Genomic DNA, 278637 nt, shown 5'->3' with positions numbered 1-278637 from the left:
TGTACTTAATAGGAACTTGGAGGTGACAGGGTACATACAGCTCACAATGCAGAGGCCAGTTGAAGGAGGTCAGTAGGAGCCCATTTGCAAATCTTTGCCCTGGGGGCTGCAAATATGTTAACTCAGTCATGGCTCTCATATCAGTTGGCAACCAGTGGGCACAGTTCATCCTGCAACTGAGATGGCATAGCTGTGCACTGACTCTCCAGGGAATATTTAAAAACTGCTTTTAAAAATGCAGCATTTCTAGTAATGTGCTGCCCACACCATTCTTCTTCCCTCAGAGTTTCTAGGCAGACTTGTGTCCTAGTTTAAGAACATATGCTGCATCAGACCCAGTGCTGGGGACTACAGGGAATAGAGAGGCTGACAGAGATAAAACACATGACATCTTGGAAAAATGCCTCATAAGGGACATCTTGGATTAGAAACACAGTATCAAAGACAGGCTTGATTCGTTGGATTCAAACCCATAAACTACAAATAGGTATGAAGATGAGTCATAGGCTGATTTCACAACAGCCAGCTCAGGCGTGGACATCACTATGAACCAAGAGAAGAGCGAGGTGGAACAGTATCAGAACCAGGCCTGCTCTTGTGGATGGAGGAAAGAAGTTGTGTTAAAGGGACCTTGATGCCTCCAAGAAACACAGCGATGACCTGCAAGTTTTGACAAGTTCATAAAAGTCACTTGGATGAAGTCCAGCGGTAAGTAGAAACTCAACTTCTGTAGCATAATAGTGTCCAGAGGCAGAGATTAGAAATGAAATGCAGGGCAAAGAGGGCAGAGAGATGAGGCAGAATTGGCCTCGTGCTCCATAAAAGAACAGAGTGGGCATCTGTTAAATGTCCTACACCAGCTGAGGAAAGCTTTAGAGTTAGAGCTGCTTGAACTATTTGGCGTGGTGGCTGTGACTCAACTGGTAAAGCAGGTTAACTGCAAAGTTCCTTCTGTTGAAGTGTCCTTAAGCCAGACACCCCTCAGTCAGTCCCTATGGATGAAAGTGTCCACCAAAGGACTTAAATGTCATGAAACTAGAATTGCAGAAATGGTAACTATCAGCAATATATGTAGCAATAACGAAAAAATATGATGTGAAAAAGCAGAGAATCATAGTCAGTAAAAGATATGGAGTCAGAAAGTTAATTTATCTTTTTTCTTCATTAGAGCTTAAAGGAAGTTAAAACTCTGTCCATGAGTAAACACGGTCATCAAGTCATCCTGTTCACGTGTGCAAGCTGAACAAAGGGCAGCATAACAAGCAAGTCTATTGTTTGACAAATATGTTTCCATCCCTCTGACCGACCAAACCTGAGGGGTCATCGAATCCCATCTGCACGCCTGGAAATGTGCTTTACTCTCACCGTGGTAATGACAAAAACAAGCCAAAGTGCTCTCCATGCTGGTCTACCCCACTCTCCTGCCCACACACACTCCACACTGCCTCCCACATGTACTCCACTCTGCCATCATGCTACTTTTTATGATCTCATTTTATAGTAGGGACTAGAGCTACTTGTCATTCTTAGGTAGTCATGAGGGCGTTTTCTAACACTGCCCATTTTTGAGATTCAATCTCTGCAATGAAAATACATTTAAGTCTTGCTTTTTTTCTTTCTTTCTTTCTTCTTTTTTTTTTTTTTTACAAGATATGATCCACAAGTTATATAAAAAACAAGAATAAGAATCTACAGCCATGCTAGCAGTGGTGCTTTGAGCTACATGCTAACATCAGCATGCTAACAGTGACATTGCTAATTTGGTGCTTTTTAGCAGGTATAACATTTACCATGTTCACTGTCTCAGTTTAGAGTGTTTACTATTGCATGGATTGCCAAGACATGTGGCACCGACATTCATGACTTCCACAGGATGACTTGTAACAGCTTTGGTGATACCTTACTTTCTATGTAGCGCTACCATCAGTTCAAAATGTAAACTTCTCCAATACTTTGGTTTACAGTAAAACCAAATAGCTGGAAACAGTCCTCAAACTCTGCTGTACTTTGTGTTTACATGCAACAAATGTTAGCGTGCTAACACTAAACTGTAATGGCGAGCATTACAAACATTATATTTGCTAAACATTAGCATGTTAGCCTTGTCATTATGAGCATATTAGCATGCTGATGTTAGCATTTAGAGCAAAAGCATTGCTGTGCCTAATTACAGCCTCGAAGAGCCACCAGCATGGCTGATAACTTGTACCCCAAGTTATTATTTATGTAGCCCTATTTAAGTCAGCATAACTAAATACTGTAAATGTTGTGTTGTCATTTATTCATACCTCTAAGCAAACTAGAACAAAAAATATATCTGATGTGATTTGAACATAAGCACCATGATCAAAGCCAAGAAACCAGTTTTACATGGAAATTTTCTCAGAGGTAAACACACTTTTCAAATTTCCGTTTTGTCCCTGTATGTTGAAATGAGATTCCATCAAATAACACAATTAAATAACTGTGAGCATTGTGTTCCCTCACTCTGCCTTCATTCTATTACTGCAGAGAGTTTGTCTTTTTCATAAATGTATTTTCACTGATAAATGTGCAGACCTACAAAGAGAAAAATCTCATAATTCACTTGCAAGTAATTTCACGGATGAAGCTGGAGTGTTTGGCTCAGTCCACAGAAAAACCTTTGAATCTGGACCAAATAACATGGGCCACACATAAAACAGGATTACTGACAAGACAACACATGACAAAATGATTCTATCCTTTTCCTTTTAATGGTATTTCACATGCTTCGGAGAAGGTTAAAAACATAATTTACATTTATACCTTCAAGCTCTCTACGTCACATACTGCTGTAGTATCAGTTTGACAGCCTGCCTGTATCAAAAAAGAAGTGTTTGACAAATAATATTGTATGTTTGTTCTGCAGTGAACCAAACCTGCCGAAGATTTGCAGATTTTTAATGTTACTTTTTCCACAAGTGCAGACCTGGGACTTCTGTTTTCACCTACATTACTCTAGTTTTCCTCTTTGGTAAAAAAGTAACCAAATATTTGGTTTATGTATAAGAAGGTGTATTTACTCTCAGAGAGCTACACAAAGATCTGTTATATGTCTGTTTAATTAGATGTACATGAAATATTAAAGCTGAATGATGTATTTGTAACTGTGTAACCACACTGTGGCAGAAAAAAAGGAATTGACCCCCCCTACATTTCCCACAACTTCTGCCTGTTAAAGATAATGAATATTGATGTCTACAATATATTAACATAAGACATTCAAGGAAAGAATATTTGGATTGTGAAAAGAAATAATGATAAAATGGTAGTACATTAAATCAAATAATGGAATAAATGTTAGAGAAGAAGTTGCAGAACTCATCTGTAAATGTATATGAAGTGCTGCTAGAGGAAAAGTCTATACAAGGATCCACTGGTAAAACAGTGAATTGCTGCCAGGACCGACCATGACCTCTAACCTCAGGGCACAAAAGCTATGAGAACCAAAAAAGTAGCATAATGTGTATGAGTGCAGTCAGGTTGGTCTCTTCATTGACCTCTGTGTTGAAACTTTGTGTGAGCTGTAAGCATCAAATATCACTCTGGGCATTTCTTCACTCTGTTTATCACTTTATTTTGTCTTCCATATGTAAGAATGAAAAAATAACTAATGAGGACACTGTTAATGTACTGGAACAATTGATGTTTCCTGTTAACATGAAAATCAATTCCATGTAGACAAAGGGATTTAAACTGCAAACAGTGACAGAATGATTGACTTATTAGTAAATTATATAATAATGTAATATTCTCTACCCAGGTTTAAGGACAAAACAGTCATCTCTCTGTAGTGCTTTTGGGAATTAAGGTGTTTTAACAACTTGAGGAGCAAATACACAAAAATTAGCGTTATTTTTTCTAAGGGTAAACTTTTTAAAAGTATCTATAGACTGAGTATCTTTAAACAAACCTTTTTGACATTGTGTGGCAATGCAGAGAAGCTTTACATTATAATACTGACTCAGTATAATACCATCACAATATAATAAAATCTGAATGTGTTTTCATACACCACATGATGTTATTCAGTTTATGAGAACAGCAGGGGAGATTTTTGGAAGAGAGCTGTAATTTTGATTATAGTCTGTAGGAAGCGTTTGTTCCCAGGGTTTTAAAAAACACCCTCTTATAAAAGCTGTCACACAGCTTGGAAATGAATGCAGACTGCTTTTATTTATTTTTGGCAATCATGGCTAACATCCATAAACTGGTGGTGATGGATTTGCATGTTATGAAAGGAGATGAGGCACTGGTGTTCTGTATCTGACAGTGGCAGTCACGACATCTTGAGGTAATACTAAGGTTGTGTCTAAATTCCTTTGACTTAAAAACAGGCCACCAACAAAGCATGTAAAATTTTTTTGATTATTCTGTTCCACTTTAGTAATTCATCTCACTGTTCATTTATATATATATAATATATAAACTCCCTATGTGATATTTACTTTTTGAGTAGAACTGTAAGAATTTAGTCAAAACATATAATCAGCCACTATGTTTGTAATTACATGATATAAACTCTTGCTCAGTCCTCATCAGAAACATGTAATAATCCTGTTTGCCAGGGTAAAAAGGAAAAAAAAAAGTTGTCATTATTGGGTACTACAGTAGAAATTGGACCCTATCATTAATCAGTTTCTGATTTAGTCCAGGAGCCCTGACTTTACACTCTTTGGCCACGTGGGGCAGCAGATAGTTAGAATCCAACAATCTGGGGGGGGGGGGGGGGTGTCTGGTTGTAATGCACAAAATGTCCACAAGATGGCATCAGCAGAATGGAGAAAAGGAATTTGGCTGTTGATGGTGTGTTTTTTGGCCTGATTTCATCAAAATGATGTAAGGACTCCACGCCAGGTACAACCCTGATACAACCACAGGCCAAATATCTCACTGGTAATTTTTATATTAGTGTTCAGTCAGAAAATCACCTGATTTTTTTTTGTAAACGCATCACAAACTGTGGCAGAGAGCTGTGAGAGATCAGTACCCTACATCGTTACCTTTGAGACAGCCGGTTCTAAGACCTGTTTGATTTGCTATGATAGGTCCACTGAGAATATACTATACAGGACAAATATGAATAAAATGCGTCCGAATGAAGATTCGCTCACAGTAATATTTCCCCTGAGCTTAGATTTGTTCAGCAGCTTGCTCCTGGAGACCTGCGCTGGATTTGAATTCTACAATGTGGAAAATATTGGTCAGTATTTGTCTTATCTACAGTTGCCCTCTCCACAGTCCTGACATTGGCTGTTAGACTAATAATGCATAGTTACAGTTAGTCTAACTTAGTCCAATCGCTGGACAGCAATCCTTACTCATGATCGAACCAGTCCAGTAGGAACTTGTGAGGTTTTGAAAATAAGCCTCATACTCGACGGCATGTTGGGCACAAAATTAAAACCGGAGCATTCATTTTAAAGACTGGAAGTGCTAAAAAAATAAATAAATCTGTTTTTGCTATCTTTTTCTCTTTCCAACCATTACTGTGCAAAATGAGCGATAAAGCTGGAAAACCATCCGAGTCTGCTGTGCGTCTTAAACAGTTTACGCCACAGTCATATTAGGTTTCCAACTATTAGTAGGCTAAAAGCCAAACACCTTGAGCAGTTTCTAGTTGGAAATGAGTAGCTTTAATATTTTTTAAAAATGAATGAAAAGAAGGCGTTTTTGACAGTGGTGGGATTTACAATAAATGTGTTACTTAAAGTTTTTGGCCTTTTCTGTTGTGTCTTCATGAAAGTCCGGAGAGAAGCAGTCAAACTAAAATTCTAAATAAAATCAAATTAAAGTAGGTCACATTAAGATATGCGTTGTTATTAGACAAACCTAAATTAAAAAAAAAAAGAAATTCAGTTTGAAAACTGAGCATATATTATTTTTTCCCGCTGCATTTTAAGATTAGATTGATCGTGATCCTCAGTTAAATGTGTGGAAGAGTAGAAAGTGGACGGTGTTCATGTGCTCTCTATGTATGTAAAAAAAAAATATTCACCCTATAAGTAGCATAATACCATATGTATATGAAATACTGCTGGGCCAACTAGTCGAATAACTTTTTTTGTTATGAGACGATCCAAGTTTTAATGCGCAAATCATGTAACATCACTCATTAAAACTGTGTTATTTAAAAGTTAAACAGTTTAGTTTGTGTATATCAGAGTGCACCTGTTGGTCTCTGAGTCGAATCTTCTCCGAAGAAAAATAGACCTCCTCACTTTTTTTTCTACTCAGTCACCCACCCAATAAGCCCTCTTTACCAGTTTGAAAAAAAAGAAACATCACTGTAAGGAAATTACAGGAAATTACATTTACAGTATGTCTGTCCGTTTTACAGCCACATGTGTCTCTGCGGAGTTAAAATCTGTATCTGTAGGTTTGTTCAATTTTTTGCCATAAAGGAGCACGTGGGCAAACTCCCAGTGAGTAAGAACGAGATGACACAAGCGAATTAGATGTTGCTTTTTGAGATATTGTATTACTTATTTCTGTTTCTTTTTTCGGTTTTCACAGACTAAGACCTTGATTAAAAACTATTTTACTATTTTGTTTAATATATTTTTACATTAAGAATCATTCAGGTTAGTAACCATCTTTTTCCCCCCTTTCTTTTTAAAAAGAATAACTGGCGACCTGAATGTCGTATAGGTGCAGTCGTTTTCATAACTTAGAGGTGTAGTGCTTCAAATCCAAACACTCCTGCTGCATTAAACGCCAAGAGAAACATGAGATGGGACTGTTCATAATGTAGACTTCTCAGCATTACTTTTATCTGTTTTGTTAATTGTGAAATGACAGAAAAATAATGTCTTAAATTGGAATTAACTCATGCTTGAATTATGATCAAATTTTATATTATCTATCTATCTATCTATCTATCTATCTATCTATCTATCTATCTATCTATCTATCTATCTACCTACCTATCTCATCTTATAATCTCTGGGGCATCCATGTCTTCACTCAACTTTTCTATCAGCGACAACATGGGGATAATGCTGTGACTATTCTGGCCTGGGTCTGCTTTGTGCTGTGTTTGTCAATAGTCAGAGGACTGTGTGTTTGGTCCCCCATCACTTACTCTGGAGGCACATCAGGGAAGAATCTCTAAACAGCCAGTAAGAACAGGAGGAATGAATACATCGAGCACAACCTGCTTCACGATTTAATACAGTCTCTAACTATTATTTGAAGGAGGATTAAAAAATTATGAACCTATTATTTTAGTTTCACAAGTTCACTGGTAAGGAAGACAAGGACTCAGATTCCACTGGATACTTGAAAAAAAAAAAACATGGGTAGTTGGTGGTAGAGTGGGCAGAGACAAAGAAAATCGAAACATTAACAGGCTCTGGTTGGGCTCAGACATCTCTCTTAAATATCTGGTGCACAAGTCTTTGGGTACAAGACATGACATAGGTGAAAAAACCCTTGAGCTCATCACTAGGATATAAAATTAATCAACAAAAGAAAAAAAACTATAGAAAAATTCTAATCTGAGGGTCATATGTTCACTGAACTGAACTGCAGCACATCTGACATGACAAGTCTTCTGAGCCCAGAGGGTGATAGACAGCTTGTTAGTGGTCCTCTTGAAAAAGCACCAGTTGAATCTGTGAAGACTAATACTATATATATACAGGGTCTTTACCCTGAGTTACAGCAATGAATCCCTGAACTCCACTTTGAAAAATGCTGGATTTTGTCTTGTGCAGGTCAGAAAATGTCACGTTTTAGCAACTTATTTACTAACCTATTGGCACAGCCCCTCTCATATACTTCAGTACTTCCATGACGCCATGAGTTTTTACATTTGGTTGCATGTAAAGATTTTTTTTTTTTTTTTTTTAATATATTAACATGAAAAAAAAAGGAATTTCCTTTTTTCAAACACGCAAAAGCCCTCTAGTTTCCTAAAATGATTTGATGCATTTCTGAAATAACTCCAGTAATTCTGCAGCATGCCTTCAATCTCATGAAGTACCCCTACTTTCATTTATTATACACCACCATGTCTCATTAAGCTCTTATTCAAATCAGAGAATCCCAATTTGAATATTGGCGCGACACGGGGGTGAAAGGGTGCCAGGTCTGAGTGCGTGCACGCCTGGGCACAAATACACACACTGAATCCATGTGGGCAGGCAAAAGTACTGCAACTAATATTTACAGTAATACCAGGTGAGGTTTTGTACATATCAGCTGTACTGGCGCGTTGCTCGCCGGCCTGCGTAAAAGCTGGTTTTGCCGCCACGTTGCGTCGCCTCTTTGCTCAGTGAAGCGCTATACGGTGTCTGGACTGGCAGCGGTAAAACAATGGGGTGATGCTGAGGGTGGTTTACTGCTGTCGGAAGGTCTGAGACAGACTGTGACCCACCAGCCAAAAGACTGTCTGCTTCTCACGGCCTGTGTAACGCGTTACAAGAAGTAACTGGGACAGTGGCTGTGTACTTTCGCCACAAACAACACAAGTTGGATTCTGCCAAGAAAATAAAATACCATGTGTTTTTATGGGCCGAACTCAATAGTAATAAATGCTGCTGCTACCTGAACTACTGCATTAGTTCTATAAATCAGACTGACCCAGGACACTCTCAGGGGCTTTTTTCTGCATACAGAGGAGTTTTACTTTTGATTTTTTAAGAAGACCTGGCTTTAGTTTTCAGGTACGCTTCTTAACACATCCTCAAAGTCTGAAAGCAAAAAGCATGACCTCTACACTGAGTATTCTTACACTGTGGTATAAATTACCTGGATACTACTTCTTCCACTGGAGTACATGATTGAAACTCTTTAGCCTGTATAGTATAGTCTATAGGCTACATTTTGATTAAACATAAAGTCACTGGTTGTAATCGTGCTTAAAACTCTGGTATTTAAGGCTTTACTAGCTTTGCAGCTTTTTCTGTAATTCTTGGTTGTACATTTCTGTTTCACACATACACTATAATTCTCTACTTTAATGCTTGTATATAGACAACTGTCTCTTGGTGGGCCTTTAAAGTACACAAAACTCAACAATAAAATACACACAAAACAGCACATGGTAGCAACAGTTCAGAAAACAACATCACCAGATCATTCATGACTACATGACTGATCCCTCTGAGAAAACTGTTTCAGTTTGAGTTTAAACTGATCCCAGTTTGAGTTCTGTGGGTAAGGAGTTAACGTGTTGACACCCTTTCCAGAAAAAGACATCTAACCAAATGTGGATCTACTTTTGTCTATGTAGACTACATGTGGCTTAGCATCTCCATCAGTCCTGGAAGAAGGTCCTAAAGTCCCTCTTCCATAACTTTCTCCATTTCTTTTTCTGCTAGAGTTTGGAGTTTTGGCTGAAGGATACTGTGGATGGTGTCCTATGGGTTCACCTGCCAGACAAACATGAGATTTGGGGCTACATTAATAAACCAGACATTCCTTGACCTACAGTGTGAGTTAAATTTCTACATTTGGATGGTTAAAGTTGCCTTATAACAGTTTAAATCTTTAGGCTACTGTATATTTGGCTAATTGTAAAATGCAGACACAAACGCTGAATAATGCCGACTTTTAAAAGGCTGAACTAACTTAAATAAAAGTCATAAATTTGTTTTTAGACTATAGGGTAATGGCCCAACAGTTTCCTGGCAACGGGAGGCGTGCGAGTATCATTGTGAGCGTGCCCGTGTGCGCCGTGAAGCCCAGCGGTGGAGGGTCTCTGCTGGGAATGAACTTGACTTATCTCCTCACAGCTCAGTAAACGTGTCTGGAGCTGGTTGCCATGCAGAGAGGAAAACATCTCCACTGTCCACCAGTCCTTGAGTCATCAGTGTGGAAAGTTCACCTCTCAAATATGCCAACTGAGGACTCACTCTAGTTTCCACTTGTGCTACAGCACCTTAGCCACAGATTAAAAGAAACATCATTCAAGAACTTAGTGGTGGGATATCACATCATAATAATGACAAAAAAGGTGAAAGACCATTTCCATTTAGATATAACAAGCCCCCATTTATAAAAGCTTCATAGACTGTAACCATTGGCTGTATTATTAATTAATAAATGAATGGTTTATAAGTCAGTCTTATACCATCAAGAGGAACTACTTTTGCGGTGCTAGTGTGTGAAACATCCCCAACACTGGCACAGTGGTGGAAAGCTTTCGCATTGTGGAAATAATTTTACCTAAAATCCATATGGCCTGCTCATTAAATATGATGCATTGTTAAAGATTAAAACTCGCAAATGTATATGATTTAGTGAAACTTTGCTCCCCTCCAACCAGCTACAGCATCGTGTTGATCAGTGTGTTAATATAAACCAACAGGGACCAGTCTTCTGCATAATGAATACTTTTACTGTTATACTTAATCTAAACTGTGTGGATAGTGATGGATTTGGGCCCCTTCAGAACTAATTAATCAGTCAAGTTTTCACAGACACAAACATAAAATTTGTTCTTATCAATTGTTCATAACAGCTCTACAGATCATCAGTAAATTATTTATTGATCATTTATATAACTGTTAGTCACAATTTGCAGCCAAACCTTATAACAGGTGTCTTATGAGAAAGTGTGAGCCTATAGACAGACTACGCCTAACTGTCGTCCATTTACACATTCTTGCAGTGTGTGGGCAAAAGACAGACATGCAACAGTGCGGCCTGCGTGTGAAGGCATCTCCACACATTGATGTGGTCTAGACAGATCAACATGACTGAGTTAACTTTATTTAATGCAAATGATGAGCACGTCTAGGCTGTGCATAGAGACAGACTGAGACCCTATACAATAACGTTTGAGAGGATTCGTCTTTCAGCGCATTCAAAAGATTTCTGGTGTGATTATCATGATAATTAGCCAAGCTGGAGCGCCTCTCCAGTCTGTCTCTACAAGTTTCAGCTGCAGACACCAACATCTCTGAGACAGTTAAACACTGGGTGAGAAGCCAAACTTAAATACACAACCCATATTATAGGGATTTTTCCCTCACCTATATAGTGTAGGCTGCACAATAAGCATTGAATAAATTCCCTTATGAGCCTACAATCAACGTTAAAAGATACAAGGACCTACAAATAGGACAGGAAAATTACGGGCTGAAATATCCCAGGAGTAGCCTGTTGTAAGCTCATTATAAGAACATAAGAACCATATTAGCACTTTAAAACCATGAACAGGACAGACTTACAAACAGGCTGTTGGGAGCATCATAAATACAGTGCTATGATTTAAGTGGGCTTATAATATCTCTTTACTGGAATCTGAGTAGTTGTCACTATTTCCTATTATAAGGATTTATAAAGATTTCAGGGATGACATGCAACCAGCAGCACAATGAAGTCATGCATGTTGAAACACACAGGCTGACTGAAAGCCTCCACTGGAATTAAAGTGATGTTTGGTGGATGGATGAGTGATGGTGCCACCATGCACTTCTGCATGTGTCTGTTGGGGGGCGTGAGAGGCGCTGCCATAGGTCCATATTATAATTACATCGGCCGTCTTGCATAATATCAAAAATCTCAGAGGGTGGGAACAGTGTTACCTCACTGACTCACGAGGGGGTGGGCCTTGGACGGCGTATATGATTTTGGACAAATGTGATGCTAAACCATTTGGAGACAACGGTGGTGGTGGATATGTAGCCATCCAGGCGGGCAGCCCCCAACTCCCCCGTTTTGGCGAGGGGAGGACCGGGGCTGTGGATGTGGAGGACAGCCGTGTGACGATACGCGAGGGGAAAAAAAACCAAGACAACTCGATAGATTTTAAAAAAAAAAAAAAAAAAAGAAAAAAAAAATGACGCCGGGACGTCACGATGCGCCGTCGCCACAAAGCTCAATACGCCGCTCATGAACGCGCTCATTTGGCTCCCAGCATGCCGCACGTCCGGAGGGACCGCTGGTTACCAGGAGCTCGTCCAAGCCCAGTGCAACCGAGCCTGCTGCATCTGAGGAGGAAACAGTAAGTAACGCGTTTTTTATTATCAGAAGTGATTTGGTTTCATAGGACCCTGAGTTTTAACAAAAAAAACCTGCAAGAGCGATACAGGAGAGGGATCGTGGTGAGCCTGGGCGCGTTTATGCTGTAACATGCTGTATTGTGTGTTTAACCCTATTGTGAAATAAGTGAGCGTTTACAGGCCGACAAGCTGTTTCAGACTCTGTTCTACGTTTTCCTCCAGTGAGCCATGCGCTGTTTCCAGACCAGTTTAAGATACATGAATGGTGCGAAGCAGCAGCAGCAGCAGCATCTTAGATAAAAGGCTGAACATCATGTGTGGACTCTCAGCAGCTCAGACGTGTAGTTTCACTTGTGGCTGCAACCACTTTTGTTTGGCACGAGACGCGCGCATGTGTGTGTGTGTGTGTGTGGTGTGTGTGTGTGTGTGTGTCCGAGGGAGTTTGTAGATATGTGACCGTGGGGAGTGTGAGGCCAGTCAGCAATTTAGTCCAGTGTGACTTTTGGTCACAGGTGATTTCCTGCCTCCCACAAGGCCTTTTGATTAGTTTTCAATCAGCTGTATTGATACTATCACTGAGTACAATATTAAACCAAAGAATCAGGATCTACTTTTTCCTGTGAAATTCCTCTCCCCCCATTCTCTCTCTCTCTCTCCCTCTCTCTCTCCGGTCCCTCAGGCCATTTAACCTACATTTTACTAAAAGACGTCTCCCAGAAAATACCACACTAATGAGCGGGGACTCTTTACTTTGAATACGGCTTTTGCAACAGTGCTTTAGTGTCTTTGATGCCAACAAAGCAATGCTGAATTTTAATTCTTTATCTTTTCTGTGCTGCTGACCCCGGATCAGCCGTATGCTCCGTTGTTATCCCAAGTATTACATAAGTTCATGTTGCACCATTTCCTCAAGTTTAGCTCACAAAGTGGAGGCATTTTAATCCACACTGCCTCTTCCTCTATGAGGCATCTAATTGTAGGTTTTATGAAGTGTAATTACAGTGTGGCACTGGGTCTGTAACGCCGGCCTGTGCCTGTGGTGGTGGTGTCAGAGTGGCCTCGGGCGGTGCATCCTTTCAGCAGCGCAGTGTTGTGTTGTGTTGGGCCTGTTTGCTGTCAACAGATTACGCGCTGAAAAGGCTAAGCAGGGGGTGGGGGGGCATGTTTTAAAAAAAAAAGAAAAAGAAAAAAAAAGCAAAGGTGATTATTGTACATGAACTCAGCAGCGTGCGGCTCTAACACGGCTTCCTGCAGCCTGGGATTATACAGTAGCTACGGTGCCAGCGTAATGCTCTGCACGGGGAGCTCTTACATAAGGCCTGCTTAATCTGTGTGAGAGGGAATCAGACCTGTCTCTCATACATGTACATATATTTATTTCTGTTAAAATTATTATTTCACATTTTAATAATAACGACTACACAGTATAATTACAGTATTCATGATTGCTGCGCCATGCAGTAGCCCAGCTGTAAGTGGAGAAGTTTTCCAGTTTATTTATCGTATTTTTGGACTTTCTCTATGATAAAACCGATGCACAGAGATTTTTATTTGCAACAGAAACAAAGATTTTACACACGGAATTGACTATTTTTTGTATTTTGCGTCACTGCTGAGGCCCTCAGCAATATAACTCAGGGTACAGAGTCCAAGTCGGATGACGCAAAGCAGAAATTAGACGGATCCTTTCCCAAAATGAAGATATGAAATGAGGCTACAGTTCATGCAGGAGACACGACCCTGCACCTGAGTCAGGTGAATCCAAAAAAAAAAAAAAAAAACCCTAATATATCGACCCACTGTGAATTCGTCTAGTCCATTAAATTACCCCCTAAAACCATGCGTAAGAGACAGGAATGTTTCCATGTGGAAAGTTAGAAGAGAAGTGAGACTGTGCTGTGAGACACGAGTCAATAAAGATGCTGTAATTTGAATTGGGACTGCTGTGAGTCTGTAGCAGCAGCAGCAGCATCTCTGGGGCCTCACTGGTGCAGAGTCAGTGAAGCTGCAGGTGCAAAAAACAAAAAAAAACAAAAAACTCTGGACTGGACGACCCCGCTGAGCAACACAGACTGGACTAGTTCGGGGCCATCAGTGACCTAGTAGGCAGATTTCCCAGGTAGGGTGTTTTCCAGGGATTTACCAAAAGAGAGAGAGAGAGAGAGAGAGAGAGAGAGAAGAGGTTTCATTCACGTGGATAAGATGCTGAGTTTGAGTGTTTCAGCCTAATGTCAAGACAAGATGAGTCATTTTCTTTTTCTTTTTCTCCCCTCAGAAACTTACACCCCAAAGCACCAGAGATGAAGATCAAGACTTCCTCCAGCTTCCAGGTGAATATGAATGATCTCACTGTTGGTTTGTGACCGATTCGTGGATTAGCTTCTATCGACACTGATGACTCTGTGTGACTTTAAGTGGCTTACAGCGCTCACAGCACCTCAACAAAATCATCAAGAACAACCATATACAGTAGTACAACATCTTTCTCTCTCGCATGCACGCACACACACACTCAAGAGACCACGCAGCAGCAGCAGCAGCAGCAGCATGCTGTGTGGAACTAATTGATTACTCCTGGAAATCATTTTTAAATCCTTTCGGGATCCTTTTTGTGGACGCGACTGTTCCGCTTAAAATTTGCACCATTTACAGCAGCCTTTTATGGTCCTGACAATCTATTAAAGTAGAACATTTCTCACTGTGTTGCTGCCAAGTTACCTTGAACGTAAACCTCAGTGTAATTTCCCAGCAGGGAATGAGGGACAGTGGTACCTACAGCCAGTTTTTAAAAACCATTTATTATAAGCTAGAAGACTATAGGTTATTTAATAGCTCCGCCATGCTGTGTCACTGCTTTCTCTGCTGTACTGCTCTCGACTTTGTTTGCATCCGGGACATGCACCACATTTTTCCTTTTCAAATATTTAAGACAAGTCGTCTCATTTGAGCTGTTAATTTACAGTCTGCAGAGATCAGTATTTAGCATCTGCTTTAACTTACGAATACTCTGTGAAAATCTAAAATTAGCACCTGAATGAGAATCTGAATCTGAATAACCCAAAAAATAATAACCAGCAAAAAATAATTAAAATATTAAACCGTTGCAATAATAATTACCATTATGATTTAATTCACAGGGACATTAATATACACACTCCTCACAAGCTTAAAGCGAAGTCCATAGCAATTTTGTCTGTTTTTACGTAACTATTATTTTGCCCACTGCATCAGCTGCAGACATCCTGGTATGTACAATATATTCAAAATATAAAGTCAAAATTAAGGGTTTTAGAAACTATAAAAACACTCAAAGATTTAATTGGAGCAAATTTAGGTGGTGAGATAATTAAATTCAACATAAGTTTATTTAGTATTAGTGTTTGCAGCAGCTCAACAGAAAAATCTCAAAATAAAAAATATTTGATGTCTGTTATCTTAACAATCTATACAATGTATGGATCTGGTATTGAATACATGAATAAAGGGGGAGGTGTTGGCTGTATTGAAGTCGTCAGTAGGTGTAGAGGTGAAACCTTATGTCTGTGTTAAAACGTGTGTATCACGGCCTGCAGACGTAAAACAGCAAAGTGATCTCCACTAATGGATGTTTGCTGGCGAAAATCCAAAGCATGCGTGTATAATTCATCCTTCTTTGATTTACAGTAGACCTCTCTGGAAAGCAGCTGTGAAATAAAATGTAAAACATGTAATTATGTGTATAATATCTTTATGCCCGGGCCTGTTTTTTTTCTCCTACTAAGAGGGCAAAACAACCTGCAGCAAAAACTTAAACCGCTCCCTCAGTGTGTGGACAGAAGCAGTGGCTTATTTCCACGACGTTGCAAGAGATAACATCCTCTTCATAATGGCGTGTTTGAGACGCGCGCGTGTGTTAATTAGGTATCACACCTCGCTGCTAACGCATTAATTGAGAGCCAGCGATGCCTGTGACGTCACTCTCGTCAGTTAATGGAAAAATGGAGGAAGTTTTTTTTTTTTATTTTATTTTAAATCTATATAAAATTTTAGTTTGACGCAAACACAGAATGATGTATCTGGATAAGTGTCAACACGTGATTCTTCTCACATAATTGTGTATGATGCAAATGATGTTATTTAAAACATATGTAGGTTATGTGAACAAAGTGCTTTACTGTAAATAAACTAGAGGCTCTTACATGTAATAAATGTCAGGGTTTTAAATTAACGCTTGTTAAATTAATAAGAGAAAACTAATGATAAAAAATAGCACAATTTTACAGATTTATTTTATACATTTTCTAATTTAATCAGTTCTTTGCAGTGTAGGTGAAGATCAGAGTCCAGTGGATGTTACACATCTCCTATTAAACTAGTTATTTTCCTGCTGGTTTTGTATCTCAACCTAGATGCTGGATTGAAGATATTTTTAAACAGTGTGTGACCAGGGAATATTATGAGACTGCTAGAGTTTATTTTCATAATATCTGAATAATAATGTTCAGGATGAGAAAACAGAGGTGTAGTTTAAGGTGTAAGAAGGCAGAGGATGCTGCAAAAATATACATGCTTAGGAAATGTGTACATGGGTTGTGAATTTATCGGATTCTCTATACACAGTTACATTACATCCAGATAGGACTTTAAAACAGATTGAATGCCTTTATATACATTTATACAGTAATTGAGTGTTTACTTAAAATAAGTGCATGTGTTACATTTCCTGGGGATTTCCCTTTTATATTCTGCTATAATATTTTCTTTACAGGAATATTTGTGTAAATTATTCCCCTCAGTGCTGTTTTATCTCCAGCCTCTGATGCCCTCATAAAGATCTTTACTGTTGTTGTCTTTAGTTCACTGGATAGTCGGCTGTAATGCTTTGTTTTGAATTCCTATAAGAGCCCATTCACATTTCAGTCATATAAAAAACACTTAATAGCTTGGAAAATGTGTTTTCCCAGCAGTATCCCCTGTGAATCTTTAGTCATGCTTGTTTTTCATCTCATTTCACTGAGGCGTCTTTAAGACCATGTGATAAATCATCTGCATTAACATTCCAGATATATGACTATTATTATCATTACTTCCACCTCTGGATTATGTGCAAGACAGTATGTAGAGTAAATCAGCTTTGTTTGGGTGAATTAGCTCTTTAAGCATTTTCCCCTGTCATTGTTTGTCCTCGCAGGTGTATCGGAGGGTGCGTGTATGTGTGTGTGTTGGTGGCAGAAGAGAGCTGTGTTCGCAGGCCTGAGGGGTTGTCTGTTATCTTTGGTTATCTAGCTGTATGAGTGACGTACATTCTTCATAAAGCTAGATAACCGAAAGTAACAAGAATCCCATTACACGCCTGCTTGGAAGAAGAAAACGACGTGAAGAAAAAAAAAACATGCACACGTACAAAAAGAACCAGCAGAGAGGAAGTAACCTGGACGATGGACGCTGCTAACCGATGACGTGAAGGTATGATGCTGTGTTACATAAGGGGCGATTTTAAGGGGAGGGAGGGGATCTCATAGAGGATCTAATACGCACTGATGGCAACAAAGACAATCAATATCTGAATTATAACTACAGAAAGCATTCACATTTTCACAAAACACATCACTGTTACTGTGGTTTGTATCCACAATAAGCAGATTTGACGGAGGTGTAGACAGTAGATCGTGCTGCTGTGAGGTTTTTTGTACATTGTGCTGGCTGACAACGTGATTGTGTAACGTGTGGTGTGTGAACGAGTGTGTGAATATTTCCTCAGTTTCTGGTATATGTAGCATACACTGTCATTCAGGGAGTTGACAGGGAGGGAAAAGATTAGTTTAACATTTAGGTTTTCTTTGTCCTTCCCAAATTACCAAACGTCAAGTCACAGTGACATAACAAAAAGAGAGATATAGCTTATGATAAGTATGCACAACTACTCCTGTTGAAACTCAATAATCTGGCATTTTCACATCCAAAATGTACACATCCAACTAACAATATACTAATAGATTTTGGAGAAAATCAAGTAAAACCATCCCTTCTCTCCAAAAATGACATCCCATTGACTCACTAGTTTGGAATGAATCCTTTCCTATTCTGTCCAAACGTTCAGCTGGAAACACTTCAAATTTAGAAAGTAAAGCTATGAAAAAAATAATAATTTCACTCTGATTTTAAACCAGCTTAAATCCTTGAGTTAAATCTTTAAGTCTTTGCAGTGACTGGCCAAGCAGAACTGATGTCGTTTCCTTGGTTAAAGCGCCAAATTCAAGCATTTCTGACCCAATCAGCTGACATACTGCACACAGTGATTTTTAAGTTCTCAGGGGTTTGATCTGCTCACTGTACCAGACTAGACTAAACTGTGTTGCCCAGTTAAGACATTTCAGATAGTGTCTGATATGAAAAGCATATCAAACTGACTAGAACAGATGATATTATTGACAAGGCAAATCCCACACATCTGTGGCAACAGAAGAAAACTCTGAAATTATTTCCCTGTACTGTAATATTTTACAACTCGGTGTGCCTCAGATATTTATGGCTTTCTCCTGGTCACATGTCGCCTTAGAGGCCTCTCTGACTGATCGCAAATCAAATCAAATTCCTTTGAGAACATTAACAGTCTTCACCTGAAAAATCTGTCAACACTGCAAATACAAATCACTGAATAATGACGTAATTTGTTTGCACAAGTTTCAAAGGGCTCGAAAAGGTAAAATAAATGCTCCTGTTCGCTCTTCTTAAAAACAAACACTGATCTGATTTTCATCTTTTGTCGCACTGTAAGCCTCTCTTCATCAGCCTTCCTCTTGCTCTCTCTCTCTCTCTCTCTCTCACACACACACACACACACACAAAAACACACACACACACAAAACACACACACACACAAAAACACACGACAGTACACCCAGGAATTACTTTGTCTAACTGTATTTAGATTTGGGTAAGAATTCGGCCTCAATCTGTTCCTAATTAGCTGCTGTTTTTTCTGTTTGTTTGTTTGTTTGTTTCCATTTCTGCGATGCCAGATAATTGGGTAAATTTCGGTTTTACCAGAGTTTTTGTGCCTAAATCCTTGAATCTGTTTGTTGTTGCTGGAGTTGTTAGATTAGGTGTGAACAACACAAGACTGAGAAAGGGAGCTCGGGCCCTGAACATTCAGACTCGTGCTAAATGCAGGCATCTGTAACTGCAAGAACGGGGGAGATTTATAAATCTCTTAATCACCCTCATATAATGGGTATTTCATATATGTCCTATGTATTTTTTGAACATGAATACATTAATTAATCACCAGCTGAGAGGTCCAGGCTCATCAGCATTTGGCTTCCTTTCCTTTCACAAAGCAAAAACAGACAACCACCTCCTCTATTTTTGGCTAGTTTCAGAGTTTGGATGATACGTTTAATAAAGGCGAATAATGTCATTCAGCTCTTCTGGGGGTTTTAGAGATGCATGTCCTACAGAGGCAGCGATGGTGAGAGAGGTGAAACAAAACAAAGAACAGCCTCAAGAGGCAATTAGCGGCACTTTGGCATCATGTGGAGCATCTCCACTCCAGTTGATGCTCTTCTGCAGTTGATTTTCTGCTTTTCCTGCTGAAGAAGTCAATGGACTTTGTCTCAAACAAGGCAACAGTGTGGCATCAGCGGGGCACAGCGAAGCAGTGAGGAAAGATAGAGCGTGCGCCATCCCATCTCCCATCTTTAGTGTAACTATGTTGAGCATAAATGAACTATTTAAGAACTAGAAACCTTTAAAAATGGGCCACAAAATCTCTTCTCAAAGCTCTTGAGCTCTAACAAGGTCGCACAAACAGCACACCAACACTGAACTGTAGCTGTATTCATCTGTAAAAACCCTCCACAACAGTGAATGTGTACATAGCTCTGAGACTTTTTTTAACTGAATCAATGTTAAAACTTCCAAATTCTGTTTGTCATTGATTACTATACATATATTTTGCTATATTACTACTATTTAAGCATCTTTTTACATTCCTAAACCTCATTTTGTGGTGGATAAAGGATGTCTTTGTCCTAATGAAAGCAGGTTATAAGCTATTTTTTGTTGACCACACGTCTTCACATGAGCTGTTTGCACCCTAAAGTAACACTGTACTTTCTCCACACTCACTTCCCAACACGCTTCTTCTTTCTTTTCTACCCCCCCCCCCACCACCACCACCACCATTCATTTTATTCTTTTCGTTTTTCCCAGCTTGGATTCTCAGATGGTTGGTTCTGATTTGTATGCATTTGCATAATGAATGTCATTTGCATGCTCAGGGGCAGACCATACCATGAGAACGGCTGTGTTGGTTGTTTGTGTGTGTGTGTGTTCATGCCTGGGCACATTGTGTGTTCATATGTGTGCAGCGTATATTAAGCACATGTAAATTACATGTTTTTTTTGTGTCTGTTTTTTAACACAAACAGACCATCACAGGGTGTTGTGTTTCGTACCCACACTGTATAAACACTTTGTTCTTCCTCTCTGACATGTCAGTGTGTGTGTGTGTGTGTGTGTGTGTGTGTGTGTGTGTGTGTGAGTCTTTTTGTGTTCATGTGTGGGAGAATTCCCCCCTCTATATGTGGTGCATGTAGGGCAGCAATCTGACGATCATGCCTCTTTTCTGTCTCTCCGCCTCTCTTTCCCCTGTCTTGGTAACCGTCCAGCAATGCACCGACTAGAAGAATGAAAATAAGAGACTCCCTCCTCAATCCCATAATCCTCCTCTTCTCCGACCCCTCCCTTGCCAGTTTGTCCTCCTCTCCCACACGGCAAGTCACAGTCCTGCCACCATCTTAGGTGTTAAAGACTGGCACAAAATGGCAGCTGAAAAAGGGGGAACGTGGATAGCCAGCGCTGCACCTTCCCCCCACTTCGTGTTGGCCCCGATCCTTTCCGCGCCATTGGTTGCCTCAAGACAGTGTTAATTACTGCCAGTGTGTTAATTGCAGAGATCGCCCCAAGAGACATGCAGGAAGGGATGAGATAGGAGGAAACCGTGGAGCCAGTGGCTTTTTGAGTGTCGACAAGCTGGCATTTTTAAGGGCAGCTGCGGTTCCTGCATCGCTTTCGTTGTGCCCGCTGTCACGCTGCAGACCCCGGCAGTCGACCATTTTGTGAATTTCTGAGATGCTCAGGGAAACTCTTCTGAACGGCTTGTTTCTGCGACATTAATTAGATTATTCAAAGGGTTTTAATTACAAAGAGCTACGGTTTGCACCACTGGCATGATTTCTGCATGTGGTGCATCCATGCAGGTTTTTATGCCACATGCATTAGTTTGATGATGTGAAAAAAAAAAACACCTACATGCTCCCTGACATCCACAAGGAGCCATAATTAGCAACACAGTGGTCTTCATAAATCTCCACTTGTTATCACACAGTTTTCTCACACATGTGGTGCGCTTCCTTTTGAAAAAGAATGTGTTGCTGTGTGGGGAAATTTGACACAGTGTCATTAACATTCACAGGTTCCTGGTCTGTGGTAACATCTAAACCTTGAGATTCAGTTGGAAAAAACACAAACAAATCATCTATTTAAAAAGTCTCTCACTATCACATCAGATCTAGTTTTGCTGCTGTTGAATGAACCTTCTGTAGCTTTTCTGGCATTATTTTTAGCTTTATGAGCTTAATGAGCACGGGATATTGGCAACTACTATTTGGTTTTGACAGGGTGTCACAAGTCTGAGAAATGTCTTAATTGACCAGTGGAAAGTCTAAACTTTGGGGTTTAAATGGAAGTAACTCTTAAATATCCATTAACAATATATTGTCACATCTAATGTAAGCAATGGCCTTATTTGGAGCTTTATCAGCTTATATTTTTGATGTCAACCATTTAATTTTGAAAGGGTTTTACAAACTAAAGCGATCAGAGTCCTGTAGCCGGTGTAAAAACATTTTAAAAAATCTCCCAGTTTGGAGGTTTTCATTACAACAGTGGCAGATTAGTGATTCTGAGCTGAGTAAGATCATGTCCTTCAATGTGGTTTTCTGACCTGACCACTCTCACCACAACCGCCAGAAAACAAGGAATCCACCTACAAGCGCACGGAGGAAAGAAATGTAGTGAGTGAATGAGTGAGAAAAAAAGTCAAAAGGAGGAAAGGGGGAGGGAGCGAAGGGGGTGGGGGTGGGGGGCAGACAGACAAGGAGAGGGAGCCTGCGACAGTGAGATCTCAATAGTGAGAGGCCTTCTTTGTGTTTCTGTGTGAGGTTTATTTTGGGGGCGCAGGGGGCGCTAAGAAAAGACGGGAAGAGGAGAGGGTGGGGATCCTATCCCGGGCCCTCAAACAAGCGGCACATTGTCCTCCCCAATGTGTGGCGGCACTTGTGGCGTAACGCCATTATTTAGGCCAGTGGAGGGAACGGGGTCTGGAGACCAGCTTAACCAAAACGCCAATTAGAGCCGGATCGTCCTGATTAATGGACGAGGGAGATTGGTAAACAATGCCGGCCATTGTTAAAGTAACCCCCCCTTCACTCACACACACACACACACACACCCCTTACCCCATTAGTTTCTTTCACACAGCAGACCCTCCATACCTACCACCTCACACACACACACACACACATAATTTGTCTGTCATGCCAGTGCCTAGATGCCTGCCATTAGCATGCTGCTCTGGGTTTTTTGTTTTAGTTTTCACAGCCTAAATGTAAAGTTTGGGTTGATCCTCTCATGCAGATTGACATAAATGTGAATTAATAATCTTTCCATTGATACACTGAAATAGTTTTAGTGGTTTAATGTTACAACAAAAATTTAGAAAAATGTGAATTTGTGAAGAGAAAGTTTACAGTACACAAGAAAGTATTCATGATTATTGATCAAACTCTAAAGATTAATCCTAATGTATTAAACATGCATATAAAATTTGATTAAAAATACATAATATTTCATGTTGGTTGTACATGGAGAGATGGAACTGAAGCATCTTTCTTCAAAAGCAGTGCTGGGCTCATATGTTAATCACGCGCCATGCAATGCTTGGCTCTGCATTTCAATACGTCCTACTTTATTGTTTTTTTTAAGCATATGCACTGAATAATTAGCCACCACATACTCCAATCAGGGGCATGCCAATGTGGGGTTGCCATGGCGACCCCATCAGTTCTTACCCCCACCACCACCGCTGCTAACCACCTCCTCCCTTCTGCCTTACCCCCCCTTCAACCCCCCCCCCCCCCCCTCTCCTCCTCCTCCTTCTGCCTGGCTGCAAACAGGACGGAGAAAAATAAAGCGTGGGAAAAAACACTTTGGTGGCTCAGACAATGATGGTGGATGGTGGGGGTGAGGAGGAGGTGGAGGAGGACAGGAGGAGAGGAGAGGAGAGGAGAGGAGAGGAGAGGAGAGGAGGTGTGATGTTGGTGATTGGTAGAACAGCTTGTGTCTAGACTGGTTGTTTTGGAGTTTGGTGTTTTGGGGGGGTGGGATATTTTACTTTGTTGTCTGGGATGATTGTGAGTGTGAGTAAGTGTGTTGCCTCTGTTAATAGTGTGCCATCTATGGGCTGTGAATGGGAGCTTACAGTAGAGTGTTAGAAGGCGATACAGTAAACAGTAACACTCAGCTTTGTGATAAATTATGGCTGGCTTAGCCCAGACTCCCACAAATGTTTGATTTGTGCACATGATACAACAGACAAAATCCAACTCCAATACCCTCCACATATTGAACATTTTAGGAGCTTCTGTGTACAAGAATTAGATAAAAACAACAGGACCATGTTCTGCAGTTGGCTTAGACAAAAAGGCTGATTGTTCCCAAATAATACAGAGTATGAGTGCCATACAGGATACAGGATGTGTTGGATTATTAATTGCATGTGTAGATGCAGTAATTTTGAGCCTTATTTAACCAAGATGGTCTCTTGGGATCTATATCCTTTATCTATATCTTCCAGTCCTATTTGCAGTAAATTAGAATGGTTTACCTCCACGTATTAAAAATGCATACACATATATTGTGTTGCTCCAATTCTGTATTGTATTATTAGTGAGGAACTAATCTAAAAACTATTAGAACACGGCAAGAACAGTGATGATAATATATTTGGCATCACTGCATAGTTTGGTCATTCCAGATGCAAAGTTTGGATATAAATGTGGTTGTGCTTTGTCTTATAACGTATTAATACTTGATTTAAAATCTCCTCTGTCTCCTCTTTTAAGGTTTCTGATCAGTCTGGATTTGGAAGTCACCTCATCTTTGGAGGATGACTGTGCCCTCTGATGCCCATTTCCCACAGGACTACGTCACTGTGTAACCGCTGTGTTTTAATACTGAAGGATGCTGATCAAATACACGGATTCAAGCAGCCATCTCCAACAACCTGATAGTGAACAGAGTTAAAACAATCAGGTCTTTAAACTGGTAACCGATACAAAAGCCACTGTTGTCAGCTGATACAACGAAACATCTTTATTCGAACGACGACGCAAACGAACGAGAGGACAAAAGCCTTTGAATCGAGAGGACAAACGACTGATGATCGGCCATCGTGAGGCTGAAACTGTGAGAGTGAAGGAAGGCAAAGGTGGATTCTCTGTGCGTGTGTTTGTGTGTTGTACACTGTGTTCTCGGGAAATGCTCTGCACAGCTGTTCAGGAAACATCTGCACTAGATTTTCATGTAGGTCAGAGCTTAGATCACTCTCTCTCTCTCTCTCTAACACACACACACACACACACACACACACACACACACACACACAGTCGAGCCATAACTGAGATTAATGCATGAGGTTCAAAGTAATTCTAAAAAGAGGGGGGAAAAAAAAGGTTAGATAATGACTAAAATAGTAGCTGTGGTGTTGTGAATGATTAGTATAATTAGTTCAACAATTTAATATCCTTAGAAAATTTAAATTTAGATTTTTGCATGTTAATTTCTCATTTCTTCTCATATATATTTTGAATCTTATTTGTTTCTAATTATTTTAGCTAGTAATAAAATGTGTCTCTTTGTCTCATGTAAAACTGGTTGTTCCAATCAAATTGTCGACAATCTGCGTGACTGGATTACTTGAAAGAACTGAAATGATTTTTTTTGGTGCAATGTCAAAAAAGTTTTACATTTAGTGATCGCCCCAAGACTTCGACGTCTCAAGGACAAATTTTATATCAGTTCTTCAGAAGATTTGACTGTTTTTAGACGGATACAGCAGTGAACAGTACATTTTTAAAATTTCATCATCCTGTTTTTATGTTTGAAAATGTTTTTTTTTTTTTTTTTTTACATACTAACTGATACAGTTCTTAAAGGGATTTTATTTCATTATTTTGCATCTCATGTCCAAAAGTACTTTGATATTTGAACATAATTTCATAGCAGCTTCTTACAGTCTTTATCATTTTGTATTCCATTTACAGTGCAACATTTGAATCTAGAAAGCAATTACCACTGCAGAAAACAGAAGCTATGTAATGTTTACATTTTATCTATGCAAAGGAAAATTAGCAGAAGGCGTTAAGTTTGCACTATTTGCATTAGTATTTGCACATGACTAATGTTGTTAAGTTTGCACATTAACAGTTAAACGTACGGGTTCAGGTTATGTCCACAGTCTGAGAGAAATGTGGTAAACTGATGTTTTACTAATGTGCACTATATGAGCACAGGTGCAATGTGTGTGTGTGTGCTATGTTGTTATTGAAATGTGTGTTTTAGTTGGTTTGAGTAGAAACAGTCTTTGTAGCAGAAATGTAGCCTTTCTATTAATTCTATCAGTAACTGCACTGTCAGTCTCAGAGACTAAAATCTGAATTTATTCCACATTTCATTTGTAAAATCAGCTCCTCTGACAATGTAACACCACTACTCAAATGCAACTTTTCAAATGTGGAGAATGTGAATATGTGCAATAGATTTTTTTTTATTGTAGTTTAAATGCTATTTAGAGGAAATGTTAGAACTACATCGTTTTGCACTCTGAGTCTTACAAGCTTCATTTGCACGTGAGTTACTGTGTCTGTACTATGCAACTGTTTCTACTGCAGCTAATATAATCAATAAAAGTATTAATGTTTACAATGAGGCAATAACTGTCTAAATGTGGATTTATTAAGTCTACCTTTATGTTTTCTTCTGTGTGTGATAAAGGTACATTAACATCAGAATGACAGTATGAATATTGAGAATTAATAGTTCAGTCTGTCTCCTTTTACAAATACAGTGGATCATTAGATTACATCTTTTTTTTTTTTTTTTACAAAAGATGAAGGATCTACATGGCTGAAATCTTACATAAACAACTTACAAGAAGAATACAAGTGACCAAGTGACTTATATGAGTAATCCACTTCGCTGTGGTTAGCTGAGGCTTCCTAGTTCTCTTTAATACTCACACCTACATAAATAAAGGTAAAATATCTTTGTAAATGAATCAATCAATTATGAAACATTTTAAATGTAGTTCATTTGACACTGCTGTCAGACAGGTAATGACTAAACGTTAGTCACAATATCCAAGTCCGTTCTGCTTCTGTTAAGTCTCAAAAACAAGCAAATATTCAGACTGTGCTACTGTTGAGAAATTAAGCCATTTTTTCTGCTGAGGTAAGACATAGAAAATAAGTGATGCATGTCGAGCACAGGGCTTCATATACAGCAAGAGACAATGAAAAAAAAAGTTCCTACTTAATTCCCTACATACTCTTCATCGTGGGTGTGTAGCAGAAGACTTTTAACTGCACTAAACTCCTAAAACATGGTAATACAACAGACACTTTTAATAATTAAAATGTCAGTATTGGTATTAATATCTGTGATTCTGACCCCAGCATTACTTGACTCCACATTTGTTTTATTCATTCAGTGTTGACTGTGATAGTGTCTTTGATGGACAGATGATTACCCTGAGAGGAGTCAGAAGAACAGTTTCATATCTATAATGCTAACTGCAGCTTGTAATATAAACTATAAATAATTTATTAGCTAACTTTGAGAGACAGTCTTTCTGTGAATTTTAAGATGGATTCTGGAGTATTAAATTTCAGAAACTATTCAGGTTGATTGGATCCATTTGGACTACATTGTAGTAATTTGTTGGAATTGGATCCTGCTCCATCGTCTGTTTATGAATTCAGGATCAGTGCTACACTGAAAGTAATATAATTGCATAGATATGTAACTAAACCCTCATCAGAAATGTCAGGCGCTTGAAACCCGAGCACAACACGCTCATGTGAGCACTAAACACAATCACTGATCAATGTTTACACGCGCTGTACACTTGGACAGAAAAATCCGAGTCACATCTGGATGATGTGTTGTGTCTGGGGCAGCGTGCCACAGCTGTTCTTAAGGAGGTGCAGGCCAGTGGATCCAGCTGCTGCTGCGCTGCATGCAGCATCTGGAAGGATGAGCTCCTCAGTTCACAAACACTTCGGGGCTAAAGGTCGCATCAAGGAAAGAGGTTTCTGAGCATCAAAAAGGAATGAATAAAAAAAACACTGTTCATCCCTCAAACCACAACATGGGAGAGAAATGACAACGATAGGAGTGACTGAGGTTAGAATAAATCTGATGTTTTCGAAAGGTTTGTCACGTAAAAAGTTTGCATGGTGAGTATTTTCATCTTTGCTTTGTAATGTTTTATACACTTCATTAGGTTGTTTTTCATGCTCCCATAACAGAAGCTATGCCAATGAAGGCAGCCATCATTACATTTATAATATTTAAAATAAAAGATAATTCTTTTTATATTTACATGACTGTATCACCTACACTCAATTTGCACATCACCCACTGTCAGGGATGTATGTACTGACTGTAGCATAATCCGGTTATAACATTAACTCTGCAACAAGCTTGTGTGCTCTTGTGTGACTTTGAGTGGTCACAATGAAGACCAGGCTTTGCTCACATGGAAAATTTAACTTTGTTTTTTTTTTTGTTTGTTTGTTTTTTTTGCTTCTAAAAACTCAGATGTCTTTTAACCTGCACACATAACTAGATGCTTTGATATCACTGTGTTTCTTAATATGCTCTAAATACATTAAGCTGTAAAACCTGAGTGCAAATTGAATAGAGGAACTTAGTAATGGTTATGACTTTATGATTATATCATGTTTGATGCCATCACTGTCAGTATGTTTAAACAAATATTTAACAACTGACCTTTAACTTATTTCTGCCTTTAATGAGTTACTATTTGAGATCTTATTAATTAATAGGTAGTTTTAAATTAAAAGACACTAAAACACTCAGCAGTCATCACAGGGGACAAATGGCAGCTAAGTTATTATTCTTAGCAATGAAACACAGGCTAAAAGATTAATTGCTTTAAAAAATACTGTATATAAACTGATCTAGGACAGACTATCCTTGCAGATTGTTCCATGAGACCAGAGCATGAACAATAATATTGCACAAAAATCTAAATATTTATACTACTCTGTAAGAGATTCTCTGAGCTCACAACTATTTTGTCTCAGTTGTTCTACATAAAAATGAACAGGGTTGCACCAACTACACTACATTTGGAAACTGGCAAAATAAATCAGAATTAGAAAAGACACAGCAGATCTCCTAGTGTGAAAAACACACAGTCCTGCTACCAGCTGTACAAATTCTTTAGTACTGTATGTGACCTATTTCAAGAGCCTAATTACAGACTGATCAAGACATTTACAGTGCGACTTTGTGCATTTGCAATAAGTTACAATACATTAAGATTTCTCAGTTCACTTATTTTCTGATGTAAAGATATTTGCAATGGGTTTAATATTACATTACTTGAGATTTAAACATAAATAATAACATTTAGGTTATCCTAATCCGTTTAACTGGTAGTGTGTTACAGTAAAAGAGGGCAAAACTTAGTACTTCTGCATGAGCATTAGCATAAGTACCACTACAGGTCTTGTAAACATGAGAATTAGCCGTGTAGAGATTAACTGTAAAGTAAAAGATAAATCCTGAATGAATGTGAGAAGGGCCATATGACAGGTAGGCCCTCTGCTGCAGTCAGCACGGCAGACCGGCCTCCAGACAGCAGGAAAGTTACGGGAACCGTCTGATTATAATGGAATCAATAACAAAACAATAGCTCATGTCTGGGAGGAAAATCGTGGGAAGTGCCGCCGAGGGCCTGATTAGCATTCTGTACTGCGAGTCCCCGTAGGCCGTCTCCTGGAGCCCCCCGACCCGGGAGTGAAGAATGGCTGCGCGGGAGGGGAGGGGGCAGAGATGGAAGAGAGGTTGCGGAGGGCCAGACGGGGGATGCGGAAAGTCAAGGAAGACAGCTTCACAAAGACTGGCATGGTGCTGAGGAGGAGGGGAGGAGGGGGGAGAGAGGACGGGGGAGGTGCTGGAGGGTTTGAGGCTGCCACCGTGAAATCAGGCGGTGTGAGGAAACTGGGTTCAAGTTCAACGGCAAATCCTTCTCTGCATGTTGAGGTGATGAAGACAAAATATCTACAAATCTGATTCTAATCTACCGGTTACTGATGTAAAACCCAGAATGATTTTTGTGGTTGCTGCAGATTCTTCATTGAAATAGAGTTTGGAGCTGAACACAGATGATCTTACATGCCTCATCTTTTATCTCTAAATCTGAGCATGAAAGTAACATTTGATCAAAACATTTTAGAGAGCGACAAACTGAGATTCAGACACACACTTTAGACACTTAAACAAAAGTCAGGCTGCAACTAACAACTACAATAAATATATGAATCATTTAATATCTCCTGAAAAGAACCTGTGATATCATCCTCAAGCCCAAACTGCTTGTTTTTTTCTAAAAATCTAAAACCCAAAGATTTTCACTTAATGGTCACATGAGAGAAAGAAAAAGGACATTTTCACAAAGGAGTTGGAACGGGGGAATGTTTAGGACTTTGGCTGGAAAAAATACTTCCTGTCAATCAACTTTTCGATTAATCTATTAATTGTTTCAGCTCTAAACAAAAGTCCATTAACTGTTGAAGAAAACACACAGACACCATATGACAGATGGACACCTGCCATCTGACACTCTCATTAACATAACTGTGAATGTTTAGGCAAAGATCACATGGTAAGAGAAACAAAATACTGTAAATTTACTGTTTAGCAGAGGTGACATTGTTGCATTAAACAACACATTTTGACTTTTCATTGGCCAATAAGCAATTTGGTGACTGCAAAGACTGAAGAAATGTTTAATTTTCACTCCTCTTTACTTCTCATTTCAATCAGCCTGTGCCTGAAAAAAAAAAAAAATCTGTACTATCATTTTTTCAAGCAAAGTTCTTGTGAAGATGCTTGTTAACAGGATTCATCATTTCGGTCTTTGTTAAATGAAAAAAGGGGTTTGTAGAAAAACAAAATAAGATATCAAAAAAATTAGTCTGGGCTTTGGTACAAAAACCCATTGGCGCTCGCTATATCAAAAAAATAAATGATATCAGTCCTAATGGAAATATGCTGCATTACATATGAAACAAACACATCCAGTATGAAAAGGTGTTTACTGTAGATTCTACAATAAACACATGTGAACGTAATTCACTAAAAAGGGTACTGATTGACAATCAACTCAGATTTTCTGTTCAAGTTAAGCAATGTAATTATATATATATATATATATAATATATATAAAAAAAAAAAAAAAAAATAAAATAAATATATATATATATATATATATATGCTTATGTAATGCACAGCATATGCAGTATGTCAGAGCAACAAATATTGTTACAACACTGAATGAATGAGGTCAGAAATGATGTGTGACATGAAGAGATCTGACCTCAGGGCAAATGGACAATGGTCACTTCCTCCCTAATTCACCACCTCTCTACACTCAATTGACTGTTTGAATTTGTGTGTGTGTGTGTGTGTGTGTGTGAGGCATGGGAGAGAGCGTAGGAGGTTGTTCTGTGTGACCCTCTTCAATGGCCTTTTTAAAACCACAAGTTGTTTGACCTCTGATCCCTTTGATTGTTGTTGTGTGTCCTCGCAGACCTCTGGGATTTCTCATAAAAGACACCTGCGATATCCTGCTGTTTAGTTTTCACACTGACACACCCTCCTGATCCAACACCATTAATTCTTGCTGAGATGGACCGTCGGTGGTAGAAGAATTAATCAGATCCTTTATTTAACTTAAAGTGCCAGTAGAACTCCTGCATTTAAATCCTACTTGAGTAAAAATAAAAAAAGTAGTACCAGCTAAATGTCCTTAAAGTTAAAGTAATATTACAGGATCTGATATATCTTTGCTTTTGTGTGAAATATTGTTATTTAAATGAAACCATCTAAGAAGTTATGAGTGTAAATGGAACTGCTAACACCTCACAGACGTCTGAAAGGTGACCATGTATCTCAACTAAACTATGTTTTTGTTAGGGGTCGTGAGCCAAAAAGGTTGAGAATCACTTAAATCTTTAACAATACAGTAAATTTTAGATCGTAAATGTTTTTTTTTTTCTTCAGAAGTAACTGGAAACTACATGTGTCACAAAGTAGGAACTTAAAGCAGCATAAAATGGAAATACTCAAAATGCAAATAACTCAAAACTGTGCACCTACAACACTGTAAATTTCAATTACAAAGTTTGACTTATTAGCTTGTTTGAGGTCATTTCATCTGTATAATATGAGAGCTCTCTGGTGAAAACGGAGACTGAAGAAATCAGAGTTTTAGTAAATGTGGAACGTCAGGAACAGGGCTCCCTGGTTCATTCCTAAACTGCAGAACGGGGGTCGAGACTGGTTAAAGAGGTTGTTGACCTGCTGGTTTGCTGAGTTTAACCTCTTGGCCTCCCTTTTTGATGAGAGCTCAGAGGTCATGACTCAGTCAGGAGGGGTCGAGGGGAAGCCTTCCACGGACGGCCAAACAGGAAGGACGAAGTGTGTCGTCCATCCCCAGCGGGCCGTGGAAATTTATTCCCACGCGTGTGCACTCAGACACACACACACACAAACCTAACAGCTAATTTTTAAACATATGCAAGTATACACAGACTGCTGAGAAAAACAATACAGACTGACCACACAGGCTTAAATACAATCTCCTAACTTTTCCTCTCTCTCACATAATCACACATTGTTTAGCTCTTAAATGCGTGACAAAGATCATACATGGGAATGCTCTGCTGAACCTCTCTCCACAAATGCACATTGTCTGAAATTCCTTTCTCTGTCTAAAAGTCATCCACTCACTGGTTTCCCACAAAAACAATCTAGTGGGTGCTATTGAACATTTTGTCAAGTATCCCTCAACTCTCTCAGACCATTGACGGGGGGGCGTCCAGCTCGATGGGAAAACAATATCTTATAGATTGCTATATAAAACCGATCCATCCAGGCGAAGACACAGGCACAAAACATGGCTAGAAATCAGCCATGAGTATGTCATGGCACGCTGGAGGGTCTGACTACTTAATTAGATGTATAAAAAGGCTGGGTCAGACAGAGCAGACAGGCAAAGAAAAGGCAGGCGAGATGAGGCCCTTCAAACTGTCTGCGTCATACTGTGGGTGTGTGTCTGGACAGTGCTGTGAGAAAGTGTGTACTGTGTCGTTTGCATGTCTGAGTCTCGGCCTGTGCAGGTCTGAGTCTGACTGCGTGTGCTGAATTCAGAGATGAACATGTTTGAGGTGTTTTGTCAGGGCAGAGTATAACAAACTTCTGAAAAACAGGTCAACATGAGCACCTGAATTTATGAAAATGAATTTTTGGGTTATAAAGGAAGATTACTCCACATATCAGGTGTTGCTTCCTTCACTTCCTTCGTATTTCTCAAGTTGGAACAAAAAAGGGAGCCTGTACTTTAAACCAGAAACTTACATACATGCAGCACTGAGGAATATAAATCATGCATAAGAATGATAAACTTGAGGGTTCAAATTACAAATTTCTGCCAAGTTCTGTACTGAGCAACATGTTTCAGCACACCAGTGACAGTGGTTTACAAACTGGGGTCAAGATACTTAAGATGAAGAGGATGAAGAACACTCAAGATGATTAACAGAAGAGTAAAGAAAATACTGGGGGGGGGGATGTCTTCTGCACACGTGAAAAGAGCTGTATAAAATCTTTTGTGGCTCCTGAGGCCTCAGGTGCTGTAACTTAAGTCAGTGTCAGCTGGGTCTGAGGATTACAAGTCCACACCTCTGTAGCCCGCTGCTCATATCTGTTCGAGGCTCAAGGCTACATAAGCTGCAACTTGTTTTCAACACCCTCCTCTGTGACTGAAACATCACATTATTGAGTTGCACTGTGGGTAACATTAAGGTTTTGATAAGGAAGAGGAAAGTATGGAATTATTTTTAAAAAGTTATGATATTCTGCTTCTGCTGCATTGATTTCAGTGCTTTTTGTGTTTTTCTGTCAATGTGGAGTTTGATAATGTTAAAGAAGTGTAATGCTAAATTGCTGGATTTTTCTTTTAATTCTGGGTCATTAAAAAGTAAGTTCTGAGTATAAAAGTACTGAGTAAAACACACAGAGTATAAAAGTCACATGTCAACATGTCCGTAATCGGTACAGATCAGTAATGTTTTAAAGTATGACTTCTCAGGAGCATCTCATGAACTTCAGGAATGCTTAGACAAAGATTCTGTCCCAAAACTTTTTGCTTTTTAAAAATTCCTGCACTGTTTCAGTAAAAGGCTAAATACAACCACATCATGTTGAACAAACACAGATATGAGCGATATTTCCAACCTCAGGTCTCTTGTTACAGGGAACATAAGATATTGATATAATTGTAGAGGTTAATGTGTTGTACTTCATTTAAACCTGCAAAGCGATTGAGTTTGATTGTTTGGATGAGGATGACTTTAACATCTCAAAATGTATGATAATTTATGATGAGGTTTTTGCACATATCAAATTAAGATGGTGGATAATTTAAATATTGGACAATAACTGAACCTAGTCTACATCCAATTCAGGGATGACAGCATTTAAACTGTAATGAGTGATGTTTTCTCTGTATTTTCAATTGTCATATTTTCCCCCTCATTTAAACACAACACCCTCTGCAGCTTATTAAATATCATATGACTGTTTTCCAGTGCATTTCAAAGAATTTTTCAGTATGAAATATCTGTCCTCCAACATGTCACATAGATTTTATCTGCTGTTTGAATATTTATTTGCACTGTTAAATGTATGTATGTTCAGATGCTCCAGACTCTCACACTGGCCTGGCCTCTAACCATGTTTTAACTATGCAAGTGTATGAGAGGAGGATAAAGAATGTGTGTCTCAATAAGTCATTAACGGTGAAAACAAGTCAGAACCACTTATAATAATCACTTATTCTTACTCACTCATTGTTGCCTCTGAGCAGACACATCCCAGTCAATCTGAATTGGAGTCTGTGGGTGAGAACCAACTGGGAGCCCTCCATCCCAGCTGCAGCTATTTGTTGTCTGCAACACATACAGAGGAAGGTCACAGGTCAAATAAGTTCACAGGAACTCAGGGCTTTCACATGTTAATGCTTCAGAGCAGCACAAGAAAAACACAGAGAGGTGATTATAATGTTGTCAGGACACTGTTTGTTTAAATCTTATGTTTGACGGACATGTCCAGTCAACTGGTGGATATGAAAGATTTTAAGTTGCCAAATTTGGGATGTCCTTCAAAATAACATGAAAATATGGACATGAGTAAACATGAGTGACGTGGTAGAGAAAATTATGATGAACCAACTGGATCTTAAAGTCACCAGAGCACTGGAGCAAACTTTCAATCATATTTGGCTGCATCAGAAATTGCTTTTGGAATAATTCTTATATATTTTTATAGATCTGACAGTACTTGTTAAAATTCACTCTACCTCAACCTGCAGCAACTGTAAAAGTGTCCTTACAAATTAATGCATTAGTATTAGCAATCCATAAATATGATAAATGGTCTAACAAGCACTTTTACTTTTGATACATTCAGTACAAGGAACAGATAGTTACATGTTCTAAAAGTGTACTGCGTACTTTTAGGAAGTAAAATTTTAAATGAACTTTTTTGTGACAGCACATTTTTACATTATAGCTTTACAACATTTGAAGTGATGGATTAGGATAATCCCTCCTCTTCTGGATACATAAAATTGTATCCTGTTGTGTATTGTATTATTGTTACTTTTTTTTTTTAACAGTGGTTATTAAAAGGGAAAATTATTGCCCATTTTCATTTGAAAATGTTGCCAAAAAAAAGTCTATATAAAAGAGGACCATGGGAAAAGCTTTCTGATGTTAGACTTTGACCACAAGTGTATTTTGGTTTACTGTTCAACAACCATCAAGCAAAGTTATGCAGTGACGTAATGTAAAATTATATACACTATGTCACAAGGCATCCAGGTGTTTGAGTCCTGGTACATATCCTTCTCCATCTCTCCCTTTCCTCATTTTTCATCAGGTCTTTAGTTCTCACAATGTAATAAATGCAGAAATGCACCAAAAAAAAATAAAAAATACTAGAAATAAAACATTTCAGTATAATCACACAAAAACACAGTGATTTGTTTCTTTATATTTCATTTTCTCCTCCATCCAAATAACTAAGGGAATAATTTACTACCATATATAGTAACACACACACCTCAGATGTGTAATCAATGGCCGACTTATAGGAACGTAGTGAGAATGCGACAGCCTCACAGAAACATGCACGACATGAACACTCAACAATCATCCTTAGGAGTTTTTCCCACATGGCTCAATCACACCAACTGAAAGCGAGGCTGAATATTGAAAAGAGGTGATTCCCATGCAGTCATTTTGTGAGTACAACCATTCAGTTCAGAGCGCCCCCAGCTGGAGCTTTTTAGCACTGCAGGGACAGAGGGTCTGGCAGCAGCATCGAGACGTTCAAGTGTTGGTCAGATCATCAAATATGACCAAAAACTCAACTCTCAAACTCAAGCTGATTGTTTCCCTGATTATTTGAATAATAACTGAGAAGTGAGTGTTTATGACGATGACGCCTTACAGGAAGATTTCACAGGAATCAGTTCTTGTAGTTCCTAATTGATTTTGCTTTCTAATTACTTTCAAAAGCAAGTCAGTAGGATGTCCAAGTAAGAAAGGAATATTAAAAACAAATTAAACAGTAATGTTAAGCAGTTATATTTAAGTTGATTGACTGTTTTTATTATTAGAACAGTGATTTCTAACATGTAGACCTCCCTGTAGGGATAAGTAATACATCTGAGGGGTCACAATATGATTAAAAAGGGAAAAAAAAAATCTGTTGTTCTGATTGGAATTATGATAGCTCATCTCTTCAGGCCTTTCTAGTTTATTCAAATTTAGCAAACCAAGAAGTACAAATCACTTTGAACTGTTCATAGCTCAAACTGTGACGAGGAGTCATGGCTTTCTTTTTCTCAAAGGATAAAATGGTTGGGAACCTCTGCACTGGGAAAAGCAAGAGTGAGATGATCAGTTCCTTAACATGTTAAAAAGATAAATCACACAGAAGCTCTCAACATGTTCGTATCGATTCTCAATATGGCCAAAATGGCTCAATTACATGTTTGTGGGTTTGATCAAATACCACAGAACTAAAAACTAAACTAAAACCCATCAGTGAACAATACTCCCACAAATCTTTTCCCATGCAGGCTGCATCCTCCATATTGCCTCTCCATGGGTTCAAATTATAACCTATTTGTCTCTCTGTTTTCACACGGCTGCCTGTCAATCAGTCCTCCCACCCCCAGCGCAAATTGGTGCAGTGTGAAAACAGCCACTCCCTGTGCCCTGTGGGTCTAATTGGCTCGGATTAAAAGAAGCCATTATATCAGTGGAGCTGATCTGAGAGCTGAGCCGCTGACTGCAGGCAGCCCGCACTTTTTAATCAAGCTGAGAAACCGATACAGCTGCATCCAGCTGCTGCAGCCTCCACACACTCACTTTACAAGGATAGTTCTCGCACATCACTCCTGATGGACTGCGTCTGAGGCTGGAGTTATAGTTTATTCCTTCATTGATATTTTCTACTGACTGATTTAATTCAGCAGAATATTACCTGCTTACTGTAGGCTGATTTGATTAGTATAGTATACTAGTTCAGCTGAGCAGCTAAACTGTGAGCTCAGTCACTGCATGTATGTACTCTACATGTGGGGAGTCAAAGCTGAAGGAAGGAAGGGGGAAAAACTATTACATTTTCTTTACACTTCGATAAATCTGGGCAAGTAAAACCTTTACCCAAAATGGTGCTGATTGTTAACAAAATTCTTTCAGATGTCTGAAACATAAAATAAAGAGCGATACATAATAATTACCAGTACAAAATTTAAGATCTAAATTACAGAGAGAGAGAGTTGGATTGATATATGGGATAATCATTGCTTATTGCAAACAACAAGAAATTGTAGTACACATTCAGAGTCAGTATGTTTGAGGTACTTTAGAAATGGGATATTATTAAGAGAAAAATATTAGATAAGTTAGGTCTTACATAAATGTCTGAGGTAGAAACTGAGTCATCGTTTTGTTTGTTCGCCAGACAAAACTGACAAATTTTTCATGTCCAGCTGATTGTACATTTTGATTGCAACACATATTAAAGGATGACGGATATTAAATATATGTGTTCATGTTTGTGTTTTTTTAAAAGTAATATTGGCTCATATATCATTATTTGAATTGTTAAATTTGTGAAATATATTAAATATGTAGAATACAAAAGTTGGAAGAAAGCAAAAGGCAATGCAGCAACTACACTGACTGCATTATACAGATGTATTATTATTCCTATGTGTTTTCTACATGTTATTTGTGGAAACGTAGTTAAGACAGAGGTTTATCCTTCACTAATGACCATTACCGGCTGTTGTGTGGTTTAGTTAAAATAATGTGCAGTTCCTTACAATTATTTCACCATGAATTGTTCATTTTGAGAGTTTTTCCTGTGACATTCATTAAAGTATCTAAACCGATTACTACATAATGAGCAGACCTTCAGGAAAGCCAAAATGTTCCGTTTTAACTCCTGTGCTTCCACAGACTTTGTACTAAAGTTCACATTTATTGCCTCCAAAAAATATATATAATTTCATTCCAAAATACAGTTTAAGGTGTTCCTTTTCAAAAACACAGAGGTGGGATAACAGAATGTCATTTCCCTTTATGTGTATAAATATTATCAAATCTCCTACAAATGTAAAAACCTGTGACAATTTTGACATAATAGATGTGACATAATTGTTTTAAAGTCAAATCCTTTAGGATCCTTTAGGGAGGTTCGCCTCAGGAAATTCAGGGATATTGTAGTAGTAATACCAGAGGAAGAAGGGGACGCTGCTCAGACCCCAAAAACACAAAACACTCACACACATTTGTCCAAATTGGAATTCACCAGAGAGAGAGAGAGAGAGAAGCCACAAAGGTTGTTTGTATCCCAGTGAGCAGTGATGGTGGGGTGAAGGGTTGTGGGTACAGCTTACTGCTGAGGTTCCCAGCCAACTTGGCACGCCTTTTCAACTTCTCTTCACCCTTTCTGTCTTTTCATTGTGCACACGAACAGAATCTTTTTAAATCTTGAACTAATTGTCCAATTTATTACTGATTATTACTGATATGTTCATCTTCATTTCCCCTAAAAAAAAAAATCTGGCAGCAGAGTCGTCTCACATCGATTCTCGCACTGTAAAAATGTACTTGTTATATAATTTGGAGGATTAAAAAAAAATCAATATATCTAATAGTTTCATCTGCTCCTGAATCACATGTGGGTTGTAATCATATATAATAATAAATATTTCTCTTTTAAAAAAAAAAATAGTTTTCTTTGTTGGCAAATAGGGAAACACAATGCTGAAACAATCGGATCAGCAATTCATTAGTTTATTGGCAGAAAATGAATGGCTCAAGCAAAAATCCCATACATCTTCTTTGAATGTGAGAATTTGCAGATTTTCTAGGCTTTCTATCAACGTATATTTAAAATATTTGGGTTTTGGACAGTTGATCAAAAGAAAAAAAAGCAGTCTGAAGACACAACTTTAGGCTCTTGTGATTTGTGATATACATTTCTTTACTATTTTCTGACACTTTATAGACTCAACAATTAATCAGAAAAACAGTAGATGGCACTAGATGACAAAAATCCTCAATAGTTCCCGTCTTTGACCCAGCTGACATTTTAAAAACTAAAATATAATCAATAAAAAAGACTAATAAAATAACATAATGAAAGAAAAACAGTGGTTGCAACTCAATAATGACTCCTTTTCATTCCCTACAGTTCTCTCCTCTCCCTGCAGTTCACACCAGTGGTCATTTTCGAGTGTCAAGGACCTCGCACTTGGGATTTGGGGAGGTGGGCCCTCAATTAGCCAGCCACGCGCCTTTGGAAGAAAGAGGAACTCCATGAAGAGTCCTTTAAGACTGGCCTCTGTTCACTCTCCTCTGACCCCGCGACCTCAGGGTCACAGGCCACAATACACTCCCATCTGGAGCTGTGTTATCGGCTCTATGACGAAGGGGACGGACACCAGCCCTTTGCATTCAGGCTGAGCTGTGTGACGCTATTGAAGGCCTGAGAACTGCAGCCCTGCCCCAGCAGAGACACCTCTCCGAACATCCGCACAGCTTTATGAAATCAACTTTGCCCTTTGATCAGGTCTGAAAATGTGGATCTGTGTTTTTTTTTTTTTTTTTTAATTGAGCTGGAGAAAAAGGAGAGAGGGTTGAACACATATTGCACAACGGGGGAGCTGCCTGGAGCAACTATAATCCTGTATTTTTGGCCACTGAGCAGCACTAATGTGGATCTGTTTCAGGCTAAATGCCTTGCTCAGTGGCATACTGCTTAGAGAGGAAAGTGGTTTTTGTTTACTTTGATATGAAACTACTCTCACACATGTTTCATTCTGCATAAACACACACAAAATATTACTGATGAAAAAGCTGGTTACACATGTTTTTAACATGTCTGATGCTGATCCTGAATTTAATATTACGTGATTACAATAACACATTTAATCAGGGATGAAATGTAACATAGTACATTTACAAAAAAAGTGCACTTTATATTTTGTCTTCTTAATTATTCTAAGTTATTACAGATTCAGATGAGAAAAGACTTTATTAATCCACAGGGGGAATTCACAAGCTGCTCAGCAGTATATAAAGCCATTTAAACTAGCCTCATCTCTATCAGCTGCATCATTAAAGTGACAAACACATGAATACATCAATAATATTGATCCAGTAAAACAATATATATTATTCTGAAATGGTGTGTCTGTATTTTAATACTTTTGTGCTTTTACTTTTGTAAAGTTTGGATGCAGGGCTTTTGAAAGATCTGAGTATTTGTTCCGTCACAGCAGGAGATATACTCAATTTCTGGGTTAATGTTGGTTGAGTTCCCACAGCCTTAAGTGATGTCTTCATTTGCTTGTTTAGTCCAAATATTTAAAAATTGAAATTCAAACCCCCCAAAATATTGAATTTACATTTATATAAAGCAGATAAAAGCAGTGCATGTTTGGAATTTTGCTTGATAAATAAATGACCTATTACTGTAAGAATAGCAAGGCGTTGGTCTCAATCAAATCTATTTATGTCTTTAGGGTTAAAATTTTAAAGAATTAAAACAGGTTAATGACAGTAAAATAGCATACTGTAAACATTTTGACAGAGAATAACAGAACATTTAAATGTGCAGTAAGTAAGCAGAGATATTTTCAGGCAGAAAGATTTGTTTAATAACAGCACATCAAATTTAGATGCAGTCGATTTTAAGAATTATAGGAGTTAAAATTGTACAATAGAGGTAACGAAACACAAATGTTGCTGAATATCTGCAGGCCATCATGTATCTCAAGTCTTGGTAGCAGCTTTGTTTGTTTCAGCCTCTCTATTGTTAATGTAGTCGAGATCAAAATATTTTACAAGGACTCAGCTGTGATATCAAACACTTCACTGTTCCCCTGACATGTTGCCATTAATCCAACAAATCACGGCACGATGATGCCATCTGGTGGCAGAATGACTGTGACTTTTGTCTGCTTTCTGTGCATCGACATGAACAATACTACTCGAGTCCATCAGTCAGGAAAGCAGCACGAGGACTTGTTTAAACGCTGCTCATTTTATGAGAATAGAATAACCTGCTAGTTAACTCAGGAAATACCACAGAGGACACGAGCAGCGACAAATGCCTCTTTGTTAAATTTAATCTTTATCTTTAAACCCACTGTTTGTGGAATAAAATGGACAGGTTTGGACTGAGAGAACATCCTTCACCTTCTCACGGATTTTTGGGGAAGCTAGCTTACTCGCGTGCGTCAGGTGTTTCGATGGCGCACGTTAACTCACAGAAATATGTACACACCTGGTTCCCTCTAACATCACTGAAAAGTTCACAGATGCACACATTTTAACTTTGACGACGAAAAACACACTTAAAAACATGTTTCGACTTACTTCCTGCGTTCCTCTGCGTTTCCCTCAAATTTCCTCAAATTTTCGAACGGACTGACGAAACCGTGACGTAACGTGTGAGGTAGCTACTTATAGGCAGGTATGGGCGCACCTGCGCACAATCATATCGGTCACCTGACCTCGATTGTGTTTTGAATTAATAGTATAGTTAGAAAATCATTATGAAATCAGTACCTTCAATTTCTCTTTGTTGTTTTTCATTTCAAGATGAAAATTATTAGTATTTACTTTTACTCATTTTTGGTACTTTGGTTAGTGTCATAGTAAAAGTAGTATAATGCCATATGATCACTGTGAATGCAGCTTCAGAAATATTACAAAGGAAAGTTTCCCCAGTGGTAGTTTTCTGCATAAGGAAAGCACAGGGTCTATTCTCTTATCCAGTGGATTTTACTACATTTAAGAATCATCACCCTCTCTTTCTCAAGGATTTCATCGAAATCCTCCTATTCCCTCATCTTTTCACTCTTAAAATACTTTCTGCATTGTGGAATCTCAAACCACACGATCCATAAAAGTGACACTCTCGCTTTTGACCAAATCAACAAAACCAGTTACAGCTTGAACTGTCACACATGAAATGAAGCCCACACACGAACACAGTGCTAAGGGTAAAATAAGAGAACAATTTATTCTTTGCTCTGTTCTACAAAACTTTATTACAACATAAAGCTGACGAACAAAACTGTGTCTGCTGAAAATCAAAGGTTTCTACCCAGAAAAATGCGGACAGCAATCACAGGTGTGAAAAGTAGGATATGTACAGTATTTATTGACTGTTTGTTAAGGTTGAACGTTGTGCTTTGGAGTCGTAGGATTCTTTGAAAAAAGCAGGAACAAGTCTCTACTCCTACATCACACTGAAAACAAAGATCTCTGTTGGATACAAAGGTCTTTAAAACATTAGCACCATTTTATAAAAAGGTTTTTGATACAACAAAAACCACAAAGAGAACAGTTAATAACGTAGATTTGGAGCTGGTATAGTAATTTTGACTTTGCACATTTATTGTATTTCTTTCTAGAGAATCACTTTAACCTCTTTTTTAGCTCTGCCGGTCACTGCATTGACCCTTTAAAATCTACTTAACCAAATACATTAGAAATTGACATTGATATTGAAGGACATCAAAAACTAGGAATGTTTTTTGAGTAAACTCTGTCTCCCTCAGAAGAAATTAGAGCCTTTCTGTGCACTCAGGCTCCTTGGCAAAGAGGAAGTTCAGTTCAGTTTGGCCTGTGTTTCTATGTGTTTGCGCTTCATTTTGTCCTGTTTGAGCATTCATTGGTAAAAGCAGTCGGTTCTTTACACCTTGTCATGTTACAACAGCAGAGTTTAAGAAAACGAGACAAGGAAAGCATGGCTGATTTTTAAAACTTGATGTCCCAGTACTGTAGTGTCTTTTTGGTGGCTTCAAAGTCATCTTCAGCAGCTGCAAAGTTGTTGTTGGTCGGTGATGTCACTTCAGGGTGCTGGGTTGGACCTTCGACCTCTGAAAATGAATTAATTATATTTGTTTTTTTATGATTGTATCCAGTGTCACGCTTTAATTTTATGCAATATTTTTGTCCAGGTTTCACGTTGGATTGAATTTGTGTCTTTTGTTTTGGTTTTCTTTTTCTTTTATGTGTAAGCTGTTAATAACAAAATAAAAACTAAACCACACCTGAGATAATTCATCCACTTCATATATGACACAGTGTATAAGAAGATGACTGGCAACAGAAGGTTAAATAACAGAAACAAACCATTTTTGTGTGTGTCAGGGTTAAGCTAATCTCTTATCTTACCAGGGATGCACAGGATTTGGGGCCTCTCCCACACGCCACCAGACAAACACCTGATCAGAGGATTTAGTTTCTGCTGGAAACCCTCTGCACAGTGGTAACGTATAACCGCATTGGTTTCATATCTCTGTCGAGGTTTTCCAAATATGGAGGTGTTTCGGACCTTTGGCGGTGGACCACACGAGGCTGTTGGAAGAAATAAACACTTGAGAACTTGAACTTTGCGTATCACTGATGTGCGGTGATATAATAACCTGAAACAACCACGAGGGAGATGATGAACCTGTTGGTACGGAGCTTCAAATGATGCCTTCACTGTTAATTCTCATTCATTTACTCACAGGTGCCTTTCTTGCAGGTGTAGGCCAGGTGATAGTTGCAGGGCACGTCACTCCAGCGTCCGTCATCGTGCCACACCATCACCACACAGTCTTCTCCAGAGAGAAAATAGCTGTCTGGCTGCCCTCTGTACCAGTTCTCATATAGCTGTGAACATGGAGAGAAAAGATATATTACATATAGATTTATTTGCATTCCTGGAAATCATAACATACTGTGTACAACACACACACACACACACACACACACACACATATATATATATATATATATATTTTATATATTTTTTTTTATATATTATATATATATATATATATATACATACATATATAAACATAAAGTATCAAAACAAAAATATCTAGTCAGACAGAGTCAAGGTTTTCTCAAGACCTGAAAAAAGACTAAATCCTAGTGGGTTGAATCATAAACAAAAAAATAATTTGCTAAATGTCAAATAATTAGAGCATTCACACAAGAACAATACGACCAGTTTATCTTTCTGTGATGTGAATGTTAGGTGGTCACACATTTGTAGCCAACAAACAGCTATATTGTATTTGTTTCTCATGGTTTTGAATATTTCTCACCAGCGGGTTGCCATCAGACCAGCGGAAATCATCCTCGATGGTCTTATCATTCAGACCTGTCCACTGGTATTCTTTGTAGTTGCCTGAGAAGGAGGGCAATAAGATAAGTCTTCATGAAACAATGCAGGCAAAACTATCTGATTTCCTGTAGATTGGCACAGTGAACATACTGTTGATGTAACTCTGCTCCTCAGGGGTCATGATGGACACCAGGTGAGCTCCCTGCATGCGACAGTGCTGCTCAGCCACCTCCCAGCTCAGGCGCTGGCTGAAGTGTCGGTAACAGAAACCTTGAAACTTATCCCAGCCTGGCTCACAATGCTCCAGATCTGAAAGAAATACAGAAGAGGAGAACGGACACTGAAGAACCCCAGGAACCTGCATGCTTTGCCCTGTTGGTAATCCTGGCTAGAGCATACACAGTATATGGAGTATATGAATGTTAATGTCTGAACAGATTGCACTATGCAAGTCAATGAGAAACCACCCCAGTTTGTCTGTGCATACAGCATTTCAGTTATCAGTATTGAAAATGAATCTCTAGATTCCTGAACCATCTTCTCTCTTTTATGAAACAGCTACCAGCTCAGCAACTTATTTAGAAGACCTAACAGAAGTTATTTCTGCAGAAAAAAACAGCAGAGAGCTCACCGGTCTGACAGAAGTCTCCTCCATATGTTGGCAAACAGAGACATTTAATCTGCCCATCTCGATCTGTACAGGTTCCTCCGTTGAGACAGGGGTCGTCCACACAGGCATCTGAAACACAGCAGGTCCAGTTATTAGTAAATTATTCTGCATCGTAAACAGCACAGGACATAGTCTGTATACAGTATGTTATTGTTAATAGTGCACAGGAAATTATGTTTACATGTATTTGCAAGTACAAATGAAAGTAAGAGAATTATCAGGAAAAAGTCAGTTTGGTGTGGGAAATACTGATTAACTGTTGAGGTAACTCACAATAATTAATATTACTGTCTCTTTAAAAGTCTTGAAATCATGTATCTAATCCATTATACTGTGCTTATTGCAATTATGTGTAGCACAAAGTAATGTCAATTCATATTTACATGAGTTAAATGTATACATAAATGCAGAGAAAAATAAACATGTAGAAATATCTTAAGAGTGGCACATTTCATGACATATATTCAGATAAAATGTTGTCAAGGCATCATGATCCACGTGAGCCAACAGATGGCAGCAGAGGACAAACTTCATGTTAAACTCCTCAGGTCCTGTTCTTGCATCAGATCTGGGTTCTCCTACATTGACTCTCTATCTTTTTCTCCCATTTTCTCTTAATTATCAACCTTTCATATCATACTTGTGAAAGGTGGAGCCTTAAAGATGCCAAATGAGATTGTATTGTGTGATTTGGTTTTACTGTTTTAAAAAAGACAGGTCACTCAAAACACAGTATATTTTTTCTTCCTTATAAGGAGTTTCTATAGTCTAGTATCTGCATAGTTTCAGTTTGACTTTCATGTGGTTTGGAGCTTCAAACTGTAGTTTAACTTGCCAACAGGAAAACCCAACGATGTTCCTTTTAAAATGCAATTACATGGTTACACATGATAATCAACAGACACTGCTGTGATTTGTTTTGGTAACTACTCTCTATGCTCTTCCTCAAAGCACGCTGTCGGTCTCTGTGCAGAAGTAGAAATCGCTTCCTTTGAATCAATATCTGTCATATTTGATACAAATACATAACAGTGCATTTTTTAGCACTGGAGCTCTACTGTGAAAAATTCTCCTCTGGTGCTAGCTGTTTCACCCTGTAGCTCACATAGACAAGATACACGTGTGCATTTGTTATACTCTCTCCCTTAAAGAAAAAAAAACCTTTAAAATGCTCACACAAGACCATTATTCAGAACTTGTTGCTGTTGCATCCTGTCACAGCTGAGTTAACGCTGAAATAATGTAATGAATTAATAAGTAATCATTTCATTTCCCAAAAATGTGTGCCTTCTTATGTTTTTGTGTTGACATATTTAGGAAATTGTGAGTTTACATTGTCAAACTCCTGTATGGATGATTACACCGTACAAAAGAAGCATATGTTCAGTTCAGTGTCACCATCAGAAGGTAGCCTAGTTGTTTAAAGTTTAAAGTTTCAGTTTAATTTTCTAAATTTGTAAAAGAAGGTAAAATGATGGCATGTGTATCTGAAATTAAACATTTTACAAGTGGCTTTGGTTTTCCTTTGACACCCTATAAACAAGAACACTGGGGTGTCTGTCATTATAGTGAACACTCACTTACTGCTATTTAGACAGCTCTCTTTGAGTCAGTGTGTGTATGAAAGGTAATAACTGCCTTACCTATGTCTAATGAGGATCATATGCAGTCAAAGTTAAACCATCATTCAGTTTTGTTGACAAATACACAGCTGGAGCATGGGAACCCATCAAGATGGGTCTGTAAGTGTAAACCAATGAAACCTTTTGCTGTTACCCATGTTGGTATCTTGAGAATGATCAAAGATTTTTGCTGTAACAAGAACTTTGGTTCAGTTCTCACCTACTTCTGTGAGGAGTCTGCATGACTTCCCTTTTTTTTTCTTTCTTTTCTTTTTTTTTTTTTTGAAGTTGTAGTGCAGTTTTCCTCACGGGACAATAAATTGCCTGTAGGTTGGTAATTTGAATTACTGGATGAGTGGTGGTGGCTTTCCCACAGCGTTTCTCATACTTTCTACGCTGTAGTCTGCTGAAATATTTTGTTTTCCATTAAATGAAAATGCTCCAGCAGAGCTTCTTGTGTAACAGCTGCTGTTTCCTGTAATCTTCTTTTAATTAACTTTTTTTAAATTGTTGCCTTCCCAAGAATAATGACATTCATGTGATTCATTGTATTTTCAATTACTGTGTATATTGTTTTGTTAATGTACTTTTTAAATAAGGTTTGCCTAGAATACATTAGAAGAGACTCTCTCATATTTCTAGATGCTAAGTCCTAAATGTAACTGTAGACATGCTGAATGAAGCTGCAGCACAAAGTCATTTAATTATCACCACAAATATGGCTGACTGGAACCACTCAGGGGGTTGTTAAGACAGGACTGCCAGTAAAAACAAGTCTGTTTTGTGATGCAGAAATCTTTAAATCATTTGAAAGTGCCTGTAAATATGCAGTGCCACTCTGGTTTGTTTTAGTACAGTAATGTCTTTGCATCATTTTGAATTCTGTTTTAAGTTCTGTTCTGGAGAACTGTGCTGTATTCACTTTTATGTAAAGTACATTGAGTTTTCCAGTAATGAAATGCCCTCTATAAATAAATTGCCTTGTTCTCTGATTAAAATAATAGGCTGTCCATTATGTTGGAAGGCTATTCCCTACATTTGTTCTGAAGTTCAGAGTGGCAACAAAATTATCTATGAATTTCTGCCAGGAAAAGAAAACAGATGTTAAGTTAACATGTTAATGTTAACTCAAAATTATGAGATATGAGATGTTGCAAATATGAGACAGTTACATCTGCTGAAATTTTTTGACTGTGAGGATTTTTACTTTGGTCATATCTAACTTTTACTCCTTTTCTTGGCAGAAATGCATCAAAATTTCAGACTAAAATGTTTGAGACTGAAGGAAAACAAAATAACAGATTTCAACTGATGGTGAGACGAGAAACAAACATCAATTAGTTAGACTTTATCATTATTACACCTAAAAAAAAACACAATACTGTACAAATCTTGAAAGATTGTGGTTAAACAAGAGAACATGACTTGAGTATGAAAACATTAATGACCCATAGAGAACATTCAAAAACATGTTGCTAAATGCTACCACTCACAACAAATTAACACTGAAATATATTTGTGCTTATAAACACAATAATAACCTGTGCTTCTGGTACTAGACTGTCTGAAATAGCAATAGAGGTCTACAAATCTGAGGAAAGAGAACAGTTTTTAACAGCTGATGACCTGACAGTTATGAATTAGATATAAAACAGTATTGCGATTGCACTGGTCAGTGCTGTTACATTCCGACGTAATTGCTTTTACAGAGGAAGATCAAGTCCCTTTATCATGTTACTTCCAGATTACTGCAAAAAACACGGTGAGTTTTGACAGTTAGCGGGAAGAAAATTAGAATAATAATAATAAAGAGAATAATTTGCACTTGTTTGGTGAAGAGATGAATTTTCAGAAAACAAAATCCACTGATCAAGGTTCTGTGAAAGGTTTACCGATGCTACAACCATCCACTGTTGCAGAAAATCACGTCATATGTAGAAGAAGCACTGAAACACTCATTCAAGCATACCACTATGTTACAGTACTTCACAGAAGTCAATCTTTGGATGAAGAAGAAAACATCATGCATGACAAGACTGGACTGTTGACAAATGTCAAATGGGAGCTGTCCCAGTGTGAGTATCTTGAAGGGGAGGTGGGATCACAAGGACAGAAGTGAGAAGCGTGAGGAGTCAGAAGGGTGAGTGGGCTTTCTGAGACAAGTGAAACAAACGTGGGAAGTCGTTTGAAAAGGAGGGGAGGTGTTTTACAGAAAATGGAGCAGAGGCAGGTTGGGGCAGAGGACAGACCAGGGATTTTAGTGCATCATTGCGTCGAGTAGCAAGAGGAGGACGGTTAGGCTGATGAGAGTGGCTTTAACATTACCTGAAGACTTCCCTGTACCGCCTACAGCAGCCCTCTCATTGGGCAAGATAAGCAGGGTGGGTGGCTGGGTGAGACTAAACTCAACATCCACCAGACCCTGATCCACTGGTGGTATGAGGTGCGTCACCTTCTGGGGCTCTGTCGTCTTGTGGAAAACTCTTGGTCTTGAAGTGGTTGGGCTCCAGGCACGTCTAGACCAATGTGTGGTGGTTGTGATGGTGGCGGTGGTCGTCTTTGCGGTAGCAGTGGTGGGTTTTGTACTTGAGGGTGAATCTAGAGCCGCTGTGGAGGTTTTTCCACTGTACTCCAGATCGTTGAGAGATTCTTGAGGTCCACTTGTGGTGGTCAGTGGATCCCAGCTAGATGTTTGAGAATCAAGAGGAAAGATGGTAAAGTCCTCCTCAACAGTTGGGGCAAAGCTAGCTTCTTCTTCAAGGGCTGAGGCAACATTAGCTTCTATGGTTGGGGAAATGGTAGTTTCTTCATCTACAGTTGAGGAAATGTTAACTTCCTCTTCTAAGGCTGAGGCAAAATTAGCTTCTTCTTCTAAGGGTGGGGAAACATAAGCTTCTTCTTCAAGGGTTGGGGCAGCTGTTGTTTCTTCAAGGGTTGGGACAATATTCACTTCCTCAAGGGATGGGGTGAGGCTTACCTCTTCCTCAAAGGTTGGAGAAACATTAGTAACTTCTTCAAGGGTTGGGGTAATGCTAGGTTCTTGTTCAAGCGTTGAGGCAACATAAGTTTCTTCTTCATGGGTTGGGGCAACTGTAACATTCTGTTCCAGTGAAAAGGAAACTTTAACCTCATCTTCAAGGGTTGGGGTAACTGTAATGTTCTCTTTAGGGGTTGGGGGGGCTTTAACTTCCTGTTCCAGTGAAAAGGAAACCTCAGCCTCTTCTTCAATGGTTGGGGAAACTTTAATTTCCTCAACAAGGATACTGTTAACTGTAACATCCTCTTCAAGGGTTGAAGTAACTTTAATGTCTTCTCCAACAATTGAAGTAACTGAACTAGGTTCCTGTCCACTTGCCTCTTCATAAGCAGTGGTTGCAGTATCCAAATACACTCTGTACCCCGAAGTCCGATATCCTGCTGTGGTGGAATCAGTAGGCAACTGAGAGGTGCTCGACCCCTCTGGAGACTCAGTGGTAGCAGAACTTACTCCAGAAACAAGGTTGTCTTCAGCCTTTGTTGGGTGTAGCTGTTTTTCCCCACTTTCCATGGTGACTGTGTCTTCAGTTTCTAAGCTTGCGCTTCCCTCCTGTCTAGAAATGGGAGACTCCCACAGTTGTGTTGCTGTGGACAGGATATCGAAGCCCAGTTTTTCAATAATTTGAGATGAGGATGTTGGATCTGGGAATCCAGTCTGAAGCTCAGCGGGAGTGGTGCTAGCTAAGGCAGAAGGTGACAGGTGAACAGTGAAGCCGGAAGTGGAGGAATCGGTTGTGGAGATCAAACTGACTGCTTCGACATCCAGGTCACTCTCTGGAAAAAAAAAAGAAACATAAAACATGTTTGGAGCTGTAATTATAAGATACTGATGTTTTCAGCCATGCTAGCAGCATAGCTTTCTAAACTGCAGAATTGGTCATTTGGTTCAACATTTTGGTCCACACTACGCTAAGATAGTGAACATGGTAAACAACATACCTGCTAATCATTGACATGTTAGCATTGTCACTGTGTACATGTCAGGATGCTGATATTAGCATTTAGCTATCAGCTATCAGCATGGCTGTAGACTCTTAAATTTGTAAATTCGTACCTTGAGAAATATCTCCAGACCCATCAAGAGGGAGCAACAGTGAGGTCAGGTTTTTGATGGGAGCTTGGGTAGCTTGTATAAGAAGCTCTCCTTCCTCTCTTGGCGACTGAGTTGAAAGGGACATCTGCCCAGGCCCTTCTACTGCTTCCTCCTCCAGCTTCACCTGGATCATGTTGTCAGGGGTCATTGGGGTTGCCTCTTGAGTATGGTTGCTGTCTTTCTCACTGTAATTTGCTTGTGATCTATTTAAATCAAAGTAGGTCTCTCGTATTTCTTGGGAATCCATTAGCCTTGCAGAAGGTTGTGTATGCTCTTCGGGGTTTGAGTCTGGTACTGTCAAGTTATGTGTGTGAGGTTCATATGATGGTTCGGGAAACCCTGTGGTATTTTCAAGTTCAAACTGGATGAAAGGTAAGGTTCAAGTTATGGTAGGAATCTGTCTCATTGTAAAAATTAGGCATTAACGATGCATTCTGTGGGAAATAGTAGGTTTCTGTGCTGCTAATAGTATTGTTCATCAGTTCTGTCAAATGCTGGGAGTGAGAGCTCATCTCTGTAGGAGATAAAGTTTCGTCAAATGGCTGGAGAAGGTCCAATGAAGTTGTGTTGAGGGGAGACTCTGTTGTGTCTGATGTAACTGTAGGATGTGTGTCAACTAGGTTTTCCTCAGTGGAAGTGCCAGAGACAAAGGGAAAAGACACTAGGACACTCTGAGCCTCTCTCTCCACTTGCTCTGCATGTTGGTTCAGTTGCAGCTCTTCATCAGTCTCCGTAAGAATAACAACATCTTGTCCAACATCCTCAGGCTCTGTGGCCATGTAGTCCATAGGTAAGTGAGTAGGAGCAATTCTGTTATCTGTAGAGGACGGATTAATTACAGGTAAATAACAGCTTAGTTACATATATACAAATTGTCATTTATTAAAATGTACATATATCCAAATGTAAATGTATTTAGTAGTGATTATAAAGAGTAAAAGCAAAGTAAGGATTAATTGCCATGTGTCTACAGTATTCTTGGAAATTTCCTAGTTAAAGTTTTAAGTTTAGTTAGTATCTTCTTAGTATCTTTGACATGCAGCTTCATTCCTTTTTTATGCACAATCATTTTTCATGCTCACTCACCTTTAAAACAATAAACATCATGAAGGCTGGACGGCTCAGGGAAACCAGTTTGGTTGCTGAAGCGGTAGAGGGTTTTGACACCTGGCTGAGGCCCTCCACAGCGCTCTCTGGGGGTTATGATGGGGTAGCGCACACTGCGATCAGACAGCCATCCAGGGCTGCAGCGGTCCAGACCTTCACTCCATGCCAAGTACAGCTGTGCTGTTGTGGCCAGCTCGGCCCCTGCAGCTCTGCAGTATGACTGTGCTTCATTAAATGACAACTGCTGTGGGACGGAGTTGTGGAAGACCTCCCCTACAAACACAAAATATTTTTACAGTTTTTTCCACAGTATGTACAGTATTTCTTCTGTTGGCATAACTGATACTGTTGGCTGATTGTACAATATCATCATTCAAGTATCAGTGAGGTTTTATATATACAAATATTAGCTATAGTGTTATTATTTGTACCGTCAATTTGTTCCACGTAACAATAAACATCAAAAAGATCATCTGGATCCATTGTCCCATAGTTTCTCAGTCCTGGTTGTCCATCCATGTCTCCATAGCAACCTTCGCGGGGTACTTGGATTGGGTACCTGGAAGCATGGAAACAATTAGCATTTCTTTCAATAAGCAGATTCTGTAGTTTCCAAAAACAGGCTCAGTTTTGGGAAAATGTGAACAACAGAATGAACAATATATGCAGAATATTTCCACAAACAGGTGCAGCCTTTAGAACATGTGTTTGATTGTTTGAGTATTTGTGTAGATTGAGTGTGGGCACCATACAGAAGATCCATAGATAATTAGATACCTGACAGACTGGTCTGCCAGCCAGCCTGCATCACACTGTTCATATCCATCATAATAAGCTGCCAGCAGCTGATCAGCAGTGGCGATTTCTGCCCCAATGGCCTCACAAGCCCTCTGGGCCTCATGGAAGGAAAATGCATATCGGCCCAAGGCATCTCTGTAGTGAAATACAACACCTACACACAAAGAAGACCATTAAGAATGACTTTACCAGCTACAGTAGCAGAAAAATCAGTCCAATCAATTCTGTTGTCCTAAAGCTTAATTTATCAGACAAACAACTGTGAATCATTTGATCAAGCAGCGACACCCAATGTGGCATTATTTGGAAAGCATGTTACCAGCAACATCTACTTAAATGTCAGATCAATATTCAAAATAGATATGACAAGAATATGATATCTACAACCAAAACAGCATGAAAAAACATAAAAATAAATATTAATTGATTGGAGACTTTGTGGAATATTTTGAAACTCTTGACCTCCTTGGACACCATTGTTACTAAACTTGTGTTATGTATATATATGTACATTCATTCTTAATCTTTCAGAAGCTTCAATGATGGCAATAATCTGTGTTTGATATTTTCTCACCTTTGACCTTCAGTTGTACAAGGTCACTGGCATCCTCCAGGCCCTGCTGCACCTCGCAGCGGTAGTGACCCGAGTCACTGGAGCGCAAATCTCCCAACCACAGTGACGCGTCATCGGTGGAGGACGTGTAGTTGAGCAATGCGGCACGGTCTCTGTACGCCTCATTGACCTTCACTCTTTGACCCCGTGCCACCAAGATCTGTGTCTCCACCCCGCCGGACACCACGGTCCACTTGATCCGTGGTACAACGGGGAAAGAAGAGGAGGCGGCGGTGGTGGGTGTGGAGGACAAAGACACCAAGCAGGGGATGGAGATGGAGCTGCCCAGTGGGGCAAAAATGGGACCTGAGTGGGGGATGTTCACCTGGAGTGACCGGACATCATCTATAGAAAAATAAAAGATGGAGGACACGGAGCGTGAAGAGGAGAGCGGCTCTGTAAAACTGCTGAGAGTACTGAATCATGCCCTTACTTTTGAATGCACCTTTGTATTCTATGCTTATAGCTGAATGACAAACACCAGTAGTTCATGCCATATTAAGAACCATGAATATTTTCATTAAAAGTAAGAGATAATGGAATATCTAGACGTACCATATGCAGATGGTGCTTGGGTGGGGAAGGCCACAGTGACACTGCACACTGCACAGAGAAGTGGAAGAATTTGGACATGTCTACGGAGATAAAAAGGAAAAGACAATAAACATTAGGCCATGACACATTTTGACGCTGATGAATATTAATAATGAATTCCTGAAGTAAATTCAGGAGGAAAAGGACACAAAAATGATGAATCAATGGTTCATTTCCAGTTTCCAATTTCACACATATTTAACCTTTTAATGGGCAGAGCGATTTCTGATACTGGAAGTCATGTCTTGTGTTGGCTCAGCTAGTCAGAGGAACATGCTCCATTGATCTCACTAAATTGATTTATTGTAATATTGAAGGTCACAACCTGCAAACCTGTGTATTACAGTACCTTCACTACAGCATCACCCTACTATGGTTTTAGTCTTGCACATGTTCAGATACAGTAGCTCTGTTAAAAGGTAGTCTCACAGTTACACAGTGGTGTTCTGTGTCTTAGCTGTTTATAATTTGTATTTAATATGCTTTACTGCTTATATATGCATATATAACATAGTTTAGAGCTGAATCTTACCATGTTTCTAATAGTTAATGGGGTTGAAAAATGAAATTAGTTTTGTGAGTATATTTGTAAGAGACAATACGCATCAGAAAAACCTCCTTGTGTAAATATAATAAAATGTCATAAATTTGAATCAGTAGCTCTCACTACAACCTTTATGAGGGTATTTATTGCAGGACCTTTGAATTAAAGTGGATTAGTTTTAGCTATGTGCACCTAATAAACTGGTAACTGAGCGTATACATCATATAACTGGAGAAAACCTGCTAAATCAGACAGAATGGTTCTTTATTTTATAGACATCATAACACTGGAGCAGAATCACTGTGTAAAATACTGAGATAAAAGTCACATAAAATCCCCCCCAAAAAAAACATATCTAAAAGCTCAACCACGCGGCATAAAAGAGCAACTTTTCTGGTTTTCAAAGGGAAGCTGGGAGCACAGGCTCCTGACCACAAGCCATTCATCACCTCCGGGAGCTAATGACACGGCGTCTCAGCCCAGCGGCATCCTGCCAGCTCTCCGTCACCAGTCTGGCCCTGTTATTAACCCAGCAGGCATGGCAGGGCGCTCACAGTGACCTCACACAACCTCCTGAGGCAGCCATGATGAAGCTGCAAATGTTCATTCATCATTAAAAAGCAGCACATTCAGTCCAAATTTCTTTTCAGGGATGATGTAATCAAAAGTGTCTCTTTTAATTGAGAAACTTGGCACAATTTTAATGTTAATATCAAAGTAGCACTTGCTACACTCATCTCCACACTATGTGATCTTTCCATGTTGCTATATCTCAAAAATATTGAATATATATTATTGTTATTATCCAAACAACCTTACACACAACAAATCTACAAATCACCATTTCTTGTACCCAAATTATTGACAGTATACAATTTCACATAATCTTGCTCAATGAAGTTGACTGAGTTCTGCTGAAAGTCCAAACTACTTTAAACTATGCTTCCTTTTTTAAAGACAAATTATAGAATAGTGAAGGAAATGGCAATAAAGGGATTTTAAAAATGTGACCTCTAAATCTATACTGCACACTAATTGTGTACACAACTATAAGCACCACAGAGTAATGCTTGTAGTATACAGTTTTTGCAGTTTGTAGACAAGAAATCAGCATACTTTTATATATGTTTTACTACTAACAGGAAATTATTTAATATGTGCACCATCAGGCAAAAATATAATACTCTTATTTTTTGGTTTTTCTGAGGTGCAATTAGTTTTAATTTTTTCCATCTGTGAGCCACTCCTCCATTTCCTTTGTGGATCGCATTGTGGAACAGCACTCTCTCTTTTTTAGTATGCATTCTGACCTTGTTTTGTCACTTTTCCAGTGTGAACACACCAGAGAGTGTGTCGTGTGGGTGTGGGAAATGGTTACAGAGTATGATAATGGAGGAGAAGCTGCATATAATGAAGCGGTTTCTGATTTGCTTTGCTTTGCTTTGCTTTGCTTTGCTTTGCTTTGCTTTGCTCGTCCAGAAAAAACTCTTTCACAAAGACGTCCCAGATCAGAGATTGACTGTTGCTGATGCCACCAACACAACAAAACTCTTGATGGGCAAATGTTGAAAAGAGCCTCCAAAGAAATCCATTGCAAAAGCACAGAGGAAGTACTGTGTGTCTCTGTGTGTGTGTGCGTGTATGTCAAGATGAAGTTTTAATAAACAGACATGAGATGGCAGTATATCTCGCTCAGTTTTGACAAAAGCCATCTCATTATGAGCCTCAGAGCTTCACAGATACACAGACGTCCATTGGAATCTCCACAAAGCTAAAAGACTGTAACACTGACAAGATCAGAGCCTCTGCAGTGAGCCAGAGGTTTACGAAGTACTAATAAAGTCAACCTTTTCTGCATCTGTAAATCAAACACGTCCTTTGCAAGGAGGAGTCGAATACAAGCACAGCTCACTAAATTGTGACACTAAATTAAATAGGCTTCTTTGACGGCATAATAATTGTTGTCTGTTTTCCCTACCAGCTGGGTGGACTCCACAGAGCTGGTATCACTATTAGTATTCTTGACAAGAAAACGTCTCACAAAAAGCGAGCAGTGGGCCAGGAGGACAGCTGCACACTGTGCTTTCACTTCATACCGACTCCCTTACAAAAGGCTTCAGGCGAAATTAAAGGACAGGGCACTGGCACACTTGCTTGATTTTCTCTTTCTTTTCTCTTGCTCTTTTCAAGGATGGAAAAGGAAGTTTTGAACCACTGAGAATGAGCAGGCCGCGCACAAAGGGAAAGGCCACATTAAGACACTGCGCACTGTTCCAAATGGTATAACTCTTGTCAGTGTGTGCTTTACATATGGGTTTGTGTTGAGATAATCCTGGTTGTTGCTGGTTATTTTGTGACTATTTCAGATCACATTTTTCTCCTCAGGTCTTTGGCCTCATCTCCAGTCGCTCTGCAGCTCTGCTCTTTTTAATGCGAGTAACAATGAGGGGCAAGTCAAGCTAAAATCAATGCCATCCACTGCCTTTACACGTCTAGAAAAGTGCAGCCAGTGCATTACCCACAGGCAGAACTAATCCAGTCCCCTCCTCCTGCAGATGCAGATAAGTAAGCGAAAGCAAACTGACATTTCAGTCATCAGTGGAAGAGAACCACAAAGTAATAGTAAACAAGGAACATACAATTAGACCCGGAAATCTCTGTTGGTGCTCCACCATCAACTAAAATCTTGTGGGTGGTCTCTGCAGCAGAGTCTGCATCAAGGTCAAGCCAGACAAACATTGTCTCCACCAACAAGCCAGAAAATAACTGCTGGTTCCATTTTAGCCAGGTCAGACATGCAGAGACACTGGTCTGACTGATGTGCTGGAAGCTCAGAGGAGAGCTGAGCTGGAGCTGGCTTTGGCACTAATGCGTCTGTGATAAAATACAGTAGGGATCACAGAAAATGCACAAGGCAGAATTCCAGTTTAGTCTAAGCTTCTTTCTACCATATGAGCATCATGGCTTTATTCCAGTTTTTTTCTTTTCAGATTTCAGATTTATTGACTTAAGGGTATGGAGTTAAAAAAAAATACCATGGGGATGAAGTGCAACATAATTCACTTAAATAAAAGCAAAACACCCTTTAAGAAGCATTAATTTACATATAACTTTGTCCTATCCTACTGTAATAACGTAATTAATTTAATAATTTACTTTCCCCGATTACTCCTTATTGTCACAATTCTTCTATATCTCACAGGCCTTTGAGACAGAAATCTTCTAATCATTTTTGTAACCTCACCACCTATATCAGTTCTTTTGTATTCTACTCAGAAGAAAATCAAATATTTGTCTTCATCATAATTTGACAAATAGCTAATTAGAGCACTAATTTTTTATTTCTGCTTGTCTGGTCTGTGTGGGAATTCACCTTGGACAGATTATGAGTATGAACAGGACAGGCTCTCACAAGGATCACTTGCTGGTCCAACCTTTAGCAACCCCTATAGAAATTAAACACCAAAGACCAGATCCTGTAGATTCACCTATGCTGATGACATCTTCCTGATAACTTAAGCACCAGGTCTTAATTTGCTGGAGAAGCTGATCCCTTAAGTTGGTAGGCGTTCTGCAAAATCTGGCACCAAACACCACAAAATGTCCATTAAATGCATCTTCTCAACATAAAAGCTGCCAAAGAATTAAACTGAGTGGAAACTGAAGCATTGTCTCATATTGGGGTATCACTCCTGAAAGGAAAATGTCCTTTTGGGAAGAAGGCTGAGTTGAAGCTCAGAAAGATGTCTGTAAAGATTCTCAATCATCCAGATCCATGGTTATCCAAGAAAGGTTGACAGGACATGCTGCTTGTAGACACTTGAGGACATTTCACCCCTCATTTAAGAGGATTTTTCAGGTCAGGAATGAGTCTACACCCAGTTGCCCTCAATTCAACCCTTCTTGGATCAAGCTCAGAAACAACCTGATCTGTGAACCTGCAGGCAGCAGATGGCGTACAGTCATCTCCTCGCTGTGTATCTCAACGTGGCCTCTGTGTACCTAAGTTGCCCCTGTCTGACCCAGACTGCTCACTCAACACCGCTCCTCTGGCTCCCAGCACCATCAAACTTAGCACCCCCACACATCCGATGAATTGCACACTCTGAAAGGATTCACCCCCACCTCCTGAGCTACATTTCACAGACATCTCCAGCAAACCAACTGTCTGTCTCCTGACAAGATGGCTATTTTGGCAAAACCACACACCAGATGATTCACCACCCAGTATGCCTGCGAAAGACATTTCAAACAAACACCTGATCTCAGTCCTGACTCAACAACTCCATGGACAGATCATAGCCTGTACGTGGCCAGCCTGTTATAAACCACGCAAAGACACAGTTGGTTGTGAGTCCCCTTTGTGCCTGACAATCAGGGGGTCTCCGGTCTTTGCGCTGTCATGTGTTGCTGACAGTAAAACAATGAATTGAGTTGAATAAATGGACTGCTGAACTGCATTTTCCTCTCAAGGGCTCTTTATTTTGAGGCTCTTAAGCAGTTGGCTATTCATACACCAGCATACATTCAATGATTCAAGATCTGCTTCATGTTCCCAACAGATCCAAAGATGGCTGCCAGCTTGAAGACTTTGCTTTGAATAAATGAATAAATTTGTGCTTTCATTACATTTTAAATTTTACATTGACTAAGCCCTTCCTATAAGATCTGCCCAATATCACAAATTTGCTTCGAGGGTTTTTACTTTCTGCATAAAAGTCTAGAAAACAGAAAGATCTTTTTTTTTCAACCATTTTCTTTAAGAATCTATAAACCTCATATTAACCCGACTGAATGAAACAGGAGGTTTTATCTGTATCTTCTACAGGGACAAATAAATAAATAAACCTCTTCAACTTCAGCTTCATCCACAGATTTGTAATTATGTAATTAAATTAGCACTTTATTGTGTTGCCCCACTTAATATTTACTGGCCTGAAAATTAGACCTATTTAATTTTTTACAGTGAATATTTGAATCACTGTAAAAAATCTGTGATGTTGACAACAATTCAAAGGTCTGCTACAAGGCTACATAACAACGAATGATACTTCATTAGCCAAGGTGCCCCCACCCTTGGCCCTATATGCAACATGCAGCACTCCATCAAAGCCAGTTAATAAAATGTCTCCTGAATTTCAAAGCACTCTTCAAACATTAATGCTAGGGATGACTAAAACTGGAGTCAGGTCAGCTCAGTTTGACTTCAACTCCAGAGGAAAACGTCAGACCAGAGAGCCTCTGGACCATTAACTATTAGAGAGGAATCTTTAAAAGTCTGCTTCAATTTGCCCTCTGTCTGTCTACCTGTCCATTAGTGAGGTCCAACTGAACCCTGAGGTGCACTACAGAAAATGAACAGGAAGAGGCTAAATATGCACTTAAGACAAAAAGCAGCTTCTTGTGACCCCGGCAGGACACAAGAACAACATTTCGGAGCTGAAACGCAACAGCATCCTTGCTTTACTCCCATAAAAAAAAAGCATTGATTTAAAAAAAGAAGTTTTTTCTGAGGAATGGATCATTGAGGAGCTGCTGTCTAGAAATGAAGAAGAGAGAGAGTCTGTTTTAAGTAGCAGTCATCCTTACATTTCTTACAGTGTCATGGAAATTTTCATGAACACCTGCGTGAAAAAATCCTCACTGGGTTTTTCAGTGTTCAGACTATTATGGAGACTGATGAGGAGAAAGTGGAAATTACTAAGCCCTCTGTAGAAACACAGCAGCCAGCTACATGCGCTCCTAAAGTGCAGGTTTGTTCAGGAAAAGAAAACTCAAAGCTTATGAGAAAAAGGTTATTCTTAACCAACTGCGTCAGTTACACAGAATGACATTTACTGTGGAGAAAATAACTACTGGCCACGATTTCAGGACCTCCGCTGAGGACAGCAACTATTGCAATCCAATAAAGCGGTGAAGAGGGTAATTTTCTTAAATGACACCTTAATTTAACAAGACATTAGGAGTTTATAACAACTTTAAAACTGCAAAACCGCATCAACTGCGCATCATCGACAAAAACACGCAAACAAGAAAAAAAAAAAAAAACTTACTGGATTCTTCTCAGCAGCATTTCAGCTGATGCGGGATGGACGGACTTCTTGGCTGTAAAAAGTATTTTCCCGTCAGCTTCCTCTCAGCTTGCTGCAGTGCGACTGTCCCGTCAGGAGGGGAGAGCGGCTGTGGATGCTCTGCGCAGGTAGCTGTGATGATGTGGGAGCTGGGACTTGCCGTCCGACCGACTCCGAGGCTCGGGAGGGAGAAAAAGGAGGGGGTTGAGAGAAAGTGAAGCCAGATATGAAGTCCTGAACTGCCCACTTTTTCACCCAACAATCGGGATGGAGATGGCGCATGCCTGTCAAGGGAGACTGGGAGGGATGACATCTAAAATAACCGACGTTATAGGCTATGAAGTGAAGCCTGCACTCAGGGGATGACCTATATGTTATTTTTTTCCCTTCCTGCAGGGAGACGACAAATGCATTGAGCGTCATTTGGATAAAGAAGGCTGAGTTGAGTCAGCGCAGCAGCAATAGGCTACAGAGCGAGCAGCTGATGCTTCTGCAGGTACTGATATTGCAGCACAGTCACCTACACTGGGGAAGAGTGATGAGGAAGCTTTCTCTGAAGGGTTTGACAAGAACAGTGACTCATCCTCTTTGTTTTGCTGCCAAATCAGTTAAGTGGACAGTTTAAAAAACATTGAGCAAGTGTGCATTCAACACCACTGCAGTAATGAGCAGTTTGCAACATCCTAAGATCAAAAGAAAAGTCCCTGCGTGACAGACCACAGCAGCTTCTCCATCATCTCCAGCCTCAATCTGCAGGGTTTGTTGGATGCCTGCATTTGATTTGACCTCAGTAAACTCACTGTGCAGCCACAGTTTAGTAGTCATTAACTGCAGCTAATCCAGAAATGGACAAAGGGAAAGAAACATTCTTCAAAAAAGCCACAAAAACATTTATTTACCAGCATAAACTATACCATATGTTTTTAGATACAAACACTGCATCAGTTATCTTTATGCTGTTGTTACGTACTAGTTTTGACTGTTGGTGAATGGAACAATAAGCTTAAAAGGTTTATATGAATTCTGCTGAGGAGAAATAAAAGCATGTGTTTGTCTCTTTTTCATGGCCAGATTAACCTGCATGGGGCCCCGGGCAAAAATGAGGCTTAACCACACCTCCACTACCCTCACCCACCCACCCGCCCATTTTTTTCTCTCCATGCATTATGTGTCCTGTCATCTTCAAGTAAAGAAACCAAACGAAAATGTATTCAGTAAAATGCACCATGTAAAAGCAGATTTGACACAGGGCCACTCAACTAAAATCTACACCTGCCGTCATTGTAAGGGGCAAGATGTGTTGAAGTGTAAAAATGGGGATAACAGTGCAGATCTCTGGACGGTCTCTGTTCAAAAGCAGTTATGGTGTAGCACTGGTTTCAACACACAAAAAGTGATGGAGGTTGTGTGACTAATAAACAACAAAGAATCTACAGCCATGCTTGCAGCTCTGTGAGACTGTACTCAGGGCACAGCAGGGCTTTGAGCTAGAGGGTTCATCCTCTGGGGACCATGAATCACGGTGCAAAATACTGTGCCAGTTAATGTAGCAGAGAGTAGTTGAGCTATTTCACAGGATAAATGAAAACCTTGACCTGCTGGTGGTGCTAGAGGAAAGGTCAGTGGATCATTTCAGTCATTAGGATTTATCCTCCGGGGACCAGTGCTATCTGTACTGAATTTCATGGTCACCAAATAGTTGCAAAGATATGTCACCAAAAGCTCAAAAGCTCAACCTCATAGAGGAAAAATCAGAGGATCACCAAAGTCAGTAGGATTCATCCTCTGGGGACCATGGATATCCAAATAAAATTTAATGGAAATCCATCCAATAGCTGTTGAGATATTTCAGTCTGTGGTGGACTGACCAACTGCTGTGTGAAGAGACATGCTTATCAGATTTTCAAGTTGCAATAATTGTCTGAAAGGACTCACATTTTATTTGAAGCAGTATACTGGTTCCAATGTGAGTTGATATTGTAATTTCATGGTGCATATTAAACAAATTTTAACTTATTCAAATCACCACAAACCAACAAACACATGGTGAATGTGGAGTTTTTAGCAAGCCTTGTGGTTTTGGTGCCTGCTGCCTGCTGCCTGCTTTGCCTAGTGAAAAATCAAACCTCAATCCTGTCATCAGTTAATTTGATTTATACGGTCCAAAATCAAAAATCACAAATTTGTCTCAAAGGGCGTAACAATCTGTAGAGCATATGACACCCTCTATCCTTAGGCCCTCAAGTGGGAAAAGAAAAAACCTCCTCCTCAAAACAAAAAGGAAGAAACCAGAGGAGTGGCAGAGGAGGGATCCCTCCTCCAGACAGTCACACAATATTTGTCATATGTGCAGAAAAAACAGAAATAAATATAAAGTAAATCATAAGTGGGGATAGAAACAGTGCAGAGCTCTGACAAGAATCTCGTGTCAGTCAGTGATGTGTAAGATTTACAGCCGGGGTGAAGCCTGTGGTCATCATCATCTACATACAGTATAATTCAAAGTACGCCCTTGGCTTAGTGCTGGATTTTGCCACCTGTTTGCACTGCATGTAACAGAGACACACAGAAGACGAATAGGGTCAAATGAAGTGTGTACCTGTGCCCTCTACAGACAGAGTGAATGGCGCTTTGTAGTTGTCGTCCTGTGGCTCGGCAGCAGCAGGTGGTGCTGCACACCTGAGGAATTTGACACCCACATACAAGCGGGACTGTCTGGGAAGGAAATGTCAAAGCTCAGAGATGCAGACAAAGATCAGAGGTGTGTTTCTGTCCAACTTCAGCCACGACTGACTGTCACAGTGACCTGACCCAGATTGATTCAAGTCCAGTCAGCAGTTACGCTCGCCATAAGACGTCATCTTCCTTGCTGTCATTTGTCTTCAGCAGCAGGATTGTAGTGTGTAGTGATTAGGAAGGTCGGCCCTTGAGCAGAAACTTCCTCCTTCTAAAGACTCAGTTCTCAGCTCAGTTAGGTCACTTACAATGTCTTTAAAGCAACGACTCAAGAATGCTCTGAAATTCAATGAGACGTTACCAAAGATGTGACATTACCCTGTAATTACCTCCTGTGGCCGCTGTTTAGCCAGAGTTACGTAGTCTCACTTTAGTCCAATATGACAGAGCAACCACGAAAAGCGTACAGAAAAAATGGAAATTCAAACATCTACAGCTCCATGACAACTGCACAAACTCCATCTGCTGATGGAGATCATGTGATATGATCAAAAGCACCAGAACAGCCAATACATGTACCTCATGGTTAAACCGTCTTTTCAAAATAATACTGTATCCACTGTAAAAGATCAGGAAAAAATGCTTTTTACTTTAAAAAATGGTTCATATAGATTAGATCTTATATAGAAAGTGAACACTGTAAGAAACATTTGAGTAACATTCACTCAATAACTGCACTTCAGTGCAATTTTGAGGCAATGTGTGGTTAAAATTACCTCCACCTAAACCAACTTCAAGATGACAATGCTTCTTTCCATCAATAATAATAACATTTAATATAATAATAGAACACTGGCAGGGGCAATTCTGCATAACTGTTGTGCAGATGCTTTTAGTTAGCTACAGGATATAATTAATGCTTTCACCACTGATTTCATAGAGACTTCCTATCCAAAATATTATTCATAATAATAATGTTAGTAACAGAGCGAGCTTGGGTTTGCTCAGTATCACCATCATATCCAGGCAGTGTAAAAAAGTTTTGATGCCTGTAGAGACTCTACTGACAAACTGAGAGGTAATTTCACTCTTTATATTTTGAACGAGAGGCTGAACTACAGGATTATTCACAGTATGACATGTTGATGAGTTTTTGTTTACCACAGAAATGTCTGTCAATAATTTCTATGAATACAAAAATATAAGAATATACATTAAAAGGTAAAGAGTCGTCTCATTGTCACTGGCCACGAGGACAGAAATAGATACAAAATAATAATCGAATGTGACTTACTCCATTTTGACTTACACTCAGGAAGGCAGGGGATTAAAGCTTAAGTCTAATGTAATCCATAAATGGTTTCCAGATTTTCTCAGTTATCAGAGGAGCCACGTATTATGAATTTGAGATGCTGCATCACATCCCTGAGTCACTGAATCCAGCTCAGTGGACGAAGAGTCTTCCAGTGGAGAGGAATCAATCTGTGCTAACAAAGTGACAAATTTTGTTATTTTGAGTTTAGTTCCAGAGAGATTATTATTGTTCTCTCCCACTATATCATGGGATCCGGCTAGATTACCATTTTGAGTGTTCTCAAGATTGATCTCCAGACAGTGGACAGATTAGGACATACAGAGAGAGTCTGCATCTGTCATGAGTAGAATCTACATCCAGGAACAAAAAATTTGAAAGTTTTATACTATTATATGACATACATTGAGTATTTGCACTTTTTTCTGTCACCTACAGAAAAAAAAACATGTCTTGAAGAAGGAATTAAAGCCCAAAAGGAAAAGTCAGATCACTTCTTTACCTTCTCTTCAAGCTCCTAACTCTAACGTATTGAGGTCATACATTGGGAGCCAACTAAATTAGACCAAACACAGTTAAACATGCATGCAAGCCATGCCTCAGACCTACATACAAGCTAACGTTAGATTTTCCAGCGGCCATCAAACAGCCAGCCTATAATTAGACACTATCATTATATTGTAGCTGAGCTTAGATCATCAAGTGAGTCAAGAGCAACACTGAAATTTAGTTTTAAAGTGTCTTCAGATGTTCTGGAGATCACAGATCCTTCTGTTTATGCAAGGAGGCATTAAAACAACTTATCAAGAGCAGAGGTGAATTTCTGAAAACATGTCTTTTTTATGTGCAAAATCTTATGTGCATTTAATCATGCAAAGAAAGAGCGAGGACCAGGTGACTATTTACTGCATTTAAAACAAATTCAGGTACTTTTAAAAGATGCTACACACTCTAATATGCCTTTTTTAATGAAAAGACTGTAACACTTTTGTAGGTGAATTCGACTGACACGTGAAAACAAAGCCACCAGGTGGGATTCATTAGTTTACGTGGCTAGGGAGCAAATGTGACTCAGCTAAAACGCAGAGCACAGCCTGCAGTTTATTTTTATGTATTCTTAATTCTGCTTGAGTCATGTTCAGTGGTTTCATTTAACTGGGTTACCAGAACTGCTGTCAACTTACCACAAAGTAGAAATTAGAAGATTCTCAAAACTCATTCTACCCTGCACAAGCTGAGACGGCAATGAATCTGTGCTTTTGTGTGTGTAAATGGGTATAAAAAAAAAAAAAAAAAAAAAAAAAAAAAAAAAAAAACTAGGACAAGCAAAGCAATACAAAGGTTCCACTTTACCAACTTTACACTTCACCTTGATGTAATCCCAGACTGAAATCCATACAACACTCATGCAGTGACAGGAAAGACGACCAGCCTTTGAATCATTTTTCCTCCCATAAAAGCAAAACCTCAAAACCCTGTTTCCGCTGACTGGCTGCTTTTATTCCCTCTTGGACGCAGAGTGGCAGAAGCAAACTGGTTCAGGAGGGACGAGTGTGGGAAAGCTGCACCGCTCATCGGCCAAACCAACGGCCTGCCATGCTTTCTGCATGATGTTACTGTGCTGACCAGAAATTAGGGTATGGAGAGCCGCTGTGAAATTTTGACGCAATTATATAATCTGTGACACATCGTTTTTTTGTGTCAGGGCCTGGAAGCGAGGCTAGTTGCTTCTGCAGCTGGAGATCTGGCAACAAGTTGACTTGGTCTTTGTGTAAATCAATGCTGGTGGTTAACCAGCGAGGAAAAAGAGACTGCATACACCTCAAAGGCCGCCTCCCTCATATATCACTGATAAATGTAGAGCTGAGAATGAGCTTAAAAAAGACTGGGTATTTTATTGACAGATGTATGCCAATCAGCCACAACATTAAAACTGGTAACTGGTTTTACTGTTGTAGTTGATCTGTGTAGGTAAAACTGGATATGAAATTTACATTTCTTTTTAAATTTTTTTCCAATCATTCATTTTTTCAAAACTTTTTATTTCTTGTAGATTTTTATCTCCTTACATGTTGGTCCAAATGCTTATTATACACTGCCAGGACATGATTCTGGTTGAAAAATACAGCATACTGAATCTGATTACTATGTCTATTTTATGTAGTTTTATTTTTTATTTTTAAATCATAAGTTATTCTATTAGATTTTTGCCTAAAACAGTCCAAGCCTGTTCTAAACTAATAAATACTCATCATTTGTAACTAGGCATATAATAACATAAGATGATGACACCTGCTCAGGATGCTTAATTCTGCAAAGTCAAAGACACAATAAAGAAGGCATGAAATTCAGCCCTGAATTTAAATGATGATTGAATTATTTATGTTTAATTTAACCAAAATGGCAATACAGTTTCTCTGACTAACATTACTGTGGTGAAATGCAAGCTAATGAAACATATTTCACCCTCAGTGTCCTCCTATTCGAACACCTTTGCAGGACCATGTCTGTTTGTGTAAAGGTGTTTTGAGATCCAAGAAACCCTGAATATGAATTTAACAATTTTAAGTTGTTGGCGGACAAAGAGGGGAAAAGTTTACAGGTTGCCAGTTTGAATGTGTCGACCAGCTGGAGAGACTGGAGTAGGTGAACAATTAATGCTCTATGCTTCTTCAACAGCTGCTATAAAAATGTCCATTTCAATTGACCACTGTAATTCTTGATGTTTGACTAGTACTTGGCAGGAAAAACACTAATGTAAACAGTAGTATTAATGATGGCTCTGGACCATTGCTGTCTCAGTAAACGATCGCAGTTTGACAGTAAGCCAGGATAGACAACACCCATCATCAGACTGATGAATGTGTTTGTGTCAGTTATTTGAAAGCTATACACTAAGGTAAGTAGGCAGTAACTCTATGGTGACAACATTTTAACCACTAACAAAAAGCTTGTTAGAAAATAATAATTTGGGGATTTATGAAATACTATCCCTTGTTCTTACAAAAAAGATTTACAGATGTAAATCTTACTAAATATACAGTCATTTTTCTGTGGCTTTAGACAGTATAAATCTTTTTCTTACATGATAACTCAGCCCATATTTGGTAGTAGGTGATAAATTCATGGATGAGGTCATATTTGAAACCTGACGCAACAACAGTCACAGATCACAGGAATAACACGCAGTGCCATTGTATAAAAAGTCAAACGAGGTGAGAGCAAACTTTGTTGAAACTATCCATTCTGTATAGTCTCCTCCCCAGCCATTTCCTTCTCCACACTGTTTCCCAGACATGTTGGAAAGACAGACTCATTTGTCTAAAGGCTTTAAGTTTTGGAGAGCAGAATGTCTGGGCTTCTGTAAAATAATATGACTATTTTCAGCCTCATGAGTGATCCAAAAAGACTGAAACCATTACCCATTATTAACCCTGCCAATACCAAGAACAACGTAACTTTTCCACTCTTCCAGACTCTATGTATTAAGTACTCTACAACAATAAATGTCAAGTAATTTGTGTGAAATTGCATGAACATCAGCATCAACCAGAATTCACTCCTTCAATAACAAGCTTACTTTACGTTGCCATCTCAGCCTCAGACACTTAATTAATAACACTGATTCATTCCTGCTAAATGAATATTATTCAAGCATTTGCTTCATGTTGATGGTGATATACCAAAGCCAAACCTGTCGTCAATACATGTACCTGTACTGAGAGCAAGAAGATAGTTATTTGAACTTACTTCACATATATCATGTGATTTAGTGGTGATGTTTTTGGACAATATGAAGTATCCTAGTTCTAGAGCAAAATATGAACCATTAAAATGATTGGTTTATGTGACATTTATTCACTATATTTTAAAGAAACAAACTCTTATACTTATGTAAATAGAGAATGATTCAGGAAACATTTAAGTTCCACATCTGCTTCACCTCCAAGTATTTATACGATGCTATCATTTCCTTGATAGTTTTTATGTTGCACCAGTATTTCACCGTCCCAAAAGCCTTACTCATGTCATCCTGATATAGCGTCTTTTTGATATGTCCTTCAGCGTGTCTCCGAACAAAACAAGGTATCTTCTGAGTTGCTGTCAAGTCTGAATGACATGATGGGGGAGTGTGATTTCTCAGTACCAGTAGGACCTCCGGTGCCGCCTGTTCTCCACAATACCCATTTTCTCCATGACCTCTTCCTCCAGGGTTTTCAGAGATGGTACAAAGGTCTTTTCTAGCGTGTCGTCAGGACTGGTGTCTTTGGGACTATCTGTGAAGGGTAGAAAGAAAAACAGGCCACAACCAAAAATTTAACAGATCATTAAAAGTAAAAATAATGTGTCCTTAAGGAAAATGTCGGTCAGAATTACAACATTTGCTGTAACAAGCAGCTGTTCTGAGGCATTTTTAAGCTATACTCACAAACCTGACAAAGATAAAGACTGATATGGACAGACTACAAAACCTCAAAAGAAAGGGACTTGAACTAACACAAAATCTAAGTAACAGGAACAATATAACCAGATGTACAAGTTGGACTGATTGCTCAGCATTGGTAAAGGTTTGTGTACTTCATGTGTCTCTAGTTCAGAATACGTTCTTTCCACGGTAAAACTCAATCTGCATCACTCTGAAGGCTATTTTTAGAGTTCAAGTCTGCACAGGGTGGAAATATAAAAAAAACAGCTGGTTTTATGTGCAGACTAGTCACTACACATGGAATAAACTACATCAGTTTTGGGTCCTGAGAAGAATACCCCTCCAACCAAAACACACACACCTTTCCACTGCTCTGGCACGATGCCATCTCGTCGCTGCACAACAGGCTTAGGGATGATTCGACCCGTCCTGACTGACACTCGGACTCTCTCACCCTCCTCTGTGTATCTCCACTCCACCTCAGTGGGTTTCCTGGAAGATCAATGTCAGATAACAGTGAAAGACCATCTAGATAAAACACAACTCATTTTGACTGCTGAGCTGTGGTTCAGCTGTTGCTAAGGTCCTGATCCTGGTCCTAATCCTGCACTGTTGCAGGGATTACCATACCTGTCGGACGGGTCGATGAGGGCAATGTCGTGCAGCAGGAGGGGAGCCTCACTTGCAATGTAGGTCCCACGATAACCCTCAGTTCGTCCAATGTATCTGTAATGCTAACACAGAAAACAAAGGTTCACACTTGATAGTGGTGAAATGGCTTTTTAATGGTCAGCAGTTACACTCTGACAACCTTGACCCCAGACATCTAGCTCCATCTGGTGGAGCTAGAAAATAAATACATGGGGTACATGGTAATTAAAATGAATGACCATGAAAATGTCACTATTTACTTTTGCGTGAAATAACTGGCAACATCATCCCTGTGAGTTTGTTTGTATGTCTGCTAAAGCAACAGAACTTTGCGTAGAGAGAACAGATACTGCAGCTTTTCATCTTCTCGACAGCAACACCGCATACTATTGATTCACTAAATAACCAACAGCAGCTGATCAAAAAAGGACAGAATTAGTGGTTATAGGAGATGTGTAAGTTAAGTCCTATAAATAAATTCTGTCCAATTTTCTCAGAGAGAAACATTATTTCCTTACTGTGTTCAGTCCTTCCAGGATAACCCAGTTTCTGTGTCTGAAGACTTGGACCACCTTCCCCTGCTTCCCTTTGTCCTTCCCTGCGAGAATCTCGACCTAGAGAAATGAAAACAGACACTGAGCTCTATGTTGTATTAACATTTGTACAGAAGTATTGGCATCAGCTTTATTATCAATGGTGGAAAAAATAATGCAGCATGACAATGACCCTAAACATACGGGCAGAGTCATAAAGAACTAGCCTCAGAGAGACAAGAGCTACAAGGAGTCCTGCAGCAGGTGGTCTGGCCCCAGCAAAGCCCTGATTTCAAAATCATGGAGTCAGTGTGGGATTACATGAGGAGACAGAGGATGATTGGAACAACTTATCTGCCAGTTATCTTAATAAATGTGCAAAGATGTAGCATTTTCTGTTTTCTAAACTTTGCATGAAGTTAGGTGATGAATAAAGGCTATTTATGGCACCATTTGACAGCATTACTAGACTTCAGTGATATGAACGTCTTACAGTTGGCTTTTTAACACTGATGACTCTACTTGGCTTTTTCTTACAAGTGTATAAAACATGACTCAAATGTTACAAAACGGGCTGTCCCGAGGTACTCACGATGTCTCCTCTGACCACGGACCAGTCCTGTGGTGCTATCTCCTCCACAAACACCTTCTTTCTCTTTTTGCTCGGAGGATTCAGCCTTTTAGCAGCCGCTGTCCACGGTCTGTTGGTGCCGTATCGATAGTCTTTGGGCACAACAACCCTAATTGCCATCGACAGGAGCGTGGTCAGCCTCATTGTGCTGCAGGGAGAAAATGAATCAAGGCTTGAGTTAACGCCAGGACATAAAGGGTGCACAGACAACACTCAAACCGGGCTAGGCTAACATTAGCTTGGCAGAGTAGCTATCATTAACGTTATGTCACAGCCGCTGAACAGAAAGCGCTGTTTCCTGAAACATGTAAAAATCTCAAATCGAACTGTTACCTATCTTTTCAATAAACACCCAGAAAACGCGTCAGTATAAAAGAATACATAGTAAGCGATATACAAGAAGATGTTACCCTCTGTTGATGTCAATGTCACATGCAGCAGTAAGCGGTGCTGATACCTCCAGCATCAAGAGGCAGCGCCGCCTACTGGCCGGGAGGGGGAGAACTGACTGCAGGCATGCGCAGTGGCCAAATCATGCAGAGATGAGGGATTGATTTGTGGGCAGAATGCAGGCCACTGACAGTAAGATGGCCTTCACTGAAAAATATATATATATAACAGTGTAACTGAAACCGTGCGCTTCAGTGTATTCAAACCACAAAGTATTAATAGGACCTCTACATATCTCTGAGTCAATATGCAATGATATGTATTCATTTGAAAAGAATTTTAATGGAAGGCTTGCTTGAACTTAGTTAATTGAGGATTACTTTACTTTTGCTTCAGCACAGCTGTCAAAGTGCACAAAAATAAATCACATGCTCTATAGTCAGAATACAGCCACCTCGTTTTAGAAACTCAAGTTTCACTATTTGATACTGAGTGTACAGATCATTGAATTGCTCCAACAAATGTTACTTATTATTTTTAACAAAATCACCCAGGTGAATCGTAGCACAACTGTTCGTTACTTCATCACCACTGCTGTACATCTGAAATATACAGCAGAGGTAGATAAATAGGAGAAGAAATGCAGCTTCCTTTCATTTTTGTTACTGGCAAAAACATTGCAGCATAATGTCTGTCCAGTGCAGATGTTTATGTGTACTTTTCAAAATAATAAGTACAATTTAAAGCTGGTTGTTAAGGATGTCACTGTATATTTTGAATGTAAATACCCAAAGATTAATTTTATGGCAAATGTTACACCTTCACAATAAAACAAGTATCTACACAATTACATGTTTCTAAAACTATTTGCATCTTATCTGCCAGTTTTTTGTTGTTATATTATTATAATTTCAATCATACACTTTGGTTGTACCACCTGTTTAATACTTTAGTTCTGATGAAGGAAATCAATTATATTTGGAAGAAAAAAAGGTATAAAGGACATGCTCACCTGCAGTCTTACTCAGATATCCCAAGTCTTGAGTAACACTGCAGCATCTTGATATTTACTAAACTCATTTGTGTTGACCACAATAGTTCATCTGTAAAATCTAGGGCTGGTTGAACTGTTGAAATAGGCCCTTACATCATGTTGGGAGCAGATACAGTGAATCATTACAAGCTATACTGTACTGGTGCTGTGACAAAGCTGGGAGATATTTATAGCACCCATGTACCACAAGAGGCTACAGTTTCTGAAAACCCGCAATCGAACATGTAAGCACAAAGAAGAGGTCATCAATCTTGTGAACTACATGTACCAACTGCCATAGGCAACAATACTAAAAGGAAAACACAACAAAAAGTTTCAGTCCAACATCGCTTGGATATCATAAAAGATTAAATGAGTGTGGATTCAAAATCACTGTGTCACCTCCCAAACACTGTATTTAAAGAACTCATACTCAACCAAACCCCATGACAAATTCAAAGCTGTCAGGACATGTTATATAACACCAAAAACTAGTTCAGCTATCACAGCCTAAAGCCCCAAACTGTGCTGTGAGCCTCTCTTGGGAGCAAATTATTTATGACAAGTGCACACACACACACACATAAAAGGTGCCATCGTTAGTTTCATGCATTTGTAACAGTGAAAAATTGGATGTGAAATGATTAATTGGCTCTGCTTGATTTGTGAGCCAGGGAGTCTCAACAATGTGGTTTAGAAAGTAATGTATGAGTCAAAGGGATGCTTTTAAAACAGAAAAGAGTAACTGCAGACAACAGTGTTGGTTAAACAGAATACAATGACTAAAATCTGATTGCTTTAGGTGCTTTCCAGACTGAGGAAGTGAATAATCCACAATAAACAGAGTTTATTGGTTATAAACATGACGGAAACAAAGAATTTTTTTGTAATCAACAGGTTTATTAAATGGACTGGCAACTACAATAGTAAACTAAGCAGCAGATTAAGATGAATGGCAGCTTTCGAAAGTAACACAGAAAGCTAAACCAAGAATTACACTTTAATACCAAATTATACCCTTGGAATTAACTGTAGATCTGAGTGGGGTACTTTTTGAAATCAGCGGCATGGTGATAGGAAGGCGGCCATCTTAGACACAACAGCCAGAAATATTTTCACTTTGAGGAGCTGTGATTTTCCTTAGGTTCATAATTTGATAAACTGTGGGCTCATGTTGCCAAATACAGAACACCGAAGCAATGACTAGGACATCCAAGTAACATGGTGAACAGGTCAAGCATTTAGGAAAAAAAAAAAAAGCCTTGAACCTTAAAAATTACATATAGTGGAAAATAACACCACCACATATTGACCAACATGTTTTCAAAACAAATGTGTGAATAAAACACGTCTTTAAAACATCACAACTTTGTTTCACAGCCAAAATAATAAGATAAGACCACTGAAGTAAAGCAGACTCATATTCCAGTTAGGAGGGTTGGAAACCAAAATGTCAGAAACTAAAGATTTACAGACTGTCCACTCTGTAGATTCTTCCTCAATTCCTTTCCAAAGAAGAAAAAATCTAAAGTAAAATTGTGTAAATCATATGTTGGTATTAACAACGTCAGCAATACATTTCAGAGCTGAAAAAGAAAACAGATTTGGTGCAACCAATTACTGAATGCAATCAAGTGTTCTTCACAATTTACATCTCCAGTATCAAGCAATGGCAGCATTAATGTGAGCTAAATTTTCTTAAAAAATCATAACAACATGAAACTGAGAGTTGAGTTGATGGATCTGAAAGAGTTTGCCAGATAAATTCCCCAGAAAAAGTGGCGACTTAAATTTTCTTCCCCCTCAAAACACACCATTACTCCACCTTGACTTGAAAAGCTTCAAGACTGAGCTCGGACGCGACAACATTCAGGAATGTCTTTCTGCTTTCAATAATGCACACCATCAGTTAAAGAAAGTTAAAGAGGGGTTTGCAAAGTAACTGTTTAAATCCTAAAGTAGTTTGTTTCAAATGGGGTTTACTTATCCAAAAGCCGAGTGGGCCACATGTGGGATCCTGTGCAAATCAATCATGTAATTTGGTCACCTGCGATGAAGCACACCACAATGCAACAAAAACTATGTTGCATAAAAATATCAAAGTGAAACTAGTCAACGATTAATGGGGCAGTGGGAAATAAAAGTTCTGAAAGTGCAACTCATATCCAACAAGTGAATAAATGATTCAGATGAGGCTGGGAAGCTAGGTGAAACAAATGGAAGTAAAACATGGAATTCATGAACCAAAGCTGAGAGCACGGTTGAAAATTTGTTCTTTTTCCTGTACAATATCTATGTTTTAAAACCATCAAATGGGAGACTTTGTCAAATAAATGTTTACGTTTTTTGTTTAAATGTTTTCTTTTTTAAATTTACTATATATTCAGTGTTTATTCCTTCTAAACTGAAAAAAATGTTTTGACACCTAGCATTTAGTCTTTGTAATTATGTAATTGCACTTAGAAATAAAAAATATATACACACCAAAATCCCATTTATAAATGAGCCTTAAAGTGCTCAGTTCAATTGTTTGAAATCAGATTAGCAAACTTTTTGTTTCTGGGATATATGATATCCCAAAAATGGCAAATGAGGATTTGCTTGTCTCTCAATACAAACACTTAGGTTTCTTCTTAAAATTCTCCTATTAATTAAACGGCTGAAATCTGGCATCCTGCAAGTAATCATGTTGATGCTTGAATTCCAGAGAGAAGCGTTGAAAGGTTCTTGGTTTTCTTCTGTGAGTTGATGTTAAGCACTATCTGTCACAGGCTGTAAGAAGAAGAGTCCAGAATAATTAGAGGAATTATTACAATCTGTTATTGTTAAATTAAAGTATCTCTGACAATCTACTGTGCCTATACATTTAATTTTCACAACATATTATAGTGTGGTTCTTAAATATCTATATACTTATTCCATGCAGCCAGTGTTTTTAATGAAAATTAACTTGCAACAGACTTGAAACAGGTTTTAACATTTCCAAAGAAAGTTTCCGTGTTGATGCGTTCAAGTGCTTGTGAGAAGTTTCCATCTACAAAACTTTTTCATGCAAGAAAATGCAAAAATCAAATAATCTTTTGGTGAATATAACAGTGGAACAGCGGCTCATACGGAGAATGTTGCTTGATGGGTTGTTTGTAGCCTTAATGTCGCTAGGCTAGCAAGTTTCTTTAAGTGTTTATAGTGTGTCGAGAGTTAGTCAGCCCTCAAGTGTTTCGTTAGCCCAGTTTCACATGTTTTTCTGTTAAAGAGGAAATAAATTCCTGATGAGTGAAAACAAGTCCAAAGCATCTCCTGATGTCCTTACTGACCGCCTCCAAGAGCCTGACCGGAGAGTGAGTGAGAGACAAGCTGCACAAATGTGGGATTTATGTTCTGCTTCAATGGAAATTTCTATGGAAAGTTTTATGTTTACAAAAAACCTCTGAGCAGCAGGACTTTCTGTTGGTATCTTGGGGGAACTTTCCCAACAAGACTAGTCGGAAATTGTTTTGCATCTTCAGAAAGTATTCTCATTCAAATTCTATAACAGATGTTGGAAAAGTCAACCTAGAAGTAAAGTCATCTTGTATTGTTTTTTTTCTTTGAACTGAGAGCTCAAAGGTCAGAGCTTCACACAAGCACATGAATGCAATTAGAGCAATTTGGTTTTTCATAATTTACTGACATTCAAACGGTGGCAGCGTTGAACTAAATAGTCAAATATAATGTTAGGTCCATGCATATTTGAGTTATTTTCCAGTTTGCCAGGTAAACAACGCTGATGAACAGAGAGTCGCACCTTATCTGCTGTTAGCTGGCCTCCTGCTGGAGCACTTTCCTGGGCCTCTGGTTTTGACTCACTCTGTGAGGAGGGAGCAGTTGCCTTGGGTCCAGCCACATCGTTGAGCTTGGCCTCTGTGTTAGACTTGTTGCTGTCTACTTTAGAGTCACCTTCCGCTCCTGTATCCTTCGGCCGCTTGGGAGATGCCTGCCAAAAAGGTTTGTGGAAGCGTCAGAGACAAACAGCTCGACAATGAGCCGACCATGAAGCTCTCGGTGTACAACTCACAGGCTGAATGCTCACCTCTGTAGACTCCTCTGCTTTTCGTTTGGTTCCTCCCCTCTCGTTCTTCTCATCGATGACCAGGGCCCCTTCATCCTCATCACTGCTTCCCTCGGCATCTGCTTTCTCCGAACTACCTGTATCCCCCGCTCCTTCTGATGCGTTGTCCTTCTTCGATGACTAAAGGCAGAGATTTAAATATTAGTGACAGAAAACAAAAACTGGACCCTACAAAGAGCACACACTGAATACTGAGAAGAATAGAGTGTTTTACTGTGTTCATACAGACACAAAGATTTTTGTGGAAATATTAAGGTGCCCACAAAACAGGTGCCTACAGGTTACCTAAGTGTTGCACTGGCTACAAGTTTTGGATGTCCTAACTAAACAAGCCAATCTGTCCACACACCCTCAATGCTTGATTGTCCTACAGAATCTCATTATTAATTTCTTGCCTTTGTTTGCATCTCTGTGCCAACAGCTTGAAGTCATCTCTTTCTAAACAAGACAATCCAGTAAGTTTCCTTGTTTGACTTGTCACAGTTTCACCATAATGGCCCAGTGAGTGTGTGAAGAGGCTGGGGAGAGACGTGCTCACAGTACAGTAAAACAAACTGACAGTCAACACAGCATCTTAAAAAGTGACCCACCTCGTAGCCTTCATGCGTGACAGTGGGGTTATTCTCGATCTCCCAGAGTCCCTCAGCAAAGCCTTTCCTCTTGTTTGCTTTTCCATACTTCTCCTTGCATTCATCATACGGGAACAAATCCTTGGCCCCAAGGAATGCCCTGCAGAGGTCAAACATTACTCAATCATTTTTCTAAATTCTAAATTTTCTTTGGATAGATGACAACACATCACATTTCATCACCATACATATATTTGTGATTAAATTAAGACTGACAACGTATCATTGATAAATTAAAATACCCACGTCTCATGTGTTCCAAAGAAGAACACCTGGTATTTATTTGAGGGTGACTTCACTGCTCCTTCAGGTAACTCATCAATCTGTGGATTAAGGACACAGTCTCTTAAAAAAAAATTTTTTTATAAAAAGGATGCTGATGGATCCAAAAATGAAAAATGAAACATAACACTAACTCAAACTTGATTCTGATACTGATGTTGTGATGAATACAGGACCTCAAGATCACTGTCACACTGTTGAAGGTCACTTGTATTCTGAATGATGTGGCGACTGCCAGCTCTCTGAGTCACCAAACCACACATTAGCAGTGATGTGTGCCATTTTTGTAGACCAACCTGAACGGAGTAGTTTCATTATTGATTCATCTGTTGATTTTTTTCCCCTATTTATTATATGGTCAATAAATAAATAAATAAATAAGTTAAATAAATGTAAATAATGGTTAATCACAAGTTGTGAGAGCTCAAGGCAACATTGTGAATTGCTAAAGGCTAAAACCACCAAAGTATTCAATTTATACTGAAGAAAGAGCAGCAAATCTTCATGTCTGAACAGGCTGAACCAGAAAATATTTGGCACTTTTCCTTGATGAAAGTTTTGAAACAGTTACTTGATTAGCTAAATTATTCACCATTTACTTTCTGTTGAATGTTGACTGTAATGAATTAACATTTAGGCTCTTAAAGCTATTAGGCTTATACAGCTAGAGAGTCGTGCAACACAATGTTGTTATCTTAGCTTGATGAGGTCTTACTGGCTACTGTAAAATCCCCCTAATTCAATTCCTAATGAGCCCACTGAGACCAGTGGTCACTCTGCTTTTTGCTTTGCTCCTTGTGCTTAACATCCTTGCAGTGCGTTCTATGGCTCCTGCTGCTCTGCAAATATCTATTTGTGTTTTTGTAAAGACACCGGGGCACAGGAAAGCTCTATTATGATGGCCAAGCGTGGCTGTTTGCCTCTGCCAGACCTCCTGCCAGACAGGCCTTTTGGCTTTCCCAGATAGGGCCACTGTGGCAGGATAGGTGGGGCAGGGCCTGTAGCCTGCTGAGATGAGGCAGGGCTGATAAGACTAAGAAAAAGGGGGGGAAGAGGCACAGAACAATGCAGACCGTTGCTTCCTTATTTTGGGTCATCCTGCAAATTTCATGATTATTTTTTATTTAGAGGCACTCTTAATAAACCTAAAGTGAATTCTTGTGTGGGTGGAAGTGACTAATTTTGTCATTTAACCATATGAATTGTTGCTTAAATTGAAAACCAATATTTCCTTTTCAACTGTATGGGTCAGTTGTGGTTAAGGACTGTGTTGTTTGGTTTCCACATTTTTCCGTTTTAATTTTGGCTCTAGAACAGTGTAAGTGCAAGTCCCAAACTGTTTGGGTTATTTTTATCCCCCTTCTCCTCTTATTTCATATGCATAAAACTCTGAGTGAGGCAGTTGTGTTTTGGAGGAAAACTTAGTGTAACTAACTTGAAAGTTCACATTTTCTCCCATGTTGAATGATTAGGAAACACTGACGGCTACTATGTGTTTATGGACCGGGTAGACATTACGTTATGGTGTTATACCACCGTTTTTATTAGCCTTGACCAAATCTTAACGTAATGGAAGTTATTCTAACGTTACGAGCAGAAATACTGTCACTTATCACAACAAGCGTGGGCAGGCAGGCATGTTTACAAAGAGCCAAAGCATATGGCTACACAGGCAGCCATGTGTAGTCTGTAATGCAACAGTTAATAAAAAAAAACTTAAAACTTATTTAACACTGAGCTGAGCTACTGCGTGGCTTCGTGTCAAAAGCGAAACTGTAACGTTAAGATAACATTTGCTACTGGACAGACGTTGGCGTTTGTGTATGTGTGTATGTGTGTCTGTGTGTGACATGACCGTTACTTTGCAGCCTACGTTCTGTTACCCAACTGCTCTTTTTAACGGTTAAGCTCAAAGTTAACATTAGCCTAACAGGCCCCCAGGGACACCGAAGCGGTACATGAAAAGCAGCGTTGGTGGCAAAGAGCAGCTAGCAACAACATTCATATTTAGTTAACCGCGCAGGGTAATGAGGTGTCTGCCTACACGATGAATCACCCGAAAGAAATTTGCAACTGTCTACAGTTAGGCTAGCTGCGTTTGTGTGTGTGTGGATGCTGGGCAACGTTAGCTAACACAACCGAGCTAGGCTAACTCATGGTGGCTAACTACTGTTAGGCCTCGCAGGTAAACAAGTGATAGGAGCAGGCTGCCACACGGACAGAAATTAAGACCTGCTGGAAACAAGAAAATTAAAGTCTGGTGCTTACCCTCGCAGGCCAGTGTGGATATCCCTTCATTTTAGCAAACACAAGATCTCCTGGTTTGTACTCCTTTTGCCTGTTGGACCTCGGCATGTTTCTTGCAGAGATGGCTTGCAATGTCGGGATAAATGTGTAATTAAAGCACAGTTGTAGTTTTAGTGTGGTACGGAACCGGGATTGGCCAACACCTGCAACAAACAAGCCAAGCGTCGGTTTGTCATCCAAATTGACCAGGCGCGGAAAACTGGAGCGAAGACGCGGCGGGCGACTTTTTTTTTCGCGGATTCTGTGGACTGTAACCACGGCTGGTAATAGCGACACCCTTCTGTTGTGTGTTTGAATAACGTTACAAATTCCAATTGAGCACTGTAACTCTTTGGTTTACACCTTATCCCACAACACGCTAGCTCGTCCCTCGGACTGTTTGGGTTTGAAATTGAAACCCGCTTCCCCTCTGCAGACGCGCCCCCAATACCTGATGGAAGTTGCACGGTTTAGCGCCCCTGTTGACCCATACTGAGAATTTCTCATGTAGAAAATAACAGCACCAAATTTAGAAGAGCAGTCAATAAATCAACTATTAACTTGATGATGCAAAGGAGATTTATTTGTGTGAGAAGGAAATTCGGTTTAATAACTGTTTTCCTATAGTCACTTAAAGATAAATGGGGTTTAATTTATATGTATGGATGAACCTGTTATGATTCATGTTAACATACCTGGATACAGAAATTTGAATAAACATTAATTTAGGAATGTGCAACTAACATAAAACTGACATAATAAAGGTCTTAAAATTAGTTTTTGACACTCAACATGGGGTCAGGCAATAAGGAATACTCTTAATTTCAGATCTTTTCTGAGATGTCTCTGAATAAAAGCAAGAATCTGTGTAGTCTGGCTTGTGGCCATTTTACTTTTTGGCCTGTTAGCCCGAGGCTGACATCCATATCACTCCTACACAGCTATGTCCATTAGAGTAAAGCCTCAGTTTAACCAGAAATATAAATGCAACAATTAAATGCAGTTTCTTCAGAGAGACAGCTCAGCTGCATTGCATAGTCTCAGTGACTTATAGGTTGCATAGATCAAGAGACACATCCAAACGGTCATTGGTAAAGGTGGGGTTCCTACAGAGTAATATTCAAGTGAGCCATACTCATAACACTTCTCTCTTTCATTCTTTTTTTTTTTTTAAAATCAATCCTACTTATAACTAAAGAAATCTACATTTGGTTATTTACGGGTCATAGCTGTAAACCAATTGCAGAAAGAACTGAAGAGGAAAATACTCCTTTTATTATCTGTCAGTCTCCAAACTACTCCCACATAAGTGCAGATCACTCAATTGTCAAATGGAGTTGTCATCAATTTGAACATTAGACCCATGTGTGATGAACATCACATTCTTTATGGACCTTGATTTGTGTACACAGGCATTATAATGTTGAAACGGGAAAGGGCCTTCCTCAAACGGTTCCCACAAAGTTGTAAGCACAAATTGTTTAGGATATAGCAGAGGGAATTTTCCTCAACTTGAAGTAAGGGGCTAATTGTGGCTGTCGTAATTCACTAGGTGGCTCCATGGCATAAATGAACTGTGGGCCCCTATTCAGACCCTTGATTTTCCCCACCTTTGTATGTCCCCATCTACATGACAGGGACTAAAGGTTAAGTAAAAATGCAAGGGCTGCTTTATGAGCTTTTCAATATCAGTTTAATGAATTAGTGAACCTGGGGATTTTGCTGCCCTGGGAAGTTACCCCCTTTGCCCACTTGGTAATCTAGTCTTAGACCTAGCCCAAACCAAATAATTAAAAACAGCCCAAAATTACACAGGAGCAAAACAGAGGTGTCCACATGCTTTTAGCCATATACTGTACATATGCTGTTGGTCATTTTCTACACAAGCTTTTGGCTATATACAGTATCAGTGAGGAGAAATTAACCTGTTTTTGATGTTCTTGCTTTAAATACAATCTAAAAAAGGTAGTGAGTTGAGGTAGATGGTAGCTTTGCACCCTTAATACTTTCAAATTGCTGTTCCAGTTGGGTGGTTAGTGGTCAGTTAGGGTGGATCACCAACAGGTCATTGTAAGAATTTCTTTATTTTCTCACAAGAAGTCTAAATGATGTCTCAAAGCCTTCTCCACACTGTCAGGAATAAAATTGCAAGGCAGTGATGCCAAAGTCTTTATTCATTCATTATTTAGTTAGCCTAAAAGTAGTCAAACATTAACATATTGCATATAAACATATTTAAAAAATGATTATAATCAGATAATCAGTCACTCAATCAGATTATAATATACCTACAATGTGTACGTTTTTGGTTGGGAAATGTAAACCACTTCGTTTGCTAAAATTCGAAAAGTATAAAAACAAAATACTGAGGTCAGAAACTTACGAAGGTTACTGAATTCGATTTTTCAGATACTCTAAATTGATGCTGAATACACACTCGGTCCATTGGGGGCGATAAATTGTTTACCATCTAAAAATAAAGAGACGAAGAAGAAAAGGATGCGCAGAAAGCTGCGCAGTTGTCCGTTCTTCAATCATGAATGATGGAGGCGAATGTTTTGATGGAATCTAGGGACTAACTAAATAGATTTGTTGGCGTAACACCACACTCCAGTCGCCGTTGTGTGGTGCAAAAATACACCTGCTGAAGCAGCCGATGTGCGGGAATACTTCTGAGACGAATTTAATTAAGCAAGAGTGAGCAAGAAGTGGTCGGTTAGCTAATATCGTTTACCTCGGCGGCCTAGCTAACGCTAGCTGACGCTGTGAAGTTAGGACAGTCCTTTCATTTAATGAGCTTACTGTGAGGCCCTCTTTGAAACTGCTGTGTTTTACATTGTACTGCAGCTCCACCGGCTATACTGATCAAAGATTATCGTACCTTTAACTGAAGCCAACTCCTCGAAAAGCCAGTTTGAGAACGGCTTCTTGAGATCAAACCAAGGGAAAGTGGTTATCCATGTCCACGAGCTGCTGCAGATTAATAATCTTTAATAACGTCAGCAAACATGTCTTTAGTCGCCTATGGCAGCAGTGATGATAGTGACTCCGAGGAAACCTCGACCTCTGCCGCACCGGAGAGCAGAGTCAGCACAGGAGGGCTCTTCTCACTCCTGCCTGCTCCTAAAAAGCCCGGATCTGCAGGAGGACACGAAGGAGCAAGAAAGGAAACAAAAGCGAACCTTTCAGCAGGGGACAGCGCGTCAAACGATGACCTAGATCCTCAGCCATCTAAAGGAAGCTTGTTTTCTAGTCTGCCCAAGCCGAGGAAGCGAACAGAGCCTGTCAAGATCACTGTGCCCACAGATCCAGAGACACGATGTGAGTACTGAGTCGATCAGCCATTTGCTTATACACACGGTGGTTTGCAATCAGGTTGTAATTCACAATCTGTGTATTTCTTGTCCATAGTCAGACTCTGATGATGATGAACCAGCAAAGAAGAAACTACAACCTCAGGTAAAGAAACGGAGACTGAGACAGGTGACAGAACAAAATGTTACGTCACTTCTCTATCCCAGATAATACATGGGTAATCCAACTGTCATGTCTCACCTTCTTATAATCACTTTATGGGATTGTGTTCACATGATATAATGTTTGTATGTCACTAAAAAAACACTGGAGTTAACTATCATCCAGAATGTTTTGGATGTAAACAGTCGCACACACTGCAGGCAGAGCAGTTTATTTTACCCATGCCAGCCTAGATTTAACTCTTCTACCTTCCTCTTTTGTGTCTCCCCTGATGTTCTTCTCAACTAATGTTAATAAGGTTAAAAATACATAAAAAGAGAGGAAACCACTGATACATAACATATTATTTTATCCCACTTGCATAGTAGACCAACAGTATTCTGCTTAAGTGATTCCCTGAACTCACACTTCCCCTTTCTGTCCATATTCTACCTCCTCAAGGGTTCGGGTTCTGGCCTGGTCGCCCTTCTACCACAACCCAAAAACCTGACTGTGAAGGAGACCGATAGACCCCTGATCCCTCACGCACTCACCAAACGGCAAGAGCCCAAAAGACCCAAGCCTGGAACACCTGCTCAGGGTCTGCTTGGTTCCAGCGCGTCTCCCTCCGCTATCAAGGCTGCAGCAAAGTCAGCTGCTCTGCAGCTGGCTAGACAAATAGCCACAGACGACCAGGATGAAGAGGACATAACCCCACAGAACTACTTTTCCCTGGGCGAAACCTCCCAGCCCCTCCCTGCGGTCGTTCCAAGCTTAGACCCTGAGCCAGGAGCCCCCGCGGAGCCTCTTCCTATCGCAGCTGCTGATGAGCCTGGTCAGTCAGATGCCCCTCTCGACTTTGGGGGGAACCACGAGGGAGCTGGTGTGTGGGGAGGTCAATATTCTCATTATCAGCAGCCCTTGTCAGGCCCAGAGGCTTTCCCTCAGGTAACCACGATTTATAGAGTTGCTTGTAACCTTTTGACCTGACTTATATCCTTATATCCTGAGGCATTCGTACTGTACCATTTCCATCATATAAAACAAAGCAGCAACGCCATGCAAGTGACATTCCAAACATTTTTTTCTTGGGCAGGAATACTATAATGAGTCATACTACCAAGATCCCAACCCTGGACTATCAGAGGAGGCTGAAGAGCCCGGCCACTCTGCCATGTTTGATGATGAAGCGGTAAGAAGTGTGCTGCCTTTTTCCCCTAATGTTCCTTTGTAGATGTCATACAACTTCATACTTTCCATTAATCGTTTCTAATATTGCAGCTGTCCTCGGGCATTTGTCACACAGTCTGTTTGTCTTTTTCTTAATTTCCCCAAGCAAAACAGGAGCCCCTAATAAAAAATAAAGTGAAGTGAGGCTGTATCAGTGTGACTCAATGAGCCTTTTTTCCCCTTCAGTTCATGCGGCTGCAGGGGAAAAGAAACCGAGGCAAAGAGGAGGTGAAGTTCCTGGAGATCAAGGGAGACGATCAGCTAAGTGGCAACCAGCAGTGGATGACCAAGAGCATGACAGAAGAGAAACAGACCCGCCAGTCCTTCAGCAAGGTGACCTGACTCAATCTCTGTCACAACGGGGTGTTGGCTGCAGGTTTTGCATGTGTGCTTAGGCCCAGAACCGACAGGGTTGGGTGTGAGGTTGCTCTCAGTTTTATGTTGAGGTTTTTGCTTAGTTGCTGAGGGCTTGTTTAGTCTTTCACTGAGATTGGAAACACGTGAAGGCATAAAGCCATAAAAGTTGATGGGATTTGTGTTTATTAAACTGTTACAAGAACAATTTCCTGCACGTGAAAAAGCATAAAACCCCAACATGTCTGAATTCTTCACAAGTCTTGTCAAGTTTTCAAAGACACAAAAATGGCACAAAGGCTTCATTGGGTGAACACATAAGCTTGTTTGTACATTGGACTGTCAAATAATTAAAGCAAGAATAGTTTTGTGTTGTAGTTTAATGTAACTTCTACCGGTTTCTCTACATTACTGCAGAAAAAAGGAGAACAACCTACAGGACAACAACGGCGCAAGCACCAGATAACATATCTCATTCACCAGGTGAGTGCTGCGAAAGCTCAAAATAAACCTTCTGTGTTTCTTTGATCTAAATTTTGTCTGCGCTGATGTCTGTTCAGATGTACATTAGAGTTTTAGTGCCAATTCAGTCAGTTTTAGAAGGAGTTACTGAGCAGGATGGAAGCCAGAGTTGCTCTACCAACATACCAGGAGTCTTCACTCTCTGCACACATCCAGCTACATGTTGTTGGCCGCCATTGCCTGTTTATACAGAGCAACCCTCAGGCGTTATATTGACTATTGTGTACCTGTGGTTTGTACAGCAAGCTACAAAGAAACTAATAGGCAATCAAACAGGCTATAAAAGTAGCAGTTTCTTTTAACCTTCTTTAACGTCCAGAGTAATAGGCTATTCAGTCAATAATGATGGGTGTTGTTGCATCACGCATCATGTTTTATTTGTACACACCACAGATGGTATTCAGTGTTTGGATGAGAGCACAGGGTGGGGGTTTATTTGCATCGCTGAGCTGGTTGTTATTCAGAGCTTGTGTTTGTCTGCGTACTCACTCAGGCTTTTGGCTTCTCTAAAGAGGTTTACCCCTGATGTCTGGTCACATTTCCAAATTACAGCACGTGAAATTTAATAATAACAGTTTAGACACTAGATTGTTCCTTTTTCCTTAGAAAAATAGATACATTTGCCAAAAAGAGACTCTTTGTTTACCTATTTTTAGAGGGATTGTTTCTATGGTATCAAAAATTTGACTTAATTTCCTCTTTCACAGGCAAAGGAGCGTGAGCTGGAGCTGAAGAACAGCTGGGCAGATAATAAACTAACCCGCCGGCAGACCCAGGCCAAATATGGTTTCTAAATGTCACACTGTGGACTCTTGGTGGCATGTTGAAACCCTGCATCAGAAAGTAGAGTAGAGCTTTTCAGATTTCCCAAACAAAGGGAAGGCTGTGTTTGGGCAAATAAAGTATACATACCTTAATACAGGTTCTTCCCTCTTGCCCCACCCTTCATACTGCATTTGTGTTGAACTGTTTCAATAGTTACTACTGTTACTCAATAGTTGTTTTCAACTGTTTGATAAAGTGTTGCTCCCACATTGAAACTCCAGTTACATCCATTAAACCTCTCCTTTGACAGTAGTTTACCATAAACAGTCATTTCACTCATTTCCTAAACCACCATCATCCCTTCATATAACAGTGTAACAGTGTGTTTTAAGGTACCTTTGGTCAGTCAGTGGCAGAGAGGATGTAATATGCAAATGTTGCAAATGTTTTCCTTCTGAATGTGTATGCTTCCTCTTCATATGATTGTGAACATTGATGTATGACTTTTTTTGTGATGTCCCTCCATGAAAGGCTTGGTTCTCTGGCAATTGTACAAATATGGGTAAAATGTTACTGTTGATAATGAGGAAATAACTGGAATCATTAGAAAGCTGTGACACATATGCAGATATACATATTTATATGTTGAATCAGCAACTAAACATGATGTTGGAAAACAAACATGTTGCATTTGCTCATAAAAGTTGTTCATATCTTGTTCATATCTGTGTGGCTTCATAAATAAATTGCCAGAGAACCAAACATGCAGAATTTTTTTTTAGCAACGATTAGGCTACAGAACCATCTTATTGTTATTATTTTACATTAAATAATAACTTTACGTCAGTTTTACCTGGCTGAATCCAGCATGCATCTTCCAGGTTCAGTCCATGATACTTAAGATTCCCATAACGGGAAATCTATTCATCTGAAGCTGATGTTTTATTTTAGTTGGTTGAGAGGGGGCTTTTACAGTGTTTCTTTCTGCTGCTCCAGTTCTAGGAAAATTCTTTCATCAAGATGAATCAGGAATATAGTATGTGTATGCGGCTGCCAGGATGCCAGGATGTTTTTAATAGGATGAATGTGAAGGGAAAAATGTGCAGAAGTGAAACTAAATGTTGCCATTCTCTCCAGCAGTGAAGGTGCAGATTGCTTTCAAAATTCTCCACACTGCAAGAAGCCTTTTTTCCATATGGTTTTTCATTAAGATATTGACATCAACATTAAATCTATTGTTTTCCTTCTCTTTCGTCAAAGCAATAGATTGAAAACCCTTCATTACTATTCTCTTAGTTCTTCAAGAGGAACAATGTGAACTCATGAGCCAGCTTGCTTTCTACATGCACTATATTTCATACTCATTGGATTTTGCAAAGAGCTCCAGTTCATGCACAACCTGCTCTGCCTCAAAGCTTAATCTAATGTTTGGCAAACAAAAATATCTTAAATATTGATTGGTTCAAAATGATATAGTTAGAACACCTGCTGTGCTTGTGTAGCACATATCTTAGAGACAGGAATATAAGTTACAGAGCTTCAACCGAATACTTTGTAAGGCCCAGATTTTTCTTACTGTTGCACCTAAACCTTGATGTCTCTGAAGAGAACATTTGCTCCAAAACCCTTAATAAATGTAAATGTATCACTACTCACATACACACAGGATTGATAAGACATGGAAAGACCTTTTTTGTTTTCCTTATATTTTTGTTAAGCATGTTGTGCAGTTTAAATTGATCAATAAATCTTTTCCTTTCCTGACTCTGTACCTTTGAAGGCCACTGGGCAAGTTTTTTAAAAGAAGATTATTAATAGTATCATGATGCAATAAAAACGTTTAATAGCCTTTTATTTCCCTCCATACTAAACAATGTGTATTATCAATGGCCTTACAATTAGATAAAAATGGTTTCTTACATATTACTACATTATTGTTTAATGGTACGTCCACAACCACCACTGGATACACTGATCTATATGACAGGACATGGATTGTGTTGACTTGCTATAACACTTGTTCTGTGTGAGGCAGACGGAAAACATTTTAATAATTAAACCAACAACTGTTTTTATGCATGTATAATGTGTATGATAGGTAAACACAATCCACTGCAGTGAGTGTGGACGTTTTCATTTGTAGTCCTTTAATCTTTTTTCAGACTGTCACTTGGTGGCGCTGTTGTGTCTTGAGTCGTCTGCGTACCTGAGGCTGTCGTCTCCTCGGCAGCAGAAGCTCCTGCTGAGGAGGCCGAAGCTTCGCTCACTTGACTTGCAGAGTCTTTACCAGCCTCGGCCTTCACAACACCTTCGTCCTCATCAGAGTCCTCTGAAATGTCTGCGGCTGCCTGCTGCTGCTTTTGTATTTTCAACTGCTTCTTATAAGCTGCAGACTGGTCTTCGTATGGCAGCAGTGACATGGGGATGCGAACTGTGTTTATTCCATTTACCTGGAGGATAACAAATATGAAGAATGAGCACATCAGCCAAACCTGCTACTGTTTTTTGAGCCTTTTAATTGTTTTTATACGTTATCCATGCAGCTTCACTAAGTGAATATGAAGAAAAATTACAAAAACTTAAAAGTCTTAAACTTATATGTCGCTGCTGCATTTTTCAACAACATTTTTCAGCAACATTTTAAATTACATCTGAAACTCAATCTACTAAAAAGGCATCTATTGCTCTGAGCTACATGTAAGTGATGCAGGTAAAAAAGAACATTTCTTACCGTGACTTCACACCAGTAGTCTCCCACCTCCTTGATTGGCTCAAATGGAAGAGTCAGTGCTTGAAGTGGCACAACAACTCCCAGCTGAGGAAAAGTTTTTATTGCAGGTCAATAAATTGATTACAGAAGCTTTTACTTAATGTCAAACAGCATTTTTTTTTACTGTAGGGGAAATACAGAAGAAAATGAGGATAAGAAGCTAATCACTGACACACCTTCTTAAGAAGCTGTCTGCAGACGACTTCTTTAGTGAGCTGGAATTCTTCAGAAGGCATTTTATTTATCTTAAGCTGAGAGCGTTTGAGAAAGTCCACCGTCTGTAAAAAGACAGAACAAACCTTTAAAAAAAAAAAAAAAAAACTGGCAGCTGTTAGTCTTGTTCCTCTTACTTCTGAAGACCTCTTCAGCAAATGAAGACTCACCAGTTGTCCAGTTCGGGTCTGGATTCGGTCCTCTAGCCTCCCCTCACGCAGAAGCTGTGGGTTTAAAAAAAAAAAGAAAAGGTGAGAACGATAGATAGCTAAACTCTGCTGTCTCATATGTGGGAGGAAATAAACTCAAATATCATAGAGTGGTACACACTCTTAACTCCTCGGCAAACATCTGCTTGTTCTCTGGTGACGGATACACTGCGAGACCTTCGAGCAGCAGCTTGTTTCGACCAAATGATTTTTTCACAAACACAGTTTCTCCTCGTCCACCGAGCTCTGTCAGAACACAAAGAGAAATATGAGTGGTGAAAAAAACAAAACCAAAAAAAAAAGATTAATCATCCCTTGAAATATTTTACTGCTTCCTCCATATTTGATCTGGAAAATGCACTGAAGATACTCACTTGGTACTGTCTGAGTCAGAATGAGCTCCATCTTCTTATTGGGAGTGTTTTTGGTGTCTTCAACCAACTTGTAGATTCTGTGTCTTCGGGGGTGAAGCCTCGCAGGTTTGCCCATTTTGGACAGGGGGACCTGCCACCATCGCTCCACCACAACTGTATTCTGTGGAAATATCAAGCACCCAGAAATTTTATGTCACAAACTTTTAAGTCTGTTGTTATGCACTCTTAAAAACACATCTTTTTACAAAAGTTACTTGTAGCCTGTGCAAAGTTCCCATTTTTGTTAATCATAGTGGTTCAATAGTTGGCTCTCTGGCAAAAGAAAACCTGCACTGAGAATGTTATGGATTACAGGAGTGAAGTAATATGGGTTTTTGGATCCTAATATTTGATATTTAAATTCCTAACCATACTGACTACTACCTATCAATATTTATCACTGCTCTGGTCTGCTGGGGTCTGGTATGCGTAGTAGTACAGTAGTGTTCCCATTGTGTTGGACCCTTTCAATCTCCATCTAGCTTGCTTCTGTTAATATAGTTAATGTGGATGTTAGTCCTCTACTCTACTATTTATCAAATAATTTTAAGTTAACAGAGTAATTTAACATTTACTGCTAGATATTGAGGTACTGCTTAGTGTGCAGACATGCCTGGGTCGAAGCAGTTTTACCGACTGACAGAGTTTTATTGATGTTTGGTTAAACTGTGCAGAGACACTGACCTGAGCAGGAGTCAGAGAGAAACTCCTGACAGCAGCCTGGCTGAGCAGATCCTGAAGGACGCGGCGGCCTGAGCTCCACATGTTCAGTCAGCAACGCAGACACACCGCCTTCAACTGTTCTACCCGGAAAAATCTCCAAAAGATCAAAGACAAGCTCTGTGTATCCAGTACAACCATGAATTTATCCCTAGGTCATCGCCCAGTTCAGTGCAGCATGCATGTTAGCTTGAGCCAGCTAGCGTCGATTTTAGTGACGTAAAAGGACCCCATGAGCTGAAATAGTAGTTCCGGAAAACGCCTGAAGAAAAAGTCAGCACCTTGGTAAATAATCTGTAGAAGCTTTATCACAAGTAAGCTTGTTCACTTTTAATGCAATTAAATTCATCACAACTTTACTATCTTTTTCTCTTTTAGTTGTTCTTTTTATTTTCACCATGTAGGTTTACAGAAGGAAATGTCTTACATTGTTCCACAGTAAACTGTTTGTAACTGCATTTTTGTCACACCTAAAATGTCATCCCACTGAGAAGTACTTTCATATCACTTTAATTACAGTTCATTAGAGAGCCTGATTAAGGCCATCCTCATACCAAAGCCTTTATTGTCCTCAGTCCTAGTTCCCTTCTGCTTGTTTATTTTTTTTTATTGTTTATCATCAGAAAACCCTATTAGCTACAGCAGTCAGCAATCATACACTTCACAAAAAATATTAAATATACAACCACATCACAGCATATAGTATAGACCATATAGGATATATATGTTGGCATAGTTACTCATACCAAAATTAAATGCTTTGTTAAATGCACCATTATCATGGAGCACCTGCTCCAGCTGAACGTTCTGTTTTTGCTGACCTCCTGTGATTAAATGTCTTGCCTTGCCAGCAGTGATGCAAAAGTGTACTCCACAGTGTTTCAGTACATTGTCACAGAGACCTGGGTGTGGTTACAATTACCCAAGTTGCACAAGCAACACATTTGATACTTTGAACCAGAGAGGGCAGGGGAAGGCTTTTCATATTAAGAATATTAAGAAGCTTTTTGATACACGGTTTAAGCTGTTTCTGTAGAGTATTATTTTACAGGTGATAACTTTGAAAGAAAAAGATAAACAAACAAAAATCAAAGCCAGCATTTCTTTATTCATTTTCAGGCAATACTGTACAATGCACAAAATGCAAAAAACATCTTTCAGACATGCAGTAGATTAAAATATAAAAACACATAATACTAATATCTATTTATGTTTCATCTCAATACTGAATGTATGTTAGCTGCCACCGGATTATCTGACATCTTCTTCTGGCTCAGATGTATACTGTTTGATGTTGGTGTAAGCAGGAAGCACGTGACATGACAGTGCTGTTGTGAGAAAGTGATGTGATGTTTCAGCAGGTCTTAGATTAGACTACACTCGGCCTGTGTAGAAAAACTCATGTTCATATGTTCACAGTCACTTGTGTGCTGTAACGGAAAACAAACACATCTAAATTAGCAAAAATATAACTTAAATCTCAGGTGAAGTAAGCATATTTATTCAAGCTTTACAGGAAGATTGTAGAAGAAAGCAGTTTTGAGAGCTGCTATTTAAATACTTGTAGTTGCCAAAAACCCTTTATAAGCCTTAGTTTATAACAACTACCACAAATGATAAAAATAACCCTCAACAACAGGAGCAGAATCAGTATCACTGCTGTCAAAATTTGGGAAAAGCTTCACTCCTGTAAAACCCATTGTCAAGACACCACCAGGATTCAGAACCAGGATTTAAATCACACATCACCAGCAGAGATGTCTTGATAATCAGTTGTCCCTCCATAGAAAGAGTAGCGGTTGGGTATAAAGAGGCGAACTGCCCTCACAGTCTTACAGCAGGCCAGTGCAGCGCAGCAACAGCCAAGGACAAACATGAGACTCAGAACAACCCACATGAAGGTGGTGACAATAAAGGCAAACTGGAACACTGTCTTGTGGCAGTAATGTTTGCCTGGTGTGTAGCTGGGAGGATATACAGAATAAACCCAGACAGTGCCTACAGGGGACAGACAGCACACATTAGACAAAATTTCAAATCAATGTAAAATTGAAATGAACTAATTAACTTAAAATCAACTCATCTTTTTATTATGAGTGATGGAGTCCTAAATTAACAAAGTTTTCAGCCAGCAAAGCCTTTTTTCCCCTGTTTTTTGTGTTTATTTCCAAAATGACACAAGCCTATTTCAGAAAAAAAAAAAGACTGCGGCTGAAATTGCTCATCACGTGCGTAAAAAAAAACAAAAACTTATGTAATCTTACAAAAGAGCAGTTATATTTCTGCAAGTTTTGTTTAGATGGAATAGTATTTAAATAATTATCTTATATGTTTTCCTATATTAAGCATTAGATTAAACAGACAGACATCAATATCAGTATTGATATTGAGAGTGATGTCACATGCTCCAATCAGAATTCAGCAATATTTGAAATTCTAACTGCAGTTGGTTGGTTGTCACTGTCAATCAAATTCTGATCAAATCACACCCACACGATCTATTACCTTCTTTTGTATGTAAAATCTAACTCTCTCAAAGAAGTAGTAACTAAAGCTGTCAAATGAATGTAGTGGAGTCAAAAGCATATAATACTTTCCACTGAACTGAAGTAGAATAGAAATATAAAGTAGCATTAAATGGAAAATAAAATACTTAATTAAGTCTAAACACAACATCTTGGTATATTTCTGACAGTTCTTCCCACCTGCAATGAACCAGCAGAAAGTGAAGAGGTGCAGGAGGGCTATGCAGGCCGAGCTCAGGACGCAGGCAGCACCATCATCCCAGAAGGCTCCGGTGTAGGTCAGACACAGGGAGATGACGCTGGCCGCTCCCATCACTATCAGGTAGATGGGAATGTTGGGCTCTACCTGACAATGGCCCAGATGTATGGTCCCTAACAACAACGTCAAAGTGAATATTTTAACCAAGAGTAAGATGCCAAAACATACTGCTTGCAGTTAAAAAAAAGTTATGATAAACCTACCCATTCCAATGGCAGCAATCATAACCATCCACCATATAATATTCACCACAACTACAAGAAAGAGGGAAACCCCTAAGAATTAGTATAACAGTAAATCAGATAAAAAAACAATGCAAAAGGAAGGCATGAATATGACAGAGAAAAATACTCTAACCAAGTGCTGAAATTGACCCGGCGCTTCGAGGCCTGAAGTCCACCTGTCGAGATGAGTCCATATCTACTGTAGAGAAAGAAGGAGTCAGGGGAAGTAAGATATCAACGAGGAGAATGGCAGCAGTTAGTGTTATACTGTACCTGTCCAGCTGTGAGCAGAGACACTTTAAAGCCTTTTTCTTCTTCCAGTATTTGCTAATTGTAGAACTGTGCATGAGTTGGCATTACATCCTTTGCTGCTTTGGCAGGATGTTAAGACATGGGGTTTTCAAGCCCAAAGTATTTCAACAACAATTTCGCAATGCTCTCCTGCATCTAAGAGGAAATAAAGATGTAGCTATCTTTCCTCCTCTCTGTCCTCCACATTACCACTATTATTAAGCAGCCTCTTGGCAATAAGCTTGACGCACAAAAAATCTTCTGAGGCAGTAACTCCGTCTTCCAAAACTTTACTCAAAAAGTAAAACAAAGTTACAAGATTCTATTTTAAGCTTAACAAGGCGTATGGTAAAAAAAAAACTGTGTTGCACCATGGGCTGCTTAAACAAAAGATAACATCTGTTACTGTTATCTGATACCCACTATTTGCATGCAGAGTGAGTTTTAAGCCATTAACCGCTCACACAATATCCTATTTCATTTTCAAAGCAGCCTTTTCTGGATTTTTTTTTTTTTCAATTTTGCAGTTCATTAAGCATAATCAAGTCTTAATGGGATGGCACAGCACAAAGGGCTCAATGAATATAGTGCAGCACAGGACAGACTCTGTGGTGCACATGCAGTTGCAGAGCACAGGAAAAAGATATCAGCTCTCATCAGTGTGGTAGCACAAATACACAGGTTGCACTTACATCACACATTTATCATCTAATATCTCTTGTAGAGCAATGGACTCTAAAAACTTAGCGTGCCTTCTTATTGTAGGTTTTCTTTGTAAATAATAAAGTATTATTAGTTAGTCTTATTTGCAAAATATGCAATATTCAAATGATTTATGGAAAATGTTTACTTTGACAAAACAGAGCACTGGGTTTTTACAATGGCAATATCAGCCACCAGAGTCTGCAGCAGCAGTATGACACTGCTTTAAAATCAAACAAGTGGGAACAATATCGTGCAAAGCAAAATCCAGAGAATTACTGATCAGATCTTGGCCTGTTCACTGCCTGTTTTCAATCTAGAGTTTGGAGCAGTGTTTAGGAAAATGAATCCCAGGGCGTCAGACTGGGATCCAGCTGCAACCTGGTCTTATTGCCACCTTAAAGGGGAGCTCCGGCAATTCAGTATCTCACTTCCATAAAGTTGTGAAACTGGCAAAGGACAGATGAAGAAAAGAACAAAATTGATTAGTGGTACGCCCAGTGATGCTACACATTGTACTGTTATAGACTCCCAGACTCACAACAACGCAGCAGACCAGAGATACTGATTTTTTAGTGCACACATTCTTCCTCCTTGTCAAAACCTGGTGCCTGAATTAGTCATGTTGCTACACAACCACCCACTTTTCAGTTGGAGATTCAGAAATGTTATGCTAGTAACGGCTAATGTAGCCTTGAGCTGCTAGCCCCTAGCAGAGATAAGGAGCAGGCTACAGAGGTCTAGTAGACTCACTTCTTTCTAACTCAGCACCCCCAGGTTTTTTTTTTCCTTTCTCAGACTTGTAGACTTTTGCCCCAACTGATGCTAAGGCAAGCGACATCACTTAAAGCAACTTATCAGGTTTTGCGCAGCTGCCTCTGGAGCCACAAAAGTATTTAGGCAACTTTCTCCACATATGCAGTGGCACTCCCTGTAAACACACCCCTTTAAGGTATAAAACATACACAGTGCTTGTGTTGAGTAAAACAGTAAAAATAGTTTTTAAAAGGAACAGTAAACCATGCAAAGACAGTTAAGCCAAGGTGAAATTAGCTTTCTGCTTCAGTAAGAAAGTGGCTCCAGTTTCAGCAAATCATAGTGAAAGAGCAATGTGACAGTTTGGGATGCAAAGGCTGACACACTTGTTCCCTGTCAGACAGCTGGCCACCAACGAGCCAGTACAGGATGTTAGTGCCAGTACAATCTGATGCCAAGCGCCTCTGCAGCAGCGCAACCCCCCCACCCCCAACTCCCTCTGTGACAATGAAACGTGACTGCTTGCATCTGTCCTGGCTCAAACACAACTCCTGATAGCTATTCAAAGAGAAACAGAGCCACAAAACCTGGTGCTGACCTCTGCAAAGTCAACAAACCTCTGTATCAAGTGTTGGACTGTTTATTTTTCCAGCTAGGATGGTACAAAGTTATTATTTGGCTTATTTTGGCTTTAATACAACAACCAAATGACCTGACTAGTGTGTGAATATGTGAAAAATATTATTTCACATATATTTATTTGACTTTGGTGAGGTTTCAACTGAGGTATAATTCATGTCCTATTCATTACAGTAGTGTGGTTAGACCACACTATTGCATCCAAGCTACAACTTCTGTATCTGGTGGCCAGAGTGATGCCTCATTGGTTGTACAGTCATTAATTAGTCTACTGTTCCCTGCACATGCTTATTTTCAGACACTAAGATTAAAATGTTTATTCATCTTCTCTCTCAGTGAAGAAATTGTATATTTCAAACTTGCCTTGCTAGGAATTGGATTAAAGGCCTGTCTTCTCTTTACGTCCACTTTTAGTTGGAAGTCAATGATCATTTGAATAATGGGTGCGGCAGGGAAGTCCATGCATATGATACCGAGGCGCTGGTTCAGGTCTGTCTTGGCCCTCAGGTAGTCGTACAGTTGTGCGTTGATGCGCTGAGCGACGGCTCTAGGGTAAGCAAACACTCCAGCTCCACTGCTGTAGGTGAGAAAGATCTGGGCCTTGTTTCCTGTAGGTGCAGCTTCCAGGTGTTCATAGACGCTCTGCCATTTCTCCTCCACGTGCAGAAGTGTGGGAACCTACAGGGAACAAATTAAGTCACACAAAAGCACTTTAGAATTGTCTCCAGCTACTCTAATTCACATTCTTTGGTTGTGGCCTGATCTGCACAACGTCTGGGGTTCAGCCTTTAAACCTCTGAACCAAAGAGGAATTGAACCAAATCCTTTAACAGCATTTCAATGTAAGCCAGATGATGCTACCTGGTCTATGAATATTTACAGTGCTCTTGCATTCACCTGCATATTAGCCTGTTGTCTCATACCTGGTGGTTCAAAGATGTCATGTAAAACTAAACAAGTCAAAAACTAAATGAGTCAAATTTACAGTAAGAGGAAAATCTGTAAACCAAGGTGAATATGGAAACCTTGTCTATCCTACATTTCCACAGTCACTGGGATAAACTAGTGACTGTGGTCGTAAGCTTTCTCCAACCAGTCCAGGTGTAGTTTTTTTAACATGTGAATTTTTAAGTTATAGCCAAAAAAGTGTTTTGTGTGGTCACAGTGAACTTGAACTTTGACCTTTAACCACCAAAATTGCATCAGTTCATCTCTGAGTCCAAGTGTGTGCAAATTTGAAGAAATTCACTCAGGGCAGGCTTGAGAGGTCAAAAACATAATTTGTGTGGTTTTGATGACCTTGACCTTTGACCTTTGACCTTTGACCACCAAAATCTGATCAGTTCATCCTTGAGTCTAAATCTATCTAAAGAAAATCCCTCAAGATGTTACTAAGATATCACATTCACAACAACCCAAAAACACAATGTAACGTAAAAGCTGCAGTGAATATAGTCGCCCTTATGAGCAGGTATTTCAAGTCTGGTGAATGATTTGTATCAGTACATTATTTCTGTGTGTACTGAGTAATTTCTCTCTTTTTAAATTATAATTCTTATGGTAAATGTAATGTTTTAGCCTGTTGGCGTGGTGTGTAGGATGGGACATATGTACTTCTTTTGTCTCTCGATTGGAAAATTCAATAAAGAACTATAACTTTTCATACCCTCCAGTTGTCTGCTATGTCCATGGATCCATAACGCATCCCTAAGTCTGGCCCAGAAAAGTCTTGCAGGATGATGAGTTTCCCTCGGGCTTCTCCCATGGTTGGAACGAGCCGGCTGTGCCACAGCAGGTCCCAGTGAGCGTATCGGTTGATGTAGTCCACCACAGCACCGTAGATGTCATATGTCTCACTGAACTCCTCCTTCACACGCATCAGCACGGCCTCACTGGGATACTCTCGCAGGAAGTCAGTGACGCCCTCCAGCACATGGCCGAAGTGGGCGCGCTGATAGGACACCCCGTGATGGATGGTGAGGTTCCCCTTGACGTGACGCAGGCGCACATCCAGGAAGCGGACGCCTGCTTGGAGCTGAGAGGCCAGGCTCCATGTCTGGCATTCGGCGTACACGCCTCCGTACAGGGCCATGGTGTTGTGGGTCCCTGGCATGGTGACCTCAGACAACGGCTGGTCATCAGGGATAGTGGCCATCCAGGACGGGTTGAGGAACTCTGGGTTGGGTGTATCATCATAGTCAGGCCTCTGAATGGCACCGTAACTCAAACCAATGACTCTAAGATGTCAGAGAGACTTGTCAGAAACATTATTTGTCTAGTTAATGGATCAAACTTTAAACATCAGCCACCTCGCAAGTAGTAGTAAGTATTTGTTGATTTTACATTGGGAATCTGTTTGGGAGTCTGTCAGGTTTATGTGTGATCCATCTGTGGCCTGGTATTCGACATACTCACCCCAGCAGGAACATCAGCTCACTTAACATCCTCTGCATTTTCACTGGGCATCCTGTGATGTTGCGCATGTTGATTTCTCAGTTCTGATGACAGGGTGACAGTAATGATGATCAGCAGGGGTAAAGAAAAGGATCACGCAACTGAGATTAACATTTAGTGGAATGGAATCAAAGTGAATCACAACAATAAGATGATCCTTTGCAAAATCAACAGATCTGGTAATAAACCATCCATCAAATGGTCAGTAAAGAGCAATAATCCAAACATCCATCCTGCAAAGACCAATCCCACATTTGGAGGTTATTCACTCACACTGACCCTGTTTAGAGTGAATTTATAAAACCTTCAGGTATTTTTTCTAATATTCCACTAATATGGAGTATTTTAGTGACTAAATGTTGATAGGACACAACCAAGATGTTAGTGATGACCTGAGAAGTTATTGTAAAAAACCTCATATTGTTTGGTAGTGTTGCAGGACTAATACAAGTTTGTCTTCCTCTCCTGCTGTCATGACTTTGACCTCGGCATTCTGGATTACTAGATGCTTAGTTTAATCAAAATGTCTTATTTGTTGAGAATAAAACAGACCAGACAGTAAAGCTCAGTTTCCTCATAACTCTAATTCACGTCCAGGAAAGTGCATATTGGAAAAAAAGAAAAAAGAAAAAAGCACTTTCCCTTCATGAAGGTTTAAACCAAACAAACAGTGGAAACAATTCGATCCCGGTCCAGGCTGAGGTCGACCTCACCTCACCCCTACAGGCAAATTCAATGGCAGGCTTAAAGCTTTCTAATCCCAAAACTGAACCAAACCATCCACCACTGCTGTGTCAAACCTGCTGATGTGCTGCTTTCGTCCGGTCCAGTTCATACGTGAAACCAGGAGGTGTTCGTCCTCGGACTGGTCAGGGTCCCTGGAGATGAGGGGTAGAAAGAGGGACAGGGAGAGGAGTGGAGGGGCCAGACACAAAATGACAGAGGCAGTGTGTCGACCCGGGTTGTTATTGTGGGAAATACCATAGGGGAGGAGCTGAGCTCTACGTTAGCGCGGGGTGCGAGTACAGGGGTGAGTTTGTGTGTGAGGGTGGGGGTGGGGGGTATTCATCTGGTCGCTCATTTATCGTGGTTCAGAGAGACATTGCATCATAGAAAGGTCAAGGAAGAGGACAAAAAAATTACAGAATTTCTTTATCTTGTGAAAAAAAGGTACCTACACTGTGACTCTTGACCCTGCTGTAACACTTGTATGGTACTTTATTTTGAAAAGCCAATACAGACAGCTGAGGGATTTCCCACAGTGTTTCTTATCAGTTAGGGAAAGCCCAAAAATAGGCCCATTATTGATAAGGTATAAATCAATTTTAAAAAAGTATGAATTCCAGTAGAAAAAAGTTGAATATAGTAAGGTCTATAGACATACTTTTACTGACAAGAACCCTATTTTAATAAGAAAATTGAATATTAGTTGAGTTTTTGTTTGACTCACTGTGGCTGTCCGCAGTTAAAGGTGGTGGACAAAATAACAGAGACACCCATCACTGAGAATATTAAGGAAGAGTACATTATGTCTTCTCGTGTTTCTGTCTGTAGTTATGTTATGTAAGCAAGTCCTGAAGTTAATCAGTTGGTTTGGTCATAAGCAGCCTATATGTGCATGTAACTTGATCATTGTGTGATCTAGTCGTTTGTATGGAGGCTTTCATCCTGGAAACATCACAAAAAATTGTATGATGTCATCAAAATCACACTGAATCTTGGTAACAAGATCATACAGATCAACTTACACTTCAGCTGCTGTACTGACATATGTTTTCTTACAAACTAAACACTGAAAGCTGATCAGTATGCTCCAGTTTCTCTCCTGTCTCAGGTTGCAATCCGCTACAGCAACCATAACAACGTATGAAGCATTGTGAAGGACAGTCACTTCAAACATGACATTACTATATATTATATATCAGAAATAGGCTGCCAAGTTCCACAAAAACATAACTGGCAAGTGCCATGATGTCAGTCAATTCAATACAGCTTTTCTCACTGTAGCAGCGATACAAATGCACACACTACTAAACTCATAAAGCTGTAAGACATTAGATTGCGATTCTGAGTATTTTGTACATTTATTTATATTGTATCAAATATTAGTTGCACCTTGAATTAAACAGTATTGATTGCAGAGGTGTAAAAACTGTTTTTTTTTTTAACTTCAGATCATTAACTTATTAATAGTTTAACACTGAAATATAAAAATATATCACTTCATATACAAGCACAGAGGTATTATCAACAAAATGCACTTTATACCAAAAGTAACTTGATCTGAAAGGTAAGTGGTAACTTTGGCTGTCAGATAAATGTAATGGAGAAAAGAGTACAACATTTCCCTCTGGTGGACTGGTGGAGTAGAAGTATGAAGTAGCAGAAAATGGAAATACTCCAGTAAAATACAAGAACCACACTGTGCTAAATAAATGTAATTACTTTCTGCCATTGATTAATTGTCATCATGGTGGTAGTTCATTATGTTTTCACAGACCCTGCAGCACCTGATGCACAAATCTCTTATCAAAACACAATTAAGTCATGAGTGCTGTATCAGAGGATTGATGAGTGATAAAGGAGAAAATACTGTGACTGTGCAGTGCCAGTCAGTAACAGCACAGTATGTATATATATTTGCAATGATCTCTCTCTGATCTCAGAGGTCCCCCACTGTATGACTGACATCACTATGACAAATATGCTTGAAATGAATATTTTTGTGTGCAGCAGATTAATTAATCTCAGTACAGTTTGACCGCCCATAGGACACAGGCTGAGAGAGCACGAGGTCCTGAGCTCTGAGGGGTCAGGGTGAGTTCATCTAGGCAGTGTGTGTGTGTGTGTGTGTGTGTGTGTGTGTGTGTGAGAGAGAGAGAGAGAAAGTGTGCGTATGTGAGCATACTACTTGGAAAAATCTGCAGATGTTTTCCCATTTTGTCTCATATCACTATGTGGGAAGTCAAACATTACACAACAGGCTTGTCCCTGTCCCACTGAATAATATTTGGTTAGCTGTAAATACAGATTGTATACCCAGAGTGTACAGAATAGAAATTTCTGCAATTTTTAACAAATACTTAGGCCTGATGAATCCAGGTGAGACCCAGGAAACATTAGTGTTTTTCTTAACTTTTACCAAATCACTGCCAACATTCAACATTAATATAACTCAAAGATTAAAACTAATGGTGTTGCTCAGTGTGTTTAAAGCTAGTGATCCACCATCCTGTTGTCAGCACCTGTATCAAAGCTACTGTTGATTACTTTGACACTGAAAAGTGATTGTGCAGGCTGATTATTGTTTGTTCTTGAAGCCTTTAGTGAAGTAGACATGAAATGGTATTTTAATGTGATGTAACATGGGAACAGATGATTTGCAGGCGCCAACAAACAAGAAAACAAGAGAAGAGGCTCAGACAAACAAGATGCGAGACCACACCTCTTCTACCTCCTCCATCACCTTCATGCATGGAGTGGATGAAACCCACAGAGAGCAGGAAGCTGAGGAGGAGGCAGAGTTAGGTGGCAGGAGCATGTACTGATGTGTGCCACAGTGTCATTCTTGTCGATACCTCTAGATGACGCCAAAGTAAGAAATCTTCATGTATTACATATAGTAATTTCAAGTGCTCTTTCAGGAACAAAAGACATTAAATAGGTCTGTACTTTACATTACAAAAACTGTCCCTATAAAAACTGATGACAGCATTTTCTGTGACATTGTTTCTGTGGAGAAATGTTGCTGATGATTTTTTAAAATATTTTTCTTGCTAAATTTAATGCTTTGTCTACATTTACTCATGCACTTGAGTTGTACAATATGTCATTGTATCAACCTTGTTTTGGTATTTTAGTCTGAAAGACTGAGTGAGTGAATGAGAGGCACACTGTAAAACCCTTTGTTCATTAGGGTGGACAAGCACTATATAAGTGATTTATATATTCAGGGTGCTTAAAGCCAACAAATGCTGATACAGCTGTATATATTCACTGTAAAAACTGTTCCTATGAAATGTTTTGTGACACCATATGGCAAGACATATTAACGCTGTAAACACCAGAAACAAAATTCAATTTATCTTATTTAAATAAAATAAATAAAACCAGCTCTTGCTTGCCTTGATACCAACTGAAATAAATGAGAAAATATGTCTTTATCCCAGACATCCTCGTGCTCCGAGAGTGAAACTGCTAAAATACTTTATCAAATCAATCAATCAGCACTATCAGTGACTCTGTTTCCTGATCAGGCACTGTGACATTATCTTGTACTGAATATTTCTGTGGTATTTGATCACCAATACTGGTGTGGAACCTACAATTAAAACAACACAATGAAGAGGAGACTTTGTCATTTAGTGTCTGTGTTGCAGCCTGTGGTTGGAGCTGTGGTGCATGTGGAAGAACTCCCCTCATCCAATCAGCACAGGGCCTGCATGAGTCACTTCCTCGTGTTTGCTCCCTTATTTGGCCTGGAGGGGGCTGTCCTTATTTTTGACTAGGGAGGAAAATGGTGGAACGGAAAGCCAGACAGCTTCAATAGACAGAGGGATACCAGCAGTTTTATCTCTGGTGAGTAAACATTTGCTGCCTCCGTGCATTGTAATCTCTGAACTGAAGGTTGTTTGAATTCTGGGTGATAGCTGAGTCAGCTGGGAATGATGAAATGAAAGTGAGGTGTGTGAATGACTGCGAAGTGATGTGTGTGCAGCCTCAGAAATCAGGAAATGAGAAAAACAAGCTTGAAAACAAAACAGCCACCCATCCTGAGTTAAAATTAAAGGTGCTAAGTAGCTACTGGAGGTTATTTGAACTGTTAAAGACGAAAAATCTCAGGTCACAACCTGTAACCATTTGTTTATTTCCAGTCTTTCTTGCGTTACTACAAATGAAGACACACCCACTGTTGTCCCAGAGTTATTTTTCCAGCAGGACAACATTGAGATAGATGATTAATGTCAAAACTATGAGAAGAATTAATTCCAGTTGGATTTGAGTCTGTAGTCCTAGAAACTAGCAACAGATTACTGATATGTCATTTGTAATCCTGCACTTTAGTGCTTCATCAAACAATGTTATAAAATAATTTTAGACAATACTTTAATTTGGTTTGATTTTAGCTGAATGTCTAATTCTGACTTTGTGGAGGAACAAAAACAAGTTTTTTCTGGAGCCGCCAATTGACAAAGAATTAATAAGCAACCAATCTGATCATTGATTAATATAAATTTTATGAGCTTAAATGGTAAAAAAAAAAAAATCACTAGTTCCAGAATATTTGCAGGTCTTGATAGTTTTTTATGATATTTATCTAAGTGTTTAGACTATTGGAAATACAAAACAAACAATTTCAACATGTAAACTTGGGCTTTGGGGAATTGTGATGGTTCATATTTTACTATTTTCTAACAATTTTAAGTGTCATCAATAATTAAAATATTCTTCACTTCCAGACCTAGTTTCTTCTTTTGCTCAATTGTTGAAGCTCTGTGTTGACGCTCCACCTGTTGCTAGTAACATTAGAGTGTAAGATGACACCTTTTGCAGTATGGCATACATGGTGACATGTGGTTCTGAAGGCCCCACAACTTAACTTTTAGAGGTAATGCAAGAAGAACCAGTATTTGGACTCTCTGTGACCTACTTTTGAGTGAAAGCTCTTGTTTTGTGTATCTAGAAGGGTTGTTGTCAGATGCTGAGGTACTACACAGGGTATGGATTCAGTTTTACAGATCATAAGGTACTTTTTTTTTAATCTCTCCAGCCTCTAGACTCACTCTGTGTGAACCTTAAAGTGGCAGAAGAAAAGCAACAGTAATGGCTGATGCAGGACAAATCAAGAAAACTGCAGCCAAAGTGCTGTGCTGCGTGGAGAAGGTGTCCTCCTTCGCCTCCTCCATCGACCCCATCTTTGGCATTGTCTCCTCCCTGGTCGGGGTGGCTCGCAAGGGCCTAATGGACGAGGAGGCGCACGCTCTGGACAAGGACTTCCAGGCGATCCACTCCAAGCTAGAAAGCATCTCCCAAAAGAACCAACAATGCCTGAGGCAGATTCGCATCGATGAGGTGAACGAAACCTACGGCAAGTACGAAGAGTACATCAAGCACCAGTACAATGCCTTCAACACCATGGTGGCGCAGGTGAGGAAAGATCCGGGCAATGCTCAGCGTCACATGGATACCTTTGAGAACATATATGAGAGAGACAAGAGCGACATGAGCCTGGACGTGTACTACCGCGGTGTGATGGGTACAAACACGCTGTTTGGAAGACCCCTGCTGAAGGTGTACCTGGAAAACTGCGATGGTGACCGCGAGATCATGGAGCACCGCTGTTCACACATCGCCCACCTCTTCCACATTGGCCTCATCGCACTCATGGCCTACACAGCTGTTACAGAGGACGATGAAGACGAGGTGCGGGAGAAGTGGGCTAAGAGGGTGGAAGAAATCCAGAAGAAGATGCAGGAGGTGCTCAGTCAGTGCAAAGACAAAGAAAAGTCGACCTGAACATGGACCAACAGAAAGAGAGGACATCCTCTGGGTTTGAAGGCAACAACACAGGGAACACTACTCTCAGCTGTGGACCAATGGCAAAAGACCAGTTATATTATAAATATATATACAAACCAAAGTTATGTTTTCATTTATGCACTTGACTGCACCTGATATTCGCATTTAGTTATTGTTTTGACATTGTTTGTTTGTTTCAAAGAGACCACTGTATATTCCAGCTGCTCAATGTTACATACCAATAAATGCTGAAGTTTTATACAATCTTCAATTAAAATGTATAAGTTATTAGTTGATTAAGTTGTGCATTTGTGAGTCAGTTCTATCTACACCAAAACCAATGATTCATGTATAGAAAAACCATGCTGTACTAGTTAGTAAAATTTGTAATAAGGCCCTCTGTAAGTGCATAACTCTGAATTCAACATGTATTTATACTTTATATCCATGCAGCCAAGACAAACCCACCTCTTCTAGAAAAAAACAGCTTGTGATACATCTGTTGAATATGCCTGAACCCAAATGAAACAGAAACTGCTTTCATAATACCAGAGAAACAATAAACTAAAACTAAGAACCTAAAGTCAAAATATGAGATTCCATTCTTTTGAAGGTATGAAGCCAAATGCTGGACTTCCAAGTCATTGTGAGACAATCACAAAGACCAACCCTGGTAATTAAAGAAAGTATTGATTAAAACTATCTTTGGCAAAATGGTGTTATAAAATAAAAACATATTTTGGAAGTGGGAACTTTGTGAAATACAAAGGACTGTGATGAAATAAAAATGACTTAAGAGGGATGATGAATAAAACATTATTTCATAACAGCAGGCCAATTTTTAAAAATTCATTTGATTATTTCACTATTTAGGTTACATGTTTCATCACTGTGTTTTTCATAATGCATTAGCTGTTCAACACTTCAACACTTTGGGCCTCTGCAGGACTGGATGTATTTCCTAAGTGATTGAATATAGGCTCTGAGGTTAAATACATGCTTTCTGAAGGCTAATAGGACTTACAGTGCTCATGAAAAAACTATTCTACTGGAATACAATTGTCAAATAGGAATTAGAATTATAATGGATATAATTTAGGTTAATTACTGATTTTTCAAAGGTATAAAGTTAATAAAATATTAAAAGGGTACATTGTCACCAAAAATCTATAATTAATATAAGATCCTTGTAATGTTCCTGTAATTGTTATTATTATTATAATTATTACTTTAGGACATTTTTCTAGGACTTCTATAAGTATTGGCCTGCACATCATAGCTCTTGCTCTGTTAAAATTAAACACACCCAGGCGAGTACTAAAACTGAACTGGGCCCGTTTTATCTACCTAATACAATATGTTGCTCTGCAGCCCGCACTGAGTCCCCCTCACCGCCAGAGTCCTCTGTTTTCCGACCGGAGCTGCTGTAATGAAACGTAACGTGATTCCTCTGTTTGTCTCTGCAGCCCTGCCCCAAGTTAAAGGCCTGCGACCACTTCAGCACATATATCTGCTCTGGAAGTTTACCTGGAGCAGAATACCGGCTGCGGACTGATAAATTTAACACAGTAAACTCTGTGTGAGAGCTGGGGAAAGGCTGCGTTTGGGCTGTTTGAGGACGAGTCGCGTCGCTTTCGGTAAGTTTGAGCTGCTCAACGAGCGGAAAAGCGGTGATGATGAGAGTTAGTAGCATCCCGGCTACAGCTGCTGATTCAGAACTAAAAGTTGATCCCGGTTGTTGTGGAGAATAGAATATAAAAACACTGGATAAATCCCTGTGTGTAATGTAAAACACAGTATACGGAAGACTTTGTGTAATAACTGTGTAAAGAAAGCAGAGAGTTTGGTTTCCGGGGCGTGACCTTCCTTTGAACTCAACAAGTTGATTTTTGAACTGATGGTTATGAGCAATTATTTCACTTTAAATATTTAAAAAGTCCTTTGGCATATAATCCTGTTAAGATATTTCATACAGCCCACAGAGGCGTGGTTTATTCGCCTGTTTTCTGTTTAATTGTTATTTATTTTCTATTGTGTACAGCACTTTCAGTCAACTTTATTTGCTCGCAATCGTAGAGCAGATAAAACCACAGCTATAAAGCATCGCAGATATGATTAAAGTTGAAACGATTAGTCGATGAATCAGTGACAAACAAATTAATGTTTAGAGTTTATGTCGTTTTTAAAGCCAACATGCCAAACATTGACTGGGTTTACCTTCTCAAAAGTGAGAATTTAAAGTTTTTTTTTTTTTTTTTTTTACACAAGAGTAAAGTGAATATCTTCGTGTTTTTGACTGATGGTCAGATAAAACATGTAATTTAAACAATTTTAAAATGTGAAGATGTCACCTTGGGCTCTTGGAAATTATGATGGACATTTCAATTTTTACATTTGATGAACAAAATAACTAATCCTTAAATTGAGACAATAACGGGCAGATTGATCAATAATGAAAATAACTGAGCTGATGCCCTATCAGCATAACACTTCATAATATCAAGTGTCACAGCTGGTTGTATATACTTTATACATTATGCATAAAAGGCTATAAATATAAATGGTGGTCTGACTCAGGGTAACTATGTGGAGTGTGTCTGATCATGGCCTACAGATAAATATGTGTCATTTATCTGCTTTACATGAAGTGAAATTTAAAATTAAAATGTATAGTTTTTCTGCCACTTCCTGATTTTTGCTATAGCAATACAAAGGTCATGTTTAAAAATCTCTGATAATGATATAGCCTAATTGTAAAGTATTATACAATGAGGTTTATCACATGTTTCTTCTGGTTTTAAAAGTTGTATTACAGTCAAATGATGCAATTAACTTCTTAGTACCTATTCATATCAAACCTGATCATATATTAAGGTCCACAAATAATGATTACTTTCATTATTACTGAATATGTTGATTATTTTTTGGTTAATCAGTTAGTTGTTCAGTCATTAAAACATAAGGAGATACTGAAAATGCAGTTGAACAGTTTAAATGTCATCATGTGAAAAGATAAAAGCAGAAAATTCTCACATTTGAAAAGATGCAACCAGAGAATATTTTTGCTTCATAGAGACAAACAATTGATTCTCAAAAAAATATGGTCATTATTATTTTATATCAGTTGTTTTATTGATTCATCAACTAATTGTTTCAGCAGCAGATATATGCTCTCTGACAACAGTAGCACTCAGTCCTGTTTCAGATTAGCTACATATAGTATGAAAGTTTTGCCCAGCTCTAATCACAACATGCTGTGTCAGGCAGGCATGCCTCTGCACGGCATCTGGCCTTTGTGTAGGATGTTTTGCTGGGAATGAGGAAAAAGTTGGCACGATGGGCAACGAGGACTGCCTCGAGGATGTGTTTGTTGCTGTCATTCGCCCAAAGAGTCAAGTCAGCCTGAGCTCAAAGGAATACAGAGCCAAAGCCTACGAGGTAAATGTTCTGAGTATCATCATCAAGTCAGTCTAAAATGTATCAAGATAATAAATAAAAAACACTTCTTGTTTCCTCTGGTGCCTGTACAGATCTTGTTAATTGAAGTGCCTTTGGAAGGGAAGGAGAAGAAAAGAAAGAAAGGTCCTCCTGGCGACAAAGATCCAAGCAGGAGGAGACAAATCCAAATCCATATTGGATTATGTTGACGAAACAATCAGACCGATATCCAATAATCAAGGCTTCATAGGTGAGTCTGAGACATTTATGGCATTTACATACATGCATATTTCTTCTACATTTTCAGCTCATGACCCGTTAAGAGAAGCAATGGAGACTGCACATGTCTGAGTTGCGAAGAGTGTGAGCAGAGATTGTCTAATTTGAACAGTTTTTAGAGGCTTGGAAGCCACTGTTCTGAAGACAGTTTTGGTTTGCAGGAAAGCGTGTGGTGCACATGAAGAAATTTCCTCTTGATGGAGACAATGAAGGGAAAGAGGCCTCGCTTTTTGTTGTGCCAGTCAGTGTTAAAGGTGAGACAAAAACACTATTTTGTATCTAAACCAACTCCACAGATTTTGTACATACTGTAAATTAATGAGTCGCTCTGAACAGACAACAGCAAGCCTGTCTACAGCGCTGGGAGCCCCAGCTTCTACTGCTTCCAGGACATCATGCGAGTGTGCAGTGAGACCAGCGCTCACTTCTGCTCCATCACCTCTAAGATGCTCCTGGCCTTAGACAAGTGAGGATATGTTTGAAAATATACTCTTCCTTTGGCAAGTAAAAGACACTGGGATTAGGCTTTGAATTTTCCTCTCCCATTGTGACTTCCACAGGTGGTTAGCAGAGCAGCACACCGTACCTCACGCCATCCCCGCTCTGTTCCGGCCGGCACCTGTAGAGCGGGTGAAGACCAACGTCAGCAACCCGGCCTACAGCAGCGAGGGCAAACTGAGTGACGAGGGTCTGCACATGGGCTACACCGCCCTGGAGATCAAGAGCAAGATGATGTCACTGGAGAAGGCAGACATGTGCATCCTCAACCCGCTCTACGGCTCTGATCTGCAGTACACCAACCGGGTGAGGGACCTCATTTGTGAAGGGAGATGTTTCTGTATTAGGACATCTGTTGGATTTTTTTTGTACCAGAAGAAACTTAAAAGACCAGAAAACTGATGGATTGATACATGCAATTTCATTTACCTTGGAAGATTGGATGCCTCAAAGATAGCATGACTAGCTATTGTTTTAAAATCACGTTAACTCTGCCTATAAACTCTATTTCTTTACAGGTGGACAAAGTTATCATCAACCCATACTTTGGGCTCGGAGCCCCGGACTACTCTAAGATCCAGATCCCCAAGAGGGAGAAGTGGCAACACGGCCCCAACTGTGTGACAGAGGACAAGTGAGGAGTTCTCACCTCTTAATGAACCACGTTGTTGTTACTGCTCTCTGCTGACAACCTCTGCTTTTACTTGTGTCTTTATTTTCCTTCTTTTTCTGCGTGAAATCTAATTAGTAAAATGTTTTAAAAATGATTCTCAACACAGACTTCCTCTGTCTCTGCAGGGAGCGCCAGTGGGTGGATGACTTTCCTCTCCACCGCAGCGCCTGTGAAGGAGACACGGAGCTGCTCTCTAAGCTTCTGGACAGCGGTTTCTCCGTCAAGCAGCTGGACAGTGACCACTGGGCTCCCATTCACTATGCCTGCTGGTGAGTCTGATGCTTCCCTCACTGCCAGAGAAAGCCTCCAGTATCCATAAGTTTTGGTTTGTCCCATTAATGATGAGGGTTGTATTTGTTTGGTTCCATTCAGGCACGGTAAAGTGGAGGCAACCAAGCTCCTGCTGGAGAAAGGCAACTGTAATCCGAACCTGCTGAACGGCCAGCTCAGCTCCCCTCTGCACTTTGCGGCCAGAGGAGGCCACGCAGAAATAGTGCAACTCCTGCTACAGCACCCTGAGATTGACCGGGTACGAAATGTGATGCTGATGTTGTCTTTTGACTTTCTTTCCTTTTCTTTTTTCCCCAAAGCTGCAGTGGATGATTATCAAGTGGCCCTTCATAATTTTAACCTGATTTTGGCCTCAGTACAGCAGCTATATACACCAATGTCCATCAGGAATTATGTATTTCTTCCAATGGAAACCACACGTTACAGCAACAAATTTAATGATTTACAAATTAATGATTCACCATTATAAATCAATAAATAAATGTCACCTCCAACAGCACATAGAAGACCAGCAGAAGAGATCACCTCAGCAAGTGTGTGAGGAGAACAAACAGAACGAATGGGAGGAGACAGTGAAGCTTCTGCAGCAAGCCAGCAGCAAACCTGTGAGTCGCACATCAGACACTTATTTTTCTGCAAACATGACAACAAAACGTGATAGAAATTATTAGATTTAGCAAAAAGACACAGCGTATGCCTTCAGTAGAGTTTTCATGCTGATGCTGATTCCTTGCAGCTTCAGTTTAACAGTGCCTTCCCCCCTTTTTTTTAAAGTAAAGATTAAGTTGTCTTGCTACTTGTCACTAGATGGTGCTGTTTCCCAAGTACAGGTCAAAGTAATTTATTTAAATACTCATTTAGATTTTTTTTAAATGACATGGGACCAAGCTGTTTCACTTGGTTTTATCTATGATATATGTGTGTGTGTTCCACAGTATGAGAAGGTGCGTATCTACCGCATGGACGGGTCGTATCGCTCTGTCGAACTAAAGCATGGCAACAACACAACGGTACAGCAGATCATGGAGGGCATGCGTCTTTCCCAGGAGACCCAGCAGTATTTTACCATCTGGATCTGCTCTGAGAATCTTCCGTGAGTACAACACGTTAAATACGTGTTCTGAGAGCACTCGTACATTCATTCAGTGGCTATGAAACCAACCACAACCAAACAGTGTGAAAGAAAATATGGGTGTGTGTGTGTATTGTGTCAGACCTGCAGCTGAAGCCGTACCATAAGCCCCTGCAGCACCTGAGGATCTGGACTGAAATTGTGACAGACCTGACGGTGCTGGATCCTCAAAGGGAGACACCTCAGCTCTTTCTCCGCAGGGATGTCCGGCTGCCTCTCGAAATTGAGAAAAAGGTAGTTCACATTTTACAAGAGGCTAAAATTTTCAGTATATTGTGCATAAGGTGTCTTCACTCTGATACATACTGTTTTGTTCCAGGTGGAGGATCCGCTGGCCATCCTCATCCTGTTCGACGAGGCACGTCACTGTCTCCTGAAGGGCTTCTTTCCTGCTCCAGACAACAAGCTGATCACTCTGGCCAGCCTCCTCCTGCAGATCATCTATGGAAACTACGAGAGCAAGAAGCACAAGCAAGGGTTTCTCAAGTAAGAGACTGTTTTCAGGTCATGTTTATGCTTAAATACATACAGCACTGTCCTCTCATGATGATAAAATAAAACTTTTCATTTGTGGCATGTCAGGCTTAAGTAATTAGGGAACTTATTCATTTATTTCCATTTAAATACTGTGTTTTTATGGTGCAGGAAAGTCTTGAATTGTCCTTTATTGGCATACAAAGGAAAAAGCTGCATTTCTCCATGTTTTATTTTCAGTGAGGAAAACCTGAAATCTATTGTGCCGATATCAAAGGTGAAAAGCAAAGCGTACCACTGGACCAACAGGATTCTTCATGAATACAAAGTACACTCAGTTTCTTTCATTGTTAAAACTGTTTTCATGCTTTAAATGAAATCCAGCTGCTCCCTATTGTGACTAAATGCCTTTTTGCCCCTCCTTCTCCAAAAGGCCCTGAGCACCAGTGAGGGGGTGAGCAAAGAGATGCACCACCTGCAGCGACTCTTCCTACAGAACTGCTGGGACATCCCGACCTACGGAGCAGCTTTCTTCACAGGCCAGGTCTACACCAAGGCCAGTGCCAGCAACCACAAAGTCATCCGTGTCTATGTCGGCGTCAACACAAAGGGGCTGCACCTCATGAATATGGAGACCAAGGTATCGTACCATGTTTAAAGCTTCAGTTGAATGAATAGGCTTAATCTCACTTAACACTGTGTATTAACTGAACATGTGGTGGACTGTTAATATGATAATTTGTTAAATCTATCTGCTCCTAGGTCCTTCTCATCAGTTTAGAGTATGGCACATTCATGTGGCAGCTTGGACATGCTGACCAGTACTTCCAGATACACAGTGGTGACAACAAAATGAACTTCATTGTGCACACAAAACAGGTAACTTCTCAAGAATGTTGCCAATTTCAAGTGGTTTAAATTTGTTTTGAACATTGTTTGCATCTTAAGAAATATATCTAATGTAAAATAATCAAATCCAATCACAAATAATGACTGAATGCAGCGTCCAATTTAAAAGCTAAATATTTTGACAACCATCTTTTCTCAGGGATTCCAGCTTAAGTTTGAAACATTTATAAGTTTGGGAATTTTAAGTATGAAAATAGTCTTGCTAATGTTCATTAATTCTTCACAGGCTGGCCTTATTGTGAAGCTTTTAATGAAGCTGAGTGGACAGATGACTCCAAATGATAAAGCTGTAACAGACAAATATGCCTACGGCTGAAAACTGAAGAAACCACAGCTGCCAAAGATTCCAGTGCAGGCTTTTCTTTCTGAATTTCATCGACTGCAATAACTCTGGGTGGAGAGTGAAGTTGGCCCCTCCATGAACGCCTCGTTTTGTATATAAGGCTTACCAATATCTTTCACATGTTGACATTGCATACTTCGACAGGTCATTATTTTCAGTGCATGTAAATATGTTTATTATTTAATGTTTTGTTTTAATAAACTGATTGTTGTATGGATGAACTTGTTTTGGTTCATTTTTGTTGCCAATTTTTAAACCACATGATCTTTTAAGTTAAAAAAAATGCTACTCAGACCAGTTGCAGGGAAAATGAAAAGGTGACTGTTAATAGAAATTATTTAAACTGAGCAAATATGAATATATGTTTGCTTAGTATCATCCAGACATAGAAGTCCTCAGTGAGACGAAGACAGCATTAGACTTAATCAATATTGGCAATTTTTGGCTAATAGAGAGGATGCAATTGTGTCAGTCGCAACAAAAATTACAGCATAAAATATTACAGCAACAACATAATAACCTGGAAGCAATGTCTGCGTGTGTTTAGTCCATAAATACGATTTTCAGGGTCATTAGCACTACATATTTCACTTGGAAATATTATAGCTTTACAACATATTTAAAATTTTTAACTTGACTCCGTGCTTTTGTAGAGATTAAATTGAACGAATTGCTATTTTAATTTGCTACTGTGCTAACATTCAACTGCTAATGGAGCAGTTACATCTTTACTGGTTAGCCCCTAACACGAGCAGTAAATGTCATACAGCTAACTTAGCTAACTTAAATTTATCCAATAAATTATAAATGTCTTGGTATTCAGGTATACTTCGGGGCAGTGAAAATAAGTTGCACGTTTACCCACACAAGGAACTGACTTTTCAGGAAAAGAACTTAGTTAAAAACAGTGAAAAACACTTTTGTTAATAAACGTTTTGTGGGAAAATCCTTACAAATCGATGGTCGTCTTGCAGCGGATGACCATACACTCTGTACAGATGACATCATATAGCAAGACATCGGTTCAGGTAGCGGCAGCCAATCACAGTGGCTGTTGCTTGACGGACACGCCGTCAACAGCCAATAGGAAGCCTCCGTTGGTCAGGCGGGGGCAGGACAGTTGTTGACAGGTAGAGATGTTGGGGAATATCACCAACGGTCCCCCCAACACGGACATCAGAGGAAGGGACAGTTTGGACAGGTTTGGAGGAGTGGATATTAGATTTTATGCGAAACAACGGAGGATATTTAGATTAGTCTGAAGGTTTTGGTGGATCAGTGAAAGTCTTGTTTTTGCAGGGTATCATATTCAGCCTAGGCAGTAAACATGTCGATGCACTTGTATCAAATGAGCAGTAAACTGTTCGGGGACACTGTTGGAAGAATGAACGACAACCTGACCTCCATAGTTCTGGCAGCTTCTGTCATCACTCTCACCCTGGGATATATTTCCAAAATGCTGCTCAAACAGTCCTCTGGCAAGGATCAGGTAAGCTAAACATAAAACATAAAAAAAGTCAGTGTCAGGAATGTTTGTTGAAATGCACTGTATCGGTGTGAATTCATTATCCACTGCTTCTTTTTGCAGAAATATCCTCCTTACATACCCTCCAGCATCCCCTTCCTGGGCCATGCCATTGCATTTGGGAAAAGTCCCATTGAATTTCTTGAACAAGCCTATGATAAAGTAAGTATTATAGTAGAACTGAAGCTACGTCTGCAGATGCTTTGATTACAAATCAATTGTTTCAGTAAATTTTCTCCAAATTACCAAGATGGTATTCTCAGTCCTTTGTGATGCTAAAGTAAATATCTTTAGGTTATGGACAAAACTAGCAGTTTGCATGTGTCAGAATGGGCTTTGAATAGACACTGATCATCATGTGATCAAAAACAGTTGCACTAATGCAAGGACACAGATCACTTAGATGAATTTCCTTCTCATTTTACCTTTCACTCAGTGATTTTTTTGTTCTGACTTTTTGTGGCTGCCGATGCCCAAAAACTACAATGTCTACTTGTGACCCTTCACCACAAGTTGCATAACAGTATATGGTGGATGACCTGAAAATAAAAAGCGATAAAAAGGTCATAGAGGCCGGAAAAGCTGAAGTTGTCTTGTAATTCAGAAGGGAAAAAAAACAAATACAGGAGAAAGAATTAGATTAATTGTCTTGTAACTGACTTATTTTGTCCTGACCCCCAACAGTGTTGTAACCCCTTGTATCTCTGCTGTCCTCTCACAGTACGGCCCTGTGTTCAGTTTCACCATGGTGGGGAAAACCTTCACCTACCTGCTGGGCAGCGAAGCAGCCACGCTGCTATTCAACAGCAAAAATGAGGACCTGAACGCCGAGGACGTCTACTCCAGACTGACCACCCCAGTGTTTGGCAAAGGAGTAGCTTACGATGTGCCAAACCCTGTGAGTCCATCACAACTATCAGATCACATTCATTAGCAAACCCACGTACTGTAGGTACATTAGGAAGAAAGAGTCAAATCAGTGAAAAAGTTACTACTCTGCCGCATTAACTCTGCCATTTTCCTCAACCTGTTGCAGATCTTTCTGGAACAAAAGAAGATGTTGAAGACTGGACTGAACATTGCTCATTTCAAAGAACATGTGAAAATCATCGAGGCAGAGACCATAGAGTATTTTCAGAGATGGGGAGACAGCGGAGAGAGAAGTAAGACCTTTTACAGATCACTTAATTTAAACAACATGAATATTAGAAAAAATTAACCAAAGACTTGTAATCAGACCTCCAGTATCTGTAAAGTATCTGTAAAGTCATGTTTTTGATAGTGTCATTAACATACTGTCATTCCATGTCATGCATTACATTTCATGTCAGGTATATGATGATGTTCAGTGTTGTTTGCTTGTGTCAGATTTGTTTGAGGCCTTGTCCGAGCTGATCATCCTGACAGCCAGCAGCTGCCTCCACGGGAAGGAGATCCGCAGCATGCTGAACGAGCGAGTGGCTCAGCTCTACGCTGACCTGGACGGGGGATTCAGCCACGCTGCCTGGCTCCTGCCCGGCTGGCTGCCTCTGCCCAGCTTCAGGTAGGACTGCTGGAGGAGGCTGATTACGAAGGATAAAGATGTAGAAACTGTTGCAGTACAGGGAACAATGTGTAATTCTTTTGTTGTAGGAAGAGGGACAAAGCTCACAGAGAGATCAAGAACATCTTCTTCAAGGTGATTCAGAAACGCAGGAGATCTGGAGAGAAAGTCGATGACATCCTGCAGACCCTCATCGATGCCACCTACAAGTAAGACACCTTCAGTCATGGTGGACATTCATCCAAAGAGAATCACCAAAATGTCTGACTAGGCAAACCTTTTACTAAACCTTAACGTTCCTGTGTGCTGCCCTCAGAGACGGACGGCCCCTGAACGACAACGAGATCGCTGGGATGCTGATTGGTCTCCTCCTGGCGGGTCAGCACACGTCCTCCACGACCAGCGCCTGGATGGGCTTCTTCCTGGCCAGAGACAAAGCTCTGCAGGAGCGCTGCTATGCCGAGCAGAGGGCCGTGTGCGGAGATGACCTGCCTCCACTCAACTTCGATCAGGTAAGAATCCCCCATTTACCTGAATGAGTTGCAGTGCAAATGTATAATATGATTATCATATTGTGATTATGATTTGCAGTATTATCAGGATAAAAACTGTAATCACTACAACACTATTAAAACTTACATCTGAGGTGTATTTTGGGCAATACAAGCAATGGACTGATATTAATTCAATACACCACATCAGAGTAGTAGAGTGTTTCAACACTGCGAATAAATAACAGAGAAATAAAATAATAGTAGTACTTAATCAAAAATAAACAAAATAAAATACAATATGTTGTGTTTACATTATAAAAAATGTTTGGTTTCTTTGTCTCCACCCCTGCTGGTTACTACATCATTATGCCCCCTGATTGACAGAAAATAAAGAGATACTCCCCCTCCTGGCTGTACTAATGTATTGCAGTAACAAACATGAAGGTCTGACAATCAGGTCAAGTAAAGAGAAAGTGAATCAGGATGCACTGCCATTGTGCAGGCAAAATAGACTAACTGTAACACAGACATGGACTTTTTCGCCCTCCTGGTCCTTTTCATAAGTTGAAAACCTGCATTACAACAGCCTTATTGTTTGTTACACAGTACATAAAGACAAAATAGATGCAAAATATTATAAAAGGGTGTTTTAGTCCTTGAGGCAGACAGGGTGTAAATAGTGAAGGTGGACAGGCGTGCTCCTAGATATTTTCTTCACACAGTGTTTGAACCATGGTTCACTAAAACAGTCTGATATATTGTCCTGGTGTTGTCCTCAGCTGAAGGATCTCAGTTTGTTGGAGCGCTGTTTAAAAGAGACCCTGCGTCTCCGCCCGCCCATCATGACCATGATGAGGATGGCTCGCTCTCCTCAGGTAAGTCCACCTGGATGAGTATTCACATTGTATATTCTCTACATTTGTTCCAGTTACACATCAGTCAGTTCTTTCTATATTAGTGCTGTATAAAAACTGTATGCCACAGGACAACATTTTGTGTGTATTTCGCTCAATTTTTTCCTCAGACTGCGGCAGGCTACACCATCCCTGTGGGCCACCAGGTCTGCGTCTCCCCGACTGTCAACCACCGTCTGCACGACACATGGGCGGAGAGGATGGAGTTCAACCCCGAGCGCTACCTGAATGACAACCTCGCTGCAGGGGAGAAGTTTGCCTATGTGCCGTTTGGAGCCGGTGAGAAGAATAACTTAAAACTGAATACTTTATGCACGTATCTTAAAGAGTCTGAAGGATCATGTCAGTATTTAATAACGGTTCTGATTTTCACCTAACTTTATCTCAGGGCGTCATCGCTGCATCGGGGAGAACTTTGCCTACGTCCAGATCAAAACCATCTGGTCCACTTTACTGCGCATGTATGACTTCGACCTGGTGGACGGATATTTCCCCACCATCAACTACACCACAATGATCCACACCCCTCACAACCCCGTCATCAGATACAAGAAGAGAAAACAGTGAGAGGCTGCAGGAAGACAGCGAGAGGCAAGGAGCAAAGGTCTCTCACTTCCTGGGACTTGAATTGAGGAGGTTTTAGATGAACGCACTGTGTTTGTCTGTCTGAATATCAACCCTGTGCTTATATGCTCCCTTTATTTAGATCTGGAGTTCAGCCACTTTTCTGAATGTCAGCCTACCATGTAATTTTTAGATACTTGTGTTTCCAGAGCAAAATACTCTTGTGTGACTCTGACTTGAACGCTGATGCTCATATTCACAATGTGAATTCTTGAAATAACAGAAATGGAGAAATAATAGAGTGCCTTGAAGAAAGAGGACGTGTCTGTTGACTGAATTAAGCCTGTGGGTCCTTAGTCTGAGGGAATTTTTATTACACTGCGTAAAACCAGGAAGAAAGTTTTACTTTTCTTTTACTTTTCTATATTCCAGATTTGTGTTGAGAGAGAATTAGCTGGGGGGTCAGCAGTTATCCATTAACTTGAAAAATTCTGTGGATGAAAGTTCATTCTTGACCTTGGATAGAGCAGCTGACAAATTCAATCCACTGCAAGGTTTGTTAGTAGCTGTTCTCCTGATCTGATGGAGTTTGTGAAGATCATGTGATATACTTGAAAGCTCCTAGAACAGCTACTATTACACCTTGAGGTGGCCAGCTTCCTGAGAGAGACTGTTGATCTTTTCTTGCAGAGGAAATTTGCACACATGGCAAAAAAAAAAAAAAAAAACCATCAACCATCAAACTGAATCATGATGCTGTTCCTTCATGTTTCATAGTTTCTGCTGAAGACATCCCGTATCTGATGAGAAGAGCTTAGGTATTATATTATCTGGTTACTTAAAAAGTCCAACATAAGGTGTGCGTGTGAGTTTACCAGCAGACTGTTGCTGTGCTGGGCCTCGACACAAAGAGCTTTGATGAGGGGTTTCTCCAGCTGGACCTCGTTGAGTTAACGAGCACTAACGACCCTCTGTGTGACCAGTAAGTTTCACTTGAGCTGAATCAAATCAACACAGTAAAACAACACTACTTAGCTTTAGTTTGAGCTCATCAACTGTATATTTTGATCTATTTTGTTTATTTCTTTCCCCCTTTATGTTCTCTAAGTTCCAGAAAAACCGCTGACAATGTTCAAATGTCTTCTTAAGAAATAAACTTTAAAAACTTTTTGCCCTTATTTGATTCTTTTTTTATATTACATTCCTAACACCATCACAAAGATCTTATGGCACAATATGAATATCTCTGCATAAAAATATCTTGTAAATGGCTGTAAAGAAACCCTTCAACAAAGGATGCCTGACCTGCATCAATGAATTAACTGGATGAAGAAAATGACCTTAATCCTAAGAATATAACAATGTAAAACACTAGAAAAATGGAAGGAAAAACTGCTTTTCTCTCAAAAAAATTTGATGTTTGTTAAACAAGAAAGGAGAAATACACAACTCTTTCAAATAATGTATTCCTCTTTATTTCAGTTTTTGACAAAATACCCAGAAAATTCAAAGCTCCTACGCTTTACAAAAATACGTTCTCTACAAATGTCGTCTGTAGTCTGTCCGGCCTAAACAAAACACAGTGTAGTGTAGGATATCCAGTAGCAGCCTCCTTAACAATAAACCCAAACATTCTCTACGTAACGCTCCACCCATACAACACAAACATATAAATTAATCACAAGGTCTTAAATTAGCATTAGACAAATATACATGATTGTAGTTCATCCACAACAAAGAGGCAGATTAAATTACAAACATAGCTGTTTTTCAAGTGCTGGCGACAAAAAAGCCTGAATACAACATGTCGTACACTGATAAAAAATGTTTTGTGTTTTGGTCCACATGGAAAGATACAGTCCACACCAGAATGATAGAAAACAGCAGAGCGCTCAGCACGAGAAAAGGCAACTGAGTTTCTTCAAGCCAAAGTAACTTGTCAGTATCTATCTTCTCAAGCCAAAGTGCAATTGAGCGTATGAAGAAGCACCTGCGGAAAAACACATTAGTGAATTAAGTAAATTTGAGAACAAAACATGAGGCTGATTTAGGGGGCCAAACTGCACTATGATGAGAAAAAAGTTTTAGATGATGATGTAGGAATCATTTGTAAGGATAATTTCCCCCTGCAGCACTGAAGTCTTGGTCATGCAGTAGCATACCTTTAAGAAACCTAGTTAGAAATGGCTAAGATGAAGTTTCTCTTACTCTGTCACTAACATGCATGTAAACCCACTGTACTGCATGTGTTACCTGATGTCACACTCCCCAGCCTCCTCTGCAGGGCCTCCAGTCTGGAGATGTAGTCAGTGAGCGCTCGGTCGGGGTCGTAGCTCTGCAGGTGTGAACAGGTGAGAGCTCCGTGGTCTCCAGCCAAGTGAAACCTGCACAGCACAGAGACAACAGTGATCAGCTCTTCAATGACAGAACTGGAACCATGTTTCACCACAACACATCTAAGGTTTGCTTTAGCCTAGCCCTTTAGCATTTTTCAAGATTACTGGATTAATTGGCACTGTTAGTAATTGTTAGTAGCAGCCTCGTTCTAAGTTGTACCTGTGGTGTGTGGAGGAGACGGCTGATCGAGGGGATTCCCGTCCACTTCTCCCCCTGCCGCTGGAGACTCCTCCTCCACCGCCTCTTTCTCTGTACATCTCCATGCTTCCTGGGTGAAGATATGGTGAATCTCTCACCTCTGTACCTGAGAGAGAGAAAGAAAAATGTATTGAGCATCACTGTTAAGTGATATTTACCAACATGTGGAAGCTGTAAATAAAAAATGACACTTACCTAATGTCTGTCCTGTTCCATTCTTGTTGACAGTGCAGGAGGTTGTGGAGCTCATCCCTGTCGCCTTGTGCCATCGTTTCACAAGGAAACGCATTCTGCAATGACAGAAAACAACAATCATTTATATTAATATGACAATGAGAGTTGTCATCTCGATTACTTCACATTTATCACTAAACCCTGAGCTCCAGCTAGCTACCTGGAGAGGGCGATAGAGACTCGGACGGCAGATCGGAAGCGCATCAGGCCCCGGCGGCGCTGGCTGAGGGACTCCAGGCTGGAGAGCGACGGCCGGCTGCCCATCCTGGAGAGCAGCGACAACGTGGCCTCTTCGCACTCCTGGAAGCCTCCCAGCAATAACAGCAGATACTTTTTCTGGTAGATCAGTGCTTTGCGGAAGCTTTCTGACCTCAGGTACTTCCCATACATCCTCTGTGGGAAGTAGAGAGAGAGAGAAGTGAAAAGGAGTAAAAAGCGGGGTGAACCTCGCCTCTCGCCCAATGTCAGTTGGGATAGGCGACCCTTGATGGATAAGCAGTGAAACTCTCTGAGTTGATTTGAAATGACGTATTAGCATCTGTCAGCTGACCTTCAGTGCAGCATTATCAGCCTCGGGTCCTGTTATCTCTCGCAGGGTGTCGCTCCTGATCTCTCCCCTGAGTCGGGCCACCTGGGACTGAGCCAGATGTAAAGCTTTTTCTAGACGGAACTTCTCTCGGGTCCAAGCCTCCCGCTCCTGGGAAAGCAGCACACTTGCCTGAGTCCATCTTCGACACTCCTCTCCTGCTGCTGGACTGCAGGAGGAAAGAAAATCATTTAATGCTTTTATATATAATCAGTTATTTACCTATGTCCCTAGTAAACAAAGCTCTTCTATTATTAAGTCTCTCATCAGTACTGTTTCTGTCATGTACTTACGCTGTCTCCTGATCCCAGTCCAGCCTGCCTGTAACGTCGGAGCTCTTCTTCCAAACGGAGCGTGTGATTCCTCAGATCATTTTTCTCTTCGGTCAGACGGCTGACAAAACCTGTCAGCTCGGCGTTCTGCCTCAGCAGCCGCTCCGTCAGGGAGTTGGAGGAGCTGGAGGAGCCTCCTGCCAGCAGGGACACACTCTGTGGGAGAAACACACGGGGGATCGACAAATAGTCACAACCATGTGTAGACCTCAACAGATGTCATTAACTTATTGTTTGAGTGAGTGAAATAAATCCTGCTGCAAAGTGATACCATCAAAAAACAAACAATAAAAAAAAAAAAAAAAAACCATTTACTGACCTCAGGGACGGAGGGTAGACCTGGGGATTGCTGCAGCATGGTGATGACCTCATCAACACTGGACTGCACCCAGGACAGCTCTTCACTGTCGACCTCTGCAGTCAGCCTGTGCAGAACATGTACAAATTGATAAACAGTTAACTTACAGGTATGCACATCACAATGCATTTATGGATGCTGTTTGTTATATAGTTGCTATCATATAGCTTTGACGATCTGATATAAAATCATTTCTATTAATTACCTGCCGGTATTTTTGCTCGCCATGCTGCGGATCTTCGAGGAAACGAGGTGGAGTTTGCCCACGATCTTGTCGACTGTGTGCCAAGGACCATGATGTGGTCCGCTGGTGTGACCTGTCGGCGAGACCTCCAGGTGGGGGGATATGCTGGAGCTGGCAGACTGAACATTCCCACTCTTCTGCTGGAACACCCAGTCTTTGGTGCGGTCGGTGGACTCGCTGTGCCATGCCGCCTGCTGTTTAAATAAACACAATATGGTTTTAATTCTCCCTGACTCATGAAACTAGATGGAAAAAAGCAAACACTATTTTAGAATTACTACAAGTCACTAAAAAGTAAGGATTATGTGATTGTGTGACATTTACATTGTGGCTGTCAGCCTGCTGTTGCTCTCCTACTCTGTTTAACCTCTCCTCCAGTCTCTCCTTCTCCTCCTCCAGGCTCTTCCTCCTCTCCATCTCTCTCTCCAGCTGCTCCTGTGTCTCCAAAATTCGTGCCTCCAGGCTCTCCAGTTGGGCCCGAGCCTCCAGCAGCGCCTCCTGGTCCCGTCTCGACCTCTGACTCGCCAAAGTTAGCTCCTCCTCTTTCCGCACCACCTCGAGCTTCTGGGCCTCCACCTGACTGAGGAGATGTACAACCTGAAGAAGAAAAACCAGGTTAAAGAAGATTAGAAATACGAACAGCTCAGCAAATTCAAACAGAGTACAGAAAATCACAAAGATCCAACCTGTGCACTCTTGTCATCCAGCTCCCTCTGCAGCCTTTCTAGCAGACTCCCTTCCTCTTCGAGCCCCCTGCTGTCCTCCTCGACGCGCTCTTCACCGAAGGCGCCGTTGTCGGAGGAGATGCCAGTCCGCAGCTCCCTCTCCCTCCCCAGCGCGGCGCTCACCTCCTGGGCCTTGGCTCGCTCCGTTTCCAGCTGGACCTGAAGCTCCTGGAGGCGTCTGTGGAGACTCAGGTGCTCCTGCTCGGCCTGCTGGGAGAGCTGGGAGGAGGCCTGGCGCTCCTGGTCCAGGGTCAGGGTCAGCTGGGCCAAACGGCTCTTCTGCTCCTCTAGACTGAGGTGAAGGTCCTGAGAGAAAAACAGAAATACAGCTTCTTAAAATAATGACAGATGTATAAAATGTAAATCTAAAATAAAACATTTTCTGTTGTAAATGCCCCTGTAATTACTCCATTCTTACCTCCAGCTCTTCTCTCTTACTCTCCTCAGTTCTTCCAGTTCGACATTTCTCCTTTTCCACAGCCCACTGAAGGTCTCTGCTTCTCTTCCTCTCCTCTGTCAGCTGGTCACTGAGTGCATCCACCTCAGCAGCCTTCTTTGATACCTCTGCCCTGTAGACAGAGATGATCTTAATGAAGGTAGAGCTAAGGTGTTTCAGTCATACAGAATCATTTAAGGTTTGTTGACCGTGGGTTCTTCCCAGTCTCTCACCTCATATTTCCTATCTATAGCTCTACCGTAAACACAAAGACGTTTCCAGACGACCTAAAAAGTATTTTTACCTTTGTAGTAACTGAAATATATCTGAGTTTTTTTGTATACATATCTGTGCAAACCTGAGTGTGTCCAGCTCTTTGAGGTGTTTGTGCTGAGTCTTGAGCGTCGTCTCCAGCTCTAGTTTAGTCTGGGACAGTTCAACCTTCAGCTCCTCCACCAGCAGCCTGTCAGCCTCCGCTGCTCCATCTGCTCCTCCTCCCTCCCTCAGCTCCCTCAGGCTGCGTTCACCAGCCAAAGACGCTGCTGGCTGGACACCTGAATGACAACCATTAGAAAAATATCAGTCACAGAGTTTCCAGTGTTTATGTTTAGGTTGTGTGATATTTCTGTGGAGCTGATACAAAAATGAATAATGACTACGGGTAATAAAATCTAGGCTTAAAGAGTTTTTTTTGAACAGGCTCACCTTGATGGAGTTGCTCTAGTTGACCACGGAGCTGATGAATCTCAGAGATGAGACTGGACCTCTCTGCGGTGTGGAGTGAACCCATTGCGTCTCTGTGCTGGGCATCCTGTACCAGGTTCACAACACAACAACAACCTAATAGTTACAAACAGGCTCAAATGACAACAGAGGGGAGGAATGAAAGGAGATGGTTGTCTCTACTAATAATAAAGTAAAGATTTCTATTGTCTCTTGGGTAAAAGCCTGAGATTTAAATAATATTTCAATCATTAAGTAGGATTAGCATTCATAAATAATGACTTTCAGTTCCTAGTATCAATCATTCCCCCAAAATTAGATCCTACACTTTACCTCACCTCCTACAACACACATTTTTTACAGCTGTTATAACTGACCTGTTCAGCCAGTCTGCGCTCCAGCTGATTGAGGTGGATGATGGCGTCACTGGTGTCCAGCAGGTCTAACTGGCTGTAGAGGGCGTTCTTCAGCACGCTCCGCTCCCTCAGGAACACCTGCCGTACTGCATCCAGGAGCTCCGCACGCCAGTCCACGCTACCCGACGTCTGCAGCAAGGCAGCGGCACAGATGAAGATTAACACACAAAGGAAGACTCATCCAAATGCCAACATGATATCTTCCATGCCACTTTAAACTCTTAAGTTTCTCATGGTGGGTTTTCTCTACCTGTGTTTCCCTGTGAGTCTGCATCTGAGTGATGAGGCCTTTGAGAGACTCCACGGTTGCGAGCAAAGTGTCTCTTTCTTTCACCCAGCCTTGGACGTTGAACTGGCCGCCCTGCTCACCTTCAGAGATAGGAAGCTCGGACAGAGACAGCACCTGCATGCCCTCCTGGTGCACCTCACGGAGCAACATCTAAAAAAAACAAACACCACACAGAAAATGTTGCTGGAGGTAATACTTATACTACAACTAAAATTCCAGATGATATTGCATTTGGAGGTTGTACCTTGATGCGGTCAGGAAGTGGATCATCAGTGTCTCTCCTGGCGCCTTCTGGAGTCGTCCTGAACTCCTGCTGCAAGCTCGGGACGTCATATCCAGTCCTCTGGCTGTAGTCTGAGCTGCTGTCTGCAAGAGCACAAAAATTCTCTTGTAATAAATTAGTGAAAATGGTTAATGACTACAGAACATTCACATATGCCTGACAAGACAACCTGAAGGGTTTTTACATTTCAGAGGATGTGTGAAAGATTTTGAATTGATGATTTATTATGAAAGTGTATTTAAATAACCAATTCTTGTGGGAATATTTCCACATAGAATAACAGTAGAAAAACACTGGTGCTGAAATCAGAACAGCAGACTGCTCTCTCAGGACTGTGCTGTTTATAGCACTCGGGTTACTTCAGTAAATTGTTTATTGAAGCAAAACCCCAAAACACATAAAGAATGCTGGGAAAAAAAAAAACATTTTATCATTGTCAGTTTTAGTGTATTTTTAGGTAACAAAAATAAAAAGCAAGCACTAATGTGAACAGAGGAGTTGGACATAGAAGTAATATCTTACCACTGGTGTATCCATCTTTGAACTGTGGTGTAGGACGGTCTTGTCTTGATGTGGGGGCCTAGAAAGGACGAAACACAATTCAAATCATTCTTTATTTGTATTATAGATGACTACAAAAACACAAGACAGAATGCTCTGCAACTTAAATGTTATCAAAAATGTTTCTTCTTATTTCCTGCCCTCACCTCAGTAGAGCGCAGTTTGTCAATGACGGCCTTGAGGGCTTTACACTCGTCCTCCAGAGCGTTCGTGTCCCTCCTCAGGTTCTCACTCTCAGAAATATGCCGAGCCTCCATGTCCAGGATCTCCGCTGCGTGGAGCTCCTGCATCTGCACGATCTTCTCCTGAAACTTCCCGATCACCTCGTCCATCTCATCTTTGGTGGCGGACATGTCTTCCGGACTGAGGTCGGACATTTGGAGGGGTTCGGTCTGCGTGAACGAGTCCGTCACAGCCATGTGCTGCTGCTGCTCTGAGCTGCTGTTCAGCCGCGAGCTGTGAGATCTGTTTGAGGACTGGCTGGAAGCAGCAGAGTTTTTCCTGGACAGTGATGGTTTATCTTTGGCACTGCTGCCCTTACCAGCTGGCTGTTTGACTCCTTTCCTCTTGGGCTGGGTGATGGAGGAGGAAGAAGCAGAGGACTGAGGCTGAGGAGACGGAGAGGGAGAGGGAGAGGGAGAAGGAGATGGAGGACTAGAGTCTGCCGTCTTCATCAAAGCGGTTCGTGCCTCCTGCAGCTCCTCTTTGAGCTTAGAAACAGACAATTCACGGACGTGCAGTTCGTCCTGGAGTTTCTCATTGTGCTGCTTGTAGCTGTTGAGCTCTTCTTTGGTGGTGTCCACATTCCTTCTCAGCTCCTGCAGCTCCTCTTTGAGCTTAGAAATAGACAGTTCACGGACTTGGAGCTCCTCCTGCAGTTTCTCCTTAAGCTGCCTGTAGCTGTTGAGTTCTTCTTTGGTGGATGCCACATCGTTTCTGACCTCCTGGAGCTCCTGGAGAAGCTCTGTCCTGTCGACTCTTTCTTCTTCAGCTTTTACCTGGTGGACAGTTAGGCGGGCAGTTAAATACCATACATACAGCCAAGTATCATAAAAGAATATGAGGTTTCATAAAAACCAGCAATATGATCATGTTTAGAGGAATATAAATACACTGGTAATAATGTGCATCAAATTTCAATGCAAGTTATAATACTTCTGACTTACCTGGAAAAGTTCTCCTTTAAGGTGAGCAATGGTCATTTCCCGCTCCTTTAAAAGTACAAACAATATAAGTAAAATGTGTAGCAATAAATGCTTACATACATAAATGTGTTTGTTGAACTATGAGTTCCCAAAAATGAGAGAGCTAAAAGTATCAACTTCAAGAGCAAAATAAAACGTTTTTGATAGAAAAATTGCAAAAACATAACAAACAAATATAGGCTCTACACAGAGGGCTCTACAGATGGATTTCACAGAAAACAGCCCCACAGACAAGATGCAACTGTGAAGATTTTAAACTGGCTCTGTACCTGCAGCAGCTCCTGCAGCTTCTCCAGGCTCTCCTTGCAGCTGTTCAGCTCCTCTTTGGTGGCTGCTGCCTCGTCTCGAGCCTCCATGAGTTCCTGTTGAAGCTCTGACAGCTTGACCTCTTCACTGCCACTGGATGATGCCTAAAGTGACCAGGTTGTAGTATTAGACAGGACTAGCCAGTAAACACGCCTGCTTCGGAGAAAATACCGGTTTCTAAAAAATGTAAAGGATCATATTTTTCCATCGTACCTTTTGAAGCTGGTCCTGTAGTCTCTCTATCGTTAGTGTCTTTTCCTAGAAAGAAAGCAGATGATCATCAGCACACATCAGAAATACTCTCACAAGAAGTTATGAACACAGCTAGTAACAAGCAGCTAGTTAACGTGACAGTACTTGGAGCTCCTCCTGGAGTCTGCTGCAGCTCTCCTTGTAGCCGTCGAGCTGCTGTTTGGTGGCTGACGTCATCCTCTTTGACCTCCTCCAACTCCTCAAGAAGCTCAGACACAGACGGCTGGTGATCAGCAGAGGACGTCTGAGAAAAAAGGTCACAAAGGTGCAAACTTATCAGAACTACTATTGTGTGAGAGACAACAATTCACTGTCACTTAATCAAAATGACTGCATTGTGTTCTGGGGTGGTTAATCATTAATCTGAGAGCAGGGAAAAATAAAAAAACCATCACCAACTGGAATCGAACTGAAACTGAAAGGAGCCCTCTCAATACTTTTTAAGGGAACAGTTTGACATTTTGGGAAATACTACTCCCTTTTTTGCCAGTTGTTATATGAGAAGACTGATATCAGTCTTATGTCTGTATATTAAATAAAAAGATACAGCCAACAACCAAGCTTAGGTTGGCATAAAGACAGCAAACAGGGAAAAACAAAATCTTCCAACAGCACCTCTGAAGCTCACAAACAGGGCTATTTATATATGCTGACCCTGAAAGGTCAAACTGTTTTTACACTTATTGACTGAACTTTTACCTCCAAATCTGGATGAAGTCCTCTGGTGAGTCCTGGCTTTCATCTGGCTGAGCAGGTCCATGAGCACAGCCAGCCTCCTCTCGTACTCTAGCACCTCCTCCTCAGAGCTGGAGAGCAGCTGTTTCTGGAGCTCCTGGTCTTTCTGCATCCCGCTGAGTCCGACCTCCAGGTCCCGAAGCTTCTGGGTCAGATGGACCACCTTCCCTGTGGGAACCTGTCGCGCTTGACCGAGTCCGCTGAAATCCATTTGGGGAATACCAAAGTAACCGAAGTCGTGAACATGGGGCTCTGTGCTGGGTTTCACATTTGGCTCTGCCTGGCTCTGTGGGTCCTGGTTTTCTTTGGATCCTTGTGATTGCTGCTGCTGGAAGGCCTCCAGCGTGGCTTGGCTGACCAGTGCTACAGCCACTTTCTCCCTCAGATTTTCTTCCAGCTTGGAGACCTTCTGCTGGAGACCATCTGCAAAGCTTTGTGTTTGCTCCACAAGGAGGCGACAGCTGCTCAACTCACTGTCTCTTTCACCCAGCAAGTCCTCGAGCTCCCGGATACGGAGCCCTAACTCCTCCACCCTGGACGTTGCGCTCTGCTCTAGAGCTTGCACTTGGGCCTGCATGACTACAAGTCCTGCAGTTTTCTCTCTGAGCGCTTCTTTGAGCTCGCCCTCTGAACTATCCAGTTTTTCTGTTTCAGCTAAAGCTTCTGCATTCTCTTTCAAGTGCAGATACGTCTCCAGCAGCTTGCTGTGCTCTGATTTCAGTGTATCGAGCTCTTTGGTGGCCAAGTCCATTCTCTGCTTCATTTCATCGTACTCCTCTTTACTTGGCCCCCACACGCCGCTCTCTGGCTCACCCTTGATGTCCTCGTCCTCCTCTGCAGCCTGTTTCTGCTCAATGTTGGCCAGTTCCTGCTGAAGTTTGTCTATGACTGCATTCAGTTGGTCAAGCTCCTCCTCGTTATTCCTCTTCAAGCGCTCTTGCTCACTCCTCAGGCACTCCACCTGGGACTCCAGGTCTTTTATCAGCTCATCCCGCTCATCAATTTCCTATGGAGTAAAACGCAGATATTATCAAACCATAAAAACATCAGATTTGAGGAGTCCATGGCTGTCCCGTTTTTTGGATAAACCTCTGAGTCCCTGCTATGCGTAGAATGATTCTTTTGGCCTTAAATAACGTAGTGTTAGTTGGCTTTTTTATTTAAAATGTCTGAAGTTGATCAGGTTGTAAGTGCTGCATAGAGACTCAGGGGTTTAATAAGTCACCTGACATGGGCAAATGATCACCTCACAACAAAAGACAGTGATGTGGACCTACTTACCGAGACAAAACAAGCATAAAACAACCAAAAAAAAAAAAAAAAAAAAACCGAAAAACACAAAAATGAAAAACAAGGGAGCAAACACAAAAAAGCGCAAAAGGGAAACCAGAGAACACACACACTGATGCACTAACACGCAGCTATGCGTATTCGAAATAGACTTTGGTTCTATGTCGTATACGCATATTGTGTTACCTTGTTATCTGAGGCTGTTTCCATGTGTTGAAGCTTAGTGATCTGTTCATTAAGAAGTGCTATTTCCCTGTCCTTCTCCTCCATCACCTTCAAAAATCAGAGATTATTAATGTGATGGCTTTTAATAAACATGTCATGCGGAAAGTCGACTCAGAGTCAGCCTGTGGCGGACTACTGAAACTTAAAAAACTCAAAGAGGAAATGTATCGCAGTGGCACTCTTGGATTTTGCATGGCAGAATGATGGGCAAAAAAAATCCTAAAAATGTGCAAAGTAAAATTAGAGAGCAAATATCGTATTTAAAAGAAAAAAAAAAACATCAGAACAAAAGTATTTTTGCAGTTTGTGAGCACTTTTAAAGTCACCAGTAACCTGTGGTTTTGCTCTTTAGTAGAACAGTTTGTAAACAGAAAAGTGAGACATTAGATTAAACATTAAAAGTGTAAAGAATACAATACATACAGTATGTCACTGTCTGGCTGACAATGCCATCGAACAGCCAGGCTTCACAATCTTGTGATATAACGTTGTAGCCACAGGACGTCTGTTTACCTGAAGTATGCTGTCCCTTGTTTCTAAGTATTGCTGCTGGCTGCTGATCTCCTTCCTCTGGATCTCCAGCTGCATGTGAAGCTGCTGCACCTCCTCACTCTTGTTCTCCAGCTCCTCCCTGAACTGCTCCAGCTGCTCCTCCAGGTTACAGATCTGAGGCGACAGTTAAACATGACAAGTGTTTTAGAGACGGCACAATGCGCACCTCGACGTAAGGACTTAAAAAAGAGATACAGAGTTTCTTAGTGACTTAATGTTTTCTATTCCTGTGCTTAAACAAAAAATGCAGACCTTGATAGCGTAGCACTAATGTTTATTCCCTGCTATTACTGTTTCCTTTACATGGTGGAGGAAAATACTTATCCTGATTCTGAAAGATTCTTTAGATTTAGATTTTGTTGTTTGTTTGTGCCAAGTTTGATCAAAAATACTTTCCTCCTAGATAGTTAAGTATTTTCATTTTCATCTCCAAAACACATTTTTATTTGTATATTTGTGCCACTTTCAAAAAATGAATGAATGTTATAAATGTATAATATATTTGTATATTATTAGTATCCATGTTTAACATTTGAACTTGTTATGAGTATCCACTTCACTATCAAGATCTAATACTGTATTTAAAACTGATATAAAATAGCCAATTTAGCTGCTTTGAAAAACCTCAAAGCTCAAACTGAACTTCACTCTACCTCCTTCTCTTTCCGCTCCAGAGCTTCTCTCTCTGTCTGTAGCTGAGCCTCCAGTGTGGAGTGTCTGGTCTCTGTGATGGATGCATGCTGCTTCTTTTGTTCAACCTGCAACACACACCACACACACCACACACACACACACCACACACACACACACCACACACACAAAACAGACACATGAAAGAAACTATTTAGCTCAGCAGTTATTTACAACATGCGCAGAGAGACGTGAAGAAACAAAGTCTTGTGATCGAATAGATTTTTGAGGGAGCTACACATGCTCAGATTTAAAAGATGCACTTAATCCATATTGAATCCTGTATCCTGTGCCACTGAACTAAATTTGCAATTTGTCAACTGAGCGGCAGCGCGGCAAACAGGAGCATTTCCTACACTGCTCTTTTTGTTCACTCACCACAGCCCTCCGCGAACACTGGGGGGCAATCTTGACAGTTGCTAGCCATAGCTCAGTGTCATCACCAACATCAAACTGCCGAGGCGGCTGGAGTAGACCCACCCACACATTGTTCTCCCTCTGTGTGCGTCCTGTCCCTCCTCCCGTTCCTCCACTAGCTGTCACCTCATCTACATGCTCTCACACACACCCTCTCTGCCATGCTTCACAGCTATTGTTCAGCTTTTTCTCTCTCTGCTCTAGTCTCCGGCACAACCTTCATCCACCCCACCTCCCCCCTCCACGCTCCCGTCTCCTTTCCTAACCTTCTCCAGGGATTCAGCGCTGGCCAGCAGGGCCTGCTCCAGCTTCACGGATGCGGCTCTCCAGTTTGTCAATCTCTTCGTCGCGCTCCTTCAACTCACGACGCAGCTGCTCTGAGCTGAGCAGCAGCTCACTGCACCAATCCGCCTTTTCCTTCAGCTGGGAGGTCAGCTGGTCCACCTGGTAGTGAGAGAAAGAGAGAGAGAAAGAGACGAGGGAAGAGGAAGAGGGAGAGAGAGAGAGAGAGAGAGAGAGAGGGGGGGGATCGTTTAATGGGATTCGTTCTCAGACACCACTCGCTACAGCGTAGCTGGTACATGTGCAGCTAGCTGGGAGGTCAGCTGATCCACCTGAGAAAGGAGGGGGGCCGGGAGAGAGAAGAGGTGCAGGGACAGAGGGGAGAGAGAGATTTCATTCAGGGGTGACACAAACCACAGTGCAGCACAAACCAGGAGGACGGCTGGCAGGTAACTGATCCACCTGTGAGATGGGAGAACAGCAGCAGATCAATGAGGAGGAGGAGGAGGAAGAGGGGTCAACAGGAGGAGGATTTGTCTAGTATGAACCAAGAAAATTATAACTCCCTACTGTAGAAACACTATCTAGATGATGAACTGCTCCTCCTGCTCCATATAACAAGCAAATGATGTTGCTTCATCAAGGACTGACTGACTTTTATGAATACTGTTGTTTCAAAATGCATTTTTTTAAGATCTTGTGCCAGAGAAAACTTAGATTTTACTCAAATCAAGATGAAACTGTAGTAAAGCAGATGAAATACATCCCCTCACTGGCTGCCCTTCATTAAATATTAATATGACTGTGTAGGATGGACTCTTCATCAGAGTACTTCAGCACAGAGTGAGTTATTTATATTTGTTTAAGCTTCATTTTACCAGAACGTCCCTTATGGTCCACATATGGGTGGAAACATAGGCAACCACTCTCTTCCAAGTTGCTAGTTTTACATATTCTCATCTTATTATTATTTGAATGTGACTCTTCATTTTACAGATTCATTTTCATACTCTACTACAACTTGGCTACATACAAAAATATCATATAAAAAGATTTGGGATTTGGGGTGACCTGATGGCTGAATGGTCAGGCCATCCCTGTTTGCTTGCTATGTGTCATTTCCCTCCTCTCTTCCCCTGTGTGTCATGTCTGTCTCCACTTTCGCTATCAAATAAAGGCATAAAAAATGCCCACAAGAATTCAACTTTGCAAAAATAAGACTTGGTCTAATTTTGATAAAAACCAACTTGGCTTGAATTCAATTTTATTTTATTTCTGTCCACACTAGATTTGTAGATTTTATTTTGTAGCTGTTTTGCTGTAGAATTTTACATTGTCACATTGGAGGGAGAGACAAGAGGATGGATCAGGGTGAGAAAGGACGGTGTTTCAAGGCTCAGAAACTTCCAGAAAAAGACATACAGCAGAGAAGGACCAAACTGGAGAAGGGAGAAAAGAGGGGATGACAGAGCTGGTCAGGTCATTAATCGCTACAGGGTTGGGCAGGATCACTAAAATGCACTAATTGCTCTCTGGGGGCACACTTGATTCTACATGAAGCTAGAAGCAATACCTTAAAGGTTACTCCATCCACCTGCAATAGCCACGGGAGAGAAAAGGCAGCGATATAAGGGATCAGAGGATGGAGAGTTCAAGGGCAGAAGGGGGAAAAAAAGCACTTAGTGATAAAAAAAAGTGGCATGAGTTGCTGGAAATTATAGAGACAGTAGAGGTTATCTCAGGGGTATTAGGCTGTGAGTTTAAAGCAGAGCTGCAGCTGAGGTACAAAATATATAATGCAAACATGAGGAAGCCATAGAATGAATAACTATCTAACATAAGAAAGAAAGAGCTGGTTACTCTGATCAGGCAGGTCAAAGACTAATAAATAGAAGGGGCAAAACAAGGATACTTCAGTTATTAAAGACAATACTGTAGGAAAGGACAGAATGTTTTAATACCACAGAGCATCAGAGTCATTTTCCCCTGAGTGAAAAACTGACTTATCTTGTCAAATGATGTTTCAGATTGAGCCAGTGAAATGCACTGAGGACTCATATCCCAGAACAGCTGATTCTCTAAAGCTGAGCTGTGCTGTTTCATGTCATCTAAAGGGGAATTATTTGAATCTCAAGTTTCTTGTTTGTATTACAAACGAAGCGTGCTGACAATAAACAGGGTGTAACCCTTTATAGGGTTAAATTACTTTGTGGTGTCTCAAGGATTCAATCGATTGGTTTGAGGATATAATTAACGCTTCGCATGTGACGACAGTGTTGATCAAAATCACATCTCTCCTTGCCCAGAGAGAACTGGAGGCTGGATGGTGATTTGGATTTAAAAAAAAGAAGTGACAGTCAATAATAACATGACTGCTACTTGTCCTGAGCAGCAGAAGAGCAAAAGCACCACAGGCACAGAAAATACTCAACATTTATGGTACAACAGTTACTGCTGTGATGACAGATGAAGTATCATTCTGCAGTGACAATGCTGAGAACTTTAATAAAGCAAGTTAAAACCTGTGGAACAAGCTGTAAATACAACATGGACATATCATAACCTTAAAAAGTTGGTTGTGTTTCTGGATCTAATCTATATCCAATATTCATTCTCTTTTAGCTCTGTTTGGGTCTCCACCAGCTCCTGAGGAAAATATCTGGCTCTTCAGCTGCTAAATGCGCAACCACATTCAAGGGTTAGTCACTGACTTTGTCTGTCTGCTGTTTGATGCCTGTAGAGTTTTTATCATTGCTTTTCTGCTAAAAACAGCTGCTTGTTAAGGTCGATGAGAGCAATGGGAGTGGGAAACTGCGGAGTTGGGAGATAATAACTACACTACGAGCAACCCTTTCACATCGTACAGAGTGATGTAACCCATTGTAAATCTAAAAATATTGACTAATGTGGCTTTAAGCAATATTATTTGTATTTAGCCTGTAAGCTGTCACCAGGACCTGACATGACTATTCACCCCTGAAACTTGACATCTCAGTACATTAGTTTAGATAAATACAAATCTTGCATCAGAGCAAACGCTGCACCAGCTCAGTGATTAACATCAGCAAGCCTTACACCTCACTCCCAGTGTATTGGGATCATGGAAATAAAACCCATTATTACACAACTTACTAATCCCAGTCTCACTCTTTTCACCTGTGTGTAACACTCCCACTGTTCAGTATCAGGACAGGTAACTCTATCAGCTCTATTGTTCTGCTGTGTGAATCTGAGCCCAGTGTTGCAGCCACAACAATGTTACACTCAGAAAATGAGCATCTCTATTGCTGCCTGGTCCTCTGGCAGAGAACAGAGCTTTCTCCTGTTACCTCTTGGTTTCTTTGCTCAGAGCCGGGCTGAGGCTTCTGTGGATTCTTCAGCTGCTGCTCCAGTTTCTGGATCTCCTGCTGGAAGAAATCCCTCTCGTGTTCTCGGTCCACAGCTTGTTCCTGGACACCAAAATAAAGACAGAATGAAGGCAAATAAATAAGAGTAAAATATGCAGAAAATGTTAAAACAGATCTCCAACTACATGTTTTTGACAAGAATAAAGGCTTGTGAGTTCTGAAAATGTGCTGAAGGAAGTAGAACACTTTAAAGGCCAGCTGATGGCCTAGTTTGATGAGTTTAACTATCAGCAACTGCTGCTTCCTGAGGATGATAATAAAACTTGTAATAACGTACCATCAAGAGTCATACTCGTGACCGTCATACTCTATGAATATCTATCTGATATGTTTAAATATGGTGTTGTTGCTGTCTTTGTTTGTGTCTTTACATAAATGTAAATACATCGCAGGAGTCAAACATCCAGGCACACAGGCTGAACTACTGAGTCTCCACTAATTCATGTTGTTTTGTTTGTGATAAAGGATTGGCCAAACAATTTAATTTGAAAAAAATCACATGTTCACAAATGTGCCTATTTAATATTTGGGTATAACATCGTCAACAGGACAGAATAAAAGGAATCTGTGTTCAAACAATTACATGCCAGCTCCTGGCCAAGTGGCCTAATTATAACGATGGGAACAACACTCATTAGACCATGAGACAAATATGAGGTAGCTGTGGCCAAAAAACAGGTTTCAGATAGGCTCAACATGCGGTGCCTAAACCTACTGTTAGCAGCTACCCCTGCCTAAATCTAATTCCTGTTTCAAATGATCCACCTGTAAGTGAAGAGTAAGCTTTTGTCTACCAATATTCAAATAAGTCCTACAGTCAAATGTCAAAACTGTTTTATATTTGCATTACTGATAAGGGACGCAGACAAACTCTACAGCTACAGTCTGACATTACGGTTCTTTTTCTTTGTCACTTACATCAAGGAACCTCCTGTTCTTCTCTAGCTGTTTCTCCAGAGCTTGGACCTGTTGCCGCAGGTCTCCGCTCTCTGTCCTCTGAGCCTGCTCCAGCTCGATCACCCTGTTGACCTGCTCCTCCAGCTCCGCCTCCAGCAGCTTCACCTGCTTCAGGAGGTCCGAGTTCTCCTTCTCTGCCTGACGCTGGACCTCCACCTTCTCTTTCATCAGCTTCTCCGTCTCCTCCAGCAGGTCTACAGGGCGGGATAGAGGATCGGAGGAGAGGTTAGGGGTTCCTGTCTGGCAACTAAAGGCGACTGAATTGAGTTATTTAGTCAGTCAGGTTTGATTTCAGTGATGAACGGGATGCTGAGATGATTCTGAAGAGTCTGAAGTCTGTGAGCCTTGTGATTAGCCTTAATGCTAATTTTGCTTTTTGTTGTGTTGATCATATTTCCCATGCAACACTGTGGTTTTAAAAGAATCAAAAAGCTTTTAATTTAATTTGAATTTAGGCAAATTATTCCACCTGAATAAATGGCTAACGTCACACTCTTCTAACATCTCAGTCAGCTTCCCAACGTTATACCCCATTACCAAAACATGACCACCAATCATGATGCCTCTTTGCCCTTCTGCTGTCACCAGTGAACAACCCCCTCCAGTTCACCCAGGATCAAACCCCGCAGGATTAGTGCAAAAATAACAAGGTGAGAGAGTGCAAATGACAGATCAGACAAATGGACAGTCCAGACATTGCAATATCCATGCCCAATAAGCATTTACAGGCAGGGGAGAGGGACTTCCTGAACAGCCAATCATCTCACTCAAAGAACTGCTGTAAACACTAACACTTAGGGAACTATTTATTAAGAAAAGATGCTCAATTTAGAGTGAAGATGGTTGACAATTAGGAAATAATGACTACATATAAATGTCTGAAGATTACTTTCATTTCATCATGCTAAAATGAGTGCTAACACTGACTCCAAGACATTAAAAATGACAAACCAGGACAAAAATCAATCAAAATGAAAAGCTGAAGCAGAGGTTAGTGATTGAGCTGAGTGAGTTTGTGAGCCCATAGCAAGCAAGCTCCAAGCTCTGTTGGTGAGTTGCTGGATTTAAGGTTAGAGAGATATGCCATTACTCAGCTACAGTAGACAATTAAAGGAACATATAGATATGACTGAGCCATGCTCAAAGTGGACACACCTGCTTCAGGTGCTGCAACCATTGCAGCTTCAACTAGGCCTACAGGAGAATAAGAAAGCACAGGAGTTTAACATGCTCTTGTTTTTTTGTCATGAACAGGAAAAAGAAAGGTGAAGGTAAGACTGGCAGTGCTTTTCTGTCTGTCTCACAGAGTTAAGACTGTAGAAAAGATGCTGTGAAATTAAAAGGTTTCTGATAAAGCCTGCTTTGGTTTATACCCTCAGATACAGAATACTCACCATTTTATCAGTGAATGAACTCATGGGATACCTTTTTGATAATACAGGGGTCATATCGTGCAAAATATAACAGATACAGTTAATGAGTTTGATGTTTCTGGAGCACTTCTGGAAAAACACCTGTAAATTTATGACTTGTGTCACAAGAACTATTAACAAGAGTTTAAGAAATGTAGATTTGACTGAGCATTATTACACTGGAAAAAACATTCATTTTATTGACTTTTTGACCTTTGGTCTTTATACCTGTCAGCGACAATGCAGCCGAATTATCTCAGGATCATAAATGTTTTACATCACTTTCCACAGCAACACAAGAACTCAATGAGAAATCAATATGAGGGTTGTGCCCCTTTATATCATTTCCCAGAAACCAGTATAGACGCAGATCTAAGAACTGTATACTGTCAATACACAGTAATGTATACAGAACAGTACTTTGAGAGAGGGGCTAAAAACGGCTTTACGACATGCAGCTGATTCTGCGGTAATGATTCACACCAAATCAAGTTGTAATGAGTACTTAAAAGAACAGTTTCTATTTTAGTTTAGGAGGGTAACCTTTGACCTCCTTTTAATTCATCATACTACACAAACTTGGAACGTGAGTCTTGATAAAGGAGAACAGGAGATCTTCAGACACCTACAAAGGAGGTGAGATCTCATATTTGTGTCTCCTCATTTACGGTTTTTCTTTTCACCAGACTGATAATGATGTCTACAAGGCAGCAAAACTTACAAAAATAAATTAAACCAAACATGTTGAATAATTCATTCCCAAATATTTTCCTTACAACTGTAAGGATAAAACCTAAATTTGAGTACTATTAGTTATTTAAAAATACATGTCTCTTTTTTCTGTCTTTGATAAGGGAATTCTGGGATACGTACGAAGCTCACGGGGACCAGCGTCTTCCCTCATAGCGTCCTGTTGCCGTGACAGCAGCTCTCGCTCTTCCTGCATCTGAAGCCTCTCCTGCTCCAACTCGTGTAGCCGGCTACTTGTAACCTGCAGAGAGAAATTATATCCAGTTAGAGCGCTGGAGAAAATACCTACACATTGTTATTAACATGATCAGGCTGGTGTATTTCTATAAATCCCACAAAAGGGACCAAAACCAATAATTTGTTAGTTCATCTCTCATTAATTTCCAACTCTCCTATCCTGTCTGTGTTCCTACTGAAGATATAAGACCTTTAAAAGTGTAGAATATCACTGTCAGTACTGTACATGATGCATGAATGTGACACTAAAGAGAACCAAGCTTCTTTTCTTCAGGCAGAGATTGAACTTAACCTGAAGTTACTGCATTTACATGTGAGTCACTATTACTATGCCGTGCTTGAGGCAAAATACAGAAATCTCCTCTTAATGTTGTCAAGTCATGTGCTGTCTCAGAGAAAGGTAATTAATTTTCTCCCTCTCTGCAGCTGTCATGCCTCACCTGCAGCTCTTGCTCGAGGCTCAGCTGGAGCTCTTCCTTCTGACGCAACTGCTCCTCCAACGCAGCCCGTTCACCCGTGTACCCATCGATCAGACCTGAAGGTGGACAAAGTGAGAGAAGGTACAGTTAGAAAGGGTGCTGACACAGAGGCTCTGAATTTCCCTTTGCTTTCTTGCAATCAAACACTAGAAGAATTTAGAGGAATTAGCATGAGCCTTGTTGTTAAGCTTCAGTCACACACACACACGTACACATAAGGCAGCCATCCAGATGAATGAGCACTTAACAGCGGGAAACAAAATCTAAGGTTACCAACAACACAAACTGCAAACAAAAACATACATACGAACACACTGAGTCACAGAAACATGCATACAAATACAGAGATGAACACAAGTGAGCATGTCTGACCCATTTTGCTTGACATGAAGTACAAGACTGGGCTGTAATCACAATGAAAAGCTCTATGATTACTGTACTGCTCTGTCACAGGTCAGCAAGCATTATGCACCAGGATGGCATTCAGCTCATAGATACAGGAAATGAGGTACGCACACACTAACAGACTGGTCAGAAACTGTTTATTCATTTACTGTAACCACTTTGAGGCCAGTTTCGAAGGTAAAATTTCCATATTTTCTAACTTGATTCTGCCTGATTGTAGCTCATTTGGGCTCTATCTTATCTATAACAGAGAGAGACAGGAGGTAAATGTCACCTGCATTGTCAGGAGATCATTTTGAGCATGTGAGCAGGAACCAAAGCTGTGTGTAAAGTTTGCCTAAGGAGGGATCCCTCCATGATACACAGTTATCAAATGCACATGATTACTGGCTAAAAAAAACATTGTTCACCAGATAAACAGATCTCTCCTGGGAATGTACTTACTCTACAAAAACATATCAGCGTAACATTACAGCCATCTAACATAATCTTGTCCCTGATTCAAAGGCAGACTCATCCTGTTTAGTGGTTTTGTTGACATATAATACGTTCCATCAATCAGTGAGGAGGATCTTTTTTCCAAGTTGAGCCTGTCACTTGGGTTACCTCAAAACCAGTTTGAAAAGGCCGCACCCTGAGCTTTTACCTGCGTGGATCATCTGCACAATAGGAGAAGCATTATTCCTCTTTCAGTTCACTGGCATTTGCACAAGTAGACGTCCAAGAGACACAGGCTTAGCAGAATTCAAACACTCCCTCATGGTTAATGTAAGAAGCATGTCACATGACCAGGTGGGAACAGCTGCTCTGTAGCTCTTTTAAATGAAATGACAGGTTGAGAGTTTGTAATGTAGCATCTATTCACTATCAAAGCTCTAAATATTAGTCGATCGAAAAAAGAAAAAAAAAAACATCAGCTACTTTGAAAAGTGTGTAATCATAACATTTTTCAATTTTCTGGTTTCAGCTTCTAAAATGGGAGGTTTGCTTTTCTTTGATAATAAATTAAAACATTGAGCTTTTGAACTGCTGCTTATATAAAACAACCACATGGAAGAAATTACGTAACATCTTGTAGACTAAAAAATTAATTGACTATTGAAGAAATTAGTCAGCAAATTAAACAATAATACAAATAATTGTTACTTGCAGACTTCTTGTCTTTAATGCTTTATTTTCCACAGTTTGCCACACGGTCAACTTCTATCCTATAAAACAATAGAGCTTTATATGATGGCAAATATTTACCATTCTTCAGCACCTCAGCTGGATTACCAAAAAACAAACATTGGAACAGGATCCTACTTAAGTAAATGACAATATAGGATTAGAAACAGCCATAAACTCACCATTGTTCAGTGTATCCAAAAAGCCAGGAAGTAAGAAATGACTGCTGTGCTGTACGCTCACCAAAGGGGACTTGAAAACAACCCAGCTGACTGGTTTTGGTGTGTCTGAGAGTGGACGTGGTCGTAACAGTTGACTCTCATGGACCAGCTGTCTCTGACATGGATGGGACAGCAAGTTTGCCCCCCTCCAACTCTAGCCCCCAGCCTCCACCAAAATCTGTCACTGCACTTAACCTGTTCTCAAGTTTCAAAACTGCCCGTCGACATCCTGCTGAGGTTATTGATTTTTCTTTGTTCTCACACAAATATGTTCACATCCATATGCAATAATTTAGCTGTCAGGCAGATACAATCAAATGTTCAAACATGGACCAGAGACAGACTCACAAACACTAATTACCATTTGTCGTTCTCTCACCACAGATGGTCTCACACTCCTTTACTCTCCCTTTCAAACAGCTGATCCCCTCACTCGCAGTAACACCCCCCCCCCTCCTCCAAACACATGCACACTTGTATTTTCACTTCAGTTCCTTATGCTTTCTAATGCAGCTGCTCTCTGTTTTCTGTAATCATTATCAGATTACTTATTAGTATCCATCTATTAGAGAAACTGAGCGAAAATGCAGTTCTTCCTATAAAGCGATGGCTTTGCTGGAAACGTCTTTTAGAAGGCCTACAAAGATTTCAAGCTGGTGCTGTGCTGACCTCATGGGGTGTATAAAAACTGATCAATCACACTAAGATACAACATTAATTTCTCCCTGAATGACCAATACAAACAGGGTTTTCTCATTTTAAAAAAGAGACTACCCAGAGGACACTCACCCTCAGCGCGGTGAAGCTCCAGAGCCAGCTCTTCTCGTGCCCGAGCCTCCTCGGACAACCTGTCCTGCAGCTCATCCTGCTTCTGCAGCAGCTCGCTCATCTCCTGGTTGTGGCGGAAGGACTCCCGCATCAGCTCAGTCTGGGTTATCCGGGCATGTTCAAGCTGGGAGGAAAGAGATGGTGACAAACAAGCAGAGGAAGTTTAGATGGAATGACTAGTTTTTGCATTAAATAAATCTTAGCATACATTAATTTCTATTATCCTAAATGTTAATTGTTTGCCCTAAAGCGACACTCCACCAATTTTAGATGTGAAAATCAGTTTAATTGTCATAAGTAACTACTCAGCTGGTAAAATCAGCTGTATAAAGTCATCAGTTGTGGCTGATGGTGTCATCAGAGTACCTCTCAAATGAAAGTCTAAGTTTCAAATTGGAGTTTGAAAGAAGTGGGTATTTAGGAGGAATGAAGACTGATCAAAGATGTTATCAAGTTTTAATAATGGAGGTGTAAAACTTTGCTTGACCCATACTTGGCACTAAAAGTGAAGATATCGAGGGCATGCTGCTTACGTTTCACCTTCTTTTTAAATCTGACTCTCACAGATTCTACAACATTATGAGTGACATGTTAAGACTGGATTAGCCGTAGGCAAACAAGATATTTAGTTATCATTAAAGGGCCAATTATGACACCCATTGTCAGCAGTGGTACTGAGGAATACAGCTGCACTTACCTGTGTCATGAGATGGGAAAAGAGACAGGACCTTACCAATCTTTACTTTTTTAGATTCATCCATTTACTTCAAGCAAAACTGTATCATAATGATTAAGGGTGATTAACGATTTGCACGTTTATAACGCAGTTTTGGTCTTGGTTTCAGAAACATTACACCTCCAAGTAACAATGATCTTATCAGGCTATTGTTGCTGAAATAAATAATTCTGAAATAAGTTTTGGATTTTTTTCTACATATGGAAAGTCTGGTTTCACATAATGCACAACAGTGAAACTTTTAACAAACATTTGGTTGTTTTACATGTGATTTTTCATATATTTGCCATGCTGTGATACAGAAAATATTCTCTAGATATATATAGATACTGATTTCAACCATATCTTCTAAGGTGGATTTTAGTTCAATGCCAGTTCATCATGATATGCACGTTATTATTAACTTAGAAAAGTATTTTGTTGTCACCTGTAAGAATATACCATTACTACAAATAATTTGACAATACAGTTTGTTGCATTGGACAAAAAGGCAAAAGTCAATAACAATGAGGCGATGTGTAAATGTGGCAGAAGGGCACTGAGATAATGGTATCACATTTCTATGTTGACCCTCTGGTCAGGTGACAGAGGGCATCTTTTCCTTGAGGAACAGCTATGAAATCATCATAATGCAATAAACCACCAACGTGCTCACTTTAACTTCACAGTTACTGTCCATAGATTTCCATATCTCTCTGAGCAAAGGTCTTATTGTAACTTTACGGGAAGCAGGAAGTGGTAACGTGACCCGTCACATAGAAGTCATATAATGTTTCACCTATTGACTCAAAGCAGAAGAGAAAGAGCTGCTGCTGTGCGCCTGCTTGGAACGACATTTAATTTGCATCAGTGCATGTGTAGACTTGAACTGCATCAAACAGGCTGAGAGTGTGCCTATAAGATATTAATCAACAGTACATGCCCTATATACAATCTGGAGACTGTTTAAAATTGCATAAACATATTTAATATGTATAATTTAAAAGCTGTACAGCTGTGGGTAAAACTTACTGTATAAGGAGGAGTGGGCAGGGAGATTTTGGAGATAACCTTAAGCAGGTGACCATTAGTCCTGTGATTGATATGCGAGATCTGTGTCTGCACCACCACAGAGTTTTTCTCATTCAAGGTGCTGCAGAGGGGGAAAGGTCGGGGAAGGGGTACACGAGATTCCACCTCGTACACGTCCTGATCCTCCCCCTCCACCCACGTGCTGCTCTGCATGCTCGAATTCCAGTAAGAGCGGTAGGAATCCATGGTAAAGGATGGGTGGATGAAAGGAGAACTTCCAACCTCGTTTTGTTACAACGGAGTCATGAAAAAGATGTTCCAACTTGCCATGATCCGTCAGGCTGAGCAGCGCAGCCGCAAATGAGAATAAAGTCCAGTGGGGAATGAGGCAGCGAGAGGACGTTGTGGATATAGCTCCAAGCAACAGTTTCTATGTGTTTGCCACACACACAAGGAGAGTAAACAACGTTTGGAGAGGGTGACATTCACGTCATCTCAATCACATGCTGCCTGGCTGAGGTAGAACAAGTTCCAGGTAAATATTGAGACATAAAATCATCCGGCAACAGTGAAAATCTTTATAGTCCTACTGAAAAGTGTCATCCTTGGCAGCAGGTGGAAGCCACATCTCGGACCGGTTTCTTAAAGGGCATTCCTGAACATAACCGAAGGAGGTATGTAAACAAAAAGGCTAGCATTTCTCCTCTTCGTGTCCTCTTTGAAGCTCTCCAGTCGTCTGTGTTATTTCTGACCTTCTTTTCGTCAGGATAAAACCATATCATGCCGCTCCGTAAAGCTCACACCCCCACCCTCTGCTCCGACTCTTCTCTCTCCCTCTGTGTTCTCTCTCTGGAGATTCATTAACAATACTATGCCGCCGTAGCAACCCCGACCTGCAGGGAAGCCTCCCAGGGGCCCCTTTTAATTGTTCAGTCCGAACGGCAGCCAGTCGAGGGTGAAATGACAGCCCTCAGATCCAAAGTCGCTCGCTCTTTCCTTCTCACTTCCTTCTTGGACTGTCATTCCCTCTCCAGACATGCCCCTTGCTCAGACCATAACATAATTCACAGATGCCAGATAGCTCCCTTGTCAGGCGAGGTTTACTTACCCCAGCTGGGCTACTGTCACTCTGTTACACTCACTTTGCCTCTGTGTAGCCACGTGCTTTAGAAAAAAGATTAAATCCCAGGACTTCCAGCTCAGTCTTCCCCCCACTCAGACAGCAGGATTTTTCATGCACTTCCTACATTGATCGCTCACAGCAGGATACTGTTCAGCAAAAGTGGGAGGGAAGCAGGCGTGGCTTTAAATCCTGAGGGCAATTGGGCCAGGTAGATTTGCAAATAGATCTCTCACACACACACCCTTTCCACAAAAAGTTGTCAAACCAGATTCCCTCCCTACATAGCCACAAAAAGAAGCAATTAAGGCGTTCTGACATTCTGCCTCTTGACAGTCCCACCTACTGTCTAGTATTTGGCATGTCAACCGTCATACTCGCTGCGCGTGAATAATTTCCACGTCTCACTGAGGCGTCTCACCGGCACATAATGGGAGGTGAGCGGTGAGTGAGCAAACACCTTCCCCGAGCAAATAATTTACAGCAGTAGTTCAACAAAGACACTTAACATTCCTGACCGGCTCGTTACATCAATCTCTCCTCACGACGCTGCTTCACGGGCGAGACGTGATGATCCAGCACGGCTCAATGAAAGACTAATGTACACTGGATCGATAACAGCAAGAAAATCATTGAATGAACCATTAGAGTCTTTGTTGATTACAAGTTTATTGTGCTGTTAATTGTGTGTACTTGAAAGGGATGTAAACTGTGTTACATATAAACCAGCTTGTAAAAACTAGAGTGGTCCCTTACTGAGGCTGCAAACAAAATGAAATGTTTGAAAATAATAATAAAATCACAATTTCCTACAGTCCATGTTGTTGTGTATATATTTTGTGTTTTGTCTGATCAGTTCAAACATTTAAGAAATACAGTTTACTATCTTGGAGGCTTCCAAAAACAATTTTTCTTTGACATTATTTGAGAGGGAAACAATTAATTTTGATTAAAAAACTACTTAAACAACAAATTTATTATTAAAATTGTAGCGCTATATTATGTAATAATTTTAAAAATGATGATTCAAATGATTCTAAAATAAATTAAATGAAAAGAAAGCACCAAGAAGATGCTCAAAATGTGATCAATTTATGGTGAATTAAGCCTTTAAAAACCCCAAATATGTGAAATGATTCAGTAGATAATATTAAACCAACATGTACTCCGTGGTGTAGATGGATGCTGGAACAACAGTGATGCTCTGGCTGAAATTTCTTTAAAGCTATTTTTAGATCACCAAGATAAAACCCATCTCAGCGTGAATAACTCATGAATTCCAGCCAACGGGAGGATATGCCGTGCAGTCAGTTACAGTAACACATGCAATGGCCTAGTTAAACTGGCCCCGTGTCTGTGGGCTGACACTGGATGCAGCGGGCACACACTACATAGACAGCCTGAGGGGTGGGGTGGAGTTGTCCTGTCCCCACTGGACTGGGATAGGCTGGTCAGCCAAACAAAAGCTCAGTGTAAATACTGCTCGTATCTACAGGCAACCACTGGGAATGAGGCAGCTCTTTTGTGTGTGAATTCTAGACAGGCCAACTTTGTTGCCGGACACAATTCTGCAGCCTCATCCCCATTATATGTCTGTGAACAGGCGTAGGCGTAGAAACTCACAGAGGGGGTTAACTGTGTTGAGTGTGGGTATTTAAATGTTTTGACAAAAGCTAAATGTGTCACTAGAGCTTTCTGTTTATTTATTATGTCAAACACACACTGGATCGTTCATGACAGATCCCTCTGAAACCTCAAACCGCTTCAAATCAGTTTACTCCACTTAACCAAGCATTATAAAGTAGGGTCTGTAGTGCTGAGTATTGAAAAGTGTCAGGCATATAAAGGTGGCATCAGATGTTTGGTCAGAATTCTTTACCTGGTTTATTTAATTATTTTATCCTATTCTATGTAAATGAGGAAACATTTCTAACTTAAAAGATGTTTATTTCAGGCAAATAAATAGTTTGACATTTTAATGCTAATTTGCTTTTTTGCAGCGCATTAGGTCAAAAGATCGATACTGCTGACTGTTTGGCCAAGTGTAATTAATGAGGTAAAATATATCTAGTGAGTTTTACAGGTGCATGTAGGTGGATTTTGCTACCTTCAGAAGGAGCCAGGCTAGTTGTTTTCTTTATGCTAGGCTAAGCTAACCAGCTTCTTCTGGCAGTATCCATCCTCTCATCCATCCTCTCAGTTTTTTTTAAAGGTTTATCTTCCATAAACTAAGACGCTGAATAAGTATTGTTTTGGTATCAGTACAGCAACTCAACTCTCACACCCTCATCATCATAAATACTCTAATAATAATACCTAATATTCATTTTCTTTAACTGACATTTATTTATTTTATAAGTGTTTCATATTAATGTTGTGCATATTCATATATTATTGTAGGTGTTTTTTTGCCCAGTTTATATGATATTTCATTGTTTGGCTACCAGTTTGTAAAAATATGGAAGGGCATTTCAGAAAAAATAGTAACTAATAATGTTTAGATAACAAAAATAATTGTGTGAATGGGAGCAAACACTGATCCCAGACCACTTAACCAGCAATGTTTGGTCTTTACCTGATTGGTGGTGTCGGTGATGGCCATCAACATCTTCTCCAGAGCCGTTTGGAGTCTGCTGCTGATGCCCATCAGATACTCCTCGTTCTCCAACTGTGTCCCCGCCCCCAGCAGCAGGCTGTCCATCATCTGCTGGGACACCTCCAGACCCTCGCCAGCCTCCGTCTCCCCAGACCACAAACTCACATCATCTGCACCGCTCTCACCGCCCTGGCTGCCTTCTGCAGCGTGACCTGGTGTGAACCAGAGGAACAGAGAGCAGAAACGCGTCACACACACACAGACCTGAGGTTTAACACAAAACTCCATTCAGATATACTGAGAAGTACTATGAGAGTATCACCTACAAAATTATGTAAAATATATGTAAAATAATTTGTGGGGTTTTTTGTTTTTGTTGTTTTTTTGTTATGTGTAACCTTTTGTTATACATAACCCCTACAGATATAACTTGGTGTAGAGCTCAGTGTAGGATGAATGCAACCTTGAAAAACACATCATTTGTAGTTTATATTAATAACAGGACAAGATTCATAGCAGTGCTAAAAATAAAACCATAATAAGCGTGTCAGGCGCATACATCATCCGGTTCAAATGAGTGCACGATGCTCACATGACTGCCTTTAAGCCAGTTTATATCACGTCATTCAGATTCAGCTGTTTATAATTTCATGTTGACATGATCATGACAGCAGGAAGTTATTTTCATACAAAAACATGATTAGATAAAGTGCTGCCACCGCTGCACATACAAATTCTCACGCAGGTACATAATTCAACAAACACCAACCATAAATTCAATGTAAGCATGTGATAAGAGCAGCCGTGACAATCCACCTAGCATCCACGAATGGCTGCAAATTAGAACTGATATCTACAGTGGCCCGTATCGTGTGCAGCACAGTGGAAAAGCATGCTTTTGGGGAAATGTGGGTGGTAGTTAAGTGAGTGTGGGTTCTGTCTCATATGGTGACTGGGACTACAGCTGTTTTTTTTAAACCCAATTTTTAGCACCATGAGTTTCATAATGGTTTTACATTTTCTGAATTTTGTAAAAAAAAAAAAAGAAAAAGAAAAACCCTAATGACAGGTTGGTCAGTTAATCCACAAAGTACTAGGATCAGACTGTTATCATGACTCTTTGTTGTCTGTAGCTTCCATGGAGTCAACACATTCACTTATAATGAACCAATTAGACTGAATAACAGGACTGACTGTTCTTGCTGCTACCTGTACAGTATGTGACCACATTGAATTTGTGCATGACAACATTCACTAAGTGTTTTTTTAAATGTAGAAACTGAACAAAAAAAACTACATAGAAAAAAAGAGACAGGAGGATTAATGCTTTGGCCATGCAATAGTGTTTTGTAGTCATGGTGCACTCATTGCTGCTAACAACACTCTGGCTGCAACTTTGATGCTGTCAATGTGTTGTGTTTTGTTGCGAGTTTCACAAATCGCATTTGAAATAAAACTCTACAAGTCTGATTCAAAACTAATTTCAAAACCCTGATAAATGTGGTTTAAATCTGATTTGCACTACATGGTTTGCAAATGTTTTTGTTATCCAATAAAAGCAAACTGATTCTCCAGCTCCACGGAATAAAATGTAATAAACTGGATTTGGGATGTTGGTCTGATGACGATACTCATGAAGTGCAGCTGTAATGGTGGAACTGCAGAGCACAACAATATTTTTTAAGTCCAATACTATGATTCTGTACTGTAAGTGCATTCATAATTACATTTTGTCAACTTTATACTCTTTTTTTCTGATGTCTTTCCTTGATGAAGAACAGCTAGATGGCCTTTTGAATCTATTACCAGAATAAAGAGACCAGCATTTACCTAAACTATTCCTAAAGCTTTGTGATACTTGCCTGCAGTGTAAGGCCCGCCAGGCTGTGTGTTAACTCTCTGCCACGTTGCATCCGTGTGAGGTGGAGTGGGGCAGTGCAGCCTGCTGCGCTCCACTGGAAGCATGGTGCAGACTTTGCATGTGGAGGCCCATAGTTTCCTCCGCTGCTGCCGTTGTCTTCAGGACGTCAACCAGCACCTGACTGAGCTTCTCGTTGGCTTTACGCAGCAGGTCTCTGAAAACAAGAGACAATGTGAAGTTAATACCAACCACAGTATAAAGAAGAGTTTCTGACAGTTTACACAATAATGAAACAAACAAACAAACGGTCATAAAGGAACAACAGATGGGCAGAAAAATTGATTTCATTACTGGAGGATTAGAGAGCAGTTTGAATGCAGAAGTACCTTTCAGTGTCCTTGTTGGAGGACTCTCCATCATCCTGCGATGACGATCTGTGCGCATGAGCCTGTTTTAATTCCCGGCCCGCCTGGATCTTCTTCTTCCGCAGCTTCTTCCTGATCGTCCTCTCCCTTCTTTAAGGCCTGGACGGGCAGCAGAGAGAACACAGACAGCAGCCCCGTCATTGCAAAGTTGCAGCTGGATAAACAGACTTCTGCAAACTCTCTACGGCAGCAGACGTTGTGGTTGACTTAGTAAAAGTGAATTCAAATAAGGCACAGTAAAGCGCACATAGACACGCTGCCAGTTTACACGCACTCAGACACACACAAACAAAGACGCGCTTCTAACTCCCTTAGAGCCGAGAGAAACACTACTATCTTTGTGCTGCTATGGCAACAGGTGCACCTGAGGCATAATGACTTGCAGAGACAACAGCTCCACCTCCTGGGGAAACAGCAGAAATGCAGCTCTGCTTCTAAAGTATCAAAGACAAGACGACTGTGCAGAGACTGCAGATGAGAGAGACTGGATTGCTTTGATTGGACTAGAGTCAATCAATCTTTCAGATAGATATGTGCTAACACATGTTTTGAATGACACGTTTATAGTTTTCCCAACAGACTATGCACTTACTGACGTGTAAACAAGATTTTCAGACAGAAACGTTTACACTTTTTATGTGTCAGGGAGACTGTCGACTCTACTCTGAGTTATTCTTTAAGTCTGTAGTTTGTGGTAAAGTTGCCAATCAGCTGGGATTGGCTGCAGCCCCCTCCTGTGATGGGGATAAGTTGTGGGTGGATATTACATGCAGCCACTTTACAGACATTTATATGCCAAAATGTTAATTCCTTTGTATATTTTTACAGATTTAACTTTACATGAAAGTCTACTGTCTGCCAACCAGCCATAACAAGAAGACAAAACACTCATCAAAGTAGTTATGCAGTGTATAATTATGCATTAAGGTGCATACAAAGACATGGAACACTCATACATTCAAAAACCGAAAGCAGTCATGAATTAATTGTTCATCACTTGTACATCTATTTTCTCTTGGCTTGTCATGTAAACTTGTAAAAATTTTGTCCCAAAAAAAGTTTCATGCTGGGGATGCTTTAAGTCATGTTTATCAACTTATATATTTTCAATGGATCAGCTGCACAATGTTTATCTTGATGAAATGTCTGGTGGTGCCAGCTCTTAAAGAAATTTAGGAGAAACTAACATAATGCATGTAAACATCTCAGTTGGGTGTTTTGCCACAGACATTTTTTCCTCGTCATTAAACTAAATCTAAGCCAATAATTAAAGCTTAAGAACTTTTTGACTTAATTATAATTTCTGCATCACCACCAAGAGAGAGTGTTGGAACAACTCATCTGACAAAGAACACTGAACCTGACAGCCACTGCTATCACACAGTTAAAGCCTAATCATGCAATAAATGGGGAGTGAAAGGCTAACAGGCCCTGAGATTAGCTCTTCTAGGCATGAGGAGAGCTTTGAAAATCCCAAATCAACATGAGGAAATCAGGGCATGTGGTGTAGAGAGATGATGAAAGTATGCATGATCCAAAATATTATTTTTTGACAGAGGTGGATAAACAAATATGCCTCTTATCAAATAAATAAACTGTGGTGAGAAACATTGAGAAACTGTTTTCCCTCTGATACTAGTTTTGGTGTGATTATTAAAAAACTGTTTCAATGCCGTTGTTAAATAATGTTAAAATAGCATCCCATTCGACCCACAATGAATTCATGTTTCTGAAAACTTTGCAAACATGTTGCTGTACAAGTTTGCACATGGATTCAGGCTCAAACAAAAAAAGATTAAACAGATTTAACCTCATTAATGACTGTAGTACATGTACACAAAGTCACAGTGGGCAGGTAAAAAGTCGAGAAACATAAATCATAGCTTAAGCATTCACAATCAATGATGCAGTTTATACTTTCAGTCCAATCAATGCATTGTGAGACAGTACACCTGAAAATTGCTGACTCAGCAGTGGTGTGTACTGAAAGTAAATCAACACATTACTTGTGACGGCTCACTCAGCAACACTGACCTGATCAGGCGCCGCTTCAGTTTTCAGCAGCTCCTGCTTTAATTTTCGGATCTCGGCGTTCCTCTCCTCCAGCACCCTTTCCAGCCTCTCCCTCTCCACCTCCTCCAGCCAGGCGCACGGGGTAAGAGATGGTCTGGGAGTCGGCTCCTCGTACTCCCTCTCCTCCACCTCCTCTTCATCCCACTGGGTCTGCATGGAGGTGCTCGTCTGGCAGGTGCGTTTGTTGATTCGAGCCAGCTCAGTCTGCTGCGCAAACTCCACTGACATCTGAACAATGGCCTGTCAGAAAATATGGGTATTTTTTTTTTAGGTCTCTATGTATTATGAAGCATAATGATCTAACAGGGTCGGTTGGGTATCACATTTATCAGAAAAAAATCTGTGGATCTTTTTTTCTTTTTGTGTCCCCTTTCAGGTTGTGTAGTATCTAGGGCTGCAACAATTCTTTTCATCATCAATTGTTCTACTGATTATCTTTAACTAATTGTTTGATCTGTAAGATGTCAGAAAACAATGAAATGAAAATGAAACTTTCTTGAGCCCAAATTACATCTTTGTCTGAACTACAATCCAAAATCTAAAGATTTTCAGTTTACTATGACACAAGAGAAAGAAAAACAACAAAGATTCAAATTCAAGGAGCTGAATTTTGAGCACTTTTGTGCCAATAAAATGTCTTTTATTCGATTAACTGATAATGAATTAATCTACTATTCGTAGTTGTATCCTTTCATATCAATCAAAAAGAACAACTGTAAGCTGTAACCACTTTTATTGATATTGGCTACAAGAGAGTTACATGAAAATATAAAATGCATGACCACCTACTTTGGCAACTTCTTCCTCCACTCTCTCCCAGTGTTGTTTCTCCTCCAGTACGACCTGTCCGGCAGCCCCGAGGCTCTCAGTGGAGCTCCTTGCACTGTTGATACCGTTGAGATCCTGCCCTCTGTCTTCCTGTCTCTCCTCTCTTTTCCTCTCCTGCTCCCTCTCCTCTCTCAGTCTCCTCAGCTCACTGCTGTGCTGCTCTTTTAGAGCGGCTACTTCTTGGACATACTTGTGGTAGAGCGCTTTCCTCAGCGCCTGCAGCTGCGCCGTCAGGCCCGCGGACCTGGGAGACCAACGTGACTCCACACCTCCCTCTGACAACTCCTCTTCACCCAGGTGCTGTTGAGGAGTGGAGAAAGCAGAAATCAGGAGGAAAATTTTAATTAATGTACCAGAAAACAGGAGACTGGATTGTTTTAAAATGAGGCGGATAACAAGATATGAAGTTATGGACAATAAAAGTTCCTCAAGACTGTTCCTGAAACAAACAGGTCTTATTTGCTGTAGCTAAGTCCCACCCACCCTTCAACCACTGATAAATACACCATTTTGTTCTCTCCGCCCCTCAAGGATGATAGAGCGATAAAGAGATGTCTTGCATTACTTTACAGCTACATTTTCCCCAAACACACTACTGCTCTGTCTCATAATGAATCCCTGTCTTGTCTGTTTCACAGTCATTCAGCCTCTTCACCACCACTCGCCTCAAGTTAAACATTTCCAATCCAAACATACAGTATGTCTTAAAAGTGCCCAATTTTTTTCAGTCTCTCCCCAGTTCCTGCTCTTCCTATACGTCTGTCAGTCCTTCCCTATCTTCCCCTCTGATCTCTCCATGAGGAGCTTCAAACACATGAACTGTGGAGTTCTGTGGTTGGAGGGAGCGAGAATGGCAAACTAAGAAAGGATGGAAGTTGGAGTGACGTGAGCGAGAGATGGCTTAAATGGAGTGCAGCTCATTCACGCAAGACAGAATCCTCCTTTTATGCAGCCGCCAAGACTAGACTAAGTCCGCTTGCTTCATGAGTAAGGCGCTAAAAAGGCATGTTATGTAATGTCCAACCCTTTTAATCGTTAGGATATAGGTCCGCTCACGATGCTGCTTCTGGAGTAAAGCAGGGGATTTAGGGCACGTTTTAGCCTAAAGGCTGCAACCACCCCCTCCCATCCACCCTTACTGTCATAGCATTTTAATGCATGCGCACGTTTCAGCTCATAGTAAGATGTGATGCATGTGACATGGGAGATTTAGATGAGGGCAAAATCTAAGCCAGACAAACCTTTAGCTCCTCGCTGTGCTCCTCCATCCTCTCAGAGCTGGACTCTGGAACAGTGGACAGGCTGAAAGACAAAACGCAAAATCAAAATTAATTGTTCTGCAAATCTCAGTTTAAAAGTTTGACAGTTATTTTTTTCTTTTTCCCATTTGACCATTAATAAACATAGAAACAACAATAAAACACATTAATAAGACAATACTGAAATTATATAAAAACTCCAAAGTGCAAAATGAAGTTATGACATGATTGGGGCTGCAACTTACTTTTAATTATCAATAAATCAGCTGATTTGTTTCTTAATAAATTGATTAATGTGTATATAAAATATCTGAAAACAGAGAAATTTCTGAATGTAATTTCTTAGCCCAACACTCCAAACCCATGTAAGTGAACATACATATCACATAATATTGTATAGATGTATGACATATCTGGATATAAGTGACTAGATTCCACATTTTACTGTAAGTCTGGGAATCTATTTAGTGAACATAGCCAGGATTAGACAACAAGGTTTTAAGAGGTTAACTGGTCTTTAAAACTACAGTACTAAGCATATTTAAAAACTCAAACAGTGGAGGGCAGCAACATCTCAGTTTTCATAGACACAGTGGAGCTTCTCTTTAACCATGAAGAAGAGATCACACACAGTAATATAGCTTGTAGAATATAAGTTCTTATGTGTGCATACAACTGTTAAACTCATTGTACTACACTTATACCATAAACTATATATGAAGATCTTTACATATATTTATATGCAGCCTATGGTTTAATCATACACCTGACAGCAAATACTTGATGCTTTTGCTTTTGATTTCATTGTGAACCTAAAGTTCATGAAGAAACAAATAAATTTTAACCTCCTGAGTGCTTCACATCTAATGGGTCACATTCATCTTAATCACTTCCCTCAGGACGCCATCTGGAATGGCTGAAAAGGTACTTTTATAGGTTAGTGGGCTAACAAAAGGCACGAATAACGCTTTAAACAACCTAGTGAATATTTCATTGGGCTTTGTTGTCAAATGAACTGGGTCAGGTAGCTTCCACGTGCAACACAGGATGTGCAGACCAGCTCGTATTAGAAGTTATCTGTAGGAGATCATGTAGCTCAGTCTGCGAGGACTCTTCTAACACCTGCACTGTATAAATCAATCAAGTGAAGATCTATTAACATGAGTTCTCCTAAAGAAAACTGTAAATGGGAAAGAGGCAGTGAAAGATGCAGATCACCATTTTCTCTTGACATGAATATGAAGATATTTGACTTACTACTTCAGAAATGTATTAATATACTGCAGCAAATTTAAAGGTGTATTATCTTATTTTGCTCTAACATCACAGAGACAAACTAAGATGTAAAATGAGTTTTAGAACATCAACACTAAGACTTGCATTTCGGTTCTTTGTTATAACATTTTAATAAGTCACCTTTTACATTTCCTGTGGTTAACGTTTCCTTAACAAAATGCAGTCCCTATCATAATCTCTGGGGAGTTTGCTGCACATGTAAATGCATTTGCTGCAGTTACACTTCTGAGAATTTGTCATGTGGTGTTTTCACAATGTCATCACCTGTAGTGGGTCTCGGTGCCCATGACCTCCTGCAGTCGCTGCTGCAGCATGAAGAGCTCGGTGGCGTAACGCTCCTCGGTCTCATTGGCCTGCTGCTGGTAGTGAGCTCTGAGATGCTCCATCTCTTGTCTGTGACTCTCCTCCAGCTGGAGCTGCTTCTCCTGAGCCTCAACCTTCAGCCACTGTAATTCTGTGGTTAGGAGGTAGATGGTGCATCAGCCTGCTCCTCTGAATCTAACCGAATATAGAGGTGAAACGTGAGACTCAAGATGCTTAACTGGATAGCATTAAAGATTCGAATCAATCAGATGAAACTTTAATGTTGCTTCTGGGATAAATGGGTCTCTGCAGTGGTAAATGATCACATCTACAGAGCAACTAAAGAAATGAATAAAAACAACAATGGTTAATACAACAGAAAACCTTTTTTAAAAGTCTTAATTGCCAAAGCTGAAAACCAGGTTACTGTTCAAGCATTGTGCAACAGAAAGAATGCCACTTAATACTTAACTAACATAAATACATTACATTGAATAAGCCTGTCATCTCATTACACACCTCTGTGTTTTGACTCAATGACCTGATGTTTTTCAGTGGAGTTTAACTCCAGATTTACCTTTGCCTGAGGAAGGGCTTAAGCTGGCGACCTGCACACGCAGGTCAGAGATCTCCTTCTCACTGTTGCTCTTCAGTTCATCGTACGCCATCTGCAACTCCATCATCTGGGACACCAACAGATCGGTTAGTTTTGTGTCTCTGTCAACACTATCAACCTCTGTTTGCTAAACAAACTCAGTCTAAAGATTTTACCTTGTTCCCATCAGCTCTCAGCAGAGCCTGGAGCTGTGAGAGTCGGTGGTGTTCCTGCTCAATCCTCTCCCTCACCTGCTGAAGATCTCTGTATAGCTCTGCAGAGAGAGAACACATTGTGTATATTTAGATTAGATGAAATTTTAAGAAACCTCATTTTAGATTCTATCTATCTCTATCTATGGAGAAATGTGTTGCTGGGGTTTGAAATATATATATACAGATATACTGTATATATAAAGGCATTTATACAGATATTGGATATAAAGCAATTCAACAAAAAAGTGAATTTCGTACCAGCCCACAGCACTTACGTGTCCAAGTGAATGCACTTGGAACACGTTTTTTTTAATCTGTAATATTTCATTTTTTAATTTTTTAAAAAGTACCTCTGGCCTCCAGTACAATGGAGGTGGATTCAGTAGTTTCTGGTCTTTCCTCTGAAGGAGGAGGTCGGCCCACATCAACGCTCTTCAAAAAGTCTTCACCAAACATCTTGCGAAAAGACTGAAAGAGACATAGTCGCATGCTGTGGTAATGTGGAAACACATATTAATGAAATTAATTCAGGAAACTTTTACAGCTATAATATTTGTACTCAATAACTACCAGAATGATCTCACTGCATTCCTCTGACACAGCTTGTAACATGTTCTGATATTTGAAGATTTTTGGCTCATCTGCAAAAAAAAAAAAAGCAAAAGATTAGACACATTTAATTAATTTTGAATGCTCTAAATGTTTCTCTGATGAGCACACAGTCAGCTAAAACAAAAACAATGCTGGATGTAATAGCTAGCCAAAATCCTGTTCTGTTTTAAACCATCATGAATGATGGATCAAAGCATCTGAGAGGACTGCTGCTTTGCTACAAACACAGATGCACACACAAAGGCAACCCAACTACGCATCCGCTCACCCAGGTCACCGTGATCTTTCCGGTTTTGCAGCTTCAGCTCCAGAGAGTGTGTGCGGGCATCCGCCTCCTCCTGCAGCAGCTCGAGCTGGGCGGCGTGCATCTGAGATAGGCTGATGCGCTGGGCCTCCATCCGCAGCCTGCACTCACCCTTACCGCAGGAAGAAGAGATCATCACGTTATCACCGGTGGAAAAAAGCACATGGGAATATGCTTTTGCATGAGTAGAAATTCTTCAAAATGGCCAAAAATACACCAAATGGCGCTGATAAAAAAGAAAATGCTGCTGAGACTGTTGTAAAAAGCATCATATCACTTATAATTGACTACAAATTAAAGTATGCATCGTGGTACATCCATTTGCTAATCACAGGAGCTAAATGATTAAATAACATAATCCTGTTCCGATGACAGAGCAGTGGCACAAGCCATCTGTTCTCAGGATGAGAGGTCCGCTATTATCACTTCTGTAACAGAACAAAAGGCACACGGTGAGGCCCCTTTTCTCTAATTATGCATTATGCATCAGCACAAATTTGTTAGGGTTACACAATTATGAAATTGCGATTCTGTTACCTTTGATGTCAGATGTTTTTTAAAGTGCTCTCTACATTTTAATTAGGCTGTATTTAAAATGCTTTGTTATGATACAATCTCCCCATCCACACTGTGCGGTGAAGAGAGTCCTTTAACAGCTGTAACCGCTCGGATGCTGCGACTTAAAAACATGCAGATGCAAACAGATGGCAGCTGTGTTGTGATGTGCCGCTGCTATACACACACCAACAACAAAAACAGAATTACTTTGATGATGGAAATTAAACAAGTTTACTCAGAAATACAAACCCTATTAAAGAAAAACTGCATTTATTGGCCCTTGTGCAGGAACTCCTCTTGCATACCTAACTTTTCTCAGCTAGGAATCATATTCACATATAGTCCAAACCTGTTGCATGACAGCAGGAGAAAACACTTGTCTTATAATGAATTAAAATTTCTGACTGTGAATAAATGAGCTAATATGACATTGAAATAAACTAAAATAAAACATATTAATAAAATAAACTCATAGCAATATTAGTCTGTTCACTGTGTCAATTAATGGATAGATTTCATAAATGTTTTAGATTTCACTGGCATATCTTGGCAATGCAACTTATACAGTTCAGTTGTTCCTCAGAAATTCCTCTCACTCTGACAGCTGCCTCAGGGCACTGTCGAGGATTATCTTCAGTCGCACCAACGGTGTAATGTCATGCACTGCTTTGCTTTGGAAAGATGTTTTTCAGCATTTAACTTAAAGCTGAACTATCCTGTCACAGCACAGCGCTGCTCTGATGACACCTCATCACAGGCTGTAATTGTTTTGAGTCCGCTAATACGACAACTGACACTGCTCTATTTGTTTTGGTTTGCTGATTTGTGACTGAAGCTCTGCAATGAAGTCGTTCTTGTCACTGCTCTAATTTTTGTGATTTGAGTGAAACTTGCCCATAGACCAAATGCAACACATATGGCAATTTGTGGGCATTGATAATGCAAATGATCAACTCATCTACTAATGAACAGGTGGTATTCATCAGGCTGGAACAAGTATTTTCTGACAAATCTGCTCAGTTAGGAGAAGGAAAGCTGTTTTAAGGAAACCTCACATTAAGATAAGAATACAGAACTGCTCTTACATGAGGCCCACTGCATTTCAGCTGTTATGCCACCTGTTTATTTACCTTTATGCTCTATGATGCACTGTATCAAAGCAACTACTGACACTGAAAAGAAAAAGGCAGGAATGTGTGCTTAAGTGGCATTTACATGCTCAGTAGTCTCTCCTCCTTCCACTGCTCCGGGGCCCACAGCAGGCTCCGTGTGGTGGCCGCCTGTCCCATGTCTGCTCACCTGAATAAGCAAGTAGAGGAAAAATATTGTAAGTTTTTTTTAACACTGTCCAAAATATTACCCCAGTACAAATGCAGATAAATGTGACAAAGATGGACAGAAGGACACAATGAGTCATTATGGATCACTTCCTGAGAGGGAAAGGAGAGTAACTACAGTAAATGCAGAAGGCAAATTATCCACTATATTTTTTAATGGAAGGATTTTGAACATTTTACCTTTGTTTCAATTCTGTTTCATGAAGAATTACTCTGCTTTAATTAAGCCCTTGTATCAGCTTTATGTGAAGCTGGTCATTGTGTATGTGTCTCTACACAGAACCTCATTTAAAAAACACCTAATTTAAGTTCTGGTATTGACTGTACACATGTGGAATATCTTACACAGAACATCAAAGACTTATCAAATAAAATGACATTTTCCCATGTTACTGAGCATCAAAAGCAAATGTTAAAATAATTTTCAGGAACTTCAAATCTTGAATTTTGGGTGTTTTTGGTCAAGTACATTGACAGTAAGGTCCTAGACCACGTATTCCAACCCAGGAGGTGACAAAAACAATATGAAACACAGATGTGAAATGGCAGACAGACACTGTAAACTGTCTTTTTGCCTGGTGTAACTGAGACACAGCTTGAAGCAACAAAGACACAGAAGTGACTGGGGTAAAATGGCTTCTCACCTCAAACCCTTCACTCCCTGCAGGATGGAAAGAAACTAGAATGTACACATTTCTACACAACAGCAACGATTTAAAGCTATAAGAGGACTGAGGGTGATTGTTTTCAATCCTTTTCAAAACCAACATTACGTCGGATTGAGGACGAGCAGCATCAAATGACAGCAGAATATAAATATTGTATAGTGCCCCTTTAAAAGTAGAAATGAGAAGAATATCGATAGAGTCTTGACACTTTACCACTACAAGCAGGCTGTGCTCTGTGTGCTTTTTCTCTTTTACATTTTCCTTCCCTCAACAGCTCCTATTAATGTCACTGAATGGTCTGCACAAACTTAAAAAAAATACATCTTTTAACACAACAGTCGAACCGTGCTGCTCAATCCTTTCTTTTAGAGCAAGCCTGCAGACACTCAGGCAATTTGCAATCATGACTGTTTGTCACTAGAGAGAAAACATGTCAGTGCTGAAATGCCTCAGTCATATTTTCCTACATGTTAAAGCTTGATCTGGCTATGAATGCAGTGCATGCCGTTTTTAAAGAGGCTAATAACAATATCAGACATTGCAGCGTTAATTGTAAATGTGAAACATGCAATTTTTAACTGTGCTTTCTTTTCACATGCACAGTTTTTGAAAAGCCCCTCAAATAAATCAAACGTGTAATTCAATCAGACTTAAAAAGGCAGTGCGGCTGTTTTAGTGAAGAGTGGTGCAATAGCATGTGAGTGCCTACCGGTTTGTTGATGTAGTCTCTGCCTCCGTCTCCCTGGTACCCGTCAGTGGAGTCCTCCTTACCGGCCCTCTCCTGTGAACATGACATAACCTGGCTCTCCATCTGAGGCTGCATCTCTCGCTCTGCGGCACTTGTGGCTCTCTCTTCCTCTGCTGCTGCCTCCTCTTCCTCCTCCCTTTGCCTCTCTCCTCTGCTGTCTGAAAGAGGAGTGCCCAGTTTGCGCTCCTGCTTCGACCTCTGCCTCCTCTTGCGCCTGTTTGACCCTGAGGCTGCGGGCTTTTGCGGGGAGGATCGTCCCTCAACAGGTCCCTCCCCCAAGGACTGGACTGGCACTGGAGACGGAGCCTGCGAGAGCCTCTGGAGCTCCAGGGTCTGCCGGATGCTGTCTCTCTCAGCTTCAGCCGCCCGTAAGAGGGACTGAAGAGCCTTTACCTCCTCTTGCAGAGATTGAATCTGAGGGTGATGATCCTCAAAAGAACAAACTGACTCAACAGCTTGCTCTTCTTTCTGAAGCTTAGATTTTCCTTGGACATCCTGCCCCCTCGTCTGCTCTCTCATAATCTCTTGTTTTTTTTCCAGCTCTTCCCCCAAGCTTTCATTTTGGGCGATGACCTTTGCGTTTTCCTTTCTCACTTTCATCAGCTCCTCTTCCAGCTGTCCCATTTTGCTCTCTGCAAACATCAGTTGCTCTGTAACTTCAGAAAGCCTCCCAGCAAGGCTTTCCTTCTCACTCACAGTAACATTAAGTTTCTCCATTAGCTCAGTAGTATCTTTTTCTATCAGTGCTTTACTATCTGTATCAGTGTCTTCCATTTTAATTTCTCTTCTGCTCTTCTCCAGCTCTCGAATCTGTGACTGAAGGCTGGCGATTTTCGCCTCAAACTCAAGTGTCTCCTTCAGTGTCCTCTCTTCTAACTGCGCCTTTGCCTCAGTGAGACACGTGTACTCTTCCTTCAGCTCCTGATAGTTTACCTCAAAATTCTTTTCACCAAAAGAGAAAGTAGTCCTCTGCTTTTCAATTTCCTGTCTAAGCATATCCACTTGTTGCTGTATTTGTTCCTTCTCTTCTGTGAGTGTCTCCATTCCCATTATTTTTGAGTCCAACTCTTCTTTTAAAGTATTATTAGATTCTATTAGCGTCTTCTTCTCTAATTCCTGCTCTTTCCATTTGTTCTCCCAGCACTGTTCTTTCTCTTTTGTCTGTTTTTCAAGCACCTCTGTCTTCTTTAGTAATGACTGAATTTCGTTTTCCATCCTGGCTCGTTCCTCTCCTCCCTTCCTGAGTTCCTCGAGCTCCAACTGAAGCTCTTGGAGCTGCTGGACGAGCTCGTCCGCTTTAGAGCTGTGCAAAGCTAGCTTCATATCTTCTTTAAGGCCAAGAATTTGGTGCAGAAGCTCATCTCGCTCTGTGGCGAAACTTGCCTTCTCTCTTCGTAACAAGTGCAGTTCTTCTTCGTAGCGAACGCGCAGCTCGTCCAGCGCTCTCTCGTGTTTCACGGCAGCTTCATTGAGAAGGTTTTCTGTGTTCAGGAAGCTCTCCCTCTGCAGTTCTTCTCGCAGATGGGTGAGCTCTTCTTCGTGGCTGAAAAGAAGCTGAGTCCTCAACCGTTCCAGTTCCGCTTCCTGCGACTCTGCCATGCGGTCCAGCACGGCGTCTTTCTCCCTCTCTAGCATTTCCAACTTGATCTTGTAATTGGTTATTTCTGACTCATGTTTCGTTTCCGCCTCCTGTGCAGCTTCCTGAGCAGCAGCCAGTTCGCTCTTCAGATTGTCAATCATCTCCTGGAGGTGCTGCAGCTCACCTTGATGGCTTTCCTGAGAGATAAAACTGTGGGAGACCAGCTCCACTTTTTCTTTAGCGGAACGAAGATCTCGAAGAAGATCCTCAACCTTGACCTGCAGGCTGAGCTTTTCTTGGGCGACTTGGTTTAGCTCGTGTATGGTTTTATCGTGCATTGCTTGGGATTGTTCTAATGTCTGCTGAAGCTCTTTAATCTTAGCGTTGAAAGTGTCCACCTCAACAGTGCTAGCAGTGCAGCTTTGAGACAGTTGTGCTCTTAGAAGCTCAACCTCAGCGCTATGTTGCTCAGTCATTTGCTCCACTCTCGCTGCATGTTGCAAGTTAAGCTCCTGCTTCATCTGGACAATTTGCTGGCCGTACATCTCATCCAGCTCTGCCCTGAGACGCTCCAGCTCCCTCGCACTCTCTTCCTGCATTTTTTGGATGGCGTCGCTCTCCGACAGGCTGCCCTGGTGACAGCGTTTCTGCAAGTCCTCTACGGTACCCATGAGCTGCATGATTTCAGTGGAAGACATTCGTTCTTTCTGTCTTGACGTCGCAAGTTCACCCTTACAACTCTCCAACTCCACTCGCTCTTTTTCTTGTTCTAATTTGCAACTTTCCACCTCACTCTTACAGCGCTCTAAGTCAGACTTAGTGCTCTCCAACTCATCCAGGCACCTTTCAAGCTCCGACTCTTTTGCAGCCATTCGTTGTTGCAGGTCACGCTGACGCTTTTCAGAGGACTCAAGCTCATCCTCCAGCTGTGTCAGAGAGCAGTCACGTTCTGAGATGACCCTCTCTTGCTCTGCAATGATCAGGTCCTTCTCATCCGACTGGTGTGCAATATTCTCATCTGTAGTCCTTCCCACATGAGCAAGTTCCTCTCTGAGCAGGGTCAGAGAGCGCTCATGTTCAGTGATTATTGCCGTTTGCTCTGAAATTAGCTGATTTTTCTCTTTCAGTGTTTGTGTAAAAGACTCCTCTGCCGTTCTTAACTGTGTCAGCGACTGCTCCTGACTTACAATTACTTTTTCTTGTTCAGCGATCAGCAGGTCCTTTTTGTTTATCCTTTCTGTAAATGATTCTTCTGATCTTCTCTCCGACTACAAAGAAAACAAAAAGGTAACATTGAGAACATAGCTCAAATTTAACAGAACAAATGTCTAAAATATATTCCTGATGATCTATAGGCAACTTCTCACCGTCTGTATCTCGCTGAGTTTGTTCTGGAGGTGGCTGATGTGCTCCAGCTGTTCGCTGCTCTTCTCCTGGTGCCTTCTGACCTCCGCGTTCATTTCCTCCAGCTGCTGTTGGTACTGGACGAGCTGCTGCCTGGCCTGCAGAAGATCGGCTGCTGTGCTGCTGTGGCTGGTATTCCTCAGTGTCTCGCCCGCCTGCAGCTGTGATTATTAGTCAGAGTGGAGGGCGGTCAGGATATGGAAAAATAAAGGAAAGACATTTTACTTCCTGTTTATAATATGTACAAGCTCGCCCCCAAACACAGATTTATTGCTAATTAAGCGGATGGATAACAAGCAGTAGTACAAAATAATAACTGTGTAAAAAGGACAGAATAGATGAATAAGACATAATAGTCGTAAATCTGAGTTCCCACCTGCTGGAACTGAATTTGTAGTTTCTGGCTTTGTTCTGTCAGCTCCAGGAATTCTTTCATGATTTCGTCTTTCTCCTCACGAGCCTGCTGAAGGTTAGCAGTTAGCTGGGTGATGATGCCATCTCGCTGCTTCAGAGCAGCTTCAAAGTCCTGCAGCTGTAAAAGTAAAATGGCATTAAGTAAAATTACCTCACACACAGCTTAAGGTCGACCAAGGTATTATACAGCAGCAAGAAGCAGGCATTTCAAAATGGTGAAATACTGTGATAATCAGAGCAGTTAAATCTCTCAGCCTGGGTATTTTCTCACTGCACTGGCAGAAGCTTACCCTTAATGTACAGATTAAGAAGAAATGCTAAAACCCCAAAGGTATGATCTATAATACAGTAATAAAATATCTACCTGCTGCACTCCTTCTGTACCAAAGGCAGCCCTGATTTCCTCAAGCTCTCGACTCAGCTCCTCCACTGCCTGGGTCTTGGCGGCGAGTGCATCCTCCATATCCTGCATCGTACCTCCCTTTGTCACCTGCTGCAGAGACTCCACCTCCTCCTGACCAGCAAAATAACAGTAAGCGCTAGCATAGCATTGACAAGGTTTTGGTAGAGGATACAAGAGCTTAGCACTTAGTCACCACCCCAGAGCAACAGCAGTTAGTTACAAGAGTCAGGAGCCACATGAAGAAATGTATAGTAATATGTAGCAGTGATTCTTTTGTTTGTTTGTTTGTTCAGATCTTTCAAAAAAAGATTTCCCTTAGATTTCTGACCTAACTCGTTGTCCCAAATCTGCAGAATACAAGTCACTCTCTCTTTAAATGACACTGACATTTGTGATGTTGTTGATGGGAAATAATTACTAGGCTTCATCCCTCACAAGAAATAAAAACTATTTCATTTGGAAAATTAATTAAATGAAATATGGTAAGTTATGGTAGCACTTATATATTTCAAACAATATCTAGTCCTGTTGATTAGTTCTGACTTGGCTAATACACTAATACTCACCCCTAACACCTATCTGTCAGTCTTACTGCAGTCAATGTCTCACTTAAACCATTTTTAGATTTGCTCTCCACTGTATCTGTCCCAGCTGTATTGATCAGCACCTCTCTGGTTTCTGTCTTCTGTGTTCGAATATCACCCCAGTGAATCTAAAGAGAGCAGGTCTTTGTGTAAATCCTCCAGTCTTCTCTTCTTCAAGCACTTCACTGTCCTCTCCCTTCTCTTCCATCATTCATCATCTTGCTTGATTCTCCTCCAGCTTTCAGAGATAATTTACACTTCTAAAATGTCACAGAGTCTCGTTAAAGCCAAAACTCCTGAGCCATTTTTGCTTTCAAAAAGATAATTTATAGGATCATAAGACTTTTTTCTCCTATCTCCACACCATAGTTTTCAAATACCTAACATGTAAGTATATTGTTAAGTTATGTACAGGCATAAAACAGGCATGGTTAGTGGGTTATAGGAAACCTTGCATATGACTAAAATGTGAAGCAAGTAGAGAGTCAAATCCAGCAGCCAGAGGGGTTTGCTAGCAAAGCCGAAAGCAGAGACAAAAGAACTGCTTGATCGGATTACTGTACCCAGATAAAATCCTTCGAAGACATCAACAGATTCTCTGTCATCTCATCAAGGCATCCATTTACCTGTTAATTCACAATGCTGTCAGTGAAACGTTAAGGTTTGAGAACTGCAACGAAAAATCCTGCGTAATTTCAGGAATCATTCCTGGGCCGATCTGAACTAAGTTCTACTAAAAGTGTGGACTAAAAATCACATTCAAATCATCCTCTTGTTTGTCAGTTTGTTTGTTTGTTTTATACTGTAGATTAAAGTGGCAATATGCCACAAAACAGCAGCAAATCAGGAGAAAAGTTTCTCAGATAATATCACTTTTCAACTGTTCCATTGTTACCTTACCAGTTGTTTTATTTGACCGGGTCATGGTCAGAGAGGGTGTACGGTCCCAGCAGGGACACAGGTTAAGAACGGGAAAAGGTTATTTATACACCAAAGACAAATTCTTTCAGTACATGATGTTATCACCTGTCAAGTGGTCTGACTCAGCGGATACTGCTGATGAGATAACCCGTGGTACTGACTGACTACAGCTATCTGCTTCCTTCCTCTTGACTCTTGTTTCCAGCACCATTTCCACAGAAAGCAGTAGGAACACACTGCCAAAGTCGTTACAAAGCTACGCGTAAATAATGGAAAACCTTGATAACTAGGGGCAGGTAATTAGCCACATGCTACATCTTCCCCAGTAAATAGAAAATCTGCAAACACATCCTCTGGCACTCAGTTCTCAAACTGTCCCATCAGTAGCTTCATAATTAGAATTTTCCATAACAGAAAGAGAGACGCAGGTGTGACCATAAATCCCCTCGGACACAATCACACGAGCAGCCATATGCAGAGATGCAGGACTCCAGACTCTGCTTTCCTCATGATCTCAGGGGATTTAAATCATGTGACATTTCCATTCCACATTTGCATTTGTACATTTACTATTCACTTTCTGTGTATTTATAATTATTAATATTTCTTCATTTATTATTTTGTAAACGCTGTCAAAGCTGTGACAAAAAGTGATAACGTATATTTTGAGAGAGGTCGTCTCACCTCTGAGGAATAATCTTCAGCAGTAGTGGACACTTCACTCTCTGGCTGAAAAAAGTAAAGAAATTTCATCAATACTTCACATAGAAAACTAACAAAATATATGAGCCACATAAAAGAAATGATGTCAATCATAACACAAGACAAATTACTGCATTGCATTAATCAGAAATAAATACTCAAGTTGCGGGGTCATTTATTGCGAAATGAAAATTGGTCCAGAAGTCTTCCAATACAATTTAAAATGCACATACTAAAATCTTCAGTCAGAACAATTTAAAACAATGTCTGTCTTATGTCCTACTTCAGAAGGCACTCAGCATTCAAATTTGGGTCTAACCTACTTCTGCCACACAGCTCCTTTCTCACTCCCACTGAGTAATGACGGCCATTACTGAAGTCTATTTTCGAGTTAATTTTTAGCTCATAAATTGAGACTGTGTGGGGGGCCGGAGCAGAAGAGCAATGACGGGTTTTGCTTTGATTGAATGCAGAACTTGAACGTCACCTTAAACTGTTAGCAGCAACGTGCTCTAAGTAGATTATTGGTCTTGTAACATGTGACTTGACTCAGGGATGGGTTCTGAAATCCAGGATCCATTTTGGATCCAGTTCCCAGTTGGATTCATTTAGTTCTGAGGGTGACAAATCTCTTATTGAATCTTTTATCTCACTCACTTTTTTTATTACCAATGAGTATTGGAAAACATATTGGTAGTAGGCTTCTCATTTTTCGCTGTTTCTCATTAAAATGACAGACCTGACCAGCAGCACATTAGATTTATAGTATCAGTATTTAAACTGAGTAGCCGGTGATGTTCAGTTGGGTGCAGCTGTGTGCCGGATACATTTACAGAACATTTCATAAATCATGCTGCTCATTTCTGTGTCTGTCCTCTCAGCCAACCAAAGTTAATAAGACATCTTTAAACTATTTTCAAAATGTTGAAAGGTAAACTTATTAACATTCAATAAGAGATTTGAGAGGATTCAGATTCTACAAGTGGATTCGTTTCTGGGTCTAAATTTGATAAAATGCTACTGAATCCCACCTCTACACATGCCTACAATATTTGGGCATTTTATTACAACCTCCTTGATAAGAGAGCTTGATGCAAAGTTTACTTGATGTCTACGAGGCATCAGTGAGTCAACACACTTGTATTTGCAATTATAATGTTTTTCAGATGCCTGTGAGAGACTGTATGTGACAGTACGGAAAACTTTGATCCTGTTGTGTTTCCACAGCAACCCTTTTTTGTGCTCACAGAAAGCAGCACCACCACAAAATCTCTGAAGAGAACCGAGCACCATGACCATTTTGTCTGGGATGGGAGCAAAAAATTGTTATGAGAAAAAGAATAGAGACAGGTGAGAAAGAAACATTTAACTATGCGGTTTATCTACATAAATAATTCACACATACGGCCTTGTATGGTCTCATGACTTTCATTTGTTTGTGGTACATAACAGCGTCTATGTGTGCAGGAGAAAAATACAGCGGGTCCCACAGCCTTTTGTAACAGAGAGGATGTGGCTCCCAAGGTAAAAAAAAAAAAAAGAAAAACCCTCACCATGCAGCCAAACATTCATACATTCAATCAACCTTAAGGTCTGCTGAAAAGTGTTGCAAGGCCACTGGAATTAGTCGCACAGACCGACGCATCCTAACCTGTTTAAAGGCAATTGTCTGTTTCCATGGCAACCGGTAGTTTTGTGGGCATGTACTGCATCAAATGTACAGTGGGTTCAGGGAAAGAGAGGCTGCACAGTGCCAATAAAAAGAGAAGGAGAGGGCTTGAATGATGAAAAAAATATGTCTAAGGGCCCTCAGGTCTCAGTTTTACATAGTGAATTATCTACAGGATAATGTAACTGCCTTAATATTATCTATCAGAATCATTATTCAGCCTGAATGTTCAGAATCCAACGTTTCCATTTATCTATAGGAATTAAGTGCCTGTTTGAAGGTCATGCAAAGCTTACAGACCAAATACCAATTTGAATTTCAAAGGTTTTTGTGAGGGAAAAGAAACATTAATTTGATTAAATCACAAAAGGCAGGGCTTGGAAAGGCTGCAGTAGTATTTGTGAATATGAAATTAATTCACAGGATGCACACTGAATGCTGAATTTTATCACCCCTGTGTTAAGTTTCAAAAAGAATGTTTTATGAAGTTATCTGCAATACTGTATATAATGCAAAGGAAGAACTAAGATGCTGAAAGTTTGACCAAATCCCCAGGATGAACAAAAACTTCCACAAGTTTGGAATCTTAACTATAAAAGGAAGAAATCTCAAAACAATTTACAGTAACAATTCAATAATGTCTTTCTTAATGTTACTGGCATGTAAAAAACTAATTTTGGCCAGTATATCATCATCTGATTTTTTCCACTCTGAAATATAAACAGTGGTAATCAGCCTTGAAAACCAGTTGCAGGCTTTGCTAGAGAAATTTCTCAAGATGCAGTACCACTCAAGTAGATGTAGGCTTCAAAAAAGTCTTTTAACAAATCCAAACTTTTTAGCCTTGAGGTACAAAACCAAACTCAATAGATGGTGGTTCAATCAACAAGAGATCAACTGAAAGTGTATAATGACGTTTCTAGAGGTTAGTAACAGACAATCATAGGTCTGACAGAATTACAGAAAGAAGCTCTGAGGAAGTGATGAAGCTGAATGAAGCAGCTTGCTCCCAACCCAAGTTACATAGTGCAAGAACAGGTGATCAGGACGCAGAGCGGGAATAAAAGAGGCTCCATTCTCACTATTATAAGTCAGTTTACCATCAAAATGATTCTGAAGCTTCTGTTTTAAGGTTAAATAGTTGCATAGGAATGCTTAAGTAAATGTTCAAAATGCATCAAAACCAGTGGGTGTTAATGCACAAGTTTTCACTACACATTCTAAAATGGACAGAATACACAGAATTATTTCTGTTATAACTTTAGAGTTGAAATTTAGTCAGTGAATAGATTAGTTGATTGTCAGAGAATTGGCAACTATTTTGATAATCAAAACGATAAAAGCCAATGGTAAGTGTAGGTGTCTACCTCTATGGTGTAGGTCTGGTCATGCTTAACCGTCTCTCCGCTCCGCAGTGTCCTTGCGAAGGTAAACTCTGTGGTGGGTGGGTCTTTATTTCCTTCTTGTGATCCATCTTGTCCTCCACCTGAGACCTCCTCTCCTCCCACAGACTCATCCGGCCCGACCTCCACCCTCCCCTGCGAATCCCCCTCTGAGTCCTCCGCTGTCTTCTTTTTCTTCTTCTTTTTCTGTTTCTTCTGAGAATCTGCGTGAGCTTTTCTCTGGCGGTACTCAGCCAACTGGAGAGGGAAGAGGAAAACAGGAAGCATTGAAGGAAAAAAAAAATTACACTTTATACTTCAAAGGTCATCCTTTGATGTAAAAATGCATTAGCAAACACTTTAACAGCCATCTTTTTAAGTAGTATTCAAGTCTACTTTCCCAGTCGATGCCTCCATTTAGATCTTTTTTTCTTTGACTCTAATGCTCAGACTCTCAGGAAAGAATTTACAACTAATTAGTCTGTCCTACAGAGTTAATACCTCTGATAAATAAATTAAAAAAACCTTTTCAACTTACTCTGAATCTGCACAGTTTGGTGAAACTCAAACGAAACATTGTGTGTCCCAAAAAGGCGTCTTCCCTACTTTGAGTGAATCCTCCCTCCCTGTGTCCATATGACCCGACACATGCCTCTTGCTGTGCCAGGTGCTAATCCTGACTAAAGGGATTACATTTTTAAACCATGTCAACGATCTGTCTGAACAGCCAATGACAACATGTTTTGTTATCTTCATCACTTTTTAAATGTGATTCTTTGCTTTACTCAGCACCAAACTCCTAAACACTAATGTCTTGTTTCCTGTTAAGAATTTTAAATTGTGAACATCCACAAAGAACTACTTTTTCGTGTGGAAGTACCAATCACCACTTCATATTAATTTGAACAAGAGAGTACTTGGGTTTACCTGAGGTTTCATATTTGGGATGAGAGCTCATATAAATCTTTCCATTTTCTCCATAATAGTGTCAGTGCTGATTGGTCTGTCTCAATCACAGTCATTAATTCTTCCTCTAAACACAGACACTCTTATTGTAGTTAGTCACTAGATCTCAATTTCTCTTTCACCCTAATCAAAAACATGAATGTATTTATTTTGAATGCTTTGTTTTAGGTCGGTAATAAGTTTCCTTGAGAAAATAACTATGCAATGTGGTTAAAGTTATAGGGAAAAGAAGGTTTTTCCTTTAGTGCGGCTCCATTTAAACACGTAGATATTAATGAATTACTCATTCATTATTGGAAGCTTTGTATTGCAGTGTATGCCTTCCTGTAGAGATGTCACATATTGGAAGTGTCTAACTGAATACTGTCTCTATTTTCTTTTAATTAGCCCCAAATTACAAAGTTATGTCAAGGAAGCTTCTAGGAAACCAAACCATACTGCACTACTTTTTTTCCAGTGTCATCAATTGTGTCATGTTGAAATGACTTTTCACACTTGTTACTGCTAAGTTAATTAAAAAGAACCTTACACAACCAACTGTAACACACTTATATGCATATATTATATATATATGTGACGTGCAGTCACACATGTAACATGAGCACATGTATTTATCGAATTTTCAACTAGCTGTGAGGTATCACTCACTCTCCTTCTCTCTCTCTCTCTGAACAGCCAGAACTACGGATATCTATTATATATGAGCAGCAAGTGACAGAAAATAGGTGGCAGCATCAGCTGAGCAGGGCAGACAGCAGGGGCTACAGGTGTCACGCCACAGGTGCTGCATGGATTGCCATAGTTATAGATAGGCTGTTGCCAAGGTTACAGTGCTAATGCCTGCTCACCTGTCTGGGAAATGCCTCTGTACCTTATGATGGACATAAACCTTAAACTACAGCTGAAATGACTTATCAATTAATTGATCAACAGAAATTTTATCAGCAACTATTTTTATAATCGAGAAAATATTATATGTCATTTTTCAATTTATTTATTTAATTTGCTTTCTGACTCAAAATTCACATAAAACAATTTGAGACATTGACATATTGAGCAAACTGACATACTGAAATGTGCTAACAAAGGCAGAGAAGAAGAGGACTGCTAGCAAGTAAACATGGATGGAAATGATGAGGAAAAAAAATTGAAAAATTAGCTTTGCTACTATTTTATTGGAGGAATGATGTGTTTAACAACTTTGTGAGGCCTCAAGGATATTCACAATGTACACAGTGCATTTGTTTATTTATGAGAGCTCCACAGGCCATCTTTAAGTAAACTACTTTATATTGACTTTAAATACTTTGCTCTGGGGCAGCAAAATAGATATTTTCATATGAAAACAATATAAAAAAGCATGTTAAAATTTATCACAGCCCAAGGTGATCTACATTGATAGCTTGTTTAACCAATAGTCCAATACCTAAAGATAATCAGTTTACTTTTATATATATATCACAAAAAATCAAATCCTGACATTTGCGACCAAAACCAGTTACTGATTATCAAAATACTTGCCGATCAATTCTTTGCTGATTGACTAATCTATTAATCTCTGCAGCTCTACTTTGCTGTCACAGATTTTTTGCACCTCTCTGACAAACCCCACTTCTGTAGTAGCACAAAAGGAAGCACTCTTTGACAGGTCTGGTTTGGTGATGCTGTACAAAAGGTTAGAGGCCGACACGACAGAGCTGAGAGTGGGCGTCAACGTGATCACGTCCCCCACCTACAACACACAGCTAAAAAGCTCAAAGGGCTCTTGATCTGTGCCTCTGCACCCCACACATGCTCCACCCCTCGTCCAAATATACCCACCTATCTGTATTTTCAGTAGAGCTTTAATCATCAAAATGCCAGGGCATACAGATATGAATGAACGGCAGGCCTATAGAATGACTCAACAAGGCTGTCTTTATTTCAGACTGAACCAGAATAACACACAAGCTGTAATGTGCAATATGCTGTGGTCCTGCTAGCAGAAATCACCCTGAGTTTTGGAAAAGACTAGGGAACCCTAGCCTTTCGTTGAGCTGCTTATCATAGCGGGCTGCCCTATTTGGCTGAGCAGACCAGAGCACTGGCTGAGCATATGGAGTAATGGAGCCTGTGTTGCTGTATCACCATCTGGGAAACAGAGACTACGTAGGTGTATCACCATCTGCTGTCTGAAAAAACATTTACACAAGCATATTTTTTACACTTTTTAAAAAAAAATCAGTGTGTAATAGTAGCTGACTAGCATCATCATCAACAACAACATCCAGTAAACTGTGTTTGATTTTTCTCAGGTGGTAAGATCCACTAAACTGTGATTGCAATCACAATGTTGTGATTAAACACAGATGTGTGTCTAAATCTAATGCAACTTTAGATGTTGTGGAAATACAAGGAAATGTAGTTTTTTTCAGCAGAATATGTTGTAGTTTGAGGACATCACACAAACACATAGTCACAGGGTTGGGAAATATCACAACATACATCACTGGATTATATAAACTTGTCAACCATAAAATGAATTTTAACATACAGTACAGTTTATCCTGCAGTAGCTATCCATGTGTTGATGCTGGGTGTATCAGGCCATTGTGGGAAGTGTTGTAATCAATGTGCAGGACTGATGAATGGATTTTTATATGATTTTTAAATACAGGACTTTTACTGAGCAACAGTTTTGTTCACAAAATCTCCACAGACCACCTTTAAGTACAGTTAACAACTGTATATTGACTTAAAATATTTTGCTCTTGAGCTGCAAAAGATGAAGGACCTTGGTTTGTCATTCTTTATCTGTTGGATTAAATTAGATTTAAAATATATTACTCCCTGATTATTTTATCCATAAACTGTTTTTCAGATGTTTTTATAGAAACAGGTCCACATCAATAACTCTCAAGTAGCTTTGTGCCTCAAAAATAGCTCAATGCTCAAGTCTATTTAAAGCATTGAATCAGCTAATGAAAAAGTACATGTGATGCTTATGTAATTGCTTGATAAACTGTTTACAAGTGCGACTTACAAAATGCGTCATAAGTAACTAACAAAGTGGAGTTCTGTAGTTTGATTTATGCCTATAAATTCCCCAGCACTGCAGGAAACAGCAGTCCACTGGTGCCCAGAAGGGAAGCTCACTGTCTCCCATGTCATGTGCCGATGACAGCGCCTGCAACAGTGGGTTAGTCAACACCCACCTACTTAAGGGCCTAAATCCTTTGCTTTATGCACACATTCCAGTTGATGAGTAACAATAGCTAATAGTACTGAAAACAAAGCTACAGCAACTGAAGCTATATCTGCCCCATCTGGTTCATCAGTGGTACAGCAGGTGGAGCTACATCTGAGAAACATTCACAAGGCTCTAAACACAGAAGCAGTGTAACGAGCATGCCTCATATATATCTGCATTTTGAGTGGCAAGTCGAGCGATTTCTGTGGTTTATCCTGTGACAGCCGTAATCTCAGCATGTGCATATTGCCAGCCAACGATGTGTTGAACAATGCACCGCAGCAACAACACAAGCACAGCAGAGAAGGTGCTCCTTGTAATCTAAAATCACCATAAGTTCCCTGATTCACTTTTAAAGATTTTTATTTTCATTGTTAAAATAACTGGAAGCCCTGAATCACATTATGCATCAGCTGACCAACAAATCACCTCTCTGAAATATACTATTACTTTTTCAACAGCCTACATGCCTTTGCCTCGTCTTAACCTCTAAACCAAAATCAATGTCAGGTATCTTTATAACCTCTGCAGAGAATTACTGAGGTGCTTGTGCAGCAGCATCGTCCTAATGATAGCAGCTACAGTCTCTTCCCAACCCCAGAAACAACAGAGCACAGAGTGACACAGAAATGCTCCTGCAATAAGCCAGAGCAACAGAAATAAAGACAGTGCATTACATTAGGCACACCTTCACTGGTAGAAGAACAAAAACAGAAGGTATCTCATTTACATCCCTGTCTGACAGGTCTTTTAGAGTTTTCTTGTCTTTACATGTACAACAGCACAGCATCAGCAGGGGCCTAAACTGCTATAAAAAATCATCAAATTCCAGGCTCAGCAGCTTCAACTATACGCTGGATTTTGGCCAGCTGAAATGCATGGCATATAGGTGCAAGAATCTAGGTGTGAATCTAGCCTATAGGAGGATATTTGCATGTCTTCACCTTCTGTACTTATATTTAATGTGCTGGGCTTTCTTAAGCACTTCTGTGTTGTTTATTTGTTCAAACTACAGAACACGTTTCTATCCATAACAAAGTGCAGTTGATATGAAAGACAGTCATGACTTAACACTTACAAGCTTGTTAACTGGCACAAAACAAGCTGGCATAAAAAAATTGAAGTGCGTGACCAAAACAAACCAAAATGAAAAAAAGACTGAAAAAAGCTGCAGAACCATTGGCACTAAAGCTGTGATGAATGAGCTATTCTGGGCATAAAGGTACTAATGCCAATCTGAAAACATTTTCTCTCACGCTGACAGTGAAACCTAGACAGCCTCGTGCATGGTATGATATCTATACATTAGTTACCAGCTATTGTGTGCAACAGCAGCTTCAGATTATATCTATACTTTCCTGCTACTGGTGCTCTCTGCAAGATCTGCAATATTGCATCAAATGAAAACGCGTTTAAATATCAAATGAGGGTGAAGTGACAGAACTGTACAGAAAGTTCAGGTCAGCCATCATCCAGGTTGTGGCTAACTAGTCAGCTGTTAGAACATCACATTCAATTAATCACCTGGCAATCCCTCCTCAGGCAGCACAGCATGCCAAAACACAGAGTTTCAAAACTATTCAGTGTTTTGTTGTAGGACTGCAGATAATAAAATACTGTAGCCTTTAAGTGAAACGCTCCAGTGTCATTTAAGCTAATCAATAGTTTATTCATCACATTGAGCAATGCAGGGTATGTTCATGCTTAGTCACCTGAAGGATTAAACTATTCAGGCCTGAGCTAAGTAGATCAACTTGTACCTTTGCTGTCCTCAAAACCCCAAATGCTGCCTGTCGGTGATACTGACCTATAGGCTATCTGGAAACCCTGAGAAAACCTACTGTGGATGTACTATTAAAAAGTTAGCTGTTTCATACATAGTTCAGCAAATGGTCTCTAAAACGTGGGCTTAATATATATTTACTACCATAAAAAGTTTGTTTAATACTATAATATACTGCAGTATGGTTTGTAAATAATTACAGTTAGGCATCTTTTCAGCGCCATAATCAGCTGACAAAAGCACAAACAGAAGCATTACAAATTGTGTATCAGGTATTAATTCCCCTGATGCTTCATTTTGCAGAAGGATTCTCCATGAGTACAAAGTAAACATGTCATCAACCCATTATTATAATAACAGAAGCTGGTAAACTTACTAACATATTTTCTGTGACTAATAGACACATCGGAGAAGCATAAAAACATACAAGTATGTCATCCTCTTTAAGTGACGTCTACATCCTTTGGGGCCAAATTCAAAAAAACAACAAAAAAAAAAAAAAAAACCAGCAGCGCCTTCCTCCTGGGCCAATCAGTACAGGAGGAAATCATTAACCGTCTCTCTTCCATGTTTCAGCTGATAAAATGCACTGCACAGAGCACAGACAAGCAGCTGTAGAGTCTGGGTTTAGACAGTGTGTGATTGGTGAAAAAATATCAAGAACAGAGAGTGTTGAAGTGGCTGACTCCCCCCCGGTGATTGTAAAAAGGTGCCATACAGCATCTGAGTCTGTGAGTTCACTTGACCTAACACAAAATCTCACACCATCTCGAGCTCATCATTTGCAGTGATGGGAGCTTTTCAAGTACAGAGTCTCAGAAGACGAAACTCAAGGGCGTCTATCTATCTATCCATCCTGTAACTGGAGCCCAAGTCCAGTAACTTCGTGATGCCGGTAATGCACTTGTCAATATGGTCCACAGAGGAAAGTGAAAACAACAATACATCTGCAACTAATGCCTTGGAACAATAGCCTGGGAACACCAGCCCACAAACCACACTTAGCTCATTGTTTGGTATGACTCAACAGACACCTGCTTGGGACAGACATCATTTCTAGTCTGCGATACAACAGACGACTGACAGTTTTACCTTAACGCAGACATCGGTCACTGTCGCTAGTCTTTGCTTCTGCTTTTCAAACTGGAAAAAATCACAGCAGCTGTTCTGAAATGTCAGATTTCTGTGGGATTTTTGAGGTGTAAGATGCTGATTCATTATTTATTTTTGATCTAAAATAACTTTTTTTAAACTTTTTTTTTAAGGTTTGGAAGTTTAACGCTAAAGTAGGTCATGTCATCATGTAAACACTACCCATGGCTTGCTGAGCAATTCTGGCATATATCAACTTGAATTGAATCTAAGCTTGCAAGATCCAGTCAGAGTCTGAGAAGTTGTTAAAATAATGTCTTGGATATCCTTGCAAACTATTATCATTGTATTATTCAGTGAAAATACTTGTTAAGTTTCCTTCCTGTCTGTGAGAACGTGGTGACACAGTTCTGTGGAGAAAGCAGTGAAACCTTCCTGCAGCACAGAGGGGCCTTTTCAAAAGCAAAATGCCAGAGCCATAACCAGGGAGATGGTCTTTCTTAAGGTCTCTCCCACTGTGCGAACTTAAAAGCCAGAGCACCGGGACCGCTACGAAGCCAGGAGCGACGAAATGACACAACAAACACAGCATGTTAGATGTTTCTCTGCAGTGTCAGGGCAGAAAGCATTTGGATTGCAGCACCTTTTCAAGTCAGGATTCAAGTCAAGATTCTCAATACCAACACTTATTATAATGTTTGTAACTGTACCTGTCATTTCTGGAGTAATGAACAGTTAATAACAGTGGTGACATCTATTTGTAAATCTTACGCTAAGGCTTTCAGGATTGATTCTACAATCAACAGATTTTATTGTTTAATTCTTGATCAAATGCATGATCCATTTAGCCATATGTATTATCATAATAAGCTACATTATGTAGTTACATGGACAAAGTGCAGGTCTGCATGTCACACACTGCTCTGACCAGCTTCAAAATGGTATGATGTTAAGATTTTCTTGAAGGCATGTTATTGACAGAATCCATAACAAAGATGTTTGACTATAAAAATATCAATAATAGAGCTGTTGCGTGGTCATTAAACACTTAACCATTCAAAGCTATAAGAAGTGCATGGCTCAGACAGAGCAGAGTGTACCATGTAATTCAGTGCCACGCCAAGTAACGCTCATTTCTGTAGGTTAGGGGGGTTGTCCTGACCTAATTGTTGATGCTGCTTATTGATGAAGCCAGTGGTAACACAACTCTGGCATGTGGGGCAATGTTTGCTCTAGCTAGAGGGGATATGTCCTGTAAATCCTGTTCCTCCAGCCTGTCAGCCTAACCTCAGCTGGCGTTTATAAGCCTTTGATAACGATGTGACGGCTTGACTTGAGGGTGATTTAGTTAGCGCTGCGTGCACACTACACTCCTACACGCCAGTTTGTGAAAAGTAAACGGAAACACTGCACCATGGCTATGTTTCAGACATGCAGCATGACAAAGGAGGCTGTGGCTAGCTGTAGCGAGCCGACCCCACCGGCTGTCAGAGCAGGGCGCATGTTCGCTGGGACTGACAGCTGAGAGCGGGGTTATGAGGAGTAGGGAGGGGGGGAGGGGGCTTAAAAACAGCTGACAGACCCAGGTGTGGGAAACTAAGTTGTCAACAACACTAGTTACTACTTTACAGCTGTGGCAGCAGTGTTGCTGAGTTAAGCTAACAGCAGAAACTGAGAGTCCCACCTTTGCTTTGCCGGCCTCCAGCTTCTTTTGCCTCTCCTCGTCTTCCATTACCGCTGTCCCTGTGGCGAAAACAAGAGGGAGGCTGCTTCATAAGAAATACCACAGAGAAAATTTTTAAAAACCAGCGGTTAGATTTCTGCTTGTCCGGCTAACAGTTCACTACCACTCGCTTTCTTCTATGTACTGTCTCCTTGGTGGTAGTCCGCCGCCATGTTTTCCACGTAAACATGAGACCCAACCATGATGACGACGTGTAGGTGCCTCCATGGCTACGCCCACTGGCATTCCACTAGTGGTGCCTTCAGGTCCCGTCAGAAATGTCGGAATGTATCTGAATCAGCTTTGTTAGCCAAGCATGTACAGTATGTGCATGCGAGGAATTTGACTACGAGTGGTTTCTAGTGGTCTTTTGTTTGCTTACCGCTTACACGCGGTACCAGTACCAATGTTTAGGGAGATACACCTATATATTTAGCAAATACAAGGACACCAAAGCTTAACAAAGATACCTATACTTAGACTTAAGACTACAAATCAGTAGGTGAAAAAAAAAAAAAGAATAAGACAATTACAAAGAAAAAAACAAAAACAAAGTCCCAATACTAATGTAAAAATACTCCATTATATGTAAAAGTCCTACATTTAAACTCCCTCACTTTAAGCACTTATTAAATATTATCAGCTAAATGTAGCCTACTTAAAGTATTAAAAGTGACAGTTCTTGTTTTGTGTGAAATCTGCCCCTTTGTAATAAATGACATTGTGAATACTGCAGACATGAATGTATAATCAGATGACTGCTTGAGGTGGAGCTCCTTTTACTACTTTATATACAGTAAGTTTAGTCCAGTGCTTCCCAGCTTAGGGGGTCGGGGCCCCTCAAAGGGTCACAGGAAAATCTGACAGGTCATGAGATGAGAAAAAACATGTATCTTTTACAACAACAGGTAAAAGTCCTGCATTCAAACTTATACTCTGGTAAAAATACCTATGTATCAAAAAAGGATAATACCAGAATATGATTATTGCTGCATTTATCTACCATTTTAATTTAGTCAAGGGGGAACTGTTGAGCAGTTTAATTTATGACAATCCACCATACTTTAAAAGCTAATCATATCATATGTTTTTTTTTTTTAAACATTTCTTCTGGGAGTAAAAATATGCAAGTGGCATCAAATGGGGGTGCACTATACCTCAGAGCTGTATTTCAGTACATCACTTTTGTTACTGTATATGTAGCCTAAGAATTGAACAATTGTTGACTGTCTAAAATGTTTTAAATAAGCCAGATGTCTGTTATTTTTCATGTTTATTTTGTGTTTCCTCATGTTTCTATCTGAGGTTTAGAAGAAAATGAATATTTATAGAACCAACTCAGACATGGTAGAACTCTTATATGTAACAGTTAATGTAGAGCAATCTTGTTAATGATCATCAGTGATATAATCAACATAACTGATGATAATACTTCTCATAATGTCATAGATTTCAGTGTATTATATGCTGTCTGAATTCTGCTTAAAACGTCTGCACAGTTTCTATGGTAACAGGAGGAAAGGTTGTCACAGCTGTACCAGTTGAGACTAAACACTAAATATTTTCAGTTCAAAGCTGCTTTTTCTCCTGATTAATGCTTCAGCCATCACCTCACATTTTGCAGCACAGCAGCTAATGGTGCATTCTGTGTATGCTTCGAACTACAGTTGAATTTACTCGATTAAGGAGAAAACATCTGAGCTGTCTTGGCTGAAAGGGACAGCAGGTAACATGAGAGACTGGCATCAGTTTCTAGGACAGATGGGGGGTGATAAAGGAAAGAACAGCCAATATTTTACTTACAGATTCCATGGGAATTGATCTGTCTAATAGTTCACAAATAATTAAAGTCTAAATTCATCCTGCGTCCTACAGACATTTTACCACCAAAGTCTGCTACATTTCAAATTTAAATTTCCACATTGCCAGGAATATTATTCCTATAGAATATTCCTTTTAAATCCCTTTAAGTGTGATACTATTCCCTAAGACACAGCCTATGCAATGTATGTGTGATGGCTGAATGGTTGATAAAAACCTCCACACTAACATTTTTTGTCCTCAATTTTAGCCTGAGCCCTGCTGAGAACTTAAAGGTTAATGTCCAAACACCTTCACATTAAAGTGCTTTCATCAGTCACAGTCCTGTTACCTTGCGGCTCAACATGATTTGTTCAAAACATGACTTTCTAACAGAAAACCTGCTGGGTTCACAAGTTCGTAAAATGTAAAAGTTTCTTTTCTTCCTCTTAAATTGCTGATTGGACAACATACCAGCAGTGGCAGCAGCAGCAGCAGCAGGTGAGGATGCTCTGCGTCTTCTGCTGACAGGAGCTGAACAGCTTATCGTCTGGCAGATCTTGAATTCCACCCATCTTCTTTTGGACATTCTTATTTATTTGATCCCACCTGTGAACACTCGCTGTTTGTGCAACAATGTCTGCAGGAGCCACTGAGCATTTGAAAGTTTCGTCAGTTTTTAAATTATTAATTCACTGAAGGAGTACGGTGTCAGCAGTTACCCAGGCAACTTTACTGAGCGGACAACAACAAATGGATCAGGACAGAATTCTATGTAATATTAAAAATGCAAATAAGTGCACTGAAACTACAAGAAACTCAACACAAGGAAGAGAAAATAATGGATATTAATTCTAATTACAACAGCATCCATGTTTTAATAGGAGCCTACCTGAGGGGAGGGAGAGCCATGCTATACACTTATGTGCCAGTTTATTAGGTATAGTACACTAATTTTTAGATTGCTTTAGACTATGGATTGGAATTAATACCCCTCTAAAAATATTTCAACATAATAAAAAATAAAAACAGGAATTTATTTAGTATAATGCCTAAAGATTGAGTAGGCTGTTCACAGTAGAAACATTAAGTTAACCTGTAAGAAGAGAAAAAAGCACATTATAATGATGAAATTCTGCCATTTGGTGCAAAATATACTTTACATTTTTTGACATAAATATATTATTTGACAGAATATAGAAAAGCATACAATGTTGCATTGATTTATATTCTTTATTTTGTTTTTATGTTACTATGTTTATTTTTTGTTTTTTGTAAATATCATGTGCCATGGGCCAAATGTTTGGCACAATGCAGATACTAACTAGCTGTATAAGACTTCATTAGATTCTGTTTGTATGGCCATAGTAACTGTAATAAGCCACTCAAAAAAATGGTGAGATGTACCATGGCCCTTGATTCATTCCTGCTTATTAGTGTAAAATCAAATTCAGCCACAACTTTCTTTGTTTTGTTGTTCACTTTTCCTCTCTCGTCATTTTACAGGCTGCAGCATGGGCCATACAGAGTTTATCCCTGTCACATCATTATGCAAATATAGTCAAAAGTGCCTTGGACAAGTGTGAGAAAAGTGGAAGTGGAGTCTGTAAATGGAAAATAAACTGCCTTCTTTTGATGGCTGAGACAAAATAAAATTGAGACTCTGTTCCACGTGTCATGGAGGAAGCTGTTTCGACTAATACACAGCGCTCACTTCAGTCTTTCGAGTGCAGTGGAGTGAAAGCTCATTTACATAATGACGACATCACTGGGCTGTTTTAAAATATTCATAAGTGGTGGGACTCGTCAGTAAAGAGGGACAGTGGATCATCAGGTTTTTCAGTGCCATGCTGTGAGCCACAACACATGGTAAATGGTCATTTGTATCTCATGGGCACACAAGAACATCAGCCATATGTCTGGGACAAAATAAAATATTAATGCCTGTAACCCACTGTCCCATATACCCTGTAACTATAGTATTCTCATTATTATGCAAAACATCAAACTAATCAGGTATAATGAGTTAGCTATGGATAGACTAAAATTGACATTGCACTCTGAGGATTTAGTAAGTGACTGAATACTTATTTACAATGTATATTATATAATGTGCAGCTCCTCTAAGGACAGGTACACATAAATGATAAATGGTGAATACTGAAATGCTTCAATATTTACAGTCTTTAAAAAGATAATGCAGGAATCTTGTGTTTCTCCAAGAGAACAACATCCTGGCTTCCTGGGGAAGTCAATTGTAGAGATGAAATGTATAAATATTCAATATACAGAGAACGTTATTAAACAGTTTAATGTTAAATTAACCCACTATATTTAAGCCCTTTGCTCCCATCTAGTGGTTGAAAATACACACTTTTTTTTCTTTTTACTCCAAAACGCTAGATGGCGCTAAATGAGAAATGGAAAAACCACCGTTTGGGGCTGCATTGCACTTTACATTGTGCAGCCTGCCGGAAATTATAATTAGAAGAAGAAGAAGTTTCATGTTTCCGCCGGTGACTTCTCGGTGTCGGACGGGTCTGTCAAAACGATCCCGTCTCTCCAGCACGTAGGCAACTGTCGAAGAGAGACCTCACATGTACAGCATATATGGTATGTGCTATGATTTTGTTCAGGCTTTAGATAAAAAAAATGATAAAATGATAATAAAATGTACACTGATAAAAGCTGTAACAGTGAAGCTGTCTGGTTGACCGGGACTTCCCATTCGCTCAACGTATATTGTTGATGTACTGGAGGGCAGTTTTGAGGTATTATACCTGACAACTTTCAGATTATGCTCCGTTATTTCACTCTTCCTCCATTACATTTATTTTGGTTGCCATATTTGACATGGAAAAATCTCACCATCAGAAATCTGCTAAAATCTGGTACATTATTATTAGTAGTTAAAATGATCTCCAACTCAACCAGCTACAACATTTAAATCCTGCATCAATCCAATAATTGATACAGAAATGTAGCACACATAAAACGTTATATATAACATTTTGACTCTCAGGAAACACGGTATACTGATAATACTTGTGTTATTTTGGCTCTCAGTGGGACTTGTCCCTTGTCATCTAGCAAAAATATGCCATGTTTATTTGTTTTGTATGTTTGTTTGTTTTTTTTTTTTAGCTCTGCTGACACTGGCAGTGATGTTACAGCGTAGCCCTCCTCAGTGAAAATGGCAGCAGTACCTGCAGTGAGGGCTCTCCTCAGCCTCCATCGATCAGTGACAGTGCAGCACAGCTTTGGGCTTATTAAAGTGCAGTTGAGATCAACGTGCCTTCCCAGGAGTCTTAGCAGTGCTCCTACAAAAAGCGATGAGCTGAAGCAGCCTGTGAACCTAGAGAATGAATCCCTGCTGCAGAACCTGAATCTCATGGGAGTTGATGTGAAGATGGCACGTCAGCGTCAGCCTGGGGTGCTTCGTAAAACCATCACTAACGAGGAAGGCCTCGCTCAGTTTCTGCAGAGCAAAGGTGCCGGCAAGAGTGTAATCGCCAGCATTATATCCCGTTATCCCCGTGCCATCACCCGCTCAGTTGATCACTTGGAACAGCGCTGGGAGCTGTGGAGGAACATTTTCAAGACGGATGCAGAAATTGTGACCATAACTGGATCGTTCTCCTGAGTCTTTCTTCCGGTCCAGCGATAATGAGAACTTGAAGAAGAACATAGCTTTTGTGACCTCGTTGGGATTGACCACCAAAGACCTCCACCGGCTGCTGACCACAGCGCCGCGGACATTCTCCAACAGTTTAGCACTCAACAGGCAGATGGTGGAGCTTCTGCAAGATGTCTGTGCAGAGCTTGGCGGGAAGAATCCAGAGGAGTTTGCCAAAACTGTCATAATCCAAAAACCTTTACATTCTCATCCGAAGCACAAAGAGAGTCAGGGCAAACATTGACAACCTGAGAGCATCTCTTAACCTGAATGATTCAGAACTGCTGGCTCTTCTGCAAGGCCCCGGAGCAGAAATCCTGGACCTTTCAAATGAGTATCTGAAAAAGAACTTCATCAGTCTTCAACAGAGGATGGTTTCGCTGGGCTGTTGGAAAGCTGACATCAAAAAACTGATCAACACCTACCCAATGGTTCTGTACATTGGGACAAACACACTGAGCGCTAAATTGGACTGTCTCCTGAAAGGAGGAATAACCATGAGGCAGATACTGGAGAAGCCCAAGGTTTTGGATTTCAGCACACAGAACATTACAGAGCGACTAGTGGAGCTGCAGAGAGTGGGATATGACTTCCAGAAGAATGGCATCAACATCCTGGACTCTAGCCGAAAGCGGTTTGACGCAAAGATAAAAAAACTTGCTGCTGCATCAGATGAGTGAATGCAGTTACTTGTAATGTTAGACAATGTTTTAGCCTGCTTTCCCAACATTTCAATATATTCATTCATATATCTTGTAGGGCTGCAGCTATCTTCACTATCCATTAATCTGCTGATAAATGTCCTTGATTTATTGTTTGGTTTGGCTTGGAAATAAGGATCGCAACTTCCTAAAACCCACGGTGACGTCTTTATGTTTCTGCTTTTGTCCAAGCAATTGTCCAAAGTCCGAAGATATTCAATCGACCATCACTCAAGCTAAAGAAAGCAGCACAATTAAGAAGCTGGATGTTTTGAATGTATGAGATTTTTGAACAAATAATCAAGTATCAAAACAGGTACCATTTAATTTTGTGTTGACTGGTCAATCAATTAATTAACTGTGAACTGTTTCAGATCTAATATTCAGTAGTTATTTTATTCTTTTATTTTTATAAGAATGTTAAAAAAAAAAAAAAAAAAAGCATTAACAGCTGCCAAAAATTCAATCCCCCTTTAAATGCACATGCATTACTAGGAATTTATTTTCATGCTCAAATGTGTGTAAATGACTCTACAAGTTGGAGAGCCAAATTCATGTGAAGATGCAATCTTGAAATAAAAGTGATGTCCACACAAGGGTATAACAGCGGACCACACGTGTCATCCATATGAACATGTAATCACTATTGTTTTGTTTGGGTTTTTTTTTTATCAATATCGAAGAGAGGTCTGTGAAAGTGAAACATGCTATGCATATTAAATAACAGGGGTAGTCTGATTCTAATCTATACCTTGATTACAGACGTCCATTAAATGTATATAATAATTAATTTAATCTTAAAAAAATGACTGGAGAGTCTTCGCTTTCTTCTGCGGAACCAATGTTCGCCGACCAGTTCACCACCGACCCCGCCTAACAGCTGAACAACAGTTTCCTCACGCTGCACGGATTGTTGCTGTGCATGTTAGGGTGAGAAACAGAACTGCAATTCAAGTTAACTTTTCTTTCTGTTGGTTTAAATGTTTTTTGTCGAGAATTTTAAAAAGCAAAAAATTACATTAGTTGTTGTCCCGCGTGTTGCAACGGTCAACAGCTTTCCGTTAGCTGTTAGCTTGTTAGCAGGGTCAGGATTATTTAGTTAATTTCACTGTTGCAGCAAAATATGCTCCAGTAACAGTTTAGTGTGACAACGGCAGAAATAACACGTAAGTAACCAGGCTAATGTGAATCGTGTCAGCTTGCCCATACAGCCACTTTATATGGAAGTTGAGTAAATTAAAAGTAATGTCAGCAATAATATGGAAAAAAGTCAAAAGTCATTATTTTATTTTTCACCTACTTGCCTGCACATAATAGACGTTTTATGATTATTTACCTTTGTTCAGCTTTGTTGCCCTTGTTTTTGCTGTATGTCCATGTGTATCTTCCTGTACATTGTTATCGGTATTGTCTGTAAGTTCACTGAAAGTCATAAACTACCTACAGTATTTCTTGAGCATATACTGATAAATCGTGTGCTCAGGATCACGGGACGATTGATATTGTCTTGTTGCATTTTGGTCCTGAGTGATCAGCTGATGTGTCCACATGTTTCAGAGAGAGGACTGGGGAAAAGGCTCTGAGGGTGTGATGGAAACAGCGGCCAGTGACACAGCTGGAAGTGGGAGGGATGTGGCTGTAAAGGGTGAAGCCGCCATCAAACCAGAGTAAGCGCCTTGCCATTTGTGGCACACACCCTGAGCTGTTTCACACAGTCTGCCGCTTTGTCTGATGAAGCAAAGAGAACTACACTGTCAGCAAAAAGGCTTAACGGCCTTTAGTGAGTGCACTAGACTTATTACACAGGGTATAAGCACATATCCTGCTTCAGATTTATGAGGACAGGCTGGTCTGTATTAGTAGCTACAGGGTCATTTATGTGGTAAATTTGACAAAATGCCTTGTGAATTAATTCTTTTTCTTCACTGAGGTGACCTTTAATGAACCTGTAGCACATTAATTACATTTCAGAGCAGGGCACTGATGTTGCACCATTTCACACAAAGGTCATACCACATATATTTTTGTAGCTAACTTACAGGAAATCAGTGTATTTTTCTATTTTGTGCTAACAGGAGATGTCGCAGTACATGGCCCTCCAGTCAAAACTGTGTCTTTGGATTGTTGCTGCCATTAACAAAGTGATGGGAAACTGGCTTTCCAGAGGTTTAATGCTAATAAAAAACTAAAATATATACTGATATAAAAAATGCGAGTTTTCTGAGATCTTGCTCAAACTGTCCAGCATGGCAGTAGTGTCACATAAAATGTCATCTGTTCTAGTGTGAGCACACTTTCCACTAAAAAATTGCTCAAAAATTTCTGTGAAACAGTAGCATGATTACATCCCCTCTTCTTCTTCTCTTTGCAGATTCCTAACAACCAAAGAAAAATTTCATGGGTTTGTAGACTCTGAGTGGCAGGGCTCAAAAGGAGAACAGGCCAGTGATAATGGCACAGTTGAGGAGACAAAGGAGGCCTGTGTGGAGGAGCCTGAAGCTAAAAAGCTCAAACTAGACCCAGAGGAAAGGACTAAAGGGTGGAAGCAAGATGGTAAACGCCTTCGAGGACAAAATAAGTCAAGGCCACACACTAAGCCTACAACCTATGATGAAAAACGACTGTGTCTCTCAGTCATTCAGGTATGAAGCTTTCACTGACCATCCACAAATGCCACATACAGTACATTTTGATTGCTATTTGTCAGCTGATATTTATTGTCATGACTTCTCCCCTCCATTTAGGCCAATAGGGAATGTCCCTTTGGAGACAAATGCCACTTTTATCATGACGTTGCTGAGTACATGTCCTCTAAGCCTGCTGACATTGGCGAAAGCTGCTACCTCTATGACACGTTCGGAAAGTGTGCTTATGGTCTCTCCTGCCGCTTCGCCAAGGCGCACACTACACCGGACTTCAAAACCATGGAGAACACGGATCTAGTCAAGGCTTGTGAAGGCAAGAACCCGGTGAAGAACAGCTTGAGCAAAGACCTCCAGAATTGTCTGAGGAAGCGTTCGGTGTCCTTTAAGAAGTCAGCGGAGTACCTGAAAACACTTTCAAACAACAGAGACAACAAACAACAGCAAGGGAACGGTAAGAGGACTCAAGTGGCTTTAAATAGATTTACTTTCTTTACTTTATTCTATCAAACACAAACAGATTTAATAAAAGCATCTGCGCATAAAATGTGAAATCTGAATTGAGTTGAATTAGGTTTTATAATTCAGTTCTTTGACACACTCAGGCGAAGCTTGTGTAGCCAAAGTATCTGCCGATCCAACAGGAGCGGAGCAGCGTGTGGCTACTGAAGGAGAAACACAGGTACAAACGTCCGTACTCAGAGCACTACCTCTTATTCACACTCTATCAGTCAGCGGAAGAAAGTACAGGCAACTATTTTTACATGTTTTCTTTGTGCAGTCCAGCCCAGATAAACCACCACCAGTGAAGACTGTCGGCCCACTGACTGATGCTGATGTCATCAAACTGCGTCAGTGTGAAAAGAAACAGGTACTTATTAGCCAACTATTTCTCCTCAAAATGCTATTTTCTTAAAGGTTGTTGACAGATTTTAAATAACACAAGGACCGTCATGATCATTTTCCTGTTGAATAAATGTACACATTAATAAAAGCCAGCTGACACTGATAAATATTTAAGAAAGATTCAGTCTGTGTACTAGTAGTGTGGGTTCATGACTAAGGAGTCTGTTTTTCTGTTTCTATGTTCAAGGTGGACTTTCGAGACAAGCTCTACCTTGCTCCTTTAACAACAGTAAGAACTAACAGACTGAATTTAATACTAAAGTCTGTGTTAAATGATTTAACACTGTGTCATCATTTTTAAGTTGAAGTATAGGGTGAAGCCCATAAAAGAGTTTTTAGACTGAGTAAATGCTTCCCTCTCTTTCCTCAGTGTGGCAATCTGCCTTTCCGTCGTGTGTGCAAGCGCTTTGGCGCAGACATCACCTGTGGCGAGATGGCCATGTGCACGAACCTGCTGCAGGGTCAGCAGTCAGAGTGGGCCCTCCTCAAGAGACACGAGAGTGAAGATCTTTTTGGCGTCCAGGTGAGGTCCTTGTAGAAGATGTTAAAAATCTTTTTGGCCATGTTTGTTATCACTGTGAACAAAGGTTGCCTTGGTTCTGAAGTACAAATTGTGTCTCCAGGTGGAGGGCTGCTTCCCCGACACCATGACGAGGTGTGCAGAGCTCATCAACAACAACACTGATGTTGACTTTGTGGACATCAACTCTGGATGCCCTATTGATCTTGTCTACAAGAAGGTAAAGCCTTTTACAAACAGTTCCAGTGTTTTTTCCCCTCTCTGCAGTGTTCATTTTTTCACCTTTGCACACACTGGCTGCAGTTTGATTTTTCAAAAACAATATTGCCAAACCTTTCTGGGTTATTTAGTTTAATCTACATAAAAACCACATACAAAGACTTCTACTCTGGTTTGGTTATCCATCACTGTGGGAAAGAGGATGACAGTCATGCTCTGTAAAGTTGCATCAAATGCTCTTATCAGGCTATGAACTTCTATATTTGGACAGGATTTCCTCTCGCATATTAATGCTAATCTATAATAACAAGTGCAGTCTGTGGTTACATTAGGACTCATCTTAAAGCTTAAGTAGAAGTAGGAACAGAGCTTGAGTAAGAGATTTAAATGTTCCTCATGGGTGACGTCACAGGCAACAAAACTATGTTTTTCCCACAGTGGTTGAGACAGAATCAATAAACATAACTGATAAGCATGTACAGCTGTTTGCAAAATTTCCATATTTTGTTGATTTTTTGAATCGAAAAGATGTTGATAAGAGAAAACAGACATTAAAAATAGCCCTTTGTGACTCGGTTGGTTAACAAACATGAACATAATGAGCGTGTTCTATGATACAGTGTAAAAAGCATTTGACAGGAGATATTAAACATCAACATGACTCTTGTTGACAGATGGTGTTTGTTTGCTTTTCCTCATCAGGGTGGAGGCTGTGGCTTGATGACGCGCACCAGAAAGTTTGAACAAATAGTCAAAGGAATGAATTATGTAAGTGTCTGCTGTTAGTTTACCTAATGTAAAGCATTATGGAGTGACAAAACGTATGGTAAATATAACTGTCCCATGAAAACAATGTGTATCCCTGGCTTGGATAACAAAACATAGATTTTTTCTCCCTGAAGGTCCTTGATGTCCCTTTAACAGTCAAGATCCGCACTGGTGTTCAGGAGAAGAGCAACATAGCACACAAGCTCATCCCAGAGATGAAAAATTGGGGCGTCTCCATGATCACAGTAAGTTTTTTTTTAGCAGCAGAAGCATTAAGACATGTGAAATGTTATTGCAACTATAAAAAGATTAGTGTGATTAAATGAGTGCCCTTGTCATCCTGCCAGTGAATTCCTCTGTGAGGCATTTTTCCACCTATCTTGTTTTTAAATCAGTCCTTTGTGTTATTTTCATATCTGCAGATGATTAAGACATGGTGTCTGCATCACATTGTGATGATACAGAGCTGATGCTGTCATTTTCTCACAGTTGCATGGCCGATCCAGAGAGCAGCGCTACACCAAGTTAGCTGACTGGGACTATATCACCACTTGCTCCAAGCTGGCCAGTCCTGTCCCACTCTTTGGTATGTGGATTTGTAAAGATTGCACCTGCACAGAGCGCTGATAGGGGGGCAAAATACAGTAAATACAATTTGGAAATCTCAGGGTTATAAAATCATGCACAGGCCATGAAAGAGTGATTCATTGCTGGTGATGAGGTGAACTGAGGTTACCTGATTTTATCGTTCCAGGAAATGGAGACATTCTGTCCTATGAAGATGCCATGAAAGCGAGAGAGACCGGAGTTTCTGGTATTATGATTGCAAGGTAAAAGTGGCAACACCTCACAATGGCATGAGAAGAAAGTTCTCAGTAAGGTCTGCAGCCACCATCAGCTTTCAGGATAAGTGCTATATTGGTATATGTTGTTTTAGGTTTTGACTCCATTCACCTAGACACAGTTTCTGTGACTGACTCAAGTTCAAACATAAATTTATTTTACCTTACTGTAACCGAAGGTTACTTTAAATTCCTTTTAAACGTACATTTAAATTGTCAGACCCCTTAAGGCTGCCATCTAGCCTCCATGTATAATTGTGATTTAGTTATTTTTTTATGTGGCGTTTCTGTTATTTTGTCCACCCCCTTTTTATTTGCTATGATGTACCATTAGCAGTATGTTTCTTCTTGTGCTTCTTCTGCAGCTTATATTTGAAAAATTGAATTGATTTTGCGTTTGTGTCGTCAGGGGTGCTCTCATTAAGCCCTGGATTTTCACTGAGATAAAGGAGAGCAGACACTGGGACATCTCGTCCAGCGAGCGACTGGACATCCTCAGGGATTTCACCAACTTTGGTCTGGAGCACTGGGGCTCCGACACTCGAGGTGTGGAGAAGACCCGCACCTTCATGCTGGAGTGGCTCTCCTTCATGTGCAGGTGGGCACCATCATGCACTTCAATATATTGTATTTCTGCCTACTATAAACAAGAAATATTCATGACTGTGTTTCATATGCTGCAGCAATACAGTATTTAATAAGCAGGCCTATTATCTTAAATTCTGAACTGTAACAACAAAACCTTCAAATACAATCTGGTTGTTCACAGTGAACTAAAACTAACTGAAAAGTGCAATGGAGAGAAATTCAATATTATGTTTATCTTTTTCTCCTCTTTCGCTCTCTCTCTCTTTCTCTTATATATAGATATATTCCAGTAGGCCTGTTGGAGCGAGTGCCTCAGAAAATCAATGAGCGACCTCCGTACTACATGGGCAGAAACTACCTAGAGTCACTGATGGCCAGTCAAAACGTAGGGGACTGGGTCAGGATTAGGTGAGCAGAAAACCCTTTTTTAAAAAAAAAAACAACACAATTTAACACCAAGCTACATTTAGATTAAAGAGTTAAATTAACATATTTTTTCATTTTTAACTTTATGCCATTTCCCCTTTCCAGTGAAATGCTTCTTGGACCTGTACCGAAGAATTTCAACTTTTTGCCCAAACACAAAGCCAATGCCTACAAGTGATTTTCTCTCTGAATGACCACTAAAAAAACATCCAGGTTTTTGATTTAATTGTTAGTTTTTTATTGGCTCTAGAGAGTAAGACATACAGAAAGAAAATCTGTTGTGTTTTAAATGATAAAGACTATTTAATAGTCTGTTTATTTTTACCTGTGGTGCAGTAGTACACATGGGTGTTTGTGTATTTGAAATATATGCAATAAAGTTTTTGGCCACACTGATTATTTCCATGTTTGTTTGTTTGTTTGTTTGTTTTTGTTATTCTTCAGCTGTTAAAAGAGAAAAGGAGTGATTTATGATCTGTCATTATGGAATCATTTTATAACCATCAATTGTATTATGCTTTTAACACAAAGAGGCATTGATTCTAGTATAGTAGGTGGTGGAATTGTATTGTAGTTAAATGTTTTGTCCAACATGATGATGACTGGTCTCATTTATAGGAGTTAAATTACAACATTTGTTTAATTATAACACCTGTAAAACTTAAGGCAAACCAATAGAAGCTCAGACATAATTTCTACTTTTACTGTGATCATAAATTTAATTTCTTTTGTGTTAAAACAACTTTAACATGAGAAAAAAACTTTTTCCCCTAGCCCTCTCCTTTACAGCAAGTTGACGGTTTTTATTTACACACGTGAGACTTTAATTGGCCTCGGAGGTGTTAATTAGCAGCGACCAGGTGCAGCTAATTAAGTCCAAACCGCTACTTGTACCATGGCAGGAGGCGGCGGCTTTATCCGGTGTTCAGCAGCTGCAAGAGGGCTTTCACTTGGATCCATGGCTAGGCTCAGGGTCGAGCTGCTGGTAGTCCTGACTGGGACTCTGCTGCTGGGTTCAGTCCGAGGCTGGGAACGGATCAACGACACTCAGCTTCTCAGGTTGTACGAGACGGGGCAGTGGGGTTCAGCCGTGAGTTCATCCGAGGATGACTCTCTTAGCGTTACACCACCAGGTAAAATGCTGCCAATAACACAGCTCTCAGAAGAATTTATAAATTCCTCCGGTTCTTAGTGAACCCATAAGCATTAAAACACCCTTTTTAAAGTAATGCACGCCAGGGTTTTTTGCTGCTTCAACTCTTCTTGGTCCGGTATGACCTGTAGCTTATGGTGGCTAAAGACTCCTCTTGTGCTACTCCTAAATTACATTTTAACATTTACCCATATCCTGTAATTGCTTTATAACTTGATTCGTTTCTTCCTCATTTAGCCTTGACTTGTCAAATGTCAGTTCACTGATTTGTTTTGTAACCAAATGCTTAAAACAATTGCATGCAGTTGAACACCTGCAAAACTCCCATTCAGAGGGTAATGAATGAGTAGTTCTGTACATGAATTTAAACAGATGACCAGAGATTTTTACATTGTGCAATTTCAGGTTCATATTGATGATGATTTTGAATCCAGATGTACATTTAAGGATTTAATGGAGAGGATTTTTAGGACATTTTTCCTTGTTTCATTTTTGTTTTCATGGGAAAAAAGAAATGATAAAAAAATAATAAAAAATATCAAATGTTCACTTTACTTGCACAAAGTAAAACTGGTTTAATCAGTCCACTAATAGCAACTGTATATTTATACTCCTCAGACAAAGAAATTAGCACAGATCCTTCCTTTTTGGATGAGGACTAACCTGTTAGATTAAGTAATCACAATTCTACATGCCCCCACCCCCCAGATGACAGCAATGACGATGATGACGATGGCGACGATGACGGCGACAGTGAAGATGCAGTTCCTGAAGTTGAAGGTGCTGCCACCAGTGACAAGTTCGACCCTTTTTCTGACCATGGATTCCAGGTAGAGGAGGAAGGTGGAGATTCTGGACCAACAGACTGGGCCAGTAGTACAGACGGTGGATTCCAGATGGAATTTGTAGATGCCCCTCCGAGGAGCTGGACCAGCAGTACCACCCTGGGTTCTACTGGGCTAGATGTCATTTGTAGTGAAACTGGCCTCAAAATTACTCTGCCAGCAGGTCAATTAAGTGAAGTTAAAGTTTTGGGTATGCGCTTTGCCTTTTCTGCTAATTTGAAGTCAAGTCTTATTATTTTTTTCAGAATACAAGTTCTCTGTTTACTAGCTTTTATTTTCTCTGTCCAGGCTCAAAGGACCTGGTGCCTGTCATTGATGCTCCAGAGTCTTGTGGCTACAGCGTGAACTATCCTGACAATACTTTGACTGTACCCTTCACTGGATGCAATGTGAAACAATATGTAAGTTGCTGAAAAGTAATACATTTTTTTGTAGTTATACTCATGTCATTTTGTTTTGCTTATCTGGAATTCACTTCATGTCTAATGCAAAAGCTCTGAAATTATTTCAGGGTGACACCTACCAACTGCAGTTGTTGTACACTGATGAGGTTGGTCAGCTGCAAGTTGCTACTGCATCTTGTGTGGAAAGTCCAGAGTTTGATACTGGACTATTCCCTCGCACCAGTGACCGACCTCAGAACAAAAAGTGCGATAACCCAACCACTGAACCATCAAAGGCTCAAAGTGAGTGCAAACTGTCTCCAAATGGTTAAGAAAATAAGCTGAATACAAGGACACTGGAAGGAATTTAACAAATGTTATATTGATTTGACTACCCTGATTTTGCTACATGCATATACACTATGTAGGTCTGTCTGGATCTGTCAGGGTGATCTTGCATATTTTACTTCTGTTTCAGACTGTGTGGTCTCAAAGGGGGAGCAGGTAACTTGTGGCCAGTCAGGAATATCTTCCTCAGACTGTGAAAACATGGGCTGCTGTGTGGACTCTTCTACATCTGCCTGCTACTATCCACTGGATGGTAAGAAGGAATTTGTCTTGTTGGATTTTCTAACTACTTGTATTTCAGAAATTGGGGAAACTGATAGTTCTGGTGTCCTCCCCCTTTTTTTTTTCATTTTTTTTTTTTCACTTTAGAGTGCACTGGGGATCAACACTTTATTTTCGCCATTCGCTCCTGACTCGGCATCCATCCCTGTGGACCCCACCAAGCTTGTTATTCCTGGGAATACGAATTGTAAACCGGTCATTGTAAATGACAAGGTTGCCATCTTTAAGTTCAAAGTTACAGAATGTGGAACTCGTGCTTATGTAAGTTTTCCTCCCTGTATAACTGTTTCTTTACAGTGCCGTTACTAAAATGGTACTTATTGTCCTCAAGTGATGTCAGATTGTAGTTAAGTGGTCAACAAGTCTTAATTTTGCTCAATGTATGTTTGCAGTTAGGAAATTGGAGAGCCATGAGCTTTGTCCATGTATGCCACCATTTTAGTCATCTAAGCTTATGGGCTTTAAAGACTTTGAGGCTACATATCATTCAGAACATAGTCTGAGTCTTGAGCCTCAGACAGTACATTATACACGCTGTGTAACATGGGAGACCTGAAGCCATCACCTGAGGGGGAAAAAACTTTTCTCTGCAGGTAGTTGGTGAGACAAAGATCTACCTGGCTGAAGTGCAGACTATTGTCCAAGCTCTGAACCTCAAGTATGGTGTAATTACAAGAAGTGATCCACTCAGGTTAGTGGGCTACACAGTGTCTGTGTTGGCACAGTTCTAACTCCAGGTTATTTATCGTGATGCCTGATGGTGGTAGCTTTGGTAATTTCAATAATTTGGTCTCTCTATAGAGTTGCACTTTGTTACTTTTTAAAGTCTAATCTGTGTATGCATATAGTACCAAGCTTTAACATACTGTCTGTTAATCCATGTCTTTTGTAGGTTCATGGTTGAGTGCCGCTATGGCAAAGATGGCCTCGCTCAGAAGTCACTGGCCAGTGTTGGCTACATGGTCAAGACCCCAAGTTCCCCCTTGCCGTCAGCAGTCATCTCTGGTGGATTGTATGGTGTTCAGCTGAGAATTGCTCAAGGTCACATATTGGTGCACCATTTTCCAAACAAAATGTGACCAGTAGAATTGTCAAGTTTGCTGGCATGAGACTGTACATTAATTTCTGTCCAATACATTTGTCAGTTTTAAGGAAGGTTTGCTCCTTGTTTGTATAATCCCAATAGATAAGACCTATTCAAGTTACTTGCCCACATACCATCAACCCTTGCGACTGCTCCTTGGCAAGCCGGTCTATCTTGAACTGCGCCTGAAGTCTCCCAAACCAGATGCAGTAATTCTCGTCAACTACTGTCTAGCTTACCCTCGCTCTGCAAAGAATGCACTGGTGCTTATTTATGAAGGGTAAGCGTGACTGTCTGAACTCACTGCATGTGTGTTAAAACAGTCTTCCGCTCTGTTCACTTATTCATAAGAGCTGTTTGCCTTTTTGTAGGTGTGCCAACCCCCATGACCCAAATGTGGCCATCCTTAAAGTCAGTGACCTTCCAAAAAATCGCCACCAGAGGCGCTTTGTGGTCAATGCCTTCCAGTTTATGGATCAGAGGACAAACAAGTACCTTGATGAAGAAGTGAGTCAAACAGCACTGATGAACTAAATACTGACATTCACTGAGCGAATAACATCTCATAGCAGAAGAGCATACTGACAATCATTATGGCCAGGCAGCTGGGCTACAGCACCTTTTTTTTTTTTTTTTTTTTTTTTTTTTTTGGAAACTGCAAGACTCGTGGGATTCTCCTGGTCAGCACGGTTGAGGCAAACCATGAACAAGTGTGTGCAGGAATGAGTGATCTATGGTGGCTTCACCTCACAAGTTACAGGACTTAACAGATCTGCTGCGAATGTCTTCGAGGTGTTTGTAAAGGTCCATGCCTCGGCAGGTTGGAGCTGTTCTGGTGGCATGCAGCAGAACAACAGCATATTAGGCAGTGGTCATAATGTTTGGCTCACGTGTATTCAGAAAGCCATTGTAGGCTTAAATGATTAGAGACAACTTGTCACTAAAGGATGTATGAATTTTTCATTTTTTTTTTTTTTTCCCCTCACATGGTGAATGTCTTTCCCTGCAGATCTACTTCATGTGCTCTGCAGAAGTTTGTCGACCAACAGAAAAGACATGTGAAGAGCGGTGCTTTGATGGAAAGGTGAGTCTCTAAATTTTATTAATGTGATAATTGCTGTTCTTCAGTGTCTGATCAAATTGTTTTTCTTTTAGGCACCATAAGGAATTGCAGTAGACTGAAGATGAACTGAAAAATTAAACATTTTATAATACAGTAACAGTTTTTGGTAGTTTCTTTCTTTAAAATGTAGATGACTGTAAATTCAATCAGGAGATGCAAGCATGTTATTTTAAAACAGTTTCTGTATGTGATGCTGAAATTACATTTAATTAAGATTTAAGCAAGTATTGGATTGGGTATTTAATTTTGTTTACTTGTGCTAATTCTAGGGAGCATGCTTAACAATTGACAATATTCACTGCAAGCCAGTATCCTAATATGGCAGATTAAAGATTTAACTTGATGGTGGTCACTATAACAGTGTAAGTCATCCTACTGGGATCATGAAAACACATCATATTTCATAATAACTGATGGAGACAGTACAAAGCAGACAGGCAGATGGACCAAATGACATAACCAGTCAGGACATGCGCTCTCCTAACAGGTTTTTTTTTTTTTTTTTTTTTTTTTTTTTTTTGGCTACTTAATAAATTTTGTGTCCAGTATCTTTACTGCATATTTTAGGTGGCAAAAATGTCAAATTTGAGTGCTGGGGTGTACCTCCAGCATTTTAGTGGTTAATTATTAAACTGACAAACTGGCTATATTTATATATAGCCAAAAACTACATTTAAATAATGCAACAAAATAATGAGATAATCAGAAAATTATAGGTTTCAGAAAAACCTGATGTCAGCTGGAAAAAATACTCATCTTTTACTTCAGTAAAAACAGCAATGCCACACTGTAGAAATACTCTTACAGCTAAAATTAATTCAGATTGGCTCATTTCGGTATAATGTATATTCCATTATTTTATCATATTTGATGCAGTGTGTACATTAATATCATGTTGCAGCTGTTAAAGGTGAAGTTCATTTTCTATTCCGAGCTTACATCAAAGCCCTTCCTTGAGTAAATAGAGGCTAATTTTCCAGAGAGGGCAGCTCTCCTCTTTCAAACGTCTCTGGACCATATGGATGAAAATGACGAAGCAGTTACCGCTGACCCACAATTCTTTGCGCTGCGAATACAAATACACATCTACTTTGTATCCGCTGTTGTGGGTGATTCTGTTTGTGTCAACGTCTGATCGACTGCTCTTTCCGTGAGTAATAAAACACAGGAACTGTCTGTCAGGCGAGAGGAGTCACATGTGGACATCAGCTGTACGGAAATAAAATAAGTAAGTCCTCACAGCCAACAGTTAGTTTTAATATTTTTGTTTGTGCGTTTCAGAAATTAGCGAGAAAAGCTAGCTCTCATTCAGTGTAACGTCAAGTTCAGCTCTTCGGGCTGTTGGAGACATTCAGTTAGCCTGCTAGCATCACACATCACTCAGATCATCTGATGTCTCTCATTTGCTGTGACTCTTAATCTGTTCTAAACTCTGTGTTATCAGTTATGCACAGTAAACGAAACTTACAATGAAGTCTCAGTTTAATTTCAACATAGCAGTTAAAGTTTTTGTTGTTATAAAGTGTAGGTCTACAAACAAACGACCATCGCAGTTACAATGAAACGTTTTTTTAAAGTACATTCATACAGGGACAAGTACATAGTACGAGTCAATATGCCACACGACACAGCATTTACAGCCTATCTGCAGTACCTGTCCGTATATGGGGCTTTTAAATGCACATAACTCCGCAATGAGATACATACAAAACAATACAGGACACACACCATGCGCACAATACCAACAGTTTAAAAACAATGATGCAATATAGGGCACTACATTCCTTATGACTGCATGACTCATGGTTTCTCTTTCACTTTGAGTTTAGAAAAATCCCACTCATGATATATCCTTACCTCCTGAGGTAAGAAGTTCCACATGTTGAGCCCAGAAAACAGAACAAAAAACATCAGCTGTATGTTCACATTTGAGATATTGTGCCCTTTTTTATTGTATTTAGTCAAATATGATTTAATTGATTTAATGAAAGATTCAGTGAATAAACCCAGGCAACAGCGCAGTAAAGTTAGTTTTTGAGTGATGTGTAAAATGTTGAGCCATCTCCCATTATATATGACATTACATTTACTCTTCCTGTTGCTGATTAAAAAACTATAAGATCAGTGCTCCAAGTAGAAAAAGTATTGCAAAATTGCACCAGCTCAACTTCCTGATATGAAAGTTGCTCCCTGTCACGCTCACCACTTACTGTGAATGGCAGAGGAGCTGCAGCAGTCAGCAGTTAGCAGGAGGGCATGCTCTTTGTCCTCCTATAAAACAGCACAGGGTTGGAAGTAGACTCTCACACCGCTCTGCCTGTTGAACCCTCAGCTCCTCCTGTCACTGGCAAGCATGGCTCATCTTACTGCACTTTTCAAGTATGTGGACGAACACCAGGATCTGTATGTGCAGGTAAGTTCGTTCTGATAGAGGTTTTGAGAGAGTAGTTCAATATAAGATTACTCCTTGTAGGCTGTCTTGTTGTTATGATCAGCTAATCATTGCAGTTGTTAGAGTGCAGCCAAAATTTCTGTCTTCCCTTTATCAAATTGTGTTTGTCTTAATACTGAGGAGCACTGTGACTCTTTCACTTTGTGTGAACTTGAGTTAGAGTGTGTGCCAAATCTCATAAATGTTGAGCCAGTGGATCAATGAAATGAAATGAAATCACATCAGTGTCAGTGGCATGTTAACTGTAGTTAAACCTCATGGAAACCTAACTGTGCAAAGAAACACTCACTCAGGCTCCAGTTTATGAGTTTGAATGAAGCTTTAACAACACCTTTAACACCTGTCATGTTTTCTTAAACAATGTTAAAATGAATGGGAATTTCTTGTTTCCTAGCGCCTTCGCTGAATGGGTGGAAGTCCAGAGCGTGTCTGCTTGGCCAGAGAAGCGAGGGGAGATCAAGAAGATGATGGAGATGGCAGCCAAGGACATTGAGAAGCTGGGGGGCACAGTGGAGATGGTGGACATCGGCAAACAGAAGGTAAGACTGTGTGAGAACGTGCATTTGTTTGTAAAAGAAAACAATTAGGGATGACCCTTTCATTGATTTTGCTGTATAACCTGTGTTTTGGGGAAACAGGATTCAAGCAGCGCAGGAAACCTTAACCTCTCCTCAAATCAAGGCCATTTCCCTACGGATATTGTATTTTATAGCCATTATATTATACATTCTGTTCATGCAGCTTCCCTCTGGAGAGGAGATCCCCCTCCCTCCTATTGTCCTGGGGCGTTTGGGGTCAGACCCGGGTAAGAAGACTGTGTGCATCTACGGCCACCTCGATGTCCAGCCAGCCAATATTGATGACGGCTGGGACACAGAGCCTTTCACTCTGGTGGAGAAAGATGGTGAGAGCACAATATTTTCAGTTACATTACAAATGAACCCTGAAGAGGTTGTGATATGATCTGTAAATATGATATATGACTGATATGACTGAAATGCTGTTTGGGCATGTAAGAAGAGACACAATGTCAGTAACTCCACGGTTTCTTTTCCCAGTATTTTATGCTGTGATTACACCACTTTCATTTTTCCCATTTGTAGACTTGTGGTATCAAAACTGAAATAAATGACTAATGTGGCCAGACATGCAAAGAGAAGTAAACAGTTGAATGAAAATTTAGTTTAACTAAGACATGACCGGCCTACAGAATAAAATAAAACTGATAATTTAGTATCAGAACCAGATGTGCAACATCAGATTCCTTCTTCGTTGAGCAGAGAGGTTGTTTCTGTCATCATCATGACTTAAACGTAACTTTGTGTTTCAATGTTCTTTGAGCTTTGATCAGCTTTGTACATGGTGATCATATCACAGCTGGCCACATATTTCCAAAGTCCAGCTCAGTTAACTCATGTTTGAGAGTAGAACCTTGATCTTAATCATGTCTTATCTGCAAATTTCACAGGTCATCTTGAACCAGTGCTGCTGTTTTTAAGAAGAATCAGTAATAGGTTCAGCTTTTCAGAGGGCAAAGGGACTCAAGTTAAACATTTTGTCGAGTAAATATATTACACATTGACGTATGTTATTCAGTCTTTTAGTCTTTTCAGTCTCTGCTTTTTTGGCATAACTAAGATATTCTAGAAATCTTGAATTGGTGTGTTTGCACAATAAAGCAAGCACTGCACTGGAATAATTTGAAACTGAGGAGGTGTGTTTATCGTGTGTTAAACAACATGGACTGACTTGACGCTACAGTGTGTGAAACCCTGTAACCTAGTGTATTATACTTGTATAAACTGACCTGATATCACAGTACAGATTAGGACTGTCCTCTACTCATATAGTCATAGTCATATAACTAAGCCATATATATTAGTAATTTATTTATAATGGATACTGGGACAACTTTTTGCCTCCTTCTTTTGTGTGTTGGATTTTTTTTGTGCTACAAACACAAAACCCCACATGGTCTCGTGTTTCTGGTGATAGTCAGCTGACAGAAAGCACGTCCACTTCCTCCTGTCTCATTTCTGTCTGTTCAGCTCTATTCTTGCTTACGTCATGTTTTACTGTTTTTCTCTCTATTTGTGTAGTCCCCAAAGGGTTTGACTTAAATGCTGACAGACTCCATAGATCGGCCTTCCTCTTTTTAATCACTTGGAGGTGTTCTCTCTGCTTCATACTCTGCTACTAGTCGTTTCTTAAGAGTACAAATTAAGTATTTTATTTGATTAAGACTAAAGATCTGTAGCCATAGTGACCCCTTAGAGTTTGTTCATTGCATACCAGTGAGGGAAATCACTGCTCTTACATGCTGTTTAAGAATGGTAAGGTGACACCAGAGAAAAGAAAGCATGTGCCTAAGGTACCTTGAATCAAAAGCTCATCTCTACATGATCAGACTTGTTGTCATTTTAAATAAGCCACAGGAACAGAAGAGGCAAACACTGATAATGAAGGGACTGAAAACAACATGCACGCCATCATAATTTTTTAAAAAGCTTCAATCATAAGAAAATTTTACTCACAGAAATGAAAACACTGTTTTTGTCTTTGCAGGTAAACTCTATGGAAGAGGTTCTACTGATGACAAGGGTCCAGTGTTGGCCTGGTTCAACTGCATTGAGGCGTATCAGAAGATCCAGCAGGTATCAGTATGTTTGCCACTATATCAATGAGAAGTGGGATCTACGACCAGTCAGTAAATCAGAACTTTTACTTTTAGTTTGACTGCAGCTCTTTCAGTGTCTGGCTAGTTGCCTGTGCCACCCATCCACGAGCTCACAGACCAAGCTTTCTTTGTTCAATAAGCCAAAACAAATGGTTTAATTTATCAGGAATAAACATGCGCTGATGTGAGGTCAGAGCTGGCAGACACATCTGCGAGATAGTGAAAGCAAACCTGGTTTCTGTTTGGTTTTTAGAATTAACCTGCAGCTGCTGGTGCATGACTTGGTTAGGTGGGTGTGGTTGAATGGTGATGGGAAATATCAACACTGATCAGGATTTACTGACTGGAATGATGATTAACTGGCATGTTGGAAACATACAGAGGTATGGTGTGGTTTCATGTTGCAAAGTGAATGGAATGATAATTCTAGGTTGCGCTCATCTCTTGTGTACATATACAGAAAAAGATTGTCTTTTGTTTCAAACAGATTGTATTGTTTGAACACGTTGTGTTAGGTTTTTGGATTTTAGAGTTTACATAAGCAGTTGCTGGAGATATTTGTTATTTTGAGCAGCATGCATTAACTGTGGCTGTGCTTTTATCTGCGGTCTTTTTTGATTATGTAATAGTGATAACTATACTGTGACAAACATGCATTTTTCAAGGTGTTGTGGTTAAGTACAATATAAAACCAAATTTAATTCATTTTCACTGTGGTATTGAATAAACAAACTTTAACCCGTGACATATTCCACTGACTGCAGCTTTACTTATCCACAAGCCTTAAGATGTTGTATTTTGCAGCAAAGGCAGCAAACTTAGCTGTTGCTGCAGCACTCTCACATAAGATCAGAGTGCCCAGGACTAACAAGTAAAATCTAACTGGTGAATATACAGAAAATATATCAAATCTCAAGCTGTCTTCAGTCTGGACTCGAACACAAATGATGATATCAAACATTGTCTTTGTATTTTTGGGTGGAAATGACCTTAAAGTATGTGAATATTTTGATCCCAGGAGAAAATGTTAAAACTATAGATATAGAATATTTAGAAATATTACGGTGGATCTGAATAACATCTTTTCCAGAATGATTCTGCATCACTCTGAGACATGAATTATCTCTGTGTTAAAGTACAGAGCTGATTTGGTAATTACTTGTTGATCACTTTAGAGCTGTCAGCAGGATCAGTGGTCAAAGGTCTGTGGATGAAATTGTTAATGGCACTGCGTGTCTTATCCACCAGTCAATTAATGATTAAACCAAGTCACCTCACCTGTCTACAGTGTTGCTTTTTTTTTTTTTTGAATCACTTTTATTTGTTCCAGAAACAGCAGTTGACAAGTTTTAATCCCCTTACGTCTCTTAATGTTGCAGGAGCTTCCCATCAATATAAAATTCTGCTTCGAGGGGATGGAGGAGTCTGGATCCGAGGGTCTGGATGAACTGGTGTTTTCCCGAAAAGACACCTTCTTAAAAGACGTGGACTATGTCTGCATCTCTGACAACTACTGGCTGGGCAAGACCAAACCCTGCATCACCTACGGGCTGAGAGGAATCTGCTACTTCTTCATTGAGGTAGAGTCAGATTATGGTGATTTAATTACAGTTAAACGGTGGCAAAAACAAACCTAGCCCGATTGTAGTTGTGTTTTGACGCTGCAAATTAAACAAACGGTTTATTTTTGACTTTAAAGGTGGAGTGCGGTGACAAGGACCTACACTCAGGGGTGTTCGGCGGCTCAGTTCATGAGGCCATGACTGACCTAATTGCACTTATGGGCAAGTGAAGCTGATTATTGAACTATGATCTTTTGATTACAGTTTTAGAGTGAACTCTGGTCACAAATGTGTGTTTCTAATCTTGTGTTTGTCACTTCCTAAACAGGCTCCCTGGTGGACAAGAGGGGGAAGATTTTGGTTCCTGGGGTGTACGACAGCGTGGCTCCTCTGACAGATGAGGAGAAGAAGCTGTACGAGAAAATTGAATTTGACTTGGATGAGTACTGCAAAGACGTTGGAGTTGGGCAGCTGCTGCATAACACCAAGGTAAGGAACTGATTTCTGTTCTTTACATCATTCGGAGTAAAAAACCCCCAAAACAAAACAACGACACTGCTCCATTATTATGAGTTACTCAATGGCGATTTTAATTTAAGGTGTGTTATTCGTCATTCTTGCCCTGTAGGAGCAAATCCTGATGCACCGCTGGAGATACCCATCTCTCTCTCTTCATGGTATTGAGGGTGCTTTCTCTGAAGCAGGAGCCAAGACTGTTATCCCCCGCAAGGTCATCGGCAAGTTCTCCATCCGCCTCGTCCCTGACATGGACCCCAAAGTCGTGGAAAACCAGGTACACCCTGAAATACCTTAGAGTGATTGTGTCTGACACTGACTCTAATTATATTATCTGGTAGTATGCATGTGACTAGAACCCAGTGAAACTTGATGACTTCAACCACGTCAGTCCCTGGTGTGTGTGTGTGTAATGCAGATGACTCGCTTGGTCACACTGTTTTGGGAAGATTATTGCATCTACAACTAAAATTGTGCCTGTAAAGCAGATTTACAGAGCAGTTGAAATTATTATAGCAGACTGGATAAAAAGCTGCTAAGATACTGAAAGACCCAAACTATTAAAGTGGAGGTTTCACTGGTATTTTTATTTTCAAGGTTATCGGCCATCTGCAGAAGAAATTTGCTGAGCTGGGAAGCCCCAACAAACTGAAAGTGTACATGGGCCACGGAGCCAGGGCCTGGGTCTCTGACTTCAACCACCCGCACTATATAGCTGGAAGAAAGGCCATGAAGACAGGTACAGAGACTGAGTGTCAGGAGAATGACTGAACCTTCAAACCACAAATAAAGCCAAAACTCTGAGGGATTGGATAGCTCATGTGATAAATGGGGGAATTACATTTTAATTATCAGTTAAATGTTGTTGAATATTATTTAGTATTAGTTTCCTTACTTCATCTGATTGTTGTTAAAAAGAGAGGTAATGACTATTCTTACCTGTGTCTCTTCCTCCTCGCTGTGCCACAGTCTTTGGTGTGGAGCCCGACCTTACTCGTGAGGGAGGAAGCATCCCTGTTACCCTGACCTTCCAGGAGGCCACGGGGCGTAACGTCATGCTGCTTCCTGTTGGATCCTCGGATGATGGAGCTCACTCCCAGAATGAGAAAATCAACAGGTACATCACAGTGCATTTTCTTTTTCTACCTGAATCAGTGTGATTGAAAAGTTGGTCACCAGACTAAACATCAGTACAGACGCATTGGGTGTGATACTGAGGAAAAGAAATACGATTATTCAAGCTAAAGGAATGATTGTTTTATGGCTGTTGAAGCTGTCTGCCACCTCCACATTTTGTTTTATGTTATTTAGTGATAGTTCAGTTACTAATATACATTTTTGTGAAAGTTTTCCACCCAAAAGTTATAATATAAATTTAGACTATTCTATTGCAGCTTGTAATAAAGACAACTATCCACAGATTGAACAAGGTCATCACTGTTGTATTTTTCCCTTTTCAGGTCCAACTACATCCAGGGAATCAAGATGCTGGGTGCATATTTCCATGAGGTTTCTCAGCTGGAATGAAGCGATGTCTCATCATGAAAAATGTAGAATAATGCCTCACTATCAGAGCCATAGCCTTTGTGGTATGATTAACCTTCCATGATAAATGTTTTATACACACACTGCCTCTCAGTAATAAAAGTATTTTCCTTTGTTACTTTTGTTGTCCTGTTTCTTACATGCACAGCATTAATTGGATCTAGATCTAGATCTGGATCTGGATCTAGAAAATAAAATCTGTCTGTAAAGAATAATCAAGCAGGTATTAAATATGTTTGAGGCCTCTGTGACTAGAGGCCGACAAAGAGTAAGATCTTTAAGCTAAAGCCAAATCTAGCTGAAAATGACTTTATTAAAAAATGAATGGGTACACAAATCAGATAATTCCACATTCACCAAAAGGGTGAAGCAGCAGTGTAAAGTCATCCATACTCAGAGACTAGTGTAATCTACACCGTCTGGTGTCTGTATATTAACTGGTAAACTGCATATACCCATACATAGCAGAGCATACACTGATGCAGGAACACAAAATGGGGAGACTATTCTTCTTTTCACTGTCTTCCAATGAAAATCAAAACAGGTTAATTATTGTATGTTTATTGGCGTTTAGTTGAAATTATGAATCACAAGACTGTTAGGGTGATATTGGGACAAGTCTCTGTCAGACGTTTTGAACAGTAAGGAATGGTGAGTGATGTATGGGGATTTGGAGCAGAACATACTTTTTGGGACCATCCCTGTCCCTTTAAGGAAGGAGGCGGGGTGTTTGTAGTGAATTTAGAGGAAGTGCAGCTGCCTGACAACAGCCTTTTGAATGGAGACGGATTCATCAGAAATTAGACAGATCCATGACTAATACATTAATAGCTGTCGTAATCTCTGTCATTTTTGTGTTTATCATTAGTCGTTTTATAAAATCATCATTAATAATAAAAGTTTTCACCTCGTAAATGACGTGCCTGCTTTTTGAGATTGGGGGATACATTACGGAACCTGGCAACCCGATTTGTCATTTCCCGGCGCGGGAAAATCGTAAACAACACACAACGGAAAGAAGCTCTTCGCTACAGTCGTCTAAAATGACTGACAACCGACAAATGTACCTTTTATTTCCTCTGTTTAACTCGCAGTGACTCTTATTGGAGGAAGGAGAAGCTAAAGTAAGTCACGGTTACTTAAAAACAAAAAAGGTTTTCGCTGCCGGACGACCGAAAACGTAGCGTTTATAAAGTTAAAATAGCTTTCGCGTTGATGCAGCTTCCACCTGAAGTTGTGCTCCAGCTTATGTACATGTATTATTATTGTCCAGACAGCGGACATCATGGATCGATACAAGGAGGTGAAGCTTCTGTTGAAAACCTGGGAGCAGGGGTTTGTCCAGCATCACCAGAGGAAACCCAACAAGGTGAGTTATATGTTAGCTCACAGTTAATCATACCTGCACGAGTAACAACAACAACATGATATTTTGTATGTTTTTTTTTCCTATTATGGTTCTGTTTATCCACTGGACGTACATATCTTTTATTTTTATGTATTTTTATTATTCATATTAAGATCCTTGGTATGTGTCTGAGTGGTTGGAGAAGAAAACAAAAATCATATTGCACATATTACACACACATTACTTTCTAACACTCTTTAATTTGCAGGAGGACATTGACCAAGCTCCAGAAGACACCAGGAGTGAGTACTGATTTACATGTAGTCCAGCTGCAGCATAAATCACCTGTTCAAAGACAGAAGAGAATGATTTTATGCGTCTGTGTTTCAGAGCTGTATAAAGAGTATCGCAGCTTGAAACAAGCCAAAGAGAACAGCAGCAGTGATGCAGCTGGCGAACACGCTGAACAGTCCAGATCTACAGCTAAGGTCAGTGCACTGTGTTTGTATAAATATGTCTACAGAGCAAATGTAACAGTAGAGAACTGGCTTTGTGCAAGATTTCAACTTTACTGTCAGATCTAGTTTTTATTCTTTGTATGTGAATGAGAGAATAGTTCCTTGTTGCTCTGAATGAGTTACTCTTAATTTCTTTGTTATTCTCTTCCATTGTTTCTTCCCATGTCTGTTTTTGCCTGTGTGTCGTCTGCCTGTTCAGGAGTCAGACTGCTGGGGCGCCCATCTGAATCGCGGCATGCTGCCGGCGTCTTCTCCCAGACTGACGTCCCAGGACCGAGACAGTCTTAAGGCATCGGCCCAGTACTATGGCCTGAAGCTTAAAAACAACCTGGCTACAGTCGGCAAGGTGAGCCACACTTTGAAAAAACACACCACACTCATTATGGCTAGAATTAGAGAAGATTTGTGTCTATTAAAAACAACCTGGGCTTCACGGCTGTACCAAGACAGAGGAACAGACTGGGCATGGTCATTTATTTGGTTTTAGTTCTCCTCTTATGATTTCCTTTTGTTATTCCAGGAGAGACCTGTGTCACTGAAGAAATCAAGCCTTCCTGGTCGGCTGCCTCTAAACTCCCTAAAAGGTGATGCAGCTGGTCAGACAAACAGCCCTGCTGCTGCTGCCGCTGATAAGACCACACCCACTGACTCCAAATTCAGCCCCTTCTCAATAAGGTAGTTAAATTAAAGTTAAATTAAATTAATGAATTCTTCAAAACTCTCTTTTTTTTCCAACCAGCAGTTTATAAGATAAAGGTTTTGTGTGAGCCCTTCTTGTAACTGTGTCCTTGTTCACAGAGGAGTAAAGACTTCCCTGGGTTCCCTGGCTTCAAAGACGCTACATCCAGTGGAGCCTCAGGAGCAGTTTGAACCTTTCGAACCCGTCAGAGAGTTTAGTGAGGAGCCATCAGATGCTGCCAGTAAAGCCATTAGTTCACAACATCAAAATGGATCTTGTCTAGCTCCCTCTTCAGCCAGATCCTCTGCCTTGTTGTCGTCATTGTCTCCCCCACGTAGTGCAGAACCTTTGAGAGAAAATGCTGGAGCCACAGGAAAGTTAAATGAAAGTATAGGAGCTTCAGGAGACAGAAAAGAGGGTTTGGAAACATTAGGAACTCCACATCGGGGTATTGGTGCTTTGAGAGGAAGCCCACAGTTTCGTGGAGGTTTCAGAGGAGGGATGGGAGCTATAGGCACCGGAGGAAGGCCCTCTCCTGCCAGCAGGCTGAGTTTTGTTGATAAGAAGTGGCTAGAGAGGTGTCAGGTGTTTGGAGAGATGGGGACAGAGGAGAAGCCTGGAGCAGGCAACCAGGAAAGAGTTGAAGGGAGGAAAGAAGAAACAGAAACAGGAAGAGAAATACAAGGAGGTGAAACTGTAGGAAAAGGAGAACAAGCTGCAGAGAGAGAGAGAAGAGGGGCATCAGACACGGAAAGAGATGAAGGCTTTAAGAGCATGACTAGTGACAAAATAGGCGGTGATGGTGCATCAAAACCTGCTCGACAACCCACCAGAAAAAGCAAAGGAGGAGGGGATGAAGAAGTAAAAAGGAAGGGAGGTGAAGAGACGCAAAGAGGGCTGATGTCACCTCCAGCACCAGAAGGCGATGGTGAGACTAGTCCCAAGTCCAAAGGTACAAAGAAAAAAGGGAGGAAGAGGCAGAGAGAGGGAGAGGACATGGAGGGAGAGATGACAGAGGAGGGAGGAGTGAAAAAGAAGAGGAGGAATGGCAGAAAGAAAGAGGAGAGCTCTGATGTGAATGTCAGCCCAGCTCAAGGGGGAGGGAAGAAAAGGAGAGCCAAGAAAAAGGGAGAGGGAGAGGAAGATGGAGAGAAGGAGAAAGAAACCAAGGCACCAAAAAAGGTAAAGAGTTAAACATCCGTCTATCTTAAAGCATACTGTATGTTGTTTAATATTATGGTATTAAATTATAAATGCTGTATTATTTTGTCAAGGTGCCTCAGGAGAACTTGTTAGGAGAAATAGAGGAGGAATTTGTAAGCAGGAGGATGTGTCAGACTCAGCCTGTCAGAGCCAGGTAAGATCATACAACTCTTCACTGCAAAATGGTCGTGGAACATCTCGGTTTGTAGCCTGTGTAAAAGTCTTCTGTTTTTTATTTTAACAGAAGCATGAAAGGGGCAGAGGGGAACTTTGTGAAGATAAATCTCAAGAAGAAGTCTCACGTCAAAGGATATGCACTCAGAGGGATCGCTCTGCGGAAACAGGTGAGTTTTACGTGTGTGTGTTTAGGTTTGCGCGCAGGATTGTCCTACATATTGATGTATTTGGAGATCCTGTCTTATAATCAAAATATTGAAGGTACAGCTGGACTTCAGTGTTTTTTGTGTCTAAGTGTATTGTGTTTGTTTCAGTTGTACATGCAGAAATTCCAGCTGAAAGGTGAACGTTTTGGTGGAGGTGGCGGATATTTTGGCAGAGGAAGGAGAGGAGGTTTCAGAGGGGGGCTCAGTCGCCAGGGTGACACCTGCTACAAGTGTGGAGGGACTGGACACTGGGCCATCGACTGCAAGGGACGAGGTAACACAGAGTGAAACACGTTCACACAAATTTGCATAAGGCAAATATAAACTTGCGGGAAATTTTGTTGTTTTCAGAGTTGTCTGAAAAGTTGTAACACCAAATACATCTGAACTTTTCAGTGGCCCCTCCACCTCCTGCTGCCTGAGGACAAGCCTGTTGAAGAGGAGCCGTTTGAACTGCCAACTCTGGAGGAGGTTGCCAGGGCAACAGGAACACTGCAACCTCAGCCGCTTGGTACGTCTGTTGAACTGTTTCTTGTCTGACAAGCGTGCCGCTCTCTACCTCAGGTTTATAACGTCATGGACAGAGGTTTTGTAATAATTTCTGAATGTGTATTTAAATAGAAGAATTTTACAACATTTAACCTTTGTTATTGCTTTTCGTGTTTTCTTGATTTAGCAATAGTTACAGAGTGTTAAACACTTTATGTATGTATTTATGTACAAAATGTATTATTTTTAGTTTCAGTATTATGCATATTTGTAACTTATGTGTTTGTATGTTCCAGTGTCATCTCCCAGTGTTAAAGAGGAGCAGCAGTACCAAGAAAATGAAGCGGATCGCAAGCATAAAGACGAGGTGTTGTTGAATGTGATTCGTCCAGACTATGAGCGGCCTGCTCCTCCACCACCAGTGGAGCCACTTTATCCTCTGGCAGATGATGGAAAAGTCCAGGGTAAACGCACATGTAACTGCTGTAGGGTAAATGAAAATTAACAGATTTTCTCAAATTAAACTTGTCTGTGTACATGTGTGTTCAGAAACACCTGCTGAGGTGCATGCTGCTCTGCAAGACCTCGGCTATAAGTCATTTAGACCAGGACAGGAGGAGGCCATCATGAGAATCCTGTCAGGTACATACACAAAACACACAACACAGACTCTCTCTGTATGTATTTTTATCATAATCTGTATTCCATGTTTCTCGCTCTCTCACTTTCTCTCTTTAGGTCTCTCTACCCTCGTAGTCTTGTCAACAGGGATGGGTAAATCGTTGTGTTATCAGCTTCCAGCCTACCTGTACGCTCAGAGATCAAATTGCATCACACTGGTCATCTCCCCTCTTGTCTCACTAATGGATGATCAGGTAATTTCACAGCAAATATACCCACTCACTTTGAACAGTGATGCAGTCAACACATTTTGATGTCAATGTCTCTTGTGTATTTCCAGCTGTCTGGCCTGCCAGCCAAGTTGAAGGCGGCCTGTATTCACTCCAACATGACGATGAAACAGAGAGAAGCTGCAGTAGAAAAGGTAACGCACATAAGTTGGAGTTGCTCTAGTTGTCATAGATTTTGAGCATTTTAAGGACTTCTCACCCACGTTGTACTAAAACTCAAACTCGCAGTTTGCAGTTTAAGTCAAAGACAAATTTTGGCTTGAACAAGATCTATACGATTGGTTGTATTTCCGGCCCAGACTGTCAAACTCTTCATCTGTTTCTCCAGGTGAAGTCAGGCCAGGTGTGTGTATTACTCCTCTCTCCAGAGGCTCTGGTTGGCGGAGGTGGTTCAGGTTCAGGGTGTCTGCCCTCTGCTCAGGAGCTCCCTCCAGTGGCTTTCGCCTGTATAGACGAAGCTCACTGTGTCTCTGAGTGGTCACACAACTTCAGACCCTGTTACCTGAGGCTCTGTAAGGTGGGTTAATGATGTTGTTTTAGTGCAATCTGTCAGGTAGGAAATATCCATCAGAATGACTATAAAAGACAAGAATGTGATCTTTGTGTATTTGTAGGTACTGAGAGAGCGTTTGGGAGTGCGGTGTTTACTGGGACTCACTGCTACAGCCACACTGTCCACTGCTGTGGACATCGCTCAGCATCTGGACATAACTGATCAAGAAGGCATTGCAGTTCGATCTGCAGCAGTGCCTCCTAACCTGCATCTGTCTGTGTCCATGGATAGAGAGAAGGATCAGGTGCAATGATTAATATGTGTCTCTGTGTTTGTCCATGCATAGTGGAAAACGTGATCCTTGGATTTACAGCAGCTGGGCACAAATATAGTTTTCCTGTTTGGAAATTTGTAAAATTCTCAGACTTTTCGTCCATCTCTCCTCTCTTTATATTTTAAGGCTTTAGTGTCCTTGTTGAGAGGTGATCGCTTTGGTTGTCTGGACTCCATCATCGTCTACTGCACCAGAAGAGAGGAGACTACCCGGGTGGCAGCGCTGCTCAGGACCTGCCTGCAGGGAGTGCTGGTGAAAGAAAACAACCAAACCAGCAGCAGCAGCCAGACAGAGAACAACCCTGTAGGACAGAGAAAGAAAGAACTGGGTGAGGGCAAAATAAGTAGTGTTTTCAATTAAAAACTAGTTAATGTCTCACAAAAACAGAAAGAGAAAAATGAGGGGAAAAGGGGACTTGTTATATTTGACTTATTGTTTTGTCTCTGTTTTTACAATATCTTTCCATATTCAGCTCGGAAGAAGATTCGTAAACCACTGAAATGGCAGGCTGAGTCGTACCACGCCGGCCTGTCGGGGTCAGAGCGGCGTCGTGTCCAGAACAACTTCATGTGCGGGGAGCTCAGAATAGTGGTGGCCACTGTGGCGTTTGGCATGGGCCTCGATAAATCCGATGTCCGCGGTATCATCCACTACAACATGCCAAAGGTGGGTCATTGCTGATTCAGATGATTGAGAGCCTCCAAATCGCGTTATGTATATGTGTTTAAATGTTTTTATTTTAGCCCGTCTGTATCAGTATTATCTTACTGTTAACTGTTTTCCAGAGCTTTGAGAGCTACGTTCAGGAGATTGGGAGGGCAGGGAGAGATGGAGAACCAGCCCACTGTCACCTCTTCCTGGACCCTGAGGTGAGAATTTAATTTTTGGATTAAGATTTAATCTGACTCTGATTTGTTATTGGATAATGATAATTTTATCTTGCTTTTTATTCTTGTGATATAAACTCATTTTTCTGTATTTTTTTCTGTACATATTTTATAGTGTTTTATATTGTGGTCTCTAATATTATGTTCTCAACAGTCATCTGTTTTAATTTGCTCTCAGTGTGGCTGTTTCTTACCCCTGTCATTTACACAGTATGTTCCAAGTATAAATGAATTCACCACCCTGTGTATTTGTGTGCAGGGTGGAGACCTCCATGAGCTCCGTCGTCACATCTATGCAGACACAGTGGACTACTACACAGTGAAGAGGCTGGTCCAGAAAGTTTTCCCTCCGTGCAAATGTAAACAGATACACCAGAAACAACAGGAACTCATCAAGGTAGCTCTCCCCTTTTCTGTGTGTGTCTATAGTCCATAGTACTCAAACTAAAACCTTCTATAAAAAACGGTGAGTCTGTCTGTGTGTGCAGGATGTTGAAGACTCTGAGCTGCTGGAGATGATGGATATCTGTGAACAGGACGGCAGCCTGAAGCCTGCTACTCAGCAGGACATGGTATATCCAGACAAACCGAAACCTAAAATCTTTATTTTTTTAGACCCATAATATGCAGCTGAAACTATATGGTTGATAATATTTTGTTCATTTTAATTACATAACCTTGTTTTCACTACAAGGAGACGTTATCTCCTGATTCAGAAGAATTACCTATCCAAGAAGACAGAGATGAAGGAAAGGAGAAGACGGAGGAGAGGAAAGAGGAAGAGGCAGTAAACAGTGAGGGTGCTGGTGGTTCGGTGAAACACCAGGATGCAGAGGCAAAGTCAGCCAGTGATTGGCTGAGAGACAATGAAGAAGAGAGCAGTGATTGGCCCAGAGAGCGAGTGTGTCACACGCACGAGAGGGCGATTCCCATCCAAGAGACTGTCGAGGCTCTGGACATCACAGAGGAAGGTAAGTGGAAACACACATGATAGCATGTGGATCAGTAAATATTTAACTTTAAAGTTTGTTCAAAATAAAGAGGCTGTAATGCTCCAAATGTACTTCATCCAGTGGAAATTTTGTTTCAGGTGTGGAAACGCTGCTCTGCTATCTGGAGCTGCATCCTCAGCGCTTCGTCGAACTTCTCCACCCCACTCTGTCTGTGTGTAAAGTCAGCTGCTATGATGGACCCAGGCAGCTCCAGAAAATCACTAAAATGTATGAAATGTTTATATCGGACTTAAAGAGTTGCTGAAGTTATTTATCATTAGATGAATTAAAATGAAATCCATTGTAACTTACTTTTCCTTTTTCCTCTCCACAGCTGTCCTCCTGTCGCTGTGGTTCTGGCCAGAAAGCGGATGGCAGGCGAACGAGTGGAGTCGTGTGATCAGCTGGAGTTTGATGTTGTTGAGGTTGCGGACACTATGGGATGGCAGCTCCCCCTTGTGAAGAGAGGACTCAGACAGCTGCAGTGGAGCACTGATAGAGGTTTGTTTATGAGTGTGTGTGTGTGTGTGGACAATGGAATAACTTTGGGTTTGTCAGAGTGACAATGTTGTGGAATCATTTTTCCCTTGATGCCCCTTTCTCTTTTTCCCCGTTGATCTTGTTGATTGTCTTCAAACATTTTTCACCCCTCTGTGGTGGATTTAGTGCCACAGTGAGATATTCTCACACATTCATAACAACAATAAAAGACACAACAAAAGTGTCACTGCAGGAAATGCACCATTTCATGGACACAAACAGCCCAGAGCAAATATTGTAGTTTATTAGTCAGTTACAGTGTAGTCCTTTATCTTGAATCTTTGTCTTTTACTAATTTGGATCTCCATTAGCTTCCACAAAGCGATTGCTAATCAAATCAAAGGTCTTTCTCCTCCTAACTAACCTAATGACAACACAGAAACCACTGGTCATCGGTATTTGCGTTACAGCTGGCGGGCGTAGCGGTGTCCTCGTCGAATTCTCCTCGCCGTCTTTCTACTTCCGTTCCTTTGGTGACCTTAGCGACGGCGAGATGGACAGAGTTTGTCGGTTCCTCCATAATCGAGTGCAGGACCAAGAGAAAACACAGCTCTACCAGCTGACCGCCTGTTTTAAGGCCTTCAAGAGGTACACACAGTTGGAGTTTTTCACCCTCCCGTTAAATTTATCTTTGTCTTATTCAGCCTACAGATGGTTTTGAAATTTGAAATGATTTTTAAATTGAGAGATTATCTTCAGATCTTTTAATGGGATTTTATTGCTTGCATTGGTCAATTTATTCTGCACTCCTATAGTGTGGCTGACATTGCTTAATCTGTTTTGACTCATTTCTCACTTAATTTCACAATTATGAATAATGTATGACTCAGTTCTTATAGCCTATACACTGTTTTCCAGTGTTGCTTTCCAAAGCGTTTTGTCCTGCGTCGATAATTTGGATGTGAGTCGCAGTCTGCAGCTGAAAAACCTTCTGTCTGAGTACTTCGACAAGAGGCGAGACCGAGACCACACGCTCAAACCAATGGACACAGAGGAGCTTGACAAATATAAGGTAAAACACACACACGGGATGGTTATCAGGCGTCTCAATTTGTGTTTTCAGCGCTCTGAATATTCTGGTTTACTTGTGTGTTTGTGTTTGATTGTAGCTGCTGGACTGGGAAGGTCAGATCAGAGCAGACATCAGGAGTTTTCTTGCCAACCGGAGTGACGAGAAGTTTTCTGGAAGAGCTGTTGCTCGAATCTTTCATGGCATAGGTGAGAGCACATAGACGTCTGAGCCTCTTCCCACATAATGTGACTGTCCAATGACAATGACATTAGAAACTCTGGACCTCTAGAGGGTGTTATAGAGCTGTAGTCACAGGAACACCAAGCTGCTTGGAGATGGTCTTGTAGCTTTTGATTTGATTTTTCTTGGAAATGATTTTCTTTTTCTTTTATTTTCTCATGTCCATGTTCAGTGTGACACACATTGACACCAAACAACAGCAAAATGAGTCATTTCCTCCATTTAATTAGGCTGAATAAGTGATCATAAGATTGAAGACACCTGGTAACAATAATTCAGGCCCAAATGAAGGACTTGCACACACCTAAGCTGAACTCTGTCTTTCAGGCAGTCCATGTTATCCCGCTCAGACCTACGGCAGAGACAGACGCTACTGGAGGAAGTACATTCCAGTTTGACTTCAACCAGCTCATCAGACTCGCCACTCAGGAGATCATTCGCTTCAAGTGAAACATGCATACACACACACACACACACACACACATCTGCACATGAGTATCATGTATTTTCTTTGTTTTCTACAATGTTAGTTTTTTGTACATATGTTTAAAAAAATTTCTAAATGGACCTTAATTAAATAAAATCTTTCTATTTTTCTAGTTTGGTGCTGTAGTGACATTTATTTAAAATATTTCAGGAATATGTCTCCAGGATTCTGGGAGGCAGGGTAGGAAAAAAAAAAAAATCTTAGATATTTTTTCATATAAATGAAAAACTCTTATCATGAATGCAGTGGGTTTGGTTGGTACACTGACTCAAACACTCAAACCTCAGAGAAGAGAAAAGTCCTGCCCCAGAAATGAACTGATAGCAGGAAGTAAAAATAGAGGAGCAAAAACAAAGTGAGATCTCTAATCCTACCTCTGTGTCACTGTTGACTCAAGAAGTGCAAAACTTTGGCATAAGAATGCAAATATTGACTTCTATTGACTGGAATACCTCACGACTCTGTTATGGCGAGTCACTTTCTGAAGTCGTGTGCGGGAATTGCCTCAAATTCTTTGTCTCACCTTTTGTTAAACATTTTCTCAACTTCAGCAGACACACATGGACCTTGTGAATCATAAACTTTAACAACACAAGGTTTAATTGTCTTGTGTTACCGTAAAGAGCAATCAATTCCTCTCTTTAGTCTGTATGTTAAATATAAAGCTACAGCCTGCAAGCCAGTTAGCTTAGTACAAAGACTGGAGACTAGCTTGACTTGCAAAATCTGCCTACCAGTAAGCTAACTGTCTCCTGGCTACAGCTTCATAGTTACTGACACAGGAGACACAGGAGTGTCTCTTGGCAAGCAAATGAATTTTAAGCAAACCTGAGACAATTTTCTAATGCAGAAGATAGAAGATAAAACACGTTCTTTATAAAATGACAAATGAAACACAACCAGCAACGCCTCAGGTGGCAGTCTGAGCTGCCTTCCTTATTGTATTTTAACTGTGGACTCTGGCTTTTACATATCTGCTTTGACTCTGACAGCCTGCCATAAAATGTAAAGACATCTGTCCAGTGAGCATACTACTCTGGTGTCACCTTTTTTAAAAACAATCAAGTGTTGTAACATAATGTAATGCAGTGTAGCATTCCTTTAACTTGAAACTGCTTCACTCAGTGGCCAGTACTAGAAAATTGAGCTTACTGCATCTAGCTTCCACGTGATAATGCACATACCTCTGTGGGTGAAGCAGGAAAAATATTTGGCCATCGAGTCAACCTTTCCTGGAAAGGTTGGGTAAACAAGGTCGGTGGCAATGATGGATAGATGATCAGCCTCTCATGAGGAATATTTGTTCTTAAACAAGAGCGTCAGTTTGGCAGCTTTGGCAGAGTAGAGTTGATAGAGACATAAAAAGTCAGCACTATGAGTATGAGCCGTGTTACTGTGTTTTTGAATGTTGTATTCCATATATGTTTGATAACCAGCATTCTCAAAATATGAGAACATTGTAATACCTTTCTGACATTCAGTACAGCAGTGGTGCTCTACTTATTTTTAGTTTGTAACCCTTGAAGGCAAAGCAATGTCTACAGGTCACAAGCTGCATACAGTGTGTTAGTTAGGAGCAATTCAACTACAAGTGATGTTGCTGTCTCAGATTGTTTTATATGAAAAGCTGTTAACAGCCTGAACTTGCAATGAAAAAGAAAAATTTCTAGAGCAGATTTATTATCTAATAACCCCTCAAAGGAATCTTGTGACCCCTTGGAGGCTCCTTTCAAACATTTCATCCATTAACAGGTTGTATTTATTATGGCTTATTCTTTCTGTCATCTGCTGTTTCTTTTCTTCTATCATTCATCTGTCTACGTCACTGGATTACTTTATGTTAAAACTAGTCTCTCTGTCTTGGTCTTTCTTAAGTCTGTCTCTCTTCATTTCCTGTCTGTAAATCAGACCATGTCTATCAACACTACTGTAAGAGATGTATTATCTAGTTTGTGGCTCAAAGGTCCAGTTTTAGAAATAATTATCAAATGTTTTATTGGTTACACGACTCAAGGGGCTCATTAAACCTCCTAAGATGTTCTGTAGAAGTTTAAAATCATGAACGCCAGTTTGGAGAGCTGACTTATGGAAAATCCAGTTTTCCTCTGTCAGCAGCCACAAGCTGTAATCTCTGTAATTTACTTTTTACAGCATGTGCTGAAAGAATCAGTTCACAACCTGTTCTGTATGCTGTCATTAAATGGGTCATTTTGTCTGAGACAGACACTAGTCATGACTAAGCATATACACTACACTGTATGTATGCCACCATGCAAGCATATATATACACTCACAAAGCACTTTATTAGGAACACCATAATTATACTAGGGAGGTCACTGAAGCACAGTGAACTCATTGTCATGTTCATGAAACCAATTTGAGATGACTTTTGCTTCGTGACAGGATGCTAGTAGGAAGTAGCCAGAAGAAGACGGGTAAATAGTGGCCATACAAGAGGCACATGGTCCGCAGCAGAACTCAGATACGGTGTGGCATTCAAACCATGACTGAACCCAAAGAGTGCAGAGAAAACATTCCCCGCACCATCACACCCCCACTACCAACAGCAGCAACAGCAGCAGCCTGTGCTGTTGACACAAGGCAGGTTGGGTCCACGAATTTATCCTGTTGACTCCTAAATCTGACCCTACACCTGCCTGCCTCAGCAGAAATCAAGATTCACTGTTAGTGTCCGTCTGGCACCTGCCGAAGTCACATTTTTCCCCTTCTCTGATGTTTGATGTGAACATTAACTGAATCTCTTGACCTGTACCTGCATGATTTTTTACGTTGCACAGCTGCCACATGATTGGCTGATTGGATAATTGCATGAATAATAATCAGGTGTGTAATACTGTGTAATACAGTGCTTGGTGAGGGGTCTCCCTTTTTGTGCGATGACTTGTCAGTGGACTCTGTCCCTAATGAAGATAACCTGTAAGATGAGGAGATTAGGTGAGACAGATAAAAAGAGATGACAGTTTCTACTGTGTTGTTAGATCAGTTGTCTCTGGCCGCAACATGACTTTCAGATTTTATACAGAGAACTTACAGAATTAATATCAAAATCCATATTTAAAGACACAATAAAGACAGGCCAAAGGTCCAAACGGCTGTCTCCTCATTTCCAAAGTGTAAATGTAAATGTTTTTTCTTTATCTACCTGCTGCTGCAAAAAAGATGTGACTACACAAAGAGTTTTAAAAGTTTTTTTTAATTGTCAAACAAGGCAAAAATACAAAAGATATACCATACTGTATATACCAACATATTAACACTTTTTTAAATACATTTACCTTAATCATAATTAGTGTTTTGGGCTTTTTTGTTTAGTCAATAAATTTATGTTTTCTGAAAGACTCAACAGATATATTTAATAAAAAGCACAAGAAAAGAACAACTCTGTACAAAGCTGTATGATTCAAGTATATCTCTTAAGGATTTTAAAGGGAACCAACACATGTACAGCATATTCTGATATCTAGTGTCATTTTTATCATATCACACTTTTCAGTGCTGCGGAATAAAAAAAAACAAACAATCTGAACTGAGTCACTGTGGAGAAACTTTAACAGGACTGTAAAAAGTCAGCTGAGAGAAAATGATGTGCGTGCATGTGTCACCGGCTACATAAAAAGAGAGAAACGATGAGGTGGGCAAATATCCAATGTCAGCATTTTTACCACAATGCTAGCACCAATGTGTTCTGTACCCTGAGAGTTCAGTTTAATAGGTACCCCTTGCTACATCCAGTGCTGTCCTCTACAGAGGTCTTGTAATAAATTCTACCTAGTTTATCACGTTCACTTTTCTTGGGACTGTCAGAGTTACAGAGTTACTTCAGCTCTCTTGGTTGTAGTTTGTGGTGTTATACTGAACTGAAATATGTGTTAAGATGTTTAGAATTTTTTTCCCCCACCACTATTGAAACATGGTCACTTCATCTGTGGTCAAGGGGTTTCTGAGTTTAAGGCAGGCACAGCAAATTTTAACTTCTATGACTGGATTAGTTCCTCATCTGACCGTTTCCTTACCCTTTCGTTAGTGGGAGCCAGGAGTGTTTGGTAGCGGTCCGTCTACCTCAGCTCTTTCAATCTGTCACAGTATAACATGCCTAAATGTTACTATATATGTCATTCATTCATCAATTTTACAATCTATATTGATTACACCAGAAACAAGGCACAGTGACTGAGCAGACCCACGTGCTGGCCTTTAAGTCCATGTTTTAAAAGCTGATCCTCTCTTCGTAAAGTGACAACAACAACAGAATACCCCATCCGGTTAGAAGGCCGACGTTCTGCAGCAGAAACATCAGCCAGGGTTTCTTGTTGCTGATGTGGACCATGGTGGGGAGCTGGAGGGAGAAAGAGATGGAGGTAAGAGTGAAGTTAAGATCATTTTTCTTTGCATATCATTTATACATTTGTTTTTTTCTGTATGTAAATGTAAACACTCACCATATCAGCCAGTCCCACGTACAGGAATAGTCCTGCAGTGATGGCAGCTATCCACTGTTTGGTCGCAAGGTCAGTGGCAACAGACAGAGCGATGTACAGGCCCACGAATGAGGTCATGGCGCTGCCGATGTTTAAAAGTAACGCCCTGCGGACAGACACGCCGCTGTGCAGCAAAATGGCAAAATCACCTGGAGAGAAACAAAAGCAACGGGATGATGCTTAGAAATCATTGATCAAAGCATACGCTGTCTGCCTCTGAGTGTATTCTATCGTTCATCAGTTCTTCATACCGAGTTCGTGTGGTAGCTCGTGGCAGAGTACAGCGAGTGATGTAGCCAAACCAGACTTCCATGACAGGGAGAAAGCTGCACCTATCGCTAAGCCATCTGCAAAGTTGTGGATCCCGTCACCGATAGTTATCATGTAAGGCAGCAGACGCTGTTCTGCAGAGGCAGGTAGACAAAGTTATAGTTAGAGGTGGGGCAACCTCAATAATTAACATCATTATCTCTATTTGATGATCTCATGCTTGTTTGTGTGCTCACTTCACTCACCTCTTGTGCGCTCTTTTGGCTCTGAAATTGATTTCTCATTGTCTTCATAGCCAACCTGAAATAAACGTGTTGCAGACGAAACATTCAATAACACGTCCTGTTATTAAAATATTTTATGTTTGTCTTTGGACACAGCTTTACAGGGTCTAATCTGAGTGTTTAATCTACATTTCTCACCAGGTCTGCTTTTGATGCTGACTTGTCTTTTTGTTTCCTTTCCTGCTGATACATCTCTAAAACCCTCCCATGGTCACAGTGGTGAGGCTCTGATTCTTCCTAAAGAGAAAGAGAGAGAGAATACTGATTAAAAGTCTGAAGAAAAGGGTAAAAGGAAATATGTTATCTGTTTTGGGTTTTTTTTTTTTTTTGGTTGTTGTTTTTCTTACACCATGATGGTGTTGGTGATGGTGGTGGTTTTCCTTGTATGTGATCAGAGAAAAGATTGTTTCCATCAGGTAAAAGTAATAAATCCCGGCCATCACAACCAGCATCTTGTAAATGTAGTCTGGAGTTTCTTCCTGACGTGAGTGCTTGTGGCTGTCGCCGCCGTCTGAGTGCACGTGTAAACCTAGAAACTGGACACAGAGATCGCAAGAAGAAGTCAAAACAAGTATATGCAGCATGAAACTCTGAGAACTGGTTATGAAAAATACAAGTAGCCACAATATGAAGTTTGTAATATTGGCATGTAAGCTGTTACAATTTTATTAAATCCAGTTTGTTTCGCAGTCTTGTCTAAAAAAAAAATGCAGCTTTAAAACAGTTTGACTCTCTCACCATGGGCAGCAGGTGCAGTAAGGCATCTCCAGTCAGTGACCCTACAGCCAGACTGATGCAAAACTGGACACACAACTGGAACACACTGGTGCAGGAGGTACACAGCAGCAACACAATGCCAAACATGGACATCAGTGTTATCACCACATTGGCAATGGTTGCATAGAGGTATCCTACAAGAGGAGAAAGAAGTAAGTATGATCACTTTTAGTCACTGTCAGCTTGTTACTGAAGTACACACACTTACTCTCAGTCTTGGTGAGGTGGTCTGGTTTCAGCTGATCTGTGACATCTCCACAGGCTCCGCTCAGGATCTGCTGGACAAACGCAGGGCTGAGGCGAGCCACATCAGACCGGCCCAGACCAGAGGAGGCTGAGCTGTTGTCGGCCAGACCAAAGATCAGGACCAGCTCTTCAGCTGAGAAACAGTGCTGGGAGAAATCCAAATGTCTCAGTATTTGTTGCATACTGTGAGTAAATACAGTTTAAATGCTATCTGTGTAAAAATGAAATATCTGTTTATATCCATTATTACTGTAATGCACACTATTTACCTTTGAACCATTCAATGTAATTCAACTTATAGCTTATATACACAGGAGCTGACTTTTGCTGCCTCGACTCATGTTGGCATTCATACCTGATCCCAGGTGGTGTTTCCTTCGTGCCCCACATGATGCTCATGGCTGCTCCTCTTCCTCCGTCTTGCAACACTGTGATCGTGGTCAGCGTGTTCATCCTCCTGGTGCTCATGCTCGTGCTCATGCTCGTGCTCTTTTTCATCGTCAGGACCTATGTTCAAACTCCTCATAAGAGCCTCCAAATCTACAGAGCACAGATATAAAGAACCATCAGATTCATGCAGGTTTCCAGTACATTTACAGCCAGAACTAGTGACATGAAATAATGTTAAAGAAAGGAAATGTAGAAAATAAAAAGGTGTTTTGATAAATAAAGAAAATCAATAATCAGAACTAGAATCTGGGTGTTTGAGTGTTTATTATTTCTACAGTTCTGTCTATGCATGTATTTATGTCCATGTTTTTTTATTTGCATTTGTGCAGGACATTTACCCCCGACAGTAAAGTTCTCTGATCCCAGACGGTCAATGATGTAGTCCAGGAAGAAGCTCTCCTCAGGCAGCGACCGGCTGATGAAGCAGTGACCTCGCAGAGCGTGATACAGGACGCGGCCCAAAACTGCACCCACTTCCTGTTTCTGGTCTGGTGCTGATGCGTTGACCTCTGCCATGATGTCACTGGCTGTCACACAGCTCTGGTTACCACAGCGATGATGAAGAGGAGGGATGAGGAGAAAGGGTAAGATGGAGAGTTTTACTAATTCACTCAACTACAATAGAGTTGTGTATTTTTAACTCCTCCTTTTGTATGCCCTCTGACATTATATTCAGTGTCAGTGCAGCAGTATCAGACACAAGAGGACACTTCTTTTTTATTGTGATGACTAGTGTGACGGTGATGTGGCTGAGCACAGGGCAAAGCCTAGTAGGTCTACTGCAGGCATCACCCAAGTATGATAAGATATGTTGAGTGATAAATGCTGCGAAGGACCGAGAGTGAGAATAAAGTATGGATAAAATACCACTGTAACACTGGTACATGTGCGTGACTGATGTCTGGAAAGTTTTACAACCACATAAGTGAATCAGAAAGTAAAGATCACAACAAAATAAAAGTGAGCAGATATTTTTTTTACAGTCCACATTTTTGACGAGTCACACACAGGTGAAACAAATGGCATTAACTGCTTAATTAATGTTAGCTGTTCCACCTGTGCTTTTCCTGCTACTTTGAGCCTGAAATGTCTGCTGTGAAAAGGTGTATTGATCCAAATTAACTTGGCAATGACAGATATAAAAGGCTCTGACGCTGTCTCGCCAGACTTGTTAGCAAGTGAGGAAGATTAGAGATCAATAAGATGGACAGAAAAATAGGCAGTTTTCAATTTCCAGAAGGAGTCATGACAGAAAAAGTTTAGGAACCACTGTGATATAGTATTTATAACAAAATCAGTTTATGAGCTGAGGATCTCCTCAGATTTCTATAGGTAGGAACAGAGCAATAGATTGACCACAGATGAATAAATACTAAATATTTCTTTGGGTTTAATGCACCAGCATCAATTTTTGCTGTAGTTCTAACCTTACCTCGCTGTCTGATGGCTCATAGTGGTGTTGGAGCTCTTGGAGCACCTCTTCAAATCCATGGCCGTCTATGTGTTCATGTTCGAGGTGCGCTCCGGCTCCTCTCCTGCTGGTGTTCATGCTGGTCATGATGTGTGATTTTGTGCAGGAAACGTTCGGTCTCCTCTCCCCACCTCCCCTGCCTTACAGCGGAGCACACCAGGCCGGGAGAAGTCAGGTACAGGACGCAGCCGGCGGCGAGGTCGGTGAACTGAGCTACACTGATGGTTACGTTTTCTCTGCCTTTTCCAGTTTCATCCTCTCCGTGGATGGAGTGATTGCTGAAGAGCTGGTGGACGGCGTCTGTTAGATCACACTACACAGGCAGCAGAGCATTCACACAGAGAAAAACATACACACAGATGAAAGTAAGTAAGAAAAATTATTTTCACTTCCAGGCAACTATTACCTTGTAAGCATAATTATCTCCTATAAAAACACACATACAGAGACAAAACAACTGCTACAAAAGTCCTGAATGAATTAAAGTCATTCAACCCCCCCACCCCCCACTTATGAATCATGAAAGTTATTCAGTTTGTTTGACATATTTTTTAAGGATTAGATAAGGGTTTTATTAAGGGTTTGGTTCACCCACATGACAAATAATGTATCTTCTTACTTTACTCTAGTTTTATTTAGCCATGTAGATAGTTTTAGTTTTAATTGCCCAGGTGTCCAGATACTTTTTGAATTGAAGGTAGTTAGTCAGTCATTTGGGTGAACTGATCCTTTAATTTGTAAAAACAGGAAATAAAGGCTATGAGGTCAAACTGTACCTCTTTGACACTGACATTGACACTGACATTATAGACTTTTACTGTGGGTCAAACAAGGTTTATTATTTTATTGATCTTGTTTCAAGTTTGTATCACCTGTTAGAACATTACTGACTATGGGCCATATATTTTACAAACCTTTGTCACTACTGAAAACTCTCAGTGCTTCATTTGATATCAGTTCTGTGATATTGAGAGTATAATAATCCAAGCTATCATCTGTATTTTTCGTGTGTTATACTCACTACTGGCTGAGTTATTTAACACTTGATACTTATCAATCATGCACTGTCCATTCATGCAGATTACAGCTGACATGTAGGAAGTTCAAGGACTTCACGCTCTCTTACTGATAGAGTAGATTTATCCAGTTTATCCAGGTTCGATGTTTATTTTTATTTATTTATTTTCACGTTATATTTATCATATATTGCGGTAGGTTGGTAATTTTCTTGGTTTTGCAGAATAAGACTCTTTCAAATCTGTCGATTCTTGTCCAGACTGCGACTTATGATTTCTCCTAAGTGTTAACAGCTATTTTAAGATGTTTAGAAGCTCCTGCTGATTAAATGTAATGACATTTACATTTACATTAACATTACCATGTCAGGCTTCATTGAGAAACTTGTTTTACAGCCTGACGCGGTAATCCAAGTGCGCAACAAGTGCGCAACAGGTGCACACGGCACACGGAAAATCAGAATCAATTTAGTACCTGCAACAAATACTTATACAATTAATTAGATAACATAAGACAAGTACACAGTAAGCAAATTTATGATTTTGGCTCTGATAAAATGTGCGGTGAAATTTTGAATTTCTTTAATTTTAATAAAATTAATCGCGATATATGTGATGAAGTCACTTTGTTAGCTTTGAAAAATGTGATTTATTTATTTGTAAATAAATTCCCATTATAAATGGGTTAATGAGTGTGGTCGTTGGGTCAGCAGGCAGGGCTGCTTAATGGCTTTTGTACCTTGACCTCCCTCCACAGAGCCTGCGGCTCGGCACCTGGCTCTGTTACCTGCCCGCGGAGTTAGCCTAATAAAACTTACCTTTTCACACGACACTCCACCGCACTGCACACGTTTCTCCAGTGTATTAAAGACGGAGCGAAGGGACTCCCCGGTCAGAGCCTGCTGTCCCGGAGACACGACGCTGACCACGTCCTTGTAGGCTTCCTCCACAGCGGGAGAGCCCGACACAGAACCGAACAAACCCCAGCCGGAAAATAGAGAGAGGAGGAACAGCGCAGAGAAAAACATCTTAAATCTTTCTTTAAAAATAGTTTGTTTATGCCAAGAACTACTGAATTAAAATAGAAAAGAAGTATTGGCAGGCAGAGGTTGATACAGTCCCAAGGTATTTCTACAGACACATTGAGCTGTACAGAGCTCAGCTCCCAGCTGTTATCAGTTTAAAACCACTGCAGTTTCACTGGACCTGGACTCTGGATTGTGATTGGCTGAGACGTGGCTCGTGCTGTCCTATACCTGTCTTAATGAACATACTGTCACCTGTACGGGGCAGAGGAGATCTCTACATCACATCTACATGTGACCTATGAGGGTTTAGTCCCGTGATTTATGCATTGTTGACTGTTTTTGCACTACAGGCCTCCAAAGCATCCCTAAAACAGCAGACAGCTCTCTCTGATCATTTTTATCTTTTATCAACCAACGATATTATCAGGAGGCTAATCTTAACACACAAGACAGTTGATACCCATGACCACACTGTGATAATTAACACCTGGGCCTAAGTATTAAAAAAAAGTTATTAAATTAACTATAATAATAACTGTAATAATAATATAAAGAAAAACAGCTGCCATAGAAGAAGAATAATTTAACTGATTTATTGTTTACTGTTTTATTCGTGTGATAGTTTTCTTAGCTGGCATAAGACATTGCTGATTGATTTTTAAATGTAATTTTACATTGCTCCATGCACCACAAATTAAAATTCAATCAACCCCATTGTATTGGAAGAACATCTCAGAACGTGGGCTCATACAAACCATAAGAACCTACAAAAAACCTTATAAGTGTAGCAACTCTAACTTCACAAACTACCCAACGCTCGCCTTTTCTCAAGATTGAAAAGTTTTAATAGGTTTAACCATGGACAGGTTATGTTAACCTTTTATCTGATCCACAGACTAAAAGAGACACAGAACGTTTTTCAGGGTTTGGATCAGGCCTCTTAGTTCCAGTTAAATAAAATCTTGCTGCAGGATACATTACTAAGGTATTCAGACAACACTGTGCTTGAACCAACATCATCTCAGAGAGGTTTTGTTGTTAAGATACAGACAAACAGACATGTCACTCTGAGGTATTCCAAAATAAACACATGATTTCAAAGCTGCCAGTCAATCTGTATGTATCTCCGTAAGATGATCACTTCCTGAAAAAGGATCAGTCACAAACAGTACTTTACCAACGGGACATCTTTTTTTTCTCTGGCAGCAATTTACTTCCTCGACTTCCATAAAACTAAATGCCAGCCATAAAAACTAAAGGGACAAGAGTTTATAGATTACTGTGTTTATAAGGATTAAAATGTTGGATTGGCAGCGTGGTGCAGATAACTGCTCTTTATCATTAAAAGCCCAAATCTAGTTACAATCAACTTTTAGCCTTTTAAATTTTAAGCAGTGAAAAAAGACTCTGCTATAACCTAGCAGTTGATGGCTTTGGTTCTGTTTGACCCAACACATAATCTGTATGCTGAATATACACTTTATCATTAGTTGAGATAAAGAAAAATAAAATCAGTGACTCAAGTTTTGAGACAGTCTGTACAAGAACAAGTGCATGAGGTACAGGAGACTCTGTGAATGTGGTTTAAGCTCGATTAACACATCCCATATATGTGAACAATACTGTCTCTGTTTTTTCATTGTCATATTGGATTACAGATCTAAAAAAAACAAAAACAAAAAAAAAAACCCCAACATAGAGCCAGATGACACCTGTTAGTCACAAAGGAATACAAAACAATGATGATACTGTGCTGCTTCTATGTCTTTTTTTAACTTTTAAAATAAAATTTTACTTTTACTAGCTCTGCCCACGTTGTCTGTTCAAGTTGGGCTTGAGGTTCAAGTGCTAGGGAATGCATTACGTAAGTGTCCTTATAAGTATATAAAAACCATTGTGAGAGAGTGAGTGACTTATGCTACTTTTGGAGACACATTTCAGATTTAAGACCAGTTAAGTGGGGACAAAAGCCAAGTCCCCAGTTCGCTGATTTTAGATTTTTGGGTAAGTGGTTAAGGTTAGGGTAAGGGCTGGGTTAGGGAAGTATTGGTTATGGATGGGGTTAGGGTAAGACTCCAGGAAATTATTCCAAGCCTGTGTAAGTTCCAGAAGTGACTAAAGTAAACATCTGTGTGTGCATTTGTCTCTGTCTGACTGTCTCCATTTTGCTGTGTCAACCACTAGATGGTGGAGTTGTGTTATGTAATATCACTGCAGTTTATGTCTCTGTGTTGTGCAGTCCTGTGAAACTGCTGTTAGTCCCCAAATAATAAGATGTACATATTCCAGTTTCATACAAAGAAAAATATCAAATTTTAAGATTTGAATTTGATTTATTGGGAATATTACAGTAATGAGCAGAAAAGGCAGGTAAAATATCTGGAAGTGAAATGTTAAATTGGATTTACAGGCATCGTGTTAATATGTATGCTGGTAACAGGTTAGCTGTTAACTTATGTCTGGGAAGAATTTTAGTCATTGCTGAAGAATAATGAATTACATGTTTTAATATTCTGAACTTCATAATTTGGTGGATCTTTATGATTTATATGTTGGGTATAGACAATGAGGAATTACATTTTCCCTCTTTTTTGCCTTATTATTTCACTTTAAAATCATATTAACACTTCATTACCACCTGAAATTATGAGATCAGTTTTCATGTGGAAAACAAGATTGCACTGAAAAGTTGTTTCCCTCAGTTCTGAAGTCATTTAGCTATAAAATGACAAACAACAGTAGAGCTTGGTATTGTAATATATTCTAACAATTCTGTTCAGCTTTGTAGAATTGCCAGAATTGCTCATTCCCTGTTGTTGTCAAAATTTGCGCTCACATGAGTGACTAGCTAGTTCATTTCCCCGGAGCTTGGACTGAATTAAGCCATTAGCAAAAAGAAAATGGCAACGCAGGTCTTGTGGAATTAAAGGTCCTATATAAGTGAGATTTCCATGTCTTTTGCATTAAAAAGCAGGTGCTATATAAATACTGTGAAAGTAGCAAAACACTTGAGAATCATGCACAGGCCGTCAGGAATTCTAGAACTTTGTGATGTCGCTACTGTACAGTCACATGACCCTGATGCAGCCCACTTAGGACCCACCATTTCCAACCATGTGATCCTGGATGTCAGGAAGCCAATATATCATTTCACAGCCTCCCCAGTGGTAGTCATATTATAGTTTGCTTTTTTTTTATTTGTTGACCATCTGTTTGGTTTATTTCAGCACTGACTGCTACACATTCTTCTCAGCGGTGGCCATTGCCATCTGTATTTACTGGTGAGTTTTACCAAGCAACAGTAGGCTAGAATCTATTACCTGTGGTTGGCCTGGCTGTGCATCACTCAGAAAACAGTCAGCCAGTCAGAGGAGAGGCTCAGAGACAGACATAAACCACCCCATTTTTTGCAAAGAGAACTATACTGAGATGGTTTTTGGTACAGGTAAACCACAGATATATCTTCTTATGGATACCAAAATTTCAGAAAAGTATATAATATGGGACCTTTATTAGTAAAGTCTAGTAAAGTTAGTAAGTCTCTAGAAATATATCAGTCCATAGCTGATACATCTCTACAGTGTTGTTTTGTTTTTACTAGTGCAGTGAGCCCCACACATCCTGACTTTTCGTGCTGTTGCTTCAGGTCTGAAACCTGAATAGAAAACAGAAATCACATCAACAGTCACTCTCTGTTGGCCATAAGAAATCACTGAAGAGAAGGATATTGACTTGATTGGCTGCACATCACTTCACACACATGAACAGACAGCAGCACACACACAAGCTCGCTTATGGCATGGGACCCTGGACATCTGTCCCTGTACACACACACACACACACACACATGGGCATGGTGACCCACGCACCGCTAATCTTTGAGACAAATCACACACTGTCCAGTGACCTGTTTTTACACCCCCCAACGTCATGTCACTCTCTGTTACGTTGTCTGTCATGCAAACCTGTAGATGTTCTCAACACACACATTCATCAAGTCCACCACACACACACAGTCTCTGGTGGGTCAAAGCACATGCTTATTAAATATATCTTTGATTGATTGTTCAGACACACAGAAACACATGCAAACACACACATGCTCACATACTGTGCATACACGCATGGGTTAATCTTTGGAAAAATTTGCATAAAATACCACTGATGTATGTTGCACCATTTCCACAGGGATGTTTAATAAATACACTTGTTTTAACCTAAATAAACAATACAATCATGAATGAAAAACACATGTCAAACTAAAACTATATATCCTTATATTACCATACAGAATTTGACATTTAAAGTAGGGTCATGGAGTTTGAAGGCATTTATCAGGAAGGGAAGGTCTAATGAAAGTGCTGTTAACTTGCATTATGGGAAGTGCAGGCAAGCATAGATTTATATTAGGGAATAGATATCAGGATACGTTGGCTACTGCTGCACATTTGAAAATAAAAATCATCAAAGTTCATAGAAGTGCAATACTAAATTGGTGGAATACCCCTTTAACTACCTCTTAGAATAGTTAATAGAAGCCTACACCTGATATTTGTGTATCACACATGAAGTTCAGCACCGATCACCTACAGCAAACCTCTCCCACATTTTAAGATGATTGTTTGGTGTCATCGTTACTGTTTGAAATATATCTTTCCAAAATAAAGTAACACTTGAGGAATTTTCTAAACTGATCAGTATTCGAGGAGTAGGCCTTTTTTCCGCAGCAGACATTTTGACTTATCATAGCAGGGAACACACAGGTGTTATTAATATCATCATCAGTGGCTTTGAGCTACACCTGTGATTTTCATACTATTACATGATAAAATATCTTCTGTGAGAGAAGCAGCTTTAAAAGGAAAACTTTTTCCTTTATGTTTGTAATGTTACCATTACCACACAGAAAAATCTGGCTGAAAAAACAGTGTCATTTCAGGGCACTGCTTTTGAAACCACTGGAATAAATTGGAATTCATGGACCTATAGAATTAAGTGTTATCAAAGATTCTTGCCCAAATTTTAACACCAAGCTTTCAGTTTCAGTGCTGTGGTTTGAAGAAAACATAAAGTTGAAAGTATAATGGACAAAGAAGTTTTTCTCTCAGTATACACCACTTACACCCATCTCTCACCCTCTCTCACCCTCGCTGACTCGTACACACTCGCTGCCTGGCCTCAGCTCTACTTTCTTTCCAAAGCTGATGTTTCCATTACAGAAATAAAAGCATGACGACTAATCCAGTTATATGTTCCCTGGACGACATACACGCCCCCACACACACGCGCGCGCGCGCACACACACACACACACACACACACACACACACACACACACACACACACACTCTCGAATGCACATTATAAATTACATACACACAGACATACATGGACAACCTGATGAAACAGGCAAGTACAAAAAAACACACATGTTGCAATTGGACAAATATGGGAACACATAAAAACATACAAACATTAGTGCAGACAAACACTCATAAACACACACACACACACACACACACACACACACACATGTTGAACACACACATTCACACAGGGGGCATGTGATTGAAGCAAGACCCCCTGTTGTGGAAAAGTCAGACAGAGCTTTCTGGAGCTCTAGAAATAAATTCCAAACATTGGTAATCCACACACACACACACACACACACACACACACACACAAAGAACCATGAATAGCAAAATGAACACACTACACACAAAAAAAAACATGAAAAAATGAAAAATTCACCACATGAACTAGGACATATGACCACATGAGAATGTGTACACACTCACCACACACACACACACATACACACACTGATAATCTCCCAAGACAATTTCCCACAGAGCTGCACATCCTTCCAATGGAGTGAAAAGATAGGGAGAAACGAGGGAAGCGAAAGAAGGATGTAAGATCTTTCCTAGTCCTGATCCTGATCTTCCCCTCCCCCACTTCTCCCTTCTCTTGAATTCATAGAGAACATCATTTAGAGTTTATTTAGTCATTTAGATGTAGGTTTTAGAAGTGGGAGGTTGAATAGAAACCACAGAGTGGATTCAGTCCCATCATGATAACATGGTATCTGTCCTGATACACTGAGCAACAGGGCAGTGGCAGTTCTAAAGAATGATCACATCCTTGCATTGCATATTTGGATTTCGCCATATTTAGGTTAAAAAAGACACTTTGAATAAATCTTAGTCTTGCCCTGTATTACACCACTGTATTTAATCAACTGGGAATGGAGAGTATGTCCCCTTTTCTGAGTAAAGGTCAAAGGTTAGACTGTGTTCTTTTCAAACTTGCCTAGAAATTAATGACTTTGAAAAACTGAAATTGGCAACTTTTCTTCATGGAATTAGTTGAGGAAAAGAATTAGTTGATATACTGCTTTTAGTCTTCTGGTGAGATTGTTTTCGCCAGCTACTGTTTCCAAGGTCAAGACTGAACTTTCAGTCTCAACTGATTTTACAAACTTCTTGTTTTAGAGACGGAGGCACTGTGCAATGAGGGGGAGTGAATTGGGACAGTGAAGGGTTGAGGGATTTACTGAGGTGTGGGAAGAACGATGAAGATGGAGGGAGGAGAGAGACTGACAGTGCAAGTAAAAACAGCGAGATTCAGAGAGAGAGAGAGAGAGAGAGAGAGAGAGAGAGAGAGAGAGAGAGAGAGAGAGAGAGAGAGCGAGCAGCTATGCCCTACATGCATGGACACTCAGGTCACTTCCAGATAATTATAATACCTATGGCGTTTTGTCTCTCTCTCTCTCAGCCCCCATACATTTATTAATTTACTGTATTAACCCTCACATGTCCAGATACAGGTTTGTTCTGTGGACATTTGGACCTCATAAGATAATAAAAACATACTCTCTCTTTACCTCTCTCACAAACACACTGACATACACACACACTACACTACAACTACTGTACATGTATGTGAAGTTTAATTGGTATTTCAGTGCTCTGTAGCGTTCATTGATTGAGTTAATTATGCCCTTAATGAGAACACTATTTCTTCCTATATCTAATTAAAGGGTAGTTACACCACTTAATTGTCAGTGTCCTGAAAATGACCGGACAAGTTGAAAACTGCTGTCCTGTGGGATCTGAGTGTTTAAGAGAGTGTCCTTACACTTTCTCTGTGTACAGGGATCTCTGGGTTGCACATGCTGGTATGTGCATGCATGCAGTAGTAGTAGGCATCACAGGTTTTATGACCTTGGGAACATATGCATATTATATGACACTGATTGTATTTGGCTGTAGAAAGAGCAGAAACCATGTTAAACATATGGTAAAATGAACCATGCAAGCTCATCATCATAACATAAAACCTATCCAAAGAAATCATGAATGGTTAGAACAACATCAACGTCATCATCCATCCACCAGTTTTTATATGACAGTCTTTGCCGTCATCAACTGACTCATGTGTGAGCGTTTTACAGTTTGGTGTCACGATAAATAAAATAATTCATCAACTTCTCACTCTAAATCTTTGTCCTGAGGGGAGAAGCTCAGACACACAATACAATATTTTTTATTACTTACACATCCTGAAGATAGGGAGAAACAAGGAAGCAAAAGAAGGACGTAAGACCTTTCCTAGACCTGGTCCTCACCCCCCTCCCTCCCCCACTTCTACCTTCTCTTTAATTCATAAAGAACATTAGAGTTTATTTAGTCATTTAAATGTAGGTTTTAGAAGTAGAAGGCTGATTGGATTCAGCCCCATGATCTCTGCGCTGATTGTATTTGGCTATTTAACAACTTGTGATTCCAGTTTATTAGGTACACCTAGAAACCAAAACTAATGCATCAAGTATCCAAAAAAAGCAGACCCCGTCCCCCCTCCCTGCAGAAGATATTATAAATACCCACCGCTCACTTTGAATCAGCTCAGCAGGGTGAGTTCAAACATGTGTGTTTTGTTCCCTGGGTGAGGTGAGTAATTTTGCCCGGTTGGAGCACGATTTGCATAATACATGTAGTTCGTGCAAATCTGAGGGATTTCTTATGGAACCTCTTTCATTTAGAGTTTCTTATGGATCATCTGAGTGGAAAAATACTTGCTTGAGAGCATGCTTGTGTGTGTGTGTGTGTGTGCGCATATACAGTCCATGGTTTCTTAATTCAAGGTAGGGTTTTTTTTGTTTTTTGTTTTTTTCGAAAACACACCCATGCATACACACACCTTGGTCAAATGTTAATGATTTATTAATTCGTTGCTTTAAATCTTGAGATGCTGAAACCTTAGCAGATGGACAGAATACTGACAGAGACAGAGAGAGAATAAGAAGAAGAGAACAATGGTAATAACAGAGAGATAGAGAGAGAGAGAGAGAGAGAGAGAGGGAATTAAAAAAATCAGTTAAAAATAATAACCATGTCATGGCCTGATTGGTTTGGTTTTCCCATATTTAACTCAGTGGACTGGGAAATGAGAGAAAGACAGAGAGAAATGGTGGCAGATTGACGGAGAGGGAGAGAGGGGGGTAAAAAGAGTAAAGAAAAATGAAACAAGGCAGTGACTGAATGAATGAAGGACAAGATGAGAGAAAAAGCAGAGGGGGATGGGAAAAGACAGAAACAAGAAAAGGAAAGTGAAGAGAATGTGAACTGAGAATAGAAGAGGGAGGGAGAGGGAAAGAAAGGATTAGCATCAGCCAGGTTAATTCCACTTGTTTTATCCCTTGTCAGTCTGTCAGTTGAAATGGCCAGATCATTCACAGCGGTCATCATTCATGTCAAAACCTAAATCAGGATTCAATTACTTAACTTCCCTATTTTTAGAACAAAGTCAGATATATTGGAGCTTTCGGAAAAATTTTACTTTGTTATTATGACTTGGATGTCGATGTGAACTCTGTTTACATGTATTAACCTGATCTGTGTTTACAAATAGCACAACACTTTCAGGACATGTGAATGTCATGAATACAGACTTAAGGCTTTACGTGTGCCATTTAGCACCCTTTGCTTCTACGTGTCATTAAACTCTGTTGTGGTTAGGGTAAGGGGTTAGTGAGAAGAAATGACCAAAAAATGACCTGTGGAAATTGCTGTGTTATTCGTATGGCATTTTGAGAGACAAATATGATGCGAACAAGCCATTTGTGTTGTGTAAAAATGTAGTAATTAAAGGGGGAGTCAGCTACATGCATCCTGTAGGTGTGGCTGCAAACTTGCTGTAGTTTGAAGGAGGTCAGTTACTTATTTTTCTTTTTTAGCATCCAGTTCAACAACAAGGACAGGTCAGGCTCTCTCGACAGATTTTATGTAATGGTGGCTCATGAAATCATTGATTTGCTTCTAGTTTAACATCACAATCAGCTGTGCCCTTTAAAGAAAAGGCAAAGTCCTCACACAGTGCCAGTGACAGTTATTTGTTTAAACATCTAACTAAAGAAGTAGAAAATCCTGCCTAGCTCGTGGTAAACATCTATGGAGCTGAGGAGTGAAGACTATAGAGAAGAAAACCCCATTGAAGCTCGAGTCAGCACCAGAAACAAATGAAAGCGCTGGTTTGCCTCATTACGCCAGCCTTTAGCCCGGCCTCAGACAAGAAGTAATGAGCAGCAGGACAGCCAGTCATTAACCTAAATAGCTGCAATGGCAAAGGAAAGTCATGTTGCTCTCAGATGGCGGCGTTTAAACCTCTGTGAGAAAACGCGGAGCTTCCCTCTGGGAAAAATGATACACAATTATACTTCAGACTTCTCTGAATTAAACATCACATGGGCTGGATTCGCAAATAAAATTACTCTTTTTAATAGATTGTTATTACTCATACGTCAGTAAAGACACTAGCTTTTAATGTTTTATCATGATAAACTTTTACAGATCATAATGTAACCCTATCTATTATTCACATTGAAATGATCTTTTAAGCACTGAGGCCAAAACTAATTCAAAAGGCTCAAGGTCCATAAAGAAAATACTCAGAGTGGAAAAACTGTAACATGAACTTTGATTTCATGCTTGTGGTGCATGCATATGAGTGCGTATGTGTGTGTGTGTGTGTGTCTCTGAAGTCTGATTTCATGCCTGCAGCAGGCTCTGAAGCTTACAATGATCTGCAGAGAGAGCGAGAGAGAGCAGGAAGAAAGAAGACTTAATATGAATTCAGGATTATAAAACTCATAACACCCGGAGGAGAGTTTCGGTCCTGATTGAATGTTTATTGACATAAAACCTGTGTCACTGCTGACAGCAGTGGGAGGTTGAGTCATTTTACTGAGTGAAAACTTCATAATAAAAAAACAGCTCTTCTGGCAGTTTTTTATTGTTAATAGAAAAATACAGCATGAAAATATTTCTCTCAAGCAGAGTTTAATGAGGTTGAGGTTCAGAGGTCCTGACTTGTCCTGATTCAGGTCTTGTTGTCCAGTTACAGTCTGTTGTGGTTATGGGTTTAGTCTGATTTTATTGCCACAAGTCTTGAATCCTTATCAACACCACTGAAACCAGTAGACCCAAACAAATTTGGGTTTAATTAGCCAGAATTTAGTTCCAGTTATTTCAGGTCATCACTGGCTCAGGTGCCGTTGCTGTCAGGTCTGCTATGATTTAAGTATGTGATCTGTTTTATTAGAGAAGAAGATTCATCTGGTAAAATCCTCATGTCAATACAGAGAGAACTGTTTTCAGCTTCAAATTAATACACATTTCTTGTGATAGTGAGTATTGAAGCTCTGTGATGCAGAGGAATAAGTTATATCAAACTTTGAATACACATCGTGGGTTACCATCCAAATGGAGCACAGATTTTAACAGAATTTCAAGAGAATCCTTCACACATTAATGCATGTTTTCATCCTGCACACAAGAATATTGGTTGGTTTGTTGAGATAAATTCCCATGCCACAAATTTTCCAGTTTTTTATTCACATTCAAATTCAAGTAAAAAATAATTAAGAACTTCATGCTGGAAACCCACTTACACACACACGCACACAAAAATTGAAATAAAAACAAACAAACAAAAAATCATTCATTGTTAGTTCAGGTGTTTTCATGGGATTTGTTGAAGAAAAAGACAGGTGGTCTGATCCCTTTCAGACTACAAGAAACTTCCTACATACATAGATTCTTTACTATTAAACTATTTTTTGCCGTGTTAAAATAAGAAGATAAACATGGCGGCGCACAGTTTGTGGCACATAAAGCACACATACAGTATCATTTGCTCATGTTATTTTTATAGCTTCAGTTGAAAGTTTAGCTGTCAGTCACTTCTCTGTTTGCTTTCTCCCTCCTCAAGGTGTCTGTTATAAATTCAGTAGAGTTTACACTGATTCATTTCAGCATCTCTCTCAGCAGAAATGTGCTGACTCCTCTCCTCCTGTGATGGACGGAGATATTACACATATCTGACTCTAAGGGCAAATCCTGCAGCAATAACAGTTTACCAGCTCACAGCGTATGACTTCTCTGTTCTGGCAGAGTGAATGTGTTATGAACCGGACTGTGAGCTTGGCTGATACAAAAACACTCCAGTATTCACTTTATATTGCATTATAAACACTGTTTAACTTTATTCTCTTTCTCTATAACTTTCTTTCATCCTATTCATCTGTTCATCCACTCCTTCCTGCCTTGCCATGACCTTTTCTTTCCTTCGTTTTCTCTTACTCCACTCCTCCTTGTTTTGTCCTTACATTCCTCTCTTCATTCCTCCTTGTTTCTCCCCATCATTACTAAATCTCTGGTCAAACATCCATAATAAGATTACTGGGTTTTCCGCACGCTAAATTACTGTAATTGTGTGATATGCAATCAGTTGTTCCCCTGCCTGCCCTCCGTTTCTCTCTGATGACTGCTGCGTCATCTGTCCATTTCTAAACCAAATTAAAGCCAAATTACATGTTAGTTGATGCTATGAACATGTAGATTTGCATATAAAATAAATATAAGAATTAGAATCAGAAAAAAAGAGTATTATGACAGAAACCTCTCTATTGGTATCTTTTCTCACTGTGTTACATAAACGTGTATTATCCAGTAAAGATCTGAATCAAATCCACACATAGACTCTGAACCCAAACAAATGGGTTGTTTACTTTTTTCTGTTGGTGCTGTTACAAAAAGCCTCTTCTTCACAAGCTAAAAGTCATTTTCTGCATATCCACAGGTGAGTGTTAGACAACTGCAGCGCTAACAATTTGTGATAAAATGTTTATTTAATAGATACGTCAGCAGCAGTATAATCATATAAATGTTCAGCTATATCGCCAAGCTTTCATATGTTATTTCATAATTTCTGTCTTATTCACTTAAGTCAATTTCAAGTCCTGTTTTGTTAGTTACTGGAAGGACTTTCCTTCAAATGAGTCATTTTTTAAAGTTTAACAATAGATGCAGCAGTGACATGTGCGCAAATATCTTTTTTGTTTTTTGACTCCCCTTGTGTTTTTCCTTTTTTACCTCCACAAAGTTAATTCCCTGCCTTTTATCCAGCCGTGATAAAACTGGAAACTGTGCCTTTTGTTTTGAGTTTCAGAAGTGACAGCGCCTTCAGTCACCATGAGGAGCTCGCTGGTGTTTTGCCTGGCTGTCAGCTTTGCCATGTTTGGATTTGGTAAGAAAAAAATAATAATACAGAGGCTGGAGAAAAAACTCTTTCATTAATGTTCACTTTTTTTCTTTTTCGCTGAAAAGCGCAGCCAAGTGGGGCTAAATCAGAGAGATTACATGTTTCGCAAAGAGAACACGTATCAGCCTGAAGGAATATTTTGGTAGAGCAGTGTGTAGTTTGCATGTGCTGCTGTTGTGTCATGTGCTTACAGTTCACACCACGCAGAGTCACTGATAAATATTCATTCATAATATTTTCAGGACAGGTAGTTTGCTCTGTACACAGTTGTATTGTAGCTTTTTGTTTTGGTTCAACACAGGGAAGTAAAATGTACAGACATGTCCACTATACCTTGTTTAGCATTCACTGGGTTTCTATTAAAGTTTTGTTTCCCAACATTAAACCCCACAGTTCATCAAATAAAAACTATAGAAGAAGCTACAGCCAGAAGCTGGTTAGCCTAGCTTAACTTAGCTTAGCTTAGTTTAGCTTAGTTTAACTTAGTTTAGTTTATCACTAAGACTGGAAACAAAAGGAAAAGGCTAGCCTGGGTTTTTCTTAAAGGAACACAAGTCACCTACCAGAACCTCTAAAACTGACCAACTAACTAACTTATGGGGGGTTGGGAAGTTACTGCACCTGGCCAAGAAATAGTACTGCACATAACCTCCCCATAAACTCCACCACTTTTCATTTTTACTCTTTGATTTTTGAATGGATTAAACAAAAAGATGTATAACATATTAAGTGGATGGCTGGTAGGTAAATTTTGAACAAAGCCAGTCTAACTGCTTTCACCTGTTTCCACTCTTTATCATAAACTAACGTAGCTTCAAGATTACGTGACTGCAGCTCTAGAATAATTCAACAATTAATGTTTGTCAAAGGTTTGAATATCAGTGCTCTGTGGTTTGTGACTTTGGGAGACGAGTTTATGCTGAAGAAATAACTCTGAACTCTGTCTCTCCAGGCCTCTCTCTGCAGTGTTACTCCTGCCCTGACGGCTCCAGCAGCATCTGTGAAGTCAAACAGGAGTGTGGCCAAGGTGAAGACAGCTGCCTCAAACTCACCAGTGGAGGTAAGCACAGTGAAAGAAACACTGATGTTACTGACTTATTATCAGAAATAATTCTCAGTATGTGTATGTTGGTGAATGCGTTTTGTAATTTTCTTGTGCTCGTCTTAGTGTTGATCTATGTGTTGTCAAAGTGGACCAGATGTTTTCTTCATTTGCTTGTGTTCTGTTTACTAAGTTACAGTGCACTGAGCTCTCACTGTATATGTGGCATAACAAGACAACAGTTAAGTGCTGGTATGAAGGATACACAAGACAGTACAAGACATATAACAAGACAACCTGTAGGTTATTTTAGGAGGAAAATGTCTCTTTTCTGTTATTAGTCTTTCTCTAAGATGTTGCATGTACAGTACAAGCATCGTTATTGGTTATGACAAAGACCATAAAAATAAAAAATGCTGTGTTTCTCACAGGAAAAACCTACACTGAATGTCTGAGGAACGCAGACTGTGACTTCATGACTCTGGCCGTCAGATACGCTCTCGCTGACTTCGACTTCTCCTGCTGTCAGACCAAACTCTGCAATGAAGAGGAAAAAACTTTCTTCCAGAGAGTAAAGGATTGGTTTGGTTAAGAAATAAGAAAAAAAACAAAACAAAACCAAAAAAACCAAACAAAACAGTTGTAAGTCCTGATAAGTCTGTTGATTCTCATTTGTTGTTCCACTGCTTAATATAGTTCAACATTCAACAATAACAGCACCTCAGTCATAGTCACTGTTTGTTGGATTTGATTTGTCGCTGAGATTCACTGTCTTTCTCGAGGAAACCGTTGCACTTTAAAGTTCTGACACGGGGATCAACAAAGCAAAACGTTTTTGACTGAACTGATGCCACGGACCCATAGAGAAGGAAACTGGAGAGATCACTGGTCCAGTCATGCTGATGCAGTTTGCTGCAGACCATATGTCTTCCTACATTTATCCGCACTGCAGAGGTCTTCAGAAAGTCCTGAAAATATAAAGTTCGTCCTCTTAATGGCTTATAACTGATCAACAGACCATAATAAAATGATTTAAAACCACCAGTTAAGTCATGAGTTGTTCATTTTTAGATGTACATCAGATTTTAGTTCAGTATTTCAAGGCTGCTTTGAGCTAAAGCAATTACGTGACATTCACCAGCTCAGGTGATTCCCTTTTTCATTCATCTGAAGCATCAATAATGCTAGGTTGGCAACAACAGAAAAAATATATCCCCTTCATCCTTCTCAGCCAGCACACAGTGTGTAAAGACTGACTTCTCATTTAGAGATATGGGTCAACACCATGATGCTCTTTGTGGGTCAACAGGCTGAAGCACAAACCATGTCCGCTCAGTGCCGTGTGTGATGGCTGGATTTAAACCTGTGATTTCAGTGAGGGCCTTAAACAACAACGACAACCTGAAAACAGTCTGAGGAGCAACATCAAAGTCCACGGACTGTGTGACTGTTTGCTGCTGTCCTTGAATAATAATTAAAATCACAGTGAGTTTCTAAACAAGTGGCAGTATTCCCCTACAGCCGATTATAGAATAACACGGAGAGGACAAAAATGAATGTGTGTGTGTGTGTGAGTGTGAGTGTGTTGGGGCCTGTTTCTGCAGCAGTGAGTAAGTATAATGTCTTAATTTATTGACTTTAATTAAAGGAAGGACAACATCTGTTACCTGAAACAATGCGTGTGTTTGTCTGAGTTATTCTATCCTCATGAGGTCCTGACAAGTCACAAAATGAGACTGGGTGAGGAGGTTTATTCTGGAAATAATACATCATTTTAACTAAAGGTTTTTCATATACATTAACGAGCATGAACGCATGATGGTTGATGATGCAAAACGTGGGTGAGCTCAGTGTTTGTGCGCGTCTGTGTGTGTGCGTGCTACAACCTTGTCCAGGTGGCTAGATAATTAAAAACATTTCTCACACTTGATTTTACATGGAAATCTTAATGCTAACATCTGGCCAAGCTAGGGAGGAAAAGACCAGGTGTGTGAGTGTGTGTGTGTGTGTGTGTGTGTGTGCGCGCGCGCGGCTGGTGAAAGAGACTGAAAAGCCTGTACTGAGTCGAAATCAGTTATGTAATCAGAGCATATTAAAATAAAAATATTACAATAATTCTACTATTAAATTAACATCTAACCAAAGCGTCTTTCTCTGGGGTCAGGTGTGGTTTGGGTGGGGTTGGGGACCACCTGATACACACGTGAGGGGCGGGGGGGGGGCGTGGTGTCTTGGGACTCATCGACCCAGGTTGGTCACCTGCAGGTGAGGGAGAAAGTGTGGTTGGAAAGACGCTACCGGGCAGAGGCGGACGCCAGGACACAAGAGGGGAAAACGGACTAAAAACGGACATTCAGCTCACACCACCACTTTTCAATCATTCACCTTCAAACTAAACTGAACATCCTGGATCGGAGAGCGGGGCTGGCCGCTGGAACCAGGACGGACGTCGGAAGGTACCGTTGGGGGTCGATTCCGCCGTCCCCGGGGAACGCGAACCGTCGTACTGGGTGAGTCCAAACACACAACAACCTCCAGTTAGGAAAGTAATAAACTCACCCAGGTGAGAACAGGCCAACACGTTTATGCTTCTGCAACAGGTAGGGCCTGTGTTTGGTGTTGGTCTAGCCTTGTTAGGTCGTCGAGCCTAGGTTAGCTTAACACCGTAACACTAGTCTTGAACAAAGCACTGACAGGACTCTGATGAACCCTGACAGAAGTTTGACACAACATAATTGGTATTATGCAGTATAGCAAATGATTATAACATTACTTTTATATAAACATATATGGTTTCACACATAGTTTTGGTTGTGTTTTCTGTTTTATTTTGCTGCAGGTGTGTTGGTTCTTCTTGGTATTTCTTTGCTGTGTTTCTTTCTAAATGCTGCACATTGTCTGTGTATACTTGCATTTCAACGAATGTGCTGAGTATTTCAAATCCTGCGCTCTAAATTCATGCTCCCTTCTTCTTTACTGCTTTTGTTGGTGCACTGTTGGGCGGCTGCTGCCACCAGATGTTGGTCAGCTGAATAGAGAGAAGTTGGGTACAGGAAAATGTGTTGCATTGCCTTCGTGCTTGTGTGCCTGAAAATGGGGACCCATTCGCAAAGAGATTGGTCAGTGGCGCTACTGGAAAAAGATCCTAAAACCACAATCCTGTCACTAAGGAACACAATAGAATAGAAATGAATAGGAAATGTGTCAAATTTCAGCAAATAAACAGCAGTTTCTTGTTGATTTGGGGGTTAAATGGTTTTATCTGTTTGACACAGGTACAAGTGTCTGTGTTCAAAAATCCTCTGTAAAGATTGAAGAACATATTTCAGATGCAATGAGGGGAAAAAACAGGAAAAAAAAAAACCAACAGGCGTCTCAGCCTGTCTGATCAGCTTGTAAGACTGACAGAGAGGAAAGCTTCCATGCTTCAGAGTCGAGTGCATTTCACAGACGCACCAGCAGCGTGACACCGACGGAAAAAACAGGAGCTGACACGTTGTAAAGCCTTTGTTCAAGCACTGAAATATATACAGAGCTGGATTCGAAGCCTGAAGCAGCACATGTGAGTGTTTTAGCTGAGATCCATAAACAGCAACCATAGTCAGACAGAGAATCAGCTGCTTTTTGAAAGGTAGAGGCCTGTTTTTAATTAACAGCAGATGTCTTTTAGGTGTTGAAACAAGAGGATGCCTCGGCGAATAATTGCAGTTTAACATTTTTGAGAAGTGTTCTTGTTCAGACTGTGTGACGCCTCAGGAGCTTTCTGTTTCTCTCCACACTCCTGCCCTCCTCTTTCTCTCAGTTATTTAGACCAAAAAGTTTTTAAAAAAAAAAATCAACGACTACAAATTTTGACTTTCATGACATTGTTAGTGTGTTGTCTGTTGCCATGTGCACTGGCTTGAGAAAAAGAAATGACAGTCCTCCCACTGCTGACCGTTTTTTTGATTAATGCAACTAATTAAACTTGATTTTATGGCAGCATTTCCTCTAAAAAAAACCTGACACATTTTGCTTGTGTGTATTTATTCGTTTTATATACTGTCTAAAACTTTTTGGGGTATTTAGTCTTGTTCAGTATGTAACAATAATTTTTCTGATTCTGTTTTTTTCTAAAATGTTGTCATTCATCTCATCTGTTCACAATTCACAAAAAATAACTCCTGATTTAAAAGGAATAAAAACATTTTGTTTCCTCATGAGTTTCTTGTTTACAAGAATCAAATGACAATACCACTCTCATGTTGGTATGGTAAATATGGCACTGGCACTTGAATAAGGTTGAACTTGTTGAATCTGCCATATTAACGAGTGAGCTTTACATGTGCTAGTGTCTGTATTTCTGATTTAAGCAAGAGCTAAGCAAGCTACTCCCGCTGTAATGTTCACTTATTAGCATGTTACATCATGTTTGTTTAGCTGGCAAAATGTATAAATGACAAAGTGGTTGAACGAGGTATAATGTGTTATCTTGTGAGCTTTACAGGCATTAGTTGCTGTATATTTGAACATTAGCCAGAGCCAGGCTAGCTGTTTTCCTGTGTTTTTAGTGTTTATGCCTGGCTATGCCAATTAACCCCTGGCTTTAGTTCTGTACTTGACACAAAGACTCTTGGCAAACTGTTCCTTTAACTGACATCAGTAAGTTCATTTTGACTTGTGCCGTTACCTGCACATTTTTCCTTCTTAAAAAGTCTTTGATGTAGCATGTATCTTGATTATTAAGGATTAAGGATTAGACTATACAGTGCCTGGTGTCAACAGGCTGTTAAATGGTTGCACCATTGCCACAGGTTCACTACCTGTACGGGTCTATAATGAGCTTTACTTTTTTAAAAATAGTCTTGTATGACTGGTATACAACTGTGTCATTCTGGTAATCAAAGCAGCAACTGGTTTTATTTTCTGTCCCTGTTGCTGTTGCACTGTTGCACAGCAGACTATCGCCATGGAAACCAGACCTGTGGAAGGCTTTGTATAATTTTTGTGATTTTTTTTTTTTTTTTCAATATATAATCTCCTCTAATCCTGGACCAATTAGTTTCAGACCAGGACAGAGAGGAGGAACATCTCTTTCTCTCTCTCCCTCTCCTTCCCTTGATGATTTTTTCTGTGTCTTCATTTCTCCTTTCTCCAAATCTGCCTTTCTCTCTCTCTCTCTCTCTCTCTCTCTCTCTCTGTCCATCTTAATCTGTCTTCATTTCTTTCTGCATATTTTTTTTCTCCGGCTCGTTTTTGCTGCACACAGACACACACATGAACACTCATACACCAGATCATCCCACATTAATTTAGCTTCCTATTAATCCAATTAGTTCTAAGAAATTGTTGATTTGGCTTCATCTCTCCTCTTGACGCTGTTTTTTCATGTCCTCTTTTTTTGTCTTTTCTTGGTCTTTCTACAGAAAAGTCCAATAATACTTCTACTACTTCTACTTTTATTACTACCAACAATTAGAAATCTGTGTGCATAGTTTTCACCAGCAGTTGAATTGCGTGGATTTTTGAAAACTATTTTTTTTCTTTCCATCCATCCCGCTCACTCCCTCCCTCTTTTTCGCTCTCTTGGGGGCCCTCAGGCATGTGTGTGTCAGAGATCCCATGGGGTGCGTGTCTCCTGGGTATCTGGAACATGCACATACTGGGAGGACACACACACACACACACACACACATATACTCATTGTCCCAGTCGGGGGTACAGACTCAGATCTGGGGGAAGAGAGAAGCACAGCAGGAGTACAAGGGGAAAAGATTATACCTCTGAGGCTGACACACACACACACACACACACATGAACTATACACTGAACTCACACACAAATGCACACAAACACGACAAACCAAAGCCTGAACTTTGAACAGTGAGGTGAAATTCATGCAAGCAGAAAAAAACATGAGGCTGACGTACTGTGTATATATAAAACTTTTTCATGTGACTTAGTTAAATTGAGTTGAATCAGTCGATCAGTTGAATTTTCCTGTGTATTCGATTCAACCATTAAGTGAAAAATGTCATGATGCATTTAGCAACTTGAAACTGACAAACCACCTTCTGCTATTTATCAAAGGTTAGTAGAGTAACCAAATAGGAGGTTATATTTGACAGCTGCAGTAGCTTGTTTGCATAGACAAATAGGTGACTGGCAGTCAGTGCACTTTCAACTCTGACTTTTCATCAGTGAACTGATTTTCTTGTCAAAGGTGCCTGCAAAAAAAACTTAGGAAAACATGTGAACTCCAAGGCCAAAGAAGTGTGATTAAAAAAAATATATCACAGATCTTAATATTCTATTACCTGGCCTGCTGGAGGTGGCTTGAGGTTAGAGGAATCTGGATCAATTTGTTTTGGAATTCTTGGTCAATTCACAGACTGTGATGCAGGGTTTTTTCCTTAGCAAGGCAAGATTTTTCTGAAAAGAAGTTGCAGTGTTTATAGAAATTGGCCACAATTGAACTATATTCTATTGTTAAATTATCCCAGATGATTGTCTGAGTACCTATGGTATACATTTATACAGCATTTGTAAAATATAAGGACTTACGTGTATATAAAAAGTTGGTAATGCCTAAAATTGGCAAATAAATAGCTGATCATAACAATCTAAGTTTCTGTGTTGAAGAATACTGAGCAAAACATGACTTTACAGCAGGAAAAATACTTGAATGAATCAGCAGCTCAGCCACATTCCTCCTCTATTAGCCTCACACTGAGCTTTATTTTTCAATAACTGCAAGAGTCTTGGTGGGTGTCTCTTACATATACATCTGCAGGCTGTTTAAATAGTTCCCCTCCATTTCTAGCCAGTGAGCATCATCTGGCTGGCAATTTAGATTTTCCCCTGGATTTTATTTATCATTTAAGTGTCATTGCATGTAATGTTTAGTTTTAATTGTTCAGGGTAACAAGAAGGTTCATTAAGCTCATGCAAACTTCAGCTCACCAGCATACACACACTATTAAAGTCACACTCTCCCTCCCTCTCTCACACACAGACAGATTTCCTCTTTGTCTTGGTGATATGTAATGACCACTCAAGCATGGAGAGCCAAAAGAGCAGGGGTCAAAGGTGAAGTAGGGGTAGGGGCTTGCAAGTTCAGCAGCGTGTGTGTGTGTGTGTGTGTGAGAGAGTAACATACTTGCCTTTCCCTCCATGAGCACAACTCTTCTAAACACACCAAACACGCTTTAGATCGACAAAGAACATCACTGTGCTTGTTGTAATTGCAAGAGTGGCGTCAACTGAACGAATCATATTTGTTGGTGAAGCTGCAGCCACATACTGTCAGTACAAGATCACACCCATTGTCTTTCACCTTAAATAAATAGACACAACGAAGAAATGGAATATGATGGTGTTCAAAATACAGCATTATTAACCTAAGGCCTTTAACAACAATTTGCCAAGATAAACTGAACTTCATACACTTGTTACCTTGTAGTCTAGGTGTTAATCACAACATAAGGGTCTTAATGCCATATTATATGTGGGGATAATTCATGATATGATACTGTCACTGCTGATAAATAGCAGTGACAGTAGCAACTCTGATAAATAGAGCAATAGGTACATGTGTGCCATCATGGCAGAACGCACAACAGCTTTAGAGCCGCTTGTGGCACTTTAAGACGATTAAGTTTTGTGGCAAACAGAAAATTAAAAAAATTACCAATGTATTGAGGGGAATTGGAGAAAACTTTATTTTGTGCTGATTTAAGTGAAGAGAATATTTCACACAAGGAATATTTTTTACATTTATATGAACTTGAAAGGAGAAATAGCTAGTCTTCCAAAGTGCTCTAATCCAATTTTTAGAGTTTCTTTCTTTTACATGAAAAGTGTTTTCTTTGCTGGATCTTAATACAAAATGTCTGTTTCATTACACCACTTAGATATTGCTTCTTGTATTTAATTTTATTCAGAAACATTAATTGAATTTAGACATAGAACTGCTGGTATTTCCCCATGGTGATCAGAGCAAACAAGTCTTTTTGACAAAATACTGCAGTTCATATGCTCATTGTCATGCAAATAGGACACAGGTTTAATAGGTTTAGCTTCTATTCATCTACCTATTTTTACCCTTTTCTGCACTTTTCTCTGCAGGCTTTGTTTACATACATACATTTATTGGATTAAAGATATTTCTCAGTTTTAAACTTTGATAAGATGGTAAATCAAGGCAGATATTTCTCCAAAGACGTGTTAACATACAAAAAAATTTTGATTCTGTATTGCAGTGTGAAGTATAATTGTTCCTTGGTTGTATGTGACAACAAAGAAAAAGACGGAGACGTGACGTCCTAGTGTGGCACACATGCACTCCCACCCTTCTCTGGTCCCCATATGGATGTCTCCTCAGAGAAAAAGCTATCAGGGAGGCGTGTACGTGTGTTTTTTATGACATGAGTGTGTGTGTGTGTGTGTGTGTGTGTGTGTGTGTGTGTGTGTGAGTGTGAGGAAGAGAGGCCAGTGCACCAGTCTGGAAATAGGGGACACATTAATCTTATTTGTCATAACCTGTCCCTTGAGACGCTCGGACCCCCCTGTCCCCATACCCACCCACACAGACACACATTCAAAAAGACACACACATATACATTCCTACCTTACCAACAGTGGACTACATAGATCAAGAGTGGACCAGTATTTCAAGTCAAGCAAACAAGCAGAAATACAACACAACACATGTTCATGGTTTTCTGTCCCATAATCAAGTATTTAGTTAACAACTGTTTCACCTTTTTTAAGGTGGTAAGCCTGCACTTGATGCAGCCTGCAGTATGAACTTACACACTCAAACACCCGCAGGTCCCTCTAAAATTAAAATATCTCTATCAGGGCCTTTATACACAATTATAGCATAATTTAAGGCATGACGAACAGTGGACTTCTGAAATGTCCCCTTTAGCATCACCGGTTTACTGTTGGTGAATGAGTACCACTGGGGAGGACCACTGTTGGATAGGTATGCAAACACACACACACACACTGACCCCCTCCTGTGTGCTATTGGTATCTGCAATGGACAGAGAGAGTGAGGCTAATTACATGTGAGAGTTAAGACGGTGGAAACAAGACAAAGACCATGCTGGTGTGTGTGTGTGTGTGTGCGCGTGCGTACGTGTGTGTGCATGGCCTTTGTTAGGTTTATAATATAATTCACTTTGTGTCCTTTGCTGTTACAATATCTCAGTAACACAAATTACTCTTACCCCTCATTAGTCCATGTTGGTGTCAAACTTTGTGCGTCCATCTCATTATGTGTGTGTGTTTGTGTGGGCAGGACAAAAGGACATTATACAGGCCTCTCTCTTTTTTCTCTCCACTTTGTCACAGTTTTGTTGTCTGTGCTGTGAAACCTACGACGACCTCAGAAGAAGGGATGGTCAGAAATTGTTCTGTGCTACTGGGGAGAACTGCATTTAATTAGGAAGATGATAGAACCAGTTTGTGTTTTGATAACGTCCTGATAAAGCTACAATGTGCCTGCCTGAGAAAACTCTAGTTTCTGTATCTCTGTCTGATACGCAGTCTGAGGTTGTTTTGGAACCAACAGACCCAGTAAATTAACCACTGGTTTATTATCAGTGCAGTTAATCTCACAGGTTTTCAATCTGTAAATTTTAAACTGTTTTGAGATACAGAGAGTAAAGAACCATTTACAGAAATGTTTTTAAAGATTTTAAAAGGTACTTTGTTGAACCAAAAATGTCTCTTCAGTGTCATCTCTCTGAAGAAGTCTACGCTATTGCCAACTGCCTGTCCTGGCCAGAGGCTACGCCATTGCCACCTATTGTCAATAGGTTACGCTACTGGACTTAATTGTGTCATTATTGACACTATATACAGTAACAATACATGTCTGTCCTTTCATAAAGTCATTGTATTTATTTACTCCAGTTGTATGGAGCTGTGCAGTAGTTTTGGATTAATTTGTCCAGGTCACTCATATTTCTTCCTTCGCCCTGATACCATATTGTGAATTGTGAATTTTCAAAATGCCATAGCAACATATCTTTTCTAAAAGCAGTGTGTTTGTTACTCTGGATCTGGATGATCCACAGAGCAAGCTGTGAAAATTGGGACTTTTTGGGACCTCCATTTTATTTTGTTTTTTATTATTATTATTTCTAGATCTTAAAAACTTGACAAAGTAGAGAAGGCTGAAGATAGGGGTTGTTTTTGTTGTAATTTGGGTGAATTAACCCTTTAAGCACAGCTGTAGTTGCAGCTCATCCCATCTCTCCTCCCTTTTTATCCCTCACTTCCCATCTTTTTCTCACTCTCTCTCCCGCTCTTTTCCTCCCCCCTCAGGCCAAACTGCAGCTATCAGATTTCTCTCTGCTTGGTTCTTTTCAATTAGACTTGCTCACTTTCCTCAGCCCTCTGTGTGTGTGTGTGTGTCTGTGTGTGTTTGTGTGTCTATCAGTTGCTGTGTATTTCTGCATGTGTGTGACACCTTAGGAAAAGACACCATGGTGAATTCTATTAAGAAGCCGCTCATTTTCCAACACTCAAAACACAGCAAGTGTCCACCCTCTTTTCTTCTCTTCTCTTCTTCTCTTCTCTTATCTTATCTGACTCTCTCTATTAGGGCAGATGAGAGCATTAGTGGTGACAGCTGATTGCATTATAGGTGACATTATCGCTCACACATAGGCAAGCAGGGATATATACCATCTTTCTTTGCCCTTTTAAAAGCTTATGATTACAGAAATAATTTAATAATACAGAAATACTTAATTTGTGGTTTTTGTCCCCCACAAAAAAACAGAAGATGTAGATTTTAAGTATGAGAACTGGTTAGAAATAGAGGTTTTTCTGATTTCTGTGTGTCAAATGTTGCAAATGTGATGGGTTCAGATATTTTATTCCATTGCTGTGGATTAGTTGCAAGTCTAACGTGATAAGTTTTTAATATTTACAGAGGAAACTTGACTTAAATAATTGCCGGTTTTGGAAAAAGTGCTACAAAATCTTCCTCTGACAGAAATGTTGTTACTTGGTTTATGTAAATGAGATGTTTTAATGACCTCTGTACTTTAGAACAGAGAACAAGTTTTTCACCATTAGGGGGAATATGACGAAATGTTTTAATCCGTTTGTATCTTAAGCTCTGCTAGCACATGTATGAACACGAGTGCGCATGTGATGCAATATAAATCTTTGCTGAGTAGAATCATAATGCAAATGTGTGGAGAAGGTAAGCCATAAAACATGGCCACTAGCTTCAGTGGTGCCAGTGTCAGGAAACACACCCAGTACAGCTCCAGATCCAGCACCATGGAGAGCAGTCGTGGAGGTAACGCGAATGTAAACATAACTGTTTATGAGAAAGCTCCACAGTCTATCTGTGTGCTGCTACAACTCGTGCACATATGGGAGACATTCAGCCAGTTAGACTGAGTCCTGCAGCTCGACAATAATCTTTCTTTTGGACGTATAAAATGGCGCAGGTGGAGGAAACTCATACATCTCCAGTCTTTGTTTCCTGGTGCACCATCCATCATTGACATGAGTAAGACGGCTTTCCCCTGTGCACCATGGGACGGGTAAAGAAGTCAAACTTGGAGGTCAGGATCTTCACACACACTTGTCCTTTATGTACAGTTAACTGAAAGTTCCACGACGTCTTTATACAAGATTCTTTGGTGTCTCCATTTGCTTCAGTTTAAATGTGACTTTGGAGAAACATAATATCAGTGCTGATGATGTTAGGACAGGAGAAGGTGTGCATGAGGGAGTGTGTGTGTGTGTGTGTGTGTGTGTGTGTGTGTAGTCTATAAGACAGCCTGGGGGTTAATTAGAGAATAGTAAACAGAACACATGTGGCAGCTTAATATCCCCTCTGCCTTACAGCTCATGTCACACCCCACCTGCTCTGTTGCTCTCTTCCTGTGGTGTGTGTATGTGTGTGTGTGTATTTATCTGTATGGTCGAGGTCACGGGCGTTCCCCCACCACCTATCCCAGAGGCACTAACCCACCCGCAGCCCCTGCGCCCCTGCACCCGCCCACACACACACACACACACACACACACAGTCACACAGTCTTGGTGGTGCTGGTGCAGGTGTGTGTGTGGTTTGGAGGTAATTTAAACCAGATGAGGTGGTGTCTTTCAGCCTGTGGCCCCGTCACTTCATCAATATCGAGGGGATGGAGGGATAGCGGAATGAGGAGATGGATGGATGTTTAGAGGAGAAGAAAGGCAGAAAGCAGTGTCTCACAAAGAAAGTAACAAAAAGATGACAAAAGATATATCTATCTAGAAATAATAATATGATAGAAAGATGTGGAGAGAGAAAAACACCTGAGAGACAACAGAGATCTTGTTTTTACTTCAGGGCAACAACGTATTAGTACAAAAGTGAAAAAAGAAGAAGTCATCAAACTTGCAATGGTTTTTTTTTCAACATCGATTGGCAGTTTCCTGCTGCTTTTACAATCTGTAAACTGAACAAAAGAGGTGCTAAGTAACCAATTATCTCATATACTGTATTTTTCTTTTAGATTTTTTTCTTTTTTTTTAATAATTAATGGAGACTGTCATGGGTGGAAAAGCTGCCACAACAGCTGTGAGCACACATTTTGAGACAATTAAAATGTGTACAGATGGATCATATCCACAATTCCATAATAAGAATGGAAATCATCATATGATATAAAAGTTACAAAGGTTTAAAGGATAGCGATGGTGTTATTTTGCAGTATATGCTTATTATATTCAGTATACGTATACATGTTAATTGTGTATAAATATGTGTATAACCACAGACAGTTATATGTCTGTGTTTCATTGTTGTTATAGCCAGTGAAAAGACCACTGCATAGGGGTAAAATCAAATATATTGAATCAACCATCAACCTTTAATAATACAAAGAATTATCATCATAATTCAATTCGAAAGTCCTATGCAATAATGTGCATATATTCTCATACTCAGTCACTTTTGGCTCCTACCAAGTCTAAAGTCAGTAATGTGTTAGTCCATCTGAAGGCAAAAATCTTTAAAAAATTACTGAATGACGATTGAATTTAGAATTTCACCAGCCTAATCCTTTAATAACTACATTTAGATTAAAAGTTTTCTCATGATTTAGGAAATGAAAACTTCCCCGACCACAGAAACTCCCCTTGTGTAAATTGGGAACCCTTGTTGTCGGAGCTGAAGGCAATCATATTCACTCATCCATCACACACTTACTCTCCCCTGCGTCTGTTCATTGTCAAACTACTGTCTGTTTATGAAGCCTCTTATTTCCTAATTATAACCACAGATTTCATAGGAGGTCTGGTTGCAGCATTTAAGGCGTTTATGCCTGACGACAGGGTGCTTTTTCCCCCGAGCGTCGTAGTCTGAACTTCAGCAGTTCTTCCAGCGTGAACCAGCGACCGAGCAACAAAAGACCAATCTGTTAGACCAATAAATGAGCAGTCAGGTGTGTGTGTGTATGCGTGTGTGTGTGTGGAGCAGTAAATGAACACTCTCTCTATCTCTCATCTATCAAAGGCTTGACACCAGGAGCAGCTGTGAGAGCACACACACACACTCACCCACGCACACACGCACACACATTTACACACAAACACACACACACCCTCTCTACTACTTTAGCAATTTGGGATAATTAGCCTACTATACAATGTCCGCCTGTGGTCCCCAGGGGTCCTGTGTGTGTGTGTGTGTGTGTGTGTGCGCGCACTTGTGCATATGTGTGTGTGTTTCTGTGGGTGTCTGGTAAGGATCAGCTGTGTTAAGCGTCCCGTGACATCTAAACTACTAATTCATTGCAACATTAACGGCATTGATTAACATACGGCTATAGACACACTGACGCGCACACACACTGACACACACATCTGGGGAATCCCTTGTGTTGCCAGCGTGCAACTGGGTTTTTGCCTGTGTGTTGAAACACAAAAGACACAACCTGCACATAAACACGCACACACACGTCAGGATGATTATGTTGTTGATTTTGGTACAAAATAAATTTTCTACATTTGGACACAGAGTATAATGCCATTAAATCCTGAATTAATTTACTTTAAATATTCAAACACATGCTCACATACATGTTGTCTGAGACGCTGTGGACATGTTGTGACGGCACTTAAAAGCTCAGTTTTGAAATTGCACACCGTGCTCATTTTCATCCAGGTTGTGCAGCTAAAGTTCTGCTAAACTGAACTGACCTCCAAAATGCACATCCAGTGGGGGTTGGCCTTGACAGACAGGAGGTGAAATTTAGCAAACTGACAATTTTATAAACAGTAAAAAGTTAGAGTTGTGCACCTCTGAATTCTCCAAGTTACGTAACTAAACATTGTAGTCAAGTTTGGCTGGGGTGTTGGCTGACTTTGCCCGTCTTTCTCTCTCTGCTATCGCTCTACTGTTGCTTTCTAAAAAAAAGTGATAAAAGAACAATATTAGTAAAAACAGCAAGTTTTACTGTGGTAGTAAAATCGACAGCATATTTCTAATGTTGCAGCTAGACTGACATCTGTTGTCGTTTCTGTCAGTATATTACTGATGTGTACTAACCTAATGACACATTCCTGTTTACTAAGATTCATTATAGTGCACATCACTGTCATACACACTGTAATGTGCATGTTTTTTATGAATATATTGAATTGGTATTGCCATACACTCTAACAGTAAAACAGTCATATGGCCTGTTCCTGTTGTCATATTCAGATTTAAAATGATCAGATGAAATATGAGCTTAAACAGGTTAAAGTTGACAAGAAGTGAAATTTAGAAACACTGGGTTCTGGATGAAAACACTTTGTGTCCCACAAAACCATGGTTCCTCTGTTTGTGTGCAGTTGTTGTGGCTGCAGACAAGCAGCCAATTGTGATTGGAGAGCAGAAGGGAGCAGAGAACATCTGTATGTGTTTAAATTTTAGAGCCAATGGCCGGGGAACAGACAGAGGGAAATGTATGTGTGTGCATGTAAGATGGAAGGATAATGATGTGTAACTGTCTGTCTGTGCTGCTATTGAGCCTCGGTATCCTACTGTGACAAGAGCCAGGTGCTGGTAGGAGAGCGAGAGAGAGAGAGAGAGAGGGAGAGAGAGAGAGGGAGAGAAATCAAGCTGCAAATCAATAACATCATGATTGGAGATGATTACACTTCTCATTCCCTCTCTTCCTGTGTATATGTCTAAGTGTGTGCATGTTATTTTTTTTTTGTCATCATGATCTCCTTTCGTCTGCTCCTCTCCTCACAATCTGTCCAATCAGACACACACATACACACACACACACACACACACACATACACAGGCCTGTACCACATGTATGTACCTCTTGCTCTTTGGCTTTCATTGTACAATAAAGGAAAATATAAGACTCGATGTGCGTGATATATCTGGATACATATCTCGATTTTTGGAGCGAGTGGTGTGTGTTAGACTGAATGAAAAACCTTTCTGAATCCTACAAAGCAGGAAACCAAAATGTTGTTTGTTGGACATGTCTATTGATCAGGTTGTGATGCTTCTCTCTCCCTCTCTGTAATTTGCTCTCTGACCCTATTTGCTCTGTCCACAGCCAATAGAGAGGGGAAAAAAAGGAAATGAGAAAGAGAGCCATTGTTCCTTTCATTGACCCAGCCATAAACCAACTATTTTCATTTTCTCTTGCCGTCTTTCTCTTCTTCCTTTCTCCTCTAACTGCCTGTTTTCACTGTAGCCCCCCATCTCTCTGTCACCGCTAATCTTTTATCTCTCCTTCTCTTTTATCTCTCTCTCTCTCTTTCACTTTGACTCTCTCTCTCCCTCTCTCCGAGACAGAAAAAATCAGACAGTGACTGAGGTAAAGATGGAGCGAGGGAGGTAAACAGACAGACAGAAGAAATAAGAGATAGGGAGACAGCTTTCCATGTCTGTGATCTTGGTTTGAAGCTGATCCCTGCTTGGCCCAATTCTTTACCTCCCTGTATCTCTACACCTCTCCATCCCTTTCTCTCTGTTTATTTATTTATTTAAATTTTCTCATACATCCTGCTATAGGCTGAATATTCTTTAACTGCCATGTGCAATTTAAAAACGTAAGTTTGGTGTTTAAATTTAGGTTATGACCTCCATTGTCGACAGGATTTTCTCCTCCTTTATCTCTTGTCTTTGTCATCTCCTTCCTGCTCTCTGCAGGTAGTGATCCCTCTGCTGACATGCGCCTCTGCACCCCACAATTACTGTCACATTTGGCGAAGATAAAAGACAGAAGGGTGCAACGATAAGCAATTAGGATGTGATGTGATTTTATTAACAACGTGCCAGGCATTTGTCTGATAATCATGTTCACCTCCAGCAGGTTTGACACTTTTTGTTTACCTTTTATTAAGCAGCAACAGTTTGACCCTGAGTTGCCCCCCTGCAAAACTTTTGGCTGCTGTGTGCCTCCACTTAATGCCTGTTTAAAAAAAAAAAAATAAATACAGTGTTGCAAATGAGCAAACTGTGCAGCAGCACGAAAAACATAAACAACAACAACCAGTTGCCTCAATTATGATACCCACTCTCACATTGTGTGCAAGCGAGGCAAACAGAGTTGTTTTGGGGCAGGGGTTGAAAAAAAATTGGTAATTTCCCTTTATTTCACTGACATTTTGGAGGTTAACAACGCCTCTAAAGTGGCGCGCTGCTGGCTAAAGGCTGCATTTGAACATTAATTATGCAGGTGGGAGTCTGCATGGTGACACAAGAAGATTGAAATGGATGAAAAGAGGATGTCAAGCTTTCCTGCCGCTGTAATTCAAGAGCCTCCCCACGGGAGCGGGAGAAACTTGTGAAAACACTCCTCCACAACTCACTACACATGAAATCATTGACAATTCAGCCACAGAAATACATAAGACTTTACATATACTGCAGTTCATGACCAGGTCAGGTCATTTTTAGAGGGAAATTTGAAGAAAAAGACTAAAAAGCCCGTCACCTACTGTTAATTGGGTGAAACATGCTAAGATATGTCAAGGTTAGGTGTAAGAACAAGAGGGTGCTATGTTCAAGGGCACCTCAGCAGTAGTTTGGGGGTCTTTAAAGGGCACTGACCTTTCCTATGTATATGTTAATCTGTAAACTCAGTTTGTGACGCGATACCCTATAAGAAAACATGCTGGTCTCTTTGCACATCGATCTTGCTTTCTCTCTGGTTTTCTTTTTTTGGACATCGGTGTGTCATTAGCAGCTGGACTTGAACCTGGGGCGCTGCAGGTCATGGTCAGTGGTGCTATTAGGCTGCTGCGTTTTTCAGCTTTCTTATTGTTTGTTTGGCAGTTTCTCACAACACTCTGCAGGGTTTCATAAACTGCTGATCAGGAAAGAGACAAAAGAGGCAGGAAGAAAAGCCGTGTCTTCCATCCTCAAAGCTTTACTGTAGATTTCATTTTTGTGGGCTGAACTTCTAATATGTTGGAGACAGATTCCTCATCCACTGATATGTCAGGTGTGTGTGTGTGTGTGTGTGTGTGTGTGTATGTGCTTAAGTGAAATAACAGCACAAACACCTTCCTGCCCTCATCACGCCTTCCTCCTCTGCCTCTGTGTTTGACCTTGTTGCTGCAGAGCCTGAGGGGGAAGGGGAAGGGGAGAGAAAGAGAGTGATTGGGTCGGCGGTCGTACCTCCTTCTGTTAACGAGCTGTCATCTGCAGGCTGAAGTTCCCACACATCCAAACAGACCTCGAGTTCATGCGCTGCTGACCTCCTATTCACACTGACCCCCTAATAATGTGCTTATTCATAAATATTTGTATGAACTCTCATCAAGATTTGACGATTACATTTCTCCATCAAATTATTCAGAACGGCTTTTCCTAATGTCAGCTCACTGTCCTACACACACACACACACACACACACACACACAGATGTCCTCAGAGTAAAAATTTTGGCCTTTTGACCTTCATGGTCAAAGGTCTCGACCAATCAAGAGTCTAAATGTGAACAGAAGGGGCGATGGACTCCCTCGACTGTTCATTACAGCTTCTCTCTCTCTCTCTTGTTCTGTGTGTGTGTGTATGTCAGCAGGTTAAGAGCCTTTCCATTGGCACCATAGAGACAGAATGAATAGGCTCTAATGATTGATTTTATCCTTTCACCCCCCTCTCTGCGTGTCTTTCTCTCAACGTCAAAGCTGAAATCAGAGTCACAGTCACGAGTTGCAGGACATGATTCAAACACGCACAGTCGACTCAGTCTGACCTCTTATGCCTCAGGTTGCAAAAAGATATGATGCTTTTTTTGTTGCTTGTTGTATAAGCATTGAATTTAAATGACAGAACTGCTTATAGATCAACATTTTTTTTGTGATTTTCTTTTTAAAACTTCAGTTTTGAGTATTCTTTTCTATATTTTTATCAGATGTATGCATGTGACAGTGCAGGGTTGAGTAAAAAGTCGAGATCTTCTGCTTGATGAAGCGTATTTTCATTAGACTTTGCAGCAAAACTGTTGAAATCGTGGTTTCTGTCAGATGGATTCGTACAGCAGCGTCTGTCTCGGCTCCTTCCCACTCAGTGACTGCACATCAAGAGGCCAGTGTATCATCAGCTGTTTGTTACTCTAGTTACTGTTCTACTGAGTTGTCATTCTTGCCTGGTAATGATCTTCAAGCTTTTATTTTCCAGGCTGGGGTCTATTAGTTCTCTATTTAAAACCCCAAGGGAGGGGGGGGACCTCTGTGTGTGCAGCTATCAGCAGGGAGCACATCGGAGTCTCTGCAGGTCTGACGGTTGCTGATAAGAGCTGCATGATTAACACACGCACATACACACACACAGGGCAGAGAGAGGGGCTGGTGGTGGTAGTCTATTGTTGGGGGAACAACAGACGTCTGGGTGCGTGCTGATAATCAACCATCAAACCAGATTTTACAAAGCATTTTCTAGAAAAGCGTGACAACATGGGAAAGCGTGCTGTACTTGAGCTCAACACAACTTACAGCTGAATAAAAACATCAAATCAAGCAGTTAAAAACATGCAGTAAAATTTTTACAAAACGAAATAAATTGTAAGCTAATGAAAGTTTCAAGAGCAATTCAGTCCACAGATATCCTCATAATTTGTTGTTGCTAAACACTTTCAACCATCATTACATTTTTGTCAGTTCAGTTGTGATAGATTGGTAAAGCACGCACATTTGGTGGCTTGTTTGGTGTTTCTCACATATAAAAATCCAATTGTCTGTAGATCTTTTTATCCCTGGTGTTACTCTGCATGTGCTCGTTTTCGCTTTTGCTTTCTTGAAGAGAATAACCTCAGTGGAAATTTGTTTTTCTTTGGTCTTTCACTTGTTCCACCATCTGCCACTGAGAGAAACTCTGAAGGCTTTTGCTTTGTTTTCAGACAGAGAACAGTGGCCTCTTTCTGTTTGGTCCCATACAACAATCCAGCAGATTTCACACCAAATTTGTACCCAATTAATAAAGTAAACATTGTAGAAACAGTCAAAGCCTGTCAGTGTCCTGAGCTGAAATTATGAAATTTTTTTAAGATACATGAGAATGCCTCTGTGAACCTACGTAAAGAAGGTTGTTATGGGTGACTGTGGGTTGTAGAGGCTTGCTGAAGAGGAAATGCACACACCTCCCAAACCACAAACACACATCAGGTGGACCCACAGTATGTGCCAAGCAAGCTGACTCACCGATTCAGCTCTGGGCGAGGGGTCAGTCCTAAACAAAGATGAAAACAGATGTCAGCTGAATGAAGTACATAAAAGACACTATTCTGGTGACCCCATGTGTGCTTGTGATGATCTTTGTTGTACTTATGTAGCCAGATAACCAGACTGAATTTCCATGTGGTCACACTCAAACCCAAACTGTTTACTTGTTCATTTGTTGTGCAACTGCAGTGCAGAAAACTGAAAGTCCTTCAGACAATGTCAGACGAGGATTAAAAATTTGCATTGAGCAAAAGGTCAGAATGACTTTGCTGAAATTGACTTTGGAAGACCCAAATTCAGTTAACTAGTTCACACAGTGACTTGGCTTCAGCCTCCCATTAGCTGAGCTGACCTAAGCTGACTTAACCAGACTTCCTCTGAGCTTTGTGACAAAGTTGAATGAGGCTGTGCAAAGAAACTGCGAAGAAGAAAAAAAAAAGTCCTCAGAAGTGCTCAACCCTAAAACCATTAAAGCATGTCTTTCTAAAACTTCCCTGTCATTTATTCCTCCTCATTTATCCTCTGATCCCCTCTTCTGTTGGCTCGACTCCTCTGGAGTCTGTCCGTGGCTGTGCTGGGGTGCATTTTCCTAATTTATCCTCTCCTCCTCCTCCCCCAACCCCCACACCCCCTCCACCCTTCAGTCCTGTCCTGGGCCCCTTGTGTCGTGGAAATCCTTTGTTCCCCCTGCGTCCTATAACACATGCACACACATACAAACGCAGATGGAGTGAGTCAGTCTATTTAAGCAGTCTCGTCATCTATCTAACAGTGACAGTCTTTTGTTGGAGCAAAAATAGGGAAGTGAGCACAGACATATCTGGGTGAAAATAACCCAAGTATCTTAACTGGACTCATTACGGTCAATAACAAGAAAGTTAATAAATATCTTGATAAATCTTTATCTTTTTGGAAACAGAAGAAAGAATCATGTCCTCTCTTTTCTTTCACTTTTCATAGGCAAAGAAATTAAATTTAATACCCTGATGAAAAAAGATAGTGATAAAAAATAAAGATTAAAGTTTTTTTTTTTCAGTTAATAATGACATCAAAGCCTTTTATCCCTTATCACTAATTTGGTCTTTTTTGAACAACCTTCAGTGAGGTCTGTGTGGTTTCTGGTGATTAAACACATAACTTCAGCCTTTCATCTTTGTCTCAAACTAAAGGAAACCAAGATATGATCCAGTTCTCCTCCACTAAAGTAGAGAAGAATAGTATAACTCAATGGAATAAGTGCATGGCTCTGCAACTCTGTCACACTGGAATCAGCAGTATTACAGAAAGGGCGAGAGAGGCTTGCTGGAAGTGAGGAAAAAAGCGAGAGAGAGGGGTTGGCTGGTGCATGTGTGCATGTATTCGTGCCAAATGTCTATATGATATTCTCTGATCCATTTACTGTCTTAGCTGACCAAGAAATTCCTGTGCAATAATCCACCCACCATATCACATATAAGATTCAAATTCTATATAAATAAACTGACATTGACAACGACAGAATATAATACAGCTCCATCATCTGCGTCATATCACTGTGTGTGGATGAGTCACTTCTCAAGCACAATGCAGCACCCAAAATAATTTCATGGTTTTACCTCTATCCTGTCCATAACATCCTGGTTTTATGTTTTTGGGTGTGAAAACTGCATGACTTTGAGAAATACTTCAACCACATAATACAGCCAAACAACCTTTGATATTTGGCACTTGTTAATATGTCAGTGGATAGACTGGTTATACATTTCCACTTAGCATTTTGTTTGTTTTGCATAACACCTGTACAGGATCCAATCAGTCATCATTTATTCAGTGTAACACAAGGTGCATTAAAGTTAGAATCCTTAAGATTTAAGATCCCAAACCATGACCTCTCCCTAAACCCTATCCAGGTTGTTGACCAGTTCAGATTTATTTTACAGACAGACCAAAAGGCTTCATTCTACAACGCGTGCAAACTCGTTTTTTTGTTGTTTAATTTGGATGATTTTTTCTGTAAAAGACGCTGTCATGAACAGGAGGTGTTCTTGTTGTGTGTAGATGATTGTGTTTCTACTTGATCCAATCTTCCCCTGCAATATTTAAAACAGATCAAGCAACAAAAAATAGATTTTTTTTTTGGTAGACACTAACCTAGGTAACACGCACATTGCGCATTGCATGTCTTGTGGCTGTAATGAATGGTGGATTTGAATAAGCTGTAACTTAGCACAGATCTGATATGAATGTAGAGAGGACTCAGTAAACCTAAAGACTTGAGCTTGACATACATTACAGATAGTAACACTGTCTGAGTGTACTGAGTTTAAATGTATTGAATAGCTGTTGCAGAAAAAATTAATATGATCAAAAACAGGTTTAAGTTCATAAAAATAGGAATATATCTTCACTCAAACATATGAAGGTGAGAGATATGGCACTCAGCAGCACAAAGACAGTGAACAGTGCTGGGCGGACAGCTTTTGATTTTGATTTGTATAACATCGCTGTATGTTCACACATGTTCTGAAACTGGGTGACTCTCCTGTGGCTGTTTGGAGGCCATCAAATAAGCTGTCAGTCTGCTTTCAGATCATCAGGTGAGGACTTAGATCTGATCGTTTTGTTGACAGTGCTTTGTGCTGAAAAAGGGATGCGCCAAATTAGCATGCGATGTGAAGTATGGGAGTTGCTGATATGACCTGACCTGATTTTAACATTTTGTCTGTGATCACAGTGCTCCCTGGAGGGCTCAGAAAGACATACTTCTCTTTGTAAAATAGGTGGTATTTGTGTTAACGCTGTAGCAGCGCTCTGCTGGAATACAAATTATTTCTATTGTGTCCAAACTATATAAAACTGATAACAATACATGTCTGATGACATCTGCTTTTGACATGAAAGCAAAGCAAAGCAAAAAAAAAAAAAAAAACTGTTCATAATGTCCACACTTTGTTAGAGAATAATTGAGGTGCGCAGAGGTGAGAAAGTATTTGAGATTTGAACTTTTCTCTGAAGCTGTTTTTCATTCTTCTCACAAAAACTTCTGTTTCTTTTCATGTGTACAACTCCACAAATGCCTTTGAGGATAGACTTGAAGAAGACTTGTGAGAGAAAATGTGCACCAGTAGCCCCATTTCTACAATTCATCACTGCTCACCCTCTGTACGAAGGCAGGCTTTTAACCCAAACCAAGTGTTGCCATTTGGAACAGCAATGAAGACTTTTACTTTGGATGACACTTTGTATGAACTAGTTACTTTAAAGCATATTGAATGGTTAAGATCATGGTTATGATTAGAGTAAGCCTCTGGGAAATTAATAAAAGTCAATACAATATACTCAGAAGTTAGGAGCACATGTGTCTTTGAGTGTTTGGTGGTGGTAGTGTGACTGCTTTATAATTTAGCTACCTGTTTTAATCCTGGACAACAGAGACCTCTCAGCTTAGTTTGATGGTGTCACGTGAAAACTTTCTATCACTAGATTATAGATGACTGATGATTCCTTTGTGGGTTTAGAAAATTCTCTGACCTTAGTTGGATCATGACAACCTTTCAATCTTAAAAGAAATCCATTGAAATAATGCTTAAAAGGAAGCTGAAGAGTTTGATTTGTAATGGAACTTTTCTAATCCACCGTGTTGCCTAAACAAAAATGTAACAGATAATTTTTACTGACGCTATAAACATATCAAAACCTCACACACACTCATTTGAGAGTGAAAACAGTAATTAATTTAGAAATCCGAGGGGGATAAAACCTAAAACAGAACAAAGCCAGACGTGTGCCCACAGTGTTTCATTAGGGAATGCCACGACTGCAAACATACTGTTGCTCGCACAAATACAACAACAGCTTAACAAGATAGCACAGGAGGTTTAACAAGCAGGTTACTTCCCTGCCTCTGGGGCTGATAAAAATGTTTGTTTCCATGGCAACAAAGCATTGTTATTTTACAATCCACTCTTAACTGTCACCCCCTTCAACTTTTTCTCCGTCTCCTATTTTTCTGTTCCTTCCATCGCAGCATCCCTCCCTTTTTTTTTTATCCCTCAGTGTTTATCCTTTTATCTTGACCTGCATCTCTGTCGCTCTCTTTTTTTATTTTTCTCATCTCTCCATCCTCACCCTCTTTCTCTTCTTCCCTGTTTCACCATGTTTCTCTCTCAGCCTCTTTCCCCCCCCTATACCCATCTCTACTTCCTTCATTATAAAGCTAAGAGGATTTGGTGGTGTGTGTGTGTGTGTGTGTGTGTGTGTGTGCGTTGTGTCCCTAGACCCAATTAACCCCCTGAATCTCTTCTCTCTGCTGAGTTGTTGCACAAAATGAGAGACAATTTAAATAACTAGCTTCATGTGTGACGTTTTTCGTGTGTGCAAATGGAGACTTAAGTGTCCGAGTTCACAGCGGGGACGATCCTTGAACTGCCTTTTCCCCCGTATGAAGGTTGGCGTGTTGACACGGCTGCGACCTGAGCTAAAATAGATCTGCATGTGGCTTCAGATCAGAGGTGGGCTGCTTTGCAAATATCACAGTTTGATAAGAAGAAGGTCTATGCCAATCAAACCTGCCTTTGCTCTGCTCGTTACCTCTCTAATTTTAGCTGATTTTCATACTCATCTGATTTCTTTTGAATTGTGGAGAGGTGACATCGGCTTCACCTGACTGTCTCTGTGAAACGCAGACTTTGAAGATGTTTTAATTTACACAACAGTAGGGAGGGTAAATGGATCATTGGCACTCCTGCTGGTTGCATTTATTGCAATTAGAAAATAAACAAACATTTAATAGGAATTGGAAATATTATTTAAATGCATGCACTTAAACAGAGGAACTCCTGTAGATAATTTTACATGAAATGAGCATAAAATCTCAGTAGAGCAAGAAATTAGTAAAATGAGTATCAATGCAGGGAAATATGTATATATATATATATATATATATATATATATATATATATATATATATATATATGTTAAATGTGAAATTAAATCACTGTCATTTTTTATGTTTATATACATATTATCATCTCAACATGCATATCCTGTAATGGAGAGGTCTAGTCTTCTCTCACTGAGCTCTGAATACAACCACCAGAGGTTGAAATGAAATTTCTGGCTTGATTATTACAGCAGGTTTTATATTTGCATGCTATATTGTCACTTTCTAGACAGAGAATAGCTTCATATAATGATTTGAGGAAGCAAACACTTCCTGCTTTGGAAAACAAAAACATTCTCCTTATGGTGTGATATATATATGATATTTAAAAAGTTGAAAATCAGTTGAACTGCACTTTATTTTGCTGTTGTGAAAACTATTTGATTTGCAAGTCTTTTCTCCACAAACAATCATTATAAAAGAACAGCTATAAAATATGGATTTAGTTTTCTGAACATCAGGTTCACTAAAAAAAATGACTCTATGCACCTGTTTTTGTGCACCCACTGACTTTTATTTGAATGAGTGAAACCCCACCTTGGAAGACAGTATTCTGCTCTCTTGCGGTAATGTGTATTATACTGGAAACATTTCCTGTCCCAAACAGATTTGCTGTCCTGTTCCTCTTGGCTTTTTCTACTTACCTCTGATTCTCCAGTCTCATTGTCCTGTGTCCGTTGTAACCCAGTCTTAAATGTAGAAAATATTTGGTCACAATTTAAAATGTGACTAAATGCATTGATGATGTTCTAGGACAGCGGAGCAGGGTTACCAGTAAAAGCATTTCGTATCATTTTGTCACGCCACAGGACCGTGCACCCACGGACATGTGCACACTCACACATACAGACACAGACACAGTTAAAGGTGTCAAGGGGCTAGTGAAGGTATCAGGTGCGAGCCAGCTGCAAACACAGACTGGTTAATAAGCCGTCTGTGTTTGAATTAATGACTCATAAACCTGTCTATATATCTATCCGTCTGTCTGTATACATGTGATGTAAAAGCAGTCTTCACACCCAGGACAGAAAAATACAAATGTACTAATAAACATAGTATTTTTTGGGGGTAAAATAAACCTAAAAAAAAATACAGTAACTTTCCACAGCAGCCCATCAGCATGCCATACCAGCATGTAACTTTTCCTTCACGCTGGCTAATCTGTCAGCGATAAGAGTGGAAAAATTGTCTGTGCTTATATTGTACTGAGAGACGAATACATCAGTTATATCATGAGGTGTTCAGATCATTGTGTAATGCAATTCAGTTTAGGGTAAAGAGATAAAATAAAACTGCAGAGAGCCAAGACACACAAAATCCAATATACACAGTTATCCTAGATAGTGCAAAGACTTAAATCATTAAAATATGAGCAGATTGTTCAAGATGAATCCTTACTGCTGTTAGAAAACTTTCACACACTTTAGAGTGATCCAATTTTCTGCTGTTCATTCTTTATCCTGACAAAGAGCTATGGTTTGCCTTCCTTTATTTCCAAGTGTTAAAATCTTAAGTGAAGGACACAGAGGTGGTATTACACTGTCAGAGACACTTATCTAGTTCTTATACGAGCCTCAGAAGGCTTTTCCCTAACAGCCATGTCTCACCATTAGTGCCTCACCATTCCATCAGCGTCTACAAGAGGTCCCGAGGTTGATCCTTTCCCAACAACTTAGCCATCACTGCAACTTTTGAGACATGGTAATGAGACGAGGATTTAGGCCCTGCTAGTGTTTTAACAGAATCACAGAAGAGCACAGCTTTCTGTCCCTGTAGTGAAGACTGCAGAGAGAGCCCCAACAAGTTAGATAAATCTCAAGTATTAGAGAGTTTTCAAGTGGAGCTGGGGATTCATTATAACTAATGCGTTCCCAGTTTAATATCAGTCGTTGCACAATCAAGGCAGAAGCACTTTTCTTGGATACGGATTGGAGTGGTGTTTCATTGTCATATATAGCAAAATTGCAATATTATTGGTTCTGTTAAACCTGCAATTTCATGGCATTTTTAAGCAATATCATTGAGTTAGTTATTAGATGATGACTTAGGGATGGCTCCAAGTTAGAAAATGTTCAGGGAACATGATTGTGCTTGTTCTAACGCTCAACGTGTCAACGTGATAAAATTTCACTGCACATAGTTGATGTATCATCACCTGTTTGAAGTGTTTGGTATCAGGTTTCTCCATTTTTTACAGACCTCATTATCTGTCAGGATAACCTTTTTTACTGTCTATCTGCTCCTCTACATGTCTGAGTTTACTGCCTGTAAAATCGGGTCAGATTTCACAAACCTGTGGCTTTTAGTTTTGCAGAACAAGTAAAGGAAACATGTTATAAGGTGCATTGGGTTTCACTGATATTACTCTGTAACCCTGCATTCCCCAGCTGTGGGTATCAGCTGTCATATATCAACCTATTATAGTGACACACATGCGACTAGTTAATATGGACACAACTCTCTGGCCTGCTGCTCATACATTTTCTCCTGCAATACATTTTGTTTGTGTTCCTAAGATTTTTTGCGAATAATTGCAAACATGATTATAGAGTATGTAATCCAAATCCCATTACTCTTGCAGGTGATATTTCCCTTTTCTTAAGGCTAAAAATGTCGCTTGTGTATCATCACCTCAAGTCCAGAGTTATAGTGATGATGTACGAGGATGATTCTGTTTTCTGTTTTTGATTTCCTCCGTCCACCAATAGGTCAGAGGTCAGGGTCAACTATAAGAGCGGCTGCCACTCAGCTGAGACTTGAAAGTCTTGCCCCAGGACACTATCATCCACATTTGAACTCCACTCTACCTCCTTCTGCCCTTCCTGTCAGTTTAGCTAGTTACCACATACCTGTCAGCTGAATTCAGATCCAAATTTTGACATTTGTCTTGTCATCTCTCCTCTGTCTCTCATCCCTCCTGTCTCTATACCCTGTCTAGTAATACAGAAATTACATGAAATAATTCTTGAGGTGCAGTAGTCATCTTGAGGGTATCAGGTGCTTTGTGTGGCTCTATCCTAATGAGCCACATGTGACCAGTTAAAAAGGACCCATCTGATCTGCCCATTCGCCTCATTACCACCCAATACATATTAATGTCCAGGGTCACATCTTATACAGCATACATATTCATAGCACACATGCAGGGTCATATATGTATCTTAATGACATGGACATGAAGGGGTTTACTGGTGATATTCTCATCTGTTTTGTTTTATTACGACCAGATGTGTTCTCGTCTTTTAGCTTCAATTATTTTGTATTTTGTTCTGCCGTTGTCTTTAATGTTTGCATGCTACATTGTGTTGGAGTTGGATTGATCTGAGTTACTTCTTCATGTGTGACCCTTCAAAGCAAAGCAGATGGACATGAGTTGTGAGCAGTTCAACCAGAGAGTGATATTTCCTCCACAGATGAATTTATCACATGGATTTTTAGAGGCCTGAAGATGTAGGCATCTACCTACTGAAGAATTTCACCTACTATTTAACTTGTGTAGTACACATAGTAGTTGAAACAGTATAGGTAGTAGGAAAATGTTCTTTATGTAAGTGTTCAAGTACAAAATGTTCAAAAACTAAAATGATCAAAGCAATGTGAAGAAATAAGAGTTTTGACATTATGTCAAAGATGTCTATGTTGCACTGAAGTTAGCACACTTACCAGCTTTCTCCAGCCCACCACATCTTGTAATAGCACTTTGTACCTCAAGAGGCAACAGTGATTCACTGGAGAGCTCAGTCTGCCCTCAAACATTAGAAGATGAAGTAGCGCTGCCCAGAGGGCGTATTCTAACCTCTTGTCGATCACGATGAAGATACAGGTAGACCATTTAAGGACAGGTAGTCGGTGTCTGAAGCTATGATTGCTGAAGCTCTTCGCAAGAGACTATTATCCCAGCCACCACCACCAACCAAGCAGAGTCATATGGATATTTTTTAGTGATAGTACAGTGTTACAAGGACAAACAGTGCTTCGTGAGAAAGATCAGAAAACACTTAAATAGCTAATTTTGGAAGGAACTGAGACACAACACATTTGCCACCAAGTTTAAGGATTTAATAAGGCACTTAATGTTGGTTTTCCTCTTTTCATAATTTGTAATAGTTCAATGACAGACCATCTTTAACAATAAGTGTCTCGTCTTTCATAAGAAAAAAGACAAGCAAATGCATAACCAGACTAAACATGATTAACTATAGGTTGGTGTTTTTTCAGATGGACTCTGAAAATAACAGACTAATATAAGAAATTTATGTTGGTTGAAATCAAAGTCAGGGTCATCCATCACTACCTTTATCAACCCAGTGTGACACTTATGTTACTGTGAACTGCTTCTCTCTCTCCCTCTCTTCACATTTAAACCCTGTCTGACCTCCCTTTTGTCCTCTATAAGTATTTGGTCCCTTTATTTTTTCTCTCCCTCTCTTTGTTTTTCTGTCTCTCTTTCGCCCTCCTTCTGTTTCCTCTCCTCCTCCCTCCCTGCTCTGTATCTCTGTCTGTCAGTTTTTGTTTACAAACCCTTTCATCTGGATATTGCTTTATATGTAAAACCCTTCTATTTGAACCGAGTTTTATTTAAAACCCTGTCATTTAAATAGCTCTTTAAAAGACAGGGGAATGAAAAGTCAACAAGGACCCTCCGATTGTGTTTCCTGACAGGACTCACACACACACACACACACACACACACATGCTCACACACCGCCTGTCTACATGCATCCGAGTCTATTATTATGCTAATGAGTCTCCAGTCTCCACATGTCCCTGCAGCCTCCGCACACACACGCACACACACACAAACACAAACACACACACACACACACACACACACACAGATATATTTTGCTGAGCTCAGCAGTGTAGCTACACTCACGGCTAGCAGAAAAAATAACGAGGAGTGGACAATTTCACCATCAGAGAAATAGTCCTGATAGAATTGGTATTACCTGGTGTGTCATCGATCGACAGAGAAAGACAGTCAGTGAGAGAATCGCACTAAACCCCAGCAACAGATATCTCACAATATCTACCTTGTTGCTCTTTCTGCATTTGTCTCTGTCCTGCAGTCAAGAAACTATATCCAAATGTATATGGTAGTAGACACCATAGACTGAATAAAACATAAAGGTCGGAGATTTAAAGTGTTTTTATTCTGAGTGAGATTTTATTCTTATTTATTTTATAAAAGCCCAATATATAAATACATAGTTTTATGTGTCTGATTTCATATAAACTGACATCAATCCTCACATTTTAAAGTAGCAATAGATTATTTCTTTGGGGGGCGCCCCCATAGTCGAATGGTTAGGGCGTGAAACACGTGGGCCCTAGTGGACTGAGCAGGCGGACCCCAGCTTGACTCCCTTGCTGCATGTCATTCCCCTACTCTCTCCTTGTTTCCTGTCTCTCTCTCACTGTCCTCTAAATAAAAGCATAAAAGCCCGTAAAGAATACTTGAAAAAAAGAAAGATTATTTCTAACCATTAGGGGGCAATAAGGGTCCTAAACAATCTAATTGAAAAAAACAGAAGAGACCATAGTTTACGCCAGAATTGTTGTGTTATTATAGCGTCTTTAAAATGATTCTGAAGGCATAGGTTTTGTTTGTGTGAAAATGAGCCATGTTCAGTGAAGATATAAGCAGTCTGTGAAGTGATCCTATTTATGTCACTGACCCAAAGTCATATCCAGGGTCATATCCCAGCAATACAACCACTGTATAGTTGCTATAGTTATGGTTTGGCTTTACTGTGACACAAAATCAACTTGGTTATGTTTAGGGAAACATTGTGGCTTGGACTTAAAATGGCTTGAGTTTCATCATTATAGTCACAGTAATAGTCACATGATTAAGGTGAGGGGATGACTGTGGCGTGCCTTAAAAACAATGTTAACTGTTACCCATGTTAAAGTTTAATATAGTGCTGGAACTCCAAAACAGTCCGTTAAAATTATTTAAAAGGGGCTGAGAGTTGCATAAGGATGCAGAGTTAGATGTTGATTCTCAGTGGGCTCAGCACTACATTCTCTTTGCAAGGGTAAATGGGGCTTGAAATAGGGCAGGTTTAACTAAAAATCAAAGTCTGAAAATTCTCTTTACTTATGAAGCCTTTTAGAGCACTAGACTACATGTTCAGACACACACTGATATCTCCTGTTTCTAATATTATACAGTCCATCTGGGAGTGAGCAAGAAACCCCTTCAATACAGTGCATCATCACATAAATAAAGCAGAAATGTTAAGTGACAACCAAGGAGACAGACAGACTGATGAGTTTAAAAGCAATACTCTGCAATGTACTTCACTATAAATGCACATGCACACACATAACTTTGAAACACACACATAGTTATACTCTGTCTCTCTCAAACATTTATCAATGAACTACAAAAATAGGTTAACTCCAAGGACCTCACTGAATAGATCTTACATAAATGCTCACGTCACTGAATTACATCACACACCATCATCCTGCCTGCCTGTATGTGTATGAATGGGGGTAGGGCTTTGCCTAAGAGAGTGTGTGTCTGTGTGTGTCTACTGGCTGGAGGGAGAAGTCTGTTTGTGTGAGTGTGTAAGCACCAAAACAGTGCATCATCACTCTGCACCACATCCTTTTCCTCTGACACATGAACACACACATGAACACTGTCTTCGGCAAAGTCCGACAAAGCTCTGACATTGTCTCTGTTTCTCTGCCTGTGTGAGAGACCATTCAGCAAAAACACCTTCACCTCAGTTACATTAAGCACTTAAGTCATTGGCTGATGCTGCGCATGGATTTACACACTGAGGATGTGATTGGCCCAGGAGGAACACTGATTTGCATAAAGGGAACTCAATTGGCTAACTGCAGTGTAAAAGCATTGACCTGTGTAGAGTGCCACAAGAAGTTGGTTCTCAGTTGTTGGTTTGATGGTTCTCAGGCCCTCATGTTTAGGTGGGAGGGTGATTTTGTTCCTAAAGCAAGAGTGAGTGCTACATCTTTGCTTTTGAGGTAATAATTGTGATACAAACTGATTGTTGTGTAATTGTTAACTTATTGAACCTGTCTTGCTGACACTTACCACATTGGAGTGTGTGTTTCATTATGGACACGTCAGAAACGTAACTGAGTCAGATGCAAAGTTGTGCTTTGAAAAGTCGCATGGTTTCATCGATATTTTCATCAGTTAGTTCATTTTGTTTTTACACTTTTTAGTTGCTAACATGTTAAATTATCCCACATCCTTGTAAACATAACATGGATCAAATGAATCATGGTTATAGTTAAACATGTTATTCTGCAATCAGTTTTTAACTTTTAACCTCAATCTATTAAGTGACTATGTAACGTGTATACCTATGTATACCATCTTTTATCAACATTTCTGTAACAAATTGATTTGATGTAATTAAATGAATAATTATAGACATTTTAGTTTTGACTAATTACCGTTGTATTCATTTGGAGTCAGCCTGAAATTAGTTGTATACGTGCCAACGATATCAGTGAGATTAGTTTGTGGACATGAGAGAGGTTTTCTCTGTTTCGATGAAGCTGTGGGAATAATGTAATGAAATGAAATTCAAATGCAAACCAGCCAAACAAACAACTCCTTCTTTCCTTCTTCTTTCTTCTTTCTTTCTTGGATTGATTCCATTTTTTAGCTGATATATCTCTCTATAGCTACATCTAATCAACGACTGCAGTGTAACCTCCTGCATCCTTTCTATAGGGATCCACAAATGGTTTACAATCCCCAAGTTTGTCAGTTTATGAACCAAAACAACTAAGTCTACCTTTTCATTTCACTGCCATAAAAATGAGCATGAGCGAGCACTTAAAACTACCTCATTAAATCCCTCCCCGGCCATCACAACGCGCCGCTGCTGGTCCCACAAGACAAGATGCTCTTTTTTTTCTTCTGATGAATAAAATCAAGCACTTCCATCACTCTCTCTCTCTCTCTCTCTCTCTCTCTCTCTCTCTCTCTCTGCCTATAAAGCCGCAACAGCTGATCTCGTGCATCAGAGAGAGAGAGAGCCGCAGCTCCGCACGCGCCGAGGAGAGGAGAAGAGAAAGACAGAGAGGAGGAGAGAAGGGGAGAGTGAAAGAGAGAGTTAGCAACGGGGAGATGAGCTGCTCTGGTCTTCCAACTGCAGTTTTTTTTGTGTGTGAAACATTTTTGAGCAATATTTCTGAGGAACTGTGATGACATTTTGGCAGAGTTTGTTTCCTAAAAGAAGCTGAAGTGTTGCTCTCGAGACGTTTCTTGGACTAAACAGCTGTCTTTTTGAACCCATTTAACCTTCGTTTTTCTTTGACCGTTAGCCGACCGTTACAACTCGTTAACAGCGTCTTCTCTGGTTGTTTTGAAGGCAGTGATGCACCAAAATCCACATTGAGTTGATCCACCTGCATGGGCTTTTCCACCGGAGTGTGTTTCGCTCCGAGTTAAGACAAAATTCAAACCGGTGGAAACCGTTAAAGTGTTCATTTGCCTTTCTTTTTCTCTCTTTAACCTCTGGCGTTGAACGGAACAGCTGCGGTTGGTTGTGGCAAGCACAGAGAGAGAAGAGTCTCGCTACGAGGGGAGCTGTCCGGTGCTGAACCCACGAGACTGGACAGGGGCACGCTAGGAGCTGTTTGCTGGGAATTGTCCGCGTGCTGGAGACCAACGGTTTAGAACGCGAAAAAGAACGCGTCATTTTACTTTTTGAACAACGGAATAAAACAAACATTTAAGTAAGACTAAAAGAACGTTATTACTGGATTTCCCGCCTTCAGCGTTACCGGGGCAATAGCCATACAGGAACTGGTTTATTTTATTTTTTTATTTTTGACCCTTTAGAGCTCTACAGGTCTTCCAGCGGCGAGTTCTTGGAATGAAAACGACTTTTTAAAAAATTCCTAGCATTCCACAGTCCCACACAAACATAGCCTGTATTTGACAAACATAAACAAAAATTAATATTATTTATGTTTAAAAAAAAAAAAATACAGGAGCACGCGAGGAGCGCTTGGTTAGTTTGATTTTTAAACGCAATGTCTCCCCTGCTCTTTGGAGGCTGTCTGATGGGAGGAAGCAAACACACCTTTAGTAGCTGAAACAAGGGAGGTCATTACAGTTCAATCGGGCCATTTAATGTTTCAAATAGGATTTGGTCAAGTTTGAAGTGGGTTAGTAAAGACAGAGCGAGCAGAGTGCCTGTGTTTATTGTATGAGTGTAGGAGCAACTACTGTCCCATCATGCCTCGGTCTTTCTTGGTGAAGAAAGTCAAATTGGATGATTTTTCGGCTGCAGAGCTGGAGAGCTCCTACGGTCACAGCCGGAGAGAGGAGCTCAGTCTGCGATTCCACCATCATGACAAAGGTTAGTCACCCTCCCACTCACACACACACACACACACACACACACACAATGTCTGCCATACATCACCATTGAGGGTATTTTTTTTATATCCCCAGATTTAAAGCATTAGTCATGACTGTTTCAGAAGGAGGAGGAAAAAGGAATTACAGGGTCAAACTCCGGTCGCAATGCAAACATATACCAAGTGCAAGCTTTGAAAATCTTTTGATTCTTCAGATATTTTAATTTTTTTCCCATAATTTTATATTTTTATGAGGAGAAACAGATCAGCCTGATGGTAGGAGGTTCAGTTTTAGCAACCTGCAGTGCTAAGAACTCCACTTTCTCTGGGCTGTAACAGGGACAAACTCTGTAATGTACATATTGACCCTTTCCACAGCCAGGTCAGAGGTCAGGGCAGAGGACAGGGGTCTTTCTCAAAGGTACATCATCAGAGTGGATTCTTGATGACTCAGTGGTTAGACAAACCAAACCTATATGTGAATGTGCACTCCTGTGAAACCGATGGCAGATTAAAACATTTTCACACATGGACAAACAGCAACTGAATGTTATATGTTTTGATTTTTCCTTAGTCTCATCATCGTGAAATAAATTTTGATGCCACATGAATAGAAAAAAATACTTCTGATTATACGTCTTTTCAGCCTGTATGTTCTACCCTGCTATATAGATAGAGTATACATATATTCAGCTAAGTATAGCTGCTGACATTAACAATTTAAGTAGGAAAAAAGCCAGTTTCTTCCTTAGAGAAAAGACAAAGACAGCTGATGAGCAACAGGGAGCCAGAGCGCTAAGATCTAAATAATTACGCTGTTCATACATTGTGTCACCAGCAGTGGGATTCTCTGTTGTTCTTTTGCCCAGTACATTATTCAAATCAGGTTGTTTCCAGCAGCTGTGAGTCTCTCCTCAAGAATTCAACAATATTGCCCGCTATGCTGACTATTAATGGTTCCCACGCACTGTATAATCCTGGATGCACAGGCAAAATACAATGCAGCCAGTAAGAATGGTCAATATTGGGTCAAACATTGAGTGGGAAATTTCAAGCATTGATAAAAATCCTTGCCTAGAGTTTCTGAACAGAGGATGATAGTCTCATATTTACTCTTAAAGGTTGTTGTTTGTTCAGTTGTGAAACTGATCTGAAAACCACAGCAATAGGAGCTTTGTGGACTTAAACAATATTATAATATAATATTTAGAAATTAATGCTTTGATGAAATGACTTGATGCAATATAGAAGCATCAAGTCGCAGCCACAAACTCACAAAGAAGATTGCTCAAATGTATAGTTTCAGGAGGCCTTTTATCCTAATGTAGCTCATTGTTCCGGTCATATGGCACATCTACAGTTTGGGTAAATCTCATTGTTAATTTTGGGCAGATTAATGCTGATGAACAGCACCAAACGTCAGACAAAGTTAACTGAAAAGCTGAACATGTAGCAGCCAAAGCACCAGATATTTTTGTCAGGATTTAGTGGAAAACAAAACATCTCTAAAAGGGGAGTGAATCTTAGGGATGTTGTTGAGCGGCTTAAAAATCTCATCTCCAGTGGGATGCTTACACTGCTCCTTCCATGAGGAATGTGTAAAAAGGCAATGGTCTAACATGTAATTTGCCTAGGCTGTCGGCCTATCAGCTTGTTTCTGTCCTCTAGTGGCCAAAAAACTGATGAATGCAGCTTTAAAGAGCTAAAGGAAAAATTGTGGCTGTCAGCACACAGTGAGAAGTGTGTCACAGTGTTGGTGCAGCCTGGTGGTTTTCACATTGTACCAAGGTCAAATGTGAGAGGAAGAGATCCCAGGTGTTCTGATGACTGAGTGAACAGAGAAACATGCAGCAGCAGCAGTGCGGCAGGCATGTAAAGACTGAGACTGCTATCCCTTGTTATAAATTTAACAAGAGTTTGACTGAAGCAACTGCAGCTTGTTGCTCACACAGACACACACACATGAACATACACACACTGCTGTGTTTCTGTCAAGTCGGCACATTTCCCAGGCAGCTTGCACAGCTGAGTGCACAGTATTACACACACACACACACAGAATGAGAGAGAGAGAGAGAGGAAGCAGTCAGTGACCTACAAGTGTCCAAAGCACACAAGTGTGTGTCAGTTACTGCTGGTTTGGATCAAAAATTAAACTGCAGCTTGCAGCTTTTCTCTCTCTCTCTGTTTCTGTCTCGCGTTTTACCTCTGTCTTTTCTTTCTGTTTCTTATTCTCTGTGTTTCAAAGAGACATGAAGGAGGGGTGGCTCTGGTATGGCAGAGTATTTTAATCTTTAATAAGCATTTAGAACAGCTATCAGCTCTAATGCTGCTAAAGCACTTTGAAATGAATACAGAGTTGACACAGCGAGGCAGAGACAGAGACAGTCGGAGAGAGACAAAGACAAATAAACAGAGACAGTACACAGATGCTGAGACGCACAGCTATTACAGTTCACAACACTGTTCTTTAAAGAGAAGATACCAGGGAACGGTCATGTTTAATTGGCAGGGATCATAGAGAGAGAGTCTGTAAGAGAAAACAGCGATACACTGTTTATACCTTAGATTTTTGCATCCTGAAACTAGCAGTGAGGTTTTTATTTCTGTGTTACTTGCCTCTCAGTCACATATGCACAGCTCAGTCCGGTTCTTAGCACCTTCACAGCTAAGTAAACAAATGCATCTGCTGAAAAGGTGACATGACACACACAAAGTACTGGAAGGAAATAAAACTGTAGAAGATATTTTTCCCTCTGTCTTACACATTTTAAGTAGGAGTCAAACTCAGGCCAATTAGTCAGGTCTTATTTGATATATCAATCCATCCATCCATTCATTTTTAAAACAGAGAGCAAGTAACAGTAACACATGCTGGGTACTGGTCATCCCCTTTAACTACAGCGAGCCAACATCTGTGACAGTAAAGTGCAGGACATCTGCAGTGAAAGTTCCCTTAAGCGAGGCGGTGATCGCTCCACTGGAGTCATTCAGTGTCCACCATTATAAGTCCATATCTCAGCAAAGACTGGAGCTGTTCTTAGTCGACTTACCTGGTTAAGTAAGGGTTAAAAATGAACACTTGGTCATCTTTCAAAAGTTTACTCATGCTCTATAAAACAGGACACACACATATTCAGGCACACACACACACACACACACACAATCACACACACACAGACAAACATAGTACTTTGTTCCAGAGTGCAATGATTGAATATTCATGATCTATGATTTACTTTCTCTCTCTCTCTCTCACTCTCTACATCCTTCCGACTTCCTCACTCTTGCTTCCCTCCTCTAGTCTCTGTCTTCCTCTATGGCTACATCTCAATTTAATTCAAAACGTTAAATTAGCACGAGAGCTGTAAACAGCTCTGCCAAACCACCTAACCACAATCACCATATTCGCTCTCTCTCCTACATCTCCTCTTTCCATGTTTTCTTTCCTTCTTTCTTTCTTTTCTTTCTTCTTCTGTTTGTCTTTCTTTCTTTCTTTCACCATCTCTCAACTCACCTTGCCTCTCCTCTCTCTCCTCTTCTATCTCTGTCTCTTGCTTCCATCATATTATCGACCAACTTCTGAGCTTTTCTCAGAACTGCATCATGAAATTATATTACCAGCAATAGTATCTCCTCTGCTGCCTGTGTCTAAATGCTCACAGAGTGCTAATTGAAATGGAGAGCTATTGATCGGCATAGATCTACAGCAGTCATGGCTGTGGGATATTAGCTACCTGTCTCTCCTTGTGTCTGTTAGACTCCAGCCTGTTGAGTGTAGAACCCAATAATAGAAATAATGAAGCAGTTGACATCCTAACATGGCAACAAATAATTAGATTTGTCAGGAGCTGTGCAAAAATATGCAGATTGCTGAGGAATTTGTGAGTCTCAGTCACATACTGTATACTGACTGTTCGTTTCAGCTCAAGAGGAAGATTGAAAGGTTACACGGTTAAATGTAATCGTGTCAGGGTGCCCTTGAGCAAAGCACTGGACTCCAGCTGCTTTAATAGAGATGTCCTGTGTACAGCAGTTGAAGTTTTGACAGCGTCGAGGTGTGACTGTGTGCAGTTGTAGACCTGTCAGGAAAGGTGCTGCTGATGAGGAGAAAGTGTGCTCACTGAACCCCTCCATGAAAAATAGAGATTTCCCACTCAGGGGAAAGTGTCTCCTCCTTGCTGGCAACGACATAAAAGCACTTTACTACCACTATAAATACCACAACTCCTTCTCCTTCCTCTCTGCTTTATATTCCCTCCAAAAACGCTTGTGCCTTACATCTCTCAGTATGAGGGTGTTTCCTAGGAACAGACTTGTGTCTCATATGAATGCATGTGTTCATGGGAAAGGAAAAGTTCATTGTAAGCATAATGCGGATTTAAGTGTGTTATTAATGTGATCCTGGGCGGTCCAACTGATGCTTGGAAACCAGAGAAGCCAGGCTGTAATCAGTAATATTATCTGGAGACAATATGTGAAGCAGCTCTTTTAATAATGAATGAATGTGGGTGAATGAGTTTGATTTGTGGCCTGTGTTTTTACAATTATATGAAAGATTTTTACTTGTATTGGTAGCAGTGGAGAGTACGGAGCCCCCTGGGGGGGGGTTCCTTAGGATGATAGCAACTTGTAGCAGCCATTTAGTTTCCCTGTGAAGATTTTCCTCCCTGTGATTCACTGCAGCAGATTGGTTATTGGTTTGGTGCATGTCAGTGTTAATAATTGTTTTGCATATTTTGCTTAATCGCTTTTATTGCCTTTAATTTATTTCTTTGACACTGTCAATGATAAAGCTTAAAAACTGGAAGATTTTTGTTACTTTGCAGTTAAAATCATCATGCACTTGTAGAATTAACACAATTATTACCAGAAATAAAATACAACACATTATGATTTCATGTGTTATGAGCTTTATGTAGCCAACAACTTCTACCTTTTGTGGAAGGATGGTAAACGATAAATTCTTCTACTACCGTCTCAGTATCTCTACATCCTATCTGCATGCTGGGCAATACTATGACCTGAAAGGTGTGCAACACCTAATACTCAATATAAAAAACCTCTATATATTTAGAGATCCAGACACAGATATACAGAGGCAGCATTACATAAGCAGTATCCTGTGCAGTCAAAGTGATAAGCAGTGTCATTTTTTGGGCTTTGAAATAGTGGCACAATAAGAGCATAATAAGAGCAGCTTGAGGTTTTAAGTTTTAGCCTTGGAGAGGCTTGTCAATACTGATGAATCCTTTCAGGTTTCTGTAGCACTTTTGGAGTACTCATGTAGCATCCCTGTAAAGATTTTCAAACCAATCAGTTCCTAATTTCCAATCAATCCCCCTGCCATGGCCAAATGATTAACCTCTTCCTTTGTCTCCTCAGGCTATGTCAGTGATTATCTGAGTCCAAATCCCTACGATGATGTGGTGGGAAGCGACTCATCTGTCATCTCTAAAGTTCCCTCTCCAAGCCACTCGTCAATCATCTATGGCCGCATCAACAACACCTACACCGGCATCCACGGTGACATTCATGGTGATTCAGACCAGCCGGACAGCCCACGGTCTGAGGTCTCTTCATCGGCCGGCGGTTACATCAACGGGGATACGGCCGTGAGTGAGGGCTACACAGTGGACGCGTTTTTCATCATGGATGGGCGATCGAGGAGGAAAACCACGGCAAGCCCCAGAGGAACCACCCAGAGGCACACCTGCAGCGAGTGTGGGAAAACCTATGCCACGTCCTCCAACCTGAGCCGACACAAGCAGACACACAGGAGCATAGACAGCAAGATGGCCAAGAAGTGTCCCACGTGTGGTAAAGTGTACGTCTCCATGCCCGCGATGGCCATGCACCTGCTGACCCATGACCTCAAGCACAAGTGCGACGTGTGCGGCAAAGCGTTCAGCCGGCCATGGCTGCTACAGGGCCACATGCGCTCGCACACGGGCGAGAAACCATTCGGGTGTGCGCACTGTGGGAAGGCGTTTGCCGACCGGTCAAACCTACGCGCTCATATGCAGACGCACTCGGCCTTCAAACACTACAAGTGCAAACGTTGTAACAAGACCTTTGCGCTCAAGAGTTACCTGAACAAACA

At 40.2% G+C, this 278637-nt stretch overlaps 19 protein-coding genes across 22 annotated transcripts in view; 11 read left to right on the top strand and 8 right to left on the bottom strand.

Annotated features, from left to right (window-relative positions):
* Positions 1 to 41983: 41983 nt before the first annotated feature.
* Positions 41984 to 61352, bottom strand: LOC108879476 (brevican core protein-like). Its single transcript, XM_018670760.2, is given in 15 exon segments — positions 41984 to 42870; positions 43169 to 43351; positions 43507 to 43651; positions 44092 to 44174; positions 44262 to 44420; positions 44743 to 44850; positions 48729 to 50213; positions 50494 to 50896; positions 50898 to 51349; positions 51619 to 51912; positions 52071 to 52198; positions 52417 to 52591; positions 53012 to 53395; positions 53606 to 53685; positions 60242 to 61352. Coding segments are annotated over 15 exon segments (4221 nt in total). The 5' UTR covers positions 60262 to 61352; the 3' UTR covers positions 41984 to 42748.
* A 6733-nt stretch (positions 61353 to 68085) lies between these two features.
* On the bottom strand, positions 68086 to 71005 carry mrpl24 (mitochondrial ribosomal protein L24). The gene is made up of 6 exons (XM_018670761.2): positions 70899 to 71005; positions 70450 to 70636; positions 69843 to 69938; positions 69304 to 69407; positions 69035 to 69165; positions 68086 to 68524 (listed from the first exon to the last, which is right to left on the bottom strand). The coding sequence occupies exons 1-6, from the start codon at positions 70952 to 70954 to the stop codon at positions 68388 to 68390; spliced, it is 711 nt and encodes a 236-aa protein (XP_018526277.1). The 5' UTR covers positions 70955 to 71005; the 3' UTR covers positions 68086 to 68387.
* Positions 71006 to 72790: 1785 nt separating this feature from the next.
* On the bottom strand, positions 72791 to 79676 carry LOC108879460 (heparin binding growth factor). The gene is made up of 6 exons (XM_018670735.2): positions 79199 to 79676; positions 76895 to 76971; positions 76610 to 76748; positions 75981 to 76139; positions 75696 to 75884; positions 72791 to 74683 (listed from the first exon to the last, which is right to left on the bottom strand). The coding sequence occupies exons 1-6, from the start codon at positions 79283 to 79285 to the stop codon at positions 74663 to 74665; spliced, it is 672 nt and encodes a 223-aa protein (XP_018526251.1). The 5' UTR covers positions 79286 to 79676; the 3' UTR covers positions 72791 to 74662.
* Positions 79677 to 81711: 2035 nt separating this feature from the next.
* On the top strand, positions 81712 to 87314 carry prcc (proline rich mitotic checkpoint control factor). The gene is given in 8 exon segments (XM_018670730.2): positions 81712 to 82515; positions 82517 to 82537; positions 82628 to 82675; positions 83135 to 83620; positions 83769 to 83864; positions 84089 to 84235; positions 84674 to 84739; positions 85486 to 87314. Coding segments are annotated over 8 exon segments (1242 nt in total). The 5' UTR covers positions 81712 to 82224; the 3' UTR covers positions 85573 to 87314.
* Positions 87315 to 87378: 64 nt separating this feature from the next.
* Positions 87379 to 90093, bottom strand: mrpl9 (mitochondrial ribosomal protein L9). Its single transcript, XM_018670733.2, has 7 exons — positions 89833 to 90093; positions 89110 to 89269; positions 88857 to 88981; positions 88697 to 88750; positions 88490 to 88591; positions 88275 to 88358; positions 87379 to 87993 (listed from the first exon to the last, which is right to left on the bottom strand). Exons 1-7 carry the CDS (start codon positions 89911 to 89913, stop codon positions 87691 to 87693), a joined length of 909 nt encoding a protein of 302 aa, XP_018526249.1. The 5' UTR covers positions 89914 to 90093; the 3' UTR covers positions 87379 to 87690.
* An 863-nt stretch (positions 90094 to 90956) lies between these two features.
* LOC127139570 (transmembrane protein 272) lies at positions 90957 to 93390 on the bottom strand. Of its 2 annotated transcripts, none has more exons than XM_051067381.1 (5): positions 93150 to 93390; positions 93010 to 93075; positions 92856 to 92906; positions 92574 to 92765; positions 90957 to 91866 (listed from the first exon to the last, which is right to left on the bottom strand). In XM_051067381.1, the coding sequence occupies exons 2-5, from the start codon at positions 93068 to 93070 to the stop codon at positions 91607 to 91609; spliced, it is 564 nt and encodes a 187-aa protein (XP_050923338.1). In that variant the 5' UTR covers positions 93071 to 93075; positions 93150 to 93390; the 3' UTR covers positions 90957 to 91606. The 2 variants fall into 2 exon arrangements, with proteins under 2 accessions (XP_050923338.1, XP_050923336.1); XM_051067379.1 differs by having other exon boundaries at positions 93010 to 93072; positions 93150 to 93378.
* Positions 93391 to 95249: 1859 nt separating this feature from the next.
* On the bottom strand, positions 95250 to 98756 carry si:dkey-266f7.9 (uncharacterized protein LOC100006223 homolog). The gene is made up of 4 exons (XM_018670731.2): positions 98519 to 98756; positions 97680 to 97762; positions 96931 to 97501; positions 95250 to 95942 (listed from the first exon to the last, which is right to left on the bottom strand). Exons 2-4 carry the CDS (start codon positions 97745 to 97747, stop codon positions 95559 to 95561), a joined length of 1023 nt encoding a protein of 340 aa, XP_018526247.2. The 5' UTR covers positions 97748 to 97762; positions 98519 to 98756; the 3' UTR covers positions 95250 to 95558.
* Positions 98757 to 102139: 3383 nt separating this feature from the next.
* On the top strand, positions 102140 to 104827 carry rpz2 (rapunzel 2). The gene is made up of 2 exons (XM_018670729.2): positions 102140 to 102296; positions 103489 to 104827. Exon 2 carries the CDS (start codon positions 103542 to 103544, stop codon positions 104232 to 104234), a length of 693 nt encoding a protein of 230 aa, XP_018526245.1. The 5' UTR covers positions 102140 to 102296; positions 103489 to 103541; the 3' UTR covers positions 104235 to 104827.
* Positions 104828 to 105671: 844 nt separating this feature from the next.
* krit1 (KRIT1 ankyrin repeat containing) lies at positions 105672 to 112491 on the top strand. Its single transcript, XM_018670728.2, is given in 18 exon segments — positions 105672 to 105874; positions 107501 to 107675; positions 107768 to 107815; positions 107817 to 107925; positions 108116 to 108208; positions 108291 to 108420; positions 108515 to 108758; positions 108971 to 109086; positions 109251 to 109394; positions 109498 to 109654; positions 109914 to 110021; positions 110352 to 110508; positions 110631 to 110782; positions 110868 to 111034; positions 111263 to 111350; positions 111456 to 111662; positions 111785 to 111901; positions 112158 to 112491. Coding segments are annotated over 17 exon segments (2229 nt in total). The 5' UTR covers positions 105672 to 105874; positions 107501 to 107573; the 3' UTR covers positions 112248 to 112491.
* A 931-nt stretch (positions 112492 to 113422) lies between these two features.
* LOC108879466 (lanosterol 14-alpha demethylase) lies at positions 113423 to 118492 on the top strand. Its single transcript, XM_018670741.2, has 10 exons — positions 113423 to 113763; positions 113863 to 113961; positions 114521 to 114697; positions 114836 to 114962; positions 115168 to 115342; positions 115432 to 115551; positions 115659 to 115854; positions 116616 to 116711; positions 116861 to 117029; positions 117139 to 118492. Exons 1-10 carry the CDS (start codon positions 113602 to 113604, stop codon positions 117315 to 117317), a joined length of 1500 nt encoding a protein of 499 aa, XP_018526257.1. The 5' UTR covers positions 113423 to 113601; the 3' UTR covers positions 117318 to 118492.
* A 274-nt stretch (positions 118493 to 118766) lies between these two features.
* Positions 118767 to 177515, bottom strand: akap9 (A kinase (PRKA) anchor protein 9). Its single transcript, XM_051069189.1, is given in 62 exon segments — positions 118767 to 119304; positions 119568 to 119698; positions 119871 to 120015; positions 120105 to 120199; positions 120304 to 120536; positions 120694 to 120858; positions 120860 to 120893; positions 120952 to 120959; positions 121023 to 121217; positions 121381 to 121486; positions 121625 to 121857; positions 121988 to 122260; positions 122350 to 122694; positions 122807 to 122957; positions 123183 to 123378; positions 123530 to 123635; positions 123925 to 124092; positions 124214 to 124402; positions 124497 to 124618; positions 125058 to 125115; positions 125243 to 126094; positions 126263 to 126307; positions 126571 to 126711; positions 126821 to 126865; positions 126965 to 127033; positions 127035 to 127103; positions 127503 to 128600; positions 129071 to 129157; positions 129623 to 129775; positions 130315 to 130419; positions 131035 to 131076; positions 131078 to 131212; positions 134380 to 134499; positions 135376 to 135608; positions 136570 to 136608; positions 137700 to 137817; positions 138254 to 138348; positions 140875 to 141037; positions 146356 to 146588; positions 148239 to 148290; positions 148292 to 148451; positions 148624 to 148689; positions 148691 to 148761; positions 150697 to 150975; positions 151525 to 151863; positions 152805 to 152865; positions 154383 to 154581; positions 154584 to 154616; positions 154999 to 155104; positions 155193 to 155290; positions 155582 to 155699; positions 155802 to 155872; positions 156112 to 156259; positions 157921 to 158004; positions 159420 to 162305; positions 162405 to 162602; positions 162818 to 162973; positions 163220 to 163369; positions 164406 to 164468; positions 165448 to 165492; positions 168502 to 168774; positions 177271 to 177515. Coding segments are annotated over 62 exon segments (12543 nt in total). The 5' UTR covers positions 177319 to 177515; the 3' UTR covers positions 118767 to 119260.
* Positions 177516 to 181601: 4086 nt separating this feature from the next.
* On the top strand, positions 181602 to 184124 carry LOC108879447 (transcription termination factor 1, mitochondrial). The gene is given in 4 exon segments (XM_018670724.2): positions 181602 to 181722; positions 182254 to 182734; positions 182736 to 182972; positions 182974 to 184124. Coding segments are annotated over 3 exon segments (1161 nt in total). The 5' UTR covers positions 181602 to 181722; positions 182254 to 182302; the 3' UTR covers positions 183466 to 184124.
* Positions 184125 to 184331: 207 nt separating this feature from the next.
* dus3l (dihydrouridine synthase 3-like (S. cerevisiae)) lies at positions 184332 to 190793 on the top strand. Of its 2 annotated transcripts, none has more exons than XM_018670763.2 (16): positions 184332 to 184416; positions 185044 to 185153; positions 185858 to 186128; positions 186231 to 186582; positions 186734 to 186810; positions 186910 to 186999; positions 187222 to 187263; positions 187405 to 187557; positions 187658 to 187774; positions 188476 to 188541; positions 188676 to 188786; positions 189031 to 189127; positions 189296 to 189371; positions 189793 to 189981; positions 190251 to 190379; positions 190503 to 190793. In XM_018670763.2, exons 2-16 carry the CDS (start codon positions 185077 to 185079, stop codon positions 190573 to 190575), a joined length of 1920 nt encoding a protein of 639 aa, XP_018526279.1. In that variant the 5' UTR covers positions 184332 to 184416; positions 185044 to 185076; the 3' UTR covers positions 190576 to 190793. The 2 variants fall into 2 exon arrangements, with proteins under 2 accessions (XP_018526279.1, XP_018526278.1); XM_018670762.2 differs by having other exon boundaries at positions 184353 to 184652.
* A 466-nt stretch (positions 190794 to 191259) lies between these two features.
* On the top strand, positions 191260 to 195712 carry LOC108879480 (zona pellucida sperm-binding protein 4-like). Its single transcript, XM_018670764.1, is given in 13 exon segments — positions 191260 to 191530; positions 192259 to 192585; positions 192684 to 192796; positions 192907 to 193081; positions 193257 to 193379; positions 193496 to 193536; positions 193538 to 193669; positions 194002 to 194099; positions 194301 to 194449; positions 194595 to 194772; positions 194864 to 194999; positions 195502 to 195576; positions 195648 to 195712. Coding segments are annotated over 13 exon segments (1794 nt in total). The 5' UTR covers positions 191260 to 191292; the 3' UTR covers positions 195657 to 195712.
* Positions 195713 to 196674: 962 nt separating this feature from the next.
* Positions 196675 to 204485, top strand: cndp2 (carnosine dipeptidase 2). 2 transcript variants are annotated; one of them, XM_018670758.2, is made up of 12 exons: positions 196675 to 196843; positions 197948 to 198036; positions 198462 to 198606; positions 198809 to 198971; positions 200633 to 200721; positions 202124 to 202324; positions 202444 to 202528; positions 202635 to 202795; positions 202935 to 203099; positions 203420 to 203561; positions 203792 to 203939; positions 204283 to 204485. In XM_018670758.2, exons 2-12 carry the CDS (start codon positions 197969 to 197971, stop codon positions 204347 to 204349), a joined length of 1434 nt encoding a protein of 477 aa, XP_018526274.1. In that variant the 5' UTR covers positions 196675 to 196843; positions 197948 to 197968; the 3' UTR covers positions 204350 to 204485. The 2 variants fall into 2 exon arrangements, with proteins under 2 accessions (XP_018526274.1, XP_050923294.1); XM_051067337.1 differs by lacking the exons at positions 196675 to 196843; positions 197948 to 198036 and having other exon boundaries at positions 198421 to 198606.
* A 581-nt stretch (positions 204486 to 205066) lies between these two features.
* recql4 (RecQ helicase-like 4) lies at positions 205067 to 214995 on the top strand. Its single transcript, XM_018670745.2, is given in 31 exon segments — positions 205067 to 205491; positions 205641 to 205736; positions 205984 to 206017; positions 206106 to 206203; positions 206433 to 206579; positions 206754 to 206908; positions 207032 to 208094; positions 208187 to 208269; positions 208360 to 208459; positions 208607 to 208772; positions 208895 to 208917; positions 208919 to 209009; positions 209284 to 209451; positions 209537 to 209629; positions 209726 to 209862; positions 209949 to 210032; positions 210227 to 210415; positions 210513 to 210695; positions 210852 to 211053; positions 211198 to 211391; positions 211511 to 211594; positions 211872 to 212009; positions 212101 to 212184; positions 212307 to 212583; positions 212703 to 212832; positions 212939 to 213105; positions 213555 to 213732; positions 214003 to 214156; positions 214254 to 214362; positions 214724 to 214785; positions 214787 to 214995. Coding segments are annotated over 30 exon segments (4737 nt in total). The 5' UTR covers positions 205067 to 205491; positions 205641 to 205652; the 3' UTR covers positions 214847 to 214995.
* Positions 214996 to 218079: 3084 nt separating this feature from the next.
* On the bottom strand, positions 218080 to 225114 carry slc39a4 (solute carrier family 39 member 4). Its single transcript, XM_018670744.2, has 13 exons — positions 224716 to 225114; positions 222964 to 223194; positions 222843 to 222929; positions 221749 to 221950; positions 221316 to 221500; positions 220923 to 221106; positions 220676 to 220848; positions 220285 to 220473; positions 220076 to 220174; positions 219899 to 219953; positions 219635 to 219787; positions 219345 to 219532; positions 218080 to 219241 (listed from the first exon to the last, which is right to left on the bottom strand). The coding sequence occupies exons 1-13, from the start codon at positions 224923 to 224925 to the stop codon at positions 219113 to 219115; spliced, it is 2085 nt and encodes a 694-aa protein (XP_018526260.1). The 5' UTR covers positions 224926 to 225114; the 3' UTR covers positions 218080 to 219112.
* An 11891-nt stretch (positions 225115 to 237005) lies between these two features.
* LOC108879468 (CD59 glycoprotein) lies at positions 237006 to 239610 on the top strand. The gene is made up of 4 exons (XM_018670743.2): positions 237006 to 237065; positions 237435 to 237512; positions 238480 to 238587; positions 239001 to 239610. The coding sequence occupies exons 2-4, from the start codon at positions 237458 to 237460 to the stop codon at positions 239159 to 239161; spliced, it is 324 nt and encodes a 107-aa protein (XP_018526259.1). The 5' UTR covers positions 237006 to 237065; positions 237435 to 237457; the 3' UTR covers positions 239162 to 239610.
* A 31593-nt stretch (positions 239611 to 271203) lies between these two features.
* The window catches only part of LOC108879467 (transcriptional repressor scratch 1), a 10692-nt gene continuing 3258 nt past the window's right edge, over positions 271204 to 278637 (top strand). The window contains exons 1-2 of the mRNA XM_018670742.2: positions 271204 to 272533; positions 277920 to 278637. The exon at positions 277920 to 278637 is cut by the window's right edge and continues 3258 nt beyond it. Of these exons, the coding sequence (XP_018526258.1) occupies positions 272410 to 272533; positions 277920 to 278637 (842 nt within the window). The 5' untranslated portion in view covers positions 271204 to 272409. The remainder of the gene's footprint in view (positions 272534 to 277919) is intronic.

Source organism: Lates calcarifer, linkage group LG3 (genome assembly GCF_001640805.2).
Source record: "Lates calcarifer isolate ASB-BC8 linkage group LG3, TLL_Latcal_v3, whole genome shotgun sequence".
In the NCBI taxonomy this organism is placed as follows: domain Eukaryota; kingdom Metazoa; phylum Chordata; class Actinopteri; family Centropomidae; genus Lates; species Lates calcarifer.
Note: the sequence above shows the minus strand (reverse complement) of the source record. Positions and strands in the feature narration are given on the sequence as shown.

Excerpts from the sequence above, each read along its gene's own strand:
- mrpl24 (XM_018670761.2), bottom strand. The coding sequence starts at position 70,954 with ATGCTGGAGGTATCAGCACCGCTTACTGCTGCATGTGACATTGACATC. Across the intron at positions 70,637-70,898 it reads GACATTGACATCAACAGAGG|CACAATGAGGCTGACCACGC; the intron begins GTAACATCTTCT and ends TTCTCCCTGCAG. Across the intron at positions 69,166-69,303 it reads CTCATCGACCCGTCCGACAG|GAAACCCACTGAGGTGGAGT; the intron begins GTATGGTAATCC and ends TTGATCTTCCAG.
- LOC108879460 (XM_018670735.2), bottom strand. The coding sequence starts at position 79,285 with ATGCCGAGGTCCAACAGGCAAAAGGAGTACAAACCAGGAGATCTTGTG. Across the intron at positions 76,140-76,609 it reads TCACGCATGAAGGCTACGAG|TCATCGAAGAAGGACAACGC; the intron begins GTGGGTCACTTT and ends CTCTGCCTTTAG. Across the intron at positions 74,684-75,695 it reads GCCAGCTAACAGCAGATAAG|CCTGTGACAGATAGTGCTTA; the intron begins GTGCGACTCTCT and ends TTCTTCTTACAG.
- mrpl9 (XM_018670733.2), bottom strand. The coding sequence starts at position 89,913 with ATGTGGAGCTCAGGCCGCCGCGTCCTTCAGGATCTGCTCAGCCAGGCT. Across the intron at positions 88,751-88,856 it reads TGTTTGCCGAGGAGTTAAGA|CTTCTGCGTGAGGGGAGGCT; the intron begins GTGTGTACCACT and ends TTAAACCCACAG. Across the intron at positions 88,359-88,489 it reads GCAGACAGCTTCTTAAGAAG|CTGGGAGTTGTTGTGCCACT; the intron begins GTGTGTCAGTGA and ends ACTTTTCCTCAG.
- LOC127139570 (XM_051067381.1), bottom strand. The coding sequence starts at position 93,070 with ATGGACTCATCTCGACAGGTGGACTTCAGGCCTCGAAGCGCCGGGTCA. Across the intron at positions 92,766-92,855 it reads GATTGCTGCCATTGGAATGG|GGACCATACATCTGGGCCAT; the intron begins GTAGGTTTATCA and ends CGTTGTTGTTAG. Across the intron at positions 91,867-92,573 it reads TTTCTGCTGGTTCATTGCAG|GCACTGTCTGGGTTTATTCT; the intron begins GTGGGAAGAACT and ends TGTCCCCTGTAG.
- si:dkey-266f7.9 (XM_018670731.2), bottom strand. The coding sequence starts at position 97,747 with ATGCGCAACATCACAGGATGCCCAGTGAAAATGCAGAGGATGTTAAGT. Across the intron at positions 97,502-97,679 it reads GAGCTGATGTTCCTGCTGGG|AGTCATTGGTTTGAGTTACG; the intron begins GTGAGTATGTCG and ends CTGACATCTTAG. Across the intron at positions 95,943-96,930 it reads ACATAGCAGACAACTGGAGG|GTTCCCACACTTCTGCACGT; the intron begins GTATGAAAAGTT and ends TGTTCCCTGTAG.
- rpz2 (XM_018670729.2), top strand. The coding sequence starts at position 103,542 with ATGGCTGATGCAGGACAAATCAAGAAAACTGCAGCCAAAGTGCTGTGC.
- LOC108879466 (XM_018670741.2), top strand. The coding sequence starts at position 113,602 with ATGTCGATGCACTTGTATCAAATGAGCAGTAAACTGTTCGGGGACACT. Across the intron at positions 115,552-115,658 it reads CTCATCGATGCCACCTACAA|AGACGGACGGCCCCTGAACG; the intron begins GTAAGACACCTT and ends TGCTGCCCTCAG. Across the intron at positions 115,855-116,615 it reads CTCCACTCAACTTCGATCAG|CTGAAGGATCTCAGTTTGTT; the intron begins GTAAGAATCCCC and ends TGTTGTCCTCAG.
- dus3l (XM_018670763.2), top strand. The coding sequence starts at position 185,077 with ATGGAAACAGCGGCCAGTGACACAGCTGGAAGTGGGAGGGATGTGGCT. Across the intron at positions 186,129-186,230 it reads TGTGTCTCTCAGTCATTCAG|GCCAATAGGGAATGTCCCTT; the intron begins GTATGAAGCTTT and ends CCCTCCATTTAG. Across the intron at positions 187,000-187,221 it reads GTCAGTGTGAAAAGAAACAG|GTGGACTTTCGAGACAAGCT; the intron begins GTACTTATTAGC and ends TCTATGTTCAAG.
- cndp2 (XM_018670758.2), top strand. The coding sequence starts at position 197,969 with ATGGCTCATCTTACTGCACTTTTCAAGTATGTGGACGAACACCAGGAT. Across the intron at positions 200,722-202,123 it reads CGTATCAGAAGATCCAGCAG|GAGCTTCCCATCAATATAAA; the intron begins GTATCAGTATGT and ends TTAATGTTGCAG. Across the intron at positions 202,529-202,634 it reads TGACCTAATTGCACTTATGG|GCTCCCTGGTGGACAAGAGG; the intron begins GCAAGTGAAGCT and ends CTTCCTAAACAG.
- slc39a4 (XM_018670744.2), bottom strand. The coding sequence starts at position 224,925 with ATGTTTTTCTCTGCGCTGTTCCTCCTCTCTCTATTTTCCGGCTGGGGT. Across the intron at positions 221,951-222,842 it reads ATGAGCCATCAGACAGCGAG|AGCTGTGTGACAGCCAGTGA; the intron begins GTAAGGTTAGAA and ends TGTGGTAACCAG. Across the intron at positions 220,175-220,284 it reads ATCACCAACACCATCATGGT|GAAGAATCAGAGCCTCACCA; the intron begins GTAAGAAAAACA and ends CTTTCTCTTTAG.
- LOC108879468 (XM_018670743.2), top strand. The coding sequence starts at position 237,458 with ATGAGGAGCTCGCTGGTGTTTTGCCTGGCTGTCAGCTTTGCCATGTTT. Across the intron at positions 237,513-238,479 it reads CTTTGCCATGTTTGGATTTG|GCCTCTCTCTGCAGTGTTAC; the intron begins GTAAGAAAAAAA and ends CTGTCTCTCCAG. Across the intron at positions 238,588-239,000 it reads CCTCAAACTCACCAGTGGAG|GAAAAACCTACACTGAATGT; the intron begins GTAAGCACAGTG and ends TGTTTCTCACAG.